A 274,785-nucleotide genomic window follows, 5' to 3' on the forward strand; every position below is an offset into this window, starting at 1 on the left:
CAACAGATATGTGGGCAACCGACGTCAGAGGCGTCCTCGTCCCTAGCAATCACAGTAATGTCGAAACCATGTCGCATCGCCCGCCAACTGTTTTAATCCCCTACCGAGAACCACCGCCGCCCTGCCGCCACACCACGCCGCCCCCACCGCCACCAAAGCGACTTCTCTGATTAAACTTTACAAAATGGACGCTGGCCTAAACCCAACTATGACTAAACACTAATCACTATCTAATCACTCAATCATCAACTGAAGCACCTACTTAATACAAACACTTTTGAAAAATCAATCACAGTCGTAATGATTCTTCTCCTTGCCTTTTCTCTATCGATATTTGCCTTTTCGGAGGTAAGTCATTTAAAATCACTAAATGGTTTCAATATTTCGAATTTAGGCGTCAAAATGGGAGAACGTGACCATTGCAGTGGTGGAATACAAGCCGATCCTCGACAGCTCGTTAAATGAGCCCGAAATAGTGGCCAAAAACGCGCAAAAATACATCGAGATTATAACAAATGTGGCAAAAGACAGAGTAAGCTCAAGTGCAACACTTCAAATAGCCAAAATTATCAATTATTATTCAGAATTTAGACCTAATTGTGTTTCCCGAAGAGACGCTCTATGTCCATCGCGAAACAGCAGTTACCATCAAATTAGACAATCCGTGTGATTCTGACACTTATCCCCAATTTCTGAGGAACCTTTCTTGCGCAGCTCGGTCATCACACACTTACCTGGCCCTAAACTTGGTCGATAAAGTAAAATGCGATCAATCACAAACTAATTCAAGCAAGAATTGTAAAAATTCTGGCTTTTTCTACTATAATACTGACGTTGTTTTTGACCGGAACGGCACTATTGTTAATCGGTTCGTACAAACAAACCAAAGTAACGTCACACGATATAAAGAGTTCCAGTTACCACAAATATAATCTTTTTGGGGAACGGGAAATGGACAAGCCTGAGACGGCCGAAGAAATCGTGATTGAAACCGATTTCGGGCTCAAACTTGGCATTTTCACCTGTTTCGATATTTTGTTTAAAGCACCAGCCCAGGAGTTGCTCAAGGATGGGATCGATGGGGCGATTTACCCCAGCATGTGGTATTCGGAGCTACCCTTCTTAACTGGTAATTTTTCCAGCTTTCAGTTCTTTGCGATCACCTATAGATTTTTTTTATGTTTTTTTTCATTTTTCACAGAATTTCGTGTGTTTTGTTATTGCTTTTACGCTAAAATATTTGAATTATATCTGTACGTACAAATGAAAATAAATTTAGTTGATGAAAAAACAAAAAAATTAAAAAGGAAATAATTGCACAGCAATGGAGCATACTTTCCATTAGCATTAAATAAAATAAAATTCTTTGTTTTCTTGTTATCATTTAGAGAAAAATTACCGTAAACAAACAGTTTTAGCATATGAATTTATGCTTTTATTTAATTTTACAAAGTAAAAGCAGTCAAAAGTAACGTGTGACTTTAAGAACAGTAATACACTTTTTAGTTTTTTTAAAATATTTTAACACAACATTAAAAAAAAACTTTTGTTGTCTAAAAATATTTTGATATTGGAAGTCATTCGCGAATTTTTTTTCTTATGAACGTCTGAAATATGGGACTCTCACTTAGATTCCTTTACTGAAAGTCTCACGAAAAAAAAGGCAAAAAAAAATAGGCAAAATTTGTTTGAAAAAATCATTAAAAAAGCAAGCAGATATTTTCAAAACGCTTTATTTTAAAGATCTGATGCAATTTAAAAAGGTACATCATAATATTTTGCCAAGCAAATCATAATTTTAATAAATTATGAGCATTTTTTACCTAGCAGTTTCTTTAAGAAGAAAGAAAAAAACTTATTTTTTGCAGCTATGCAGACTCAGGAAATGTGGGCAAGTCGCCACAACACCACTCTGTTGGCTGCCGGTGCCAACAGCCCTCTTGTTGGAAGTGGAGGAAGTGGGGTTTACCGTGGAGCTCAAGGTTTAGTGGTGGGTGGAATTGTGGCAGAGGGTGGTACTCAAGTTTTCGTGTACCAAGGTGATAAAAGCGTTTCGGAAACGCAAGACGTGGACGAATTGGCCAAAAAAATGGACGCGTTTAACTTACAAATAGATAACAGTTTAGAAAGTAAAAACTGCAAGTTTGTTACAATTTTTTTTACAGTTTTGTAGATTACAGATGGGAGGTGGTGAACACCTCGCAACGGAACTACTACAACGTTCTTTGTGCGGGTGATGACGACAATACAGTTTGTTGCCACTACTCCCTCACAATGTCCATGGACGCAATTAAACCAGAAATGAAACATTACACTTATATTTTAGTAGCGTATGCTGGGATTCGTTCGTATACAGGAGTTTACAATGGTGGTATCGAAGTTTGCGGTGTTATCGCTTGTTTGAACTCGTCTATATCGTCCTGTGGTCAAAGATTTTCGAATTATGACGAAATTCAATGGCCTTTGACGTTTGAAAGTATCGCAGTTAGTGCGAAATTTGTAAAAAGTGAGAATAGGACGCAGTTTCCCAACTCACTTTTGAGTTCCATTCGACCGATTGATTCAAGTGAGACGTACTGGGTTGAAAAGGAAGTGGAAGTGAATGGAACTGTTTTTGAGGAGAAGCAATTTGCAACAAATGTGGATCAGAAAAGGCTGTTGACGTTTGCAATTCTTGGAAGGAATTTTGATTTGGATTCACCTGCTGATAGTGACGATGACGATGATTCTAATCACTCAAGTGGGAACTTATCAGCGGCGTGGATTCTATTGTGTTGCTCGTTATTAATTTTATGTAAAATAAAATAAAATACTTGAGACGAGATTGTTGTGTTAATTGAATTCGATTAATTAAAAAATAAAACACTGCTTCAACAACAAATTAATTAAATTAATTCAGGTTTTACCTGCGATTTTATATTGGATAAGAATAAACAACAGTGCACTAATAATTGTTTAGCCTTGTCCAGGTTCTTTCATTCCGGGCTCAAAAAAGTGGATATCTAATGAAAAAAAAAGCCTACTACTATTTATTTTTTTTGTTCTTATATTTTTTGTTTGTTTTACTTGGTTATACGTTACTTTACCTCATATGTATCAAAGATTAAACTTAACTACTTTTTTTCTAATTTTTCGTATCGCTTCGACAAAATCTCTGACTTAAAAAAACTCTAAAATGTACGAAATTGTTACAGCTTCATAAATCGCTATTAATTTAGCCGCTTGGTAAATTTTTTGCAAATTTTTTTTGTAATATAAGTTGATTACTCATTAAAAATAAATTAATTACATAAACTCTCAAAAACTATTTTGAATTTGAAGTGTTTCGTTAAGTAGGATACGTGCTGTGCACGAGTATATTTTTGGTTGCCTACTCAGTAAAAATTATCTTAGAAAGGCTGTTATGTACACCCAGTACGAAAGTTATTTTTTATTTATTAATGGGGTTTTGATAAACTTCATGTGTGCAATATAAAATTCAACTCTAATGCCTTGTAAGATACTTAATTTTTTATCACAAATTCACTGTTTATCTCCTTTGGATGCAAAAATAACTGTCGGCAACGGCCATACCACGCTGAATACACCAGTTCTCGTCTGATCACTGAAGTTAAGCAGCGTCGGGCGCGGTTAGTACTTGGATGGGTGACCGCTTGGGAACACCGCGTGCCGTTGCCTTTTTTTTCCACTTTAAATTGAAATAAAATTATCCGTTTTTTTTAACAAAACTCAAAAGACCTTAAAAAATATTGAATAATGAATGAGAATGATAATTTGCAATACCTAGTACTCATTTACTTATTTCTTTGTTTTGTGTTATGTAAGGTCTTTAGTTTGTTACATAATAACAAAAACTATGTAAAGGATTATAGCTATTTAAAAAAAAGTCAATTATTATTAGGTGACTTCTGATGGCCACCTACTTTTATCGTTTTTTATTTTCATCAGTTGACTAAAAAAATGTTTATGCAACCAATAATACGGGTTTGGTCTAGACGCTGACCTACATTTTCGAATTTGGCGCCCGTTTCAAGGTCAATAATCTTCACATGGCGCATGTGATTTGAGTGCCGCTTCGGTTTGTGTCGTGATAAAAACAAATTGATAACGCACAATCATCCCAATGCCATTTTTGTAATGTGTCGCATGATATATTTACGGGATTCCCTCGCTTGAAATGACTTGAATCCTCGTGACCACACCACAACACACATCGACCATCCGCAATTAGAATGGCCGACGAACACAGCAGCGAAGACTCCGACAACGACAACCAAGAGGAATTGGCAGGTGTGTTGAGTAAATGGACTAATTATATACACGGATGGCAGGAGCGTTATATCGTTTTGAAAAATGGAACTTTATCCTATTATAAAAGCGAGCAGGAAAGCGGGTACGGCTGTAGAGGAGCTTTATCGCTTGCCAAAGCAGTTATCAAAGTACGTTTTCGTCTATACTGGCTTCAGTAGATGGTTGAATGTATTTGACAATGCATTTTTGTTGCAGCCCCATGAGTTTGACGAGTGCAGGTTCGATGTCTCAGTCAATGACTGCGTCTGGTATTTGCGGGCCGACTCGGTTGAGGCCAAACAAATCTGGGTTGATGCGCTAGAATCGTACAAGGTAAAAAAATAGCAAAAAAACTGTTTTTCCCGAAAAAACGGCCCAAAATGACAAATTATCGCATTTTGACATATATCACCATGGCAACTAGTTACCAATTCGAATTTCCCGCCGACATTTTCAAATTTGTTAGACCGAAAAAATCCATATTTTTTATGTGACTGTATAATTAGTTATAATTGTATCATTTTTATGAGTCATTAGTCTTTATCCCTTAGAAGAGGATATGATTCATGCTTTATATTTTTTATTAAATTGTTTTATCAGCATATTTAGCCATATTTTTTATTCATTATTGCCTGTGAATTACAGATAATTATTTTAAGGTGAAGTTAAATTAACATCTTTTCGTGGCGAATTTTCGAAGGATCACCTTGAGTAAATAATTGACTGCATCAGCTGTATCAACATTCCTTTTACTTTTTTATTATTGTACATGAAAATTATTTCGCAGACGTAGACATTATAAAAATGTGTGCCCCATGTTTATGGCAATTTAAGTATCACATTTTTGTGTTCGTTATTTCATAAATAACATTAACCGTTTCCAATACACTGCAACTGTAAACATTTGGTGGAATTTTTACGAACGCACATATATTTTTAGTTGCTTTTAATTTTACGAAGAGTAACACTATGGTGAGTAGTAATTATTAACACGCCACTTTAAGGTGTGGGCTTGAATATTCAAGATATTAATAGCATCTAATTGATTTATGAATTCTTTAAGTGACCACATTCTTGAATTATTGAAAAAGTTTCGTCGCAGCTCAGCTTTTCTTCATTTTTTTAAATGTTTGACAAATCAGCAGTTAATTTAATCCAGTTTTAATTGCACAAATGTGCCGATAACGATCTCTGGAATCTCCTCTTGATACAGTCGGACACGTCCATTGTATGCTTGCTCCCAAACACTATTTAGATTGCACGCAACACGTCCAACCTTCAAACCGCATTAAATTCCATATGTGGGTCTTGAATAATACGCCGTAATTATATAACAAAGCGTTCAAATAATTCCGATAAAAATTGTGTTTGTTTAAAAAATCAGTTGATTTTTTGCTATTTCCCCCAGCTGGAGTCTGGCTATGGTACCGGCTCCGAAAACAGCTTGAAGCGGCATGGCTCCACCGTCAGCCTCCAGTCAAACACCTACAGCACAGCCTCTGGAAACAGCTTCAAACGATCGTCTCGCAACTTGCGCGAAAAACTCGCCGAATTGGACACTTTCAAAGATATCCTATGCCGACAAATTGAGACTTTGCAGGAATATTTCGACTATTGTGTGGATAATAATGAAGCACAAAACGTACAAAACAAAGGTGTTTAATTTAAAAAAAAGGGGGAACAAAAAAAACATGATTTTTTGTAGAAAAATTGCCAGCAATTGATTTTAAAGGTGAAGCGATAACGTTCAAGACTACGACCAAGGCTGTTTTGGACACTTTGGAGCACTGTGCCGATTTGGTGGCACAGAGGGAAGAGTCATGGCGTTGCAGACTCGAGAAGGAAATCGAACGGAGGAAAAGGAGTGAAAATCTGGCCAAAAGCTACTTTGCGCAGCTTCAAAAGTCCAGAGTTGTGCATCCAGGCCCAGATTTGGAGGTAATTGTTTAAATAATTCTTAACAATGGATTTTGTTACGTTTGTCAGTTTGACTTTTTTTGACATGTTAGTTCGCCTTGTTATTGCTAGTGCTTCAAAATCGTCCGAGTTGATTAATAAACACAATGCCCAGCGGTTACGTGAGATGGTTTATCAGGAAATTCCTGACGTTAAATGTAAAGGGTTTGTTTTTAATAATTTCCTTTGTAAACAGTCAGCGCTTTAAAATTTAAGTAGGTTCGATTGTGCCGCGCGGCGATGACGAAACTATCACACCATTTGATTTCATGAATAATGATTAGTCATACAAAAATAGAGACGTGCTTTGTGTGAAAAATGTGGTAGTAAGCTAGACATAACATTGTAGCTAATTCAATTAGGTTTGTTGAGCTCTTCAGTGAAGTTGTTGTCTGTGTTAAATCAAAACACGAGTTTTTATTTTAAGATGAAAGTGAAGGAGATTATTTTGAAACGCTGCAAACAGAAGCATGTGAGTTTGCGCTGCATAAACCCATTCATAATTCTAGTATTTCTTGCACAATGTTTCGGCAATTATATTTGGATCGTTTCGTTTTTTGCGAATTTTAGACCAAGTTTTTTTTTAATTAATAGGCTGATGAAATATTTACGACTGAATCGTAAACGTAAATTTTTCATCTCGCCTAATTCCAACAAGAAAAACTTAGTAACATCATCACAGTCTTATTAATTATTTTTTTGTGAGTTCGCATAACTTTTAAAAAAACTAATTATTAGTTAAAGTTATATGATTTTTAGTACTATTTTTGTTTTGTGCTGTTTGTTTTAAACTTGTTCTAATTAGATGTTTTCGACTAGATAAGATGAGTTTGCTAAAAATATGATTATTTTATAGACTAATAATCACACAGAAATCATTATTTGTTATTAAATACTTAATTTTTTATGCCTATGATTTTTTTCCTTACAATTGAAACTAGTTAATAAATTAATCATTGCTTAAACGTGCAAAAAGTAAAAAAAATACAAGTCTAAAAAAATAATTAAGTAAAATTGAAAATTTAGATAAAAAAGGTGTTTTTGATAAAAAAATGCAGACTTAGAAAGATTGGAAAAACATAAATAACGTGCTTTCCACCTGAATAACGAATTTTTGCGTAGTTTGGGCAAATTGTTGTCAAATAAATAAAAGATAATTTTATTAATAAATGATTTTTCGGCAAGTTAAGTGAAAATCTTTCTAAAATTCAAATATTTTCGGCTCAAACGTGCTAAAATAATATGAATAACCAGAAAAATAAAATTTTGCTGAAAAAAAAAAATGAAATTTTCGGTGTACAGATAATTTTTTTGCTTCTTTACTTTTTCGAAAAAGGGCACAAATAGCGTCATTTTTTACAGATAACTCACAAAAAATTAAAATCTTTTGTGGAAAAATTAAATTTTCAGGGAGAAAAGGAGTTGCAATCGTTTTCAAGCTTCATAAATAATTTTTAGCCTCTTTTCGATCACGAGTGTTAGTGTTAAAGTTTAGTTTTTACGATTTGTTTTCGGTTCAGAAATAACGATAGAATCTGGAGAATTTGCTTCACCGTGAAAATAAATTACGTTTTTTCAGAAATATTTTTTATCTAACAGAATTTAACATACTTTATTGTTATCAGAGCTACATTTTTGATGAGCAAACATCACAATGCCAAAAATTTCACAATTCAAATCGATATGGAAATGGCAACGTGTTGAGAGTTTAATTTAAACAGTTAATTGAATCAAGTGTACATTGATGTGTGTCCAAATCTGAAATTTGTTGTTTGAGTATAATTTACAATCTTATATAATATAAACACAGTTTATCACTTGCGGGTTACAAATTTTCAAACAATTGAGTACACACAGGTGTTATAACTTACTCTTGTGAAGATAGAGATCAGTTGGTTATAAGTGAACTGCAAGCGATTTTTAACCCAGTATAATGTACAAACAGTCGCGTTTGTGTTTACATAATTAATAATCTTTTATACTCTTTGCTAGTTATCGGTTTTGACCCAAGAAATTAGATATCGAGTCTAAACATATTTTTGTTTCGTGTGAGATGGCGACCAAATGTTTAACGAACGGAATCGTACGAATCACACGAAATAATCGAAAAGTTTTGTGAATTTTTCTAATTGCAGGAAGGCCCCCACAGTGTGCTGGCCGACGACGAATTTTACGATGCCGTCGAATCCGGTCTAGATAAGATGGAAGAGGAGCAAGAGTTGAGGGAAAGACTGAAAAGCGGCCAAGTTATTCCCGTCACTCCGCCTCCGACATCACCAGCGACCTTGCATCGTTTATGGCCTGAAGTAAATTTATTTTAACTTGTTGTTACATGTGTTTTGATCAAATATTTCAGATTGAGAAAGTGGTGAAGCAAGAAGTTGCGATGGCTAAGTTAGGTGTAGGCGAATCTGGCACTGGATGGCAGTTGTTTGCAGAAGATGGCGAGATGCGAATGTATCGGAGGGAAGAAGAAGTCGACGGAATGGTCGTCGACCCTCTCAAGGCTGTGCATGTGGTTAAGGGGATCACGGGACGCGAACTGTGTCACTACTTTTTCAACCCGCAGTACAGATACGACTGGGAAAGTGAGCGAAGTTTTTATTCTTTTATTAAAAAAATCACGATAAATAATAAAATTTTGCCAATGATGACACGTTTCCGATAAAGATTGGAGATTACCTAATTGTGATTACTTCTAAAAATTATTTTTAATTGCCTTTTTTACTTTTTTATTTTTCTCTCAATCAGCGTCATCGTTTTTATTTAAAAATAAATCTGATCTGGTCATCAAAAAGACGAAAAACGTCTAAAATATAACAAAATCGTCAATATAATTCTAGTCAAGTGGTCATTGGAGCATTGACAAATCAAATGTCAGTTTGCCCGGTGTTGCCAATCAATTTTTTGTCGTGCAGCCACATTGGAACACATGAACGTGCTCGAAACCATATCTGAGGATACTCTGATCTTTCACCAAACACACAAAAGAATCTGGCCTGCGAGTCAGCGCGACGTTGTGTTTTGGTCGCATTTGCGCCGATTGCCCAACGATCAGGACAGAGACGGTCCTGATATTTGGACGGTGGTTAACAATTCCACTGAGCATCCTGATCATCCTGTAGGTAACACAGGAAACTGTAATACGAGTTGTGTGATTGGTTGTTTTAGGCGAATGCGGGTAAGTGTGTGCGAATATTTCTGACAGTGTGTCTGTTATGTCAAACGCGAGTTGATCCACCAAAAGCTGGAGCACCGGTTAGTCGAGACGACATAACGTGTAAAATAACTTATTGTTCTGTCGGTAAGTTAGGGAGTTGGTTGGTTGGGTTGGTATTGAAGGTGTTTTTTCAGTGAATCCCGGAGGGTGGGCCCCCGCGTCGGTGCTGAGAGCCGTTTATAAACGAGAATATCCGAAATTTTTGAAGAGGTTTACCGCTTATGTTAAAAACCAAACAAAAGATAAGCCTATTATGTACTAAAGCATAAGATCTTTTTATGGTTTACATTGTTAATTTTATTTATATTTCGTATATTATTAAATGTTATCTTCTGTTGTTTTTTGTTTTATCTTTTCTTTTGGGTGTTCGACTCCTAAAACCGTCCCTAACTAGTTGTGCTTTTTGGAGGATTTTGTTAACCGTTTTGATTGTTTTTTGCATATGTGTATAAAATATTGTACATTTAAATGTTGAAGACTGCTTAAAATTGTTGAGACCAGTTGCCTTGATAGTGTGAAAAATAATTGTATAACTTAAATTTATGCTTTGCATTTCTGTAAATTGAAAAATGTACTCTGATTGTAAGATACAAGAAACGATGTTTTCGAATTGTGTGTAGTTTATATTTTATCATTATATCGTCATTTGCACTTTGTTTATTGAATTTTCGTACTGATACAAGTCCCACAAGAGCAGGGTAAGTATTTTTTTTCACAGTTTTTAATATTGGTAATGTTGCCATGGACACATAAATACGTGTCACCAACTGATGCAAAATTCCCTACATTTTTCTTCTTTTTTTTTTAATAAAAAATTTTTTGACCATGACATTGGCATTAAAAATATTCATAATTTGGTTGCCTATTAAATAATAGCTTTCTCTATTCATACTTGTTTTTTATTCCTGAAGAAAGTGATATTGCGAAAAAACCGATACATGCACATAAATTATGGATGAGAAGAAAGAAAAAACTTTCACAAAATTTTGACTATTTGACCAATAAAATTTCATCATGACGTAATAATTTTATATGGTGTTATTTGAATGAAACAACAAAAAGTACCAAAAATAATTTTATTGACTAGTAAATACAAAATCCAATTGGGTGCTTGCTGTTAATCGGATTAAAACTAAAAAAATAACAACAATGTGTGAACAAATGGAACGATTTCAATCAGTGAATGCCTTCCAAAGGAGTGAATGTTTTATACTGATAAAGTTTATCGTCTCCGTAACCGTACAAAAGCCGTCCGACCCCGTTCTCATCATAATACGGGTATCTGTACTTGGGCCTAGGAAAAAATGTTGGTAATATAGTAATTTAAAAGGTTGTGTAATAATCCACTTACCGTTCGAAATACTGGAAATTGGGGGCGCGTGGCTGAAGTTGTGCCATTGCCATTGTTGCACACAGTGCAATAAGAAGAATCTAAGAAATAATAGTCAAAGTGCCCTCAAATTTTTTTGTAAATTTTTGACTTACCACAACGGAAGATTTGTTCATGCTTAAACTTTTACTCTCACTGGTGGACAAATGACTAAATTACAGAGTGAAACTTACTCAACGAAATGAAAGAGAAAGTATATCTACATTGGCTTGCCCCACCTGACAGGCTTGTTACTACTGGACATTAACGAGCCTATTTGTATTCGAGACGTGTGATTATAATCACGAGAAACAAATATTTGGATAAAGGGCATTCATTTAGATGATTTTTTGCCCAAAATCATGAAAAAATTTTTGATCATTTCACCAAAATTTATGAGGAAAATAGCCAAATATTAACAATTTGTTTGTAGAAAAATAATCCCTAAACTGTTGCTTTTAGAGTGGAAGGAAAATGTTTAAAAATTCACTTTTTATTGCAAATTACAATAAATGACAGAAAGATATCAAAAAGTACAAAAAAATTTCTATGACTTCATCGATTTCACTTTCACCGTTGGAGAGAGAGAAATATTGCAAAGTTTGGAATATAGCTAGGCCACACACAATTCACATTTCTGGTTTTTGTGAGCATCTATGTTTCAATCGAGCCTAGTGTTTTTTTTAAATTACGTTTTAACCATACATTTGTTTAATGATTATTATTAACAACCATTAAATAATATAATATTTAAAAAATCTATAATATGACAAACTACATTACGTCTACGATAAATTTGAAAAAACTGTGTAATAATTAATAAATAAATAAGTGGGGAGCCAGGCGCCACTTTTTGTGGTTTTTGGAAAAGGAATTGTTTTTTGAAGCTTTACTGCCAGAAAAAAATATTATGGCTCTTGTCGTCAAAGTGAATAAGTAGTGCAAAAATTCACTTATTTTGGAGCAGAGGCAGAGTATTTTGTCCCCAAAGTTCAAAATAAAATTGCGTGATTGTTTTAAAAAGAATAAGCTTAGCGTAAATAAAACCAGCAAGAATATTCTGCATAATCACTGAGTAAAAACAACAGCACAATTATTAGGACAGAAATGTTATTAAAACATTACTTAATAGATAATTAAAAACCTCTTCTTAACATGCTGATGAAATAGTAAATACTTTTCAGAAGATTTTACAGAATTTAAATAATTTTAACTGTTCTGTTTTTGTGATTAATATTGCAACTGTATTTTTTGTATCATAAAAATCACTTTCTGTGCAAAATGATTGTGAAAAAACTTGACCTGACCTAATACAAATCTAATGCAATGTTTTCATAATAATCTATACCTGTACTCCTTAGTTAAATTTTTCCATATAAATATTTCACCGTAGCTTGTGTAAATTGATCCATACATCAAATTACAAATGTTACAACTGGTGCAATATTAAAAACCAGTTTCCACGAACTTTCGGTTCTTCGTTGAGACAGAGGATATTGCAGCTGCATTTTCCCTCCACCGGCAATATTTTAATTAATTTAAACAAAATTAATAAAATAATGTTTAGTGAATTTTACTCTTGCAAATCTTTGTTTACTTTTGCAATCGTCACGCAGCTATCATACGTGCAAGCGTTTTGCTACAAAAATTGCCGGTGGATAAGCACGAGTGCGTTTTGTTGCGATGGAAATATGCACAACTACTGCGAAACACCAATTTTTCGGAAGAAAGAATTTTCGAAACCAAACATTTTCTTTTATTTTAACTATTTCACAGTTCACACTAAACATCACTCACGATAATTTACAAACAATTAGTTGCATAATAACAAGAAAATGGTAATAAGGACATCACTCTTTTTGTCATGTGATGAGCACAATGATATTGCCGATTAATCACCTGAATTAGTGAAAGTTATTTTCATTTGAGCCAAATAATTAACTACACAATTATGACAAAAGTATTTGAAAAAACGGCACTATTTTCCCGCAAACGTATGTAAAATGATCCGGGGAATTGATTGGCATCGAATAAATCGCAAAATTCCCAATAGTTTTTTAGTTACGATTTTTTTTATTTTTACCTAATTCTACTTTTGTTAACAATCTTTCTTTTAAAACCAATTAACTTTTTTGCACTTTTAAGGGCTCCAAACATATAAAAAAATGCATTCAACTTTGCCAGAGCAAGTTTTAGGTAAATATTTTTATAATTTCTTTATTTTGGTTAAAAGCACAATATTTTATTAATACACATTAAAATATCACAATAAAACACAACAGCTTTTTTTCACGCTCACGATCACAAGCTTAAATTGGTATTATATCAAGAGATTTTAAATTTAATTTTCTACGTTTTGCTCTCACAATTGGTGATAGACTAAGGCAATCTTGTTCAGCTTTGACTCAAGGCTTTGACCACTTCACCCTCCATTGCTTAGATAAAATCCCCACCAAAATAAATACATTTTACAAAATTTCTACAACTTGGGCGAATGTAAAGAAATAACCCTTATTATTATTATTATCAGCAGTTTTTTTACTTAAACTGCAATAACTTTAACCGAGCGTTAATCAACACACTCAAAATTCGAAGCTGATTGTTTGATTTCTAAACAACTTGCACGATTACAAATTTTTAAGCAACCGCTTTACATTCGAGTGAACGGTAGCGGATTTTTCCCGACCAAAATTTCAGCGTAAAACCAAAAATGTAAATTTAATCGCAATAAGGCGTGGACTCGAGTTCACATTCAACAAGTGTTGCAACACGTGCTCGACTACAGCATGCCTTTCAAATGCCCCACACTTCAAGCGTGGCCAAGGACGCCAATGAACGTCCTTGAGCGTAACGGTTCGAGGTCGCCCAGTCCTTGAATCAGTGAGGTAACACTCTGTCATTGAAAAAACCGGACTTCCAAATTCATTACGAAACCAACATTATTGGCAAAATTGGCTTACACTTCCCCAGACAATTTAATTTCAAATAAAAAATAATACTAATTTTTATCAAGTGGCCGAATCCTCCATTGCAAAAAATTGCGGTTTGTTTGTTATTAATTCACTAGGTCGGTACTTTCACAATGCAATATCAAATCTTACGTAAGAGTAATGGATAAAAAGTGCATTAAAATTATGCCCAATTACTGCCATTCCCTAAAAAGCCAAAAATTTTGGTCCTCACAAGGCACCAAGATTTCGAATAAAATTGCAGCCAAAGGTGAATTTTCTCACATCGCATCATTAAGTTAATTGAGCAATTAATGTAATTCACTTGGCGGAATTCGCCACTTTGGCACCGTCGGCCATCGGTGTCGAAAACATTGTACAAATTTCAGGTCGGTATTAATTTGTTTTGAAGTCGCATTGGCAAATAGGTACCTACCCATTTGTGCAATAATTACTCTCCATTACTCAATGTTTCCACTTCTTTCGGCCGATCGGAGTACTCATAGAGCACACGTACTTTCTCTTCATTTTGTGGTGACACTTCTAACACAAACTACCCGCCTCAAAATGTGTACTCCAATTAAGGTAATTTTTATTTTTGTTTAATTTGTGTTTGATTTTTTTGCTCCAGATCCTAGTGTTGCTCAGTTTAGTGTCGTATAGTGTATGTAGTGTGAAAATAGTCAAGGACATAGTGCAGTTTAACGTGGCTGGTCATCCCGTTCTTCACAAGGAGACAGAATGGGATTTTGATCCAGACGTTGCCATAAGACGCTCCAGACAGTACCAGGAGCTCAACGGGAGATACGGTGCCAAAGCGATTGAGAGACTGGGATTAGGGATAGATGGCTATGATAGGGAACGACTGGCACAGCAAAGGCTGCGAGACGAAGGCCATTTGAACGGTCTGACGGAATAGTGTTAGTTATTTATAGTTTGTTACAAAAATTGTTGAAAAAATAAAAAATCATAAAACAGCGGAGTGTTAATTTCTTCTGAAAAAAATCAGGCTGGTGGAAGCACGTTTTTGAGTAAAAAAATATTCTTTTAATTTGGCAACTGTCGAAAAACACCATTAAAAAAATACTTTTGTTACTTTTTCATGTAAGATTTCTCTAAAACCGGCTGAAAATTTGATGCGTATTTTGAGACCTTTTCGTGCGTTAAAGGTAAAACTGAGATTTTTTAAGTAAAAGCTGTTTATTTCGTGAGATCTTTCTTAAAGTTGTCGAAAATCATTTAATTTGAATGAAAAATACACTATTTTAATGCTACTTCAAGCTTTTTAAGAGTTGAAAACTGTTCCTTACTTTTTTCGCGAAATTTCGTTAGAACAGGCTAAAAAATCTTCTTCTGGGTCCAAAAAATGAGCTTTTTTCCGCCTTTTTGATGTAAAAATGTCATTCAGGTCGAAAATTACGTTATTTGTGCCTTTTTGAGCTTTCTAAGGTATGTTAAATGTTACTTCTGGACCAGGATATTTGGTGTCTTAAAAAACTAGTCACTTCCTACAAATTAGCTGTTTTTCGAAAATCAAAAACTCTTTTTTTTTCGCTGAATTATTCACTTTTATGCGGATTTCGGCCAAACCGGCTACTGAGCGTTAAATACTTTCGTGAAAAAACAATTATTTAGGCTAAAAATGACCAAACTTATTTTCGGAGCACATTTTTGCTTTAACTGGGCAAAAAATTATTCACTTAGGTCGAAAATGACGTTATTTCTGCTTTTTCGGACGATCTAAGCCTCCGTTTAAAGTCAAAAACACCTTTTCCACCAAAAAAATTCCGAAATTTTTCGTGAAATGTCCGCAAATGAAGTTATTTCTGCATTTTATTTTATAATTTATTCTCGGTTGAATGATTAATTTTTTTTTCGAGAAATTTTGTTTTGTCCAAAATCATAATATTTATACAGTGCTTAACTACAGAAGAAAAATCCAAATTGGCATTATTTTTGCCTTTTTCTAGCACATTGTCGAGCCACGAATTTAGTTGATTTATTTCGCGAAATATTCCCGAAATTTTTCGGATTTAAGCGTATTTTTTAGTTTTGCACCAATGTTTCATGAATAGTTTTGTGGGTGGATGTAAGGATAGATGGTTGGGAGAGATGCGTGATGACGGCTTAACGGAATAAAACTGTTATTTATTTTTAGTATGTTACAAAATAAAACTGTTGAAAAAAGTAATAAATTATACAACAATATAGTGGAGTATTAATAAGACGACAGTCTACGATTATTGTATAAAAATTGACCAACAATATTATTAGAAACAGATTTTAAAACCTACAACATTAATAATTCAACACCTTATCACCCAAGTCGATTGTTCGGACCGAATTGCTACGAATAACTAGTGTTATTGCTGAAAAACTCATACGGTAATATCGTTTGCAAAAATATTTCTTTCAGCGGAATGCACGACGTTTCATAAATGCGAGGCACAACACAATTGAAAACGGTTTCATTTTTACGTAAAACAAAAAAGTGCAACAACATTTGTTACGTACCTATCACTTCTAAGACGGATTAGATCGCATTTTTAGGCAGTTCCGAGTGTCCACAAATAGTACACCCAAAAATTTATTTCGTAAAAAACCTATGATATAACGCAGCCGGTGCTTTCCGGAATGATTGCATCTTCCACTTGATTATTATTCTCCTGATTTATTGTTTTGGCGCAGCTACTGGAATTTATCGGGTTCATTTCGTTGAGTTTGTCGGTTGTGCTGTGACTGGTGGTTATGTTGATGTTTTTCTTTTCTTTGACCGAACCACTTTGACTAGAATTATCGTGATTCGAGCTGGTTTTACGAGATCGGGCCGGAATTGGCGTTGAGAGTTTATTGAGTGACGCAGACACTGCCTGCTGGTACTCCACTATCTTCTGATGTTGGATTTTTGTCTCGAGGATTTTCGAAAGGACGGATATTTGATTTTGTATTGCCAACATGAAGGCTTTGTAGCCCAAACTGCAAAATATTCAACTTGTTTACCGCCTTTCAACTTAAAACGGACACTTGACTATTGCTCGAAGCTATTTTCTCATTTTTTGTGCTTTTTATGTTTATTAATAATTCAAAGGTATTGCATAAAAACCATAAAAACCGGACGTTTTGTAAATTAAAAGTAACCATTCGCATAAAATAATTGCAATTAAGCTACTACAAGAATATTTAAATTCGTTGTTTGATAAAAGTGATACAATACTGATGCACTCTGCATGAAAAAATCGAAACTCAGGTCTCTAAAGGAAGATTTATTAGGTTTCACTTTTACATCCAAAGACAATTTGGTATTTGCACTGTTGTCTCGTTGTGTGTTAATCCACCAAATTCCATTCATTCAAGTTCGTGATTTTTTTTCTAATAATTTTCAACTTTTACATGCGAGTTTGGTTTAAACGTATTTTTTTATTATGCAACAGTTGTCGGCTTTAGCTGACAGAGTTCATTTATTCCTGACAAAAATGTAAAGACTTTCATGGAAATGTAATAGATTACCAAAATCAGGTGAATTATAAACAAATTTGAAAATAATTTAATTATGCCTTTTTGCATAAAAAACTGCAACACATTTGTGAGCTAAAAATTATTTACAAATTTTGCTAAAACAGCATATTAAGGTACTGTTAGTAAAAATTCTTATTTCGTAAAATTTTGCTGTGATCGAAAACAAACTGAAAAATTACTTATCTAGCTTGAAAACGAGTCAGTTTTTTTCCTTTTTATTCCTTTAAGCAAAATCTGTAAACTCTCTTTTTCCCCGAATTATTCACTTTTTCGGCGAGATTTCATTAAAACAAGCTAAAAAATTTATTATGTCTAAGATGACATTACCTTTTAACAGTTAGTAAGCGTTAAAACAGCCTGAAAATTTATTTATTTATAGGCCTTTTGCACAAATTTTAGTAAAAAAAAAACTGAAATAATTCAATTACGACGTTTTGTATTCTTTTTCGTTCTTGGTGTTATTTTTTGCTTAAAATGGTTAAAAAATCGACCTAACTTGAGCATGTTTTCACGTATTCACTGTTCCATTAAAAAAATAATTTGGATCTAAAATAATGTTAGTTGTATCTGCAACTTTTTAAGGTTTTAAGATAATTATTACGTATTTTTCTAAAAAAAATCACTTTTTTCATGTATTTCCACTAAAACAGGCTGAAAGGTCACTCAAGTAGGTCAAAATGATTTGATTTATACTTTTATCAATGAATTTTAGGCTAAACATTTCTTTCTTCGTTGAAAATTTATTTTTTACATAAGATTTCAATAAAACAAAACGAAAATTTGTTATTCATTTATTATTGAGTGCTAAAGAATATTTTTAATCGAAAAATAATTACATGATTTTTGAAAAAATTACTACTTTTGGTGAAACCTTCGTACAATGTTGTATAAACTTTTATATAATTAAAATTCTCGTTGCTTTAAAACTAAGGAGGTGTTATTACTTGAAAGATTAAAAATTGATAAAAAATGCAGACATTTTTAGTCATATATTATTGCCTAAATTAAATGATATAATTTTTTGTTTTTTACGGAAGCACGTTTTGTAGCTCAGGTATTTATTTTATTTATTATTCGAGGTTTTGTACAAATTGGTCGAAAAATTACTAAAATAAGTCAATAATTCAAACGTTTGTTTTGTGAGCGTTCAAGCACGTTTCTAAGTTTATATAAATAAATAAATAAAATATACGTTTTAAGCAAATTTTCCGCAAGATTTTTGCTTTTACAAGAAAATTAAACTTCGTGATAAAAAAATTAAATTTCGTTCAACTGAAATTAAAAAATGAACTTACCATTCAGTGTTTGTCCAATACTGCAGCAGCAGCAACCCTTGCCTCAGCCTCGACACCGCCTCAATCGACTGATCTGGACTTTTGGCCGCATTCACTGTCCTCAAAACAGCCATCGCATCCCTCAAAAGCACCGAAATAATCAACGACCATTCCAAACAACTCGCTTCCATAAACAATTGCAGCAAATACCTCAACTGAACTTCAGACCTCTGTGACCCTTTATTATCCGTATTGGACAACTGTTCCAAAATTTGTGTTGAGGGCACCTCCCAATTATCATTACTCGACTCAATCCTATCCTCACCCCAGACCGAACTAACCGAACTCATTGCCGCATCATCAACCCTTCCACCAACCTGAGCCAAATCAATCCTCTTATCGTAAAAAGTCGAACTCGTGGCTAAATCACCCTTATCGTCGATTTTATTCGTCTCGCTTTGCGACAAATCATCGAGCTCCGTCTCCGAGTCCAGGGTGTTAATCGGGGTGATTAGCCCCGTGCAAGGCACCCCTTGAAAACTCATATAACCGCTATCCCCCACTCTGGACGCTGGATGCGTTACGTCGATTTTTAGTAATTTGAGACGGTCTTCAAGGTCGCATCCAGTGTTTGGTGGAGAGAACGCACTTGGGGTTGGATAAGGCCATTGGAACTCCTCATGGAGGTGCTTCAAGGCCTGGACGAAATCGTCAATTCTCGCAGCACGATCGCGCTCTTTGCCCAACCAAGCCACCAGATGGAAATCCAAATGCGCGGCAAAGTAGCCAAGATCGGTTAAACGGCGGGTTGAAAGTAACCTGCGAGCGTGTTTTTGTAAAATAACATCGATGAAAAACTCCTCGGCTGTGTTGTTATTCGGGGAGTTGCGACCAACTGTGTTTGGTACGGATTTTTTCCGGGCTGTTTGTGGTGATTCAATCGGATGGTTGGTCGGGTTATTGGGCCTGTTTTCGACTAGTTTGGGGGATATTGTCGTGCTGTAGCTGCGGACACGGGGGCCTTGCACATTGCCCAGAATTAGGGAGAGGTCTTCAGCGTTGGGGCTCACGGGCGGTGTTTGTTGGGAGATTCCCAGCTTGGGGGGCAGGATGAAGGACGTCCGAGGAGATTCAACGTCGTTTGGGTCTAAGTGGCACACAAAAATTGTTTTATTAAAAAAAATTGAATTGAATATTAATTAATTAATAAAATTATTTATTTATTTAAGTTTTAAAAAGTGACTTACCGATGGCTCTCAGGAAGCGAACTAGATCCTTGGCGAGCTCCCACTTGGACTGATCCAGGGCCGTATTCAGCAACAACGTGGCGTACTGTCTACTAACAGAGGAAGTTTCCAAATTTTGCAAAATAATGAGGTAGGAAGCGGCCGTATCGAGTTGTCTCTTGGCCATGCATTCTTGAAAAAGATCTTTCGGTTTGCCGGCGGCCGAAAAAAGATACGGCCATAGAGCGATTTCAGTCTTTCGGGCACATTGCACTACCGTCTGTAAATAGACGGGAAATTCCATAATAAATTCTATCACGCTTGGTAATTGAGCATCGGGAATTGGTTCCTTACTGGTGGCCTCCTCCTCCAACACCTCGTGTAACAACAGCTCTAACGAATGGGGAAAATAAGGCAAACTCATGCAGCTTCGAGCTATTTCCCACGCGTGATAACCGAGGTTTCTTCGGATTAATTGACGTAAGATTTGATGAAGGTACACCTGACTCTGAACCACAATTAAAACATTGAACAAAACTGTCCATAGAAAACTTACAGTACGTTGTAATACACTAAACGGTAGAGAAAACGGCGAATTTGAATCGGACGTATACAGGACTGTGTCATTCTCGGCTCCCAAAATTATTGCGTCTTCAAAGAGAATTGCTGAAATGGGAAAAACAACTGAACTACCGATATTTGTTTTTCTACTTTTGTCTAATTTTAAATAAAAAATAAAGTCACAGGTCACTTTATTGGAAAAAAAAATCATAACAAAATTTTTTTTGTTAATCACTTACCTAACGGATATATTTTAAGATGGAACGGTAGCATAATCCTCTTCGACATAAAAGTATGCGTCTTATCGCCATCTTTCGGATAGAGAGGCAACCAAACCCTCATACCATGCGCCCCACAAAACAACCATAAAGCTTCGGTTAAATGAGCCTTAAAAATATTTTTTTTTATTTGAAAAAAATAGCAAAAATCAAACCTTCTCGGCCTTTCTCCGACTGGGCACCCAGACATTTTCCACACAACTGGCAAGAACAGTCGGCATAGAACACGTATAACGTTCCCCATTCCTCACTTCTCTTTGTACCATCAAAAGTCTACCACTTACGTTAAGAACAATACTTTCGGAATTATTCGGTTGGCCTCGGCCCGTTTCGGTCCGCAAAGACGACAAAGTCACCGAAACGATACAAGCAGGATGCACAGCCAACGCTGATATATCCACGACTTGGACTTTAAAAACTTCAACGTTTCCGACTACAAACACTCATCATCAGGGGCACACATTGTATTAAATTACAAACCAGTCGGGTTATGTTTAAGAGCCCATATCGTGACTTGTGCATCCGATCCGAACGTAATCAACTGATCCTGTAGGATATTCATGAGGAGAATCGGCGATAACACAGTCACAATTTTCGCAAATTTATTATCCAACTTTGCGTCTCTTGGATAAAACCGTAACTCGTCCGAATTTTCCAAAATGCTGTAGCAGCCCATTACCAGGTAATCCCGCCACCATAACAAACCCCCAACTACGATAAAATCCTTCTCTTGTGTTTCGTTACCGAATAGTTTCCATCGGCGTGTTTGCATGGAATAGTGGGCAAGGCCAGTGCGACCGGCGATTGCCATGTTTTGACCGTCTGAATCTATCGCCGAATACTATAATAACCAGTCAGTAAAACAAGTAGAAAAAAATAAATTAGTTTATACTCGAATCGGCCAATTCGTTGCCGAGTATGTGGAAGGAACGGGAATCACAAGCCATTGTCTGCCTTCGGCCAGAGTGGAGGGCATTGAGAGCGATTCGTTGAAAACGCCCTCGTCTTTGGTAGAGCGCTCCGAAAACATTTTGATCAAAGTGTCGGCAGAGTTTACGTAGAGTTTGTCCTCGCCTTGAAGGTACAAGTGGCTCTGGTGGCTCTAAATTTATAATAACGTATTATTCGGTGTTGTCAAATGCCATGTCTTTTAATTTAATTATAATAGAGAAAAATAACGCATCGTTCAGCAAGATTTACATCTCTGAAATATTCTTAGGCCTGCCTCGGATGTTTGTGCCTTAATTTTTTAAAGATTAAGTTGAAAAACAAAAAAATTCTTTAAAATGTCGACTAAAAAATTCAAAAAAACTGGTATTATACTGTAACTGGGCTGCAGAATTCACTGGAATAAACCGTTTTGCTCTGTCGCATTTAGTTTAAAAGTTACGAATTTTTAAATTAATAACCCGGCGCATCCACCATTTTTTAATTTAAAATATTTTTTTAAATATGTACTCAAATAAGTTATAAGATGCGTTACTAAATTAATATTATTGAATGAATTATCGAATATTGTAGGGCACACAAATATTTAAACCCATAAATCCTAGTGGCTATAACATTTTCACAAAGTTTATTTTTTATTTAAAATACTTTTGTCATATTAGTTATTACAGTTAGAATACAAAAAAATTGGTGACTGCATTATTAAATTTAATTTACGTTTTGTCATAGATTTCGTTAAATTGTCAATTTTTGTTAATATTTATTCGAAACTGAACGACGAGATCGGGCTTCAGTTTCGTCCAAAATTATTTCCTCAAAATAGTTGACCTTAAAATGTTGTATAATATCGCAACAAAAATTAAGGAATCAAACATCTTTGTTCACACGTTACCAGTATTAGTCAACATATTATATTTTTTGCTGGTGACGTTTTATCTATTCCTTATACAACTATTGATGTGCCGTTTAATTTTAATCAGTTTGTCACTAAATGTTGTCGCGAACGGACGTCTCATAAACTTATTAATAAAAATCAGCATTTCACGGATTAAATTCGAGTTGTAGTTCATAAATATTTAATATTGCGCGACTTAAAATTAGTGGTTAGTGTGTGCCAATGAGATGGATTTTCGGAGAGAAAAGGAGGAAATAATCCGGATTAAAGGGTAAGTCAGCTTAACTTATTTTTACAAAAATTAAATTAAATTTGTAATAATAAATTTCAAATAATAATTTAATGGCACATTGTACTGACTCCATTTTTTTATTACAGTAAGTCCGTTTACGAAGACGATGAACCGCAGAAGTAGATGCCAAAGGTAAGTACTTTTTAATTTTTTCGTATAATAAAGCGGAAAATATTTAGTAAAATTGAAATAAAAACTGCAGTTTTGCTAACTTAATTCCAAGTAAAAAGACATCAGCATATAATTCACTCACCATACATGGATTGATAGTTAGGGCACTTTTCATAAAATCCAACTGCAACAAATTCGTACATGTCCCATTACTATTAACTTCCCCATCTTTGGCCTCCTTATGTACCATCCATAACTGATATCCTTCCGTCGCGAACTGCATTGATTTAATTTGTAAGGGATTATTTGTCTGGAGATCGATATTTAACCCATAATCCCAACCCAAAGAACACATTAAAAGTGATCCAAAAGTTGACCACATTGCAATACCCCCTTTTTCCCATGCAGCAACCAATGCACAACCATCTGGAGTCCACAATACTTGAGCTACAGCTCCAGGATCACCAGGATAATCTTTACTACTCAAAACACAATTGTGAGACACTTCCAAACCACCTGTGCTTTCGTCAACGTAATATACAATGCATTCGGAACTGAAATTTGTGATTTAAAAAAAATAAAGTTAATTAAATTAATTATTACTTGGCTCGACCAAAAGTTATTAATCGGTATTTGTGGTTCATAACGGTGCAAGTTGCGTCTTCGATGTTCTGGGCCCATATTCCTTGGACTTGCTATTTTTTAAAGTAAAATACCATCTAAATTTCGATTAAAGTCGGTGTGGCTTTAAAATTAAGTTGAATTAAATATTATTAATAGAATAAAATAATGTTAATTAATTTAGATCAAAAAGTGGCCGAATTAGCTCGTAAAAAAAATCGAGTACTTCCCCAAGTACTTGTGGATTTTTCGTTTAACAATCGTTAAAAAATAATTCAATGTAGAAAATGCTCAAAGAGACTAACAAGTGTTCTAGTAAGCTCGAAAAAATATTTTTTCGAAAAACTAACCGCAGATTTTGGAGCTGTTGCCAACTTAATTTCGTAACCACAAGCCACTTGATTTTACCAAATAAAATTGTGTACTTACATTGGGATCAAATTTGAGAGAGGAGGCTGTTAAAAACGCCGCTCTTCCGTCATTTAAAACAATTGAAAAACCGCCAACTAGTGGCGAATATTCTATATCAACTATAAACGTATTTTCTTCAACAATTGGGATTGCTACAAATAACTGTTGCCAACTTTGTACTCAATAAATAACTGAGAAAAAACCTTTGGACACTTGTTGATTGATACAGAAAGGTATTCTCCTCAAATCCAAATTATAGTCTCTATGTTGTTGTCCATCCCACCAATACCTCAAGACATGTCCTTCACTCGTTGAGATCATAAACTCTGACATTGTTATACAGACGATTCCTGTTATTTTACCGTCCCACACCATAATTTCTTGGTGCTTAAAAAACCTTGATTAGAAACAACTCATTTGAATTAAAAATAAACACCAGAGTGAGATGCAGAGGCGGAATTATTTCTTTAATGAACAATTCGGCGCTGTCCCTACGTAAATTCGCATGGGGGCTATCAGTCTGGACGTATAAACCTTTATTATCAGCTATCACTCCTAGTTTAAACAATAACAAGTGGCCTTCTGACGTCTAAAATTACGAATAAATTTGCACAAAAACAAGGGGGTTTTTAATAACGTACCGCGACTGCCACCATGCTGGAGTCCGGCTTCCATTCGGTTAAAATGTTCGTTCCGAATTTTTCCAAGGACTGTGGGGTTCTTCGATAGAAGACAATTGGAACGCATGGCTGGAAAATTTAGATGCACATTTGTTGCAAAAACAGACGCCTAGTTTACTTTACAAAACCAAATCGCGATCGAATCGTCCGTTAGTATAGCAAACAGTATCCTGTCCCTGTTGCAAGTTATTTGCCTTACACTTGCATGTCCTAAATCTGGTATTTTGATGACTTTTGGCCAACCGATCGGGAAGTACATTTTGGATTTAGCTTCAACACCACACTATCATAACTAGTCACATTTTAAGCTGATTGTTGCCGTTAACAAATTGAACACTTCATTATTATTGTATTCTTTTTTGGGAAAGTTTTTGTGGCTTCGTTTGACACTTCGCACAAACGTCAACTGAGAAGTGGCCAAGTCAACGCGCCTTTTGGCCCTCATTAAAATACCGTCAAGCCTTTCGGGCCACAAAATGAAAAAATGGTGATACCAAGCCGTGTTTAATAAAACCCAATGACGAAATTTTTTTTTTCGGTTATAATAAAATTTTGATGACGGGGAAGTGTCTAAGGCTGCGTCCACAACTTGTCAAAGTTTCGGGGTTAGGTGCTTTTATAACACAAAAATATTCAAAATTTCGCATTCTGAAGTAATAATGATGCAATTAATTGATTTAATTGGTTGTTAAGTCTTTAACTGAACGTTTTCTAGAGTGGTCTTGCTCCAACAATTGTAATTAAGGGTATTTGTGATTTGTATTCAATTCACGATTTTATTATAAAAAAAGTACTGGCATTTTTCCAAACACACTGGTATAAATTGTAAGCAGCTTTAATCAAGTTCAGATTTGCATGCAGTTCTGTGTTTAAAAACCCATTCAATAGCTTGTCTTAAGGCCCGCTCCTTGCCGCTATAATTCCACTAGAGGGCGTTTTGCAATTTTTCAAAAAAGCGAATTTATTGCTTCAATTTTGCATTTTTATTACTTCTTGTTTTACAATTAAGGGAAAAATGTTGCGGAGTGTGGTGTTAAGTGCTCGTGGCTTTCACACAGCTACTTGCTGTAGTGCAAAAATGGGGCGCGTAATGAAAAAAATTTTGGGTCAGTCTTCGAAAAAGTAAGTAGTCATTTCATATCACAACAATCTTAAAATTTGTTCATTTAACAAAGAAAAAAAGTCTTTTCCGAAGTGGGAATGCTCCCAACTGTGGAATCATTTAGTAAAGGAAGTCTGGAGGGAAAGTTTTCAGGGAATGCGCGTCGCGTTTCTGTCCTAAATAAATTATTTATGAGGCATATAACGGACCTGATCGCAACAGGGGAGTATTCCTCGGAATTTGAAGGGCACGAAATTGAAATAAATAGGGTAATATTATCGTTAATATTTTCCCCGCAAAGTGTAATTAAAATCAGGTCCAAATTGCTCCCGATTACAAAGGACTGAACGTTTTCTGGGTTGCCAAAGGCACACAAGACGACGAAGTCGTCGAGAAATTGTTGAAGAAAAACGCTGGGTTTTTAAGACACGAACTGTCGTCTCTTCGGGTCATGGGGGCTGTCCCTATGATACATTTCGTAAAAGGTGCCAAAAAATAAAGAAAATATCTCTGACCTTTATTTTTTTTTATTAAGGATGCAGTGTTGCTTAATTTAGCATTTTTAGACAAACACCATGCAAAAATTGCTGAACTAGACATAAGGTTAGCGAAAGCTGACTTCGGGGACGATCACGTGCCCACCGAAATGGCAGCAAAACTTAAATCGCAGTTAGAATTATTCACTTCGTTGCCCTCCAATGTTAAGGTGTTTTGGTTTGGTTTGGTTTTTGAGGCGTCAGTTAACTGGTTTTGTAGGAACAATTGCAAAATGTTGAAAATGAACTACTTGATGAAATTATTGAAGAGGAAGAATTGCCTCCAATGCCTCAGGATGTCCTAGGACTAGATCGCTCACAAATTTTAAATAGGGTAACATTTAGTTAGATGTAAGGCTAGGGGAATAAACGTTTTTTAGATTAAACGAAACATGAAGAAAGCTGCAGCAAGTCATAGATTTACAACTGAAGAATCGGATTTAGAGGCGCACTCTGTTAACGAAAATCCGATCGAATATGCGAGTAATAAGGAACGTAGAGCGGCTTTTAAAAATTTCTTAGAGAAGCGCGAGGTAATTTTTGTGATTTAAAAGTTTCGTTTGGCATTTTCTTTTAGTTGATGAGGTCCAAGGAACGAAAGCTTAGTAAGAACTATCTCCCTGATATTGAATATATCAGAGAAGAGTTGGAGGAATGTTCGGCTGAACAGTACAAAAATTTAGAAACGTTTGACGAAGAAGAAGACTATATTATTGAAGATGAAGAGAAATAAATGTCTATCAAAAGAAAATCGCTTTATTTCAAGTCAACATGTGTACAAATACGTTAATCCTACCTATAACTAAATACTCTATTGAAATACTTTTTGTTTCAGAAACTACACAAAATCAGTTAGTGATTATTTACAGCTGCAAAATCTTACTATAATCTATTATTTAGTCAAATCAAGTCGTTACAAATTTATTTCCGAAAAAAATCTGTATAATACAAAAAATAAAATATAACAATATAAAAAACTAACCAAATATATTACTTTACAATATAAGACACTAACTACGTCAGTGCAATTGGACGGTTTAATATGAGACTATGAGCGTGTGGCTCGCTTTCAACATGAAATAATTTGCTTTGAGTATTCCCGATATGATTCTTTTCGTAGAAAAATATACACAATGTGTCATAAGTAACTCTCTCTTAGTCATTTCAATACGTTCCAAGACGACTAAAAATAATGAACACAAACATTAAGAAAAGCTTGAATCTGGAGCTTATATTAAGTTTACATATAACAATCCTTTATTTATAATCAGGCACAACTTTTAACAACTATTACACACTTGTAGAATTAATATAATTCCAGATTCGGTTCATTAGATTATGTTGTCTTGAACACCAAAATATCTAACTATCAAAATTATGCTTGTGAAAATTAACGTGAATAATGGAATTGTAACCCTAGTTGTTGCATTGTAAATCCAACAGTACGGACACTGACTGCTACCACAAACGTGACAAATGTCCAAATTGTACGTTGATAAGGCATCGAAAATTGTTTCGTTGAATCGTTCCGGCGCGTAATAATCGTAGATGCGGATCGGCAGGTACCGAGACATGTTAGCCACCGGATACCACCGCTCCACAGTGAAGTTGATACAGGTTTCTTCGTAATCCAACTAAAAGTTAAACGTTGCAAAGTATTACGAGATTTTTAAGTAAAATAATTAAAACAAATTCATCAAAATAATGTGATAAAATTACATTATTAAAAAATACTCACATAATTGAAGTAAAACAAGACCTTCCTTTCGGAAAACCTGGCCCTTTGCAGATTCCTCACTTGCCTCGACAGGATATAAGCATCCAAATCCTGCTGCTGTACGATATAGCCTGTCGGTATCGTAACATCAAGCACTGCCAAGCCCGACCTGGGGGACTCCCCTAAATGATTCCACCTCTGACAGCTAAACAGCGTAATATGCGACATATTCCTCCCGTAGAAATACGGTCTGATCCACAAATCGAACGCCGGCACAGGCGGTTTCGTCTGGAACCGTGCTATATCGACATTATATTGCACGTGCATTTGCAAGATAGCGTAACCAGTGCCCTTGGCTTGCACTTTAACCGTCCCCCAGGCATTGGGTATATCGATATGTTGCAACTTGGCTCGATTTTTGTCATTAACGTGCAACACTGCCGTCTTGCCTGGCAATGCTGTGGCTTCCACAGTCACCGAAAGACTGGAAATGTCGCGGATTCTTTGCGCTGACGTGTACTCGATTAACGCCTTCAGTGCGTTGGCGGTGTCCGAAGTGGAGGCCCAACCGCCGTCGGTGAGTCGTTGGGTGTTCAACCAACGCACAATATCGTTCATGAAAATCTCCTGGCGCGCTACGTACACCATAAGGGCGTATGCTGTAGCTTCGATGTTTTCCGAATCGTACTCGTAGGGGAGGCGCGGGAGTGAGAAGGGTTTTTGATTTTCGATTTTGTAAGGGGGCTGGGGGACGGACTGCCGCCCCCAGTATAACAAACCGCCTTCTTCACGGCGGTGGCGGGATAGTTCCAGATAGGCGGCTTCGGCAAAGGCCGCTTTGCTCTTCATAAGGGCGTAAGCGACGATGGCGACATCAAACGGACGTCCGCGCTCTTAAAACAATAGACAGTTTTCAGAGCAAAAGATTGAAAAATGTATTTAAATAACAGTTAGCACAAGCCAAATAAGAAAATACATGTAGATAACAAATATCTCTATATAGAAATTTAGTGATTACATTCAAGAGTAAAATTAAGAATTTTCTCGTTGCATTTGAAAGACTGACAATGGTTTTTCTTTTTAGTTTTTAGTTATTAAGTAATTTCAGAATTTATTTTTATTTAATTCCTACAAAGTTAATAATAGTAATGACTAATATTATTATTCCTTTGTTGGCCGTACTACGTTTTTTGGGTACAAAAAATTGTACATTTGTGCTTACCTTTAATCAAGTCCATGTTGCGTTCGAGCCAATGGACAGCGTTTCGTTGCGCTATTGCCACTTTAGAGCTGAGACCACTGGTCAAATCTTTGACCGACTCTAACATAATCAAGACATGAGCAGTGAGTGTAATATTGCGATGACGAATGGGATCGTTGTTAAAATTGAGAGAGGAATTGTATTTTCGATCAGGGAGCCATGTGGTTTCATAAAAAGCGCCGTCTTGATTTTGGTGACGAAGGACCCATTCGACCGATTTTGCAATCACTGCAGGGTCAATGTAAATGTAGTTTTCCCATTCGTAGAAACTTGCTTCTTGGAAAATGCGCGCGCAGTAGGCGGTCAGCCACACGGAGGAATCCGATTGGTTCCTAAAGAACGCACAATAAAAAATTGAAAGCTACTTTCTTTGTCAATTACTCACCAGTCGCTTCGGAACAGACTGAAGGAGCCGTCCGGTTGCATAAACGAGAGCTGTCTCTGATATCCAATGTTCATGTAATAAAACGCCAATTTTTCCAACGTTCGGTTCCTCTGTTGTGTGTACCGCATGTACAAAGTCGTGTACATGTTAGCAGCAAATGAAAACATATTCTGTTCGGCTGAGTCCATAGGTAAATGAAGAATAGAAGTCGCATTTACGGGCATTGTTGGAAAGATTGGACCAACAACATCACCTACTACCGAAATTCGGGCTCTATTCGATCCGTATACGTAGTATCTGTCGTATTCGTACGGAATTATCGGAGTTTCGGTGACATTCACGTGCATGTATTGGAAAGCGTACGCTCGATTACTCAAATCGAGAAGCATGGATTGGTGGCGGTGCTGAGGCAAACCATCAGACTAAAAATTTAAACAATATTATTTTACACTTTCAAATTTCAAAATGTTAAAGCTTGTATTATACACAAAATGAGCCGCAAAATTCACTGGGACCAACCGTTTTGCTTTGTGACTTTTAGTTTTTGAGTTATGAATTTTTAAAAAATAATCCGGCGCATCCACCATTTTTGAATTGAAAATATTTTTCAAACTATGTTCTCCAATAGGCTATTGTTGTAAAAAAGGTGACATAAAACGCAAAATGAGCCGCAAAATTCACTGGGACCAACCGTTTTGCTTTGTGACTTTTAGTTTTTGAGTTATGAATTTTTTAAAAATAATCCGGCGCATCCACCATTTTTGAATTGAAAATATTTTTCAAAGTATGTTCTCCAATAAGATATTGTTGTAAAAAAGCTGACATAATACGCAAAATGAGCCGCTGAGTTCACTGGAACAAACCCTTTTGCTCTAGGATTTTTAGTTTTTGAGTTGTGAATTTTTTAAATAAATAACCCGGCGCATCCACCATTTTTTCAAATAAAACTATTTTTGGCTTTTCTCAATTTTAGGTAAACAGACCGTGAAATTATTTATAAAAAACGAAAATTACATTACTTTTGCCTATATCGGACACCGCTTTGGGGCGAAAAATTCACATATTATGTAAAAAAAATCGGCAAAAATGACATTATTTTGGCCATTTCTTTAACTCAAAAAGTAATTTTTGTAATTTCAAATCGGTATTTTCCCAACGAGAGCTTCAAAAACAAATTAAATATTGTTAAAAATGACATTATTTTGTCAATTTCGTAAATTTATTTTGTTTAGATTCAAATTGACAAAAAAACTCACCTCAACATGTAGTTTTCTGGTCACTTGATCCTTCCCAATCAACGTGGACGCATAGACCGTAACATCAATATCCCCAAGCCTTGTGGGAACAATCGGTATATAAACAACAGCGGCATCTTGCGGCTTGATATAAATAAAGAATTGATGTTCCCCGAAGGAAGTTCTTGGATTATACGCCCTTACAACCCCATTCTCCTCCACATGAACAAACTTATAGTCCCGCGATCCCACAAGTACAACAGTTGCCTCCATCGCATCCATCATATAATTAAAAACAGAAACCCTGATCCCGACTTGCTCCCCTTGCATGCACATTGTGGGCATTTCCACATTGATAAAGAACGGCAAAACGCCAATATACTCGATCGCTTTGTTCAACATCCCGAACCCGAGCGACGGACTCATCGAAAACGCCGACACCATCCAATGCACCGGCCTTGCCGGGACCGGAACATTGAAAATGTAGCGTCCATGCGGCCCGATATTCACGTCCTTCCAGACCCAGACGTTCTCATACTGGCGCTGGATTCGGTTGAATCTGTACTTTCGGAACATTGCCAATTCGGTGCCGTTGTCGTACTTGCACCCAGCTTCGTCTGTGCCATCAGTACAGTCCTGGAAATAGTCACAGCGTTTGTCGAAGCGGTAGCAGGCGCCGTTCAGGCACTCGGCCCAGCCGAGTGTGGCGTTACAGCGCGACCAGCGACGTGGGAGTTCAAAGTCGCTGAAGACGACCAAGCCGGCGTACTCGAAGGTGCGATTGGCGTCGATGCCGTACGTGGAGGAGGGGAAGTAGACGAGGTCGTCGGGGTTGCCGTCGTGCGAGAACCAGATGTGTTCGTGGGTGCCGTTTATGTTTTCGTCGAATGAGGCCATTTTTGTGAGGACTTTAGCGTAGGTTAGCTCGTTGCCGGCTTGCATGGTGTAGAAGGCGCGGTCGATGCCCGAAAGGCCGACGTAAGAGCCGGGCTCCCCGTAGATTGCCACCTCCACTTTGTGACCAGTGCGGGCTTTCTTGTTGTTGATGTACACTTTGAACTGAAAGGGTTTTATGTTATCGACTGCATTGGAAAAAACGATATGTTTATTCATCTACTAGGCTAGTTAAGGTCACTCTCACTACATAAAAAGAAAAACAAATGTAGTAACAATATTTTATAAAAACGCGGAAACAATAAAACAGGAAAATAAATTCTTAAACCTCGCGCTACACCTGCTTCTTAAAATAGCAAATGTAGTTATTTTTATATTTGTGTGAAACGTAAAAAAAAAGAAGTTTATTAACTAACTAGTGCATTTCTTACCTTGTTTCTGCTTATTCCATTGACTGGGAAAGTCAAACTGTCGACAGTAACTTCCCCATACTGTCCCAAATGCCAGACAATAATAGTGGCAACTGGGGCCATTTCCGCACTCAATGTAACCGCCATGGTACTGATATAATCAAACATATCTTGGTCGCTACTGACCAAGACTATGCCTTTCGCAACGATCATATAATTAAACTTACGAATAAAGAAATTGCTTTTGATGTGGAAAATCATATTAGCACCAACCTAACACAAGAAAAAATAATTTGAATGGAAAAATCCCGAATATTTTCATTACCTGAGGTTTAAGCGTACTTGTAAACACTTTAATGTGCTGATTATTGGGACTATAATGCGACAGCATCAAAAGTTCAGTCTCTGCAACATGCCCCAGCCCATCACGGAACCTCGCTTGAATCCTGAGCGACCCCCTTTGAGTCGGATCTTCAAACGCTTTGGTCCCTTCTAACCCCAACTCACTCTTAATATCAAACTTGTACTCCCAAACACCTGGACTACCATCAACCATGAATAACTGCCGACTGGGTAAATCCCTGCGGCCAGAACCCGACTCAACATACGTAAAAACTTCCATCACACCATTGGTTAATCGTTCAAGTGGTAAAGACGAACCGTCATGGAACGAAGCAGCAATCTAAAACCAAAATTTTGACACGTTCCCCACTTTGGGGATTTTTATTACGTAAGCCGCCACTGGCATTCCAGGCTTGTAGACTTGAGGGGAACCACCGAGGAAAGACAATTTAATTGACGAATTGAAAATTCGAGCTGTGGAATAACCCTCGATCACTTCGTCAAGGAAACGCTCACCGACCGTTGCCACAACCACAACCTCCATTCCTTCGAGGCTTGTGACGTAATGGAGCAGCTCCCGGATTGGATATTTGAATTCGTAGACACCATAAAACTATTTTTGATTGGTTGATGGTGATACACCAATTAAAAAAATAAACTTACGTATTTGAGGGACGGGACCGGTTCGTAATAATTGGTGATTTTGAACCAAAATGGCATTTGTTCGTCCTATGAAAATTGTCTCATTAGTTATTTTCGTGGAGAAACTTGTGGTGCGAGAAACGGTAGCTGTTGCATAAACACCTTTTATGACCCTTTTCAACCTTTCTTCCCCACTTGAAATTTTAAATCAGTGGTGTGGTCATCTGTCATAGTTTTTGTCTTAATGTCAATTTATGTGTGAAAATAGCGTCGTGCATAAACCCACAGAAAAATTTATAATTTCAGAACGAATCAAGATAACTTAACTAACTTTTTTCAAGTCGATTCTTTAAGCTTTAGCGCATCTTTTGCAACAAATGCAAACTAGGAGTCGATATTCCAACGCCTACTACGATTTTCTGAAAATGGCAATAACTCGATTTTTTCAAAAGCAACACCCCATATTTTATTGAGTTATTTCGTGGCATTTTTATGAGCTTTTTGCCGATATAGGATTTGTGGGGTCTACTTTGTAAAAGTTGAATTTTTTTTGAAAAAAAAAAAAAACAAAAATCGAGTAGGCTGATTTGTAGAAACATTTTCAGGCCTGCGTGCTGATTGCACACTAAGGAGGTAGTTCAGAATATGTCGTAAAAGGTGTTTGCAGTCCACAAGTTTCTCCCTCTACGATGATTTTTGATTTTTTTCCGACTTACAAAATTAAAATATTTCTCCACGATGGGCTTATCACGTTCAAACTCGTCGTATTCGTACTCGAAATCGTCGTATCTCTGCGGTCCGTACCTGTTCCGGTCCTCAAACCGGTTATAACCCCTATTGTCGTACCTATCACGGTTCCTATTCCTATTCCTATTTCTATGAGGCAGTCTGTACCTATCGATGGGTTTGATCGGCCTAACTATGGCCTTAAGCGTCAGATTACCCCTAACGGGGGCACCACTAGTATAGTTCGCCATAACAATCCCGTGCAAGTATTCATCCGTATTGAGGAAAAACGCCGGCATAGTCACATTAACTTCAAACCTCGTTTGATAATACTCCTCAACCAAGAAAGTTGATTCTTCGATTTGATTTTGCGCAATCACTCGAACTCTCCACTCGCCGAAAACGGGCTGATCGGACAATTCGTAATCTAGACTAACAGTACCAAGGTTTGATTGTTTAGAGAGCCACCGTTTCATGATGTGTCCGTTCGGGTCAAGCATGTACACATCAATGGCTTGATCGAAAGCTTTGAGTTCGGTGTTGATTGGAATTGTGCGAAAGCGCACCTTTTCGCCCTGTTTGTACACGGGTTTGTCGAGTTGGATGAAAATCGTCATGGAACGTTGCGAGAAAATCAGATTTGTTTCGTTGACGAAGTAAATACCGCCCAGGATGTCGTCGTATAAACCCTCAACTCTTAGTTTGTATTCGCCGGGGACGCTGGTCGGTGGTACCCGCATTAGGAGGGTTTCAGGCACCCCGACTTTGACGCGTTTGTGGTCTTCGGTCATTTCAACACCGTTGCGGGTGATGGAAGCACGGACGGTCAGAGGTTCATCCTCTTGGAGGATTGTGACAGCAACGCGGTATAACTGACCTGGGCGGACGGTTTTTGAAGCGACTAAGAAATATGTTCTGCAAAAATTGAAATTATCTATTATTTTTCTAATTGTTCCTGAGAATTTTTTTTCAATTTCAAAGACTTTGGAAAACAGACCGTGTTGCCTAATTTATATTTTTTTAATACAGCTTTATTGTTTTTTCAGCGTGTAAGAATATTTTTTATTCTTGGCCAAAAATTTAATATATGGTGTAGTTTTTGGCTTTTTTTGGAAGTTATTTCGTGAGATTTCGCTAAAATGAACCAAAAACTCACAAAATTGGATCAGAAATTACATTATATTTTAACTTTTCGTTCGTATTGGTACATTTCCTACCAGTTTAACTTTAATTATTTAACCAAATTCTGTCAAAAATAAACCACCGAATCAGTTCGACAATGGTGCAATTTCTTAATTTTTCGACTGTTTTACTTCTTTTTGAGACGACTTTTTCCCAAAATCTTGCTAGAACAGGCTGAAAAACCTGTATAGCCACTAAATCCGTTCAAAATAGACATTATTTTGTAGTTTTTTCGCATGTTTTTTTCATTCAAAAAAGCAAAATCGTGTTTTTTTTTCAAGTAAAAAATCGTAGAATTGGACCTAAAATATTGTCATTTTCACTTTTTCTAGCCTTTTGGCACATTTTTTTCACGCAGACATTCAATTATTTCGCAAAATTTGGTCGAAAATTCCTATAAAATCACCATCTGGGTAGAATGACCTTATTCAGCCAAAAAACGTATTTAATTTGAGGAATTTCGTCGAGAATAAGCCGGAAGGTGCCAAAATGGTTTCATTTTCTGAAAATTTCTGAAAACAAAACATTTTCTGTGTGATTATTAGTTTTTGACATATATCTTCCGTACTTTTAATAGACACCTTGTAAAATGTAAAAAATTTAATAAATAAAAAAACAAAATAAAAAATATGTAGTATTTAATTGCGTATAAACACAAGTTTTGAAACAACCAGTATTTCAGAAAATAAAATTATTTTCAATATTTTGTATAAAAAAACTTACTTTTCAATACAAAGTAGTTCTACAAATATTTCTTCTTAAACAAATGTGCAAATGTTCCGAGTAAAATCGAGAAAAACTGCCAAAAATTGGAAAAATTAACAAAAAAATCGAACCTATTGACTTTATTGTACTTTTAACAAACTCGAGAGATCTGTAAAGACATGGAAAAGTCCATAAAATCAATACAAAAAATTTAATAAATAAAAAACACAAAAAATATGTAGTATTTATATGCGTATAAAATCACTTAATAGGTTTGTTTTCAATGTATAAAGAAAGTTTATAATTTCAATACAAAGTATTTCTAAAAATATTTGTGTAAGAAATTTAAAAATACGAAAAATGATATAAACAGTTCGATTGCTTCTACTATCTTGAATTTTATGTAAATTATCGGAATGCTGATACGGAAGTGTGAAAAAGCAAATTTAAGATAAATACTCATTCAGTTTTGTATTCGAAAACACGATAACCTTGCCTAAAACAAATATCTATTATGACATGGGTTCAATATACCCATGGTAACTTCACAGTAGTCTGTGTAATAAGAACAACATTTATAAAAAATCTGTTGTAACTTAAATTGTTAAAAAAAATAAAAAACGTACAATTCAAATTAAAGAAATGTTAGTTTTCTCTATGAATCAAATTTAGAAAATATAATTTGTTCTTCCTATTCGGATTTTTTCCTTATGTTTCATTTATAATTTTTTTGTAATTTCCACTTACGCCTCTTTAATCGCTGACCCAGCCGCATCGATCTCATTCCTCCCCTGCCCGTACCCAAACCCGCCCTGCCTCCATGGGGGCCCCCTGCCCCCCGGTTCATACAGGCCTGTATCAGGATTGTATTGCCCTCCTTGCGGGTTATTCGGATCAAACTGCCCCCTTTGCGGGTTATTCGGATCAAACTGCCCCCTTTGCGGATTATTCGGATCGAACTGTCCTCTCTGCGGGAAATTATTCGGATCATACGGTTGATTTTGCCCGAATTGATCCCGATTTCCGAACTGGTCTCCATTGTAATTCGGTTCTTGTGTGAAGGGATTATTATTGAGATCGTAGTTGGGCGTGCTGCTTGTACTGTAGGGATTATTCAAATCGGGCTGTTGATTGGGATTATTGATGTTGATGTCTTGAGCTGTCGCGCAAGCGACGACCAGAAAAATCCAACTCCATGACACGAATTTGAACTTCATTACAGATTGATTTCCTACAAATAATAAGATTTGTTAATGGTTGTAATTAAATTCATGGTGGATGGTTTGTCTTGTAGACCATGAAATTGTTTCAGGTTCAATTTGTCGGGTGATGGGATGGCATTTTTGGCTGACCTGACTCAATATTCGGAAACTGTGTATAAATAAACTTTGAGTAGGATGTTGATGAAGTAAATGCCGACACGTCTGTTATTAACGGGAATTAAAGCAGACACATTAGGGAAAATTCCCCCGAGTTTACCTAAATGGAATGGTATTCTCGTTAAAAGACAGTCGTATAAACAATACGAATTTTGAGAAAACTAACCGAAAACGTGGCAGGGAAAAGAAGCATCCGGTTTAGTAGCTTATATACAAATACCGACATTATTGGGCACGTGCATGTGCATCCCCTAATCTTGAATAATGGCAGAAATCACAGGAAGGAAACGCGAACGCCCCTCGAAAGAGACGGGAGTTGTTTTGTTCCCTTCGTTTATTAGTGAATGGGGCTGGGGCTGAGTCCGGAGATTTATTAACGAATTTAAAGAATTTTTAATGAAAGTCATACATAAAAAAACAATAGGCAAAAAGACGGAAATGAAACTATTTCAACCATTTTTTAACTAATTTCCATCGTAAACACACAATTGGAACGCTCTAGTTGAAGATAACAACACTTTGTTCTGATAAACAAAAAACTGTTTCAATTTATATTAATTTGCTTTACATTAATTGTTATTATTATTGATTAATTTATTTTTTCTCGATCAGAACGAGTTATCAATGTAAGTAGAACACACTGATAAGTGATAAGGCCTGTTCAATAATAATTAACAAACACACTAAAACTGCATTTTCTGCGATTGAATAAAGCCATTTTACGTAATTATTCTTCTTCGTGTCGCTAACACTTTCTAATTACTACTTATTTCAACAATTTGGTTTTTATCTTCCACAATATTTACGATTTTAGCGATTATTTTTGATGAAATAAATCCAAAGGCGACGAAAAACGCGCAACCTTAACCTTTGGCTGTGGCTCAATTTTCCCAAAAATCTATGACAGTATTGAAATGTTGAGGTCACTCCTGTGGGACAGTGACACCAAGCAATCTCAAAATAAATCAGACGTTTAAAACGTAAATTTTTTCGACTTGTTATTTGTTAAAAATAAACGCGCGATTGTTTCGTGATAATTCGACTAAGCACATAGAAAATTTATGACGACAGCTGGTTCAATACCCACAACTGGGCGCCAGGTTAATTCACTCAAATCAATTCAAACTTTTAGGCTATTAATTCCACTCGGAATAAAAACTTCCGCTTTACATTATCCGATTAAGTGACGGCTACACCCCTTCGAGAGTGTTTGTTTTAGCGTGTGAACCGGAATCACTGTGATTATTACATCGATGAGTCGCTTCATGTGCAAATTTATTTTCGGCAAGAATGTGTCTGTGTTCCTCCACAAGCTATTTTTCACCCCACTTGGTTCACTGTGAAGCAACCCGGAAAAGCTGAACTTTAAACAAAATCCACTTTTTTAAATGATTGATTTATTGTCCCAACCCACCCACAAACCAATTAAGGGCCCCATTTTTTAGACAGTGGGTCTAAAAACATAAAATACGACCTGTGGTATTTTTACAGACTTCTAAATTTATCCAGCGGTCTGTATAAATAAGCTACCGGTATTTTAAACGCCACCATTCAAAATAACAATGTTGCATTAAACCTGAAAAAAATCCGTTTACAATTGATTCTTTTCTCACAACATCAGTATGGCGAAAGAGGCAACGAAGTGGTAAAAATCAATATGGTAATTCAAGAAGCCGACATTGCGTAAGAACAATAATTAAGTCCGCTGGACTGAAATACCACGCTTTCCGAGAAAAGCGTTTTAAACATGTAATTTAAATAAACTAACACAAAAATGTGCATTTCGAGCAAAGCAAATACTACAATATAGAGTTTCTTTGTGGTTTATTTACAGATAAAAAAAGTAATGCTTGAAACGGTTCAAAGTAATTCGTCGACCGAAAATATTTTCTTTGAAAATGTGACGCGGTAAAGTTTCCATAATTATTTATTTTATGGACTCGTTAATTTTAAATCGTGCGAATACTCATTCCCAGATTAAGTTTGAGTTTTCTGAAGAAGCCACATTACCAGCCATGAAGCTGTACAAATTGTCTTGTGGTCGTTTACTCGTATTCCCATTCAAAACTTACTTATTTCAGAATGAAACGATTTATAAAAATAAGTAGACACGCGTCTTGAAACATGTTTAAATCAATTGAAAACCCTTAGCTTGTTCGAGGGTGTAATATTACTAAAACTCATGTTCTTTTGCTTAATTTGTGTGATTTAAACCACGAGCTTACTTAATTATGTAATTATTCCGTAACTTGTAGACCACAAGTGATCGAATGTGTGGTGATATACGATATCCTCAAGTGTCACATTTTACAAGCATTAACAGCTAATACCCCAATAACCAATGTTTACAGTAGCAAATCCTAAATAAACACGACAAATAAAAGCAATATAAATTTTTACGATGATACTAAACATATAAGTCGAAAAAAAAAAAACATTTCTCAATTAAAATTAGTGCATTAATTTACGGTAGGCTCCAATAAACGTCTATTTCAAGAGGGGGTTGCAAAGCAAAATGCAGGGGACCGTTGGCCATTGAGCAAAGGTACAGCTGTTTCGATGTCTCCCCTGCAACGCGTGCTGAATAATAAGAGCAAAATGTGATACAAATTTGTCAAAAAACACGGGATGTGCGAAATTTGATAAACTCAAAAACTGTCGTAAAAAGTCAACACCATGTGTTTATTTTCAAAATCTTGGGGGTGTTTTTTACTGTAGGTAGTGTGAAGGGAAAGGAACAATAATTTAGTTGGGGCCATTAATCCGATTTATTTACATTCAAAGTTATTAATAATTTCGCAGTTCGCGTCCAGATGCCCCCATAATGAACCAGAACATCCTTCTTGAGACTGAAGAGCAGTTTATTTGCCCGTCTATTAGACATCACCTGCCCCCGAAATTAACACCAGATGAGCCAAATCATTCCAGACGCCTCGTATTGACCATTTGGCGTGATATCTCCGCACTAATCTGCATTCGGACCTACGCTTGATTTTCCCCCGCGTTCAAACACCCCTCGCATTAACCGGCCGCCCTCTCGAGGGAAAAAGGGCTGATAATAACAATCAAATTTCAAAACCTTGTTACGACCGAAATTACATTTTTTAAACAAATTGGGTTTGTTCATTTTATTTGACAGGTTAAAATTGTCACAATGACGTTTTCACGTCAAATGGGCATAGTCGACTACGATCGCGTTTGAAAACCGAAAAAGCCAGAATTTTCAGGTTTTTGGTCCGGTGTTGAGTGTAAACAGTTGTAAATTGAAAATGAGTCACGACAAATCATCACAGGTACACACCCAAGTAACAGTAATTAAACCAATTGTTTTAATAAATCTGCAAAAATGCTGAAAATTTGGGTAAAAGCGTCAAGTTGGAGAACCGGAGCTATCGATGGTCGCGGTGTACCCGTGGTACGTCCACTTGATTTAATGGTTAACGCCCATGAATTGCTTACCTGAGATGTGAAAATGTTGACCAATTCCCGCGTTCGTTATTCAAAAAAGTGTTGTTTATGTGGCGCAAGCACTGATAGTACGTACATCACACGCTTTTATCTAATCGGACGCCACGCTGGTGCACTATCTCTCATTTACTATCATTATTATCATTTCCTTGTGTGAATTCACGGTGAAAACAGGTTATATTATTGGTGGAACCACACACCTCCACCACGAACGGATTTTAACTGAATTTGTCTGGTCAACAGCAGAGGGAGCATGCGTAGTCTCTAGCCCATTGGTCCAAATTTTGAATTAAAAAATACCACAAAATCGGACCATAAACACGCACTTAAATGGGCCAAATAAATAATTAATTTGTGCGATAATACGGCCCCAAAGATTAATTATTAATATTTAAAAATTCGAAAGTTGTGGCAAGTGACAGTGACAGCTAAATTCCCCAACTTGGTTCCTCGTTCAATATTTACAATGCTGTACTGGTGTCCCCTTTTGGCCCTGCTGGGGGCCCCCTTGTGCCTGTGCCAAGCCAGCTTCGAGGACGAGCCCGACTCGGGGCGCTACGCCATCGAGGGGCGCATCTTCCCCCTGTCGGACTACCAGACGAGTCAAGCCAACTGGCAAGCCAACACTCGAATTCACGTAAACGGGGGCGAGTTCATCGGGTTTGTCAAGAAGGACGGCTCTTTCACCGTCCATAACGTCCCCTCGGGCTCGTACGTCCTCGAAGTGCTCAACCCGGAGTACACCTTCGAGCCGGTCCGGGTGGAGATCAACTCCAAAGGCAAATATCGCGCCCGCAAAGTCAACTACATCCAGCCCACCCAGGTCATACAAGTGCCCTATCCGCTGAAGATGAAGGCCTTGGCCAAGACGCGCTACTTCCAGCTGCGGGAGCAGTGGAGGATCACCGACTTCATCTTCAACCCCATGGTGCTGATGATGGTTCTGCCCCTGGTCTTGGTCATGCTGTTGCCCAAGATGATGAACGATCCCGAGACCAAGAAGGAAATCGACCAGATCCAGAGTCTGACGAACTTTGAAATGGGGGATATGACTGACAAGTTGTCCAATTTTTTGGCGGGGCCGAGCACCGCCCAGCAGAATAAAAAGCCGCAAAAGAGCAAGAAGCGGCAATAGGCGGTTGTTGTGTATAGTTGTTGTTTTTAATAAAAAAAAATAAAGGTGTTACAAAGCTACAAAACATTCTGGTTTTATTCAATTGGCGCAGTCAGTAGGGGCCGTGATATTAGGCTGAAAAGATCAATAATTATTCTTCGGTCTTTTTTTTTGGCGAACGAAAGTAATAAATTGGTAACAAGTCTATATTATATCAGCTAGAAAAGGCAGAGTTTTAGTTATGAATGCTCGTCTTTTATTAAAAATAAAGTATTTGTTACAAAGCTGATTAAATCTTCGATTTCTGCGCCGTGATGTTGAGCGGTATGTACGTGGCGAGACAGTCTAGCACCTTGGGCCAGATCTCATCAGACGTGTTCCCTTGAAACTCCTGTAGAACGCCCTTATCCCTGTAATAGTCAACCACAGGCCTCGTTAATTTCTCGTAGTGCTCCAGCCGCTTCCTCACAACTTCGGGCTTATCGTCCTCCCGTTGCACCAAATCCTCTCCCGTGACGTCATCCTTTCCTGGCACTTTAGGCGCGTTGAAATCCGTGTTGTACACCCTCCCACTGGGCAAATGCACCCATCGCCCTTTGACCCGTTCAATGATCACGTCGAAGGGCACCACCAGGTTCAGGACAACGTCCAGGGTCTGGACCGACCACAGAGCACCGGCTTGGGTGACTGTCCTCGGGAAGCCGTCAAGCAGCCACGGTTTATTCCCAACTGCTTGGATCTCCCCTGTTATAAATTTGATCATTAAATCGTCGGGTACCAATTGGCCTGATTGGAGATACTTTGCGACTTCTTTCCCCACGGGTGTTTGGTTTTGTATGTTCAGTCTTAGCTTGTCCCCGCTTGAGATGTGCTCCAGGTTGAAGTTTTTCACGATACGGGAGGATATTGTGCCTTTGCCGGACGCTGGGGCGCCCAAAATCACAGATTTGAACAGTTTTGTTGCCATTGTACGAACTTTACACTAAATGCAACCTTTGGACGCGAGTGTGGAAAAGCAATTAATTGAGGATTTGCAATTATGAAACATAAATTCTAAATTTAGGATGCTTGTTTTCCCTGATATGTACGTTTTTTGCTAAAATATTACAGGCTATTTGTACACTTTGTTGTTAATACGTCTGAATAATGTTGTTGTGATAAGAAACATATCTCTAAAAATCCAAGATAAAGTTTATAACTAAAAAATTGTAAAAAATAACCACACGAAACGATCAGTTTTTATCAAGTCCCTAAAACTATTGAGTAATTATACCAAAATTTCAGTAATAACTTCATTATCCCACACGACCTAAATCCAGATGTTCTAGTTTGTGGAAACTAAAAAGAGAACGTCATTGGGTCAATACCACCGATATGCACGCCTGTGCTGTTGTTTACATACATATCTCACATTATTTTCAAAAAGTATCACTGCTGTGACCTAAGAAAGTGAAAAATCAATTTGCAATCAATACAAAGTGAGAAAAACTCAGACAAAAAGAACAAATTATACTGGTCTGTAGTGAAATTCTCCCTTAAATAAAATTAATATGGATATAAAGTTATTAACATGGTATAACCAGTCCTCAATGTCTTGAATGTTAATACGTCTGAGCATTCCCTCCCCCAGGGAAATGAAAAAAACCGTAATATAAAAAAAACTTTATTAAGCTTTGGTTAAATATTTCAATAATGTTATTACAAAACGAGTATACAGGGCATAATACTGGCTTCGTTCCTCGGTAAACCACCCACAAAATAAGTAACAAAACACCGATCACGAGATCACAAAACAACAAAATCTGGTCGAAATGTTACAAAATCGATCCGTCTTTTCGCAACCAAGGCGCAGAGATAACAACAACAATCAACAATAAAAGGCAAGAAGCAAGGCATTGAAAGATTGATCAGTATACGAGCACTCAAGAGATTCGAGTTTGGTTCCAATCAAAAAATTGAGCAATGGCAAATTTCGTCCAACTTTTGTACTTGATATATTCCCAGATATGTATTATTTTTTCCCGTTCATGATCATGTAGCAATTTTCGATTTTGTTCTTCAGACTTATCACCGGCGACATCGGCATGTACAAACTCTCCGCAATTGTGCTAATTTTCGACTTTTCTTTGGTTTTGTCGGGGAGTTTCGACGGACTCATCACCACGTATTCGGAGTCCGACGTGAAAATCTGCGATATTTTCGACAAGTCCTTGGCTGGGAGAGTGTTACACCGGTGCTTGTATTGCTCGGAGAATCGTTTCGTAAAATCGAACTTTCTCGGTGGTAAAGGCGGCGGTTTCGCGTGCTTTTTCAGCTTCGAATTTATATCTAAAATTAAATCGATGGGGTTTTCGTAGATATGGTTAGTCAGCGGCTTGACCGCATCTTCGGAAATTTCCTCGTAAATCCCCGAAGCCAGGGAAACCCCCGATTCGCGGCGCGGTAAACCACACTTCCTAAAAAAACATGACACAAAAATCAATACAAAATAATTTCGTACGTTTGGTCTTCAAGAGCTGTCAAGTCTTGCAAAGAGTCGTCGTTTGTCTCGCTTCCACCGGGTGTTTTCGTCAGCACACCCATGCCAATACTGATTAAGCTTGAAGCAGTCTGGAAGAAAATTAAATTAAAAAAAAATATTAAACTTGTGAATTGCACCTTTGGTTTGAGCAAATAGGCCGAATCGTCCGAAGCTATGGAGACCCGAACTCCGGAATCGTCGCTTCCGGTTTGACTCCGGATGCAGACCGGACTGTCTGAGGTGGTTGTGTTGGTGCAAAGATCACCTTCGCTGCGACTTAGTCGCTTCGAGGATTTTAAACCGGGGCTTGTCTTGGTTCTTTTTCCTCGTGTAACTAAATGATTTAAAAGGCGAGAGCCTTGCTCGCAGTAAAGGTAAATCTGTCCTGGGCCGGCAGGAAATTCACTGGAATTAAATGCAGTTAAATTGGCGAAGATCGAGGCAATAATTTTTTGTATTTAAAAATTAAAAAATAATAATATAGTTCAGTTTTGAAGTTGTTGCAATTGAGTTTATGTTATTCTCTTATCATTTAAGTAATATGGTAGCGCTCAGCTACATATGCGTGTGCGTGTGCGTCATCTGACATTTCTGTCACTACGTTTACATAACAGGGCCATAGCGGTGACAAACTATCAAATATTTTTTGAGGTTACGAAGTGTTTAAATTAAAAAAATACAAAAAATACAGATTCACAAAACAAGAACTAATAAACGCAGAATCAAAAACCTAACGAAACGCAAATCACAAAACACAATAAACGAACAGAAAATACTTGCGATTAACACCGATAACACTTTCGACAACCATGCGACGACGTCTATAATTTACTGCTAATGTCAGGTTGACAAATTCGTGACACTTAACGGTGTTGTCGAAGTGCACATGTATATTAATGTTCAAGGATACCACCCTTAGATACCCCTTAGTTGTTTAAATTTGCATTGTTTTTGACAATTTTTTTACAGCTTTGTGTTGGTAATGAAAAAATGAAATTGATGACGCACACGCAAATCGAGCTGACCACCACTATATAAACACGCAGAAGTGAAAGAGAAGATAAAACTAAGTTAGAGCAAACGAAGCAGTTTTAGCAGTTTTGTTTGTCTTTTACACAAACATGCAGGTAAGTTACTGTTTTATATAATTATTTTTAATTTCTTATTCGAATTAACAGTTTTTCTACAAATCTTTGTGTGAATCAGAAATTGTCGCCTTTTTTACTACAGACTACAGACATTTATAATTCTTTACTGCTGTTATCGATTAGATTATATTTTCCTTACATGTTACATTCGTGAGGCAGCTGTTATGAGAAAAAAACCATCAGCAATCGTGGATCAAAAGTTATTTTTTTTAAACTAAAATTGCCTCTAGTAAGTCTCTAGTGACTAACTCGGTGTATTTTTTCCGTGCATTATGATAACGGAGATAAGCTAATGATTATTATCAGTGTGAGGAAATTTTATGGGCGAAGGTTAGTGCATGGGCGCGCGCTTGCAGTCAGATAAACCTTTAAATCGAAATGTTGTGGAACAGCTTGCATTGTTGATATAAGTTAGGAAAGAGTATTAAAAACTGTTTAGACAAAGAATTTTTTGTTTCAATCCTCGCGAAGGGGCTGAAAAGACGTTTTAGCTAAAAATTTGCAAACACCTAAAATTTGACACATTTTGCGTTTACATACTCATATCTTCCTTCTGGATAAAGCTAGAAACTCCATTTTTTTTTAAAACAAATTTTCAATAAATGCAGATTTATACGTAGTTTAACAAGGTTGAGTTTTGATAAAGGGAAACCAAAAAAATTACATTTTCTTGTAACGTTGCATAATTGTGTAGTGAAATTTTCGAGATGCGAGAAAGTTTTTTAATTTAAAAGATAGACTCCCACATAATCGAGACGAAATAAAGCTAATACTTGAAATAAATTTTTGGTGCAAGAATCATTTCGTTATCTGTAAGACTCACCAAGTTATTGCAATTTAAAGTTACTGCAAAATGCGCCTGAGGTGAAACCGAACCCTATTTCCCTCTGAAGCGTGTTCATCGCCTTTGATAACATTTCGAGAGCTAAAAATCGTAATTCGTAAATAATTAAAAAATAATAAATGTCACTTATCTATTACTATTATACCTTTACTTTTAACCCCCCTAACTCTCTGTTAATTTTAATAATATCTAAAAAGTCAAAAAAACATTTTTATCTCATATATATATATATATATATATATATATATATATATATATATATATATATATATATATATATGACAGTATATATATTCGTATGACAAAAAAAAGTAAACTGTTCCTCACAATTTGTCTATTTTTGTTCTCATATTATAGGCAAAAACCGATTTAGTCATTGGTATCGATCTGGGAACAACAAATTCGTCTGCCGCCTATTATTTTAAAGAAAAAGTCAGAGTTGTAGAAAATAAAGAAGGTGATCGAATTACCCCATCTTGTGTGTATTTTCGTGACCAAAATACGGTAATTGTTGGAAAATATGCCCGAAAAATGGCTGAGCAATCAAATCAAAGTGAAGTTTTTGGTTTGTATTAATCAAAAGGTTAAATGGTTTAATTTAGCATTTGTATTTTTCAGGAATTAAGCGATTTATTGGAAAACAGTTTGATGATCCTGATCTTCGAAACGATTTAAGACACGTTCCATTCACAATTGAATCAATTGAGAACAAACCGATAGTCACGATTAATCATAAAAGTGGTGTTTGTAAAAAGACTCCTGAAGAAGTAAGTGCACTTGTTCTTCAGAAAGTTAAGACAGACGTCGAATCGAAACTAGGAGAACGTGTAAATAAAGCTGTAATTACTGTTCCGGCTTACTTTAACGTAAGTCAACGTGAGGCTACTTTAGAAGCGGCACAAAAAGCTGGATTTACTGTATTAAAACTTCTAAATGAACCTACAGCTGCTGCGTTCTGTTACTACGTGGACCAAAATTGGGGTGAAGAAAGTTATTCGTTGGTTTATGATTTAGGAGGTGGGACTTTCGACGTTGCCATTCTTAAGAACTGTCGTCAAAATATTGATATTGTTGGAGTTGATGGTGATACACATTTAGGGGGCCACGACTTCGACAATTTGATTATAGATTACGTTTGTGATATTTTATTGAAAGAATATGATTACAATCCCAAGGATGACAGAAGAAACATGAGAAGATTACGTAGCATATGTGAAGAGGCCAAACAAACATTATCAGATCTGGAAGAGACTATTATAATACTCCCGGCATTTACAAAAAAACATGATATTATTAACATTAACATCACACGAGAACAGTTTGAATCAATGGCCCAAATGTTGTTTCAAAGAACCATAGACATTGTCGATAAGTGTTTAACAACTTGCAACATTGCAAAGACAGAGATAAAGGAAGTAATCCTATCAGGCGGTTCTACACGAATTCCAGAAATACAAAATTTACTTTCGTCATATTTCGGTGGAAAAGAATTATGCAAGTTTACACATCCTGGCGAATGCGTAGCTGAAGGAGCGGCGATTCAAGCAGCTATTCTGTCCACCAATCCAGATCAAAAGATAAATACTATTCAAATAAAAGATGTTATTTCTTTGTCTCTTGGTATAGATGTTCATTTCAATTTAATGTTTTTCATTATAAAGCGAAACAGATCAATTCCTATAAAAAAGACAAAAAGTCTAATAACTATTTTCAATCAACAATCCGCAATGTCTATAAACATATACGAAGGAGAACGCACCGATGTTAGAAAAAACCGTCACTTGGGCACTCTAAAAATTACCAACTTAACACCAGCACCACCTGGACAATGCGAAGTTCACGTGATCATGAGCGTCGATCAAAATGGCATCCTTACATTTAGAGCAAAAGAAAAATTTCGAAATAACGAAAAGGATCTAAAATTATTATACACACGAGGCGGCCGAAGTGATAGTGAAGTAAAAAGCATTTTACAAAAAGTTGAAGACCAAGCCGAAGAAGACGAACGATTTGAAAAATTTGCGATGAAGAAAACAGTTCTTTTCAATTACTGTGAAACAGTAATATACAATCTAGAAAGCAAGAACTTAAGCTCGTCGTACAAAGAAGTTTATGATCTTTGTAAAGACACACAAAATAAATTAGAATCACTGGAACTAGGAAGTGAAGACCAAGTAAATCCACTCGTCGAAGCTGCTAAATCAAAATGCGATTCACTTGTGCGGCAGTATAATTTTGATTACATGTTTGATTTGTAATTTTTAACATAGCAGACAAATGTATGATCAACGAACCATAATTTTTACGTTTGACAGAACAGAGAGAATTTTAAGTTTTAGTAATTATCAACTGTAGTTTTTAGGGCGACTTTTCTTTGATTTGTTAAAAAATACTGGGAAAATAAAAAAATAATTTTTCATTTTCTAACAGAAACGAGAAGTGAGTTATTTTACTTACCCACATAATACACAGGTTCTTAAGTATTTTATTTAAAAAAACAACCCAATAAGTATGGAGAAAATAACTATAAAGCAGGTTGAACGTACTGACAAGTTCCAAGCCAAGTACAAGTTACTTATAAGTTATATCTCACAATTTGTCAAAGTTACATTGGTTATTTCTTCAAAATCATACATTTATTATATTAATAAATACTATATTCTTTTAAAGCGTGTTTAAACGTGTATTTTCTATTGATATTATCGAAATAATAAAAACAGGTATGTAAAGAATTTAACAAGTTCGTTAATAATTATTATTATTACAGTTTCTTTATTTACGCTTATGTTTAGTTAACAATAATGTAATTAGTTGTTAATTTAAAAATTTTAAAGCACTTGATTAACTAACAATAAATGTTTAAGTTATTAGACGTATTAGAAAAATGTACTAGTAATAAAACATTCGTATTGTATTACTTCCTTAGTTCATCCTTCCAGTATAGGTCAGTGGTATTGACTAAAAAAACTCACCCACTCGTATGCATCACAATGATGCGCTTATCATCGACCGGATGTGCCGGGGCTTGAAAATGGAACTGGTGGAACTGGTGCCAGTACCAGCACAGTCTCGGATCACCCGTGCATGGGTCGGAAATAACAATTTCCTGTGAATTGCTCCCAAGCACACCATGCAGCCCCACCAACCCTGCAGCTCTGGAATGGACGTTGTCGACCACAGAAACGTGAAAATTCGATTCACCCACTACAAAAAATTACCCAAAACCCCAAACTAACAAGTGATAAACAACCTGGCAGGTAGGAAGCCACACACAGCATTTTCCTAATCGAGGCAATCCAGTCCTGGGCATCACTTTCACTGGCCCCTGACAGGAACAACAGCGGCTTTTGCGTTCGCCCCATGGCAAACACCCCAAAAGCGTACTGCTTGGTGCGGGACTCCGTCCGGCAAATGGTCGACGACCTGGGTAAAAGGAGACAGTTGAGGACTGAGCCTTCCATTGACGATTTCAGCTTCAATTCCACCCCATTTTCGATATTGTCTAGACGTTTTAACTCACACCACTGCTTTTGCCATGCCTGTGAATGAGAGTGTGAGGCAATTGAATGGAAAGATGCTTTGTTAGTTGGTTACCTTCCACGGTGTGAGGCCTCTTCTGCTTTTCGCCGAGATTTTCACGTCCAAGTAACCACAAATCAGAGTGTTTCCTTGCATTTTGTAAATAAAAACGGTTTTATTTCAAGTTTTAACCCCCGCCCAGACACGGCACTAACGCAACAACCCCTCCCTGCTCCGTTGATTCAAAACCCGCCAAAGCGCAAGCAAAATAAACAAAACGGAAGAGGCGTTTGCGACCGAAAGTAGCGTCTTCGAGTGTTCCTCCGCCCGAATTTGGCTTCTTTTGTGCCAAAATAAAGTATTCAACATTTAACTAATTTTTGGTGTAACTTATTTTAGCCCAGTCTGTGACAATAAAGCACAAAAAGTGGGAATTTATTTTATTTAATACCAAAATTTTTAAGCTTTACGTAGCTTTCCGGCGGTAAATTTGAATTAGCTTTAAATACAGAGGGTTGCGTCTAAACCCACATTAAAAGTGTTGGAAGTTCTAATAATGCTAATAATGATATTAATCGGAAGTCGATGTCAACTTTCTTATTTTAAATAAAAAGATATGTTTTTATTGCATTTTTTGCATAACTCGGTACTTATAAAATGATTAAAGAACTAGGTATAATAATCAGAGTTAAAAAATACACATATTAGACTGAAGATGCCATAAAGGTAAGTGTATTGTAAATACTTTGAAAAACTCGGAGGAAATTTCAATAAAACCGCAACGAGAAAAAAACAGTTTTTATTTACAAGGGCCACAAACACCATTGATTACAATTAGTACAAATTATCTAAAACGGAGATCTACTCTACTGTAAGAAGTCGTCCCTCAATGGAAAACGTTGTACCCTGTAGGCATATCCCTTTGCGCAAATTCGCTTGCGAAAATTTTATCGTCCCTGTCCGTCATGTTATAACCCGACTCGTGATACCGCACGGGATAAGTCAATTGATTGCCCTTATCCCACGTATACAGCTCCTAAAAAATCGGGAAAAAATTGATTCCCACCTCCAAAATGAACGCACCTTATTCCGGTGGTTGTATCCTATCATTGTTGTTTTCCTAAAAGGGTTCGAAAATGCAAGATTAACATCGAGAAGCTTCTCGTTGTACAGATCGAGGGCGAATCGAATTTTCGTGTTCCTGTCTGTTACGCTGTCCACTGCGTATAGCACTCCACAAACGATGAACATTTCACCCACCTTATTGTGGTTTATGCTTACGTTCCAGATGTAGTTGATTTTCATCAAGTTTACATCCATCTGGCGGAATAAAATCTCGTAATTAACTTATTTATTTTATTTCACGGTTCAGAAGATGAATTTCTGCAATACTTTGTGGCAATTTATTGCCAATATCTTTTATAGCGGCGCGAGAAATTTTAAATTGAAATAAATCAAGGCTTATTTTATTACACAATTGAAATTCCGAGTGTTTGAACGTAGAGCGTTTCATCCGGTGGAGTATAGAATATCTGACTTATCGGAGCAATGTATCCGATGAAATATCTCCGCGAAACTCAACGGAATAAATTTAATACATTATTACACCTATAAAGGCACGAAGTGATAAGTCATTGGTTTTTTTATTTTTTACCATTTGTAGTCATTAAACTATAAACGTTGAAAATTGCTACATTGTACAGTCTTATTCAATTCGGGAACAATAAATTGTCTGCTGTCTGAATAAATCATTAGACTCAGTCAAGCACTACTGTAATTATTAACAGTAGTTTTCGCGCGAATAACCAGCAATCGGGAGCCAAACTTGCCTTCAAAACCGCCGTGTTGTTCGAATCCGGAACGGGAAAAATAACCCACAATCCGTTGTCGTCAACGCTGAAATCCATGTAGTTGTACTGCGCTGTGTAGAGATTCGACGAATTAAGGGGGTAAGGAAAGGGCAAGCTCAAATTATCCGAGTGGCTCGTCTGCAGATTAAATTTGATTATTTTGTTGGACGCTTTAGCGTTGTAATAGAACGATCCGTTATAAATGACGTGTGCGTTCCCCTGAAACGGATAACTCAGCACATAGGTTCTGAAAAAAAATATAAATCAATTCCAGCCAATTATTATTTTGTGCCAAAACCTGGATGGGGCGTTTCGCCGAAACATGGTCTTGTTATCGAACTGGAACAGGTGGCTTGGGTCGTCCTCCTGGGTCACCCAGAACTTTTCGGCGTCTTTTTCAACCAATGGGTTCGAATCGCGCATCCAACACCCATTGTTGTGGTCCGAATAGCGGTGGTACACGGGTTTGCCCACCGCGTATAAAACGCAATCTATGAAAATTATTTATTCTTGCGCCTAACGTTTTATATAGAACTTTAATGCAATCAAAATTTAATAACAAAAGCCTACAAGTTTTATAAATTTCTGTTTTTTTTCCTTAATAACTTATGTTATCGCCTAAAGTATGTAAATTTTAGAATCCAATGAATTGCTTTAATTTAAATCATCACAGTTGGCAGTTTTGACATTTATTGACAGAGGATTCAGTTTCAAAGTTAACTGGATGAGTGTCATTTAAAGACACACTGTACATTTCTTATTAACCGCTTACTTGTGGTTCTGTTTGCGTAGTCCTTGTCGTACATTATGTTGCCGAATTTCCTGATGTTCCAGCGACTTATGAGGTCGATTAGCGAGACACCGCTCGCACTGCAAGCTTCACACTCCGGACACTGGACAGGGGGGCCACACAGGTCTTCCTCCGAGACTTGAATGGGGGGCAAATTGCCAAAAATGCTGGTTTTCTTGTCGTTAAGTTGCTGGCGCGGTCTGCCTGGCTGTTGTTCTTTAATAAAAAATTGAAGTAGAATAACCCGGCGCATCCACCAATTTTATTACCTTGAATCTGGAGTTCTCCTCTGATTGTTTTCAGCTCGTTCTTACTGACGCAGTAATATTTATAAGTCATGTCGTTTGAATGTACTCTGGTTATGTTCAGCTGCATTCTCGCTTTGTAGAGATCCCTGTCTAGCGAGTTGTCAATTTGATATTTATTTCCGTTTTCCAAGAGACGTCCATCGGATCTCTCCCAGTATCTGAGGTACATAGTTACGTAAAAACGTATTCATGCAATGTTCAACAATACCTAATAGATTCCGGGAACGCCTCGGTTTCGCATTCAAGAACGGCCGAAGATCCAGTCGGCACTTCAACCACCTGATTGTATATCCGGATAAGGGGCGGAACTATTACAAAAGACAGTGATTGATTGATAACGCAGGCCATTTGCTCGGAAAAAATAACTGAGACTAGCAAAACTAGAAATTTGCGGTTTAACTCACAATAGACTTCCAAATTAAAAGTTTGGCTCGCTTGAGGCGGAATGCCGTTATCAGCAATGCACTTGTACTGGCCCATGTGCACTCGGTTAACCCTCGTTATGTTCAACGTGTGGCCTGAAACTCCCGTATCTGCAAAATTGTACCTAATTAGAGGAGCAATTCGCTTTGTTGTGGTCCATTTTAATAAGAGATTTTTTGTTTGGTTTTATTTGAATAAAAAAATGGTGATGATTATACCATGCCAGGCCCCCCTGCTGACGGGCCGCTTCCCCAGCTTCATCCAGGTCACGTGGGGGTTGGGAGTGCCGATCGCCGAGCAGTGCAATCGAACATTTTCTCCCTCGTGTACCACGATGGGTCCCATCGGAGTGGCTTGAGCCCCTAAAACAAATCGATTATTAGTTAAGAAACTGATTCCATAAAAACGGAGATGTCACCACCACCCAACTCCATCTCGTAAAAGTCGCCGGAAAAATTGATTCCCTTCGCAGGTTTTGCGTGATGGGATTAGGAAAATGCATAAATAGGAGGAAAAATCCACTATTGTAATGGATATAAAATTAAAATTTGGTTGGACGCTATTTGCATAATACTTTAGTGATTTATGCTTGGCGGCATATTCAACAAAGGATTTTAAATGAAATTCGGGATTATACGGGATTCGGCGGGCTGAGCCCGGTCGTTTCTCTGGCGGTTACATTCTTTATCGCAAAAAAGTAAATAAAACGCTTTCGCTTTTAATTGAGTCAATGCCTAAACCAGCAAATCGATTTGTTTGTTTGTTGCTTATTTTATTGCGCATCTTGCGAACAAATTCCACGGTTGCTTTCAGTTATCTGAGCCACACTTTGTAATGAAATATCTTAACGCGGGGTGCATTTCATTATTCTAATACGGTAAAACTATAGACGTGGAAACTAAACACCCAAGTGCGTTAAATTGTTGTTTGCTTATTACCTGCAATCGAGGGCGGTATCAGCAACTCGGAGACGTTTTTTCCGTTGATTTGATAAAACGTCCCGCCTGGCTTTCCCGGATCTCCATCACGGCCGTGTCGGCCGGGCTTCCCTTTAGGGCCCGTAAGTCCTGAAAACAAAATAAAACTAAGCACTTCAATTTTCCTAACGAACGCTAATGGCCCATCTAATATACGATCCTACTTAACTAAACCGGAAGCTATGCATAAATTTACTCGACAAATGTTTAGGTTCCAGCAATTTGCCCCGGGATCATTCTAAATTATTGCAATAATCTCGCACATAAAGATTTCAATTAGCAAATGCTGTGTACGGAACAGACATTACCCTTAGGGCCTGGGGGGCCTGGAGGGCCTTGAGGGCCTGGCAAGCCGGGAAGTCCTGTAACAAAAATCCTTGATGGTAACCACCAATTCATTTATTAAAAATACCATCGGTTCCATTGCGCCCGTCTCTCCCCGGTAACCCAGGTCTACCGTTAACCCCAGGAATACCGTCGTAACCATTGCGTCCAGGCATTCCATCCAGGCCTGGCTCACCCGGAATACCATCCCGACCATCCAATCCAGGACGACCTTGCGATCCTTTTTCTCCCGGAAGGCCTGGTAAACCTCGGTGACCCATTTGGCCCGGCACGCCAGGAAAACCCTTGTCTCCGCGGTCGCCTTTAGGTCCTTGACTTCCCGGAGGTCCTGTGGGACCAGGCCGACCTGGAGGGCAAAACTGGTGCACCTTCTTGCAGTAGCCCTCCAATGCCTTTTCCTAAAATTGAGTGATTGAGCTAATTAATTAATCATTTTTTTGGGCAAAGTTTAGCCGAATCTACTCAACTCAAACCAGTACAAAAATGTTAATAATAATAATAAGAAAACGAAAATAAGAACAAAACAAGAAAACGAACCATAACTGTCTCACTACAATAATTTAGTTCACTTTTAGCAAATCTGATACGTCCGTAATTGCTCAAGAACGTTTACAATCTCAACTAAAAGAGCTTTTGTGACCTACCTCCTACAGCAAATTTCCATCACGCGAGATAACACACAAAAACAAAACTTTCGTGTTTCCTACATTAGCATTTTTATCTTCTATTTTGAGTTTTATTTCAATTTTAAATTCAAAACGGCGAAAGTCTTGGAGTTTCTTTTAAATGCAAATGAGGCAAATACAACTAATTCTCCCCACATATCGTCCTGTTCGGGCGTCTGCAGCGCCCCGTCATCTTAGATGGCAGCATAAATTAAGCTTGTAATTATTTTCCAAAGACAATTTGTCACGAACGCAAATTTTATTATCATCTTCCAACGACGTTAATAAATTATTAATTGAGTCATAAAGCGAAAGACAGAGTCGGAGTGTGCAATTTTAAAAGCAGCTATAAATATTTCAGCATGTTTCGGAATATTTTAGTTGTAGTTAGTGGTGTCTGCATTAAAGTGAAGGGCCAAAAGGCCATCCTTTTACCGAGATCGATCTCAAACATTCCACTCAGTTTCACTTAACACAATGACGTATTCAGCTAAATAGGAGAATGGACGTTTCAGTAATTTCCACCGACCAACATCATTTATTATTCGTTCAGCTGTTGCAAAACTCAAACTGCTAACGGGGTAAATACGAGCTAATCAAATTTGGACAATTCCTGCAAAACTACCACATGTAGCGCAATTTTCATTAAAATATTCTCAAACTTGACACGAGCAAACAAAAAAGCAACAAATCGGTTTAGCTCGCACAAACCGAGAGGCTATATTTACACTCCCACTTTGGTTTTCATAAGCGCTTTAACGTGGACATGCTAACCGAATATAAACTTAGCAATTGACTTTATAACAACACAGGCATTTAAATCCAAGGGGCGCCTCCACTTTGCATTTACAACGTTCCGGGAAAAAATGGAGTGATTTCTGCGATAATTGAATCTGTTTTTTACTTTTGGGGTCAACAACAAAACGTTTTCCGATTCGCAATAATCGTTTGGTGTGCAATCTCGCGACGAAATTCGCGCTCCAAGTGTTCTAAATTGCATAATCAGTTGTGTATTGTCGAAGACGTAATTTAACCGAAAAATCTTGTACAAAGCGCTTAACAATTCAAACGACAGGGCGAATAAAAATGCAATAAAACGCCCCGTCAAAAGTGTGTTTGGGAATATTTTTAATACAATTTTGCCGTCAATTTTCGCAAATTGCGTCCAATATTTCAGCTCGTACCTGTTTAATGTCATAAAAGCGAAAAGGCGTTAACGTGATGGTAGTTAAATTATGGGCAGTGATTGTGAGTGGAGGCGGCGTTGGAACCTCCGATATTGAGCCGAATTTCCAATATTATATCCTGAATGCGCTTTAGTGAATTAAACGAATAATTTCGGGAGATCGGGCGATCGCCTGAATGGTTTTGTTCTCCGAAAGTACATAAAAGAGATAAGTAAAATGGAAAATAAAGCGTATAGTTTTAATACAAGTGCGAGCACTTGAGAGCTTTCGGACATAAATTAATCAAGATCCGGAGCTATTCATAGACCCAATTTTAAACTCGAGTGTCATACTCGAGAACATCTATATTTATTAAGGGAGATATCCCACTGTTTCCAACTTAAATTAACCAGAAAACTTGCTCCAACTTATGCAGAGCGAAGTTTTTTAATGTGCCGGTTGTTGTTACCAGCAATTGAAAAGGGCTTTTTTAATTAAACTGAAACTTGACTTGAGCTACGAAATAGAGGGAATAAAACCGATCATATGTTCGATTTATTGCGAACGTAAACATGGCAAAGTTTCTGTTTTGAGCAGCAGATGCGGAATGATTTTCCACATTTAATCTGCAAACGAAAATAAGGCTGTTTTCCTTTCGTGCTTAAAATTCCACACAGGTGGGTTTGTTTATCTACTTCTGATTACACAAAGTGTAATCACAAGTTCAACTCGTTTAATTCACTGAAAATTCGGCTCAGTGACACGTCCAATCACTGTCGTAATTCAGCTATTTGCCAGTGAAATTGTTTGCTAATTTGGGAAAAATTGCAACGGTTTAATTTTGGTGGCGAATTTGCAAAAATGACTATACTTGAACTAAATCAGTTACTGGCATAAAAATATTTTGCCGCTGCTTATAGATGCGCAAATAATGTCAAATGGAGCAGGATTCGGGCGTAAATCCCGTGTGAGAAATGTTGGGAGTTGTTGAGCAAACTAAAATTTTTTTGGGCCCGAATTTATGTGAAACGAACACGGACGTCTAATCTAACCGACTTGAAATTGATGAGGGCTGGATTTCGAGTACCGGAAAAATGTTTAAATGCCTTGCTGCACTGAAATAGTTCAAGTGTGGGAAAAACAGGTAGCAACAATTAGAGCTCGGATTACCAAACTTTAAAACTCGGCTTGGAAAAAGGCGAGACAAATTGCTTTGACACAGCCGATCAATAATTTAAACTTGGAAAAATTGCGATTAAGCTGAATGGCTCCGAATCGAGTGCCAATGGTTTTGTGGCCTCTTAAGGCCCCGATTTACGGCCAATTGAACACATTAATGCGTAAGTGCGTAATTGCATTATAAAGCAAGTCCCGACGTCGACAACAGCTTGGATCCTGAGGCAAAAGTCACAACTCAAAGGCTTACAGTGTTTGTCAAGTGAAAGTTAACATTATTCCCTTGTCCTGTTCCGCTGTTTATATTTTAGGGGCTTGCGAGTTCATAGCCGGGATCATTACGTTATTTTCGTGTCTGATGAGAAGACAAATCTAATTTTCGCAGAATAATGAAGGTACCCAGATGCTTTCGATAATTCATTTTCTTGAACACTTTCCAGGTTTGGCGAAACGGTTTATAAACGCTGCTGGCTCATAGTTTAATTAAATTGGAATTTATTTTGCAAGTACCAAACTATTAAATCGATGCTGTCAACTGGATGTAAACAGTTCTGTAGCATTTGCACAATATTTGTACCAACTTGCGTTACTCTGCTCAGTTATTAATGTAGCTTACATTTTGGACATAATTTTCGATAGTTTCGTTCAAGTTTATTATTTACGCCTCATTTGAGCTGAATTTACCATTTATTGTACATTTTATTGTTAAAAATTTAGGGCTTTCATAAATCTCCCATTCAATTCGTGCACTCGATTTGTTTTTATGACTTTTAATCGATACCTAAATGTGTATGAGTTGCTTTATTATTTTGTCAATTTAACCAACAAAAAGTGCTTTTTCTCAGTAAAGTCAGGTCCACAAAATAAATAATTGCTGACGCTTTTTAAGCTGGGACATCAGTGAAACTTAGAGTTTATTTCTAAAATTGAATAAGACGAAATCCCACGACTGTCTATTGAATTTCAGATGTCAATTTCCTGCAAACATCTGGGGAAAATCCAAGAATCGGTCAAAATAAACTTAGAATTTTTCACAAAATGGCTCATCAAATCGCCGAAACCAATCGCTAATTAATTAGTGCAATGAGTTTGCAGTTCAGCGAACGACTGAAATAGTTTTAACCAATTTTAATTAGTTCGGACGAAAGAATGCGCTTAGTTTGTTAATAATTTAGGTGGGTAATTCGATACCGTATTGTGTGCCGACTACTAAAACTTTTCAATGACGCTTTTTCGCAGAAACGCCGAGATAATTGCGATTTTTTCTCGTTAAATTGTCATCGACAAAACTAAATTAATTTTGCAACGTAAACAGCTTGTAAATGTTCAGTTTTGCCGTAAATACAAAATATATAACAGTGCTCTAATCCCCTGTGCACTGAGCAGAGCATTTGTTCGCAGATTATTGCACAATATACCACTTCAGCATAGAGAGAAATTCGAAATTATTGCAGGCTTAGCAGCGATTAAAAGCTAATACAACTTTGCGAAATTTTATTTAAGTTAACTAAAACTGAGATCAATAGATTATTAAGGTGCATACAAATACGCTTTACAAAAGGATGAAAGCGTTCAGAACGTAAAGTAACGATTGAAGATTAGGTAAATATAAACGTTGAGGAAAAATTCTCGTGTGAAACGTGGAATGCTCCCGATTACGTGAAATTAGAGCAATAAATCTTTGATAAGATGCGAGTAGTTTACGAATAGGGGAGAATATTATTGCAAGCGTTAATCAAACAATTTAACAATTTCAGGAATTATTACGTAGCTAGAAAAACGTCAGAGCCGCTGAAAAATGATAAAGCTTTATGTAGAGCGATAAGTTTAATTTTTTTAAGCTTATCTTGTCACTTGCCCTAGCTTTACCAGCTTTACTTGAATAATAGCTCAATGTCACACCGCAAACCTAATACAACTTTTTCAACACAGACATTCTTTATCTTCCAAACACAAAAAATACCTGTTTATTATAATTAGTTGTCTCCCGGCGCCTCCACCATTATTACGCAAACAATAAAATACGTCAATGATTTTGCGAGCAGTTTAATTTCAGTTTAGATTCTTTCTAAAACAAACATCCGTTTATCTGTAATTTCACGGTTACAATTACATGTTTAATTCCGATTAAGCAAACACACATTTTTTGCACAGCAAAAGTAGAACATTAATTCTAAACAGACGTGTGTTGTGAGGACAAACACAATTTATTTAAATAAGGGAAAAAAGTTTAAAGTTTCGTCGAACAGACAACAGAGTTTACAGCTCTTAACCCTTTCCTTTTTGTAAAATAATTCTGTTAAACTTTGCCAATGTAATAAAAACAAAGTAGATACATCAACTGGAAACTGCTCAAAACTTGTTTTGCTCCATGTAGTAGGTGTACTATTACATTGGTTACCTGAAGAAATTAAAGGAGGAGGAATTTTAAGATATGATACCGAAAAGAAAACGTAAAGAAAAAACATTATTTATTAATGAAAAGGAAGTAAAGAAAAAGTGCCAATAATCTTTGGCCACCAAACGAAGAACTTATGAAGAATAAGAACGTATAAAAGTGAAACGAATGATAACAGAAGAAAAGAAAAAAATGCTGAAACAAGCTTGTAATTGACAGCAAAATTTGTACAAAGTACTGAAAAATTCAATGTAAAAGAAAGTAAATAATAAAAAACAGAGGAGCAAAGAAGAAGAAGAGTTGAATGAATACATTAAAAAATAAGGAATAAAATATTTTTGCTATACGCCTTAATTGTTAAATTTTGTTTCTTAATTCAAGAAAAGGATTCGAAGTTTATTGTAGCTGGTTTATTGGTGGACAGAATTAGCCAGTAAATTGAAACAGAAAAATTGCATTTGACGTTGGTAAAGGAAATCTCCGTAAGAATGTAATTACAGACAACTCTTGTTACATAATTAACTGTAATTAAACTGTGTCTGATTGGACAAAGTAAATCGGGACGAAATCCAACACTCCGAACTTGTTCACGTAACAATTCAATTTGTCCAACGTGTGTGAAAAGGTGAAAAGTGAGGCCGAGAGCGCGTTCAGAATTGTGTTATAAATATTTGAAACGAGCGTTCTTTGAGCTTTGAGCGCACTTGAAGACAAAACACTTTTTTAAATACTCACCGGAATCCGGCTGTAGCTCGTGAGCCAGATCCAGGAATCGCCCCCAGGAGCCGCCCCCTTGTTCCCCGTCTGCTGCCTTATCAACTCGTCCTTCTTCTCCAGCGTGCTCCTCATCTCCGGACTGAAGAACTCCACGTGTGGCTCGTCGCTCGGCGAGTTGAGCATTTGGTAATCGTCGGCATCGCGTCGCCTCCTGGTGCCCTTCTGGTGCTCCTGCAGGATGAGAATCCGCACGATTTCGTCCTTGGCCTGGTCGGCGCGCAGCTCGTTGAGGAAGAACTGGCGGAAGTCCTCTTTGGAGACGTAGTCGCTGCGGACTTCCGAGTTGATCAGTCGGTAGATGTAGTGCGCCAGGCAGATCTCGGTGATGAAGATGAAGAGGACGCAGCAGATCACGCGGATTGTGTAGCTGGGGTTGCGGTGGTGGAGCGGCAAACGGGTGCCGGAGTCGAGTTTGGGGTTTGATTCCGACATTCCGGAAATCACATCGCGGACGAGGAGGAAACGCAAGCGAGCTTCTTCCTGCAGCGGACGCGAACGGACTGAAGGAAATGTTTCAGAGGCAGACGCGCGCCGCGGATAATGGAACACTTGATGCACTTGAAGATTGGGTAATTCGAACACTGAATCATCAATCAGAGGATGAGGTGCAAGAGTGGAAGGAGATGGGACAAGGAGATGGATTTTCGATTTCGGAAACCAAAATTATTCGAGTTGTAATTTATTGACTTTTTTTGCTTTTGAATTTGACTATCAAAATCAAAACCAAATAAAACAAAGTAGTATATCAAAGAACGTGTTTTATTTTTTTACATTTATGGCAACGCCATAATACTACCATTAATTAACAATTAACAAAACCCTGAAGACACAGAATTAAACTTCGAATGACCATCATATTTAATAAAAATATAATATTTTATCTCAATTTTTTCCTAACATTTAAGCAAGATATATACTTGATTTTAGAAACTGCGCACAGAATTCAGAATTTACTGTAAAATACTAATTTTTGTAATCCCTAGAAATAAATACATAATAATTAGTTAAAAATGTTAAAATACAGAATAATTATACGAAGTTTTTTGATTTATGTTATTTCAATAAAAATAATGCAAAAACACTCTTAAACAATCTGTTGCAATAAGGCCACTAAAATTGAGCTTAGTTTAATTTTTTATTTTTTTCTAATGTAATTATTTTCTAGAATTCTTTTGCAAATAATTGCTTGTTTTAAAATGAGGTAAGAAGTAATAATAAACGCCCAGAAATGACTAAATTATTTTTTTATGATTTTCTCTAAATTTCTCGAGTTTTTTAAATTTATTAAAAAAAATACTTTAAGTTTTACTTTGATTTTCTTAATTTTATTATTGAATTTCTCTGCGATTTAATTCATCAGGTTTATAGTTAAAAACTTGCAAATTTTAGAAGTTTTTTTTCTTGAAGAGAACGAAAAACGTCCCGTGAAAGTCAAAAATGACTTTATTTTGACAATGTTTTGCTAGATTATAACTAATATTTGTATTAACTGGTCTTTCTAAACAATGCATTTTATTTTTGTAAAGCTCGAATCTTAATATGGTCTTTACTTCGAACAAGTATTTCTTGATCAGCAACAAAGAATTCGAGTTTTGTCTCAGTCAAATTTTCTTCCCCGTTTTTTTTGGATTCTCAATTTTTATTCAAACCGCGCCACGCTTGCACCAACACAACAAACATTAAGTAAAAAATCCCCAGAAATTTGTAGAGGTAGCGTTCTTCAAACGTTGTTTAATTAAAGTTTTTAACTAATTAACCATTTTTGCGTGGTGTGTGCCCCCAGCCGAATGGCCGACAACACCACGAAAGTGGTGGCTCCCACCGTGGAGCAAATTAACGCCGACCGAATCACTGAAGTGAGTTACCCCATCCTAACCTGAAACCTTGTTTACTTTCAATTTTCCAAAGTTTGCCGAAAAATACTGGGCCCCGCATTCCGCCCAAAACCAGCAACCCTTCGACTCCCAAATCGTGGACGACATATACTTGCAAGACATCCGCGGTAGCAAGTAAAAAACCAATCCACCGCTAAAGTGTGGTTATGACAATTTTTTTCCAGTTTTTCGATTCGTAGAATAATGGTGTTGGAGTTCAGCCAATACTTGGAGAATTATCTGTGGCCCAACTACAAACCGGGGGCTTCGTATGCCCACATGTTGTCCGTTGTGAACATGGTGAATGAGAAATTTAGGGAGCGGGTGCAAGTGTGGCAAGCGTTTCGGAAAAATCCCACCCATTTTCCTGATTTTTTCCAACAAGTACTTAAAGGATTGTTAGAAGACGAATTATTAATCAATTTAAGAGAGCAGACTTCACTGCTTGTGTTTCTCAATCATTGCTTCAATAGCATGGAAGAGGGGCTTTGTAGGGATCAAGTCAAGCGGTTAGTTTCGCTCTCAATGTGGGTGTCTTTACAACCCGGGCGTCGTGAATACGAGTTTAAGAAAAACCCAAAGTGGCGAAAGTATTGGAAAGCCATTCAGAAAAAAGATAAGCCAGAAGAGTTAGAAAGACTGAATTGGGAGCGGACTTTTTTGCACAAACTCATTTTAAAATTTTTGAATATTCTGGATACGATCACAGAAGATGGGATTTGTCCACTTGACAAAATCCACTACTGTGAGCGATTTCTTGAACTAGTGACTGACTTGGAGGCTCTTCTTCCTACTAGAAGATTCTTCAATACTGTCTTGGATGACAGTCACTTGGTGGTGCGTTGCCAACTCTCAGCTCTCATTAAACGGCCAGAGGGACACTTATTTAGCCAGGTGAGTCGTTTAATCATTTTTATTATAAATATTAAGTACACAATAATGTAAATTAAATACATAAATAATGTCAAAATTGGATAAAACGGACGGAATGTCGTTCAGCTGCCTAATAGATTCCCGTATTCATAGCTGTCATTTCGTCGCCCCATTCTGGTTCAGGTTCAGTGCGACAACACTTGCAAAAGCAATTTTCGTAACAACACGTTTTGCGTACCAGATATCCGACGTGTTTCTGGTTGAAAATACAAACGTATAAAATTAAAGGCCCTTGGAATGCATTCAATATTATGTAACAGTTAACTAGGCCAGTGAATTTGAAAAATGACATCAGGAAAAACAGCCATGTTATTGTCATTATTAGCAATAATAAGAAAAACATGCGAAAGCTGCAAAAAGTGGTTTAGTTTAGTTGGCAGATTGTTTTTGCTGTCTACCTGTGGGTTAATTTATGGTGGATGCGACCGTATGTGTGCATTCGGCTTATGATTTTTAATGTTGTGGCGAAGAAAAATATGTCCATTATTATTGTGGCGGCAACGGGGACGAAAAATAGGATTATCCCCAGGGATCCTGAAATAAACGTTTTCAAAATTTTAGTGCTATAAACAGAGTGAAAAAAATCGCACACAAACAAATTAAAAATTAAAATAATCTTGCATCTTTAAAAATTATACGATCATGAAGTATTATCCAGTAGAAAAAAAAGTTTATTTTTTTATTGTATGTTTACCGATTTCTTCCTTTTGCTCAAGCTGCGGTTTGTCCTCGGGATAGTCCATGGTAAAATGGGCAAAAACGGCCAAAACGCCCAACAAGAGCGTGCAAGACCATGAATACATCGAATAATAACAGTATTTTTTCCCATCTGTAATTCTCAGAAAAACGTTCCTTGACCTGCAATGACGTCAACATTTGCATATTTATGAAACGTCCGTTCGTATCAATATTACTTGAAGGTTTTCCAAATGTAATAACCCAAACTATTTAGCCAGAAAAACGCCCCCAGTAGACTGAAATAACAAATGGTATCGCTAATAATGAGGCTTATATGGCTATCAAAAACCGTCAAGAGTCGGATTAAATCAGCGGCTTGGCTGACAATAAGGCACATGCTGATTGTGGTAACAATGTTACCGACAAGATCACGTAAAGTTGGCATTATGAAGTAGATGATGGCTATTATCAGAAGGCACACAATTCCAATAAAGTGCGTTATGGGCGATACAATATTTCGCATTAAAAATTTCGTTTCAGTCCAATGTGTGTGATGATCAGGGGCACAAACGCGAGCAAATTGACTCACAAGTTTATCGTCGACTCTCTGAAACATTAAATTGGGCACAAGTTTAATCTAATAATTTGTACCTTGTCTAAACAGTATTTGCCAGGTTCGTAGTCATGGTATAGCGAATTTTTGCTACCACCGTCCCATTCGTCCTCATGTGGAATATTACGGTCGAAATAATGCCTCAGAACCCCGTTTGAAAGTAGTCTAAGGCGGTCGGTTGAATTTTCGTAGTGGTAGATGGGCCAGGGGGCCTTTGGCCCACAGTCTGGCAAACCCGTTACCAGTCTGGAAAAAATCACTGAAGAGTCACACCAATTTGGTATTTCCTACCTGTATTTGACTTGAATGTTCGTTTTGCCGTCCTCGCTGTAAAACATGGGCTTCCATGGTTGTTCCGTTTTATTTATCCTGGTACAGTGTTTCCCTTCATAGAATTCGTTTTCTTCGCAACATTTATTTACACCAATCAGTGGTTCTAAAGTGTTTGCGAGTTCGGATTTGACTTGTGAGATAACGAAGAGGATGTAAATAAAATTCATGTTATTTTTCAAATGTGTAGTTTGAGGTTATGTCACACAAACATTTACTACGAAGCGTTTTAACTCTCACTCGTTTGTTGGTATTTGTTGAAGGTTTCATTGATTCGATTTTGGGTATTTTTAAGTTAATTTGCTTCTGTTTTTTGTAAGAGAGTTTAAATATTTTAGTTAATAAAGGTAGGGTCAGGGGCGTACGTGCATCACTTACCACCTTGTCTGGGTAATTTTTTTAACGGAAATTCTGGTATTAGTCGGTGACTAGGCACGTAGAGGTAAATCATACTACATTTCCGTCATAATCACGCAATTCGAATTTCCCCCACTGTCTTTGTGTCTGTTAAATGAGACAACAGATCGTGTTCAAGGATGAGTAATGGACAGTGGCGTGGCAAACATATGGTCAACACTTTCTAAAGAAACATCGTCCAAAGTATTTTAACTCAAAGTTAAATAGTCCAATGTAAAATAAATACAGCAAAAATAACTTGTGGGAACAAAAAATTAAGCAAAAAAAGCTTGCGATAACAAAAAAAGGAGCAAAAAAATATCTTCTGGGGATAAAAATATCTGCGGGAATAAAAAGTGCAGCAAAAATAGCTTGTGGAAACAAAAATGCTACAATATTTCCACGAACAAAAAATGCAGCAGAAAATTGATTACGGCGATAAAAGAACAAGAAAAAATGGTAACAAAGAATGGAGGGACAAATAACTTGTTATCAATTAAGTAATTTGATTACTTTTTAATTAATTGCATTATAAGATAAAGAGTTTATTGTTATGATGTATCATTGCATTAAAAAATGGTATAGTAAGGTCATTCTTTATTAAGCAATAAAGCATTTAAAAGTAAATCGGTTTTGTGGGAACAAAAAATGCAATAAAAATATGTGCCAGAACAAAAAAAATTGCAGTAACAAAAAATTGAACAAAAACAAAGCTTATGTGGAGAAAAAATGAAGCAAAGAAGAATGACTTACGATAATAAAAAATGGAGTAAAAAAACTTTGTGGGAACAAAAAATTCAGCAAAAAAAATAGCTGGGGGAACAAAAAATTTATTAAAGGATAATTCGGTATGAGAAATATTTCACTCGATCTCATCCAGTCTTCAAAGTTGCATCTTCATTGCGAATAGAAGTCTACTGTGATTACGAAAATTTGTAAATCGGTTCCCAGTTTTGCGTAAAAATAAAATTAGCTAAAAATAGTTTATGTTTAATTTTCGTTGTCTTATGTACATTTTGTCTTGTTCCTTGGCCCAAAGACCTTCACTAAACTCTTCCACTGATGGAGTAACACACGCGATTAGTTTTTCTGGACGTGTGTTTCTGATAAGTTCAATTCTTCTTCGATTTCTCCACATTCGTCATCGGCGGCACCTCGCCACCGCCCTGGCAATCGTATTCCACAAAAACTCCGATCTGCTAATCCACGAACGACTCGTTTTCTGAATACCACCAGAATGAGGAATATCAGGATTCCTTGTAAGGTGTTGAGAACGTCTGTCACGTGCCTACAAATTACCTCAATGAACTCCTAGTTTTTCAATTGGTCATTTACCATATGACTTGAAGGGGATTGCTCTCTTGGAAAGCGGCTGACAATAACTCAAAGATCCAAGAGATGCCCATTATGAAGAACAATTTCACACAAAGAAGCAATCTGTACTTTAACACTTTGTCTTTCTTTTCATCCACTGTCTTCAAGCTCCGCCACAAAGTTGCGATTGTTGAGCCGTAGTAGAGGAGGTTCAGGCACAATAGCACGGCCATGGGTGTGTAAAAGTAAAGAAATTGGGTTTTTGTGGCTACAATTACGTTATTTTAATTATTATTGTAACGTTAGTGTTTTTAAATTTACATTTAAACCAGCATTTTGTTTCTCCAAACCCTGGATGGGAATCTGACTCGTTCATTGACTGAGCAATTGAGAGGATGATGGTCAAAAAAGTGGGTCCTCCACAGCCAAAACCACAGTAAATGTAGTGCCAATAAGGGGACAATATTTGGAGAAAACGGGGCTTTCTGTTGCAAAAAATAAATAAAAAGTGTTTTTGTCTTGCTTTTTACACTTACACGATAACTCTCCAAATGTGAAAGGACAAAACATTTAGCCAAAAAAATGAATATAGCATTGAGAAGTAGATAATATAGGCCAACACAATACAGTATGGTCGTTCTAAACCACCTGGCAATAGTTGGTTTACGGCCAAAGTAAGGAATGATAAAGCCAGTCCTGCAATTGAGTGCAGAATGCTTTTGCCTTGCAAATCCAGAAGGTCGTCTCGCAATTGTAAATAAACAAAAATCGTTATCACAATGAAAAACACGGAAATTAATTCTAGAACAGCATGAACGATGTAGATTGTGTTGCCTGTGGACTCCTCATTGAAGCAAACGATGTAAACAACTGTGTCGTTTTTACTTGACACGCAGTATCTAAAACATTGTTATCACTACTGGTATTGCTATTATCAAATTATCATGCTACTTGTTTGGTGATATTCGTGACGAGGCTATGTTAAGATGATCATCGCTATCGACTTCTATGTCAGAATCTTTCTCAATGAGGTACTTTTGGGGACAGGAGAGACCTTGCAAAGGCGAACCATCGATGCATCTTCGTTCACTTATCGCATTATTGTTTCTGCAGCAAGGGTTCGATGAGAAACAGGTCGGAATCAGAAGTGCTATTTGTAACAATATTTTTATCATTCTGAAAGGGGAAAACAGATCATTAGATAAAAGTCCAAGATAAAAATGAGAACAGTACTCACGTAAACAAAGTGTCGTCATTGCAATTAATCACTTCTTAATTTGTATGTTTGTAAATTAAAATAACTTCAATTTAATAATTAGCGTGTCAAATGTCACGATGTTTTAATTGGCTCGTATTACAAAACGGATCACAAGTTTATTTCTGAGATTAGATTGTAACAAGGTGTGACAATGAATGGCTGTTTACCTAGAACAATTATAACAACTTTAGATATCGAAATTTTAGTAAAAAAATTGGTTGAACTTGTAATGCTGGAAATATCAATGACACAAAAATGAGGGATAAACATTAAAAATAGCTGATTAAATATTTCCTTTCTTGTTTGGTTGATTTCTTCAAAATATTGTCGTTATTTGTTGGCGTATTTTTTACACAGTCTGGATAACTTTTGTGTTTACTATTTTTGTTAAGGTTGTTAATTTTGTTGGATTTTCCAAATTGTTAGCTGATGCATATTAATTTTTTATGAAGCAGTGAAGGTAAGTTTAAAACTACTTGCAAATCAAGCGTAAAACCAACTTTTTATGGCATTTTGAGTCTTTCAGTGCGCACTATACGATTAATTAGCATGATTTAAAACGTTTTTTGTGAGAGACACGCCACGCATATCTCGTTACATTTGAAAACACCGAATTTCTAGCGGAGCACCAACAAACACAACAACAGGAAAAACCACTACTACACACATCTATAGAAAATTATTCCTAATTATCATTAATTATGAAGAAGCCAGAAATAGTAAAAAAGTGAAACAACAGGTTTCACGTCTGATGAACACCTTTAATTGACAATAATCGTTTTGAAAGTTATTAGGATAAGTTATCTCAAATATGCATCATTACGTTCTTAAGGTTACAACGGAATACAATAAATTCTTACCTTAAATGCGTACGATGAGTAACTGTTGATAAGAGAGCGCTATTCAAAATGATAATTCTATTTTAATAACCACATCACGTTTCTGCACGCTTATAACCGAAAAGTGTTTTAGCCAGAGGTTTAGCGGAATTTGAAGCGATCTTCCAGCTAACTCTTTTCCCACCCAGACGACACAACATAGTAGTAATTTTGAAAATGGTTCGTTTGGACTAACTCTTCGAAGTGCTTTCTCTGTTTCTTCGTAAATGCGCTACTAATGACGCACTTTGTTATTAACTTATTACAGTTATTTGATAAATACGATTGCGCTCGTTCTTCTTCTACAACCGCAGCTGTTGGGAGCCGCGCGTAACGTTTAAAAATTTGAAAAAAAATATTGCCGGCTGTTTTATTTGTACACATGTGAAGCAGACTTGACCTCGAACTAATAAAAAAATTGGGTTAATTGCGTTTGTTGTAATTGATTTAAAATTTTTTTCCTCTAGCTCTTAGACATGCTGAAATTTTACGCAAGATTCGAAATCAGCGACGAAACGGGAGATCCCTTAACCGACCACGACATGACACAGTTACACTACTCAAAAATTACCTCACTTCAGGTAATTCCAACCGAACGCTTTAATCGTTTCCTACAAACCACTATTCCAGAAAGCAGCGTTTGCCAAATTTCCCGATTTGCGCAGTTTTTCTTTGGCCAACGTTGCGAGTGTGGACACGCGCAAGGCTCTAATCAAACATTTCGGTCCCTTAAAGTAAGGCTTTAAATTTATGGTACATTTCTACAAGTTGGGATTGCAGCAAAGATAAGTTGAGACTGATCGCAACGTATTTAAAGTTGGTGCCGTCTCCCGAGGAGGAAACGGAGGTTAATTGGTGCCGATTAGATGAGGAGTTTTTGCGCGAACTTTTGGTGTCTAGACACGAACGAAGGACATCGCAGTTGGAGGCGTTAAATGAAATGCCGCTTTATCCAACCGAGGAAGTGATCTGGGATGAGAACGTGGTACCAACTGCTTATTTTTCAGGGGAAGGCTGTCTGGCTTTGCCCAAGCTGAATCTACAGTTCCTGACACTTCACGATTATCTTTTGAGGAACTTTAATCTGTTTCGCTTGGAATCGACTTGTACTAATTACCGATCTTTTAATTAACTGTAATTAAAATGTTGTTTTCAGACGAAATTCGGCAAGACATCGAAGATGCAGTCAGTCGGCTGTGCCCTTGGTAGGTTTTCCCACAACCCAAATTTTGTACCTACCAGATTTTCTTTTTTGTTTTGATTTCTCCGGATTTTCCTTGATTTTTTTATTGCAGATTCTTTTACAATTTAGTTATCACAATATGTATTTTTTGAATTAGTTTGGCTGCGCTTTTAATTTAATATTATATTCACATCAAAAATCGTGTAAAAGTAATATCAGCCTCAGTTCATTTAAACCGTCTACAGACGTTTAATGCACATACAGGTTTTAATTGATAAAAAAAATAACGCTTTAGGTTTTTATCTCTTTGTCGTTTTCCTAATTGACTTATTTAAAATTTCTGTAAATGTGTGAAACATTTGCTGATCGAAGATTTCCTCTGATTTCTCCCCAATTTTCTCTACGTTTTTTCCCACATTTTTTTCTATTTTTTTTTACTGTTTTGTTCAGGCGGGCTGAAGACGACAGCGTTTATTGGGGCGGTTGGGCCCGCATGGCTCAACCGATCCTAAATTTCGCCGTGGTAGAAGTGGCAAAACCAAACATTGGTGAAAAAAGGCCAAGTCGCGTGCGCGCCGACGTCACAGTTAATCTTTCCGTACGTCCGGAAATAAAATCCGAGTGGGAAAATTTACGCAAACACGACGTCTGTTTCCTGATAACTGTGCGCCCACCAAACTCAATCGGCACAAAATACGACTATAAACAACCCTTTATACCACAAGTCGGCCTCCATTGCGTGCGAGGCTGCGAGATTGAGGGAATGTTGGATACAAACGGACGAGTGATTGAAGACGGGCCTGAACCACGGCCGAACATCCCGGGCGATAAACGGACGTATCGTGTTTGGTTGGATTGTAACCAGTATCGGGACGACATGAACAATGTTAACCAAGGCAAGGAGGACGTCTACGAAGAGTTTAACATTTTGATGCGTCGCAAGCCCAAAGAAAACAATTTTAAGGCAGTGCTTGAAACGATCCGGGAGTTGATGAATACGGAATGTGTTGTTCCGGATTGGTTGCATGACATTATTCTGGGCTACGGTGACCCGAGTGCTGCACATTACGCCAAAATGCCCAGCCCGACCACTACTATGGATTTTAACGATACTTTCATAGACATGGATCATTTGCGTTCGTGTTTCCCCGATTATCAAATCAGGGTGAAAACGAACGATCCGAAAAAATTAGTTCGGCCTTTTCGCCTAACTTTTGGTGATTTGGGCACCGGTAGTGAGAAAGTAATCACAGTTGAACCGTACGTTACACCAAAACGTGGCCCTTACCATTTCAACGAACCCAAAAAGTAGGTATTTGCTAATTGTGTCTTGTTTTCTGATTTGTTAGTTTAGGAATTCCATCCCGTTCACTCCGACTCAAATCGAGGCGATTAAATCGGGCATGCAGCCCGGTTTAACCCTCGTGGTGGGGCCCCCAGGTACCGGCAAAACCGACGTTGCTGTACAGATAATCTCCAATATTTATCACAATTTTCCCAATCAGCGCACCCTCATTGTTACGCACTCGAATCAGGCGCTTAATCAGCTCTTTGAGAAAATTGTGGCGTTGGATATCGACGAGCGACATTTGTTGCGGCTTGGGCACGGCGAGGAAGCTCTCGAGACTGAGAAGGATTTCAGTCGTTATGGACGTGTTAACTATGTGTTAGCTAAGCGGTTGGATTTGTTGGTTGAGGTGCAAAAATTGCAAGAATCGCTCGATGTGAAAGGCGATGTTGCGTATACGTGCGAAACCGCCGGGCATTTTTATCTCTATCAGATTTTGTCGAGGTGGGAGAACTATCAAAGTATTGTTAAGCCGAAACGGCAACAGGATGTGCCGATTGAGAAAGTTAATGCCGAATTTCCGTTTCATAAGTTTTTCGCTGATGCGCAACCGCTTTTCAAAGGGAAGAGCTTTGATGAGGATTTGGAAATTGCCGAAAGTTGCTTCAGGTAAGGTTTTTGTAATTTTTTCATTGACAGGTAAAGCTGCTGGCGTGCTGTGTGGTAAAACCAAATAAATACAATAAGAAATTGACGAAATCAGTTGAATTTTTTTTTTAAAACACAGTAGGAAAGATTCAAGCTTTCTTTTTCAGATACTTATATACGATTTCAAAATATTTAAAAATTATAGAGTTTTCGATTTTTGAAGGGAAAGGTGCAAATCCAAACTAAAATTTAAATGTAAATTTTTCAAAAACACTTAGGGAATCCTGTGAAAAACTTACAACACCTAGATGATGCAGAAACACAATGAAAAACATTTAAACATTTAAAATAAAAAAAATCAGATAATGGCTGTGCATACAATTTTAGGTGAATATTATTACTGAAACTGAATCGAATTCAGTTACCATTTATTTTACATCAATAAATATCAAATTAATCAGTAAACAAATATTCAAATTTGAAATTTGTTTATCTAATTGGATTTTTTAAATATTTTCTTAGTTTTGTGGAAGTACAATGTATGAAAATTTCAGTGCACAATTTCGTTTCGTTATCTTTGTTACTGATTTTTTACTAAAAAAACAGACTTTGCTACCGATATTTTGTGCACTCTGTTGTGTCAGAGAGCAAAATTTTAAAATTAATTAATATTGAATATTTTTTGAATTGTTTATTAAATAATTTACATTAATATTTGACCACCGTTTCTAGACAAAATTCGCATATTCAAGTCAACAATAAAACAAATTTTAATCTCAGAATGTACTCACATTATTAATTGTACTTTAATTTTTTGCAGTAATTATTTTCTGAAGGTAATTACTAGTCAAGAGAGTAACATAAAACAACAAATAAAGAAAACCCGTAACGTTTTGCTTTTTTTTTTCTAACTGTATACATTACAAATCGAAAAGTTCTCGGCTAGAAGACTTTTGTTCAAATAATTATTTAAGTTTGTCTGGTGCTTAATAAACAGGGCGCCAGTCTTCTGGTGACATTAAAAACATCTTTGAAACTGTGGTCATTCTTCCAGATACATTGAGCACATTTTCAAAGAACTGGAAGAATTCCGCGCCTTTGAATTGCTGCGCTCAGGCCTAGACCGTTCCAAATATTTGCTCGTAAAAGAGGCGAAAATAATCGCAATGACTTGCACCCACGCTGCTTTAAAACGCAAAGAACTGGTGGAAATGGGTTTCAAATACGATAATATTCTCATGGAAGAAGCGGCCCAAATCCTCGAAATCGAAACCTTTATTCCACTCCTCCTCCAAAACCCACAAGACGGTTATAACCGCTTGAAACGTTGGATAATGATAGGGGACCACCACCAGTTGCCCCCAGTCATCAAAAACATGGCCTTCCAGAAATACTCCAACATGGAGCAAAGTCTCTTCACCCGTTTGGTTCGCTTAGGCGTCCCGACTGTAGATTTAGATGGACAAGGGCGTGCCAGACCCAATATTTGCAACTTGTACAAGTGGCGTTACAAAAACCTGGGTAATTTGGCTCATGTGTTGAACTGGGCGGAATATCGCACTGCAAATGCTGGGTTTGCGTTCGATTTCCAACTGATTGATACTCAGGATTTTAACGGGGTGGGGGAGTCGGAGCCGAGTCCTTATTTTTACCAGAATCTGGCAGAGGCTGAGTATTGTGTTGCCGTTTTCATGTATATGAGACTGATTGGTTATCCGGCGCATAAAATAACTATTTTGACGACGTACAACGGGCAAAAACACTTGATACGGGACGTTATCAATGCAAGGTGTGCCAATAACCCGTTGATTGGGAGGCCACATAAAGTCACAACGGTTGATAAGTATCAAGGGCAACAAAACGATTTTATTTTGTTGTCGCTGGTGAGGACTAAAGCTGTGGGGCATTTGCGGGATGTGAGGCGATTGGTTGTGGCAATGTCACGTGCCAGGCTGGGGTTGTATGTTTTTGCGAGAGTTGCCCTCTTTCAGAATTGTTTTGAGTTGACTCCTGCCTTTGAACAGTTGACTCAAAGACCGACTAAGTTGCATTTGGTGGTCAATGAGACGTATCCTGCCAAGCGGTACAATGACGAGAAACCGCAGGAAGTGGTAGTGAGTCAGGATATGACTTATATGGCCAATTTTGTCTACACGTTTTATACACAAAGGGTTAAGCAAATGAAGGAGTATTATGAGGTAGGTTGGTTAATAGAAAGGCGATTTGTTGTAAGGGAATTTCTGTTAGCAAACGCAAAAGTGGATGAAACCTGGAGCTTGTGAGGTCAAAGAACACGAATATTTCGTGTCTTCGCATCCGGGTGAAGACCGCGATACTGACAGTGAAGATGAGAGGGAAGAAGAGGAAGAAACTGTGCAGTTGCCTGTGCCAATTGAGGATGAGCCGATTGAAGCAGAGACGATTGATTCCGAAATGCCCGAAGAAGAGGACGAGAGGAGCGAAGTTCGGGATACGGGCGAAGTGGAGAATGATGAATAATTTAATAAAAAAATTTAATGAAGCACAATGAAGCTTTTTTACCCGTCCCTTTGTTCCAATCCCCGTGGAGACGCAATAGTTAGTCGGATCAAGTAGTTATCGTGTCAAGTCATCTGTCCGTCATAAGCTGCACCTTTCGGCTAAACAAATTTTCGTGACAAAATTTCATGCTTAACGAAATTGAGTATTCCGCCGAAAATCCAAGTATGGAATGACTCGTATGGTCCTCTTGATGGATATAAAGGAATTAAATTTTTGTACCCGCGATAAAGTGTTAGATGGCTTCTCGACTCAGTCCAAGAAATTCTGAAGTAAATGCTTTGGAACAGCGAGGATATTTAATCGGCAAAAAAATCGGGCAGGGGTCCTATGCCACGGTCCACTTGGCCGAGTATGTGGACGGGTCCGGCCCGAAGCGCATGCGACTTGCGTGCAAGATTTTCGACAAGGAAAAGGCCCCCAAGGACTTTCTAGAAAAGTTCTTCCCGAGGGAGCTGGAGATTTTGACCAAAATTGAGAACCCGCACATCGTGCAAGTGCACAGCATCCTGCAGAGGGGCAGCAGGGTGTTCATTTTTATGAGGTAAGTGGGCGTTTATTACAAATTTTCAAAAACTTTCGATTGGCGTTAAGAAAATTGCCAAATTAGTTTTTTAATTATGAATATTTTTAAAATTTTACTTATTTTTCTTTTTGTTAATTTTTTTTTTTTCGAAAAATATTAGTCGGAGATCAATAATATTTTTTGATGAAGATAGATTATTAAAAGAGCTTTCCAACGATAATACACTTCATAGGGTTATCTCTAATAGTTCCGGAGTTATTGCTTGACAAATGTTCCGGGTACCCAGCATCGACCAAAATTGCGACAAAAATTGCAAAAATCAAAACCTTAAAAATCGGACCAATAATTTTTTTTCTACTTTTAACAACTCTAGAGAGTTGTAAAGGTATATAAAAGTTCATAAAACTATGCTAGAACGAGTTTTAAAAAATATTTTGTTTAATTTTTTTGAAGGTAAGTGTGTTACTCAGTTTTAGCAAAATAATTCAAATTTTCAAATCTCGTGAAAAGCTGGTATAATACAGAAAATGAACCGCTGAATTTACTGGAACAAACCGTTTTGCTCTACGACTTTTAGTTTTTGAGTTATGAATTTTTTAATAAATAATGTGGCGCATCCACCATTCTTTATTTAAAATAATTTTTCAAATATGTTGTTAAATGAGCTATTTTTGTGAGAAAGCCGGTATAACACGCAGAATGAGCTGCTGAATTCACTGGAACAAACCGTTTTGCTCTACGACTTTTAGTTTTTGAGTTATGAAGGTTTCAATAAATAACCTGGCGCATCCACCATTTTTTAATTTAAAATAATTTTTCAAATATGTTGTCAAATGAGCTATTTTTGTAAGAAAGCTGGTATAACACGCAGAATGAGCTGCTGAATTCACTGGAACAAACCATTTTGCTCTACGACTTTTAGTTTTTGAGTTAGGAATTTTTTAATAAATAACTTGGCGCATCCACCATTTTTTAATTTAAAATAATTTTGAAAATATGTAGTCAAATAAGATATTGATGTAAAAAAGCTGTTATAATACGCAAAATGAGCCATTGAATTCACTGGAACAAACCGTTTTGCTCTGCAACTTTTAGTTTTTGAGTTATGAAGGTTTCAATAAATAACCCGGCGCATCCACCATTTTTTAAATAAAATAAGTTTTCAAAAAGTTTTGCGTACACTAGTTATGGAAAAATGTTGGTATAATATGTAAAATATGCCGCATAATTCAATGGAATAAACCGTTTTGATCTAGGACTTTTAGTTTTCGAGTTATAAATTTTTTGAGTGAAGAACTAAGTTGTAAGCCAGTTTTTCCAGATGAGATATAGTTTTAAACTGGGCTTTGTACATCAACTTGAAATAATTTCTTTGTTCAGGTATGCTGATAATGGCGATCTTTTGGATTTTATAAAGAAAAACAGCATAATTCCTGAGCCGCAGGCGAAAATCTGGTTCCGCCAAATGGCGAGCGGTTTGCAGTACCTTCACAGCAAAAACATCGCCCATCGTGACTTAAAGTGCGAGAATATTTTACTATCGCGCCGTTTTAACGTAAAAATCGCCGATTTCGGTTTTGCGCGTTTTTGCGTAGACTCAGACAATCGTCGAATTCTGAGTCAAACCTATTGCGGTTCTGCTGCTTACGCAGCTCCGGAAGTGGTCAACGGCACACCTTATAATCCGAAATTATCCGACGTATGGTCCTTGGGGATCATCCTGTTTATAATGTTGAACGCTTCGATGCCTTTCGACGACACCAACTTGCGGAAATTGCTAAAGGACCAGATGACGAAAAACTGGGTGTTTCGATCGAGGGTGCGCGATACTTTATCATCGACGGTTAAATCTTTAGTGCGACATTTGCTCGAACCGGATCTGACTTTGCGACTGACTTTGGACAGAGTGATGGCCCATGAGTGGTTGAGGGTGAAGAAGGAGAGAGTTTCGCCGTTGATTGGACGCTTGATACATTCGGCGCCGCAGACGCACGCCGCGGCGCCGGCGAATGATACTGATGGGGGACATGATGAGAACGAAACGGTGGCCGGCGATTTTCAAAATCCCGAAAGTAAAAAAAGTAAGATGATGATCAACGTGCCGGACTCACAGCTCAGGTATTGATTGGTTTGCGTTGGAAGCGTAGCAAAAATTGTCGATGGATGCGAATACTTTTATGGATTTTACATACAATAAATCATTTTTTATACCACGTGAGACAGTGTTTATGAAAGTTGTGAAAGACGGTGAGTGAGTGTGTTTCATCGTTTATTACATTTATTTTTACACAAGAATCACAACATACAAATATAATATTTTAATTATATTGTTCCGCATACCAGATGGGAATATATCTTTGCAACAATAGGACTTTGCTTAAAATACTCTATAACATTGGTTAGCCGGCTTCTTTGTCAACGTTTTTGCGAAAGTCGAAGTCTTAGCGTTACAAATACTTTGGCAACCGTCGTGATTTTCTTTTGGCAGTGGAGTGACTCTTGATTTCCTTTTGACAATTTCTGATCAGTCCGTTCCATGAAGTAAATTAAGCAAAGTTGATAGAAATTGAAGGTACATGTACAAGGACAGGAACAATCCAATAAACTATTACAACTCATAAAAAAGAAGTAGTCTGGATCTGCTACCAGCACAGTCCATCGAAATGTGTGTATTTTTTGCCCAAAAAACAATGACAAATAAGCACGACTCGGAGAATTCTTAATTACATTTAAACAATTCCTGTGATAATTGAAAAGAGTTAAACTATTTCGGTCAGCACGCATCACTCTCCTTCAGTTCAAAAGTTTTGCCAGTGTTCTCCGCCACTCCGTACGTTTCGTTTTCCTCGTTTAGGTCCATACGGAGTCCTGTTAGCTTCAAAATTACCACTTCTTCCTCGCCTTCAAGGGCCAGGACGATGTAGTGGCCGTTGGACGTCAGTTCACACGCTGCAATGTTCCTGGTTGGTGTATAAACCGACACCAAGTTGCCTAAGAGCAACAAAAATGAAATTTTTAGCTGATTCCTGACTCAAATAATGGAAAAGAATTAAAGAACAAATGAACAAAGAATAATGAGTATTTAATTTTTTAAATTCAGCAAAGTGCTCTGTAATTAAAGTTGCTCTAACATTAGCATTTGCGTTTTCTTCAAAACATTTTTCTACCCTAAAGCGTCCTCTTCTAATCATTGCAATTCTAAATCTCTGAAAAAACTTTTTTCTAATTTGGTATTTTTTTGTCTTTCTAACAATAATAAATTCATGTGAATACGACTTAATTCCGCAACTAGACTAATCCACGACTTTTTATGAATTTTTTATAACGATTACGAATAGCGAAATTCCAGTTAATTTGGTAAAAATCTGCCGTTTAAAATAATCGACCAATTTTTTGCCAACTTTTCAGACGCTTTGTTATTGGTCTCTCTAATACTGTCGGGTGCGCATTAGTTATCGATATCCAATGACAAACACCTTGCAATTTTTTGTGCGGTAGATAAACAAGTTGGAGGTAATTCCTATATTTTTATTGGCCAAGTACGCATTCTTGGAACAAATGAGACGGTAAACCGGCGCTGGCCCTTCCCACAAAACTAGTTTTCGTCTTCGATGCAATGGCCGATAATGTTTCCGATTTTAGGCAGTTTGTCAATGGTTCAACGAGCATATTATTCGATCTTATCAATTTTTTATTGTATTTGCAACAATCACACAATAGTTCGTTCATGTTAACTTGCATAAATAATTTATATGGTGAATTAAATACGTTAATGGGCGAAAGTTTGGCTTTATTTAAAGGGCCAACATTTTGTGAAATATTTTTTTAATTAATTAAACCAATTAATTACCGAAGCAGGTTCAGTATCTCAATCACAACTTTTTTTGTGATTTTAAAATATTGTTCGGAAGTAGTTATTTTTGTGCGTTAAAGATTTTTTTCTTGTGATATTTATCACCTTTATTGAGATCCCAAAGCCGGATGGATCTATCTCTGCATTCGGAATCCGTCGACAAACACAAACCCCCCGTTGGATCAAGCTTGAGGGAGGAAACGGGAGCGGTGTGGCCACATAAAGACCATCGACAGTTACCTAAAATGATAATTTAATAATTTCAAAAATAAGTGTTTTTTAATTGTACCAGTAATAAGGTCCCAAACGAGTATTCGAGCGTCCTCGAGACCGGATATGACACAGCCGCCTTGTGAGCTAATTTCTAAGGAAACCGTGTTACATGACGGTTTCCATTTTTTAAATAAAGTACCACTTTGCAAATCATACACAACGATGAAATTCGGGTTGGGTTCGTCTATTTCGTGACAAACACAGCAAACGTAACTACCTTCGTACGTGATAGCCGACAGTGAAGTTATAAAATCGTGATGAGGTATTCTAAGGTCATATAATAGTTTTCTGGACTGGAGGTTCCACACTAGGAGCGGAAACGGCTTTTGTGTCTCGTCGCCACACACAAGGACTCTTAAATTTCAATCATCAGTATGGTTAAGTGATTAGTGCAAACTCACCTCCCATCCCCCGAAACCAGCAGGGAATTGAGAAAGCGGTCCTCCCCAGCCTTGAATGTGGTGACACAATCGCCTGCAAAATTGTAATTAATCATGAGGGTTTCCACATAAGTGGTACCGACCAGTCTCCAGGTTCATAAGATTAACATACATCCGGTTTCTGCTAAGTGCCACCAAGTGGCTTTGGTCATGAAGCCCGAAGTAAGGCATTTTCTGGTTCATGACGCCCTTCAGTTTGGTCATGAAGGTACCACAGTCCAGGTTGTATATCCTCAACTCCCTCCGACAAAGAACTATGCACCTGTATTGGTCAATCGGGATCAGGTTGGTCGGATGCGGAATGCCTTTCAAAACGCGCACTTGAGCGCACTTTTTCACGTCCCAAACGCTTATTTCCTCCTTGCTTGTGGACACACTTATGACAAATTGGTCCGTTTCCGGTAGTCTCGTGACCAAATCGAAGTACTGGAAAAGGGGGGCAGAGGCATCGCCTTTCCCCTGTCCAGCGTTTAGCGGGATAAGTGACAAAACTGGCGGGTTTTTCGCCACGTTGTACACCTGGGCTAGGGTGGAATTCGACTCTAAACTAATCTCCTTACGCCTAACTTTGCCTTCTAAGTATTTGTACAAGTGCGAATAGAACTGTCGACCGTCGTAGTTGAGGACACTGGCGTGGGTTTCTATAAAATCTCGCAACATTAAAGTCAGCTCGTTCTTCACACTTTTCTGCAAATTAATGTCCTCGAGGATTTGGTAGCAGTTCGAGCCGCAGACTTTGTCGTAAATCCACGTAATGTCCGAAATGTACGGCGAGTTCTCGATCTCCCCGTTCAACTGATAATAGTGGAACGGCAGCTCGTCCAGCTTCCGCCTGTTATAACTAGAAAAGACACAAGGAGAACAGTCAACTCAAGGAGCACCATACTAAAGAAAAACCAAAAGAAAAGGAAGTGACCAAACTTTATTTCCAACTATGTACATGCAAAATTAAGTTGTTGGTACAAAGCGACATGCAAAGCCATACCATTTTCCCAGAATCGTCTCCTGTGACACGAGACGTGCCAGGACGTTCGCTGGCTTGCTGGCCCACCATTTGCCCTTAAAAAAATTATCGTAGGGCGGTGGCTGTGTTAACTTCCAACCTACCGTGTAATAATCGTAAATCATTTGGTTTGCCCATTTGGCGTGTTCCTTGTACCGCACTGCCACCGCTTGTCTCAGCATATTGTCCCTCCATTGGACCCCCAAAACCCCCCCAGTCAACGTCCATTGCAAAAAGGGCGCCAGGTGCTTGTTGAGTCTCGACCAAGTCAAACAAGCCGGCGCCCAAGGAACTACAAGTGAACGAACTTACGTTAGTTCGTTGAATTTTTACTTACCGTAAGTGGTTGTGCTGTGAAAACTGTCGTCAAACGCCAACAAATCGATCATCTCCGAATCTGTGACCCCATGCTTGGTGCTTGTAATTATTGCAAGAGCGTGCTGGACTTGCGTGACGCCCAAAATCGTCTCGAGCTCCTCCAGCATGAGACTGATCTGATCGTTAACGTGTCCTTTCGGGACAATGTCGTGCTCCTTGTCCGCCCACCAGGAAGTTTGCCAGGCGAGCACCTTGGAGTAGAGCGGCAGCGTGCACTCCTGAACCGACTTGAGAACGCAGTCTTGTATTTTAGAATTAACGCTATGATTGTATTGCATCACACTGGACATGAGGATGTTCTTCGCCTCGGCCTCGCCCAGAAGCGGCATCTTGATGAAGGTGTTCGGGCTGATTTTCCTGCCGATTTGCAGGAACTCGTCACTGCCCTCTGATACAGAGAGCACCAGCTTGATGTTGTCGGGTAGTTTGGTGGGAAGCCACTCGATCGATTTGGAACTGTAAGAGCGGACTTGGTCTATGCCGTCGAGGATTATTATCAAAGGGCGCTGGAGACAACTAGCTGCTAAGAGATTTGGAAGGATTTTTTCATAAGTTTCTATATTCTGTAAAAAGGCGTTTTGGTGGTTGTTTTAACTCCAGAAGCACTCACATGTATACAGTAACATTTATGTCCATACGTTAAAATCGAACACTGATTCGTTATCGAACTTAGTAATTGCTCTATTGTGCTTGATTGGGCACTGATACCGATGAATCTAAAAATTAGGAAGGCTTCCGGCAGCCACTGCTGGCAACATTGCGCTACTCGGGCCAACAGAGTAGTCTTGCCACAACCACCGGGGCCGTATAATATTAGAGGAACTGGGTTATCTCCCATTATATACCTACGGAATAAAAGTTTATTCAACTAGGACGGAAAATTTTATTCTGGGCGTCGTTTTTTTGATGGCTTTATCAGAAAATATCATTTTCCATCCTCGAAAATATATACAATTGGGGGACAGTCACCCAAAATGAAAATGACGCGTCTTAAATCATCAAAGATAGTTTTCAGAAAAGTTTGACTTTTTGTTTGAAATGAGGCAGGATTTTTTGTTAGAAATGGTTGATTAGGACAAATGACACTACATAAAACAATTTTCAAGTTCGTCAAGACTTTCAGAACAGGCCAAGAAAATAAATTTGTAGTTTCTTTTCTGAGTTAAATAACTATTTAGACCAAAGTTTGTGTTAAGTATTTTAACATTTTCCACTTGGTTTAATGCATTTATGAACAAGAAACTTTTTTATTTTACAAGATCCAAAATCCAAAAATTGATTTAATTTAGGTAATTCTACTCGATTTAGTTCGTACTTGAACAGGAAATCTGTTGTTTAGACATTTTTCAAAACAAATGTTGTTCAAAATTGTTGTTAAACTTTGTTTTTTGGTGAGGTTTTTCTGGAGAAGACCAAAAAAACACCAAGTTAAGTCTAGCACTTTTTTCGAGTGTTTTAGAGCATTTTCCAGTGAGAATTTATAATTATTTTCAGCAACTTAGACCGAAAATTGTGTGAATTTTGCTTTTTTGGAAGTTTTAAACACGTTTTTGAGATAAAAACGAAGTTTTTTTTGATATAAAATCGCTTAAAATGAGTGAAAATTAGATTATTTCAACCAGAGATTGTACAAGAATTTTTACAATAATAAATTTTGGTCAAAAGTTATGTTTTTTTCGATCTGTCTTGAGAGTTTAAGCACGTTTTAGAGCTAAAATCTCAGTTTTTCTTTTAAGATTTCGCTAAAAGTGACCAAAAATCACCAATTTGAATTAAATATTATCTTATTTTTTACTCTTATTGAGCACGTTATTCGGTCAGAAACGAATTTTGTTCTCAAAATTATAAAAAATAGACCAAAAATTCGCCTAGTTATTCGCCTAGGGTAAAAACTGCTACTTTAAAAAAATACCTAAAATTATACGAAACGTTACAGTTGATGTTATCTTTTTTAACTCGAAAATGATTGTGTTATTTTCTCTCGATTTGGTTCATTTCTAAGCGAAATTTCGACAAAATCAGCCGAAAAATCACATCATTGTTCTATCAAACTATCAAAACTCGAAAATGACGTATCTTTTTTGAGTGTTTAGTTTTTCGCACAAAAACGGAATTATTCGCAAAATTTTGTTTGAATCAAATCGAAGAATCAACAAAATTAGACCGAAATAAATTGACAGGTTGTGTTTTTTTTAGAGTTTTACAAACAAACTTTTTTTCTCGATAAATCACCAAATTTGATCCAGTCAGAGCCAGGTTTTAGTCAATCTAGTTTGTTTTCGAACGTGAGACTATTTTTTTTGAAAATCTTGTTTGAGCGCTTCTCAAAATTACACAAATTAAATAAAATTGCAGTTATTTAGTCAAGAATGAGCCGAAAAACTACAGAATTTGGTCTAAAAAATAGTTTTTTCCACCTTTAATCACGTTTTTAAATGAATCGAGCTGGAAAATGATATTTTCTGATGCAGCTGCCTGAAAAAAACACTGGGGGAAAGCTTCTCTCCCTTAATTCATCTTTGGGAGAGAATGCATTTCCGTTCTCCTTAGGCTAGTTGGGCCAAAAATTACGTTTTAATTTCGTTAATCGTTTTCTCTCTATTAATACTACATTGTGCGGCCTTTTGGCAAAAGCTCGTTTGTTGGTTCAGTTCTTCGAAAAGCGGCGCTTCGATCCCTTGACTCGGCTTCAGCATTGTTTTCCCCTGATGTTCTTCGATAATCGAGTCCATCATTTCCACTAGGTGTTTTTGTAAGTGAGCAGTCACTTGAGCTATGTATTGCGCGTGTTCCGGAATCTCCGGATTCAAACCACCCTCCACATACTTCACCGGAATCCTAACAATATGTTTTTCGGCCAACTGGTTCTAAAAACAATCTTTTCGCTTCGTTTTTACCTCCCACTCACTTACTCTCAGATCTTTCTGTAGCGTGTTGAGCCTCCGGTAGAGCTCTGCATCCCCCGGACTCAAATTGTCCGGGGTTTTGGCCGTGGGTGTGTAAACGCGGTTGATCCAAATGCAGCGTTTGGCCAACTCTTGGCTCATGAACACCGTGTTGTGCACCTCTTGCTCCACCACTGTCGTGAGATAAGTGTCGCGCAGTTCTTGCGTGAAGACGGTGATAAGTACCGCCAACATTTTATCGATTTCGGTGCGCCATTCTTCGAAAGCGCGTTCGCGCTCTTCTGGGGATGTTTCCTTGAAGCCCGGGATGTGGTAGGAAATTGGCTGGAGGCGGTAGCAAGGGGGTTGAGCATCACTGTCGATCTGGTACCACTTGGAGAGGAGGGTCTGAGCTGACTGGTTTTCGGCACTTTCCATTGCCATCTTAAAATCGGCGCTTTCGATGGTTATGGGCAAGAGAGGTGTTCCGAGAGAATTGTTCAGGAAAAGTACCGGAATGATGTAGGCGACTTCCATTTGCCCTAAAAAATAAGGGTCCGAAATTTTTTGGAAGGGTAGTGGGGTGTCGTACTTGTAAGCTCTCCAATGCAAAGCTCGGGGAATTCGTGGTCTTGTTGTTTCTCCAAGAGGGTCTTCCAGTGTAGGTCCACAATGTGTAGTTCGTAACCTTTCGACCGGCAGTGAGCCCTCAGTTCTGGGTAAACACTGTTGTGGAGGACGCCCTTTTCCACGTAACAATCTGGAAGGGGTTATTGTGACTTGGTCTTGTTTTGAATCAATATCAATATCTTTCATCGTTTGGTGGAATTTGGAAAAACCGACAAAAACCAAAAGTGATTTTTTCGAAAAAAATCTCTGTTTTGATATTAGGACAGCGGATATTGATTCTAAATAACCAAAAGGAGTCTTGATCTTGTTCTAAAAGCAGTACCAAGACCTAAACAAGACCAATTTTTTGAAGAAACTAAACCAAAAAAGTCAACGTTTGTTAAAATTTGAAAGTAAGATAAAAAATCTTGACTTGGTCCCTTTTTGTGTACCTTGCGAGTCTGCGGCGCAAACGTAGATGACAATTTTGCGCGTTCTGGACGCAGTTTTGGCTTGAGACACTCGGCCCATTATCAAATTTTGGAGTTGTTCGGAGAGGCTGGAGACCTCCTTTGGAACGTGTCCCTCTGATAGCTTATCGAATCCTTGGGGGCTTTGTGTGCCTGGTGGTGAACTCAGAGACATGGAATCGGCTACAAGGATTTTGAAAAAAAGTTGTGATAATAGTGATAAAGTAGCTTACCAGAAATGCTGGATGCTGCTACTCCTTTGAGGATTTTGGAGATGTTGGTTTTTTTTTCGGAGACGGTTAGTGTTGAGGGTGCTGTGGGTGGAGGAGCGGCGGTTTGAAGGGGAGGTTGACCGGCGGTACTAGGCTCGAGGATCACTCCAGAATGGGGCGTTATGTGGTTGAGGAGAGTCTGCTGTTTTTCGGATGGTAAACTTGCGCGGACTTGGTAGCTACCAGACCTGCAATATTGTATTTTATCCGCAAGAAAAATACAAATTACATATGTGAAAATGGTGTTTTTTATCCTCACACCTTTATATCTAGACTAAAATCTCAATCTTTGAGGTTTTTAACACGTTCGTTACTTGGAAACGCAATTATTTTGCAAAATGTTATAAAAAATAACACAAATTGTTTGGCTTATTTTGATTTTTCCAAAAATGTTACTAACTGTTTATTTTTGATTTTTTCGAATAAGCAGAAAAGTTCCCAGAAAATCTTGTCAAAAGTGGTATTATTTTTATTTATTTTTTTAAGACACGAGAGGTACACCGCATTTTTTTGGAGTATTTTGATTTTTTCCCCAGGGGTTTCTCCTGATTTTTTTAACATTTCCTATAGTTTTTTAAAAATTTTTCTTCATTTACACAAGATTTCCTTTGATTTCTTCAACTTCGGACACTGATTTTCTCTGCGGTGTTTTTTTTTGTCTTTTGTTCTTTTGCTTTTTGTTTTTTTTGACAGATTTCGCTAAAACAGAGTGAGAAATATCCAAAGTAAGTGAAAATAAAAATTTGTTTTTGAGGGTTTTTAGGCAGAATTACAAGTATTTCTTTAAATCTTTGTCAAAAATCAGCCAAAAAGTTTTCAAATTTGGTAAAAGCTTGTGTTCTTCCTGCCTTTATCGAGTGTTATTTCAGGGATTAAAAAGTAGTTTTTTCCAAATATTTTCTAAAACTGGCTGAAAAAGTATCAGTTGATGCTATTTTAGCCCAAATCACAAAAACAAGTAAAAAAAACACAACATTTGATTGAATATGGGACAATTTTTAACTTTTTAAAAATTTAAGTATAGTTTTTGAATCAAGTCTGGTACAATTCGTAAGAAAATTGCCTTTTAAATAATCTTTTTTTTACTTTAAGTACTGTAGTTAATTATGTTAAATTATTATTTATAAACAAAGCTAACAATGTAGATTTTCTATTTACACCGAGTGATAATTAACAAATATATTTAACGTTTAATTATAATTGTTCTCATTTTTTAATGCTTTACTTTTAGTTTTGGAGAACAACGAATTCACAATAAAAACCGCTACTTGTTAGTCGCTTTTACAACTAGCCCTAAACCTGTCGTCGATCGGCTTAATTCCAATTTATTAATTAACCCCATTTGTTTACCGAGATTATATTTATCTTTATAACTAATATTTGCGTCAGCACCGAACCCAACAACCTCAAAATCAATCCACTTAACTAAACAGATGGAAATTGAAGCGAATTGTTTGATAATACTCTTCCATTGTCGATTGAAATCAAACCAGTAAATTATTTTTTCAAGCAATTAAACTGTTTTTAACGTTGAATGAAACGGAGAATCTTGCCGCCTGACGTCACCTTAATGACGTCAACAGTGAGGGCCACAGGAGCCCGATAATCCTGTGACCTATTTTCCCTGGATCCAGGCCACTAGGAGTGAAATAAATAGAAGTGCGGCCTTGAACAGGATAATGGCGGAGATGTTTACCGGGAGCGGGTTTTAAGGGCTGCTTGCAATTATTTTTCTGATATAACAATTTTTTATAATTAAATTTTACTTTGGTCAAGAACTCAACTTAACTTAACTTAACAATAATAATCACGAGCGAAATATTTAGGAGATGTTCAACTGTTAATCATATATTACAATTCCAAAAATACTGAGATATCCAACGCATCTATTTATACGTCCCCTTTTCGATATATAGACTTGGAACGACGCAGCTTGCACATATCGCTGATGTCGGTGCTTCAATACGCTTTAATTTAAGTCAGAATTGATTTAAATTGACGTGATTATAAGCTCATGAGAGAAGACGTTTCTAATTATAATTTGAGAGGTGCCACGTATTTTTTATTTACTTTTATTCGCTTAAAAATGGAAAAATAAACACGCCCAGGCGTATAAATAGACACAAAACTGTATTTTTTGCTTCTTCGTCATCAATTTATGTGCATAAAAATCTGTGATCAGGTGGAATCATCCAATTAGGATAATTGACCAAATCGTAAAAAATGGAATTAATAAACCACTTGATAAATTTATAAGCTGCCGAGGAAATTGTTTATTGGTTTTCTTTGCATCAAGTACCTCACATTTACGCTATTAATAGGTCAATAAAAGTCAATCTATCTTGATTTACGGCACATAAAGCCTGTTTTATTTAAAAATGCTTGTTTTGGTAAATAAAATAGGGGAGTCATCCCTTGCTAAATTCCCATTTTTATTTATTTGGGTTTCCTCTTTATTGAAAAATCTCGAATTTATTAAATTTTCCTGCAATATCTTGGTGAATTTACGTAGTCGGTGTTCATTACCTGTCTGTAATTATTTTAACATCACTGTTTATTCCCAGCCAATCATTAAACTGGAAGCTATTATCATAAAATATAAATATTTGAATTAGAATTTCGAAATTGTTTTGTAGGTAACTGTGTGTTGTGTTAATTTGGTTAAAGCAATGTCGCGTAATGTGTTTTATTGCTATTGTCGAGCGTTTTCAAAAGGTTTAAATAATTTAGTATTAGCAGAGGATTGACGTCACGGCACACAGTCGTACTAAGACGTGGGAATTTCTCACCATCATTGTGAAAAATTGATATTCTTTACGTTTACATCGATAGAAGCAATTGTGTTAATTGTATACCAACAACAACAGTTCTGGTTAGTTCAGAACTGTTCAAAACTATTTTTGTTCCAGGTTTTACCATCACAATTTTTCTGTTTGTGAAAGTATTAAAAAGTAAAAATAAACAGAAGATGTAAGATACTTCAGATCTTTATCTTTCTTGTAATAAAAAAAAATAAAATAAAAATAAAAAAATATTAATAAAATAAAAAAAATATTAAAAAAAAATAACGTCATTACTCAAAAATGAGTGACTTTAGAAATGTCATTATGATGTCAAAATGAAGTATTTAAAAAAATAAAATTGACCTGTTCGTGGATTTTTTTGAAAAATAACTCGTAACAAAAATACGAATTTTGTACTTTTGGTTCAGTCTGTATAAATTATTTAATAGCAAACGCTGAATGCTGTGTGATTATTAGTTTTTAATTACAGAAACAATAGACTTTTAACCGACTTAGCAGACACTTAAAAAAATATAAAAATGTAAAAGAGACTAACAAGTAAGAAAGTAAAAAATCGCAAGAAATACCACAAAAGAATAAAATGAAATAAATAAATAAATAATAAAAAGAATAAATAAAAAGTATAAACGCAATTTGGAAAGTAGAATGAAGACACTCAAAGATGTAAGCAGTAATTAATGTAAAGTAAAAGTACCAAAAACTGAACTGGAAATTATCGAATTGTCTCTTGAACTATTTCAAATGTAAGTTAAGGATTATGGGACAGATGCCGTGTGTTTACGTGGTAAATAAATTAAGTTCTATATCCAGCCAAGGCTTTCATTTTTATTTTTTTAATATCAGCACGCTTGTTTATTTTCCGAATGTATTTAGCGAATTATCCACAGTAAGCGGTGCAAAGTTTGAACCAACTTGGTGCTATCTATGTAAAAATTGCCTCATTTCGCCAAATGTGGGTAAAATATGCAAAATAAAAGTAAAACATCGCCGTGGAAGGAGCGGTATTTGTGCTTCTTTGCGAAACGCCAGATTCAAAAATGGAAAAGGCTGCGACCTTGAGATAATCTTGGCGCATAATTCAACGTGTTTGAGATTCATCTTCAATGCGTATCGAAGAGATTTGTTTGATTCGTGTGAAAAAAGGGCAAACTGTACTCACTCTTCGGACCTCTGGGACATATTGTCCTTATCCTTGTGAGCCTGTCCGCTGCTGCAAGAATTCCCCATGATGTCTCCTTCAATTCACACCCTTCTCATAGTAAATCAGATCGACGCCTCCACCATTCGAAATAATCACGATTTGTGGCATCATTTTCGCGTCACTCGAAAACATGTAAAAATTTCGAAAAATGCAACGTTTTCGCAAACTTCATCGCGATTGAATTTTGAAAGTCGGGAGAGTTTTGCGACTTGGTGGCGGCGTAGTCGAGACGGTGCTGTTCGAAGGTGATTTTCTACACATTTACACACTACACGGACATAAATAAATAGTAGTATTTGAAAGCGCTCGACTGCATGTCTGCCTTGATGTATGTCACACACACAGTGGGCAATAATCAATGCTTGGAGCGGCGGAATTATCAAGCAAGCGCGTCGTCGTGACGTCAACCGACGCTCGACTGAGCGCGGAGAGGCGTCGCGACGCCAGCGAACGCACGGCGACACACGAGAAAGTTAACTGTCTGAGTTTACAGAAAACTTCCTCTTGGGTTTCTACAAAAGAAACATTCTGTAATAACTCAAATTAATGAGCTTTTATTTAGATCTCAGCAAAAGGAAACTGTGCTACAGGTCATCTAATTATCTTACTTTAAGATGGCAACACGACAGACAATCATTTCTAATCACTCTGTATTTTGTTCTTCATTGTAAAAATTAAACATTATTTTTGTATTTCTAATTTCAGGCTTTCTTTTTCGCATCATGTCCGTTTATTTTAGTTGATTTTCTCATCATTTTCTTCGATTTTCTATGATTTTCTCTAGCTTTTTAAGTGGATTTTTGAAATGATTTGTTTTCATTTCTTCAATATTTTTTCTCTGGTTTCTCAATTTTTTAAAGATACTTTCTTGTAATCCCTTGTGATCTTCAAAATATTCTCTGATTTTCCCATGATGTGTGAATTTTTATTTTTATTCTTAGACTTAGAAAATGATTTTTTATTATTTATATTGATTTTTGACCTGACCTGACCTGATTTTCTGTAATTTAAAAAAATCTTTAATTGCTAATTCTTTAAAATTTCTTTCAATTTTCTCAAGCTTAGTCTCAAGAAAGGAATTTTTGAGCTTTTCTTAAGATTCCCTTAATTTTTATATTTTTATTTCAATTTTTAGGATTACCTTAAGCTGTTTTCCTGATTGGTTTTAATTGCTTTCTAATTTTTTCAAACCTCGTTTAATTTTTGAAAACGCTTTCTTTTTTTTGATTTTTTTACGATTTCCAAATGAATTTCTCAAGCTTTTTTCCTAACATTGAAAAAATATTTTTTTTGTCTTCTTTTTTTACTGATTTTCACAAAAAATTCTTTTAGTTTTGATAAATTGCAAATATTTTTTCCAATTTCCCCATCATTGCTTCATGAGTTTGTGAGATTCCTTCAACAGCTTTTAAACAGCTTATTTGTTTTTGTTTCCTTTGATTTTTTAAAGATTTCCGCCGATTTGTCCATAATTTCTACATGTGTTTCTCTGACTTTCTCAAAGTTTTTTCCTAATTTTTAGAAATTGTTTGTTGAATTCCTTTAGTTATGTATTTGAAGCTTCTTCCCTAATTCTAAAAATGAATTCCTTATTATTTCCTCTTCATCTCTTTGATATCTTCAAGAGTCCTTTTAATTTTTGTAATGATTTGTTCTGATTTCATTATTTTTTTAAGAATTCTGTAATTTTTTCATGATTTTTACCCTAATTTTAAAAGATTATTTATTCTAATTTCTTCAGTTCTCCGAATTTTCTCAAGAAATCTCTTAATTTGTGTCAATGCTTTCTCATAATTGTCTTAAAATTTTTAAGATTTTCTTCGATTTTCTTTGGCTCCACTTTTTTTTATTAAAATTCTTCTTTATTTTCTTTCAAAACTTTTCTTAATTTCTTCAAGATTTTACGATTTCTTTAGGAATTCTTCTGATTTTTTTAAGCTGTGTCTCTAATTTTTAAAAACAATTATTTCTAGTTTCATTATTTTCTCATAGTTCTTTTTTATTTCTTTAAGATTTTCAAATTTTTTCTAATTTTTTTGATTGTATCTAATTTCTTCATTGTTTTTTCTGAGTTCATCAAGAGTTTTTCTAAATTTTTTCAAGATTTTTACCACTAATTATTAAATATGATTTTTTTATTATGTCTATTAGGACTCTAATTTTTTTTTATATTTTCTTTTACTTTCCTCAAGATTTTCGTCAATTTTAGAGTAAACAAAGTAGTTTTTAGTTCTTGAAACTGTCTGATTCTAAAATATATTTCCACGAATTTTTGTAGGAAAAAACTGATTTGGAGAATTTTAATAAAAGGCATTGTTTGAATATAGTTTTTATTTGGGTTCTATCGTAGACATCATTCATAAATACAATGTACAAACAAATAACAATATAAATCTCTAATACATAAATAATAAAAATTGTGTTGTACAGTACCGACTATAAATAATAATGTTTAAGAATGTTAATGTACACATTACGACATCTCAATCATTCATTTTACTTAACCGTAGTTACGATAAAAAAATAAATAAATCTCGTATCAGTACAGTGACATAAAGTCGATATAACTACACAATAATTCATCTCAAAATAACATTCTCGAAAAAATCTTTGCCCTCCCTTGACGAGGAATGCCGTTTAAACGGAATCCACCCCAACCTTTTATTATTTTTGTGCTGTGCCATGGACCCCGACGGACTAGACATCCCGCTAGAAACCCCCGAACTACTACTATGCGTGGAAATGGACCCTTTTGTCGACTTTGTCGGCTGTAAAAAAAACACCATTAAGTCACGAACCCGCCAAACCACACTTACACCAACTTTAAGATAATTCCTGTCCATCGGAGTGACCAGCTTGAGACTTAAGGAATCGCCGGCGTTTTTGATAAGCGCCACGACTTCATCGTGCGAGGACCATTTAACATCTTTATCGCTAATTGCCACGATGAAGTCACCCTCTTTGACGCCGCCGAACTGCAAATGACACAAATTAAAAACCAACACTAGGAAAAAAATTTTGTTGTACCTCTGCAAGTGAATTTGATTCAACTATTGCAACAATCACGGGGGCGTCTCCTCGGACTGAAAAGCCGAAACCTTCAGAGGTTCGGCCACGGTGTAGTTGCACGAGACGGGGCGCCGTCCAGTGCCTTTTCGCCGAGAAAATCGCAATGGGGCCCAAAGCCCGGAAAAGGTCGTTGACGCGGTACTGGGCGAAGTCAGGGGGCGTCAAAGCCAGTTGGAATTTGGTCGCAGCTATTAAAATAAATTATTAAAAATTGAAGCATTTATCAAAGTATTACAGTTTTATTTTTTCTAATCACTAACTTGAAATAACACAATTTTTGGCCATTTTACCTTGCACCCGGGGCGGGTCCAGAACATCGCTGAAGTCGTCCTCATTCTCGTTGTTCGTGTAGGCCTGAAGGGCCGTTTTGTGGGCATTTCTTAGGACCGCTGTAAGGGCCTGCTTCCCTCTCAGCTCGCGACACATCCGGTGCAACCTCTGGCACTCCTCGTGCAGGACTAGGGACTCTCTCAAGTGCGCGCGACCTATTTTTCAATTTAATTTAAAAAGCTAGTGAAATAATGGATAAGGGTGGTACCTAAAAGTCTTCGTTCGGCGTCGTCTTTCGGTAACCTGATGTCGAGCTGTGTGGAGGCCGTTTCCGCGTGTAAAAACTGTAGGGTGGTTTTGGTGGTGGGTGACATTTTTGCCGCTTCTTTGTGCAGTACGCCGGAAGCAACATGGTAATGGGCCATGCCGGTGTAGTATTCCTTTTTTACTTGGACTAAAGAGATCCAGCTGTAGGGGACGTAGTCGTGGACGGATTCGGTCATTATGAGTTGATAGACCTGGCTGTAGCAGTCTGCCAGATGGGCAGCTTCTTGGGCAAGGTCGAGGCAGATGTCGATCGAGCGGCTTTCTTTTGACTGCAGGTCGAGCTTTTCGAGGAGGCATTCGCGGGCTTGGGCCTGGAATGAGGGAAATGGGTGCCGAAAATATTTCGCAAAAATAGACATAACGAAACAATTTCTGATTTCAATAGGTCGGAGATCATAACATTCATAACACAAAAGTTTTTGCTCTTTATTTCTAGGCCACTGAATTTTTATTTATTTTAAAATTAATGTAGAAAATTTTAACTTGTTGACCTTACTAAAGTTTTGCATCTTGTTATTTACTATTTTAAGGGGAAAAACTCGAAAAATGTTTACTATACTTTAAAATAAAAAATAATACTCTAGAAATTCTAAAATAGGTACAAGTCTAAACATACGTAGAAGACACGTATGATATTATTTTTCATGCTTCTGCAGATCTTTTTTAAATTCAGTAATGTTCCTAATTTTTTTCGATCGGTTTATTATGTTGTCACATTGTCAATGAATGATGATTAATTATTAGTAAACTAAGGTGAACCAACTCATTAAAAATTATAGTTAACTAATGCCTAATTCATTGTAATATGATGTATAGCATTATAAAAAAATTAAATTACTTATTTTCCTGTTTATTTAAACCATGAGACTAAGTTTAATTTTGGAACTATGGATGTCAGAATCTTTTTTTATCTAAAAACAATTTTACATGACAGTATTAGAATGTTTCTACACAAATTAAATGCAAAATTGCAAGTGTCGGAATTTTTATTTGAACATTAACTTTAACTTTGCTTCATTTTAAAATCATTTGTAATAATGTGTTAATTATCCTAAATTTGTTACAAGACGGATCACAGTTTGCGTTTCTCTAAATGATTGAAAGACTGTTTTTTATGAAGAAAAGTAAAATTGTACTGATAGTTTTATGTAAATTTTTAACGTCTTTGCAACAACTTTACACTTAAAAGAAAAATAAGCTTGACAAATCACTATTTAGTAGATTTGTATTATTTTTTTCTTATTTTTATTGTTCAAAAGTTCGAATAAGATTTACCATATTTTTGTTATGTTTAATTTGTTGTTCTTAATGCTAGTTCTTCCAATGTTCTGAATCTATTTAAAAATATGTCGTAACACAACCAAAATTTGTACTAAAAAATTAACCAAGTTTAAATTTTGTGGCATTTTTTTACAAAATTAAACCAATTCTTAAACAAATAAGTATTATTTAAAACATGTTTTGCCATTTTTTACAAAAAATAAAAATTTCAAGGACTTTTTTCTTACTAAAAAATTGAACGAAATAAGCTGGGAATAATTAAATTCAGAACATATGTTTGAATGATTAAAATTATCTTCTCTTAAAATATAGATAATTTTGCATGAATTCAACCAATTTAAAAAAAATGCCCAGAGCTAGCAATAGAGAAGTCTGGACACATTATTGCTACACAAGAAAACTTTTAATTTATAAGGCTAAGTAACAGAGTCAGACCTGACCATGATAGTTTATTTGTTCTATAAAATTATAACAAAATTTTCAAGGGTGAAATAGAACTTACACTGATTAGCTTCTAAAAAATTGTGACTTACACTGACTGACTTTTGAGCCCTCCATTTACTGGTTATTTTATGAAACTTATTTCTTATTATATTTTTGAACTTATAAATTATATGTAAAAATTAAAAAACTTTTCTACCATGTACAACCAAATTTTAAATTTTTGAAAAAAGTTTTCTAAAAGGAGAGGTTTTTCTTGTTTTTTGAAAAGTTAATAATGCTTTCTAATTTTTTATTCTTGTTCAAAAATAAACTCAGTCAAACGAAACAAGCTGAAAAATAGAGCATGTTTTCGTAAATTTATTCTATTGCTGTAAAGTAGAAACTTATTTCTTTTGTACAGGTTTTTACCGTTAATTTATTATTAAAAAAATATTTACAAAATCGGACGATATGTGTTTTTAACAGAATAATAAGACCATCAATTATTTAACACAGCCAAAATGAACTTTTCGCATAAATATTTTTTTTTATTAAAAACGATCTTAAATCGAACATATTAAAGTCCATTTCGAGTTATTGAGGTTTCACTCAACGAAATAAAGGCAATTTAAAAAAATGAGCCAGGTTGAACCAAAATGATGCGTCAAAGCATATTTTTGCATAAATTAAACCAAACCTTCAGGGGTCCACGGACCACATAAATTATTAAACTATTACCTTTTGTTTGTTTTAAAACTATCTACAACATGGGTAGAAAAATATCTAAAAATATTAAAGTCTTCAAGACTTGAAAGAAGAAATGTTTCCACCAAGCCGATATGAAAGTTGAACCAAAGAAACCATTTGAATGATCTGACTTATTAATCTCCAAGCAGCACAATAAGGCAAAATGTGCCCACAAGTAATAATTCCGCAAATCGGAACAATCTTTTGCGCTAGAGCGAAACGAATAACGCTACCTTTTAATCTCAAACTTAATATTTACTAACATTAATGGTCGGAACCTGCCTAATCCACTTGGAATTATCTCACGAATTGACGCGTGACGGGCCCCCATAGCACGCGTGTGTAATTATCATCGGTACAATGAAAACGTTTCGATAAAAACCAAACATACCAGCATGAGTTGCACGAGCATTTCCAGCATTTCAGGGCCCAAGTCCATCGACGGCGCATTTGTGAAATTTTCATGAATGTATCGAAACGTCCCTGCAGCCCTTAGAAAACTATCAACGGCTGCATCCAATCCCTTCGCCGTGGAACGGTCCTGTTTAGCACCAATTTGCGTGTAAATCGCGCCCATATTGAACAAAACGCACGCTTTTTCGAAAGCTACAGTCCTTTGACACGATGGCACTCCCGTTAGCGAATCGAACCACTCGAAGTAGATCCCGAGGGATCTGTCAGGCGGGAAAAAACGTCTCTCAACGAAATACAACTGGTTGTAGTAGCGGAACAGCAGGGATATGCCGGTGGTGTCCCGCAAGGGTGTCCTTATGGCCTGGCGCGTGTCCATGAAGTCGGCTATGGCATCTTCGTATTGGTTGGCGTCTTCGCTGTAGTGCTCCAGGATGAAGTCCTTGAAGGGGTCCCGGAAGTCGATCTCTTTTGTCTCTTTCAGGCCAAGGGGGATCATGGGCATGACAGCGTCGGTGCTAACAATAATAATAATAATAATAATAATAATAATAATAATAATAATAATAATATTTTCAAATAGTTTTAAATCTTTAAATTAAATTTTTCTATTTTCTAGTTTTAACAATTTTTGCATCTCAGACCAGTATTTCAGCTGTTTTTATTTTTTCATTTTTTCATAGTAAGTCATTCCTTTCCTCAATTTTTCGTGGTTTTGCTGTCTTATCTTACTAATGTTCTTACTTTGTAGTGTCATAGTTTTTTAATTATTACTCTTTTCGTCTTTTATTAGATCGCACAGTTTTTGAGTTGATACCCAGTATTTCAGCTTTTTAGTTTCTTAATTCTCAATACTTCATATTCATTTCCTAAATTTTTCAGTTTTTTGTTGTTCCACTGTCTTATGATTTCTTTTTTTGAATTTCTTAATGTTCTTACTTTGCAGTTGCAGAGTTTTTTAATTTATCACTCTCTCAGTCACATGTAGATCTACAGAATTTTACCTTACTGTTTTTAGTTTTTTTATATACCAATTTTTATTTTTTTTTAGATTTTCAGTCTTTGAGTGTATTGTTTTTTTATTCAGGATGTCATGTTTCAATTTATGTACTGTTTCTTTTCTGAAGATTCACAATTCCTGGCATATGCAAATTTCTGTTTTTAACTTCCCAAAAATCCGGCCTCAAATAATAATAAACATAAAATGAATAAAGAAGCGGAAACCTATTTAATATTTTTATTAAAATTTTGTATTAATTAGTGTTATAGGTAAGGCTCTATAGTCGTTCTAAAGCGATTTTATTTATTTCTGTCGTAGTGTGCTTGGGCAATTAGTCAATTTCATAAAAAAACCGAGATAGAAACAATTTTTTTAATGTGTGTGAAGGAGATTTTTGGACCAGTTCAGTTTCGGAAAAGTGTGTCACCTGGTGAAAAGTCTTTTATTTTGGCTTGCGGAATGTCGAGGACGCGGGTTGAGAGAACGGCCTCTTGTTGTAGGTCGCTCGGTGTGCTTGCACCGGCTCTATTAACATATTTCTTCTCATCTTGCCTCGGGCCCTAACTAGCCTGACCCACATCCGATCATCTCGCGTAACTGTTACCGACATCACATCGTACAATGGCACTCATTATGTAAGTGGTTAAGTACCTGTGTCGCGTCCGAGGCGAAAGGATCTCATTGATATTTAGAATACGAAAAAGTTATAATAAAGTCGTTGGAGGAGTAAATGGCTCAGTGGGGGCCTGCTGTAAGAATGATACTGGAAATAATGATTGAAAGCAGAACTGAAACACTGAATTTTTCGTGGCTAATTAAGTGGAAGAAAGCATCGTCGTGACTAATTGCAACCAGGTCTGTTTTGACAGCAATAATCATGTAACAGCATGCAGTTTTTAAACAATGCTTAATTAAATTTCTAAATACAACTCAATACATTTATGAATGTGAAGCGTTTATTCAAATTAATTTACAAATTAGATTTCCTGTGTGAACTGGATGAAGTGTGTGGTCTTTCACTTACAAAACCTGAGACACGTCTCTTTGGAAAAAACAAATTTTATGTACCGATTTTTTGGATGCAATTTGTTTTGGTTCAGTTTTTACGAACCATTCATTCATAACAGTTCCGTTGCCCAAAACTGTAAAAATTGCACAAAAACAAGACAGGATTGTAGACTTGTTTAAGTTACTTTAATATTGGTTCATTTTGCATTTATCTGCAATTTGCTCAAAAACTATTAGTCGGAGAACAATAATTTTTTTTGAAAAAAATAGATAATTCAAAGAGCTTTCCAACGATAATACACTTCATGGAGTTATCTCTGATAGTTCCGGAGCTATTGCTTGACAAAAGTTCCGGGTACCCAAAATCGACAAAAACTGCGACGAAAATTGAAAAAATCAAACATCAAAAAATCGAACATTTGGACTTTTTGTGGACTTTTAACAACATTTGTGGGTTGTTAAGACATGTAGAAGTCCATAAAAATTTGCTGGAGTTAGTTTAAAAAAAAAATTTTTTTTCACCTCTTTGAAGGTAAGTGTATTTTATTACCCAGTAAATTTTAGCAAAAAAAAAAAACAAAATTTTAAATCTCGTGAAAAGTTGGTATAATACAGAAAATCAGCCGCTGAATTCACTGGAACAAACCGTTTTGCTCTAAGACTTTTAGTTTTTGAGTTATGAATTTTTTAATAAATAACTTGGCGCATCCACCATTTTTTAATTTAAAATATTTTTAAAAATATATTGTCAAAAAATCCCACCTGTCGCTTTGGTACAGCTCCACCGACGAGTTCAACTCCGCCAGCTGCTCCTTCAGCAGCTGGAGGTTGGAGTTGACGAAACTGAGCTCCAAAGCCACAGTTTCCTTCAACTTGCGATTCGTCGTAGCTTTGAATAAATTCTCGGCTCCAGCTCTCAGCCTCAACTCCTTGTTGATCTCCTGGTTGAGCTTCGAGCGCCGATTTTGGAGTTTTCCTCGACATGTTGCCACCCGGGGATCAGATCCCTGCAACAACAATCAATAAATTATTTTACAAGAATGTGGCTAGGATTATTGTAGGGTCTCAACTGCTTATTATCCATAAATGAAATGGTCGGAGATGATGATGGAGCGTGACAACAGTCAAGAAAATAAACCGCACTCCACGAGGAAGTTATTCTAACTAGTTATGGTCGTAATTCTGAAAATTGCTACAATTTGTACGATTTTTCCGGAGGAAGTCGAACTAATCGGTTTTTTCGGTGAAGGAGGAGGAACGCGACTTTTTCACTTATTTGTTCTGTTAAGTCGAGTGTTAAGCGAAATATTGATTTTTTGAGACAGTTCAGTTAGGATGGTTTGGTCACGGTAACTGTACCTGAGGCGCTTGGTAATTGGCTAATCGCTAAACAAGCGCTTTTGAAACACTTTGGAATGTGATCATGGCGCTATTATTGTTGGCGTAATTGCACTGAAGAGTAAACAGGAATTAATTGACATGGCAAAGAATCAATGTAACCATTCGAGCTACAGCCGAACTGCTTTAAAGCCCATAAATTTACAGTTTGATTTTATTACAGTATAAAAAGCCAAACATCCGAAGAACTATGCGTAAAGTTCGGTAAGGCCATTAATCAATTTTTTTATAAACAAACTTGAAAATTGGTATAATTAATAAATTATTTAAAAGTGTTAAACTAAAAAATAAAAAAATAATATAAAAAAAATAAAAGAAGAACTCTTTTAATTTTACATGTTTGTAGCAATTTTTTCATTATTCAGAACTTTAATTTTTTATTATTGTGGACAATTAAATGCTATTCGAAACCAATGAACAAGAGAAAGGAAATTAAAAAGGAAAAGGTTCCGGAACTGAAGGAAAAACTAGTTTCCATTTAAACGCGTTTAATTTACATCAGGAATGCCTGTTTAATCCAAGGTTACCGGAATTGCATTATTACAAGCAATTTACCAAAAATTCCGAGATCTAATCAATTCCTTGGTTCAATTAGTTGTAAGTAACTCGTAAATAGTGCCTAATGACTGTTTATTTAGTTCGCAACACGTTATCAACATTGTTAACATGTTTCCGAAACATTTTGTTCATTCTTTAGCACAATTTATTGCATTATACAATCTATAAATTATTGGGACTCGTTCCGAATCGATTTTCCTGGACCCGGTCACGTTCACCTAAAGGCTCATGCACAGAGAAGTCACGATCTACAGTGTGACGAGAAGAAATGCTAATCTGGGCGCAGAAAAAGCAAAGTTTGAGTTGTCTCACCGGAATGATGACAAAATCCTCCTCAGCAGGGCACTTGAAGTTGTGTCTCTGCACCCACTTCAGCATTTTGCACACAGTCACATTATTTTTGGCGGAAGCGCCACTTGTGCGTCTTATCTCTCCGACAAATGGCAGATAAGTGCCTTAGCCACCGTTCGGATTCTAATACAGTCATTAAGCGTGTCGTTGCATTATTGTAAATACAATAAGACCAGGGTGGTGAAACCTAAATGCACCAAGCCAAGTATAGGCGCCAAATTCAAAATCGACTGTAGTTCGGCTTGCTATCGCAGATGTCGCACACACGTATAGTCAATTTTAGCGAAGCTACCTATAATATCGGCAGAAATTAACAGTGGACCTGTGACAGTTGCCATTGTGTAAATCGCCATTTTGTGCTTGGTTTGTTTGGTGTTCGCCTTCGGCTTTGTTTTATGTGAAATTAGTACTGTTTTGTGGTTTTTTTCGTGTGTGTGCTTTTTTGAACTTTTTTATTGTGGGAATATAAATAATTTGATGGATCAATCATTAGTTTATAGTTATCGTATCGTGTATATTGACTAGTGATAATAAATTTTTATTACAAGTTTATTGTCTTTATTTATTCTCATATTTTATTTTTCGTATTCTTTGTAAATATTCAGCAACAATAGTTGTCTAACATCAGAAAGTGTTATTAGCAACTATTGTTGTGAATATTTACAAACAATACGAAAAATGCAATCAAACTTTAAAAGAAAAGTAACTACGGGCAATTCAAATCGCCCGCCGATAACGCTTAGTACGCGCTGGCAACAATAGATGTGCTAGTGACACTTTCGCTCTATCGGGACAAGGACAGATGCGTTTCTGTAAAACCTGTTATTCTGTGAATAAGACAGTGAGGAGACCTATATATGAGCACAGTTGCAGCATAATCGTAACTGTAACCACGGATTATCATAGCAGGTCGTAAAAATCGTCCCGAGTTTTGCGTGATGAATCAGATTGTTCCGGAAAAAAGTCGCGGAACTTGGATACTGTACAACCGCGAGAATACCACTTGATCGACTACAAGTCCAAGTTATTTGTTTAGTTGCACATGTCGTTTCCTCAATTCAAATATCTGAGTTAGCGGTCGCTACGGTACTGCGGCATAATGAGGGAAGCATTTTTCTTTATCGATACCATTTCGCAAGGCTTTGATGAGCTCGGCATAACTGAGGTGCTGTTACTTAAGCGAATGTAAACATGTGGCTGATGCGACTGCCGGTGGCCCAGATCCTGCTAGAAAGTGTCCGGCACTTTGGTGCCTTTTGATCGCTTTAAGGATATTTTGATTTATTGATTTACCAGGTCTTAGCCTGAGGGCGAAATGGAGAGGAAAAAAGTGAGTTAGCTGTTCACGCATTCCTCGTAATTTTTCCTCTTGAAGCATTTGCTCAATGTACTGTTCAATGGTGCATAAAATGCTCAATATGTGAGATTAAATTTTTACCACCTGAGCTTTTACTTTATTAATTCGGTCCCTAATTGTGCGATGTGAAACAAGCGACTTGTCTAATTGACAGTCTTTTAATCATTAGTCATGGGAAGAGGCGGATCTAACTCTATTAAAAAATTAATTTTCTTTGGCATTGTATTCAAATTGTAAACTGTTGGAGTCATCACGTGGCGAGTTTTTTTTTTATAGATAGACACAATGGTAGCCAATCAAGAGGCACGAATGACAAGCGCGACCGATTTCGTTCGGCCTTGTCACTTTAGATGTACCACCAATTGAAAAGTTAACAGAAAAAGGGTTTTCAAAATTAATTAAAATAATTATACAATAATAGATAAAATAATCGTTATTTTTAAACTAATTTGTTAATGTTAATCTATACTGTTTATAGCACGAACGATCGTAGCGAGTGAGTGCTTTAATAGTTGAGATTATTCATTGCCCAAACGAGTTGATTACAAAAATTTTTCGTGGGCCGCAGACTCTTGGTGACAAAATTTAAACTGAATTTCATCGTTTCCATCGTGTCATTAAAATCTTCTTTAAATTACGTGTAAATGCAAGAAAAACGGTGAAAATTCGCTAATAATCAGTTGTGGGTGATTCAAAAATGAGAAAGTGTAATGTGTTAGGCACATATTTGCATTTTTTTTGTGTTTTCTGTAAATTGTGTCTAAGAAAAGGTCGCCAGGAGCCACGGTAATTGTACCTCAACGAACAGTCATGATCAAAAAGAATGACACTTCCAGCAACCTAAAATATTGAAAATACGCTGAAAAATTACCGAATTGTGTCGAAGATTTTGCGCTTTAGAGAAACTCTACACTTGAATCAAAAAAACTTAGCCAATTTTTTTGCAATTTAGAATATTTTTTAACTGAAAATTCGATTATTTTAGTTAATTTTGTCCAAAATAAGCCGAAATTCAAAATGACATTTATTAGTTTTGCTTTTTCCAGACGTTTTATATCATGGTTTTTCAAAAACGCAAAATTTCTAGGCCGAAAAGTCACTAAATTAAATCAAAAAGTATATTATTTTTGCCTTTTCGATTAATTCAGTCACAAAGGCAGTCGTTTCTTAGTGAAATTTCTCCAAAAATTAACCGAAAAATCACAAAATTCTTCAAAAATGCAAAGAATTATACATTTTTTGATTATTTGAGCACGTATTTTTGAGACAAAATGCAGTTTTTTAATAAACCGGGCTAAAAGATCAATATTTTGGATTGAAAATGATATAATAATATGAGTCTTCCATTTTTACGTTACTTTAGCACATTGTTTATCAAAAATACAATTCTTTACTAAAATTTCGTCAAAATTACCCAAAAAATCGTTAAATTGGGTCGAAAATGATCTTATTTTTGCCTTTAACGGACTCTTGAATGAGTTTTCGAGCAAAAAAAATAGTTTTCTCGAAACAAAATTGAATAAAAAATGTCATGACTTTGGTGTTTTTCGACCTAAAACGCGATTATTTTGCAAAACTTCGCCAAAAAGAAACCGAAAAAGTGCCGGAATTGTGGAAAATGTTATTAATTGTGCTTTTTACAAGCGATCATTTTTCATTCAGACGATCGTTTATATTTACTTTATGAAAACTTCACAAAATATACAAAAAAAACTTTAAACGTATTGAAATATTCTGCAATATTTCAATATGTAACAATTTTTTCCTAGTTTTTGATACGTTGTAGAGCCAGAAACATACTTATTTTTAAAATAGATTGCCAATCGAATTGAAAAAAAAAATCGAAAAGTAATTAAAACACAGGGTGTTATGAGACATAACTAAACTACTTGTTGCTACAACTGTTTGAACTCCATTAATCCTGGGATTATCTCCATTCTTCTGCCACACTCACTTGAGTGCTCTCGACCAAATGGATGTGTACACATTCATACATCTTCAGCATTCATATTCCCGTGTAAATTACAACGAAGCGCCATTGAATTTTGGTCGCAATGAACCGTTGGTCTCTTCATGGATGGTTTCAAACACCGAAATTCTTTTCTTTCAACGACAAAAATCGCTGGGTTAACGACCAACAATCACGTTTCCGTTTCCTATGCAAATCTTTTGTTCTTCAAAACGATCGTTATTAAAGATACAGCTCGACACGCCGCTGATCTTGGAGGTGTTGTTTGGGTTCGTATGTTGATTTTGCACCAGTTGTGTTTGACCAGAGATGTTTGACTTCATAATTCATGGATTTGGAACGAATTAAACGGTACTGAAATAAACCGAGCGGGCCACAGAATGCTCTAATTGATCCGAGTGTAAATTATTATCACCGAATGGAGATATCATAATTTGACATCGCTTTTTCCCAAGTAAAATTGAGACGTCCTTAACAGCTTTGAATATTAATCATCGTTTCGACGTGGATTTATGAGCGGACATTTGTCGTACAAAGATCGATTGAATGGGGCAAACCCACACAAGCATTCCTCATCAGTGGGATTGTTTTTCAGTGGAAATCTCTCCGCTCGTTTTGACCGTGTTGTGCGGATTCTTGGCGAGAAAGTGGGAGGGTCCTGGTGCATCGGCACGACAGGTGAACTGAGCTAAATTTCGAAAGCGGTCGTTCGTCAAAGCGCACCGCCATAAATATGGATACGGAGATGTTGCCGTATATGTAGCTTTAAATTGGGTTGTTCTTGTCGGCGAATTGCAATTTCGACACCGGTTATGCTGCAGGCTCCCGATCGTCTAGAATATACATCGGCTAATTAAGGTTCTGGCGGCTTTTTTCGCAGGAAGAGACGACGGTAATTAGCCCAAGACGGGTTTGTTACCCAAAGTGTGTTCTTAATAATACACAAAATCGTTTTTTTACAATTGGATTTTGTTTCTATGTTCACTTATTATCTCACAGATCAGTTCTTATCTCGATCTTTAGCAATGTTTACTTATATTTTAAAGAAATACACAAAATTTATATAATGTAAGAGTAACGCAGCTATATCTTCGCAAGCTAGTTATAGAAAAATTGTATAAATTTAATAAAAAAACGAGAAATAATTCCTAAATTCTAAAATAATACATAATTATAAAAGTATCATTTATTTTAATAGGCGTAACGTAAACAAATTATATCCCTAAGACTGGATCTTACAATCTCTCGATACGTTATTTGTACTATAATTATTACTGGGTATAGTTACAATAAATTTTTACAACAATGTATTTTTCAGAATTTATTACCTGGATAAAATTATCAGACGAAAAAGCGGGTTTAAAGAAGTTTTCATCATTTTAATGAGATATTCCTAGTAACTTCTTTAAAGTTAAACTGTTTTCTGAAAGAACAATAATGTTTCACCAATTAATTTTTTTATTTTATATTTTTTCAATGCAAGTGATCCAATTAGAAATGCACATGACACATAATATAGCGAACAGAATTCGGTTAATTAAAACATTAAACCCAATAAATAAATGGTGTAATGGTGTATTATTTTTTACAAAACTATGCTAGTATTTTATTATTCTTTAGTATCAAATTTTTTTAACAAAATAAAAAACGTATTTTTCACTGTATGTTGCTTGAATCTCTGAAATAAGAGAAACTATCGTGGGCGATAGTGGAATTCAGTTTGTTTACATTATTTGCATTTTATGAGAAGGGACAAGACACCCCGAGGCGAAGGTCGGATGCCTATCCGATGATTGACAGCTGTCACTGAAAACAGGTCTAAAAAAAGTATGCAACTTGTAGTACACCAATTCTCAACAATCGCTTCGGTACCCTGAAGCCTTAAATATTTGTAACCAAGTTATAACGGGGTAAACAGCGTAATAATCTTAATGCTTTTATGGAAAAAACTAGAGTTCAAATGGCACGAAAAAAATATAGTATTACAAGTAAGTCATATACAAGACCCATACAAAAAATTATCAAAAACCATAGTACCATTTTTTAATGAAAAATTAAAATTGCTAAAAATTGAAATTTTTTTCATCTTATTTTTAAATGACACTAACAATTTTTTTCAAATTTATGTATATTGTTGCTAAGGTCAACAGATAGTCACCATATTTTTTTCAAGCAATTTGAACTTACAATTTTTTTAATAGAACAACAAATTAAATCGACTTTTTAACCCGTTTAAACTCGGTTACGAATACTTAAAATGAGGTACAAACTGACCTGTAAGGTGGTGACTGAATTTAGGAACAACATACAATTGTAAAGAAAACATTTTGTTTATTACTTTTCTTAAAAATCCAATTTCAAATTTTGCGATCACGCGCTTGCTTGTACAGATCCTCTTTGGACTTTCTGAGTATAGTTCAACCTTAAGGTTAAAAAATTACTCGCGTTCAAAAAAACAAACAATTTTGCGCTTCACTAGCTAAGTATATTAGCCCTAATTTTAATCAAGCCACGACTAGAGTGAGTTTTCTGTTCGACTTTCAACGTGTGTGTGTGTGTGTGAAAAACGATCACCAAAAGTCGCATAATTTTCCCAGTACCGCTGAACATTTACGATAGTTAGTCTTGTTCCAGCTGTTCAGAGCCGTAACATCAAATAAGAATTTGTTAATAAATATCCCGACGTGCGAAAATTTCCAATAACATTTTGAAAATCGTAACCAATCGCAATAAATTCCAATAAAATTACCATAAAACTCCACGTCTGCCGTTTTGAATTTATAACGACGCTGAAAATTACATAATTAGCCTGAAATACAACCGCATTCGCTAACCATTCAAATTTTCTGCGTCACTTGTTCATTGTCATAGGTGAATGTGGGGCCATATGGCGTTTTATTTTTGAAAAAGTGAGCGATATATAAATCAGTAGAAAGTACCGAGTGCAAAATTGAAAACGTCCATTATTTAGAAAGAAAAATGCTTTTGCCGTTATCTGCGCTTGATTGCATCGAGTAGGAAATCTCTGATGAGATGAACCCGTTCTGTTCTATCGTCTCCTGGCGTGTTCACTTTTACACATGTAGAACGGTTCAAATATTTATGCGGTTTTCAATTACCTCGACGTGGAGGATAAAGAGCCGAGTTATTAGATTCCAGATCGAAGAGTATGGAGGAAGTACGAGCTTTTTTCGTGACTTGCAGCGGCTAAGTGGCTGAAAAAACGGATCAAAATGGAGATTATTTGCGGTCACTGACGTGACGTGAGGGCAAAAAGAGCTTTTGCCGCATCCTTCCAAAGCTTCGTCCTAATTAATTAGGCATTAAGAAAAACGCTAAGATATTTGCAGGATAAAAATTTTTGGTTTGGTGGTTTATTTATCGTCTGTGTTAAGTGTGTTTAGTGCGCGACCGCAGGTAAATTCCTCGGACGTTTCGATATCACGTTACATCTTCAGACTTCGTTACCGTGAAATATGAAAAATAATTCGTTGTTCCTCGTGGTGTAAGGAGACACCATTACCAGATTTACGACCGTAATAATCATAAATACCTAACACGCCCGGCATACAATAATTTGTCGTGAAATTATGTCCGAGCGTTTCTACAACAGTAAATCACCGAAAATCGGATGAATCAACACCGTACTCTCGTGAACGTTTCCAGTGTTTCCACAGCGAAGAGCTCACGTGTTCAACACACTCATAAAATTATTGACTAACTGTAAGTTTTAAATTGCCGAGAAGTCGCCGTTTTTCCTCTAAATTATTGCCGACAACACGGATAGATGTCGAATGTGATTTGTATTGCATATCTGAAATTTTAATCGCTAGGAAAGTGAATACGGATAACTGCAACGATATTTTATCGACACGGATGGACTTCCTGTCGTGACACAACGTATTAAAAGTGTTTCTTAGCGAGAAACTGCCTCATTTCATGTGAGACTTAACATTGTTCCGACTTAATTTATGAGAATTTGAGACACTCCGCCGGGAGCTGACCCCAATGACTAGGCACACCATTTTTTGAGCGCATTTTCACTGCGAACTTTTGCAGAATTTTTCCACAGTTCATTGTAATTTTAATAAATAACTAGTTACTTGATCAATTATAAGTGAATTGAAACTTTGTTCTTTACTAAGATAAATACATACTCCGAAGAATTTAAAAAAAAATAAAAAGTTTAGAGAATTTTCAAAAATTTCAGCTCGTATTCGAACAAGTGTGAATAGTTTTCTAAAAGAATTTAAATTGTATTTTTTTCTTAATTTCTCTTTTGGTTTTGTCCAAGTTTAAGTCAAAAATTTACGGAATCAATTTGAAACTGGTGTTTGCCTATTCAAGCGTTGAAGCAGTTTTTCAAGTCAGTTTTTTCGTTGATACAAACAATCACTAAATTAGGTCTAAAAAGACATTTTGTTTGAGAATATTATAATATATTTTTAGTCCAAAATGTAATTATTTTGCAAAATTTTGTGAAAAATAAACAAGAAAATCGACGAACTATACCGAACATGGTCTTATTTTTTGCATTTTTTAAATTCTAGCACGTTTTTTAAGCCAGAAATATAGGTAACATTGTCAAAAATTAGCCAAGAAATAATCAAAATTCTGGTAAAATTATCTAATTTTGCATTTTTCTTTTCCATTTTTCGAACTATTAACACGTTTTTGAGCTAAAAACTCACTTTTACCATGGGATTTTGCTAAACTAGGTGCAGAATAATCTCTAAAATAAGAGAAAAACTACATTATTTTTGCAAAAAACGCAATTATTTTAGGAAATTTTGTCAAAAATAAGCCCAAAAATGCCGAATTAAGTCGAAAATGATGGTAATATCGTAAAAAATAATCAAGAAAAACGTCAAAGTTGCTCAAAAATGTTACTATTTATGTATTTTAAAAAAATGTTTTAGCCGTTTTTTCAACTAAAAATTGTTTTATCAAAAATTTGCCGAAAAATAAATTTCAGCATTGTTTTTTGAGCCGAAAATTCAGACTCTTACATTGTTTTTATCCCTTGTTTTGCAAGAAACGCAATTATTTCTTGAAATTTCGTCAAAAATAAGCCAAAAAATATCGAATTAAGTCGAAAGTGGTGGTAATTTCGTAAAAAATAAACAAGAAAATCGTCGAATTTGCTCGAAAATGTTACTATTTATGAACATTTTTGCAAATGTTTTAGTATGTTAATTTCCTCAGCTACAATTTTTTTGAAAAAATTGGCCAAAAAACAGCAAAATGTTTGTAAATTTAGGAATTGTTTTTTGATGTTTTTGCGGCCTTTAATGACCCAAGAATTTGAGAGCGACCTGGATTCATTCAAGTCAGGTAGTAATTATGACTTACTGACCATTCGGGTCAAATAAAAAGTGAATAACGTGTTTAATTTGTTGATAAAACTTGAATAATTTTCCCGCTCTCTTGCCTTGTCTTGGGAAATTATTCAAATGAGGCTAGGCGATTTAAATGATAACTTAAACGGGCAAATAATTAAATTAATTAGCCTTGCAGATTTACTGTACTGTTTTAGCCAAAGTCTCGCGGAGGAAGCAATGTGAGAAATGGCATCCAGTGCATTTTTGCAGAAAATCGCACTCCTTGCCGGAACACCTTTCATGAATGAAGCGATTTAGTGCCCCGACCTGACAAACTGATTTAAATTTTATCTATACCCAAGATAAGATTTCTCAAGCGTGTAATATAAATTACGTTTAATTCAGTAAAAAGGAATGCGCTTGACAGCCACTCTACAACAAACCCAGGCAAATATTTCAGCGATTTAACAGTCAAGATCGCCCGATAACACTCATGCATTAGCGCTAGAGATGTTCGCATTGTTTACGCGCCCGGACTTGACGTTTGATGCCCTTTTATTCGCACATTTTGCCATTTTTTCCACAACTTCTTCCCAGCTAGTTATTATTTTGCAACATCCCGGCAAATGAAGGAGATTTGCTTCGGCAAATATGGATTCAGGTTAATGGGAATGCGCCCGAAAAGTGGGTCTATGCTAAACAAACATTTTTAAATATTTCCACTTTCCGTTAGATTGTGATCTGCTCAACTTTAATTTATTAAAATTGGGATTATTTAATGCAAGCCTTTCAGTTCAGTTGCTTGCTCTACGACCAGATGTCATGTTGACGCATTGCGTTATTTACTACAAGTCGTAAAATTCTCGTAAATTATTATAAATAAATAGTTGTAATTGGAAATGAAGGCCTTGTCTTTTTTCAAGCACGGTGAACTCCGGAGAAATTTTGCTTGTTTTGTGTCATTATTTCTCGGTATTATAAATTTGTGTGGCCATCTTTGGTGGCCATTTGTCCATGTTTGTAGGTCTAAGGATCTCATTATGAAATAGAAATAATAAAAACGCCAATAAAATAGCAATTCTCGTCCAAGCAAATAAATTTGCAGTGTCGTAACATTAACAATTTTTGGAAATCTGAACACCTGTCCCAGTCCAACAAAAAATAGCATTTTAATTAATTTATATTCGATGACTTTCTCATTAAGACATTGTTTATATAGTAATCTGTACCAATAAATGTTAAACACACCTGTTTTTTTAGAAAGGCTGAAACGCCACCAATTGTAATTAGTTGCATGAATTTACAGCAAAATTATGTGTTCGAATGAAAGTTGTTATGTTTATTAATTATCGAGCGAGAGAAATGACCCGAAACGAAAAAAATTCTAGGTGAGACTTTTGACGGAAATCCGGTCAAATTGTTACAATTGCATTTGAACTCAACAAAAATCGTGAAAGTGGCAGAATTTTTCGGTAAATACCTGCGGGATGGAAATGTCCGGCAAAAGCAGCATTTTCTGTTTGTCGTAGTCACTTTTCCTAAACGTGCAGATTTTGTTCATTTTTAAATCCGAGTAAAAATCACATCACTTCACTCCGACCGATCAAATTGACTCAAGTGGGCGTTGTGAAAAACAATATACTACTACACAAAACAAATGCGGGTACACGAGCATGGGCATCTGCGATGCTGCCGCCGAAGAACTGCAACGGTACTCTCTTCAAGATATAGAAATGAGGTTGCTCAGGAAGAGGTTTCGCCTCGTGAACACAAAGCCTAGAGAAGGGATATGTGCAATTGGCGTGTCAATTATTCAAAACAAACGCACGCTATGAAGAAACAATTGATGGTGATGGCGAGGACAAGGCTAATCATTGGTCAATCGGCGATTTTGAGGAAGTAATCATAGGGGACGAAACGGGTCGGCTTGAACTTGAAGCTTTGCAAAGCGGAACGGACACGAAGTGGCTACCAATTTTCAAATTTGATATTCCAGTTACAAAAATAAAGAAAAAAAATACAAAAAAAATATATTTTTTAAACTCAACCAGTGATTATTTTTTCTTCATAAGAAGTGGCGAAAGTACAAAATCGAGACTACATTCATAAAAAAACATCCAAATTCAAGACAGTACAATTTTTGGTTTATCTTTAACGAAATTTCTGAAATAATTGGTCTGACCTGACCTGACCTGACCTGACCAAGCTCGGAATACTGACAAAGACCATATACTTCCTTAAAACCATTTGCAAAAAAATTTAAAAATAACATTTTTGATCAAATTCGGAAGTTTTCTGAAATACTTGACCTGACCTGACCTGACCAAGCTCAGAATACTGACATAGATCATATACCTTCTTAAAAACATTCAAAGTAAAATTAAAAAAAATAACATTTTTGATCAAATTTGACAGTTTTTTTGTCTAATTTTTACGAATTTTTCATTATTTTGACTTATTATTGACTTTATTATTGCTTTCGGAGACAAATAATTAATTAATTAAATAAAACGTGGGAAGATAATCTGATCAGCTCGCAACGAAAACCAGAAAATCGACTCTAATTTGTCATATTTATTGATGATTTATTAACCGCAGTCACAATCCTTATCTTTAACCTGGTGTGCACCTTAAGTAATCAATTTGCATATTTTTCCAGTGATTTAAATAGCGGCTCAAAAGGGAAAATCGCTCTGGAGCATTTGTATGCTTGTCGTTTATTTATCGAAGAGAAAGGAAGTGATTTGATGCACGTTTTGAGTACTTCTACTACGAATAAACCTGTCATGGATATTAATTCGAGGCACTTTCAATGAGATTGTCGGCAATGTTCTCATGAAGAGTTCGCAAGTTCAAAGTCATTTTTATCCAATTATCCGACGTCTTGCAACACTAATTGCCGATTTAACCGAAACCAGAGACTGGTATTAAAGCCACCACAATGCTTGTTAGAGGACGGATGATGAATTTACGGTTTAAAAGAAAATGATATGATTTTTGCTGCTTTCATGCCGGGTTGGGGGTCCGCCCAGGAGGTACATCTCGCAGAGATGTGGCACTTAATTAATTCGGTTCGCTTAAACGGAGGTACAAAACGAACAAATGCCTGATTAGCTGTCTAGAATAAATTTTTTTAACTACAAACATTTCGTTTTTTCTAATGAAAAAACTTAATGTCCAGGAACACTATCAAATCGTAAAAGTCCATAGTAAAATTGCCATCGTTAAAAATATCATTTCTTGATTTTTATTACTTGCGTTGGCGTAATTTTTATAAGGACTATGTAATTGGAATACCTAATCTCACGTAAAATGATTTTATCATTGTAGCTTAGGATCGTAGAAATAGTTCTTGCGTTAGCACTTATTTTTGATAAGTATCTTCACTCAATTTTTACTGCACATCTGCTTACAGCAATGGAATGCCATCATTATTCATTTTTCAAATCTTTAATTTAATCAGTCAAAAAAATAATAAAATCGAAAAATTTTACGAAAATTTGGTTTTATCGATTTTTTTTAAAGTTCTGTTTTAATTTTGCTCAAATTTAAGCCAAGTCGCAGAATTAAGCTTAGGACAATCACTGGAGTAAAAAAAACTCATCTCTACTTTGTTCCACTATGCATATCTTTTTTATTTACATATGTAAATTTCGGTCGCCTCGTCACACAAAAACTATAATTAGCGAGTTCATGTTTATTATTTTTGGATCACCGGTTTAATAATTGGTACAATAAATCTGAAACTGATACACTTATGAGCGACCAGTCCAGATCTTATCTTTAAAATCAAGCTACTTATACGGGCATTAAGACGCTTAAAAAGTTAGATATGACACATTTGAGTTTCTTCTCGCCTAATTAGAACAATAAATTTATTGCTTTTATTTATTTTGCATTTTTCGCAAACTAGTTTAGTAAATATGTCGTCCAAAGGGCGGCTAGTGCGGTCCGAGCGTTCGCTTAACGGTACAAAAACAGTAAACTTCCTGAGGAATTAATTAGCGTTGGCAAAAAAGTCGTTTTTCGTCTGGGAAGCACGTAAACTCACCAAATTTAATTACGAAATAATTAGAGTGAATTGACCCGAAATTATGCAAATGGCAAATATTTGTTCGCTTTCGCCGATAAAAAACAGTTATGGCGTGCGTTAATTCATCTCGGTGTGTTTATAAAGTTCACTTGTAATGTATTCGAGTGAACGTCCGTTCGCTCGCGATCAACGAACGCACTTGGAGAATTCAGCCGGAAATTCAAGTGTCGCTCTTCCTGTCTTGACAAATTCGCCTCTTTTACTTCACCCCATTGGCTCGAAAATTGCGTTCGTGGCTCCGGAATTGCCTGACGAAGATTTATGGCAAACATGGATTATTGCGAACAAAGATTCGATTCATTTTTACCCACAATTTGAGCAAATTGCAATGAATCATGGGAAAAAGGCACAATTCTGCGGAGATTTTTCTCCATTATGCAAGCGCTGTGTCTAATATTTGTGCGACCCGAGAGGTTTTTTGTTACAGCAGCAGCATCACAAAGGAGCGTCGAAAAAAATTAATTAATCATTAAGAGCGTGACGTTTTTTCCCGATCAAAGAGTCTCCAATCAATAAAATTGATTTTATTTGTAGAGTAAATTAACTGTCAGTGTGATGAAAAAAATTGGCCTTGATCTCGGTTCTACCAGCCTTACGGTAATGCAATATCCGGCTCGGAGCCACGTATTTCCGGTCATATTGTCACGATCTGGTACAAATTGCTCGCAATTGATCGCTCAAATTATCTCAAGTGTTGCTTGAGTAATTCGCTGGGTTTTAATAGATTTTGTAACAAATGGGTTTGAAAGTAATAAGCGCAATTTGCATAACTTGGACCCGATCACTCTCACTTTCTCGCAAATAAGTTCCAACAGCAGAAAATAAAAATAGTTGTGGTTTCGATGATGCTTTCTCTATAATTGTTTTGACCAATTCTGATCGCAACTGATCGGATTATGTCAAGCCCATTAGAAAATGCGGAGAAAGTCACCTGTTCTTGACTCTTCGCGATACGTCAATGATCTCATGAACGGATGCAAAAGAAACGCCACACAATTAACGCAATTACTGGAAATAAATCCGCCAATTACACTAAGAATGGTTTAATAAAATCGCTGTTGTTTTCTTCGCTTTTCGTGGATTATAATCTCCCTTGAATTGAGACGGATTTTTTTCTTCTGACGATTTAATTGGTCGAAATGCTTGATTAACGAGAGAAAGCATTCTTTCTTCACACTTGAACCTGAACTTTATGTAAATTACAGAGGTGGGTGATGGGATTGGGTAATCACTTTCGATTTTATTGCGGGCTATTAGCATATTCGAGCTATTTTAGCACCTCAGTTGGTACAAGGTATTGAAAAATTAATTATTATTTGTAAACAAAAATTTCCGAAATTAGCTATATTTTGAATTTTTTGCATTCTTGAATGAATTTCCAACTCAAAAACTACGGATATCTAAAGGTTAGGATATAAAACGTAGAAATAATACGTTCTTGTCTTTGATAGTTCCATTAATGTCGCCAGAGAGCGCAGTTCCATTACCGTTCTGAGCAGTGAATTTGGAAAAATGGTTGTATTTGTATGGCGGTTAAAACATAGCAAACAAAAAAAAGCAGGCAGTTAGAGGATTAAATTCTCAATAGTAAGACATAAAGATTATGCAAAAATTGTATCGTAAAATATATTAAAAAAAATTTCAAACTTTTACCAATGGCACTCTGCCCCATATTTTTCAAAACGCTGCGAATACGGTTACAAATACAAGAAAATTTTTTTAAAGAAAGTTGTAGAGAATTAAATTTGCTATAAAAAAGTCAGCGAGACCATATTGCTATCTTCAACTATTTAGGCCCCAAAGTCATCCAAAGACGCTCGAGCGACTGATTTGAGTCATTTTGCCGGTAGCCAAGTATTGAAAAGTTAATTTACACATAAACCGTTGAAGATAGAAATATGGTGTCGCGGACTTTTTTGTAGGAGATTTAATTCTCTACAACTTTGTTTCTCACACTTTTTTTATATCTTTAACCGTTTTCGCAGCGTCTTCAAAAATACACGACGAGGCGTAAATTTTAAACGTTAAATAATTTTTTTATCATGTCTCTTATAAAAATTTTAGGCGACAGTTTTCTCTGAATGTTAAGAGTGCAAAGCTTAACATTTCTGCATTTTTTTCAGGAAACAAAGCGCACTCATTTTTACTCTGCCGTACTATTTTTTTGGGTTCAGAAAATTCTGCCATTTTGTATCGTCTCCTAAGTTATAGTCCTCCGTAGTCCACACTTTAAGGATATATTTTTTAGCTCACTGCAATAAAGCAGAAGAAAAATAATTGTTTCTAAAAACATTAACAATTAAAAATAATCTATATTTTTTTAGTTTAGTTATTTGGTGGTGTATTGAACCACCTGTCGTACACCTGTTTTCATTGGGTGCTTTGATGTTAAATCGCTGAATGTTTACAACTTGTACAAATCCCTAATTGATATAAACAGTCTCACAGTGTATGTTTATACCGCAATAAAAGAACTATCAAATAAATGTACCGTTGATAAGAATCAAATATGCAATTTTATAAGTGCACAGCATTTGATGGCTCTATTAAACCTTCAACATTTTTCCATAACGATAATTAAAAGAAAAAACAACCGTTCCGAAGTGTTGAAACCATAAATTTGTAACGGGTTACAAGACAGCTTAACGTCTTTTGGATGAGTTAACCAAACAGTTAATTCATAAATTGCAAATAGGCACAAGTACAGTTTTAACGTGCTCTAATGCACTTTGATTCAGGAACATCCTGTGATATCTTCCAGTGTCCAGATCCTGACCTTGCGTTGAGTACTAATTACGGCCCAGAAATAACCTTCTATAACAGTATTTAGGTTTTTTGTGGGCGTTTGGTCTAAGAGCATCAGGAGCAATTAGAGCCGTATTACATCCTCCGTTACCATTCACTGGCCGATGGATTAAATGATGGAACACGTGGTTAAGTAGCGATCAATTTGTTGAATTGCCACCAAAGTAACGTAATGACGTAGACGTAGTATGGAATATTTATTATGTACAGAGGCAAAGCTGCTTTATTCAGCCAGGTCGTATCAATGAACTTTAATGACTCCAAATTGCCGGTCTTATTTTAATTAGGAGTGCAACATGTGTAACGGTCAAGCGATTCATTTTCGAGCGATGATCAGCGAACGCCGCTTCTTATACGGACAAAATAGTTCAGACTTTTACGGTCCTAGCTTATTATCGATAAAAAAAGTAAAAAGAAATAACAGAAAGAAGAAAAAGTGTCCCAAAAGGAGATTACAGTCTTTAGATATCTCCCAAGGAGACAAATAGCTTTCTTTATAGCCATTAGTTTTATGTTTTCTTACTAAAAAAACTTTTTAATGGGTTTGTTATTTTTCTAGTGCATACTGGAAAGATAAAGGTTGATGGAGAATCTTTTATTTTATTTAGTTTCCAATACAAAAGCTAATCTTCTGAAAAAAATCTCCTTTTAAAAGCAAAGAAATCTCCTTTTAAAAGCAAAGAAACATCAGCAAAAACAATAAAACTAGCTTCCTGATTAACTATGGTCTGACTTTGCCAGTATCTGTTTTGAAAACATTTTAAATATTTTTTTCTTATGTGTTATGTTATTCCCCAAAAGTTTGAAAACTTGGTAATTTTGTTAGATCTTTGAGAGATTAAAAATCTTCTCCTGGGCTCAATAAGTTCAGAAAAAAAGTAAATCGAAGTAAAAAATTTCTAATTCTAAGAATATATTTTTGGAAAATGTTTTATTTTTCGTAATCTCTTACGAAAAAAAATTTACCAACTTTGGAGATTGCTCATTTGGCATTGTATCTGATATCATACAAGGTGAGTTTGTTAAAAGTATATCTCAAGGACCAATAATCACACAAAATTCAGCGTTTGTTGTTACTTTATGTTTCTGTCTATGCATGTGATTTTTTTCAGAATTTTTCTACAATTCTTTATAATTGTAATTAATTAATTATATTAAGTGGTTACAGGAAATTATTTTTTACGTCATTAACGCTTGTGTTAATTAATTAATAATGATTATAAGAAATTGTAGTGTTATTTGCATTCCTTTAACTTTTTGGTATTTTTATCTGCATATTTATTTTTAAGGTTCGTTAAAAAAGCCAAGACCAGGGAATACTTATTTTTTCTAATAATAAATCTCTTAAGAAATTCACTTGAATGTTGAATGTACTTTCAGGAACCGCTATATCAAGCCTTATCTCTCTGACAATTTAGCATAGATAAATTTAAATACAATACGAACAGTAGCAACAGTTTTCCAGATTTATTACTGGAAGCTATTTAGTTTGAGGAAAAAGTTAGTTAATTCTTATTAATGTAAAAACTGGGTTAGACAAAACCAACAACAATCATTATAAATAAAAAGTAGACACGCGGTGTACAATAATAAGAATTCGTTTTTATCGACACACAATGCCCATGACCGTGAATTCCAAACAGCAATGCTAAATAAATTAGAACAAGTCGACTTTCTCCCATTTGTGTCATTAAAATTGCAAAAAATCGCAGATTAGCCAAAGAAAGCAAGCTGACAGTGTTGGGACTAGACTAAAAATTTATTCATAGTGCCCATGAACTTCAAAACCGGGGTCTCTGAGACGTTTGATTGGAACTATGTGAGGTCATGTGTTGTTGAAAAGGTCACAGGTGGAACAGTGCTGACCTTTCCTTTGTTATAAATTTCGAGATAAAGCAAAGCGTTCGAAGATTGATATTTTGGCCAAAATGACCCTGGATTTTGTTGTAATAACGTAACTTGAAACAATGAAAATACGACTATTGTTTCACTGCGATAGTGTTGTAACTTATACATTTACCAACTACTTAATCGCTTTGAAAACACGCAGCGGATTACAATAAACAAATCAAAAATGATATAATACTTGAAGAATTCCGCCTGTCAAAATAACTCCTCCTCACGCGTGATTAATTACTTGCAACTTTGCTTTTTAGCCCCATCTTGATTAATATCAACTTTCCCATAGTTATGCAAAAATTGCGGGTGATGACGCCATGAAATTCTTACCGTTTTCAGGAAAAACCTTCAAAATGTTATCGACATTCTAGACGCTAGCGCAATTTTTGTGCCTTATCAGGGAAACAGAATTTTAGTGCTTGTGTGGGTTTACAAGTCACAAAAGCAACCGCTCGGAGCCACTTGGTAGAAATGCACCAAGACCAAAAAGTTGATTGTATTGGAGTGCATTTCCGCGATCATTGCATAAATTAAAAGTCCCATATAATTGAGTCGGGCGCAAAAATTCTAATAGATGCAAATATGTAAATCGCTTCCTGTACTGTAAATTACTCTCCACTTAATCAATTTTCTCGCAAAGTGGATCAGGATGAGTGTCGCTTCCTGCACAGCTCGTCCTGAAACGGTCCTTTGCACTGATCATTTCTATTTGCGACACGATTACAACTCGGCTTAAAAGCGGATCAGAAAGTGAATTGTTTCGAAGCGGAGCACGTAAAAATCGCAACCAATGATTTATAGAATTAATACGAACGGGTTAGTTTCTCTCATTAATAGTGTGAGGTCGCACACAATAATCAGATCGGTTTGGAAAATTCTGATTCTACAAAAAAGCAGCTCCGACCACAAGCTTTACACAATAACAAGATTTATGCGTCATTGCGCCACGACGTAAATTCTCTTAGTTTCATTGTTTACAAATTTGAATCGTTTTGTCAAAATTGTCCAAAGTACGGTTACAACACGAATCTATAGACAATGCAGTGCCGTACAGTCATTATGCCCGACAATGGGCCATTGTCTCGTCTGGAAATTAAAATTTTATAGGCAAAATAGGAGTGTTTTTTTTTTGAACAAATCACTCGGAAGCCTTTCAGTCCACCTTGTCAGGGTTTCGCGAGAGGAAACTAATCGCCTTAATTACGTGTGTTGGCATTGGTAGGAACAAAAACGATGCCCACGGGGATAGTTTACATAACTATGTACGGACCAGCATCTGGTGATGGTAATAACACGGATGATGCATCTCCTGCATTAATAAACAATTATCTGTTGGATTTGGCATTTGCATAAATGAGATGTGGAATTTTTGCGCTGTTTGTGGGCAAGGAAATGGCGTTTTAAAAGGGACGTGTTGGACGGCTTTGTCTGAGGAGTACGGCACAAGTGAGTGCATCTACCTGCAGTCCTGACGTGGATATTGATCACGGTGCAGTGGTGAATCATGGAATATTGAACGGTTTCGAGGGGACAAGGATTTTTGGTCTAAATCCTGGTTTTCATCAAAATCATAAATAAACCACAGGAGAAATCAAAGTACAAAATTGAAAAAATTATTTTGGCGAAATTGTTGCAAACATCTGGAAACATCAATGAAAGGCGAGGAAAAAAACACAAAACTTAAAAAATTCTATTAAGTAGTTGTTAAAAAAACTTCGATCTTGAAGTGTAGCAAAAAATCTTGTGAGGCATACTGGTGTGGCAATACATTCCTTGTATATTTGTTTCTTTGAAATTTACTGAATCAGTTTGCTAAATAAACTCATAAAGATCAGGAACATGATTAAATTATTATATGTACTTTACGTATTTTAATTAAGTACACAAAAGCAAGAATTATCTTTTAATTTAAAATGTACCTTGATAGTTAAAAAAATATTGCTTAAGTTCCACCAAACCATGATTAATATATTCTAGATTTCAAGGCGATATCTCGTAGAAAATCGGTTTTCAAACACCAATTCCAATCAGACTCGAATTTTATCGAACAAATTCGTTTAAAATCGGACATTTTTCTGGATTTTTTCATTTTTTTCTTGTAGTTTTTAAGTTATCAATAAAGTTATGTTCCCTATTTTTGGGTTTGCTAGCAATTTTTGGAAAAACTATTCGTAGAAGAACAATCTTTTTTACATCAGATAGATGACTAAAATAAAATTAAAAGATAATCTCAAAAAAAATCGGAAAAATAAAACATTTGTCAGTCGAACTGGTTGACGTTCTCTTGTACTTTTAGGGCTTCTATAGCCTTCTAAAAACATAGGGCATAAAATATTTTTGGAGCGAGTTTGAAAAAAAAACCGTTTATTTTTCTTGTTTTTTGAAGTCATGTGAGAAGTGGAAGTTCTTTAGATTTTTTTATTTTCTCAATTACAACAAAACTATTCGAAAAAATGTAGATTTTGATGTAAGTCAAAAAATTACATAATTATGTCAAGAATGACAATACTTCTGAGTTCTGAGGATTTAAACACGTTTTTAGACTAAAAATCAGAAGTTTTTTCCTGTTTTCATTAAACTAGATCCAAGAAACCACCAAATTTGGTCGGAATTGACCAAAAATTTACTTTTTCAAAGTGTTTATGTGTTTATTCAGCAAAAACTCAATTATTGCGCTCAATTTCGTGAAAAGTAAGCCAATAAACCACAGAATTTTGTCAAAAAAAGTCATAGAAAAGTGCAAAAAACTTTTTTTCTGTTTTTTTTTGGTTTTTTGAAGGTACATGGAATAATTTTAGACAGCTTTTTTTAAAAATTCAAATGTTCAAAGGTATAATTCGTAAAATAAACAGTTTGAATTCACCTGAATAAACCGTTTTCCTCTAAAACTTGTTTGAACTTTTTTAATGAAAAACTAAACTATTTGATAGACACTTCAAGGGCATTGCGATGTTTTTTGATCCTTGTCTAACAGAAAAAAATCACCTTTCTGTTGCTATTGTTACCCGCGAAATGCACAAGTATTTATTTTTTTAATAATTAATGTATTCATAAGTTTGTAATCAGTCATTTAAATGTAAATTTAGAATAATGGTCGTGTTTGTAAGGAGTGGTGACATTAATATTTTAGCCATGCAAAATCTGCATGTAGGCGTAAAATTTAACATCCGTCAATCACGTAATTAAAATTTCATGTATAGATATTTTTCTAATAAATATTAATTATACTTTTAACGAATGACTAACATCTAATCCTTTACAAGCGTAAGAAATCGTCATTCTTTTTGAACAAACATACCAACAACATTAATAAGAGTTCTATCGAGCGTGAAGTGCGAGAAAATCATTACTTTAACGAAGGTTATTAAAAGACGTATTCTTGAATGTATACCAAGTGATTGGGTCATGCAAAAATCAGCCTGACATAGTGAACTTATTATTTTACCCAACCTTAATAACAGCACCACTTTCACTGGCCGCTAAAAATTCGTAGAGATCGGTTCTTATATAATTTTTATTGTCCGGTGGGACAAACATTTTCAGCAGGATGCTATCTGTGTCAAATGCACCGGAGCATCAGCACGGAAGCGCTCTCATTATGCGGACAGAGGATCATTCGACTATAAACCAATGGTGCTTTTTAGCTTTTCCATTAAATGTTTGATACATTTAACCCAATAATGTGTACAAGTGTTCCACTTAAATATCGCCTTGGGGCATTTCTAAAGCGATTAGAACTCACTCGTACGAAGGGCTTCTTCGGCAAGTCGCTGAAGTCCTCTATTCGCAAATCACTCTCGCACATCTTCACATTGTTTCCCTTCTCACTTTTTTCCTGCACTGTCACTGTGAAGAAGATGAATCTGCGACCTAGTTCGAAAAGCGGCGCGGAAATATCAGAAGCGTGTCCGTAGAGGTGAACAACGTGAACGACAATGCTTGTTCATCCCCCACCTAAGGCTAGAGGTGAGTGCGCACGAAGGATAAACAATACACTACAATGTCGCAATCACCTACCTACCTATATTGCACCTACTATACCCACAACAATCGGAAAACATGTGCTGTTGTTGGACGATTAAAATCTTAAACTTCTGGACATGTGCGGGGAAAATTGTGAGTTGATTTGAATTTTTAATAAAGATGGGGGCGTTTTATTCATGTACCAACCCTTCATGTCTTTTCTTTACACAAACTATTGCATTTTCCTCATATAACAATATTGGAAACTAATTGAAAAAATAAATACACCTCTGGATACATAAATTAAATACGCAAACCTTGAGTCGCAAAATAAAAGACTTAATCTAAAATGGAGCATTTTTTCGTTAAAAACATTTTTTTTGTTATAAAAATGGTTTTTTGGTGTTCTTGGACCAGGTGTTAATTAAATACAATCTTATGACAATGTTTCGATTTTACTAGGTTATCGTTTTCAATCCTATAATTTGTTTTTAGTAACTTATTATAACAAATTATAGACGTGAAGATGATTTAATAATAAAATCGAAACGTTGGCACAAAACTGTATTTAATTAACACCTGGTAAAAGAACACCAAAGAACTTTTTTATTCATAAACTACTCTCAAAATGGACGGCCGTAATTAATAATAAAATTTTGCCATTTTCAAGTTTTCTTTGCTTAACTTTTAGTATAGACTTCAGCTGTTCTCAGCAATTTTGAAGGAATTAATAGGGTCAAGTTTTTCAAAACCAATTATTTTTTATTTAATTTTTACTTTTATTTATTCTACAATTTGGCGACGTATTTACATTTTTAGCCGAAATTTATTAAAATTAGAAGTTTCTGGCTCAAAGTAAAGTTATTTTTTGGAATTTTTCCAAAAAATAACTGAAGTGGTGATTAAAAAATAATCCAATTCTCTGGAAAGCAGTAAAGTTTTGGCCCAATACCACCTAATTTTTTTCGTGTTTTTTACCTTGTGTACTTTAATAATTAGAGTAAAATTCTAATAAATCTACAGCAGGATAATTTTTAAGCTTTGAAGTTATGAGGAATAAACATATATTTTATAAGTTTTTGTAGTTGGGATTACGAATTTATTTGTGGATTTACTACTCAAAAAAGGCAGTTTTACAACAGTAAATAATGTTGCTTGAGGAATTTTGACTTATTTCTACGAGTAAAAATCACGAGGGAGAAAAACGTGTAAAAGAGTGATTACGTTTTCTTTCGACTTAATAACAATAATAACATGATTGCGCCACCAAAGAGCAAACACAATTGTATGGCGTATAAATAAATAAATAGCTATTTCTTGAGTAATCGTGGAAGACTTGTTCGTGGGGAAATAATAAGATGAACTTTACTTTATGATTGGAGAAGATATTTACTGTTACAGCACAAAATTTAGTTACAAAATTATTTTTTAACATTGGGATACACTTTATTTGCTGTGTCTACATGGCATTTCTTCCTTGGAGTAATCAGCAAATTGGTTAATTCCCATCTTGTAATTAACCAATCCATCTTCGTATTTTTCGTTGTGACTCTCTACCATCTGCAAATTTGCAACGAAGAGACTTTTCCTGTAACTTTCCTCTTCAGCATCGGTGTAGTTTTTGCGATATTTTGCCTAAAAAATTTACAATATCTTAACTGTGTTAGTTTATAGACGAAAGTTACTTTAAATTCATTCCATTTCTCTTCAATAAACTCTTCAGTTAATTCCGCTGACATTGTGGCTCGAACTGAAAAATAATTGGATTATGATACAAATAAAGTGAAATTATTTTTCTCATAAATGTTTTGTATTCTTTATTTATTCCAATTTTTTATGTAGGAGAATATTTCTCTAGAAATTTTATTTTATACGCAAATAATGAAATTGATCGTGTGATTTCTCAGCAACCAGAAATACAGACTCGTGTTATTTTAGTTGCTTATTGGAGATTAATACTAATTTTAAATATTTTTTTCTTCTGACGGAAAAGGCAGGGTCCTTATTTTTTTATCTTAAATAAATAAACTAAACATGTTATGTATGAAGTAGAAATGTAAGTTATCGTAAACCAGTGTCTGATAAATTATTTTCATTTATCAAAAATCTAAAATAGTATTTGAAAATCTACACTGAATGAGAATTCTCGTAATTAATTTCAATAAATAAGAATTATCTGATTTTGTGATAGCTAACATGATTTCAATTTGGCACACCTGTCTGACAAATAAGTGTACCTAATCTATTTTTGGTTTATCTATTTTTACAAGTGTTTAATTTGGTTTAAAGTTTCGTAAATTAGCATTTTTATGGTAAATGCATCGTGCAAAATGTTTAATTGGTGAAGGAAGACTTTAAAAAGCTGTGCCTTGATTAATTGGTGCCTTGGAAGTATTTGATTTTCTTACATGTTCACACCTTGCGTCCTTCAGGAAAACTGATTCCTGCTGGAACGCATCTTGGAGATAAATTCTATATTTAAAACATTCCCACGCACTAGCTTTGCATGAATTTACGACTTTTCTGTACGACTGGTTGTATAAACAAGTGGAAATATTCTTATCACCAATCGATAAATAAACAACACACTTGTACTTGTTGGCAATCGCTTTATTTAGTAATCATTTCCATTGTAACAAATACATAAGATAAAACGTGTTCGGTTTAATTCTTAGGGCGCAGAACTCCATGTGTGTACGGCCTCATTTCCTCAGGAGTCAAGTCAGAAAACTGATTAACACCCATTGTATAAGTGACTTGTCCTTGCTCATACTTTTTATTGTGCTCTTCAATCTTCTCTAGATTCTTGGCAAATAGCTGCTTTCTAAAGTTTTCTTCATTTGCGTCAGCGTACGTTTTCCCATATTTAGTCTACAAACGCAGTAAGGACATTGACACAATTTGTATGAATACTTACTTTAAATTCGTTGAATTTCTGCGTAACTTCGGCGTCTGTGAGCGCGCAGTTAGCGGAGTAGGCGGACATTGCGACGATAAACAGCAAGAGTAGCTTCATGGTTATGTGGGAGTGCTAAAACTGAAACTAGAAACTGTAGATAACAATATCTAAAAAATATCAAAGTTCTAGCAGATGTTACACGTAAAAAAACACTTGAATCATAAATGATACGTAGAATAGATGACACACTTTATTTAATCTTAGATCTGTTGGATTTCTCTTTTTGGGGACTCACCTGTTAGGTGTTAACGCGGAATAACCAGTGATGACCAAGGCCAGTAATTGTTCGTTTATATAGTTTTGCTCCGATGATTATTAAGTGAAATTATCTAATAAACACGTTAAATAATATTTTTCTAGTGACGATTTGCAAATATTACACGGAACTTTTAAGTCATCGCAGATTTCAATAGCACACCTAAATGTGCTTAACATAATGGAACAAGCTAATCCATTGAATGTGTGTACTTTTTTTGTTTAATTGAAAGCTTTCTGTTTGCAGATTTGTAAAAAATACACAAATATGGAAATTTTGCTTTGACGGAAACGTTTTGTTGTTTTTTGCCAAGTGGAAATAATGGGTTCTAAAAATAAAATTTAACTTTGTAATTTAAAATAATAAACGAAAATTGTCAGTATTTTACAATTTTATCATTATTAAAGTTTTGATGAACATTTTGATGCTTTGTAGACTTTTTCTTTTTCAAACATGTAAATAAAACGCCTGTTTAGTTTTTATTTTATTTAATAAAAGTTTAACACAATATATCGATGTATCATTTACGCCAAGACTGGATAACTAGCCTTGCTGGCAATCCCGCAGTGATTGCCCTTATTCCTGGCGATTTTGAAATACCCATGTTCGCCCCAACCGTCGCCCCATGAATTCTTCACCAACCAGTAATCCTGCCCATTCTCATTCCCATACCCAACGATGAGTACAGCATGGGTGAATTTATTGGTAGCACAGTTGGGATTATAATAAACCCCACCGCTGTAAGACCCGAAATCACCTTCAGCGTCGAAAGCTACACTAACAGGGCCTTTGCTGGACACCATATCGGCCAACATATTCTCATCAGGCCCGGTCAGATAAGCATATCCTTTGAGCTTAGCTGCGACTTTGTCCGACATGAAGTGACAACTTTCGTCAACTCCCTTATAAGGATACGAGCTTTCGGAGTCAATTCCCCCAGTCTGGGCGATGTAGGTGAAGGCGTCCGTCATCCAGCCGCCCCCGCAGCCGTCGGCGGCGGTGTCGCAGTCCACCAGCTGCTGCTCGCTGACGGAGATGTCGGTGTTGGCGCCTTTGGCGATCTTGACTTGCGATTCAATGGCGCCAGTCTGTGAATAAACCAAAATGAACTCTCTGTCGTCTGAATGTGCTGAAATCTTGCACGCTTACGTAAAGTGTATGTTACACTACTCACACTTGAGAAGGCCCAGCAGGAGCCACAACCTCCCTGGTTTTTGACTCCTGTGACCATTCCTTTGTCCCTCCAGTCGAAACTAGCTGGGTATTGCACACTGTGGTTCAGACCCAGGTCAGCTCGGGACTTGATTTCAACGAGGGGTTTGGGCACGACCGCTGGCTCGATCAGACCATGGGTGTATGGTCGCATTTCTTCGGGGGTCATGTCGGTGAACATGTTGATGCCCATGGTGTAGGTCTCCAAGCCTTTGTTGAACCGCTCATTGTGCGCCTCAATGCGCTCGAGCTTCTTCTGGAAGATTTGCTTACGGAAGGCCTCTTCCTTGGCATTAAGATAGGATTTTTCGTGCGTTTTCTGAAGTAATAAATGAGTGGTAATTTGCACAATTTTTAATGTTGTACTTACTTTGAAACTTTCCCATTTTTCTTCGACGAAATCTTTGGACAGCGAAGCTGAGGTGCCGTAAATGGCAAGGGCGAGAATTATGAACACTTTCATTGTGGCTCGTTTTTTGAGTTTTGGTTGTACAGACTCGACTTTTATATTGTTAAAATAAATCAGAGTGGGGTTGGAACGTCAATTGGTCAAGTTTTCAAGAGCTGGCATTATTTCGGAGATAAGATCATTGAGATTGTTTCCAGATTTTACGCACTTCACCTATTAATAGCTTCTAGGTATTAGTGACTAACTAGTTACAATACAAAACATAAATCTATTGATTGGTTATTTAGTATTGTTTTGGTAAAGTACGCTTGTATTATCTATCTTTGTGTTAGGTGCAGGATGTACTGTTTCTTAATCTTTTTTTTATTCTTGTTGCTATATCGATTTTGTTTATTTTTGATTTTGATCAGAGGCGAGACACTTTTCGATTAGATAAAATTTCACTTGGTTTTGCAAAATAATTGATAAATTAAATTAGTACACAAGGATCAATGGAAGGACTTTTTTAATTAGAGGTAACGGACCTTTTCTTTGTCAATTCTTTTCTAAATCTTTCATTACGGGCTTGAACCTTTTCAATTTTTTTCCGAAAATGTTCTAAATTAAAATACGTACTTAAAAGTTGGATTTTGTTTTTGAAAATTGTTGATATATATTTATACTTGACTTGTACAAATCTCTGTCGTTGATAGTTTTTGTGTACGTTTCTTAATTTTTTCTATATTTTTCTTTGACTTTTTGTAGTTTTCTGAAAATTTTCTTCGTTCATATTCATATAGTGCATGTTGTTTTTTCTTAAATTTTTCTCACTCACTCTCTAGTGAGATTAAAGCGTCAGATGTGTGTAGCACGACTAGCAAGGGTATAAGTACCCTCATTTTTGCCACTTGGTTGAATAAATTTTGGCTTTACATTAATCTGCATGTTATTATTTACAAAACGCTAGAAACGTACGCAAGTTTTTTGTAACTTCTTCAAGTGCCAAGGATTCGGCTGAACTTTTGCCAGTTGGGCAAAAATGTAGAATGTAGAAAAATAGGCCATAGAAAGTTTGAAAATTTTATTTAGCACAAACAACCTTTAATCAAAAATAGGATAAGTGATTCTGTTGGTAATCCCACAGTGGTTGTTCCGATTCCTGGCTATTTTAACGTACCCATCCAAGCCCCACTGTGGTCCGTAGGAATTTTTCACTAACCAAAAATCCTCTCCGTTTTCCGTCCCATACCCAACAAGGACAGCAACATGGGTCTTCATCCTTGTGCAAGTCTTGTTATAAAACACTCCGCCACTGTAACTCTTGAACTGTTTACCACGACCATCAAACGACACAGTTACTGGTCCAACATTGGCCACAATCCATTGCAAGTCTTCCTCGCTGATTGCAGTCAAATAAGCGTATTTTCTAAACGTAATTTTCGGTTTGTCTGCTCGGAAACGGCAAGTTCCAGGTGCACTTTGGTAACGGTAGTCCTGGTCGTAATTAATTCCCTCACTTTTGACAATGTACTTGTAAGTTTCGTGGAGATAAACTCCCCTACAACTGCTAACTTCACGCACACAATCGACCAGCTGTTGCTCGCTTAGAATTACGAAAGACCCTCGGTGGATTCTGTACTGGGCTTCTGTGGCGCCTATCTGTTGAAACATTAAAAACTTCACTACAAGTGTTGGTAACTTACAATGGCAAAGGCCCAACAAGTGCCACATTTTCCTTGATGTTTCACCGGTGTTACAACTCCTCGGAGTCTCCAATCGACCATCTTTGGGAGGTTTTGTCTCGAACTGGTGCTCACATTTGGCAAAATCGTGATGGATGGTTTTGGTGCTTTTTCGGAGCAACAGGACATTTCTTCGTCGGTGTAGTCGCTCAAGTCATTGATGCGCAAATAATACGTTTCCAGTCCTTTCCTGTATCTTTCATTGTGATGTTTGATTTCTTGGAACGTTTTTTCAAAAATTGCTCTACGAAAGTTTTCTTCTTCCAAATTTGGGTAACGCCGCTCGTATTTTCTCTTGAAGTTTTCCCACTCTTTGTTAAGCGAGAAAGCGTCTGATGTGTGCAGCACAACAAGAAGTGTGAGTACCTTCATTTCTACGAATGAAGAAGAAGAAGAAGAAGAAGAATTTATTAATTAATAGGAAACCTAGTTACAATAGTTAAAAATAAATAAAAAATTACATTAGTGGATAAAAGTCACGCTTATTGCACATTTATCTTCACATAATCTTTGATTTTTGATTTAAATATAGATAGAGTACCTGCATTTCTAATATTGTTTGGTAACTTATTATATTCATTAATACCCTTAAAAAATAAAGATAACATTGTTTGTCGGTAATTTACACTTTGAACATTAATTTTGGAAGAATCCCTAGTCTGGTAATTGTGTACACTATTTCTGCAAATAAGATATTCACTGAAATACTCTGGTACTCCAAGCTTAATTATTTTATATACAAAAATCATGGTAGAATAATACAGTCGTTGCGTCAAAGAAAACCACATTAGGGCCGATAACATACATTTTATAGGTGTTAAGCGGTTACATCTTAAAATTATACGCATTCCTCTATTCTGAAGCTTTTGCAGTTGTACAACATGACTAGGCCGTAGCAGGTACATAAGTGTGGCACAATAATCAAAATGTGGTTGGACAATACAATTGTAAATTAAAATTCTTGTTTGCATTGACACATGCGTAGATATTCTTAAGAAAAAAAACAATTTCGTCCTAATTTTTTTACAAACATAATCGAGATGACTCTCAAAATCGAGCAAGCTATCTAGGTAAAATCCTAAATACTTACATTTATTAACAAACTCTACAGTTATGTTATATATGCTTAAATTAATGTTGGCAAAATCAATTTGGTTGTATTTATATTTAGTTGTAAAAATTATAGCTTTAGTTTTGGACACGTTTACTTTAAGTTTATTTGTGTTAAAATATTTTTCAAGTATTTCGAGAGCCTTGTTCATTTTTTGAATACATTTATCAAGATCAGTGTCATAGCATGCTACCAATGTGTCATCGGCAAACAAATTAACAAAATCACAATCACAATAGTTTACAATGTCATTAAGATAAATTAAAAATAAATTAAAAATAAAAGAGGGCCAAGAACGCTACCTTGTGGTACACCAAATTCACCAAATTGTGAACACAAACAAATGGTCTTATTTTTAAATGGTAGGTAAACAACAAAAAATCATTCCGGGTTTATTATACACCATCAAAAATTTATTACGCCATTGTAATCACAGAAAATAACTACCACTAGTACTATACTAGTTTTTATTATTATGACAAAAAGCTAATCAAAAATAGGATAAGTGACTTTCCTGGCAATCCCACAGTGGTTGTTTCGATTTCTGGCCATTTTCACATATCCATCAATACCCCACTGGGGACCCCATGAGTTTTTCACAATCCAGTAATCCTCTCCCTTTTCTGTACCATACCCGACAACAACAGCCACATGGGTCAAAGTCTTGGTACAGGTCCTGTTGTAATAAATCCCACCACTGTAACTCTTCAATTGACTCCCACGGGCATCAAACGACACAGTTGCAGGTCCAATCTTGGCCACAATCCACTGCAAGTCTTCCTCGCTGATTTCAGCCAAATAAGCGTACTTTTTAAACGTAACTGTTGGCTTATTTGGCTTGAACCTGCAAGACCCAGGGGCACTTTCATACCGGTAGTCCTGGTCGTAATTAATCCCGTTACTATTAATAATATATTCGTAAACTTCGTCAAGCCAAACCCCTTTACAAGTACCAACTTCTCGTACGCAATCTACCAGTTGTTGTTCGCTGAGAATTACAAAAGAGCCTCGCTGTTTTCTGTAATGGGCTTCCGTGGCGCCAAGCTTTTGAAACCTTAAAACTTGTCGAAATAATGTGTATACTTACAATTGCAAAGGCCCAACAACTGCCACACTTTCCTTGGCGTTTTACCGGTGTTACAACTCCTTGCAGTCTCCAGTCGACCATGTCGGGAAGATCGCTTTGTGGTCTGGCGCTCATATTTGGGAAAATTACAATGGAAGGGTTGGGAGGTTTTCGAGCAAGATCGTAGGGGCAACAGAACATTTCGTCCTCCATGTAGTCACTAAATTTGTTGATTTCTACAAAGTACTTTTCCAATCCTTTCCAGTATCGTGCATTATGGGATGTGACTTCTTGTAAGGTTTTTGTGAAAATTGATTTGCGAAAATTCTCTTCGTGCGCGTTTGGGTAGTTTTTTTCATATTTTCGTTTAAACTTTTCCCACTCGTTGTTTAATGACAGAGAATTAGATAAATACAAGACAGTCAGGAAGTGTATAAGTACCCACATTTTGTTACTTGCTACTTCAGAACTGACTTTAGCTGGGCAAAAAGTAATTTCGGTTTTATGACCCATCAAGATTTTATTATTATTACAACTACAAAAACCTAATTATTTATTTACAACGGGATAACTGGCGTAAGTTGCAATTCCACAATTGTTGTCCCGATTTCTGGCCATTCTGATGTAACCATCTTCTCCAAATACTCGGCTTCATTCGTTTCGCACAATCCAATAATCTTGCCCGTTTTCGGAACCGTAACCAATTACAGTAAGTGCATGATTGTAGGGTTCTGAGGCGTTCAACCAATTGTCATTAAAGTAAATTCCCTTACGGTACAAGATAAAGATAAGATCAGCTGTTACAATCACAGAAACGGGTCCAAGTGTCCCCACAACTGCCTTCAACTCTTCCTCATCACCTTCAGTAACAGTACCATATCCTTGGATACTGGCACCAATATTTTCCGGCTTGAAACGACACAGGGGTGGTTTCTGGTCGTAAGGGTATGATTCCAAAGTATCGATCCCTCCGCTGTTGACCATGTATTGGTAACAATCAACCAGAGCTGACCTTTTCATTTCTTGCTTGCACTGGAAATCGGAGTAGACGCAATCAATCAAGTTTTCCTGACTCAGAGTTTGGTTTTTTTGACCAAGGTGTATGCCAACGTGGCCTTCTAATGCCGCCACCTACATAAAAAATTGTAAAATGAAGCCAACAAGTCGGAAGTACCAACCACAGCAAAAGCCCAACACGACAAGCAATAGTTTTGGTCCACAATTGGTGTAATGACACCATAATCCCTCCAGTCGATACTTTCGGGGACTTTGGTTTTTGGTACAAATTTACTCTCTGTTCTGGTTTGTATCACCGTATTTATTTGAGATGATTTGGTTATTTCACCAAGTGAACGGTCAGCAAAGTGGTTCGCTTCAAGGGCTTCAAGGGCTTCAAGTCACAAAACCGTTCTCATATTTTTCATTGTGATTTTCAATCAGTTGGAGGTTGCTGAAAAAAATTGTTCGTCGGTGGTTCTCTTCCAATTTGGTGTCATAAGTTTTGTTGAATTTTTTCTAAAACTTTGTGGTGGGTTTTGAATTTTATTTATTCGACTCACTTTAAAGTTTTCCCATTTTTGGAAATCACTCGAATGGGCGCAGCTGAGCAATAAAGCGAAGCAAATACAAACTTTCATTGCCGAAATACAGTTTAATGAGTGCATAAACCTGTTGTCAACTGCTTCTTTTCGGATAAATTTATCTCAAGTGGTTTATCTCTTAAAGCACTTCGACCATGTCAAGTGACAGGATGTGATTTTGATTTTTTGAAAAATCATTGTAAGCCATAGAAAAGAATGATTCAGCTTTTTTGAAACCAAAAGTTAGTTTCAATAATTTAACTTGAATATGCATTAAAAAAATTTATTTCTTATTCTTAAACTAGTATATTTAAGTAGAATTAAGCCAAGGGTCCTACGCTCAAATAAAATTATTTACTGTGTTTTCAAAGTAATTTTAGACCTTTGCCCGAATGTCCTACGTTTAAATAAATTTATTCACTCTGTTTTAAAAGTTAAAAACTCTATTCTAATTTGTAATTTTATTTTTAATTGAGTTGAGCTATGTCTGGGTGAACCACACAGTTTTGGATAACACTAATTAGAAAACAGGATAGCTGGCCTTGCTGGCAATCCCGCAGTGGTTGTTCCGATTCCGGGCCATTTTGATGTACCCCCCGAGTCCCCAGTCCCTCCCCCAGGAGTTTTTCACCAACCAGTAATCCTGTCCATTTTCCCTCCCATACCCCACAATGACCACAGCATGGGTGAATTTATTCCTAGCACAGGAAGGATTATAGTACACTCCTCCACCATAACTGGCAAAGCGCCCACTTGCATCAATCGCTACAGACACCGGTCCTTGGGTGACCACCATGTGTTTTAACATTTCTTCGTTGGGTCCAGTGAGATAAGCGTACCCGCGAATTGTTACTTTTGGTTTAGATGCTTGGAAGCGACATGGACCAGCGCTGGCTTTGTAAGGGTAGTTTCGGTCGAGGTTTATTCCACCGTTTCGAGCAATGTACATGTAAGCATCAGTCATCCACCCACCTCTACACCCAAAAGCCTGGCGGACGCAGTCTACGAGTTGTTGCTCGCTGAGGGTGACCACAGAACCTCGGCGGATTTTGTAATGGGCTTCGAGGGCTCCATTCTGTTCAAGTCATTAGTTGGGACATTTTTTTGATAAAAATTATACTTACGGTGGAAAACGCCCAACAAGAGCCACAATTACGTTGGTTTTTTACCGGTGTTATCACTCCCCTGCTCCGCCAGTCGAAAGAACTTGGAAGTCCTGCCCGTGATAGTGATAGAGTGGCGTTTGGGGAAATTTTAATGATGGGTTCTGGTAGTTCGGATGGTAGTTGGAGCCCATGGGTGTATGAAAACAGCTCGTCGTCCGTGTAGTCACTAAATTTATTAATCCCCATTTCGTACGTTTCGAGTCCTTTTCTGTACCGTTCGTTGTGGTCTTCGATTTCTTGCAACTTTTTTTGGAAGAGTGATTTTCGGAAAAATTCCTCTTTCGAAAACAGGAAATTACGTCCATGTTTTTGCTTGAAGTTTTCCCACTTTTCGTTCAAGGAGGAGGCGTCTGATGTGTACAACACCAAGAGTAAAACTACGAGTGTTCTCATTTTTGATTTACTTTGATTCAAAAGTCGGGGTTTTGTTTTTATACTTTTTGGGAAACAATTAATTGTAAGATTTTAAGCCGGCGAACAAAAGGTGCGAAGTTGATCCAAAATTTTCTCCGAAATCGTAAACTCGTCTCCCAATATTTGAGAACATTTATATATTTATTTTGTTTTGAACCTAAATAAACAGTTAACGATAACTGTTATTGCTATACATTGTATGTGTGTTACTGGGAATTTAACTACAAAATAAATACGGGTTTTCCATATTTCGTAGTGTGTGTGGACGTCTACAAAATGAAGAAATAATTATTGAGACTTGCAATCTACGTTTATCGACGCAATTTTCTTGGTCAAAATTCTGAACAAAAATTACTAATTTTTTTTATGACATTCGGGTCAATATTAGGAAAAAGTTTAGGGACTTACCCGACTTTTCGCAAAAACCATATTTTTTTACCAAGGATAATGTGTGATTTAGACAACAATTTGCATATCACTACTGTTCAATATCGAGAAGTATTTGTGTTTAATCTGAATCTTTTAATCTTCATATCATGCGGATATTATTAGCTACAGATGGATATGATAATAATTAAAACCGAAAGTTTCTATTTTGCAAAAGCAGTAACAATGGCAGTAACATGGCTTTAATTTAATATGCACACATCAAAATAATGCAGAATGCGTATTTGCAGCGAGATACTTTCACAGAAAATGCAAAAATCTTAGAGAATTCGATAAAGGCAATTTTTCAACAAAGCATTTACTGAAAATATAATTACAAAAATTAGAAAAAAAACGACTTAAACAGTTTCAGTCGGTTTACAATTACAGTAGAAGGTCCTTTTGGTTTCAGTCCTTTAGATTATTTAGATGTGTTATTTAGTTTTTTTTCACCATTTGCTCAGGAAAAGAGGATTTAAGAGTCTTTCTAAGTAGATTTACATATTGTAAAAGGAAATTTTCTGTGATAATTATTGGAGTTTGTATTTAAAGAATTTTGCTAATCGGTTAATTTAATAAGCAGCCGTACATTTTTTTGTCGACATAGGCAAATTAATTTTTTTTTGTTTAAAATAATTCAAGTTTATAATTATAAAATTTTTTAATTTTTTGAACTAATAATAATCTTTCGTTATTTTGAAATGTCGTGGCGAAAATTTTAGTATCGACTTCGGAACTCAACTTGATTAAAAAAGCACTGATCTCAGTAGAATTTTTTGAATTAGAAAGCATTTTTTCAGCAAAATCTTTTACTCAAAAAAAAGCCGTAGTAAAGTGTCATTAAAAAATGTTTTAATAACTAACTCGAAAAGTAAATAGAATTTTTTAAATAGTTTTTGTTTTGGACAGCGCTGAAGTTTTCTTGAAAAAAGTTTTGAATATAATTTCAGGCATATTTTCAGTTTTATATTTGGCTTAAATTTGGCTAAAAAGTCCAAAATTTAAAGATCGGACATTATTTTTTTTCTTCTTTAGGATAGGGAAAAATGAAATTCAACTTGTATAACTAATTTGAATTTTATTTTTATTTTTACAATACATTTGTTACAAAATAAGATATTGCACTACTGGAAATATTTTTCTGTAAATTATAGCCTAATTATAGTCCAGCAAATAGTACTTTACTAATGCTTTATTAATAGTTATATCCTTACAAGCGAGCTAATGAGTAGTGATTATGTAACTTACGTGATATGAGTTTCACATTGTAATTATTACGTCTAACAGTTTATTAAACATTTTAGAATTATAAAAATTTCTACATGTAACAGATATGTCTTAATATGTAACAGTTGCAGGATGATTAATGTAACCCTTTATTCGCTTAAACAATGATATCACATTTAAGTTGTTGTAAAACATTCAGTCATTTTCGGGTGTGTTATTTTCCGTGACACATGTGGGAATAGCATTGGACCATTTCCCATTCTTTAGACATTTTAACATCGCCGCTCCCTTCAAAGTCAGTCCTTCGTCACACGTGAAGGTTATATTCTCCCCTATTTTGTAGTAGAACTTGACTGAGGACATCTTCCCACTGATGGTCGTCCCTGGATAGGAACAAGCTTGTACACCTGAAAAATTCCCTCAAGATTGTTCCTCACACCACAAATGTAGTTACATTTAGGCAATTTCCCCGACCATCTCGAGTTATCCTGGCAGGCTATAATAGGCTGTCCTTCCATCATAAAATCAGGATTGCAGTTAAACTGGACCACATCCCCCGCCTTAAAAGGCCCACTCCCTTGCATGTATCCATTCTCAGGACTCCCGGGATTGTCGCACTGAACTTCTAAACGAAACCGTCCATGAAATAGTGTCAAAGCAAGCCGCGACAAAAAACTAGGCTAAAAGCAAGCGGCAACAAACCTTCGCACGTAGGGAACGGAGTGGCCCAGTCTCCGTTTGGCTGGCACACGGTCTCCTGGGGGCCTCTGAGCCCAAACCCGGGCTCGCAGCTAAAGACAGCACGGCCCCCGACCTCTCTAGAAACGACCAGAACACGAAGGCGAGAAGGCAACACACCTCCCACCTCCCCGCACTCGATACCTACACATGCATCAAGCTGGAGGTGCTTCTAAGACGCTACCACTTGCCGATACTCACTTTCACACACCGGGAATGGGGCGCTCCAGTTGCCCGAAGGAAGACAGGTGATTTCGGAGGCGCCGATCAGAGCGTTGCCGTTGATGCAGGAGAACTTCAAGCGGGTGTTCATTTTGGTGCTTTGGGTGTTGACGGTGAGGCCGCGGCGTTGTGGGACGATGGGGCAGTGGACAGCTGCAGGAGATGGTTTAGTCCAAGTGGGGAAATCTGCAGGGGTTACCTTTGACTTCGATTTCCACAGAATGGGTGTATCGGGCTGGGGTGACGCAGGTGAACAGGCCAGAGTCGTCTTTAGATGCGTGGAAGATGGACAGGCGGTACTCTAGTTGGGAGTCGCGGCCTGGATCAGTGGTCCAGCCTTCGGGATATTTTCTGTTACAAACAGATCAACAGTTTATATTATATAATTGTTGCTATATTAAAAAAATTTCAAGAAAATTTTACGTGAAACAAAGAAAATTTATAGTTGATAATTCCACAAAATAACTTTTTATGGAGGTGTTCTAAATCTGGGAAAAACCGAATAAATCATTTGGAAACTCGTGTCAAAAAATAACAGAAGTGAGGCAAAAATGGTTATAAATTCTTGACCAAAATTGCTAATTGATAATAATTTTCAGTGAAACTACACTTGCTAAAAAAAAAACCAATTGCATAAAATTGGGAACATTATCGGCCATTTCGAAGACGAAAACTAGTTTTGTGGGAAGGGATGTGTCGGTTTACCGTCTCATTTGTTCCAAGAATGCGTACTTGGCCAATAAAAATATAGGAATTACCTCCAACCTGTTTATCTACCGCACAAAAAATTGCAAGTTGTTTGTCATTGGATATTGATGGACTAATGCGCACCCGAAAGTAAGACAGGCCAATCACAAGGCGTCTGAAAAGTTGGCAAAAACTGGTGTTTGATTATTTTAAATGTCGGCTGATTTTTACCAGATTAACTGAAATTTCGCCTTCAAAACGAATTGATCTAGTTGCGGAATTATTCTTATCCTTATAAATTTATTATTTAGAAAAGCACTTGACTAACTGTTGGGAAAACGTTGGTTCGAGTCTGAGTCGTGTCTTTTTTTCTGTCTCTGATAAAAAAATCAATTCTGCTGGTTGTTATCAGTGATAACTACTTTTATTTACATTCCTTCTCACTCCATTTTCTACCAATAAAATTATTTTTGCTCTTTTCGAATACAGTTTATTGCACGTAAAGACGATGATATTACCAGACATAAATTTTTATTTGACGTAATATTTTTTTATTTTAAAATCTGGTTCTACGACCAAAATGATGTAATTTGGCTTTCTTATAATTTTTCATAATTAAATGATTAAAATAGGAACCGATTTCATAAACAAATTTAATTTTTCATCTAAATTTAATATCGACTTTACCTTAAAACTATATTTTATAGTCACTTTAATTCTATATATTTAAAAATTAATGCTCGTTTAAAGCCACACTTTTCGTCCATTAAAGTATTTAATTCTCCATTTAAGTTGTGTAAAAAAATTTACAACTTAATATGATCGAACAAAACGTAATTGAAATTTACACTTCGTCTTTGAACGATCAATTTATAGAAAGCTCAACTAAAGTTAACTGCGCTGTTAAAAGTTAACAACGCGAATGGACGACTCAAACTGATTCAATTTGGTCAGCTGATGACGCATTTAATCACAGATTAAATTAATGACGCTTCTATAAAAAGTGTACTTGTTAATGTGTGATTGTTGTAAAGACAAAAAAAGGACAATTTACGAGTTTTTGCAAAAAATACAATGGTTAGAAAGTATTAACGAAGATGATTTATAGATGTTTTTTTTTTTAAACTGCTCAGCTCCTTTTGGAAATAAAACCAGAAAATAAATCGAAAGTTAATTAAAATAAAAATTCTCCACATCATGTAGTAACTGTGACGGAATTGAAAGTTCTTGATTTTTCGAATAATCATAATACGAAGGATAAAAAAGAATAAAAAATTAATAAAATTAAAGTCGTTATTTGATTTATTTTTTATGGATGAATTTAAAGTTTTATTTTACTTGATGTCTGCTCTAAGTTGAATTTTTTAAATTAAAATAGATGTTTACTCGGTACAACACTCTTTGTTTCGAAAGTAATTATGAGCAAAGGTCCTACGTTCAAATAATTTTTTTAGTCACATTTTTACGTTTTTTTACCTATAATCGTGGCTAACGGTCCACTTCGGATTCCCAAACCTCCTGATCCAGAGACATTCCATGTGTAAAATGGTCCCTGGATACACAATCAACTTCCCATCGTTCGACTGAGCAATGGGCCCTAACTGGTGCCTGAACAAAATTGTGGGAGGCTTCTCCATAGAGTAGTCATTCTCCTGGTTCAATCCAAAACAGGCAGGCTTAGTGCCATCCCAATCCCCTCCCATACATCTCCTCGTGTTGGATCCTGTCATTGCATACTTCCCTATATCCACACATCGACTGACCAGAACAGCCCCAGCTGGAAACTCCACAACTTCCTCGCGGATTTGTTGGTCGTTGTAAAACGAGATTACGTTTGGTTCTTGATTGCGAAAAATGCAAGTGTTGTTGTTGTAAACGATTTGGGAGGCTAGTAACTCTTCAGTGTCTACAAATCTATGAATAAGTGGGACAATAGTTTCGTAATTAAACCAACCGCAGTTGAGAGATCGGCCAATCCAACTGCCATCCTCACACACAATTTTCCACGTGGTTTTCTCCCCCATTATGGTCTCAATACAATTGAACGTAACCTCGGTACCATCAGGAAAATTGTTTTCGTCGTCCACAATCGGTTCTCCATTTTTGTAAACTAGAGAACCTTGAACTCTAGACAAGAATAAAATTTTGCACACAATTTTTTGTACCTACTTAGCCGGTGGTCCACACGCTTTAGACGGGGAACCGTACTGTAAAACTGTAATATCACCACCTTTGATGATATCAGCACCTCCGATGAAATGAGGCGAGTCGATAACTTTGCTATTGAGATCAACTCCGGCCTCTGGCCGGCACGAGGGACTTTTGGGGTACAATTCGCCCAAAATGCACTGAATCGGCTGTGCCGTCGATTTGCTGTAATCACTGTCACACTGAAACGTAACGCTGGAACCGTTAGCAATGGTCAGACCGGCCCTATAACCCATCAAATACTGCCCATTGGTGATTTGGGGCAACTGGCAAGGTGAGGCTGTACATTCGGGAAGACCGGTCACGGTCCAGTCCCCGTGCCAACACCTCAGATTACTGGGTCCTTGGATGTTGTAACCTTCCAGGCAACTAAACTCAACCACTTGACCATTCCCGATTTCCACAGTTTCGTTCAAGGGCTCGTCCAAATCAAATGTGATGTTCGATGGAAGCTCGGCTTTGGACAGCTTGAAGACCCCGTTTTCGATACTTGGGACAAAACAAGGCACTGGAAATTAAGTCATTAAGGATTTTCCAACAACACAGGGGTAAACCGCAGGGGAAATCAAGAGAGGAAATCTTGGGGAATTTATCTAAATTTATTGTTGGTATTCAATTTATTAAATTTTTTTCTTACACACAAGCTCCTAATTTGTGCTCTATTTCACTCCAAAAAAATGTAAATGCGCTGTCGCCAATTTCTAGTTTAAGAACTGGAATGAGACAAAAAAATTGTAATTTTAGACTAATTAGCATTTTTTCAATGTTTAAATGTTCGGGTTGCTTATTTTCTGATAAGCAGAGAGACCCGTTTTGAAATATCGCTCGTGAAGTATTCTCAGAATTTGTGAGTTACATTTTTTTGTTTATATTCCGGTTATGTTTTATCCTCGGATTTATTTAACATCTCATTCTTACCAACGCAGTTTGCATTTGTCGTTTTTAATTTTTCAGAAATTAATTTTCGCTTTATTTGTAGGTAGTAATAATAATAATAATAATAATAATAATAATAATAATAATAATAATAATAATAATAATAATAATAAATTTTATTTGCTACTTAAGTACAAAAATATAAAGATACTGTGTAGCTCGTTAGAAAAAGGTAAGAAAGAGTATAAAACAATAATTTACATTTAAATACATAACACAAGATAGGGAATATCAGTGTAAGAAAAAATTTTCTAAGGGCGTATTCATATATTCTTATAATGAATAAAAACAAAAGTGTAACAGACATTTTTAAATAATATATTTAAATTTCACTGCGGTCAAATTTTTTATGCTGTTGAGAAGTTTATTATAAATTTTCAGTATTTTTTTTACTAGTTTCCAAACGAAAATACGGAAGTTTCATTAGATTGGCTGATCTAGTATTATAATCATGTGTATCCGACTGTAAAGGAAATTTATTTTTGAGTTTATGTATTTCTACAACTGTGTACAATATAAATAAACATGGAAGAGGCAGAACTCAGTACATCTTGAATATTGGCCGACAATGAGCATTGCAAGGACAGCCTGCAAGATATTGCAAGATAGCAGTAGAAGTTTATTATACAAGTACAGAAAAGTTTATCAAAAAAAAAATTTTAGCAAAAAATCACTAGCCGATAGTATCAACTTTTTTTTACGTGTATAATTAAAAATTTTCTCTTATATAGATACATTCATAAATTTTTGGGATTAATTTTTTACCAGTCGAATAAAAAAATCACCAAATGACCATGTTATTACATCGAGAAATATAAAAAATACTAAATCAAATAATAATTAAAAAATTTCTGAATTTGACTTGTCTTTTGATTTCGATGAGATAACGTCTCCAATGATTTAATATTTATTGCAAATTAAAAAATACACATTATGATAATTAAATTGCGAAAGAATGAAGGAAAATCTACAATGAACAGGTAATAGATATTTAATTCACGGGAAATAATTTTGAAAAATTTGGGGAAATCATGAGGAAATCAGGGAAAATCATGAAAAAATCAGAGGAAATTTAGATGAAATCAGGAGAAATTGGGGGAAATCAGGGGAAATCCGGAGAAAATTTGGCGGTTTACCCCTCTGGTTGCACCTACAAATAGAGCAGGTCGGTTTCGTTGGCCTCCAGCGTCCCCTAACACACTTTGCCGTTTTATTTTCGGGCATATTCAGCCCGTAGCCTTTCCCGCAAGCCATCTTAACAATAGTTCCGGAACTAAACGACACATTATGATCTCTCCCATGTTTGACAATCTCGATATTGACGTATGGTTCACTGGAGAGGGGTTCACACGGCCCGCGTGACTTGTGTTTGGGTTTCTTGATCTCTTCCTGTTTCTCTTCTTCGTAGTAATTGTAATTTTTCTTATTGCCTCTGCGTAAACTCAACTGCGAGTTGGAGCTTTTGTGCGACGTTCCAAAAGCCCGGCTACTGCTTCCACCCTTAAGGGCACGTTTCAGGCGCATTTTTGCCCCTTCTCTATGCTGCTCTTTCAAATAATTTAAATAGTTGTGAACGTGGCGTTTTTCACGGTTTTGGTAAATGAGCTTGTTTTGGCGAATGAAAGCGCGTTTGTACTTTTCCATCACGATGGATCTTCTGCGGCGGTTCCAACGCAATCGGGGGTGTTGGCCAAGAATACACCTGGAGGTAAAGTTCAGAGAAAATTAAGCGCTAGTTGTGGTGAATAAATACTTTGGGAGTTGTGAGGGGCTCCAGATGCCTCCAATACACGTGGCACCTGGAGGGCCTTCGGCCAGGACGTAGCCTTTGTCACAATCGTACATAATCTGTTTGTTGTTTGTGACTTTACGGACGTATGGCCGGTAATCATAAAGCCCCATATTACCCACGAGGAGAATTTTACCATTGGAGACGGACCCAGGATATGGGCAATAAACTAAAAAGCAACTTTACTTTAACCGGGTTTAATTTTCAAGAGTAGTACCTTCTTCACATTTGGGTATTTCCCCGGTCCAGTTGCCAAACGAGCACTCAATTAGGGGATGTCCCTTGATCTGGAACCCGTCCTTGCACTTGAACCTCGCCTTCATGTTGTGGTTCATTTTTGGGGCAATGACCATTCCGTTTTTGGGCGGTTTTGGCAAATGCTTACACCTTCAAACCCAAAACTCAATTTCGTTTTTTTTTGATTTGGTACAAACCTAGCCGGTTCACATTTGGGAATATGTGTCCAAGTACCATTATTGCACGTTACTGCCGAAGTACTGGCCAAAAACTCATACTGGTACTCACAATTCACCTCCAGAGCTTCCCCATGTTGGACCACTGTTGATGTAGGTGCAGTGTCGTTTTTCGAGACTAGTATAACTCGTCCCTGGGACACGTGTGGTACCACACACGGAGCTGCAAAAGCAACAAACAGTCTGGCAAAAAAATTAAACACAGTTGGGGAAAGTATGGTCGTGATTAAAAGAGGAAAAACAAGCGAGATGGTTTCAAACACTTACCTAAACATTTTGGGAGGGGGTATCGCCATTTTCCGTCGCTTTGGCACACCGTTGATGTGTTGCCCACAAGTAACATTCCTTCATGGCATCGGAAAATTATGGAAGCACCCAGGCCGGTGCCACCTTCGATATTTTCCAGCCAGCCGTTCCACAGGCGTCCAGGGTGGCCACAGTTTATCTCTACTCATGCGCAAAGGAAATTAATTGAATCAACAAGCCCAAACAAGCCACAATTTCAGAAAAATTAATCAATTCACCAATTTTTTTTAGATGTATTCTATTGAAATCACCAAATTATAAAGAATTAAAGTGTGTTCTTCTGACACTGTAAAAAAATCAACTGCAAGACTTCGAAGTTTTTTAATATATAAATCTTTTTTTATGAGTCTTCATGTGTTTTACACTAACTTTGGTACAAAATTATTTAAAAAACCTTACATTACGATATGAAACAAACAAAAAAAAAACAAAGACCAAAAATGCACCGAAAAACACGTAGAAAGCTCGTAGAATAAATGCTTATATATATTCTCTGATATGCACGTTTTCTACATTTACTACATTTTACGTTTCTAAATCAAATTTTTACAAAGACTGTTGACTAAGTTTTTTACTAAGACAAAACGAAATTATGAAAAATAAACAGAAACCCGGCGCATCCACCATATTTTTAACATAAGTTAAATGGACCAAATGTTTCCAAAAGTGTTAAAATGTTGGTGTAGACGGAAAAAGCTAGAAAACTATAGAAAATTATTTTTTTTGAAAAACATTTGATGACTTGGGAAACATTAAAAATAATGAGGAACAGAAAGTGATGTACGTAAAAAAATTTTTTTATTCTACATTTTAAAATTTTTCGTTTGAATTTTTCTAGATTATTTTTTAGCATTGTTTTTTTAATCTTTTTTAGATTATCGTTAAATTCTTTTTTGATTCTTTTATAAATTCTTCACCCGATGCTTCTTTAAAATTATTTTCAAGACTTGGCTAAAAATGCTCTGATGAGCACTTTTCCTACATTTTCTACATTTTACGTTCTTAAAGCAGATTTAAACAAAGATTGTTAACTCATTTTTTTACTAAGACCAAACGAAATTATGAAAAATAAACAGAAACCCGGCGCATCCACCATATTTTTAACATAAGTTAAATGGACCAAATGTTTCCAAAAGTGTTTAAATGTTGGTGTAGACGGAAAAAGCTAGAAAACTATAGAAAATTATTTTTTTTGAAAAACATTTCATGACTTGGGAAACATTAAAAATAATGAGGAACAGAAAGTGATGTACGTAAAAAAATTTTTTTATTCTACATTTTAAAATTTTTCGTTTGAATTTTTCTAGATTATTTTTTAGCATTGTTTTTTTAATCTTTTTTAGATTATCGTTAAATTCTTTTTTGATTCTTTTATAAATTCTTCTCCCGATGCTTCTTTAAAATTATTTTCAAGACTTGGCTAAAAATGCTCTGATGAGCACTTTTCCTACTTTTTCTACATTTTACGTTCTTAAAGCAGATTTAAACAAAGATTGTTAACTCATTTTTTTACTAAGACCAAACGAAATTATGAAAAATAAACAGAAACCCGGCGCATCCACCATATTTTTAACATAAGTTAAATGGACCAAATGTTTCCAAAAGTGTTTAAATGTTGGTGTAGACGGAAAAAGCTAGAAAACTATAGAAAATTATTCTTTTTGAAAAACATTTGATGACTTGGGAAACATTAAAAATAATGAGGAACAGAAAGTGATGTACGTAAAAAAATTTTTTTATTCTACATTTTAAAATTTTTCGTTTGAATTTTTCTAGATTATTTTTTAGCATTGTTTTTTTAATGTTTTTTAGATTATCGTTAAATTCTTTTTTGATTCTTTTATAAATTCTTCTCCCGATGCTTCTTTAAAATTATTTTCAAGACTTGGATAAAAATGCTCTGATGAGCACTTTTCTTAAATTTTACGTTCTTAAAGCAGATTTAAACAAAGATTGTTAACTAATTTTTTTACTAAGACCAAACGAAATTATGAAAAATAAACAGAAACCCGGCGCATCCACCATATTTTTAACATAAGTTAAATGGACCAAATGTTTCCAAAAGTGTTTAAATGTTGGTGTAGACGGAAAAAGCTAGAAAACTATAGAAAATTATTCTTTTTGAAAAACATTTGATGACTTGGGAAACATTAAAAATAATGAGGAACAGAAAGTGATGTACGTAAAAAAACTTTTTTATTCTACATTTTAAAATTTTTCGTTTGAATTTTTCTAGATTATTTTTTAGCATTGTTTTTTTAATCTTTTTAGATTATCGTTAGATTCTTTTTTGATTCTTTTATAAATTCTTCTCCCGATGCTTCTTCAAAATTATTTTCAATACTTGGCTAAAAATGCTCTGATGAGCACTTTTCCTACATTTTCTACATTTTACGTTCTTAAAGCAGATTTAAACAAAGATTGTTAACTAATTTTTTTACTAAGACCAAACGAAATTATCAAAGAATAAACAGTGACCCGGCGCATCCACCATTTTTAACATAAAGTCCAAATGTTCCAAAAGTGTTTAAATGTTTGTGTAGATATAGAAAACTAGAAAATTATTATTTTTAAAGCTATAATCAATAAAAAGGGATTTACAAAATGCAATAAATTGTGTTTTACCGTTTTTATTAACCGAATAATTTTTTACTACATTTTTTTTTTCTATTTGGTTAAGATTTATTTATTTGATTTTGGATAACTTTAGAATCAAGAAACATAGGGTCATTGGTAAAAAAAATATTTTAAATTTTTCCAGACACACTTTTACTTATTTGCAACTGCAATAATTTTTTTATTAAATATCAGATGATTTAAGGTTTTTAAACAAAAACTGTTATAAATTCCAAAATTATGGCTTGTGTGGAGACTTATTGACTAGATGATGATAATGTGCGATGAGCATGCACCCACCTTTACAAATGGGCTGAGCCCCCGACCACTTCCTATCCGCCCCACATCTCCTGCTGCTCTCCCCCTGGAGAGTATACCCATACTTGCACTCGTAGCTAACAACCGAGTTGTAACTACAAGACGTGTAAATCGCTTTCCCATGCCGCGGATTTTCCGGGGGGCTGCACTGCACCGCTGTAACAACATAAAACGGACGCCACAAACAAAATAGAAATGCCACAATGGGATCGTATAGAGGCAGACTAATAAAGCGGAGCTTTCAATAAAAAAATAATATGGAACGCCGCATTTTTGCCGAGTCGTAAATTTGGCAACTTACGAACACAAGTTGGCAATTCCTTGGGCGTCCAGGTGCCGTCAGCTTGGCAGAAACGCTCATTTTTTCCAACTAGCTCGTAACCTTCGGCGCAGTGGTAAGTTATTCGACAGCCGTACGTGTAACATTCTCCTGCGTGCCAGCCGTGAGATATGTCCGTGGGGGCGCCGCAGGAGTTCGCTACAAATGGGGTTTATTACCCTCTTAGTTCACTCAAATTGCAAATGCTGCGGAAAATCTGCATTCATTAAGAAATCTTTTGAAAAAAAAAGAAGTTTCTGCGTCTATCCAGAAGGAAGTAAAAGCAAAATTTTCAATTTTTAATTATTTCTCGGCGGTTGAAACAAAAAATTCCTTGACTAACGTTTTTCCGCAACATTTTGACTGGACCTTTTTGTGCAAACGCTGGACTTACGTTCGCATGAGATGTCTGGGCCATACCATGAGGCTTGCCCGTCGATAGCCAGACACTTGGCTCGGGGAAACCCATTGGTCACGTAACCGGTGTGACAATAGTATTGAAGAGTGGAGTCCAGATCAAAAGTGGTTTGTTCCGGAAGGGCATTGTGACGAGCGTGGTCGATTGTGGGAGGCGACAAACAGTAAACTAGGAATTATTATGAAATTTACTTCAATATTTAAGTTCCTTCTTGGAGCAAAAGTTGTTTGGGACTACAAACTTTGAACACCTGCTACAAAACATGGAGTGTCTTTGACGTTACCAATTTATCGCAAACTAATGTGTCTAGTTTTAATTTGTTTTCGATAAATTATTTTCGTAATCTTGTGCGCTGGATAAGGTAACTGCAATAATTTTGCTACAAATCCCCAATTACAACTCTGTTGTGCGAGAGACTAAGTCCATTGTCGTAAATGCAGCTCTCGGAGATTTCCTAATTCCTACTCATATTTACCCATGATTTACTTCAAAATTTGCGTTAAAAAACTGCGGGTTTAGTTTCAAAGTTTGGCTAAAAGGCTGAATTATTTAAATAAACTTTGCAACATAATGCAAGTTTCCGAGAACAATGATAGTTTTTTCCTTTGACTCAGGCTGAACTAACGAAATGAACAAAGTTTTGTAACAAAATACACAATTCTTCATTTTGTTGCTTCAAAATTAAACGAGTTTGGTCACGTATTTGCTACATTAATTGATTAATTAACCCGACTCCACTACCTCCTGAGTTTATTCGAGTGCGTTAATAATAAATTGTCCGAGCTTCCAGCGAAGTTTTTTACGTCCTCATTCCACCCGACGTATGATATTAATCCCAGCTTTATTCAAACTGACACGGGTTTAAATTTCCAATAAATTTGTTGAAAAGAGCTGAACCCAATTACTGAACGTAATTTAGTCCACAAGCGTTTTTTTATTCCAACCCAATTAAAAGTTTAATAGTTCTGTTCTTGATCACACACAATTTTTACTTCCCGACTTGCATCAATAAAAAATATTTGGAGATGGGTTTTATTACTTAAGTTCTTTTCGGAAAAGTTTCGGTTGGAAATATTTGTTCGGGGTTTCCAGACGCGCGCTTGCACTCTGCCTGCGAATTGGTGCTTGAGGATTCTTTACGACCCGAATGGAAAAATATTCACAAGGAATTCCTATTTCTTTTGATGTGCGTTCGATGTCGGAAATTCTTTCAGGAGAGTGACTTTAATATGCTAGACGAACGGCGTTTTCCGTAAATAAGAATATTTGTAATTTTTCAAGCATTTAATGACAAGTTTTAATAATACAGAGTTATACATAAATAAACTACTCCTAGATTTAGGGCTTGGTTAAAAAAATTTAAAGATCCTCTTTTCCATTTTTCATCAAATTTAATTTATTTGCAACATTAATAATTTTTGAATACAAAAAACTCGCACAAAATGATTTTTTTAATACTATAGGTATTCTAAATTTGTTGTGAAAAATGGAACTAGCACTCACGCTTTTTAAGGCAAGCACAAATACATGTAAAAACCGCAATTAACTCCATGTTTTCAGTGGAGATTTTCCACCGTAATGCTTTCAGTTGATGACTTTTGGTGTTTATTCAAATAACACTAATTAAGGGCGAACTTTTATCTCATCTCTTTTGACTTCATAATCGATTTTTACTGCCCCAAAAATGTAATTTTTTAAAGTAGACAAGTTCTTTGTGACGGATTTTCTCACTTTTTCTCAAACAAAATAACTTTTATATTTTTTTAATTTTACTAAAATAACTTGTAAAAATTGTCTTACAATTTCTTGTGCACCAGATAAACAAGTAGGAGGTGATTGTTGTATTTTTATTGGTCAATTACTTATTTCTGGAACAAATGAGACACCAGTGAACCGGTTATAGGGCAGCTTTAGGTGCGAATGAATAAAATGGTCGATTCTGCTTAGTTTTTGAAATAGTTTGATATTTTTTGACAAAAACATACTTTTTTAATTAATTTCAGAAAAACTAAGAATCCTAGAAAAGTAGGACTTTCACACAACTAAATAAAATCTACACTGTCGGTTTGGAAAAATTAATAATCAGAATTATAATAATTAAAATTAAAATTAACTATAGGCGTACACTGTAATTTTGCCATTTCTACGTAAATTATTTACTAAAAAAGTTAAAAAACATTGAGACTGAAATTCTGAAAAACAAAGCGAATGAAAAAAATAGAAACTGAAAAAACTATAAAACTCGAAAAAAGGAACACTAATTGAAACATTAGATTCTGAATAAAAACCAATGTACTCAGAAACTGAAAAGCAAAAGAACTTAAAAACTGAAATACGGAAAAACCAAAAAATATTAAAATTCTGTAGATGTAAGTAACTGAAAGAGGGATAATTAAAAAACTATGAAACTGAAAAAACAAAAAACTGAAAAATTGAGGAAATGAATAATATGAGATACTGTAGAGAAATTAAGAAATATAAAGAGTGAAATACTGGAAACTTGAGAAACAAGAAGAAATCTATAGATGTAAAATAAATTAACAATGAAATTAAAAAATTTGATGTAGTGGTCTGTAGGGTCTTTAAAAGTCATTTAGGATAAAAAGAAATAAAAATAATGGCAAATATTTTTATTTTTGCCAAAAAAAAATTCGAGTTTTCAGAAAAGCTTTTAAAAATTGCGTGTTTGGAAGTTTTTTAAAATCCGTTTACTATCAGAAGTCTGGCCAATGGAATTGAACAGTAGCGTAAAATTTACATCTTAAGTGCAATTTTTTTTGTACTCACTGTTCTGCTTGCAAACTGGCGCCGATCCGGCCCACTTTCCATCGGCTTGACACGTTCGACTCTGTAATCCCACAACATGATAACCATGTTGACACGAATAGGTCGCTTTTGAACCGAAGACTCTTTCAGTGTAGCTTACACTCCCGAAAGGGATCTGTTTCGGTTCTGGACATTCCCTATCTGTAATCCAAAGTGAGCCATCACCCAACCGTTATCCTTTCGACAGCTTTACCCGGTTTAATGCAGGACATGCCGCAGGCGCCGTCACAAAGGCACTTCTTCTTCTTGCTCTTGCAGTCTTCGTCCGACGAGCACTTTCGCAGACATCTGTGTCCCTATTTTTTTTAATAACTAAACTGAACAATTTGATTTAAATTGTAATTATTAGTACCAGTTGTGTGGCTTGGGCGTCGTCCCGGGGGCACAGCGTCGAGGGCGAGTTCCTTGGATTTTTATAAATCTTGCCGTCATCTTCGATTTCGGACGAATCATCGTCGTCCCATTCGTCATCGTCGTCGTCGGGGGTTGGGGTTGTGCTAGGGGAGGGTGAACGCTCCAGTCGCAGCGACAGAACTGCAACATGAAATGTGGTCGGATAATTGGCAATTGTCGACCGGAAATAGATTTATAGAATTATTCGGACGAGTTTAATGGATTATTAAAGCGTGTCGATTGCTGACCGGAACGACACACGAGGGCCCGGATTAATCCGGGCAGTTGGTTGAATAAAACATTGGCCGAAATTCCGAAATAAATGGCTGGCTATTACACTTTTATGAGACTGTAGTAAAAACGATTTTTGGTAAATTGTGCTAACAATAGAGCTATTAATTATGAAAAAAATTGCAAGTTTAGAAATTGAAAATATAATAACAATTAAAATATAATAATAATAATAATAACCCGTCTTTATTTTAAATATAAATAGAACTCCGAAGGTGTTTGCTATTCGAGCTAGAAGTAAGAAGTAAATGCATAAAAAATAAATTGATAGATAAGTAAATAAAATTTTTAAACTAAAAAACGTGAAAAAAATAATAGAAAATAAAATAAGAAAAAAATAACAACAAGCAAAAGGAATTCTGAATAAAACCTAGAGATTAAAAAATATGCTTTTATATTATTGCGAAAATTGTTCACCTAGAGATTTTTTTAAGCAAATACTGTGATTTATTGCCTTACTTTTTTGCCGAATAAACGCTTAGAAAAGGTAAATTTCTGGTCATTTCTGACCAAATTCGGTGATTTTTTCGTTCTAGTTTAATAAAAACAGAAAGAAAAAATTACTTTATTGTCTAGAAACGTGGATAAATTCTCAAAACTTGCAAAAATAATGTCATTTTTGACATAATACTGTGATTTATTAGCTTAATTTTTTAGAAATTTTATGCAATAATTAAGCTTTTGCTCAAGAAACGCTTAGAAAAGGTGAATTTTTGGTCATTTTCGACCAAATTTGGAGATTTTTTTCGTTACATTTTAATAAAAACAGGAAGATAAACTTTATTTTTGGTTTTGTTTAAATTCTCAAAACTTGCAAAAATAATGTCATTTTTAATAAAATATGTCATTTATTGGCTTATTTTTTAAGAAATTTTGGGCAATAATTGAGTTCTTGCTGAATAAACGTTTAGAAAAGGTAAATTTTTGGTCATTTTCGACCAAATTTGGTGATTTTTTCTTTCTCGTTTAATAAAAATAGACGGAAAAACATAATTTTTTGTCTAGAAACGTGTTTAAAAACTTCAAAACTTTCAAAAATAATGTCATTTTAACATAATATTGTGATTTATTGGCTTACTTTTTAAGAAATTTTGCGCAACGTTAACGTTAAATTTTTTGCTTACTAACAATAAATAAATAATTATTAACATCATCTGCATTAAATTTTGATATTTCTATGTCGTTTTTTTCCTTGATTTAATATTTAAATTACGTAGAGCTGACCATATTTCTTTTTTATCGAATTTGTTACTTTTTAGATTTTTTTCGTGTTTTTTGTATCCATTTCTGAGTGAATTTCTGAGGCTTGTAATTATTATCATATTTCATCATTACTTTCTCTCAAGTAATTTAATTCTGGTGTGTGCCCGCCTGATATGCTTTCCTCGCCACTTTTTCCATCCCACGAAACTCTTAATAAAGGAATAAATCATTTCCTTCACGAAAAAAACTGTGGCTTTTAAATCTCCCTTAATTTACACTAAGCAGCATTTGGAGAACCAATAAACCCCCATCATATTTATTTTTCCAACAGTCGGATTTCCCGTCACGTCAATTCCCAACCTGTTTATAAAGGTTTGGGTTGGCAATAAATAACTTTATCTCTTCGGTCGGCTTTAGCGGCGAAATTTCCCCGACGGTTATTCTGATAACGCTTTCGTGTTACGTTTCCAGTAAAAAGGCTGGCAAACACCCCATGTGCTCCTATTGCCCAAAACACGCTCCGGGCAATTTATAAATCGTTGGCAGACATTCTTAATGTGGCTTAACGAGCCAAGATTATCGAGTAATTTGCCGGAAAGCTCCGGGTTAATTATTGCCGTCTCGGGTTTACGGGCAAAGTTATAGTAATATAATTAATATTTTTCCACTTCTTTCGAAGCGTATTGAAAATAAACGTAACTTTGTGAATTTATCGTTTGAAAAGAAACGCGGCAAGTTTCTTGATTCATTTGCATTTTCCCCATTTCAAGCTATTCCTGTGTCCTGAATTATTCCCAACAGTCCTTTGAGTAGTAACTTTCAGGCTCACATGCCAGAAAAATCCAATATCCACTCCAAATAATTAGAAAAGAAGCTGCAATTTGTCGAGAAAACCTCCAATTAAACGTGACTCGAGCTTTCATTTGCGCTTATTTCAACATAATGAGATCAATAGGGCCTTTGGTCGTTCGGCGCCTTGCACTTTTTTTAATTTCCTCTCGAGTCAAATTGATTGATAAGGCCATTAGAAGAGTGCGAAAAGTGGCTGCGATTTGCAAGTCGAAGGTAATTTAAAGTGTTTCAACTGCCATTATATTCAGAGGAGAATAAACGTCTGCTGTGCGTTTATCTCGTTCCGTATTGCCGTAGTCCTCGAGTTCGAAGCTCCGTTCTATTATTACGCGTCCATGTATTTATAGCCGCTTTTATGATTATTTTGCCTCATCCATTCACAAAAATTCGGGTGCGTATTTATGAGCAGCTGCGCCGAATTTTCATTATAATAAATATTTTCGATCCGAGATGCATTGTTCTGGAAAGATTTAAGGACGTTCGTCTGCTCCTTTTCTCATTAATTCTAACGAGATCGGTTGGCAAATCTCGAACACTTAATTAGGCGACTATTGTGTTTGTATGGAAGGGCCTGAATAAGTAAATTGCTTCCGGAAATAACTCACTGAAAATTTACGCCAAGCAAGATGGAAATTACCATTTTGGGGTGCTTTCGAAAATAATCAGACAATAATAGTTTGCCAAAAATTAATGTTTCTGAATCGAAATTTAATAATAATTTTTTTGCTCGAAATTTTGCTTAAATTGCAACAAATGGTAAAATTCGTTTCAATATTTTGAAATTCATTTAAAAATTTAACTAGTCACATATTAATAGCATTTCTTTTTGAAGCTTTTCCTTCTCATATTTTCTATTAAAGTTTTAACTACGGATATCTAAATGTTAGGAAATGAAACGACGTCCAAATAAAACGTTTCCGTCTTCGATAATTCCGTTAATGTCGCCAGAGAGCGCAGGTGTTCCATTACCGTCTAAGTTTTCAAAGCAATAAATTTTAAAAAATGGTTGTATTTGTATATCGGTTAAAACATAGCAAACAAAAATACAGGCAAATAGGGCATTAAATTCTGAATAGTAAGACATAAATTTATTGCAAAAATTTTATCATAAGCTATATTTAAATTTTTTTTTAACTTTTACTAATCTGCACTGTGCCTCATATTTTGCAGAAGACTGCGAATACGGTTACAGATGCAAGAAAAATGCTAGGAAGAAAGTTGTAGAGAATTAAATTTCGTAGAAAAAAGTCCGCGAGATCATATTTTTATCTTCAACCATTTGGGCCCCAAAGTCATTCAAAGATGCTCAAGCGATGTATTTGCTTCATTTTGCTGGTGGTTATGTATTGTAAAGTTAATTTACACTTAAACCGTTAAAGATAGAAATGTAGTGTCGCGGACTTTATTGTAGAAAATTTAATTCTCTTCAATTTTGTTCCTTACACTTTTTTTGTATTTGCAGCGTTCGCAAAAATATGAAGTGGAACGCAAAATGATAATTGTAAGTGATAATTTTTTGCGCACCGTAGCATATTTATTAAAATGCTGGGAATACGGTTGAAGTTACAAGAAAAGTGTAAGGAAGAAAGTTGTAGAGAATTAAATTTCCTATAAAAAAGTCCGCGACACCATATTTCTATCTTCTACAGTTTAGGTACAAATTAAGTTTTAATTACTTGACCACCGGTAAAATAAAACGAATTCGTCGCTTCAGCGTCTTTTAACGTCTTTGGGGCCTAAACCATTGATGATAGTGATATGGTCCAGCAAACTTTTTTAAAGGAAATTTAATTCTCTACACATTTTCTCTAAACATTTTTCTTGTATCTAAAAATTTTCTTGTAGACGGAGCCCAAATTTTTTATTTTAAATAATTTTTTTTATGTTTTTTATGAAAATTTTACGTGGTCAGTTTTTTTCAGTCTGTTAACAGTACAAAGCTCAATATTTCTGCATTTTTTTCCAAGTAATTAGTAAATTGGTTCGAGTTAAAGTAATTTAAAACGATTTGAGGCCGAGACGGTATAACTCTAAAAGCGCCCTCATTTTTACTCTGCCGTACTATTTTTTGGGTTCAGATTTTGTATCTCGTTTCGTCTCCTAAGTTATACTTCTCCGCAGTTTCAACCATCAAAAATGTACTACGATCTTTTTTTTCCTGCTTTTCGGTAAAGAAATTTAAATGAGACTTCAAAAAAATAATGGAAAATGAAAAATAAATTAAAATAGAATAACGAAAAAAAAATTAGTCTTGAAAAATTTAAAAAAATCAGCCGGTTTAAATCTTCATATGCACACTAATAATATTTAAAAGAGGATTTCGTGTAATTAGCTCGTGTGGTCAATTGAGAAACTTTCGAGGAATAAGATTACTTGAGACAAACACATAAAATCGTCCACAATTAAATTATAAATTGTTATCGCAACAACAACGTATTGTTGATTTGTGATTAGATTACGAATTCCGCGAGAAATTTAAACCGTTTCGTAACTCAATAAAACTTGAATGTGCATTTCTTTTTTAATAAATCTCCCCAATTGTTCCCTTATGCCAGGACCACCCACATTTTGCAACAAAACTAAGACCAGGCTTTAACACCTGAAGTTATAATTTAATAATACCGGAAAAATAAAATTCTACCGGGTATAAATACGAGACAATGTGCCACAATAAACCACTGTCTTCTTCAAAATGCACACTCTTGCAGTACTCCTATTGTGCGCTTACTCGTCCCAAGCCCTTTTACCAGAGAATCTGGTGGAGGAAGAATGGAACAAGTTTAAGGTAAATCAATTTAAACGTTTACAAAAAAATATTATTTTAATGATAGGCTATGCACGCCCGAGCGTTTTTCGACCCTTTGGAAGAAACCTTCCGCAAATCACTCTTCACCAAAAACCTCGAAATCGTCGAAGAACACAACGAAAGGTTCAGGAACGGCTCAGAAACGTACGAGATGGGTGTCAACAAATTCAGCGATTTCACCGATGAGGAACTGGCCAACTTAACAGGACTGCAAGTACCACCTGAGTTTGAACAACCCCTCAACGAAACGGAAGACCCTTTGCTCCTGTCTTTAGGTCGGGGCATCCCAGCTTCGTTGGATTGGAGACAAAGAGGAGGCGTAACCCCGGTCAAAAACCAAGGCCAGTGTGGCTCCTGCTGGGCTTTTGCAACCGTTGGTCCCCCCTTTGTTTTTGGTACTTTTATCAAACTTTAAATTACAGATTGGAGCGATTGAATCGCACTATAAAATCCGCCACAAACGTGCCATCAGTCTCAGCGAGCAACAACTAGTGGACTGCGTTGGCAGAGGCGGCGGTTGTGGTGGCGGTTGGATGCCTACAGCTTACTCCTACATTGCGCGAAATAAAGGGGTTAACTACAATCGCGATTACCGCTATCAGGGCAGGAATGGTAGATGTAGGTACAGGTCGTCCAAGCCCCACATAGCGATTCGAAGCTACGCTGCCATTAATAATAATAACAACGAGGAAAGGGTCCGAAGACTTGTGGCAACCAAAGGACCTGTTTCGGTAGCAATTCACGTCGATTCTCGCACTTTTAACAGGTATAAGTCGGGCGTTTACAACAACCCGTCCTGTCGTGGTGGCTTGAACCATGCTGTTCTCATTGTTGGGTATGGGAGAGAACGGGGTGTGGACTACTGGTTGGTGAAAAACTCCTGGGGGGCTGGTTGGGGACAAAAGGGCTATGTTAAAATGGCACGCAACAGGAGGAACCAGTGCGGGATTGCAACGCACGCCAGTTATCCCGTTTTCTAATTCAACAAATGTTGTAATTTTAAGCCCAATTTAATAAAAACATTGTTTAAAACCGAGCGAATAAATTTATTTAAACGACCCTCTGGCAGGAGTTTGGACACAGCCTATTATAAATAGACTTGTGAACCCTCTCCGTGAAGTGTTGACGAGGTAAAAGTTGGACTCCGCTCCATGAAACCATATTACGCTACTAATTGCATTTCGCGCTTAATTGCTGCATTATACAGCGGGTTATTTATGTAGTGGTGTAGCTGTGCTCCACCTAATCTTTCACTTTTTATCCTCTGTGCAGTTTAATTAATGCAAGAGGAACTTCAAATTTCAATTACGCGCACTATCGACTTCCAATTAAACATCAATCGAGAGGCGTATCAGCTTATAAACCAAATATTTGTCTTTAGACTTGCATCTATTAACTGCCACTCGAAAAAAATATTCACAATAAAATAGATTTGTGTAAATTATGTTATTGGTTTGTACAAACACAAAATTATTTAGTGTTTGTTTACTGCTGGAAAGTGGGGCAAATAATTATTTACCGCGACGTGCAACAAATTTGTTCGATTAGAAATAAACAATTTGGGCTAAATTTTAATTCTTGTTTAATTGAAAGTTTCAGCCCCGTTTCCAATTTATAATTGTCACTGTAAAATGTTAATGTCGTGTAAATTCAGCCAGCCTTTGAATTAATCACGAGTTTCATGCGCTGAAATTATTTCATTTCAGACGGTGAGTACGACTGTATGAATTGCAAATGTGGATTTCTTACATTTGGGTTAATCTATGCCCTGATTTTTTAAGTAAGTAGTCAAGTTTTTAAGTGCTCGCATCTCTAATGAGAACACGTCCTGAAATATTTCAGGACAAGCTTGAAGTAACTTGTGTGGTTTAGCAGAAACAAACTTTCAGTTCATGTGACTTCCTGGCATGTCTTTTGCTCTCCAAAGACTTGAAAATATTTTGATTTAAATAAACATTCCGGCCCCTTTGAATAATTCAGACGCTATCACATAAACATCAATAGTTAAACAACTTTTATTATACATGGGGTTTAAAAGGATGAAGTTTACGTATTCACCCAAATGGCTGTTTTATGACTTTGCTTTTTAAAGAGGCATTACTTAAATATATTCACCAGTCAAAACAAACTTTTGCAAAATTGTGTATCTTCGATCATAGATAAACACAAACTTTGTACCATGATGTCTGTTTGAGTGACACAAATGCAGGTTTAACAGCCCTATAGAAATTTATCAAGCGGAAGAATCGCATTTTGCGACCCACAAAAGTCGGATCTTAAACGATTGTTTGATCAGACTGGGGATAATAATGTTAAACAATTTATTTTTATATGAAAGAGCAGCGCAAAGGTAGAGAATTTATGTATTTGCATAGCAAGTCGCGTGACAAAAAAATATTTCCCTAATTTTATTAAAGTAAATGTTTCTGAAACCGTATTCGGAGTGCATTTGCTAATGTGTAACCGCAGAGAAAAGCCCAAAGAGCGGTGGTTGGGCAAATGCAGCAATAACGAATTTAATTACAATCCATTTATCTTTGTTTAGGCCCTACTACAAAACACAAGTCAGAGTTTGAACGCGTAATTGGTGGGTTTTTCGTTCTATTGGCAAAGTTTGCTCCAATTCGCCGAGATGATGATAAATTTGGCGCAATTAGTATTCATTAGTCGCTTAGGGGTTGATAAATCACCCCTGTACACACATTTGGCGCCCACACATGAAGGATTTTTGTTGATGAGACAATAACGTATTGTTCTTACCTTGGCTCACGGCGATGCCAAGAATCAACCAACTCCACACTTTGTGCATGTTTACAAAGTTTCCAAACACACAGATTTTACATTATTGGTGCAGAGTTTCAAATAAATTACATTTTTGATTTTCACATTGTTTGGATTAAAAAAAATGAATTTTTGTAATTTTTTTTGAGCCGCAGCCGCACGTAATTTTACGCCGAAAGCTCGAAGTCAATATTTGGAAAACACACTTCCGGTTCTAGCGACGGCTGTACAGCATCTGATTCTGCCGTGATCTGTGATGTAGCCAGACGCCGCGACGGCAGTGGAAGGGCAGAACAGACGCCTGAAAAATCCAGTTCGCGCCAAATACGAATTCAAGCTTCGAAAGCTTTTGGGCAAAAATTAACAATTATTCATTTTATTTGAATTTTTTATCGCGCATATGGAGTATATAGAACTCATATGAGGGTAAAACGTACTTTTTCTACTTTGGTATCACAAACTGTTCATTGTGAAACCGAAAGAAGTTTCACAAAGAGAACTTTTGTGTATAAAAGTCCGGACAATTAACAAAATTAAAAGGAAATAATTTAAATCGATTTTGATAAGTTTAACTAAACAAAAAAAAGTATAAGTTATAACACTTGTTCTAATGAACCACGACGAAGGAATTCGAACTAAGCCGATTTCTGGCAAACTTTGTTTCGACTATCCAGAAATTCTCCAGTTCTGGATTGGAATAAACAACGATTGAGGTTAGGTGGGATTATAAAAACGTGTTTAAATTTGCAAAAAAAAATAAAAAAATGGGAAAATTGCAACATTCCGAAAGTGAGGAGGAAAATGATAGTGATTATGGGGAGGACATGCTTGAAATGGTCGAAGAGGACGACTTGGACTTCCTCAAAAATGCCATAACTTCAAAATCGTACAACATTTTCAACAAAGTCAAGTATTCCGGGTGAGATTTTGAATAATGTATAGGAGATTTTGCTCAAACCCCAGATTTTTCAAGTGCCCCTAAACCCAAAAGGCGCCGCTTAAATAATGAAGACTCGGATCTGGAGAAAGAGTTTGAGGAGCAAACTGTTGAAGACACCCCCATGAAAAATCTCCTACCCATCAAAACTAAGTTTGGAATTGTGCCGCAACAAATTGAGGACGAGTCCGGTTTGTTTAACTTGTGGGTGACGCTAAATTCTATTTTAAAAATTTAGGCGAGAAATCTGAAGATGAAGCCGAAGAAGACGAAACGCAGGAGCAGTTTGACCTAGTTGACGATAAAATTGATATTTCGAAACCAATTCCTGCGGCACATTTATTGGCCGAGCGACAGAAAGTTTTAAGAGAGAAAAAAATTCACATTGGGACTTTGAGTGCCGGTGTTTTGGAAAATCCCGAAGAAAAAGTAACAAATCTACGAACTTTACTCAAACTAATGGATGAGGAAAGTAGCGAAGTGTTTTTCACTGTGAGGAAATTGGCCACTGTGTCGCTCCTAGAAGTGTTCAAAGACGTTTTGCCTTCATATGAAATCAAAAAAGTCAACAATGATGGAGTGAAATGTTGGTATTTTTTACGATTGGTTTTGTGTTTAATTACGGTTTTTAGTGAAAAAGGATACATTAAAATTACAAAAATATGAAGAAAGTTTAGTGCAATATTACAAAAAGTTTTTGCAAAAGCTTGAAAAGAACTCTTCGGTTTTGCTCAAGAAAAAAGGTGACACAAGAAAATTTCACGAAGTAATTGATTTGTTCTTGTCACGTAATATTTCTCTGATATTTTTTTTCATTTGTAGGAAGAAATTAAATTGGCTGAACTAGCAGTGCAGGCATTATGTGACTTACTAGTTGCACACCCTTATTTCAATTATGCCCAAAATATAGCACAAGCTGTTGTTCCCTTCTTAAATAACGTAAGAAGTAACATACGGGAAATTGCAAAAAATGCAATAAGAACAGTTTTCAAGGAGGATAAAAGGGAAGAAATCATACTAAAGGTGAAAATAATAAAAAATTATTTACTTTTGTAACGTTTTATTTAAGATTTTACGAATAATCAACGCCTATTTAAAAAACCGAGCTCACAATGTTCATCCCGACATGTTAGAGACATTCCTTGTTCTTAATTTACGAGACGTTAATTTAGACGAGGAAAAGGAGCAAGACATTAAACAGAAAAAATTGATGGCACGCAAACAAAAAGTACTACAAATGTCCAAAAAAGAGCGCAAACGTAAGAAAAAACTTCAAATGTTGGAACAGGAATTACTAGAAACTAAAGCTGAAGAGAACAAACAGTCAAAACAGCGCAACTTGACTGAAATCACAAAAATAGTTTTCGGGGTTTATTTCAGAATTTTGAAAAGTTCGACCAATAATAAAGTTCTGGGCGTTTGTCTAGAAGGCCTGGCAAAGTAATTGTTTAACTCGCGTCTTGATTGGTGGGAACTTTGCCATGACATCAAATTTGACACTGTACAACTAGATTTTCTTAACTTTTATATTTTTTTTTCAATTTTGATAATTTTGAAACAATAAACAAGTTATGAAAAGAAAAAATTAGGTTCCAATTCATCATCAACTTAAAAAATTACGAGATTACGTCGCTGTGGTGATTCCCTATCAATCAAAGCGGCTTGGTTTAAGTTATCAAAATTATTAACAATCTCCAATTTCAGGTTTTCTCATTGCATAAATATAGAATATTACTTAGACCTTGTCAACATTTTGGACAATTTATTGAAAGAAGAGTGGATCGGTTACAGAGAGCAGTTACATTGCGTCCAAACTGTTTTTTCTATTCTGAGCGGACAAGGAGAAGCTTTAAATGTAGACCCGACTCGTTTTTACACCAATTTATACAAAGGTCTCCTCACAACCAACGCCTCTAAAAACCACTCAAATTTTCTTATTCTTTTGAAAACACTCAACGATGCTCTGATCAAAAGACGCAAAAAAATAACAAATAAAAGGACGCTCAGTTTCGTGAAACGTTTGGCCACTCTTAGCTTACAATTGTTGCATAATGGTAGTTTAGGGAGCCTTGGTCTTATCAAAAACATAATGCAGCTTAACAGAACAGTGGATATCCTCCTAGACTTGGATAATTCGTTCGGAGACGGAAAATATCAGCCAGAACTGGAAGACCCTGAATATGCGAACGCGTCAAGTACCGGTTTATACGAACTGAATTTGTTGGTGAGACATTACCATCCTGTTGTCACCAAATACGCCAGAAATATCGCTTTTGGGGTCCCCGCCACGGGGGAAGGCAGCCTTGACCCCGAATACGCCAAATGGTAAATAAAAAAATTTGAATTCAAGTTGGTAACGCCGAATTGTTTTGTTTCAGCACACCTGAGCAACTCTACCACGATTTTGACATGTGTGAAATGGCCTTCAACCCCCCTGTCCCTGTCCCCAAAAAAGTGGCCCCTAAGGAGAAGCACCAAAAGCACCTATTTGCCGATTCGGCCTTCGAGAGCCAGTGCAAAAGTATAGTTAGGGCACATTTGAAACGCAAAGCGAGTTTTTTGTAAAATAAAAGATAAATTTTTTGAATTTATTAGAAGTTGGTTTTATTGGGTTTGTCCGTCCGCCAGGTGGCACTACCCGTTTGACGTTTTCTAATAACAAATAATGACAGAAGAAACGTGAAACGTCAGTGTCATTCTCATTAGGATTTTTGTCAATAAATCAAAAATATCATGTAATAATAATTTAATTTAGCTTTGTCCTTTATTATTTTTGTGTGTGAAAGCGTATTTTGGGCGGAGGCGGTTCAGTGGTGGTTTTGGTTGAAAAAAGGTAATTTTTCCGTCAATCCATGCAATATTTTTGACAAAAGTGTCGTTAAATGGGCAAAATTAATTAAAACAAGTGACTATTATCACGGAAACAGTCTCGGGGAAAAATCCAACCTAACCTAATTCAATGTCATTGATCAGCGATTTTCGCGAATTTCGTCAATAATAACGCACTGGATGTGGATAAGGCGCGATTTCACACAGTTTCAGGAAGTACGTACCAAGTTTATGTAATTCGTGTTTGTTTCAGTCACATCGGAGCGCTGCTAAAATGTTCACGTTTTTTGTGAAATTGTGAATTAATTGCGGCAAACTTTTCGTTTCAGCTAAAATGTACAGCTGTAGCCATTTAGCGACAGCGACGAACATTCCCATCGCAAACATCCTCAATTCGATCGAGGTAAGGCTGTTTTGCATTGCTTTGAGTTGCTCAAGTGTGGGGGTTTCAGAGGCCCGTCTGTGCCGACTGTGGCTGCACGAAACCGAACTTATGGATCTGCCTGTTTTCCAACTGTTTGCAGATCTGTTGTGGGGAGAAATTCAACGATCACAGCACTATCCATAATTCCGTACGTATGAAAATTCAGTGACAATAATGCGTTATCATCAATCATTTGACTTGACCTTGCCGTATTTCAATAACTGGCTATCGACAAACCGCTTAATGCCTTCAAAAACGACAAGAGTGATAATAATGATAACGTGGATGTGTGTCAGTATGGCGCCCCAAAAAAGTAACAATAGCCTGTGTAGGAGACGTTACAGGTGGAATGATACACAAACACTGATAATGAATTTACGTCACATGTAATTTTTTAATTGAAATTAGACGTTATTACAACGAAACGTTTTATTAACTTCTTGGAACATCAAGTTTAAATTGTAGTGAACGCTGGTGAGAGCAGTTACGACGTTTTTGATTATTATCTTTTGAAATAATTTAACAGCTGACAGCAAACTTTAAAGCGCTTTTTTGTCTCTCGTTTTATTCATAAGTTGCAAATACGTTTTTGTTGTGTAAACTGTTATCTTCCTCACAATATGCAAGGTTAACTAAAAAGTAGAATACATTAAGTACTGACTTAATTATTGTACTAGTTTTTCCATTAGAGTAAGAAAAATTGCATCAATTACCTAGTCTGCTCTAATACGAGTGCATTCTCTCTTTATTAAGTTTATTTTTTCCCAATTAAAATAATATCTAGTAGCGTTTGCAGATTTCTATGATTTTTTATTTTGTCAATTACGGCAAAACCATTTGAAAAAGTGGAACTATTTTGATCTTTGCCCATGCAAAATGATCCGGGGAATCGATTGCCGTCAAGAAAAACGTCAAATTCCCAACAGTTTTTTAGTTATGAATTTTTTAAAATTTTACCAATTTTTTCCTTTATTTGAAATTTTCTCGAAAACTATTAGTCAGAGAACAATAATCTTTTTTGAAAAAGATAGATAATTAAAAGAGCTTTTCAATGATAATATACTTTATGGGGTTATCTCTAATAATTTCGGAGTTATTGCTTGATAAATGTTCCGGGTCCTGGAAATCGACCAAAATCGCGACAAAAATAGCAAAAACCAAAATTGAAATTTTTATTTTATTTTCAAATTTTTTGTTAATAAGGAATTGGTAGCTTTGAAAAACTCGTAAATAATATGCCTTATTCCCCTGCTTAGTGAAACAAAAATCGTGTTTTTGATAATTTCACGTACTTCCCGCCTATTACCACTTATCGCACGACGTGTAAAGTCGTCCCTCGTTTCAGAAAAACCCCACACATTGCATTCACATGAACCTCGTAACGAAACGAATATGGTGTTACGAGTGCAAAGGCGAAGTCTTCATGGAGCAACCATCTGCCGTTTCCTCCACCGTTCCCTCATACGACAGCGATCCAGAAATGGAAGGTTGCACCTACAAATCGCGCGATTCCGGTCATGGCAGCTACAGCACCCTTCGTACGAACACTCCAGAACGAATGAACGTCTTCGCTTTCGAAAAAACAGTCGGTCTTAACGTCGGAATGAGCGGAGATGCGTCGGACGCAAGCGATGCCGAAGACTCGACAGAGTACAGCATTGATAGACCGGTCGGTCTGGTCGGTCTACAAAATATCGGAAACACGTGTTATATGAATGCAGCGTTGCAAGCTTTAAGCAATGCCATTCCTTTGACACGATTCTTCCTCGAATGTGCCACCACAGTCCAGATCTTATCCGAAGGGAAGAAACCGGGTCTGAGCAGGACTTACCAGACTCTAATCCGGGATATGTGGAAGAAGAACGGGGGTTATGTCACCCCGTCTGGGATTTTATACGGGATCAGGAGTGTCTATCCAATGTTTCGGGGTTATTACCAACATGACACTCAGGAGTTTCTTCGCAATTTTATGGATCAGTTGCATGAAGAGTTGAAACAGGTGGCACCACCTGAGGTGGCTACGATGACCGATTCGGACACTTTTAGTCTAGCGATGGACGAACCTGCGCTCAGTTCGAGCTATGATTCGAGCGAAGGGGAATATGAAACGTGTGATTCTGGGGTTAGTGAAAGGTCTAGTCTGAGCGATGATACCGAAAGACCGGCAAGTAGCACGAAGAGGAGGCTGAGTCGGTCGTCCAGTCCGGGGAGGAGGATACGGACGAGGCTACAAAGCAACACTATGGTGATAGGTAGGTGCAAAGTGTGGTAAAATGCTGGTTTTTGTGGTCCGAACTAACTGAAATTTTGCATACTTACGTAAAAAGCTGTTATCAATATTTCGGGTCCTATTTGAAATGCGGAGATAGAACTAACATTTGTTATTGAGAAAACCAACCCCCTATCTTTACAGGAACGAAGATATTAACGTCTATCAATTTATGTTCAATTAATTTATTGAAAAAAATACAGCAAAATGTAATTTTATCTCTTACTGTTGAAAATTTAATGCCTGTATTTTTTGTTTGCTTTGTGCTAACCGTTATTTAAATAAAAATTTGTGAAATCCGTATTCCGAACGTACTGAAATTTTGCAAGCATACGTAATTTTGTTGTTTCAGACTCGCAGCCGAGCACGAGTTCAAGCAGCGCCAGTATAAACAAGAAACAGCAGAAATACCGCTCGATCATTTCGGATATTTTCGATGGCAAGCTTTTATCGTCCGTTCAATGTTTGACTTGTGATCGCGTTTCAAGTTGTGTCGAAACATTCCAAGACCTTTCCCTTCCCATACCGTCACGGGACCATTTGGTTGTGCTTCATGGTCGTACGACAGGTCCAACAGCGACATGTTCAGAGGCCGTAATTCCAATGAACGAAGGTTGGATTTCATGGATTTTGGCGTGGCTGAAGTCTTGGTTTTACGGCCCTGTTGTGACACTGCACGATTGTTTAGCGGCCTTTTTCAGCACCGATGAATTGAAAGGGGACAACATGTACAGTTGTGAGAAGTGCAACAAGTTACGGAACGGTATTAAGTTTAGTAAAGTAGGTTATTCTATTTTCTAGTGTTGTTTTTTTGTAACAATGTTATTTATTTCAGGTGCTCCAATTACCCGAAGTACTTTGTATTCACTTGAAGCGATTTCGACACGAGTTGATGTTCAGTAGTAAAATTTCTTCGGCGGTCAGTTTTCCCTTAAAGGGTTTAGACATGCGACCGTATCTTCATACCGATTGTATTTCGAAAGTTACAACTTATGAATTGTTTTCGGTTATTTGTCATTATGGTACAGCCGGTGGTGGGCATTATATTTGTTATGCGTTAAACGGTGGGCAATGGTACGAATTCGATGATCAGTATGTAACTCGGGTGCCACCCGAAAAAGTCCAGTCGTGTGAGGCCTATGTTTTGTTTTACCGAAAAGTGACCAATACGGCCGACGAAATTAGGAGTAAGGCGATCAAGTTGGCGAAAACGCATTCCACGGAACCGCACGAGGTGGCCTACATTTCTAAACAGTGGATAAGCAGGTAAGATATATTTTTTTCAAAAAAGTTATATGAGATAATAGAAATGCAGATATAGTAAGATTCAATGTTGCACTTGTATTTTTTCCAGATTCAATACTTGTGCGGAACCGGGCGCCATCGACAACTCGGATTTTCTGTGCCAACACGGCTCCTTCCACCCGGACCGCGAAATCGTGTTCGAACGTCTAGCTGTAGCTTTACCTTTGCCCGTCTACGAATACCTCCACAAAAAATTCGGGGGTTGTCCCCCTGTCACAAGTATCAACATTTGTCCGGCGTGTCTAGCCTTCAATAACCGACTTTTATTCGAAATGGAAACTTTCGTTCAACTAAACCGCGAAATGCAAAACAAGGATGTTCCTTTAACACATCTCATTTCCACTTCTTGGTACACGCAGTGGCACAAGTTCGTCCAGAAGCGAGCCGCGGATGCGCCGGGTCCTATCGACAACTCGAAAATCAACATGAATCAAATTGACGTGAACGAATGTGCGGAAATAACCGAAGGGATTTGGAATTTCTTCTTTAATATTTATGGGGGAGGGCCTGAGTTGAGGCTCCGTCCGAAGAGTTTGCATCGGACGGAGAGCGAGTCAAGTCTGCCGAGCGATGGAGGAGAACAAACGAAGTTTGTGATACCAGCTTTGAAGAAAGAGAAAGTTGATACGATTGATAAGAGTGTTTATTGTTCGGGGGAACCCATGGAGGTCGAGGAGATTGAAGGGGAGAATGAGTGTAATGGATTTGCGGAAGAAGGGGATTCACCTAGTGATACTTTACCTAACGGTATTTGTGCTATAAGTCATTCTAAATTAGCTAACGTTGACAACGACGTTAGTGACGACGAAGTGTGTAATGTAGAAGTTAAAAATAGCAAAAGGCACAGGAGACGAAGAAAAGCTTTGTCGAACATTAATTAACTCAGATTTTTTGTACATAAAGGTTTGTATGTTATTGAAGCAATAAATGTTGGGTATTTTTATCGACTATTGTTGATTAATGGGAGTCACTAGTACAAAAATTGCTACCGGGAGGCTATTAAAGATTGTGTCAATTGACACAGTTTTTAAAAACCACTCTGTATTTTCAAATGCCAGGCCAGTAAAGCTTGATTTTTGGCTCCCATTAGTTGATGGCAACCTTTTGACAGTTATTTAAACTGGCGCCCTCGGTCCATCCAGTGGTACCGACTGTTAACACATTTTTTCGTTGGCCAATTGTCTGATGAGGTGAATTTTTGTGGCTCCTGGCGGCCCGTTTTTTGTTTTTCGCTGAAAACTTCCAAGAAATCGTTGGAAAAAAGTGATACATAATTTTCGTTTTTAAGTTTCGATGGATTCATTAAACTTATAATAACCACTCATAATTATTTTTTGTTATCGAATTTCTGCCGTAAATTTTAATGACAGCGATCAACGAAAAAATGTAATCAACTCATTTGCTAATGGGCGATTAATTCCGCTATTTGAGCATCGCTGATTAATCGCCCCGTTAACAAGTCAGTTTATTGAATAAAAATAGCACAGGGTCTACTTATCAATTGGTTTGTTTGCATTTAGTATTTTTGACGCGGGCGGAATGTGATAAGTTCGTTTAGTAAGATCGTGTATTTGTTTAATTGTCGACGTTGTGTTAATTTATTAAACGGCGACAATCACTGATTAAGTTACGCCAACCTTGCTCTATTTAAGTGGGTGAAAAGTGGAGTGTGGGTTATAAAAATTAAGTATTTTTGAAATAAAAAAGCCAAACTAATTTTAAGAAAGTGTATATAGTGTGTAATACAAAGCGTAAGTGGGGCAAATATTTTTCCATGCCAAAAAATCTTATATATTTGTGCAATTATTAAGAGAAATATAGAAATTTTACTCCTGTAATTGTACATAGTCTAATTTTGTTTGTATCAGGTTTATGTAGGTGTTATTACATAAGTCACTTATTAGGAACATTGTAATAATGGTTACGTTGCTTGAGTTCCTGGCTCGTCCAACGGACAGGATTTTAAACAATTATTTCAATTATTATTGTTATAGAATAAAACATCATTTTTCATTTGTGTGTTTCACTTTCACCGGCGCCTTATTAGAGCGACAAGTGCATCCGTTTCATAAAAAGAGATTACACGGACAAACCCGACATTATTTTCACAACACAAAAAATTTTCTTCAATTACATTGTGAAAATCTCTCAATTATAATTTTTAAGACTTTAACTATTATGTCAGAATGTTCTATCGAAGTACTGGCTTAAGAAATGAGCATTTGATTTTATGCTTGTCTTAAGCTGTCAGTTAAAAAGTTGCACTTAAAAAACTATTTATTACTTGGGTGGAATGTGTGAATATTTATAAGCAAAATTATAATACTTATTATAATTAAATTGTCACTAATGAGTTACAAAAACACAGGAATCTTACGAAGATCAAAAAGTCGAGTTATAAAATTTTTGAACTAGTGAAGGTTTTAAGTAGCGCACACTTCGTTCGTTCGTGGAATAAAAAAATATCTGCCTTAGAAAAATTTATTTTGCAACAAACATACAACAGGGGGTAATAGTTTTAAACAATAAACATCGATAAACAACATAATTAATAACAACTAAACAAGCGACACCTAGTTTGAGTGACTTATTTTTAAATCCTTACAAACTACAGTGACATAGACACAACTTAACAATAAGTTTGCGGAAAGAAAGGTAACTGAAAACCACCATGGGCATAGTCTAGCTAAATCAACTTACGAAGTAATTACATTACGATTATTATAACTAGTAGAAAGTGTAGTAATTGTTATCACATTTACGTAACAGAGAAAAACGAGAGACTGTGTTTCAATCAACGGTCAGTCTCTTGAAGCTGCCGTCAATGCCAACACCAAGCTCTTCGTTCATTTCGGAGACTAGAGGACACGTTTTCTCGTCGATTTCTATGTACATGTCGTCTAGAGCCAGAACTTGCTCGCGCTTTGCCTTGAGGACAGTCTTGAATTTGGCCAGCATTTCGTCAAGAGGCACTTCACCCCCGTATTCTTTGGGCAGGATCTTCTTGTCAACTTTTTGGTACATTTCGTCGATACTCTTGTAAATCTGCGAAAAAAATAACAACAAACCGCCAATTGGAAAATGTAACAACGTACGAAAATTCGGTTCTTAAGCTTCTCATTGAGGAGAGAAATCGCAAACTCGATCAGCTTGATCGCACTGGACGAGATGTTCAAGAAGTGATTAGCTTTATGTCTCATCGGGGTCGTGTTCTGTAATCAAACAATTAAAACCAACCAGTATTTTCCAATCACTTGGATTACTTGAATACACCGCAGGATGTTTCTAACATCAGTCAAAGACCACAGCGAGATGTGCGCCATTTGAAAGCCGCTCTCGTCGTTGATGTAAGTGTAGCCGTTGATTTGGTTGATTTCGTCGTCCATCAGAGTCTCGGTGACCAAGCTGTGCACCTTCACCATGTGTGCAGACGTGAATTTGTGCGGATCGAATTTTCCCGCACAGCTGAATAAAACTAATCTCCCTTGGTCGCGCTCCAGAAGCGGCACAAGGTATCCAGCATTGATGATTTCGGCCAGGTCTGGGTCCTCGCAGTCCAGGTTTCGGAACCACTGGGGGTACAGCTGTCTGATGGTCAAGTAGCGCTCCAGCATCTCGCAGGCCTGGGGAACGCTGAACTTGCGAGTTCGCAGGAAGCGGAGCAGGAAAGGAGCGTCTGGAAATAAGGCGGCGAATGCAAAAAAGAAAATATGCGACAGTTATTCATTCAGTTTTCTTTAAGGAATAAAATCAACATTAATCAAAGTACGAGGGAAAATTGATTGATTGATTGAATTACACTGGAATGTTGAATATCATGCGGTCGTATTGATAAAAAATAATGCGTCTTGTTGGGAAAAAAACTATTGTAATCGAGCGATTTAATCCGAAAATAATTAATTATGAGTGGATAAATGTCAATTGGTTCAAAAATGCTCTATTTCTCCATTTAAGTATATGTAACGTATAGAGTTGCCCTTGTCAGATCGTACACTTTCACATATTTACAAAGTGTGAAAACTAAATTACGGAGAACTGATAAGTACTAGGGGATACAAAGAAAAATTTATCTGCGTATACCATTGAAGATACAAAAAATATGAGAATGAAAGTTGATTAGAATTAAGGACGCGTAATTAACCGCTGAGGACCGTATTTGCAGAAAAATATTGCTTATAATATTTTTTAATATTGTTTTCGTCAAAAAATACTTGTCTAAAGTAATATAAATAAATTTTAATAAACTTAACATTGAAAAATAAATACGTTATCAGTTTATCGTTGGAAATCTTTTGCTTATAGAGTAATTTTTTTGACGAAATTTTGCACAGTAAGTGAGTTTCTTGGTCAATTAATAAATAAGAAAAAATATTCGGAATAGGAAAAACAATGCTTTATTCGACTAAATTAAGTGATTTTTTGCTCTGTTTTTCACAGCAAATTTCAAACATATATTTATTTGTTTGAAAAATATAAAAATACCACATTTTTCGTAATTTCGTAATTTCCCAGCCAATGTTAGTGAAATTAATTCGAAAAAGTCTTATTTTGACCTCAAAAATGTGCTTCAACTCCCAAAAAGTTCATATTAGGACTATTTTAGTGATTTTACTCTTAAAAAAAATTTGCGAAATAATCAGGTTTCTGGCTAAAAACGTCCTAAAACACTAGACTTAGTTTAGTGCTTTGGTGCTTTTCTCGGGCGAAATTTCGAGTTTTTTGAGCAAAATTTATTTTGAAAAATTGTTGTACAATGAATGAATTTTTTTTTTGTTGTGTTAGAAGTTAATTAGATAGGGTTTTACCTGTTCTGCACTTCTTGATGTTGGGGTGTTTGTTGATCCAGTCCCGCATCTGGTCCAAGCTCTGCTCCCTAATATTGTCATCTTCTCTCAACTCCTGAAGCGCTTTGGTCCTTTCGGCTTCCGGTAGCTGGCAGACGTAGTCCGCAACGGATGAATCTTGCCCTCCTAAACCCATTGCTTTGTCTGAAAATGAACAAGCGACTGAAGCAATAACGCTAATTAAGCCGTGCCACTTTATTATGGTAGATACGTGGAGCAGCTGAAAAGTGGCCTAATTAAGTCCGAAAAAAGAAAAGCGCCATTCACGCCGTATTGGGCGAAAGATGACAATTGTGCTTCAATGTTAAGGTTTTGTGAAAGTGACGCGGAAATAAAGAAAGTAAAACGCTTTCTTTGCTCAAGTGGTTGACCCAATTGAAAATTTCGACGTGCGCTCAATTTTCAAACTCACCTTTCAACATCATCGCGAAAACTGAATTTGGAGTAATTTGGACACGCGCGATTTATTCGCTGATGGGCTTCGGACACAATGGAGTAATTACAGGAATAATTAATGCCATTAAAGCGGCAAGCACGTATCAAATTTATTTCATGCGCTGCATTTGTGGTCGAGCGTTAAAGTCGCCAGCCTAATAACTTACCTTTTGTCGAATTTAACACCGCACACCACAGCTGCCAATGTTATACTAAATACACTGCAGTGTTTGTTGTAAAAAGTTAACTTTCTCCTAACCTACTTTACGGGTGGAAGAAATTTATAATGAGATTCTGCAAAAATTCACTCGATGACTAAGTTTGAACACGCATTTCAGTCTTCAAAACGACGCTAGAAAGTCACATTGCGTAAAAACTCATCCTTTCAGGAGGGTAAGCTGGAATCATGCCGTTTCGCAACGAGTTCAAGTAATTGCAGCAAAAGTTCATTCGATTTTTAGTTTTATTGATGTAGTGACAGGTTTTACAATTTCGCAAAATGGGGAAAGAACACGAACAATAAAATTGTTGAAGATTCCATGTGCTGGAAACAGTGCGGAACTTTAGTATGAACCCAATTGTGTTGTTTCAACCCGACTTTCTCCAATTCATAAATTCCCGACAAAAATGTTTAATTAAATTTCTTGTCAAATCGTTAATTTGAGAGAAATGTTTACATTCTGCGACTTTATTGTTGGATTTAGGTCTGACGCGCGTTATTTCATGCTTAGCCAAGTCAGTTATACCGGAATTAACGGAACTCCAAAATTCACAAAAATATTAATGCGATGAAGTAGTGCAAGGAATTATGTTGATTTATTTACCATTACGTGAACTTTCCCAAATCTACAATTATTCGGTTATTAATCATTTTTATCGAAAATAATGCCACGTTTTACGTGCACGCAACAACACAGGCGCAATTATACTTAAATTAAAATTTGCCCAACAGTTGAACTATACAATTCAAAAGTTTTGATGGACAGATCACCGCAGAGATAAATCTTGAAATAATTTCGACAATTATTGTTAAATTAATATTAATGCAAACACCATTTTTCTGGGGTATAATAATAGTTTTTGTTAAATTTTATTTCAAAATATAGCTGTAATAAATCCAAAGTGGTAACACCCTGTATAACCAATGAAAAAATTAAGAGTTTTTGAAAAATGGAAAATATAAGAGACAATATTTTTTACAGTGAACTAATATTAATTACACTGGTCTATTACGTCTATATTTTTTTTAATGATTATTTAATATTTTATAATTATTTTTTTGTGTTTGGTTATTGCATTTATGCTACTTTGTACATATAAAAAGAATTTCAGTTGATGGGAAGATTAAAAAGCTGAAAATTATTAGGAAACCTTTCGAGAATTTTTTTTCTTTTTATGAAGGTCTAAAAAATACGACATGTCCTTTCAAAAATTCAGCTAAGTATGTGATACATAATTTTTGTTATTATGTTTTGATTTAGAAGCATTATGATTTATTATAAATTTTTTATAGACCAGTGTTATTTAATTACGTAATTAATTAATTTTAATAATAAAAAATTGTAGAAAAATTTTATATGGATAACAAACATTGAATTCTGTATAATTATTAGTTTTTGAGATATTGTAAAATATACTTTTAGCTGTATGAGTTTACAACAGACTTTGAATAAGGTAAGAAGCTCACTAAAAAAAGGTTAAAAAAATAATTTTAACTTAATTCGTAAACTTGGAAGTATTCTAGTGGATAAACTGTAAGAAACACAACGTAACAATGTCATTATAACATTAAATTAAAACAAAAGTAAACGAATGGTAAAATAAATTTGTACATTTGCAAAAATAAAGGTCAGTAACATAGAATTTTTTTTTATACAGAAACTTTTTATTTGTGCTTTATTTCACTCCAAAAAATTCAAACGCGCTGTTCCAAAATTCTACTAAATGTAGATATATTTGGAGTTCACAACCTAGAAATAATTTCATTGTATACAGGGTGGTAAATCAATGTTATTTTTTTTTAAAGAAAACGCCCTATATCCTGTCCTGTCCAGTTTTTTGGAAATTGTTGTTTTTTTCAAATTGACAGGGTATTTTGCGTTTGTTTTTGTTGGCATCTTTGTAAAAGTCCCTAGATCTAGTTCCAACGCTGTCGTTCACGTTTGTACGCGGGCGACTGGGCGACACCATTTTCTGTTTTCTATGTGGACAAAATTTTATTAATGGTGATAAAAAATGAGTGATTATTCAGCGGTAGCGCCGCCACCTCAACAGAATTTTGGTCCTTCCTCGGCTTTTGCGGCCGCCCTCCAAAGAGCAAAACAAGTCAGTATTCCGCCAGTAAACAACAAAGCTATCGGCTTCCGACAACAAGCTAATGTTTTCCCATTGCAGATCGCTGCTAAAATTAACCCAGGATCCACAAACCCGGCCGATAATCGACCGAAAAGGCCTCTAGAAGACGGGCCAGGTTTGTAGGGTTAGAAACGGTGAAGATGCTTCTAACATTTTTTGCTCTAGAACCGGATGCGAAGAAAGGTCCAAGCACCAGTGGACCACCTCCTCAACTGCCTCCGCCTGGAAACAGACCGCCGCCGAGCCAGGGTGGCATGGGTGGACCCCCAATGGGTGGCGGGCCGCAGCTTAATGAAGACATCAAAGTGCCTGATAAAATGGTTGGCTTAAGTGAGTAACGAACGGGTTCTCAAATTATTTCATGTCTTCGCACTGAGTTATTGTTTTGTTGTTCTTTAAGTGTTGCGAGCACTGAAACAACACTTGGGTTACACTTCAGGGCTTAACATGGGGGAAAAATTTTGCTTTGGATTATTTTCGAAATTATTTAGACAAAAGACGGAAAGTAATGGCCAGTTTGATGCACTTTGGAGTCATTAAAAAATTTGCGTTATGATTAATATTACTTATCTTTAATTTATTTGGTATGTTGGTATTGCATACTGCAGATGCAATTTAGTAAACGATCACGTAAGATTTTTTATTTTCTTTATCAACACAGTCATTGCGTGTTATTTTTCTTACAAATTGCTTATCTGCCAAAGTTGAATACATTTTTTTAATTCATTTTCTGATTGAATGAAAGACGCTAAAAGTATGATAAGATGTTTGGCACATTATTTTTTTATTGAAGATCAATTTTTGTAAACGTGTAAACGAGTTAGGGATTGTTATTTGGAAACAAAAAACACCTTACATGTTCGTCCTTTTAATTATACTTTTAATTAAGGAGAAAGTTCGTTATTAAGTTCCGTATTAATCAAATTGCACTTGCCTGCATAGCCTCAAGAGTTCACCACTAATGAAGTTTTGATTAATTTTCCGGAAACTATACAAGGTGTGTCTGCTAAAAGTGTAGTTTTAATGTATCTCACAAACTAATAATCGCACAAAAACCAAGGTTTGCTGTTAAGTACTTCATATTTTTCTTCAAACATGTAAATTTTTTCAAAATTTTTCTAGAACTCCTTATTAATTAAACAACAATAGAACCTTTAAAAATAAATTTGTGGCTAGCAATATATTTTTTTAACAATTTATTGCTCAAAACACAATTTAAACATCGTTTGTTTTAAAATGGCACTAGAAATTATAAAAATATAGTAAAATAGTAAATAGTAAAAATGCCTTTAGGAGACTCACCCTGTGTATACAGGCTGTTCTCTCCTTGCGAAGAAGGAATCTAAGATTTTGATCTTCTATGAAAAGCTAACACAAAAGAGTTCTTACTTTGTTCTTACCTTCTATATTTTCTTGGGTATTTGAAGTCTAAGTAAAAGAAATATAAAATAAAAAATGTGCTCTTTCGTTTGAATGATTAATAATTTTTTTAGTAGTTAACTAGTAACTATTGCTAATAGGTAAAGTAACTACCGACAGAGCACTGATTTTGTAGACGGGATTTTTTTATTTTTTTTAAGATTGTTTGAAGGATAATTGGATAAAAAAACAAACATTTTCCACTTGTTTTCGTGCTATTTACCTTTATTTATTGAGAAATTGTTCAATTATTCTACTTTGGTACTAATCTCAGAAAATGAATAATATTATTATAATACCAAAGTAAAAAAAACAAATAATACAACAAAAGAGGCAGGAAACAATATGCGATAAACAAAACAAAATAATAAGCATACCTAATCTAAAGTGAATTCTGTCATAGGTACTATAAAAGTTTGCAATTAGCAGCTGACTGGTTCAGTTTGCTCATGTGATTAAATAGTCTGACGTTTTCTTGCAATTGATTTACCGATCCTTCTGTAAACAAGCCCTTAGATGCAAATTTTTCAAGTATGTACCTATTAAAAATAATAAACGTAATGACAACAGGACAAGCTGTTTGTGGAATGAATTTTACTTTTTTAAGGTAAGCAAGCGTCGAGCTTGAGAAATGTGTTGTTTATAAGTACAGATAAACGATATTCGTAATGTTTATCTATTTTTTATGTTTGATTAAATAAGACAACAGTTCGTATTTCTTGCGAGACCATAATAAAGAAGAACAACAATTGTATAGCTTTGACATTTAAATCTTAAAATAGCGATAGCGCTACCATTTGAGTTTTTCGCAAGACGTAGATGCAGCGTAACGCATCGGAATTTTCTCCTTCCGCTTTTTTCTCTCCCATGAAGCATTTTTCGCTTAGTCATTACTGAAATAATATTGTATTGCAGTAATTGGTCGTGGAGGCGAACAGATCACGAGACTTCAGTCGGAATCAGGCTGTAAAATCCAAATGGCACCTGATTCACAGGGAATGCCAGACCGTGTATGTTCGCTATCAGGCACTAAAGAGGCCATCAATAGAGCCAAGGAGCTCATTATGAATATCGTTCATCAAAGAGGTCGCACGGAAGGGTTGGGTGGGCTCGATCTAGGGCCAAATATGGGTCACAATAATTACCCAGGTTGAAAAAATTCACGAATTTTTGTGACTAATTAATGCATGCTCTAATTAGTTAGTTTTGCACGTCAGTAAAACAAAAGTAGCTTCCAGGTTGTGGCTTTACTTTTTAATTTTTAGCTTCTAACACAAAGCGTAGTCGGTCAGGTTTAATACACATCTCACCCTTTGGTTTTTTTTTCTGTTTTTTTTTGCACTGGGGTTATTTTTTTATTTTGCTCGACAGGGATGAACAACATGAACCAGGGGATGGGTGGTGGTGGCGGCGGCGGCGGTGGCGGTGGCGGCGGCCGTAACTTCGTCGAAATCATGATACCTGGACCCAAAGTCGGTCTGATAATCGGTAAAGGTGGCGAAACCATCAAACAACTGCAGGAAAAAAGCGGCGCGAAAATGGTTGTGATTCAAGACGGTCCTAATCAAGAACAAGAAAAACCGTTACGGATCAGTGGTGACCCTTCCAAAGTCGAATACGCCAAACAATTAGTCTACGATTTGATTGCCGAGAAGGAGATGCAAAATTATAATCGAAGAGGTGGAGGCGGGAGACAAGACGATAGGCAACAGTACAACGATTATGGAGGGGGTGGTGGTAATGAGGCGGAGGTTTTAGTGCCGAGACAGGCTGTGGGGGTTGTTATTGGAAAAGGGGGCGATATGATTAAGAAAATTCAAGCGGAAACTGGGGCGCGGGTTCAGTTCCAGCAAGCCAGAGAGGAGGGGCCGGGGGAGAGGCGGTGCTACCTCTCAGGCACCCCCAAACAAGTCGAACAGGTGCGGAAAAAAGTATAACATAATTTGTGCTTTAATTTCAGTGCACAAGACACGGTTTTGTACGCACTGAAAAAAAATTAACATTTAGAATAAAATAAGAAAAATAGGAACTACAATTCAGACCACAGATTTTTCTTAATCACTCAAATTTAATAAGTTTGCAGTAGGAAGTTCTGAAAAAAGTTGTAAATATTGTGCACGCAAAGCTGTTTTTTTGACTTGCTTTGCGTACTTAATATAAAACTGATTGTCTTTTAGGCTAGACAACGAATAGAGGAACTTATCGACAGCGTCCATCGACGAGACGGCGGCGACGGTCCCGGCCAAGGCCGTGGCAGAGGAAGAGGTGGCGATCGTTACGACAGCCGAGGTGGAAGTAACAGAAACGGCGGAGGACAAGACTACGGCGGTTGGGACGACAGAAGACAACAACAAGCACCTCAAGAAGTCACATTCGTTGTTCCAAGTTCGAAATGTGGAGTAATAATCGGGAGAGGTAACAATATTTTATCATTGTCAGCCAAAATATTAATGAATTATCAGGTGGCGAAACGATCAAACAGATCAATCAACAGTCCGGTGCCCACTGTGAGTTAGACCGCCGATCACAAAACAATCAGAATTCAAACGAAAAAACATTTATAATCCGCGGCGATCCTGATCAAATCGAAGCGGCCAAACGAATAATCAGCGATAAAGTCCAAATGCCTCTTAACTTCGTACCTGTTGGCGGTCCTGCAATGTCAAACAACATGCAAACTGTAAGTTAAAACCTAAATCAAATTCAGGAACAAAATTAATAGGCTGTGGAATAGGCTTATCCTGGAATGGCGCCTCAATCTTACAACCCCCAAAATTGGGGCATGCCTGCTTACCAACAACAATGGAACGCCCCCTCGCAAAGTGCCGACGCCCCCACACAACAAAACGCCATGCAGGTTAACCCCTCAACTGGACAGCCTGACTACTCGCTACAGTGGGCAGAGTATTACAGGTCCTTAGGAATGCACAGGGAAGCGGAAATGATAGAACAACAGGTGGGTAAAATGTTTAATATTTGATTTTTTGTTTGAAATAATTGTTTGAATATTTGAATAATTTGGTTGAATTTGCGTAATTTTGTGAACAGGCAAAATCGAAGGGAATGTCCTCGTCGGCCCCCGGCCAACCCCAAGCCGGTGCGACGGCAGGTTCCGGTCCAGCACCTGCAGCAACCCCCACTGGTGCTGCATCCAATGGTGGCCAACCAGATTACAGTGCCCAGTGGGCGGAGTATTATCGTAGTATAGGAAAACATAAAGAAGCTGAAGCGATAGAAGCACAAATGAAATCGAAGGTTAGTTCTCACACTCACACTCGTTATGTCAAACTTTATGTTCGTGTTTTCCATAACAGCAACAGTCCCAAGCCAACGTGCAATCGATGCAAGGAGGCCCAGCTTCGTCCCAGTCCGGCCCTGTCCAAGCCCCAGCAGGTGGTTACCAGCAGCAAGCCTATGGTGCATATCAAGCTTCAAGTGGTGCGTTATTTTTGCAATTTTTTGAGTTTTATTAACTGTTTGGTTAGGTTACTACGGTGGACAGGCGCAAGGTGGGGTCCCCAGCAACGTCCCCCAAGGGGGCTACGGCTTCCCGGCGTACGGTTACGGAGCACCCGCCCCTGCAGCCCCCCCTAACAACTCCGACAACTAAGACTCTACGTGTAAGTAAAAATTTTGCTTGTATATAATACGGACGTGTCGCTTCCTTACTTTATTTTACTACTTTTGAAAACAATGTCGCATCTTGTTCTTTGATTTGTCTTTTATGTTTTGTACATGCGTATTTTATTTGTTTTGTGTTTGTATTACAGGAGTCAAAACGATTAAAATCACTTGTTTTCATTGTAGTGTTTTTATTATTTTGTTGTCTTGTTTTCTTCACGTGTGTTGAGAAAGGTTGAAGATAGCAAGGCATAATAATATTTCAGGTGGTGTGACGCTGCGACATATCAGTTTTTTCTTATATCATTTACAGATTTTAAATGTGGTCCCCAATTACTAATGGTCAAGCATCTGCGGGAGACATTTTTCTTAGAACCTTTTTCATCTTAGTTATAAGCGACTAATTTTATCAGGAGCAAACGTGCCGCCGCCGTCTTTGAAACAAATCAACGGAAAATGCATATTTAGATTATAAAGTTGTAGAATAAGGTTTTGTTCGGAATCATTTTTATTTTTCTTCGGTCATTTCGTTTGCCATTACGCAGTATTTGATAAGGATATTTGCAAATACATCATGTACACAACCTTGCGAGCTTTTATTTAACTGGAAAGTGTTTGGATTGTTTGCTTTTGATGATGAAAACTATGATTAGTGACTTGTCTAGCTTCCAATCTATACCATAAAATTTTGTAGTGAATAGGTTATAATTACCTGTGTGTTAGCTTGTTATTTATAGGGTATGTCAGGATAAGTGGGACGGCTTTCCCGGAGGTCGCTGCAACAGTTATGGTAAGGCTATCGCTGTAAATGCCGATGTATGACTTGTATATGCTCACTGTTAAAAATCGATTGAAATTCGCTATGTTCGAAGGAGCGCACACTTCCAGCAAGTGCAATAACCATTCCTTCGTCTAGTTAAGAGGCTTCCTTCGGGCATAGACGGCAAAACTTGTTTACTCACCTAAACAAATTTTGCGCAACTTCGTCCAGAACAAATAAAAATCTCAAATCGTTCATTTATTCTTTCCGAGAGATGTGTATTCACTTCGTTTTTAGTTTTGATAATATTGTAACCCACTATGTACGGCAGTTAGACTGCATTGTATTAATTTACATTGATTAAACTTAACCTATTACCACTTGTGTCTGTTGTTTTTGTTATAGTTTCAGATCAGCACGCAGGTACAGTATGCGATTTTACCGACATTTCGTTTTATTATTACACTATCGCCCTGTCCGATGTATTCTAGGTGCCTTCACTATTTGCGGAAATAAAACATCGCGCGCAATCTATGTTTTATTTCAGTCAGCGTGCGGTTGTGTAAATTTTTTGCTTTATAGGTAAGATATTCTTGTCTCAATATTTGTGTGGACGCTAGATTTGTACTTGATGATTTGAACGAGTAATCTCACTTCTGATTACTTGTTTCAGGTCCAGACAACATCGTCTTTTATTTAGCACTTGGGTTCTGCTTGCTTCTCTAGATTTATTCAGTATTTTTGCATGTCTTGTGATTATTTTTTCAGATTCGCCGAACAAGTGCCTAGTTCTTCCTGGTTTTATTTTTGATTTATCATTCGGACAGGACACGTCCTGTCTCACATGGTAAGAAAAACCTACACAATAGTATTTTGTTCGTTGTCCCATGTTAGAGATAAGCGCAGAGTTTGACCGATTTTTACTTGTATTCTAGATATTTAGAAGCTTTTTACTTTTGTACAGCTTTTTAAAAAAATAAACATTTTTTTTGCACTTTTTTCATACTTGAACCCCTTATTTCATCCTGGTATCATCGAGTTATTCATTGTGCGGAGCGTTGCTATGACTTTATTTGATCAATTTTTGACACATTGAAGTGAGAATGTCTCAGAGTCGTTCAAAAAAGCCCTCAATGCCCACAAACCGGCCCAAGTATTGTCTCAGTTTTTAATTTTTGTAGATACTTTGAAAGAAAATAGTTTTGTAGACCTCACATGCCCGTCATTGACGAGAAAATGTGTTTCAAAGCGGTCAAGAAACCCAAAGAATTCGTTACAGCGTACGATGTTCAAGGGATGAGGAGGCTCATGGTCCCTGATAGAAACCCAATTGACATACCGGGGATTTTACCCAAATCTGAATTCGAAAGACTAAAAAATCAGGCACATGTGAGTATTTGAGTACAGGCGCCCAAAATGAAAATGACACGTCCACAAACGTGTCATAAATCATCAGATACCGTAAACTAGTTTTGAGTTTATTTCTTGAAAGTTGTAAATAAAACAATTTTCAAATTATTTATCTCGTTTTGTTTATATTTGCGCAATTATTACGTATAACGCGCAAAAACTGAAAAATTATATTTTGAATTTTGGCTCAATTTGGGGATTTTTCAGCTCAGTTTATTTAGGTAAGAAATTTAAAAACGTGTTTGGAATCTTTTAAAATACACGATTCGGTTTATATTTACCGTATTTTGCGACTGTTGAATAATAAAAGAGTGTTTTTCTACTTAGTTTTTGGTAGATTAGTAAGTTTATTTTTTTGTCTTCCTAACTTTTGCTGTCCCGTCCGTTATTGCAAACATAAATAAAAATAAAAAATAAATATTTAAATGTTGTTCTTACTTCTTTCCACGAAAAGGTAAGGGTAGCACCATTTTGACTAATTTTTTTGGGTTTTAGATCTTTTTTGAGCAAATAAAAGAACTTAAAAATTGTTTTATTGGTAAATTTTCTATTTTCAACAAAAAATCCTTAATCGTTTCAAAAAATTTCTCTCAGAGCTAGTGTAATTTAGACGGTTTTTGGACGCGTCATTTTTGTTTTGAGTGACTGTACTTTACATTTTTTATTTTAATTTATTGTTACACAAAGATTGTGACTCTAAAAGATAGAATGATGATGTTGGACGAGGCGGAACAAAAGAAAAACGCCTTGCAACGAGAGAGTGAGAAGAGAAAAGAATTCTTGCAAAAAGTTCAAAAGAAACAAACCGCAAAACCTGGAACAACGTTAAGTGACGTTCGTTGAAAAACTAGCGAAAAATAACCGATTCAAAAAACTTGCTTTAGGTCGAACGCGAAGCGAAATCTCGAAACATGTATCTTTTGAAACGCTCTTTCGACTTAATGCAGGAACAAGACAATAGGGTAAAACGAGCCAATGGTGTGATTCTTGCGACGAAATGTCGTGCAATCAGAAATGCACAAATTGCCGAAAAGGAAGTAAGTCTTTTTTAAATTTGCAAACGAAAAACTTATCTCGCCCAGCTGATAGAGAAACAACTGCAAGAAGAAAACCGCCGTCTTGACCTAATGATGGAACAGCAGCGCCAGAAAGCAATGGAAGAAGAAGCAAAACGCAAACAAGAAGAAGAAAGGAAGAAGCAAAACTACGTGACTGCTTTATCCGACCAAATGCGCATGAACGAAATCGAACGAATGATCGAAGCCGAGCAGAAGGAAGAAGAGAGCCGAATGATCAACAAGGCGTTCCTTGCCATCCAACAGGAGGAAGAACAAAAGTTGAGGGAAAAAAAGGAGTTGCAGCAAAAAATCCGAAACGATTTGAAGAAAGCAAACGATGATTTAGAACGCTACAAATTGATCCAGAAAGAGGAGCAGAGAATCGCCGATTTGAGGATCCAAAAGTTCATGCAAGAAAAACTAGATCGTGAAATGGCCCGCGACCAAGAACTGGCGCTTGCCAAGGCGGCCAAGGAGCAGGAAATCATAAGAATGCGAAACCAGCAGCAAAGATCGCAAGACATCAAAGCGGCAATGGACGAAATGAACGCCTTGCGCATCCAGGAAGAGGTCGAACGCAAGTGGAGAGAAAAGGAAATTGCGGCTGCCAAAGCCAAAAAGGAGCAGCAAGAAATGTTGAAGCTTGAAAGAGAGAAGCAGATTAACGATTTGAGGAGAGCAGCAGCTATCACGTTGGCACGGGACGAGGAAGATTTTCACAGAGTGGCCAAAGTGCAAAGGGAGCAGTGGGAGAAGGAAATGGAATTGAACAAGAGGAAGAAGGAGAAGGCGGAACAACACCGCACGGAGTTACTCAAGCAAATTAATGAGAAGGAGAAGGAGAGGATTGTGGTTCAGAAGGAGAAGTTTGAGGAAGCTAATTTACAACAAATCGAACAGCAGAGGAAGGATTTGCATGTTAAGGAGCATTTGAGGCAAAAGATTGAGGCGTTGAGGTAGTTTTTGAGGGGTTTTTACGCGAGTTGAGCTGATTTTTTCCAGGAATAAGCAATTACCGGAACGGTATATCAAGGATATTGAGCATCATATTGAAGGCATTATTAATACGGAATGATGTGTAATTGCATTGAAATGACAAAATAAAGCACGGACAATCATAAAGTGTTTTTTATTTTCTTACCATTTCCTGATAACTTCCTCCTTTTTTTAATAATAAAAAAAAGTATGTGCTTCAACTTTATTTATTGAATTAAATAGAGCAATATTTTTTTACAATTTGCAATTTTTTTTAAACATTTTGCATTTTGATTTTGGAAATTTTCTTTAAATTACATTTTTGGTTTCATAATTTAAATATACAAGGTGAGTAATATATAATCCTGGAAAAATTACTCCAGTTTTTCACGCCCTGGGTGGGAATAGTTAAAAAATAAAATAAAACAAGTAAGTGCTAGAAAAAATAATTCTAATTAACTAGAAATTGAAAAACATCACATTTTGCAAAAATATTCCTTCGAGTTATTTGGTATAATTAACAGAGTTAGGTGGTTAGAAGTGATTTGAAAAATCGTAGAGTAAAAATATTCTTTTCTTTATCTAGCTTTTTCCAGTCTGGTGCGGAGTTATTTTGTAAAATTTCGTCCAGTTTGGACACAAAATCCCCTTTTTGAGCGCTAGTTAAGGTTGAACTGTACTGAATGAAAAAAATATTCGTAGTTCAATAATTATGAAAAAAATACCGTAACCTTTCGAGGGCCTTAGCAACAACATATATAAATTTTGAAACAATTGATAGTGTCGTTTAAAAATAAAATAAAAAAAACTATTTTTGACCATTTTATTTTTTTATTAAAAAACTACTAACAATTTCCTTAAAGAATTTTTGGGGGATAGTAGATAACGTATTCATGTTGCTGCCTTTTTTTGAACTTTAGGTTTTTTCATAAAAATTAAAACTATTGAATTTTCCAATTCGTTAACAAATATTTAAGATTTTAACCAAAATATCGCTAGAAATTATATTTGAGCAAGGAGAAGTTTAATCTTTAACCACAGAATGCAATTTTATTCTGAGCAAGCAATTTCGTCAGAAATTAACCAAAAACTCAGTAAAAATTTGACTTCATAGCTGCAGTTTGGGGTATATAATAAATCACAGAACTGTGTCAAAAAAGACATTATTTTTGCAAGTTCTGAGGATTTAAACACGTTTTTAGACCAAAATTCTAGTTTTTATTAAAGTAGGACAAAAAAATTCAACTAATTTGGTCGAAAATGACCAAAAATTCACCGCTTATTCAGCAAAAACTCAATTATTGCGCAAAATTTCTTAAAAAAAAGTCCAATAAATCACAGAATTATGTCAAAAATGACATTATTTTGCAAGTTCTGAGGACTTAAACAGTTTTTTAGACCAAAAATTATTTTTTCCCCTGTTTTTATTAAACTTTAACAAAAACATCACCAAAGAGAATTGAGAAAGATGACTTAATTTTTTTTCCTATAAACTGAACAAAATGAAAAAATGTTTAAGAAATATTAGTAAAAAAACAAATACAAAACAAAATAAAAATATAATAAAGACTTGTTTTTATTTTAACCAGAAATTACGAAATAATTACGCGTGGCACAGCCCAAAACATTCCAAATGTTTTGATTTCGTTCCATGGAAGATAACAGAAAACCCTAAAACTAATCGGCAGCCAACACGCGAAATTTAATCAGTTGTTTATTGCGCTATCGCTGACACAAAAACTTGGAAACTGTTTTGAACTTACATAACTTACCCTTAACCTTGTGACCCACAAATCAAGCATTTTATGCCCGACTCTCTCATAATCTCACAACACAGCTGTGAAAGTTCGGTCAATGAAAATGAAGCTCCTCAAGCTTTTTCTCGTCGTATTTTTGCAAATTTACGCCAAAGCGACGCCCTCCGTGCTAATCGTGGGCTCTGGACCTGCTGGCATCGCAGCAGCGACGAGACTCCTCGAACACAACCACAAGAACATTCGAGTATTAGAGGCAGAAAACCGAATCGGGGGCCGAATTAACAGCGTTTTTTTCGGCCAAGCTTTCGTCGATTTGGGCGCAGAGTCGTGCCATGGGCAGAAAGGTAACGTGGTCTATGACATGGTCAAAAATTTGGGCGTTTTGAAACATGTGGATGGGCCACGGAGTGTCTACCACTCCTCACGCAAAGAAATCGTTTTTGGGGACGAGTTGTTGCGAATTATTGATGGGATTTACGGCCCTGATGGGCAAAGGGACGAAGATGAGGGCAAGAGTGTGGGGCATTACTGCTTGGACAAGTAAGTTAAAGATAGCGCGGTTGGTTTAATCCAGATTCTGGTTAGATACAACGCCAGCATTTACGATAAGTACCGGAACGATGCGGAGAAATTTGAAATTGCGAAAGCGTCCGTTGATCTCTTCCATCACATAGTATTAAGCTACGAGGGCGCCTTTTCGTGGTTCGAACCCTCGGCCAAGAGCGACTACCGCGATTGCGAGGGCGACCTCAGCCTGAACTGGAACGGGCTGGGCTACAAGACCGTGCTGGAAGTCATGATGAAGAAGTTTCCAAACCCGTCCGAACAACTCCCGTTTGACGAAACAGTATTACTAAACAAGGAAGTAGTTAAAGTATTTTGGAACGACAGTTCTAGTCATAATGCGGTGACGGTCTACTGCTCGGATCATTCGAGTTACACGGCCGATCATGTCATTTTCACTCCTTCGATTGGAGTGTTGAAGGAGCGGCACGAAACAATGTTTACGCCACAGTTATCGGAGGCAAAAAAGGACGCGATCAAACACATCGGTTTTGGGGCTGTTATGAAAATTGCGATGTTTTTCAAACACCGGTGGTGGGAAAGCGAGAGGAATTTTACAGGTTTTCACTTTGTTTGGAGCGAGGGGGACAAAAGTCGCGCTTTTAAGGAGTTTCCAGAAGGGCCACTAAAGGTACAGTCACCCAAAATGAAAATGACGCCCTTAACCAGCCTCTGATAAGTCATCAAAGATCGTAAATTAGTTCTACATTTCGTTTATCGTTCGTTTGATCAAAATAAGTTTTAATGTGCTATTACGATTTGCCCAATTTTTTTGTTATTGACAATTTTTGCAAAGTAATTACGCAAAACAAGTAATCAAATGCAAAATGTTTTTTTTTAAATTTTTGCGCAATTAAGCGACTTTTCAACTTGGATTATTTCATTAAGAAGCTCTAAAACGTGTATAAAAGCTGAAAGTAGGTAAGAATAACTACTTTTTCCTCTAAATTTTGCTATATTCAGCTTATTTTTGACGAGATTTTCCTCAAAAACAAATAAAATCGAGTGAAACAGCTCGAGACTACTCGATAAAAGTAAAAACTACAATTTTTTTTTTTTATTTTACAATTTTTTTTTACAATTTTGTTGATTCTTCGGTTTGGTTTATGAATTAATAAAAAAGGCAAAAAATGGCATTTTTTACTTAATCTGGTAATTTTTCAGTTTGTTTTAGTGATATTGCTAAACTTATAATTGTAACATAAAAAAACAGAACATAATAATTGTCAGTTTTTGGCGAAATTTTGCTCAAAAACGATCTAAATCAATTAATTTCTATTTAAATAATTAATTTCTATTTCATTCATAATTTTTGGGATTTTTTATTAAAAAAAACTATTTTTATACACCCACTTTAATAAAAATTTGGTAATCTTTCGATCCGTTTTTAACAAAAATTTTTGAAAAAATGTGTTTCTGACTGAAAATCGTTCTCAAAAAAGCCGAAACTTAGATAATTCTCTATTTAAATTGGTGTTCTGTCGGTATCTTCTAGCGAAATCTCGGAAAATATTGAGCTTTCAGCTCTAAAACGTAGTAAATGCTCAAGAAAGGTATGTAATAATTGCTTTTGACCAAAATTAAATGAAATAATCTACTTTTCACCTACTTTTTTTCTAAAACAATCTTTATTTTTCTCTTAAAAGCGTATTTAAAAATTCGAAAAACGCTGAATTCAACAATTTCGTTAGTGAAAAAGTTTTATTTGACTTCAAAAAATATACTTAAACTATTGAAAAAGGCAAAAATAATACAACTTATTTCGACCTCTTAGTGATTTTCGGCTTACTCTTAAAGAAATTTTGCGAAATAATTATGTTTCTGGCTGGGAAATGTGCTAACACGTTAAAAAACAAGAATTACAACAAGAATTTTCAATAATAATCAAACAACAACGAATTTCTAGTTCAAAATCGAACTAGATTGATTAAAATAACCTAAATTAAATTAATTCCGATCCAATTTCGTGATTTTTTAGCTAGGAAGCTAGAAAAAGTAAGAATAACACCATTTTAATAGTAACACAATTTTCCGACTTATTTTTGATGCATTTTTGCCAAAAAAGTAGATAAAAAGCGAGTAAATTTGACTAATTTCGACTTTTTTTTGTGGATTTTAAACGTTTTTGACCAAACATTTCAGAGAGTAATAAACGAATGTCGTACTTCTTTTTGTTCGTTTACGGACGCGTCATTTTCATTTTGGGCGACTGTATAACTGATCAAAGTTGCCAACATTGAATAACCAACTGTTGCCAACTCAATTTCAAAACCGAATGGGCTACAATTTGTATAAATCCCACAGGACGGCCACTCCTGGCTCACTGAATTTTTTTGCGTCGTCCCTGTAGATCGCAACCCTAATGTGCTAGTTGGTTGGTTGACGGGTTCAATGGTTCCCGAAATTGAGCTAATGACCAACGAAACACTAATCGATGGTTTGGAGTTTGTTCTCAATAAATTTCTAGGGCATAAATATAACATAACCGGGCCTGATTCCATAATTCGGTGCGATTTTTTACCAAAATGAATCATAAAGTAATTGGATATTTTTAGTACTTATTGGCACACAAACCCGCATTTTCGGGGCAGTTACTCTTATCAGACCGTCGAAGCTCGCAAAGATAAAATCACAGCTGAGATGGAGTTGGCTAAGCCTGTGCTAAATCTGGAAGGACGGCCCATTTTACAGTTTGCAGGAGAGGCCTCACATCCCTATTTTTACTCAACTGTGCATGGGGCCATCGAGACTGGATTTAGAGAAGCGGACAGAATTATTAATTCTTACAAATAGTTATTTATTGCACTGTTTTGTAATGTAAATAAGACATTTTTTGTATTTGTATTTGTGTTTGTCGGAAGGAAATAAACGTAAAATACGATAGAAATTCTTGAGTTTTTTGCCTTCTTTGGGCGTTCTAGCGAACGCGGTTTTCTCTGGAATTAGCCGAAAAATAGTGGAAAAGTACTAAATCCATTTACTTTTTCCTGTGTTTTCTACAGTTTGTCATAGAAACAAGTTGTTTCGCAAAATTTTATTAAAAACAAACCGGAAATAACAAGGTTAGCCGACGATGTTTTTATTTTTGCAGAAAAATTACAAAATAAAAAATCAGAGCTGTTTTATCTAAATATTTATGAGGAATTGTAACTAGGAAGGATAGCAAACGTGAGCTACTGTTTTCAGACCTACTTTTGCATTTTCTGCTAAAAATATTAAAGTAATTTTTTCCAAAACCGCTCTAAATTTCTAAAATATAATTTAGGTAATTTTTCTAGAATTTTTTGCTAATTCACTTTTTTAACCTAATTTTTTATGGCCCACAAGTGGGTTTGTTGACCTGAAATTGGTAAATAATCGTGATGTAGGTCGTGGCAGCTCCCACAACCTGAAATAGATTTTCAGAGTTTTTCCAAGTCAAGTGAAAAATTACAGTAAAAGCGAAGCTGCCGTTGATTGGAAACAACCCTAGTGCTGTAAATGTGGGCGCTCTGTGCGTTAGTTGTAGCGCAAAAATTTGTAACTGAAATAACTTCATTAAAAACTTACTGGAAAAAGAAATAATTACTTTTTCCTCAAGACTGGGATTTGAACGAATGATGAGTTTTGAGACCCAGTTCAGAGTAGCCCTGGCCTAAAAATTTTTGGTTTATCGAAATCTTGGAACGGAAAACTTACTTCATTTGAATTTAAATGCGCAAAGGCAGCTTTCCGGGCAAGTTCGTAGATGCGCAGCAGTGACCAAAAGAACCAACCAAGCGTGGAAATCGGCCGAATGGAAATCTGACCAGGAAAATATATTAAATCAACAGCCAGATTTATCATTTTTAAAATAAATGTTTCCGTAATTTTCACATTTTTATTTTAAAACGATTGTTTTATGACGATTGTTTACTTTCCATTTTACACGAAATGACGAAACTATTAAAAAAGTTATTTTAAATGCATAAAGTTACATGACTAATTTTCTAATAAACGCCTACAGGGCAATAAATAATAATTATAAAAAACAATTTTCAATCATGTTTTAAGCCGGAGATGTGACCTCAACTTACGCTGTAATAGCAGTAGCAAAATGCAAACACGATCGTATTAAACTGAATCAGACACCCAATTATTATAATGAACCCAAAAATCCTATTAACGCTGTCGCACACATCGCACAGCTTGTCGTGACTCCGGATACAAATATCAACAATTTGTTCTTCACTTTTCTTCCCTAAAATAAAATCGAACCAAGAAAATTCCCCCAACTTTTACGCACCATCCACAATCAGTTTTCTATACTTATTTTTATACAATTTTCGGAGAATCGAATTGATGAGAGCAAACCTGCGCCTAAGTATAATATTAGCCACGACAAACTGAGTCTCCCCTTGATGAATCAACATGAACGGAATTAGATGCGTTAGCACCACAACCAGCGGAATCGGATCGATGTTTTCCCTCGGAATGTTCCACATCTCCATCAAAACATTACAGAACGTGAAAAAGGGCCCCGTTAACGTGAAAACCAAACAAACGCGAAAATCCTCCTTGTGGTTGATTTCCAGGCCCAGCTTGGCCCAAGTCTCGTCAAACGTTGCCACCGTATTGACGATTTTTTTGAAACTGGCTTTGTTAATGTAACTCAAGATGTGGGTGCCGAAAAAACCAAACGTTCCCGATAGGGACACGACCAGGATCAGCAGTTTGGCGAAAGTGTTAAAGTTGTACAATTTCCCGTTAGTCACAGGGTTCGGGGTTTCATCCAGGGAGGCGTAATACACCAGAATAACAAAAACCGAAAGGTAGAAAAGTATGATAAAGTTGCAATATTTGTTGGTTTTGAGGACTGTCTTTCGGCCCGTTTTCCCGAAATAGGTTGGGTGTGGGCCTAGGAGAAGTGACACGTAAACTATGAAAAAAAGGGTGTTGTAGACACCGTCTTTGGTCATTTTGGACTAAAGGAATGGCCCAAATTTGATCCCTTGGGTGTCGTTATTTCCGATTGAAATCGGTTATCAAATTGAGTTTTGATTTGACCACGGGGATTTTCTAATCTATACATTTTTAGCACAACTTACGTTGTAGTAGCAGTAGCAGAAGGAGAAGACGATTGTGTTGAACTGGATGAGACACCCGATTATGATCGGGAACCCAAACAGCATGTTAATAGCGCCACACATGTCGCAGAGCTGGTCGTGACACCTCATGCAAATATCAATCGTTTGCTCGTCACTCCTCGATTTTTTTTTATCTAAAATATGCCCAACAATTATCCGAAAATTGCAAAAACAAGTCAAAGACCTTTAACCACAATTAATTTTTTGGCCCACAAGTTTTCAAGAATGTTGTTGATGGTTTTGAACCTCGTCTTTAGAATAACGTTAGCGGCAACAAATTGCGTCTCTCCTTGGTGTACCATTAAGAAGGAGAGCATATGGCATGCGAGTATGACGTTGGGGAGAGGTTCGATGTTTTCACGTGGCATATTCCACAGTTCCATTGCAATGTTCCCGATTATTACAAGTGGTCCAGTTATGGTCATAGCCAAACAAACGTAGTAGTCTGTTTCGTAATTAATGTATTGTCCCAGCTTTGCCAACGTCTCGTCTAACGCCGCAACATTGTTGACAAAGTTTTTGAAACTCTTTTTGTGCATAAAACTGATTATGAGCATAATAAACACGGCGCTGTTCCCAGATAAAGACACTACGAAGATTAAAAGTTTTGCAAAAGTGTTAAAACTGTATAACTGTCCATCGAAGAGCGGGTTTTTTTCCAAGCTTGCGAAATACAGCAGAACTGCGAAGAGAATTAAGTGGAAAATGATGACAATAGTGCAGTTTTTATCAGTTTTGAGTCTTTGACACTTTCCTACGGTTTGCAAATAGCTGGGGTAGAGACCTAGGAGGAGTGATAGAAGAATAAGCCAGGAAACAGTGTCATAGACTGTGCTTTTGGTCATCGTGACTGACGGTCGTCGTGACCGAAAACTAACTTTTAAATTACCAAAACAGCTCTCTGGGGGACCGTTAGTTTCGATTAAAATCAACTTGGTGGAGCATTGACCGATGACGCCTTTTACTGGTTGAGTCATTAATTTTCAACAAATATCATTGAACTTGATGGCTCATTGGTACTAATAGATTTGGTAATGAATGTTTGTGGGAATTTTGGTGTGGGAATTGTTCCCCTTTTTGTCCGTAACATCTGGCGTGACAGCTGGGGCTGGGGGAAGGGTGTGAGCAGGTGGCGCATATTAAAATCAATACGAACATTACTTACGTTCTTCCGAAAAAATCAAGGAAAACCGCAATAAAAAATTCGCAATTTCTCGAAAACTATTAGTCGGAGAACAATAATTTTTTTTGAAAAAGATAGATAATTTAAAGAGCTTTCCAACGATAATTCACTTCATGGGGTTATCTCTGATAGTTCCGGAGCTATTGCTTGACAAAAGTTCCGGGTACCCAAAATCGACAAAAACTGCGATGAAAATTGAAAAATCAAACTTCTAAAAATCGAACATATGGACTTTTTGTGGACTAAAAACAACTTTTGTGGGTTGTTAAGACATGTAGAAGTCCATAAAAATTTACTGGAGTGAGTTTAAAAAAATTTTTTTTTTCACCTCTTTGAAGGTAAGTAAGTATTACTCAGGAAATTTTAGCAAAAAAATTGAAAATTTTAAATCTCGTGAAAAGTTGGTATAATACAGAAAATGAGCCGCTGAATTCAATGGAACAAACCGCATTGCTCTACGACTTTTAGTTTTCGAGTTATGAATTTTTTTAATGAATAAAATTTTTCACTATGACAAATGGCTACCCTAAATTTAGGCAAAAATTTTTAAATTTTTAATTCTTGTGAAAAATTGATATATTATGTAAAATAAGCCGTAGAATTCAACCGAACAAACCGCATTGCTCTACGACGTTTAGTTTTTTTTTTATGAATTTTTTTAGTGAAAAACTTTGATTGCCTCTGTAGCCGGAACCGTTGCCCGGAGCGGCTCCGGGTTTGGTCGAAAAAATAGATAAAATTAAGCGCTATCAGATATTTTTTGTTCGTTGCTCTAAGTCTTACAGTTTCCGAGAAAAACGCAAAAAAAGGTTTCCATTTTCACTTTTTTTCAATTTTCAACCGCCAATTACGGCGAAACTATTAGAGTTAGCGAGAAACGGAAAAATGGAGGACAACCGGAATAAAAAACTCTACAAAATAGCATAGGACTCAAGGCGATATCTCGCAAAAAATTTTTCAATTTTCAAACGCCGATTACGGCCAAACTAAAAGAGTTAGGAGAAAATGCTTTTTTAGATCGGAAAGAGCACATCAAAATCTATAAGATAGAATCGGTTTTATTTGATTTAGAGACACTTTAAAAATTGACCGATTTTAAGGGGGGGGTGTTAACTTTTTTTTAATTTTTTTTATTTTCTCATTTCTGGCTAAACTATTCGAAAAATTGGAACTATTTTGATCCATCCCAATGCAAAATGATCCGGGGAATCGATTGGCATCAAGAAAATTGCCAAATTCCCAATAGTTTTTTAGTTATGAATTTTTTAAAATTTTCCCAATTTTTGCATTTGTCTCCAATTTGCTCGAAAACTATTAGTCGGAGAACAATAATTTTTTTTGAAAAAGATAGATAATTTAAAGAGCTTTCCAACGATAATTCACTTCATGGGGTTATCTCTGATAGTTCCGGAGCTATTGCTTGACAAAAGTTCCGGGTACCCAAAATCGACAAAAACTGCGACGAAAATTGAAAAATCAAACTTCTAAAAATCGAACATATGGACTTTTTGTGGACTAAAAACAACTTTTGTGGGTTGTTAAGACATGTAGAAGTCCATAAAAATTTACTGGAGTGAGTTTAAAAAAAATTTTTTTTTCACCTCTTTGAAGGTAAGTTTTACTCAGGAAATTTTAGCAAAAAAATTGAAAATTTTAAATCTCGTGAAAAGTTGGTATAATACAGAAAATGAGCCGCTGAATTCAATGGAACAAACCGCATTGCTCTACGACTTTTAGTTTTCGAGTTATGAATTTTTTTAATGAATAAAATTTTTCACTATGACAAATGGCTACCCTAAATTTAGGCAAAAATTTTTAAATTTTTAATTCTTGTGAAAAATTGATATATTATGTAAAATGAGCCGTAGAATTCAACCGAACAAACCGCATTGCTCTACGACGTTTAGTATTTTTTTTTATGAATTTTTTTAGTGAAAAACTTTGATCGCCTCTGTAGCCGGAACCGTTGCCCGGAGCGGCTCCGGGTTTGGTCGAAAAAATAGATAAAATTAAGCGCTATCAGATATTTTTTTGTTCGTTGCTCTAAGTCTTACAGTTTCCGAGAAAAACGCAAAAAAAGTTTCCATTTTCACTTTTTTTCAATTTTCAACCGCCAATTACGGCGAAACTATTAGAGTTAGCGAGAAACGGAAAAATGGAGGACAACCGGAATAAAAAACTCTACAAAATAGCATAGGACTCAAGGCGATATCTCGCAAAAAATTTTTCAATTTTCAAACGCCGATTACGGCCAAACTAAAAGAGTTAGGAGAAAATGCTTTTTTAGATCGGAAAGAGCACATCAAAATCTATAAAATAGAATCGGTTTTATTTGATTTAGAGACACTTTAAAAATTGACCGATTTTAAGGGGGGGGTGTTAACTTTTTTTTAATTTTTTTTATTTTCTCATTTCTGGCTAAACTATTCGAAAAATTGGAACTATTTTGATCCATTCCAATGCAAAATGATCCGGGGAATCGATTGGCATCAAGAAAATTGCCAAATTCCCAATAGTTTTTTAGTTATGAATTTTTTAAAATTTTCCCAATTTTTGCATTTGTCTCCAATTTGCTCGAAAACTATTAGTCGGAGAACAATAATTTTTTTTGAAAAAGATAGATAATTTAAAGAGCTTTCCAACGATAATTCACTTCAAGGGGTTATCTCTGATAGTTCCGGAGCTATTGCTTGACAAAAGTTCCGGGTACCCAAAATCGACAAAAACTGCGACGAAAATTGAAAAATCAAACTTCTAAAAATCGAACATATGGACTTTTTGTGGACTAAAAACAACTTTTGTGGGTTGTTAAGACATGTAGAAGTCCATAAAAATTTACTGGAGTGAGTTTAAAAAAAATTTTTTTTTTCACCTCTTTGAAGGTAAGTAAGTATTACTCAGGAAATTTTAGCAAAAAAATTGAAAATTTTAAATCTCGTGAAAAGTTGGTATAATACAGAAAATGAGCCGCTGAATTCAATGGAACAAACCGCATTGCTCTACGACTTTTAGTTTTCGAGTTATGAATTTTTTTAATGAATAAAATTTTTCACTATGACAAATGGCTACCCTAAATTTAGGCAAAAATTTTTAAATTTTTAATTCTTGTGAAAAATTGATATATTATGTAAAATGAGCCGTAGAATTCAACCGAACAAACCGCATTGCTCTACGACGTTTAGTTTTTTTTTTATGAATTTTTTTAGTGAAAAACTTTGATTGCCTCTGTAGCCGGAACCGTTGCCCGGAGCGGCTCCGGGTTTGGTCGAAAAAATAGATAAAATTAAGCGCTATCAGATGTTTTTTTGTTCGTTGCTCTAAGTCTTACAGTTTCCGAGAAAAACGCAAAAAAAGGTTTCCATTTTCACTTTTTTTCAATTTTCAACCGCCAATTACGGCGAAACTATTAGAGTTAGCGAGAAACGGAAAAATGGAGGACAACCGGAATAAAAAACTCTACAAAATAGCATAGGACTCAAGGCGATATCTCGCAAAAAATTTTTCAATTTTCAAACGCCGATTACGGCCAAACTAAAAGAGTTAGGAGAAAATGCTTTTTTAGATCGGAAAGAGCACATCAAAATCTATAAAATAGAATCGGTTTTATTTGATTTAGAGACACTTTAAAAATTGACCGATTTTAAGGGGGGGGTGTTAACTTTTTTTTAATTTTTTTTATTTTCTCATTTCTGGCTAAACTATTCGAAAAATTGGAACTATTTTGATCCATTCCAATGCAAAATGATCCGGGGAATCGATTGGCATCAAGAAAATTGCCAAATTCCCAATAGTTTTTTAGTTATGAATTTTTTAAAATTTTCCCAATTTTTGCATTTGTCTCCAATTTGCTCGAAAACTATTAGTCGGAGAACAATAATTTTTTTTGAAAAAGATAGATAATTTAAAGAGCTTTCCAACGATAATTCACTTCAAGGGGTTATCTCTGATAGTTCCGGAGCTATTGCTTGACAAAAGTTCCGGGTACCCAAAATCGACAAAAACTGCGACGAAAATTGAAAAATCAAACATCTAAAAATCGAACATATGGACTTTTTGTGGACTAAAAACAACTTTTGTGGGTTGTTAAGACATGTAGAAGTCCATAAAAATTTACTGGAGTGAGTTTAAAAAAATTTTTTTTTTTCACCTCTTTGAAGGTAAGTAAGTATTACTCAGGAAATTTTAGCAAAAAAATTGAAAATTTTAAATCTCGTGAAAAGTTGGTATAATACAGAAAATGAGCCGCTGAATTCAATGGAACAAACCGCATTGCTCTACGACTTTTAGTTTTCGAGTTATGAATTTTTTTAATGAATAAAATTTTTCACTATGACAAATGGCTACCCTAAATTTAGGCAAAAATTTTTAAATTTTTAATTCTTGTGAAAAATTGATATATTATGTAAAATGAGCCGTAGAATTCAACCGAACAAACCGCATTGCTCTACGACGTTTAGTATTTTTTTTTATGAATTTTTTTAGTGAAAAACTTTGATCGCCTCTGTAGCCGGAACCGTTGCCCGGAGCGGCTCCGGGTTTGGTCGAAAAAATAGATAAAATTAAGCGCTATCAGATATTTTTTTGTTCGTTGCTCTAAGTCTTACAGTTTCCGAGAAAAACGCAAAAAAAGTTTCCATTTTCACTTTTTTTCAATTTTCAACCGCCAATTACGGCGAAACTATTAGAGTTAGCGAGAAACGGAAAAATGGAGGACAACCGGAATAAAAAACTCTACAAAATAGCATAGGACTCAAGGCGATATCTCGCAAAAAATTTTTCAATTTTCAAACGCCGATTACGGCCAAACTAAAAGAGTTAGGAGAAAATGCTTTTTTAGATCGGAAAGAGCACATCAAAATCTATAAAATAGAATCGGTTTTATTTGATTTAGAGACACTTTAAAAATTGACCGATTTTAAGGGGGGGGTGTTAACTTTTTTTTAATTTTTTTTATTTTCTCATTTCTGGCTAAACTATTCGAAAAATTGGAACTATTTTGATCCATTCCAATGCAAAATGATCCGGGGAATCGATTGGCATCAAGAAAATTGCCAAATTCCCAATAGTTTTTTAGTTATGAATTTTTTAAAATTTTCCCAATTTTTGCATTTGTCTCCAATTTGCTCGAAAACTATTAGTCGGAGAACAATAATTTTTTTTGAAAAAGATAGATAATTTAAAGAGCTTTCCAACGATAATTCACTTCAAGGGGTTATCTCTGATAGTTCCGGAGCTATTGCTTGACAAAAGTTCCGGGTACCCAAAATCGACAAAAACTGCGACGAAAATTGAAAAATCAAACTTCTAAAAATCGAACATATGGACTTTTTGTGGACTAAAAACAACTTTTGTGGGTTGTTAAGACATGTAGAAGTCCATAAAAATTTACTGGAGTGAGTTTAAAAAAAATTTTTTTTTTCACCTCTTTGAAGGTAAGTATTACTCAGGAAATTTTAGCAAAAAAATTGAAAATTTTAAATCTCGTGAAAAGTTGGTATAATACAGAAAATGAGCCGCTGAATTCAATGGAACAAACCGCATTGCTCTACGACTTTTAGTTTTCGAGTTATGAATTTTTTTAATGAATAAAATTTTTCACTATGACAAATGGCTACCCTAAATTTAGGCAAAAATTTTTAAATTTTTAATTCTTGTGAAAAATTGATATATTATGTAAAATGAGCCGTAGAATTCAACCGAACAAACCGCATTGCTCTACGACGTTTAGTTTTTTTTTTATGAATTTTTTTAGTGAAAAACTTTGATTGCCTCTGTAGCCGGAACCGTTGCCCGGAGCGGCTCCGGGTTTGGTCGAAAAAATAGATAAAATTAAGCGCTATCAGATATTTTTTTGTTCGTTGCTCTAAGTCTTACAGTTTCCGAGAAAAACGCAAAAAAAGTTTCCATTTTCACTTTTTTTCAATTTTCAACCGCCAATTACGGCGAAACTATTAGAGTTAGCGAGAAACGGAAAAATGGAGGACAACCGGAATAAAAAACTCTACAAAATAGCATAGGACTCAAGGCGATATCTCGCAAAAAATTTTTCAATTTTCAAACGCCGATTACGGCCAAACTAAAAGAGTTAGGAGAAAATGCTTTTTTAGATCGGAAAGAGCACATCAAAATCTATAAAATAGAATCGGTTTTATTTGATTTAGAGACACTTTAAAAATTGACCGATTTTAAGGGGGGGGTGTTAACTTTTTTTTAATTTTTTTTATTTTCTCATTTCTGGCTAAACTATTCGAAAAATTGGAACTATTTTGATCCATTCCAATGCAAAATGATCCGGGGAATCGATTGGCATCAAGAAAATTGCCAAATTCCCAATAGTTTTTTAGTTATGAATTTTTTAAAATTTTCCCAATTTTTGCATTTGTCTCCAATTTGCTCGAAAACTATTAGTCGGAGAACAATAATTTTTTTTGAAAAAGATAGATAATTTAAAGAGCTTTCCAACGATAATTCACTTCAAGGGGTTATCTCTGATAGTTCCGGAGCTATTGCTTGACAAAAGTTCCGGGTACCCAAAATCGACAAAAACTGCGACGAAAATTGAAAAATCAAACATCTAAAAATCGAACATATGGACTTTTTGTGGACTAAAAACAACTTTTGTGGGTTGTTAAGACATGTAGAAGTCCATAAAAATTTACTGGAGTGAGTTTAAAAAAATTTTTTTTTTTCACCTCTTTGAAGGTAAGTAAGTATTACTCAGGAAATTTTAGCAAAAAAATTGAAAATTTTAAATCTCGTGAAAAGTTGGTATAATACAGAAAATGAGCCGCTGAATTCAATGGAACAAACCGCATTGCTCTACGACTTTTAGTTTTCGAGTTATGAATTTTTTTAATGAATAAAATTTTTCACTATGACAAATGGCTACCCTAAATTTAGGCAAAAATTTTTAAATTTTTAATTCTTGTGAAAAATTGATATATTATGTAAAATGAGCCGTAGAATTCAACCGAACAAACCGCATTGCTCTCCGACGTTTAGTTTTTTTTTTATGAATTTTTTTAGTGAAAAACTTTGATTGCCTCTGTAGCCGGAACCGTTGCCCGGAGCGGCTCCGGGTTTGGTCGAAAAAATAGATAAAATTAAGCGCTATCAGATGTTTTTTTGTTCGTTGCTCTAAGTCTTACAGTTTCCGAGAAAAACGCAAAAAAAGGTTTCCATTTTCACTTTTTTTCAATTTTCAACCGCCAATTACGGCGAAACTATTAGAGTTAGCGAGAAACGGAAAAATGAAGGACAACCGGAATAAAAAACTCTACAAAATAGCATAGGACTCAAGGCGATATCTCGCAAAAAATTTTTCAATTTTCAAACGCCGATTACGGCCAAACTAAAAGAGTTAGGAGAAAATGCTTTTTTAGATCGGAAAGAGCACATCAAAATCTATAAAATAGAATCGGTTTTATTTGATTTAGAGACACTTTAAAAATTGACCGATTTTAAGGGGGGGGTGTTAACTTTTTTTTAATTTTTTTTATTTTCTCATTTCTGGCTAAACTATTCGAAAAATTGGAACTATTTTGATCCATTCCAATGCAAAATGATCCGGGGAATCGATTGGCATCAAGAAAATTGCCAAATTCCCAATAGTTTTTTAGTTATGAATTTTTTAAAATTTTCCCAATTTTTGCATTTGTCTCCAATTTGCTCGAAAACTATTAGTCGGAGAACAATAATTTTTTTTGAAAAAGATAGATAATTTAAAGAGCTTTCCAACGATAATTCACTTCAAGGGGTTATCTCTGATAGTTCCGGAGCTATTGCTTGACAAAAGTTCCGGGTACCCAAAATCGACAAAAACTGCGACGAAAATTGAAAAATCAAACTTCTAAAAATCGAACATATGGACTTTTTGTGGACTAAAAACAACTTTTGTGGGTTGTTAAGACATGTAGAAGTCCATAAAAATTTACTGGAGTGAGTTTAAAAAAAATTTTTTTTTTCACCTCTTTGAAGGTAAGTAAGTATTACTCAGGAAATTTTAGCAAAAAAATTGAAAATTTTAAATCTCGTGAAAAGTTGGTATAATACAGAAAATGAGCCGCTGAATTCAATGGAACAAACCGCATTGCTCTACGACTTTTAGTTTTCGAGTTATGAATTTTTTTAATGAATAAAATTTTTCACTATGACAAATGGCTACCCTAAATTTAGGCAAAAATTTTTAAATTTTTAATTCTTGTGAAAAATTGATATATTATGTAAAATGAGCCGTAGAATTCAACCGAACAAACCGCATTGCTCTACGACGTTTAGTTTTTTTTTTATGAATTTTTTTAGTGAAAAACTTTGATTGCCTCTGTAGCCGGAACCGTTGCCCGGAGCGGCTCCGGGTTTGGTCGAAAAAATAGATAAAATTAAGCGCTATCAGATGTTTTTTTGTTCGTTGCTCTAAGTCTTACAGTTTCCGAGAAAAACGCAAAAAAAGGTTTCCATTTTCACTTTTTTTCAATTTTCAACCGCCAATTACGGCGAAACTATTAGAGTTAGCGAGAAACGGAAAAATGGAGGACAACCGGAATAAAAAACTCTACAAAATAGCATAGGACTCAAGGCGATATCTCGCAAAAAATTTTTCAATTTTCAAACGCCGATTACGGCCAAACTAAAAGAGTTAGGAGAAAATGCTTTTTTAGATCGGAAAGAGCACATCAAAATCTATAAAATAGAATCGGTTTTATTTGATTTAGAGACACTTTAAAAATTGACCGATTTTAAGGGGGGGGTGTTAACTTTTTTTTAATTTTTTTTATTTTCTCATTTCTGGCTAAACTATTCGAAAAATTGGAACTATTTTGATCCATTCCAATGCAAAATGATCCGGGGAATCGATTGGCATCAAGAAAATTGCCAAATTCCCAATAGTTTTTTAGTTATGAATTTTTTAAAATTTTCCCAATTTTTGCATTTGTCTCCAATTTGCTCGAAAACTATTAGTCGGAGAACAATAATTTTTTTTGAAAAAGATAGATAATTTAAAGAGCTTTCCAACGATAATTCACTTCAAGGGGTTATCTCTGATAGTTCCGGAGCTATTGCTTGACAAAAGTTCCGGGTACCCAAAATCGACAAAAACTGCGACGAAAATTGAAAAATCAAACATCTAAAAATCGAACATATGGACTTTTTGTGGACTAAAAACAACTTTTGTGGGTTGTTAAGACATGTAGAAGTCCATAAAAATTTACTGGAGTGAGTTTAAAAAAATTTTTTTTTTTCACCTCTTTGAAGGTAAGTAAGTATTACTCAGGAAATTTTAGCAAAAAAATTGAAAATTTTAAATCTCGTGAAAAGTTGGTATAATACAGAAAATGAGCCGCTGAATTCAATGGAACAAACCGCATTGCTCTACGACTTTTAGTTTTCGAGTTATGAATTTTTTTAATGAATAAAATTTTTCACTATGACAAATGGCTACCCTAAATTTAGGCAAAAATTTTTAAATTTTTAATTCTTGTGAAAAATTGATATATTATGTAAAATGAGCCGTAGAATTCAACCGAACAAACCGCATTGCTCTACGACGTTTAGTATTTTTTTTTATGAATTTTTTTAGTGAAAAACTTTGATCGCCTCTGTAGCCGGAACCGTTGCCCGGAGCGGCTCCGGGTTTGGTCGAAAAAATAGATAAAATTAAGCGCTATCAGATATTTTTTTGTTCGTTGCTCTAAGTCTTACAGTTTCCGAGAAAAACGCAAAAAAAGTTTCCATTTTCACTTTTTTTCAATTTTCAACCGCCAATTACGGCGAAACTATTAGAGTTAGCGAGAAACGGAAAAATGGAGGACAACCGGAATAAAAAACTCTACAAAATAGCATAGGACTCAAGGCGATATCTCGCAAAAAATTTTTCAATTTTCAAACGCCGATTACGGCCAAACTAAAAGAGTTAGGAGAAAATGCTTTTTTAGATCGGAAAGAGCACATCAAAATCTATAAAATAGAATCGGTTTTATTTGATTTAGAGACACTTTAAAAATTGACCGATTTTAAGGGGGGGGTGTTAACTTTTTTTTAATTTTTTTTATTTTTTCATTTCTGGCTAAACTATTCGAAAAATTGGAACTATTTTGATCCATTCCAATGCAAAATGATCCGGGGAATCGATTGGCATCAAGAAAATTGCCAAATTCCCAATAGTTTTTTAGTTATGAATTTTTTAAAATTTTCCCAATTTTTGCATTTGTCTCCAATTTGCTCGAAAACTATTAGTCGGAGAACAATAATTTTTTTTGAAAAAGATAGATAATTTAAAGAGCTTTCCAACGATAATTCACTTCAAGGGGTTATCTCTGATAGTTCCGGAGCTATTGCTTGACAAAAGTTCCGGGTACCCAAAATCGACAAAAACTGCGACGAAAATTGAAAAATCAAACTTCTAAAAATCGAACATATGGACTTTTTGTGGACTAAAAACAACTTTTGTGGGTTGTTAAGACATGTAGAAGTCCATAAAAATTTACTGGAGTGAGTTTAAAAAAAATTTTTTTTTTCACCTCTTTGAAGGTAAGTAAGTATTACTCAGGAAATTTTAGCAAAAAAATTGAAAATTTTAAATCTCGTGAAAAGTTGGTATAATACAGAAAATGAGCCGCTGAATTCAATGGAACAAACCGCATTGCTCTACGACTTTTAGTTTTCGAGTTATGAATTTTTTTAATGAATAAAATTTTTCACTATGACAAATGGCTACCCTAAATTTAGGCAAAAATTTTTAAATTTTTAATTCTTGTGAAAAATTGATATATTATGTAAAATGAGCCGTAGAATTCAACCGAACAAACCGCATTGCTCTACGACGTTTAGTTTTTTTTTTATGAATTTTTTTAGTGAAAAACTTTGATTGCCTCTGTAGCCGGAACCGTTGCCCGGAGCGGCTCCGGGTTTGGTCGAAAAAATAGATAAAATTAAGCGCTATCAGATGTTTTTTTGTTCGTTGCTCTAAGTCTTACAGTTTCCGAGAAAAACGCAAAAAAAGGTTTCCATTTTCACTTTTTTTCAATTTTCAACCGCCAATTACGGCGAAACTATTAGAGTTAGCGAGAAACGGAAAAATGGAGGACAACCGGAATAAAAAACTCTACAAAATAGCATAGGACTCAAGGCGATATCTCGCAAAAAATTTTTCAATTTTCAAACGCCGATTACGGCCAAACTAAAAGAGTTAGGAGAAAATGCTTTTTTAGATCGGAAAGAGCACATCAAAATCTATAAAATAGAATCGGTTTTATTTGATTTAGAGACACTTTAAAAATTGACCGATTTTAAGGGGGGGGTGTTAACTTTTTTTTAATTTTTTTTATTTTCTCATTTCTGGCTAAACTATTCGAAAAATTGGAACTATTTTGATCCATTCCAATGCAAAATGATCCGGGGAATCGATTGGCATCAAGAAAATTGCCAAATTCCCAATAGTTTTTTAGTTATGAATTTTTTAAAATTTTCCCAATTTTTGCATTTGTCTCCAATTTGCTCGAAAACTATTAGTCGGAGAACAATAATTTTTTTTGAAAAAGATAGATAATTTAAAGAGCTTTCCAACGATAATTCACTTCAAGGGGTTATCTCTGATAGTTCCGGAGCTATTGCTTGACAAAAGTTCCGGGTACCCAAAATCGACAAAAACTGCGACGAAAATTGAAAAATCAAACTTCTAAAAATCGAACATATGGACTTTTTGTGGACTAAAAACAACTTTTGTGGGTTGTTAAGACATGTAGAAGTCCATAAAAATTTACTGGAGTGAGTTTAAAAAAAATTTTTTTTTTCACCTCTTTGAAGGTAAGTATTACTCAGGAAATTTTAGCAAAAAAATTGAAAATTTTAAATCTCGTGAAAAGTTGGTATAATACAGAAAATGAGCCGCTGAATTCAATGGAACAAACCGCATTGCTCTACGACTTTTAGTTTTCGAGTTATGAATTTTTTTAATGAATAAAATTTTTCACTATGACAAATGGCTACCCTAAATTTAGGCAAAAATTTTTAAATTTTTAATTCTTGTGAAAAATTGATATATTATGTAAAATGAGCCGTAGAATTCAACCGAACAAACCGCATTGCTCTACGACGTTTAGTTTTTTTTTATGAATTTTTTTAGTGAAAAACTTTGATTGCCTCTGTAGCCGGAACCGTTGCCCGGAGCGGCTCCGGATTTGGTCGAAAAAATAGATAAAATTAAGCGCTATCAGATGTTTTTTTGTTCGTTGCTCTAAGTCTTACAGTTTCCGAGAAAAACGCAAAAAAAGGTTTCCATTTTCACTTTTTTTCAATTTTCAACCGCCAATTACGGCGAAACTATTAGAGTTAGCGAGAAACGGAAAAATGGAGGACAACCGGAATAAAAAACTCTACAAAATAGCATAGGACTCAAGGCGATATCTCGCAAAAAATTTTTCAATTTTCAAACGCCGATTACGGCCAAACTAAAAGAGTTAGGAGAAAATGCTTTTTTAGATCGGAAAGAGCACATCAAAATCTATAAAATAGAATCGGTTTTATTTGATTTAGAGACACTTTAAAAATTGACCGATTTTAAGGGGGGGGTGTTAACTTTTTTTTAATTTTTTTTATTTTTTCATTTCTGGCTAAACTATTCGAAAAATTGGAACTATTTTGATCCATTCCAATGCAAAATGATCCGGGGAATCGATTGGCATCAAGAAAATTGCCAAATTCCCAATAGTTTATTAGTTATGAATTTTTTAAAATTTTCCCAATTTTTGCATTTGTCTCCAATTTGCTCGAAAACTATTAGTCGGAGAACAATAATTTTTTTTGAAAAAGATAGATAATTTAAAGAGCTTTCCAACGATAATTCACTTCAAGGGGTTATCTCTGATAGTTCCGGAGCTATTGCTTGACAAAAGTTCCGGGTACCCAAAATCGACAAAAACTGCGACGAAAATTGAAAAATCAAACTTCTAAAAATCGAACATATGGACTTTTTGTGGACTAAAAACAACTTTTGTGGGTTGTTAAGACATGTAGAAGTCCATAAAAATTTACTGGAGTGAGTTTAAAAAAATTTTTTTTTTTCACCTCTTTGAAGGTAAGTAAGTATTACTCAGGAAATTTTAGCAAAAAAATTGAAAATTTTAAATCTCGTGAAAAGTTGGTATAATACAGAAAATGAGCCGCTGAATTCAATGGAACAAACCGCATTGCTCTACGACTTTTAGTTTTCGAGTTATGAATTTTTTTAATGAATAAAATTTTTCACTATGACAAATGGCTACCCTAAATTTAGGCAAAAATTTTTAAATTTTTAATTCTTGTGAAAAATTGATATATTATGTAAAATGAGCCGTAGAATTCAACCGAACAAACCGCATTGCTCTACGACGTTTAGTTTTTTTTTTATGAATTTTTTTAGTGAAAAACTTTGATTGCCTCTGTAGCCGGAACCGTTGCCCGGAGCGGCTCCGGGTTTGGTCGAAAAAATAGATAAAATTAAGCGCTATCAGATGTTTTTTTGTTCGTTGCTCTAAGTCTTACAGTTTCCGAGAAAAACGCATAAAAAGGTTTCCATTTTCACTTTTTTTCAATTTTCAACCGCCAATTACGGCGAAACTATTAGAGTTAGCGAGAAACGGAAAAATGGAGGACAACCGGAATAAAAAACTCTACAAAATAGCATAGGACTCAAGGCGATATCTCGCAAAAAAATTTTCAATTTTCAAACGCCGATTACGGCCAAACTAAAAGAGTTAGGAGAAAATGCTTTTTTAGATCGGAAAGAGCACATCAAAATCTATAAAATAGAATCGGTTTTATTTGATTTAGAGACACTTTAAAAATTGACCGATTTTAAGGGGGGGGTGTTAACTTTTTTTTAATTTTTTTTATTTTCTCATTTCTGGCTAAACTATTCGAAAAATTGGAACTATTTTGATCCATTCCAATGCAAAATGATCCGGGGAATCGATTGGCATCAAGAAAATTGCCAAATTCCCAATAGTTTTTTAGTTATGAATTTTTTAAAATTTTCCCAATTTTTGCATTTGTCTCCAATTTGCTCGAAAACTATTAGTTGGAGAACAATAATTTTTTTTGAAAAAGATAGATAATTTAAAGAGCTTTCCAACGATAATTCACTTCAAGGGGTTATCTCTGATAGTTCCGGAGCTATTGCTTGACAAAAGTTCCGGGTACCCAAAATCGACAAAAACTGCGACGAAAATTGAAAAATCAAACTTCTAAAAATCGAACATATGGACTTTTTGTGGACTAAAAACAACTTTTGTGGGTTGTTAAGACATGTAGAAGTCCATAAAAATTTACTGGAGTGAGTTTAAAAAAAATTTTTTTTTTCACCTCTTTGAAGGTAAGTAAGTATTACTCAGGAAATTTTAGCAAAAAAATTGAAAATTTTAAATCTCGTGAAAAGTTGGTATAATACAGAAAATGAGCCGCTGAATTCAATGGAACAAACCGCATTGCTCTACGACTTTTAGTTTTCGAGTTATGAATTTTTTTAATGAATAAAATTTTTCACTATGACAAATGGCTACCCTAAATTTAGGCAAAAATTTTTAAATTTTTAATTCTTGTGAAAAATTGATATATTATGTAAAATGAGCCGTAGAATTCAACCGAACAAACCGCATTGCTCTACGACGTTTAGTTTTTTTTTTATGAATTTTTTTAGTGAAAAACTTTGATCGCCTCTGTAGCCGGAATCGTTGCCCGGAGCGGCTCCGGGTTTGGTCGAAAAAATAGATAAAATTAAGCGCTATCAGATGTTTTTTTGTTCGTTGCTCTAAGTCTTACAGTTTCCGAGAAAAACGCAAAAAAAGGTTTCCATTTTCACTTTTTTTCAATTTTCAACCGCCAATTACGGCGAAACTATTAGAGTTAGCGAGAAACGGAAAAATGGAGGACAACCGGAATAAAAAACTCTACAAAATAGCATAGGACTCAAGGCGATATCTCGCAAAAAATTTTTCAATATTCAAACGCCGATTACGGCCAAACTAAAAGAGTTAGGAGAAAATGCTTTTTTAGATCGGAAAGAGCACATCAAAATCTATAAAATAGAATCGGTTTTATTTGATTTAGAGACACTTTAAAAATTGACCGATTTTAAGGGGGGGGTGTTAACTTTTTTTTAATTTTTTTTATTTTCTCATTTCTGGCTAAACTATTCGAAAAATTGGAACTATTTTGATCCATTCCAATGCAAAATGATCCGGGGAATCGATTGGCATCAAGAAAATTGCCAAATTCCCAATAGTTTTTTAGTTATGAATTTTTTAAAATTTTACCAATTTTTGCATTTGTCTCCAATTTGCTCGAAAACTATTAGTCGGAGAACAATAATTTTTTTTTGAAAAAGATAGATAATTTAAAGAGCTTTCCAACGATAATTCACTTCAAGGGGTTATCTCTGATAGTTCCGGAGCTATTGCTTGACAAAAGTTCCGGGTACCCAAAATCGACAAAAACTGCGACGAAAATTGAAAAATCAAACTTCTAAAAATCGAACATATGGACTTTTTGTGGACTAAAAACAACTTTTGTGGGTTGTTAAGACATGTAGAAGTCCATAAAAATTTACTGGAGTGAGTTTAAAAAAAAATTTTTTTTTCACCTCTTTGAAGGTAAGTAAGTATTACTCAGGAAATTTGAGCAAAAAAATTGAAAATTTTAAATCTCGTGAAAAGTTGGTATAATACAGAAAATGAGCCGCTGAATTCAATGGAACAAACCGCATTGCTCTACGACTTTTAGTTTTCGAGTTATGAATTTTTTTAATGAATAAAATTTTTCACTATGACAAATGGCTACCCTAAATTTAGGCAAAAATTTTTAAATTTTTAATTCTTGTGAAAAATTGATATATTATGTAAAATGAGCCGTAGAATTCAACCGAACAAACCGCATTGCTCTACGACGTTTAGTTTTTTTTTTATGAATTTTTTTAGTGAAAAACTTTGATCGCCTCTGTAGCCGGAACCGTTGCCCGGAGCGGCTCCGGGTTTGGTCGAAAAAATAGATAAAATTAAGCGCTATCAGATGTTTTTTTGTTCGTTGCTCTAAGTCTTACAGTTTCCGAGAAAAACGCAAAAAAAGGTTTCCATTTTCACTTTTTTTCAATTTTCAACCGCCAATTACGGCGAAACTATTAGAGTTAGCGAGAAACGGAAAAATGGAGGACAACCGGAATAAAAAACTCTACAAAATAGCATAGGACTCAAGGCGATATCTCGCAAAAAATTTTTCAATATTCAAACGCCGATTACGGCCAAACTAAAAGAGTTAGGAGAAAATGCTTTTTTAGATCGGAAAGAGCACATCAAAATCTATAAAATAGAATCGGTTTTATTTGATTTAGAGACACTTTAAAAATTGACCGATTTTAAGGGGGGGGTGTTAACTTTTTTTTAATTTTTTTTATTTTCTCATTTCTGGCTAAACTATTCGAAAAATTGGAACTATTTTGATCCATTCCAATGCAAAATGATCCGGGGAATCGATTGGCATCAAGAAAATTGCCAAATTCCCAATAGTTTTTTAGTTATGAATTTTTTAAAATTTTCCCAATTTTTGCATTTGTCTCCAATTTGCTCGAAAACTATTAGTCGGAGAACAATAATTTTTTTTGAAAAAGATAGATAATTTAAAGAGCTTTCCAACGATAATTCACTTCAAGGGGTTATCTCTGATAGTTCCGGAGCTATTGCTTGACAAAAGTTCCAGGTACCCAAAATCGACAAAAACTGCGACGAAAATTGAAAAATCAAACTTCTAAAAATCGAACATATGGACTTTTTGTGGACTAAACACAACTTTTGTGGGTTGTTAAGACATGTAGAAGTCCATAAAAATTTACTGGAGTGAGTTTAAAAAAAATTTTTTTTTTCACCTCTTTGAAGGTAAGTAAGTATTACTCAGGAAATTTTAGCAAAAAAATTGAAAATTTTAAATCTCGTGAAAAGTTGGTATAATACAGAAAATGAGCCGCTGAATTCAATGGAACAAACCGCATTGCTCTACGACTTTTAGTTTTCGAGTTATGAATTTTTTTAATGAATAAAATTTTTCACTATGACAAATGGCTACCCTAAATTTAGGCAAAAATTTTTAAATTTTTAATTCTTGTGAAAAATTGATATATTATGTAAAATGGGCCGTAGAATTCAACCGAACAAACCGCATTGCTCTACGACGTTTAGTTTTTTTTTTATGAATTTTTTTAGTGAAAAACTTTGATCGCCTCTGTAGCCGGAACCGTTGCCCGGAGCGGCTCCGGGTTTGGTCGAAAAAATAGATAAAATTAAGCGCTATCAGATGTTTTTTTGTTCGTTGCTCTAAGTCTTACAGTTTCCGAGAAAAACGCAAAAAAAGGTTTCCATTTTCACTTTTTTTCAATTTTCAACCGCCAATTACGGCGAAACTATTAGAGTTAGCGAGAAACGGAAAAATGGAGGACAACCGGAATAAAAAACTCTACAAAATAGCATAGGACTCAAGGCGATATCTCGCAAAAAATTTTTCAATTTTCAAACGCCGATTACGGCCAAACTAAAAGAGTTAGGAGAAAATGCTTTTTTAGATCGGAAAGAGCACATCAAAATCTATAAAATAGAATCGGTTTTATTTGATTTAGAGACACTTTAAAAATTGACCGATTTTAAGGGGGGGGTGTTAACTTTTTTTTAATTTTTTTTATTTTCTCATTTCTGGCTAAACTATTCGAAAAATTGGAACTATTTTGATCCATTCCAATGCAAAATGATCCGGGGAATCGATTGGCATCAAGAAAATTGCCAAATTCCCAATAGTTTTTTAGTTATGAATTTTTTAAAATTTTCCCAATTTTTGCATTTGTCTCCAATTTGCTCGAAAACTATTAGTCGGAGAACAATAATTTTTTTTGAAAAAGATAGATAATTTAAAGAGCTTTCCAACGATAATTCACTTCAAGGGGTTATCTCTGATAGTTCCGGAGCTATTGCTTGACAAAAGTTCCAGGTACCCAAAATCGACAAAAACTGCGACGAAAATTGAAAAATCAAACTTCTAAAAATCGAACATATGGACTTTTTGTGGACTAAACACAACTTTTGTGGGTTGTTAAGACATGTAGAAGTCCATAAAAATTTACTGGAGTGAGTTTAAAAAAAATTTTTTTTTTCACCTCTTTGAAGGTAAGTAAGTATTACTCAGGAAATTTTAGCAAAAAAATTGAAAATTTTAAATCTCGTGAAAAGTTGGTATAATACAGAAAATGAGCCGCTGAATTCAATGGAACAAACCGCATTGCTCTACGACTTTTAGTTTTCGAGTTATGAATTTTTTTAATGAATAAAATTTTTCACTATGACAAATGGCTACCCTAAATTTAGGCAAAAATTTTTAAATTTTTAATTCTTGTGAAAAATTGATATATTATGTAAAATGGGCCGTAGAATTCAACCGAACAAACCGCATTGCTCTACGACGTTTAGTTTTTTTTTTATGAATTTTTTTAGTGAAAAACTTTGATCGCCTCTGTAGCCGGAACCGTTGCCCGGAGCGGCTCCGGGTTTGGTCGAAAAAATAGATAAAATTAAGCGCTATCAGATGTTTTTTTGTTCGTTGCTCTAAGTCTTACAGTTTCCGAGAAAAACGCAAAAAAAGGTTTCCATTTTCACTTTTTTTCAATTTTCAACCGCCAATTACGGCGAAACTATTAGAGTTAGCGAGAAACGGAAAAATGGAGGACAACCGGAATAAAAAACTCTACAAAATAGCATAGGACTCAAGGCGATATCTCGCAAAAAATTTTTCAATTTTCAAACGCCGATTACGGCCAAACTAAAAGAGTTAGGAGAAAATGCTTTTTTAGATCGGAAAGAGCACATCAAAATCTATAAAATAGAATCGGTTTTATTTGATTTAGAGACACTTTAAAAATTGACCGATTTTAAGGGGGGGGTGTTAACTTTTTTTTAATTTTTTTTATTTTCTCATTTCTGGCTAAACTATTCGAAAAATTGGAACTATTTTGATCTATTCCAATGCAAAATGATCCGGGGAATCGATTGGCATCAAGAAAATTGCCAAATTCCCAATAGTTTATTAGTTATGAATTTTTTAAAATTTTCCCAATTTTTGCATTTGTCTCCAATTTGCTCGAAAACTATTAGTCGGAGAACAATAATTTTTTTTGAAAAAGATAGATAATTTAAAGAGCTTTCCAACGATAATTCACTTCAAGGGGTTATCTCTGATAGTTCCGGAGCTATTGCTTGACAAAAGTTCCAGGTACCCAAAATCGACAAAAACTGCGACGAAAATTGAAAAATCAAACTTCTAAAAATCGAACATATGGACTTTTTGTGGACTAAAAACAACTTTTGTGGGTTGTTAAGACATGTAGAAGTCCATAAAAATTTACTGGAGTGAGTTTAAAAAAAATTTTTTTTTTCACCTCTTTGAAGGTAAGTATTACTCAGGAAATTTTAGCAAAAAAATTGAAAATTTTAAATCTCGTGAAAAGTTGGTATAATACAGAAAATGAGCCGCTGAATTCAATGGAACAAACCGCATTGCTCTACGACTTTTAGTTTTCGAGTTATGAATTTTTTTAATGAATAAAATTTTTCACTATGACAAATGGCTACCCTAAATTTAGGCAAAAATTTTTAAATTTTTAATTCTTGTGAAAAATTGATATATTATGTAAAATGAGCCGTAGAATTCAACCGAACAAACCGCATTGCTCTACGACGTTCAGTTTTTTTTTTATGAATTTATTTAGTGAAAAACTTTGATCGCCTCTGTAGCCGGAACCGTTGCCCGGAGCGGCTCCGGGTTTGGTCGAAAAAATAGATAAAATTAAGCGCTATCAGATGTTTTTTTGTTCGTTGCTCTAAGTCTTACAGTTTCCGAGAAAAACGCAAAAAAAGGTTTCCATTTTTACTTTTTTTCAATTTTCAACCGCCAATTACGGCGAAACTATTAGAGTTAGCGAGAAACGGAAAAATGGAGGACAACCGGAATAAAAAACTCTACAAAATAGCATAGGACTCAAGGCGATATCTCGCAAAAAATTTTTCAATTTTCAAACGCCGATTACGGCCAAACTAAAAGAGTTAGGAGAAAATGCTTTTTTAGATCGGAAAGAGCACATCAAAATCTATAAAATAGAATCGGTTTTATTTGATTTAGAGACACTTTAAAAATTGACCGATTTTAAGGGGGGGGTGTTAACTTTTTTTTAATTTTTTTTATTTTTTCATTTCTGGCTAAACTATTCGAAAAATTGGAACTATTTTGATCTATTCCAATGCAAAATGATCCGGGGAATCGATTGGCATCAAGAAAATTGCCAAATTCCCAATAGTTTTTTAGTTATGAATTTTTTAAAATTTTCCCAATTTTTGCATTTGTCTCCAATTTGCTCGAAAACTATTAGTCGGAGAACAATAATTTTTTTTGAAAAAGATAGATAATTTAAAGAGCTTTCCAACGATAATTCACTTCAAGGGGTTATCTCTGATAGTTCCGGAGCTATTGCTTGACAAAAGTTCCAGGTACCCAAAATCGACAAAAACTGCGAAAATTGAAAAATCAAACTTCTAAAAATCGAACATATGGACTTTTTGTGGACTAAACACAACTTTTGTGGGTTGTTAAGACATGTAGAAGTCCATAAAAATTTACTGGAGTGAGTTTAAAAAAAATTTTTTTTTTCACCTCTTTGAAGGTAAGTAAGTATAACTCAGGAAATTTTAGCAAAAAAATTGAAAATTTTAAATCTCGTGAAAAGTTGGTATAATACAGAAAATGAGCCGCTGAATTCAATGGAACAAACCGCATTGCTCTACGACTTTTAGTTTTCGAGTTATGAATTTTTTTAATGAATAAAATTTTTCACTATGACAAATGGCTACCCTAAATTTAGGCAAAAATTTTTAAATTTTTAATTCTTGTGAAAAATTGATATATTATGTAAAATGGGCCGTAGAATTCAACCGAACAAACCGCATTGCTCTACGACGTTTAGTTTTTTTTTTATGAATTTTTTTAGTGAAAAACTTTGATCGCCTCTGTAGCCGGAACCGTTGCCCGGAGCGGCTCCGGGTTTGGTCGAAAAAATAGATAAAATTAAGCGCTATCAGATGTTTTTTTGTTCGTTGCTCTAAGTCTTACAGTTTCCGAGAAAAACGCAAAAAAAGGTTTCCATTTTCACTTTTTTTCAATTTTCAACCGCCAATTACGGCGAAACTATTAGAGTTAGCGAGAAACGGAAAAATGGAGGACAATCGGAATAAAAAACTCTACAAAATAGCATAGGACTCAAGGCGATATCTCGCAAAAAATTTTTCAATTTTCAAACGCCGATTACGGCCAAACTAAAAGAGTTAGGAGAAAATGCTTTTTTAGATCGGAAAGAGCACATCAAAATCTATAAAATAGAATCGGTTTTATTTGATTTAGAGACACTTTAAAAATTGACCGATTTTAAGGGGGGGGTGTTAACTTTTTTTTAATTTTTTTTATTTTCTCATTTCTGGCTAAACTATTCGAAAAATTGGAACTATTTTGATCTATTCCAATGCAAAATGATCCGGGGAATCGATTGGCATCAAGAAAATTGCCAAATTCCCAATAGTTTATTAGTTATGAATTTTTTAAAATTTTCCCAATTTTTGCATTTGTCTCCAATTTGCTCGAAAACTATTAGTCGGAGAACAATAATTTTTTTTGAAAAAGATAGATAATTTAAAGAGCTTTCCAACGATAATTCACTTCAAGGGGTTATCTCTGATAGTTCCGGAGCTATTGCTTGACAAAAGTTCCAGGTACCCAAAATCGACAAAAACTGCGACGAAAATTGAAAAATCAAACTTCTAAAAATCGAACATATGGACTTTTTGTGGACTAAAAACAACTTTTGTGGGTTGTTAAGACATGTAGAAGTCCATAAAAATTTACTGGAGTGAGTTTAAAAAAAATTTTTTTTTCACCTCTTTGAAGGTAAGTATTACTCAGGAAATTTTAGCAAAAAAATTGAAAATTTTAAATCTCGTGAAAAGTTGGTATAATACAGAAAATGAGCCGCTGAATTCAATGGAACAAACCGCATTGCTCTACGACTTTTAGTTTTCGAGTTATGAATTTTTTTAATGAATAAAATTTTTCACTATGACAAATGGCTACCCTAAATTTAGGCAAAAATTTTTAAATTTTTAATTCTTGTGAAAAATTGATATATTATGTAAAATGAGCCGTAGAATTCAACCGAACAAACCGCATTGCTCTACGACGTTTAGTTTTTTTTTTATGAATTTTTTTAGTGAAAAACTTTGATCGCCTCTGTAGCCGGAACCGTTGCCCGGAGCGGCTCCGGGTTTGGTCGAAAAAATAGATAAAATTAAGCGCTATCAGATGTTTTTTTGTTCGTTGCTCTAAGTCTTACAGTTTCCGAGAAAAACGCAAAAAAAGGTTTCCATTTTTACTTTTTTTCAATTTTCAACCGCCAATTACGGCGAAACTATTAGAGTTAGCGAGAAACGGAAAAATGGAGGACAACCGGAATAAAAAACTCTACAAAATAGCATAGGACTCAAGGCGATATCTCGCAAAAAATTTTTCAATTTTCAAACGCCGATTACGGCCAAACTAAAAGAGTTAGGAGAAAATGCTTTTTTAGATCGGAAAGAGCACATCAAAATCTATAAAATAGAATCGGTTTTATTTGATTTAGAGACACTTTAAAAATTGACCGATTTTAAGGGGGGGGTGTTAACTTTTTTTTTTTTTTTTTATTTTCTCATTTCTGGCTAAACTATTCGAAAAATTGGAACTATTTTGATCTATTCCAATGCAAAATGATCCGGGGAATCGATTGGCATCAAGAAAATTGCCAAATTCCCAATAGTTTATTAGTTATGAATTTTTTAAAATTTTCCCAATTTTTGCATTTGTCTCCAATTTGCTCGAAAACTATTAGTCGGAGAACAATAATTTTTTTTGAAAAAGATAGATAATTTAAAGAGCTTTCCAACGATAATTCACTTCAAGGGGTTATCTCTGATAGTTCCGGAGCTATTGCTTGACAAAAGTTCCAGGTACCCAAAATCGACAAAAACTGCGACGAAAATTGAAAAATCAAACTTCTAAAAATCGAACATATGGACTTTTTGTGGACTAAACACAACTTTTGTGGGTTGTTAAGACATGTAGAAGTCCATAAAAATTTACTGGAGTGAGTTTAAAAAAAATTTTTTTTTTCACCTCTTTGAAGGTAAGTAAGTATTACTCAGGAAATTTTAGCAAAAAAATTGAAAATTTTAAATCTCGTGAAAAGTTGGTATAATACAGAAAATGAGCCGCTGAATTCAATGGAACAAACCGCATTGCTCTACGACTTTTAGTTTTCGAGTTATGAATTTTTTTAATGAATAAAATTTTTCACTATGACAAATGGCTACCCTAAATTTAGGCAAAAATTTTTAAATTTTTAATTCTTGTGAAAAATTGATATATTATGTAAAATGGGCCGTAGAATTCAACCGAACAAACCGCATTGCTCTACGACGTTTAGTTTTTTTTTTATGAATTTTTTTAGTGAAAAACTTTGATCGCCTCTGTAGCCGGAACCGTTGCCCGGAGCGGCTCCGGGTTTGGTCGAAAAAATAGATAAAATTAAGCGCTATCAGATGTTTTTTTGTTCGTTGCTCTAAGTCTTACAGTTTCCGAGAAAAACGCAAAAAAAGGTTTCCATTTTCACTTTTTTTCAATTTTCAACCGCCAATTACGGCGAAACTATTAGAGTTAGCGAGAAACGGAAAAATGGAGGACAACCGGAATAAAAAACTCTACAAAATAGCATAGGACTCAAGGCGATATCTCGCAAAAAATTTTTCAATTTTCAAACGCCGATTACGGCCAAACTAAAAGAGTTAGGAGAAAATGCTTTTTTAGATCGGAAAGAGCACATCAAAATCTATAAAATAGAATCGGTTTTATTTGATTTAGAGACACTTTAAAAATTGACCGATTTTAAGGGGGGGGGTGTTAACTTTTTTTTAATTTTTTTTATTTTCTCATTTCTGGCTAAACTATTCGAAAAATTGGAACTATTTTGATCTATTCCAATGCAAAATTATCCGGGGAATCGATTGGCATCAAGAAAATTGCCAAATTCCCAATAGTTTATTAGTTATGAATTTTTTAAAATTTTCCCAATTTTTGCATTTGTCTCCAATTTGCTCGAAAACTATTAGTCGGAGAACAATAATTTTTTTTGAAAAAGATAGATAATTTAAAGAGCTTTCCAACGATAATTCACTTCAAGGGGTTATCTCTGATAGTTCCGGAGCTATTGCTTGACAAAAGTTCCGGGTACCCAAAATCGACAAAAACTGCGACGAAAATTGAAAAATCAAACTTCTAAAAATCGAACATATGGACTTTTTGTGGACTAAAAACAACTTTTGTGGGTTGTTAAGACATGTAGAAGTCCATAAAAATTTACTGGAGTGAGTTTAAAAAAAATTTTTTTTTTTCACCTCTTTGAAGGTAAGTAAGTATTACTCAGGAAATTTTAGCAAAAAAATTGAAAATTTTAAATCTCGTGAAAAGTTGGTATAATACAGAAAATGAGCCGCTGAATTCAATGGAACAAACCGCATTGCTCTACGACTTTTAGTTTTCAAGTTATGAATTTTTTTAATGAATAAAATTTTTCACTATGACAAATGGCTACCCTAAATTTAGGCAAAAATTTTTAAATTTTTAATTCTTGTGAAAAATTGATATATTATGTAAAATGGGCCGTAGAATTCAACCGAACAAACCGCATTGCTCTACGACGTTTAGTTTTTTTTTTATGAATTTTTTTAGTGAAAAACTTTGATCGCCTCTGTAGCCGGAACCGTTGCCCGGAGCGGCTCCGGGTTTGGTCGAAAAAATAGATAAAATTAAGCGCTATCAGATGTTTTTTTGTTCGTTGCTCTAAGTCTTACAGTTTCCGAGAAAAACGCAAAAAAAGGTTTCCATTTTCACTTTTTTTCAATTTTCAACCGCCAATTACGGCGAAACTATTAGAGTTAGCGAGAAACGGAAAAATGGAGGACAACCGGAATAAAAAACTCTACAAAATAGCATAGGACTCAAGGCGATATCTCGCAAAAAATTTTTCAATTTTCAAACGCCGATTACGGCCAAACTAAAAGAGTTAGGAGAAAATGCTTTTTTAGATCGGAAAGAGCACATCAAAATCTATAAAATAGAATCGGTTTTATTTGATTTAGAGACACTTTAAAAATTGACCGATTTTAAGGGGGGGGTGTTAACTTTTTTTTAATTTTTTTTATTTTTTCATTTCTGGCTAAACTATTCGAAAAATTGGAACTATTTTGATCCATTCCAATGCAAAATGATCCGGGGAATCGATTGGCATCAAGAAAATTGCCAAATTCCCAATAGTTTTTTAGTTATGAATTTTTTAAAATTTTCCCAATTTTTGCATTTGTCTCCAATTTGCTCGAAAACTATTAGTCGGAGAACAATAATTTTTTTTGAAAAAGATAGATAATTTAAAGAGCTTTCCAACGATAATTCACTTCAAGGGGTTATCTCTGATAGTTCCGGAGCTATTGCTTGACAAAAGTTCCGGGTACCCAAAATCGACAAAAACTGCGACGAAAATTGAAAAATCAAACTTCTAAAAATCGAACATATGGACTTTTTGTGGACTAAAAACAACTTTTGTGGGTTGTTAAGACATGTAGAAGTCCATAAAAATTTACTGGAGTGAGTTTAAAAAAAATTTTTTTTTTCACCTCTTTGAAGGTAAGTAAGTATTACTCAGGAAATTTTAGCAAAAAAATTGAAAATTTTAAATCTCGTGAAAAGTTGGTATAATACAGAAAATGAGCCGCTGAATTCAATGGAACAAACCGCATTGCTCTACGACTTTTAGTTTTCGAGTTATGAATTTTTTTAATGAATAAAATTTTTCACTATGACAAATGGCTACCCTAAATTTAGGCAAAAATTTTTAAATTTTTAATTCTTGTGAAAAATTGATATATTATGTAAAATGAGCCGTAGAATTCAACCGAACAAACCGCATTGCTCTACGACGTTTAGTTTTTTTTTTATGAATTTTTTTAGTGAAAAACTTTGATCACCTCTGTAGCCGGAACCGTTGCCCGGAGCGGCTCCGGGTTTGGTCGAAAAAATAGATAAAATTAAGCGCTATCAGATGTTTTTTTGTTCGTTGCTCTAAGTCTTACAGTTTCCGAGAAAAACGCAAAAAAAGGTTTCCATTTTCACTTTTTTTCAATTTTCAACCGCCAATTACGGCGAAACTATTAGAGTTAGCGAGAAACGGAAAAATGGAGGACAACCGGAATAAAAAACTCTACAAAATAGCATAGGGCTCAAGGCGATATCTCGCAAAAAATTTTTCAATTTTCAAACGCCGATTACGGCCAAACTAAAAGAGTTAGGAGAAAATGCATTTTTAGATCGGAAAGAGCACATCAAAATCTATAAGATAGAATCGGTTTTATTTGATTTAGAGACACTTTAAAAATTGACCGATTTTAAGGGGGGGGGTGTTACTTTTTTTTAATTTTTTTTATTTTCTCATTTCTGGCTAAACTATTCGAAAAAGTGGAACTATTTTGATCCATTCCAATGCAAAATGATCCGGGGAATCGATTGGCATCAAGAAAATTGCCAAATTCCCAATAGTTTTTTAGTTATGAATTTTTTAAAATTTTCCCAATTTTTGCATTTGTCTAAAATTTGCTCGAAAACTATTAGTCGGAGAACAATATTTTTTTTGAAAAAGATAGATAATTTATAGAGCTTTCCAACGATAATACACTTCATAGGGTTATCTCTGATAGTTCCGGAGCTATTGCTTGACAAAAGTTCCGGGTACCCAAAATCGACAAAAACTGCGACGAAAATTAAAAAATCAAACTTCTAAAAATCGAACATATGGACTTTTTGTAGACTAAAAACAACTTTTGTGGGTTGTTAAGACATGTAGAAGTGCATAAAAATTTACTGGAGTGTAAATTACCAAATTCCCAATAGTTTTTTAGTTATGAATTTTTGAGTATATGATCTAATTTTTGCTTTTATTCCCAATTTCTCGAAAACTATTAGTCGGAGAATAATAATCGTTTTTGAAGAAAATAGATTATTTAAAGAGCTTTCCAACGATAATGGTTAGCAATCTGAAACATGTGGTGAATTTGTTATCTGTTGTCATATTGCAAGAATATTTGTTGATTTTGTGTTTCAGCAATATTTTGCTCAAATTTACATGTAGATACCGAACTATACAACGTTGACCTCACAGATCGATAAATATTTTTTTATAAAATGCTTTGCACTTTCAACTGATTTTAAAGGAATAATAATAAGTGGTGAAAATTCGATGTGGCCTTTGACAAATGTGTTCCACTTGATAAGCAGTGTTTATTGGGTCAAAATATGATTCCACCTAACGATAACAGAAATTTCCAACATGGAATTACGTGGCCTCATGGGACGAATCGGTTTATAATTAGAAAACCGTGAATCAAACCCAAACCATTTCAACAAATTAAAATATCTGAGTCATCATCATCACACATGGTGCACCATTGGAAAATGTTAAAAGCCGTATTTATTCCCGAATTTACAAATTTCTAACGGAATTATTCAAAATGTTGCATTGATAATACACTTTATTATTATTTTTTCGTGGTGTGAGTCCCCAGCAGTGGAATATTCCAGAAACTACGCAGTAGCTTCTCACTCGGAAATTCTTCCTTCACGTCAATAGAAACAGTCAAGAGGGAAATTATAAGAGGAAAAGAGATGCAAGTAGTGACGAATAGCAAAAACCACGACCTTCTAGAGCGTCTAAAATCAATACTTGGAGGGGTCACCGCTTGCCGCGTCACTTTTCTAGAACATTGAAGGGTAGGGGAAGGTTCTATATAAAGGCACCGAGGCCAAAATCAGCACAGTTGAAGTGAAATCGTACGTACGATAGTGTGTGCCAAGAAAGAAGAAGAAGCCGTTCCAAGATGGCGTCGTTGGATCACACAGGCTTTGTATAGAGTAGTAGCACAAAAGTAAAAACTCGCTAGCGTTCATAAAAATTGTACTTGCTTTAATTTTGTTGTAAGGTCTGTTTAAATCTGGCCAAATTTAAGCAGACCTGATTTTGTCGGGGGCTGTGCCCTTTGCGAAAGTCACAAAATTAGCAAGTGTTGCCCTCCTCGTTTTTCGTATGCAAATCTGTTGGTTAATTTCAGAGATCGTAATCCAATATGGCGCCTAGGGCGCGGTCGCCATCATGATTTTAAGTCACGTAGACACACAATATCGCAATAACACGCAGACAGAGGGCTAAAATCTACGATTTAGATCGTGTTAAAGGGTGAAAAGGTCGAAAATTTCCGGATAATTGCAACGGCCCACTGTCCATCTGGTCGGGCAAAAATTTTTTAATAGACTTTTCTAGACTCAGCAACGGTTGAAGTAAATGGATGGCGGGTTTAGTTTACTCGGAAAGGATTCAACCCTTGGTTAGAGATAGACCCCCGTTTGTGATTTTATCGTGATGAATCTTGGACTTTGATCGGAATTTTTCATAGTGAACTGACTAGTTTGTTATTATTCTATTACAACCACTAACACTCTATTAGCAATCTCTACTACACCCTTTCTAATGTTCATGATATATTATTACATTTTAACAACTTGTTAGGTGAACAAGCAACTCGATGGCGTTTGTACAATGAACCCTAATTGATTCTTAATAAAGAATACTTACAATTTTCAATACCAATTAGTTCTAAGTTATTGCACAATCGATCTGTATACCAATATCCTTGCCTCAAAAAATTGAAAAAGAAAACAATGCATTGTTACAATTGGAAATACTAAAAAGAGGTGGGACACGGACATAGTTCCGTAGTCCCCTACAATTGACCAAGAATTCATCTCTAAAAAGGGGGCCTAATCGTAAAGTAAGTACTTGATTTTTAGATTATAATTAAAGTTGCTTTATTTATGTTTTATATAGGATAGAATTAACATTAGATTTAAGATTTCTGCGCCACTGAAGGGTGAAATAAGCATGCTTGCGGAGATAAAATGCGGCCCCACTTAAGTGAAAGCGGTTTTGTTGTATTTTTCCGTTGGTGTTGCAATTTGTTGCATGAGTTCTTTCTAATTGTCGATTTCAAGGCACTAAAAGTGGGATAATTCCGAAGACCACGAAAGCTTAGCACATTTCTACATTTTTTATTGTCTATTATCTGCACACTGGTAGAAAGCACTTCAAATGCGGTTTGCGGAACGAAAAGTTTTTAAATTGCGTTACAAAATGGTATATTAGGTATTCAAGGGTTTGATGAGGTACTGAAATATATTTTAGGCGGTAGCGTTATATACAGAAAACCACCCCAGGTTCTATTCTGCGTCAATTATGATGGGCATAAGCGTATATATAATTATTTAATTGAAAAACTATAACAAAAGGCTAGTGTACAATGGGTATAAATATCCGAAATGTGATACCGTATAATATGACCCAAGGTTATTATTCTAAATACACGATCTGAACATTTTAAGTTTATGCAAACAGGTGATAATTAAAAAATAAATAAAATTTGGGATAAAATGAGATATTAAAAACGGGACCATGATCTTTGTAATCATACGTATTTCTGAAATTGCGTTAATATAAGACTGAATAATCCTGAATGTAGCACAAATATTTTACGTTAAACATTGTATTATTAGTTGGTGTAAGCTTACACAATAATAAAAGACTCACAAAAATTCGTAAAAAGTGTAAAAATCAAAACGCACAACGTATTAGGTATTAATAACTAAGTCGTATTTATATTCGGTTATAGCGCCAATTTTTTTATACAACGCTACGTAAGGCTTAACGAATTATAATAAACCATAGCAATTTACTATAAAATCTTGAAAGTATGTTATTGAAAATTACAAAGGTAATTAGCGCCTCTTTTATGCGAAAAAATACAATACAGTTGTTCTTGTTATAGGATTTGCGTACTTTTATTCGATGGTAGAAAGTCTTTATGTTAATATTGCGGCGAAAACTTACTTGGAAATTAAATAAATCAACTTAAGAAAAATCCATTTGAAAAAGATTACAAGCTACGAGCGACGTTTATTTTGTATTAATGAGTTAGGTGTTGAGATAGAGTTAAAAACTCTGGTGTTTTCGAATATTACAAGGTCTTGTTCGTTATTAAACCACAAAATCTGGTTTTAATTTAAAAGAAAAATAACAGCAAATTAAATGGTGAATGTTACGTAAAATCAGTTAGAACAAGAATGGCGGAAAAATATTAATATGATGTTATGACCGTTTTTACAAGACATTTTTAACTTTTCACAGAAGAATGGAAGTTTCCTTGCAGCAGTTAAAAGAACATTTACTAATTTGAATAATATCGATTTACAACAACTTGAGCAATCAGAATATGTTAAATGATAATCACAAAAAAATTTGTGTAGGTCTTAATGACTGTACGTCCATTAGTTAAAAATAATTTACGTCAACTACGAATGTATTCGAAAAAATGTCAAGGCATATGCAAAATTAGGTATTGGTCTGTTTTATAGAAAAATCGCATAACAAGGTCACGGTTAAAATGAAATTTACTAAAAGTTACATCTCAAAAATGAATATAATTGGAATTTTTTTCTGAAAATAAAAGCGAAACAATCAGAAACTTATAATGCGGCTATGTAACAATTATAGTAAAGTTACCTAAGTGCTCCTGTAAGGAAAACCATCAAATATTTATTATTTTACTTGAACATTGAATAAATCAGCTTAAGAAATATCCCTTTGTTTCGAAAGAACGAGGTTTATTTTCTATTAATGTTTAGAGAAAAAGGTGAAAACTCTGGTATTTTTAAAAACTATTATGAGGGTAATGTTCGTTATAGAAAAAAAAACATAATCTGGTGTTAACTTTAAAGAAAAATAAACAGCAAATTACAAGGTGCATGTTACGTAAAATCTGTCAAAACACGAATGGTGAAAAAATATTAATATGATGTTATGACCGTTTTTACAAGACATTTTTAACTTTTCACAGAAGAATGGAAGTTTCCTTGAAGCAGTTAAAAAATAAAGAACATTTACTAATTTGAATAATATCGTTTTACAACAACTTAAGCAATCAGAATAATAAGTTATATGATAATCACAAAAAAATATGTGTAGGTCTTAATGACTGTACGTCCATTAGTTAAAAATAATTTACGTCAACTACGAATGTATTCGAAAAAATGTTAAGGCATATGCAAAATTAGGTATTGGTCTGTTTTATAGAAAAATCGCATAACAAGGTCACGGTTAAAATGAAACTTACTAAAAGTTACATCTCAAAAATGAATATAATTGGAATTTTCTTCTGAAAATAAAAGCGAAACAATCAGAAACTTATAATGCGGCTATGTAACAATTATAATAAGGTTACCTAAGTGCTCCTGTAAGGAAAACCATCAAATATTTATTATTTTACTTGAACATTGAATAAATCTACTTAAGAAATATCCCTTTGTTTTAAAAGAACGACGTTTATTTTGTACTAATGTTTTAGAGAAAAAGGTGAAAACTCTGGTATTTTTAAAAACTATTATAAGGGTAAATGTTCGTTATAGAAAAAAATCATAATCCGGAGTTAAGTTCAAAGAAAAATAAACAGCAAATTACAAGGTGCATGTTACGTAAAATCTGTCAAAACACGAATGGCGGAAAAATATTGATATGATGTTATGACTGTTTTTATAAGACATTTGACACCTTCTAAGTGTTTTATATTTTCACAAAAGAATGGAGGTTGCGTTAAATACATGAAAAATAATTTAAATAAATATCGTTTTACAAGAACTTATAACAATTAGGGTACTCTCACTAGTCGTTCAGGTTAATAAGTGTTTAGAAAGTTATAAAAAAATCTAAAAAAAAGATATTTGTAGGTCTTTTTAGCAGTTAAATCGAATGATTTTATGTCCACTAGTTAACAATATTTACGTAGACGCTGAATGTATTTGCAAAAATAAACTAATTTTGTGACTGATTTATAACTATTGATGTATTAAAGGCTTAAGACCCATGCAAAATCAGGTGCTGTTCTGGTTTTATCGAAAAAATCGCATAACAAGGTCATGATTAAAATGAAATTTAGTAAAAATTACACCCCAAAAATGATTGGTGGAAAAAACAATACAGTTGGAAGTTTTTTCTGGATAAAACGAAAAATGATTCTTAAACGCACAAACTGATGGTTTTGCGTATATATGATTGTAACAAACCAAAAATTTACCATAAAATCTTGAAATGAAAGCTAAAAGCTCGAAATAATTAACGCCTCTTTATATTAGAAAAAATCAAAACAGTTGCAAGTTTTTTTTATAAAAATTGAAACAAAATTTTAAAAATGATTGAAACACAAACTATGAAATATTGGATCTTTTTGCTTGGTGAAACTCTCGTATTTTCATATTGCGTCAAAATAACTGTATAAAGTTAGCTAAGTGGTCAGTTAAGGACAAAAACTATCTTGTTCGTTAGAAGAAAAAAAAACTATATTTTGGTCCTAAATAAAAAACAGCAAATTGCAAGGTAAATGTTACGTAAAATCTGTCGGAACAAGAATGACGGAAAAATATTAATATGATGTTATGACCGTTTTTACAAGACATTTGACACTTTTAGTGTTTTATATTTTTACGGCAAAATTAAAATGTGGTTACTCTTACAATCAGAATGCAAGCAAGTTTGATTAAAATTGATATTAGGGTACTGCTCTACTAGTCGTTAAAAATAAGTGTATAAAAACGTAAAAAAATACAAAAAAAAAAGGTATTTGTAGGTAATTTTAGCAGTTAGTCGACTGACTTACCTCTACCAATTAACGAATATATTTGTAAAAATTTATTAATTTAGTGACTGAATTCTAACTACTCATGTATTACTAAAGCTTATAACAGCTAGCTACAAGTACGACTATATGCAAAAATCGCCAATAACAGTCATGGTTGAAGCGAAAATTACACCTAAAAGTAATTAGGGAAAAGCAATATACAACTGAAAGTTCGTTCAGAACGTAGAAGCGAAATCGTCTCATCTCAAAATGATTTTTGAAACGCACAAACTATGTTAAATTTAATGCATTGGTAAAAACAGGTACTTTCAGATTGCGTCAAAGTAAAAACTAATAAGGTTGTCCATTTTTTAGGAAAAACCAAATATTTAAGCGTTTTATTGTGTGATTTTCGAGTAATTTATTTTTAAACATATTGTAACAAATCCCTTAAGTTTATTGTAAACGAAAAAAATCATAACGTTGTGTTTAGTATTTAAGTAATGCTCATACTTTTGCACACAAACATGCATTGTTAGATCTTACGAAATATTACATCACAATAGTGATAGAAATAATTATTCAGTGTACATTTACGAATATCAGACATCTAAGTGTTGTTAACGATCTAATCCATGTTGAAAATAATTCAAGCTACTAGTAGTTGTAAAAACTTTTATAGCCAATGTGTACTGTAATCTCTAGCGTTTAGGTAAAATTAGAAGTTCTAATCTCTCCCAAAAATCCGTGTATCTACCTAAATGTGGCACAATATTAATGTCCAGGTACTTAACTGAAAACAGACGCTATTTGGCAGCTTATACCGATCGTGAAAGTGACAATACAGACAAAAACAACGAAACCCAAAAAAAGACAAAAAATTAAAAATTGAGACAATCGAAAATGCTTAAACAGTTTCCGGAAACCAATTTCTTGCATAACAAATGGATATTTAGAACAAAAAACACAAAACTATTAAGGACGACAGGGAATTATTTTGGTTAAATGTTCCCAAACCAATATAAAAACATACAAGATGAACAAAAATGAAAGAGAATTATTCCGAAAATGAGCTCAAATCGTTTTAACTTGGTTAGGCAATACAATTGAAAATACAGCTCCCAAAAAACAACCAGAGCCACCAGTTAATAATGAAGTATTACACTTTATCCCCTGTATTAAAAAGTAAACGAATTATTTTATTTGATAAAAAATACGAAAAATTAATTACCTTCCGTTTTCTATCGTAGATTAGTTTTGTAGTAATTAGAGTAAGCAAAAAAATTGGCGCTATGAAACTGTTAGTAGTAGGGACCAAACTAAAATATTTTAGTTGAAGTGATGAATTTGCAAAGAGCGTGGTTCCATTTTTAGTATTGTCATTGTCATCAAACTAAGCACAATTCGGCCAGTAACAGAGCTAGAAGCTTTCCCAGTTGTTTTTTCACTAAATTTTCTCTTTGATTGGATATGCATGAATGTTCTAGGAGTGGACCCTTTCTAGGCATAGCTTCATAGTTACTATTCAAATGCAGAAGCCCCTGTATATATTTTTTAAACACACGCAAATCCCTTCAAATGCCGTTTCATTGAACATCATCACTAAATCACTCCACTATTAATTTGCTCCACAATTCTAATCCCAGCTTTGAGCCAGCAAGAAGAAGCAACCAAACACCAAGAATTAGTTTTAAGATAGCCCGTTTATTCGCGATTAGCAAAATACCGAGCCAATGATTAATTAATTCCTCATTCTGTTGTTAGTTTTGTGGACGATTTTTACTGATCACTATATATGCTTTTATGATTAATCTGGTGTTCAAGAAACTAAATGCATGTTGTTGAGGCAAAATTTCAAGCTTTTGTGCTTCCCCGATTGAAGTGCTTTTCATTGTACGAAGTCGTGTCTTGGATGGTTTCTGCGTGTTAAGTGTTATTGAGAGTTTTAGAATCGATGTTATGGTATTGTAAATAATTTATAATTCTAACAGTAGAAGCTTAAATTTTTGGGTTTCATTCGGATGGTTTCAGCTTATCACAGTTAAACATGAATGTTGCAACTTGAACTAACTGCGCACGTATTGGCTGTTGTTGAAGAAAAGGTTTATGTTCCTATTTGTGCTTGAAATTTGAAAAAGCGGTTTTTGACCCAAAGTCTAAGATGAAATGTCTGTAAAATATATCCAACTTTTTAAATGTCTTTAGGCTAATTCAGTGTTACGTAAATAGGAATTCTGTCGTTTTTTAGAGGTACTTCAAAGCGTATAAATTTACAAGACGCCTCACTTTAATCATCTCTTACGAAATATGTATTACGTGTGTAATCCACTCTTTCAAGGTTAGAATCTGTAGCACTAACAAAAGGTGTAACTAAATGCTTCATGTGATGTCTCATTTTGTAACGTATCCATGATATAACTAAGGAGTTTGTAAATACCGCCAATAAAATATCTTTTCGCAAACTTTTAGTAATCACTATTTTTGAAAAACGAAATTCAAAATAGTGTAAATAGTAAGGTATAGAAAATAATAATCTACGATTATTAACTATAACCTAGTTAGTTTACCCCCATATTAACTAACAACAAAGAACTTGCATACTGTTTAGGTGAGAAAGTAAATAGCTAAACATCTTGTAATCTTAAATTGAGTCTAACGGAAAAATTAAATATACGCTTGAATGGGTTAACCCGGCGCCTCCACCAAAATGGGCTAAGCAAAGCCAAAAATTATTGAATTAAGAGTTCTTTTTCACTAATTCAAAGTGGTTTATACGAACTTTAGTTATAAGAAAGTCTACAAAAGGTTTTTACAGAGGTTTACAAAGCCACAAATAAATTTAAAACTATTCAAATTTTACACACAAACTGTTGAAAAATTTGCTGCAAATATAAACAAATCAAGAGAATTTACCAATACTTTATTGGTTAAAATATGCAATACTATATGTTACGACTGTATCTTAGTGTTAGGTAAATAAACGTTTGACGTACCAATTGTTAGTTGTAGAACGAAAAATGTTCGAATTTGTGTTAATTTACTAAAAAAAATACAAAGTTAATTGTTAAGACGTATCAGCTGTAAATTTGTTAATTTGTTTTGTATTCTAGTTTCTACATATTTTTTCTTGGTAGTATAACCCGCACAAGGTTTCAAATTTTTAAATAGCTGTAACAATTTTAATATTTTCATAATTGCATATTAGGTGTCTGCGTAAAAATGCTAACTAAAAAGCATTTATTTGCTAGTGGATTAAGGTTTTTGTGCTTTTCCTAATACAATATTTGGTGCAAACACAAAGTCAGTGTTTAGGTGTGCGCATGATGTGTTTGATGGTATTTTTGGACTTACATTAATAAATTTAAAAAAGACAGTTGTACAAAACTTGTTTACAACCAGGTTTTTTTCGAACAAAACGGTGGAAAAACTACCACAAAAGCGAAATAAATATAAAACATAACTAGTTTGAAAATTGAGTACTAGATGACAAAAAAAAATATAAAAATTTATTGGAAAATTTGTTACACCTCAAAAGTAACTATCACACATGGAAATAGAAACGAAATCATGAAAAATACTCTTTGTCTTTAAAATAATCATATCCTACATTAAAAACAATAGTAAAAACTCTTGTATTGTTATATTGGGTCAATTTAACAACTAACAAGGTTACTAATTCTTTTTTAAAGAAAATTATCAAATATTTGTGTTTTAGTTGAAAGTCTTCGCAGAATATTTGCCCCAAATTCGTATTTTTAAATATAGTAAGGTAACTCAATGTTAACAGAATAAGCTGGTTTATTAATCATTCATACAAGAAAAAAATACAGCAATTGTAAAGTGGGTGTTGCGTAAAATCAGTCAAAACAAGAATGGCGAAAAAATATTAATCGAATGTTATGACCGTTTTTTTACAAGACATGTGAGGTTTTTTAGGTATTCTATATTTTACAAAAAGAGGAAATGTACTTAGTCACGATAAAAATATGTTAATAAACACAATAATATGGTTTGAAGTTGAATAACTTTATATTTTAACAGTTTGTTGCGTAGTTTTTGTGACTGAATTCAGTCTAATCTTTTATCTATTACACATTTAAAACTAATATGTGGTTAAGAGTATATGCACAAAAGGTGTTGGTGTCTACGTATTAGTCAAAGAAAACTATTATCATATTAAAAAAAAGAAAATAGAACATCCTATTTATTACCAAAATGGTAAAAATTCAATAAATATTGGTGAAACAAGACAAGACAATAAAACAAAAATTTCTTCTTGGTAAAAGAACCAAAGGTGAACTAATGCTAGCAAGTATAACTAAAATGACGATTTTTTCGAGAAGTATGACTGAAAACCATTAGGAAAATGCACTAGCTGTAACACCGTCCAATTTATTTAGTTGTATTAACTCACGATTATTATCAAAATCACTAAAAAAAATGAATAATATTTTAATAAAAGTCGAGTATAAAAACATTTAGTCACAAAATTATGAGATTTTTAAGCGGTGAGCTCATGCGCTAGTTCCAATTATTCCAAAATCAAATCAAACTGAAAGCGATGTAAAAAGCTAATTTCACAATATTTAAACAAAAAACTAACTTTTGTACTCATGGACACTTCTGAATCAAGGTTTCCTAAAAGAACAGCGAACAAAACTACATGTTTTTCAGGGTAATCACACAAAAAAATTGGTTGGTAAAATGTAGCAAAATAAAGACCATGGAGAATCTTTAAGTTATAAAACGTTAAATAAATTGTGTATTTTCACAACAATATTAAAATGTGGTTATTCACACAATAAATGTGGAAGGTCTGTTTGAAAAGTAAAATTACAAATGGCATCTGATGTTAAATTTGATTTTAATAAGAAATTAACGTTACGTTATTCGTATAATTCTAGGTCCTTATTATGGTGTACATTAAGGTATTTACGTAATAGGTGGTTTATTTGTACGAGATTTTATAGAAGTGTAATTAGGTGTATATGCGAGTTTAAGGAAATATTTTAAGGTGTTATTTAAGGTAACTGATAACCTTCAATGAGGTTGTGCTCCTTCATAATCGTTGATTACAAGTTATGGTTATGTTTTCATTGAATTCGAAGAATGATTGTGTTAACTAAACGTACAAATTAATGTCTATCTTATAGGTATGTGAAGTACTAAGTGGATTTTATATTTTCACAACAATATTATGGAAATAAAGGTGGAAATTCGATGGTTAAAAATAAAATTAAAACGCGATATGAATTTAAATTTACTAGTGGTTGAGAAAAATGTAAAAACGGGAAAGTTGTGGCAAACAAAGTTGAAAAGGTAGCTAAGTATAAACCCCCAAGCCTTTATATTTCATTTCTGCAATATATGTGAAAGTTTAAAACAAATATTTCAAGCGGTCGTTTCTAGATGTAATATAATTTTTATGTAGGTAATATTTTATCGATTACAGAATTGTACATTGTACATATTTCATTATCGACCAAATGCGATGAGATAAACTTACAAAGTAGAGGAATTTAATCTGGTGTGGTAATAAAACAAAGTCCTTCGTATTTGAAATATGACTGTGTTATTTAATAATAATAAAATGTTAAGAGTAATCTTGTAGGTGAAACATCCTTCCAATAAAATAAAATTAAGCCCTTGTATTTCGCTATTATGAAAATTTTTACGAAAATGGAAGATTTTATCAAACTGACTTAAATTGGGAAAAAAGTGGAAGAGGAGGAGGGCGGGCAGAAACATAAAAAGTCAAAATTGTAAATGCTTTTATAAATACCTGCATGTGATCGTTGTTTTTTAAACGTAATTACATGGTCCTTTAGCGACTATTTTAAATATTCTAGTGAACTAGGTACAATATCTACTATGTAAATAAGTTTATTATATGACTGGTTTTCAACTTTATTAACTTTAATATTTATATTTTCGTTTAAAAAGGGTTGGTCAAAGCGTACTATATTTTTCGAAAAGACAAATGAATAATTATAGCAATTGTAAATACCCCTGTTAGGACTAATAATTGTACAACGAATTATCCTAACTCCATAACCAACTAACGCAATCAGTCTACACCAAATAATTGAAGTAACTTAGAGTTGCATAAAATGTTCTTAAGCAATAGCTGTTTATTTTAATGCTCCTACGGAAATCGCCAGCTGTGTACACACTTATAAATAAATAACAAATTATAATAAACGTACTCCCATGTTTTGTTGAAACAATATCTGTTCTTCCAGTTTCCACTAAAGTGTCTTATGTGGAGTTATTAGAATGAAAGAAGTAATAATTTAATAACTTGTGTCGTTTAAAATGATTTTTTTTCACAAAAATGGGACTTTTAGGCATTTTAATGTAAAAAGATCAAACCTTGGTGTTAACGTGAATAAAATCGCGTGGCTGTATGTTAGTGTTAATTATTGGTTTTAACATTGTATACAAAGGTGTGTTAATTAATATTGTTTTACTCTTTAACTTTAGCTCTTTAGCTAATCGATGCTACAAAACGGCAAAATATAAGTAACTGGATCCATTATTGTATAATTTTGTGTAATCATTAGAGATTTTTTCCTAAATGTAATCTATTTATTCCCAAATGAAATTGTATCTGGCTGTATCTTGGTATTTTTGGTCTACAGATTCTAATCGCAAAGTAATATATTTCTAACTATTAGTGTTTTAAAGTGCTTTAACGATTAACTCAACTAAGCCTTATAAGGAATAAAAGTGCGGTTTTCTCATTATTAAATAATGCGCTAATAGATATGAGTAATAATTATTGTGCTTTCTGTCATCACAACAATAAATAGACGAAATAATGTATTAACCCGGCGCATCCACCAAAAGCTTAAACCGGAGACGTTAAATATTGTGTGTGTATAAATACGTTTTATGTGTAAATTGTGTAAAAAGGATGTGTAAATAAATAAATGTGCTGAAATTAAGCTGAAATCGTCTAAGAAAAAACTACGATTATTTTTTATGTAAGTTTGTAGAGTTTATGTCAATAATAATTTCTTTTCCCATACTTTGAGATATTTGTTCAGATGGCAAGATTCAAGCGAAATGCCCCTTGTTCCTTGCAAAAACATATCTCCCGTTACAAATTCCTAGTACAAAAACAGACTGAAAAAGTGCCAAAATTGGGAAAGTTGGGTAGAAACATTGGCGCCATGTTACATCTAACTTTACTAAATTTGGCACTGTGTAAAATTAGGCAAAGCGATCGTATCGTTCCGTGTAGTTCTGCACCTGATACATGAAATGCTACAATTGCTGAAAAATGACACCAGTCATAAGCGTACAATTCTCGTCCAAGCACAAAGTGACACTGGAATGAATGCTAATATCAATGATTTTATACAGGGTGACAAATTTCAGGAAATTTTGTTTCGTACAGAAATCACAGCTTGTGATTTGTGCACTTTTGCCTTAAACAAACAAATCAAAAACAGTTGCCTTTTCGCCAATATTGTGATAAATTAACAGGGAGACGCCCTGTATAAAGTGGCAGTGTCAGTTTACTACGCAACAAGACTTAGACACTTAAACGTTATGTCTTGCAAACATTTCAATAGAGAAAAAGTCTCGAATAAAACTAGAAGAAACTAAACCGTACTTCTTATGAAGCCATAACGTCAAGGTGGTCATTGTGATATTAATTAACTTATCGTAAGACAAAACCAAAGAACTGAACTAATCATAAGAACATCCATAAAACCAAACTCAATTCTAAGCCAAATTATTAAAAAAAAAAAACAAAACTTGACGTGGATGTGGAGGTGGGAGGGCCAAAAAATCGTTACAAATCACATGTTTGAGGTAAAGATCCTCATAAATGTAGTTATAGGAAATCATGAGCTTTTAAAATTAGTTTAAGGGAGAATCCAATTATTTCACTTTATCAATTTGGTGGTACGTGAATTTTCAACAATTTTCCGTAAAAGAATAACTGGTAAAAATTGTAGTTCCTACAAACTGTAGGTTGAAGGAACTCACTAAAGACGCAATTTTTTACATAATTATTGGTAGGTGTGACATCTCGGTGTGTGACCGCATGAGAGTTTTTCCACAACTGGTGTTTTATTAGGTATCTAATAAATGGTTGATGGTAGTCGTGAATAAATTGGTGTGTAATATATTTAAAGATTATTGGCATAAGTTGCTGGAAAATTAGGTCCAAAGAAATTAGCATGAAATTAAAGTTGTTTGTGGGAGTTGAAGGTTTAAAATTTTTGCATGAGTGGTTTTATCCAGAAATTTGCACTGAAATGGTTTTGTGTAATTAGTTTTAAGGCGAGGTGATTCGTCCAATGCGGAGCTACACCAATTCCAAAAATAATTACCACTGTGTGAACGGCCTAAGAATGACTGAATTACTTGGTTTCATGAGCTTGATGTGTCTTTGATGTTAAATGGGTACAAATTGTTATTAGGTTTTAAGTCCTGGGAGAATTATTATTGCAATAATAATTTGGCAACGCCACCAGTTACTATCGTTAAGTATGAGCCTAGTGTCACGTAATTTTATTTTGTCGAGCTGAACATGACTTGTGAAGGTTCTTAAGATGCATAAAAGGGTTGAAATGTGTGTGAAGGGCAAAGGTATCATGCGTTTATCATTTTATCATATGTTATGTATTGTCGCTGAAAGAGTGGACTGAACGTTACACAAAGTTTTGTTCCTGTTACTGGTGTGTTCATAAATAATGAAGGGTATAAGAGTGGTAGTACCTCACTTGCTAAGAATGCAGGAGTGTTTTAAACATCAATTAAATACCTACGGGTTGTAGCGTAAACAGGGTAAAATAAAATCGAATGTTCATGTCATGAACAAAAAAAGTTACAACTGGTGAACTAAAGGAACAAATAATGTTCCCCCATACCATAAAGGACAAAAGTAAAATAAGGCCCAAAACCTACAAAAAGGGCTTACAATTATTTATGATATAACACACAAAGGACAATGAATATAACACAAGCCTGTGTGCATAAGGATAACACATCTGACTTCGATAATAACGTAAAAATTATCGCATGAACATTTGATACATTGGTGAAAAACAGGAAGGAAGTGGAGGTGGGAGGGCCAAAACTTTTCTAAAACAAACAGATTCGTAGGTATTTATGCAAATCTGGATATCGGCGTATTTTTGGATATTCAGACAATTTTTTAATGGTTAAGCAATAAAGATTGATACATAATATATGATACCCGAAATTAAAAAAATCTCTAGTTGCAAGGCATGGGTCAGCCAATGAGATAAAACTATAAATACTAAGTGTTGACTGAAACCATCTGTGACAAGCTGGTGGTGTTTAATTAATTGTTAATTACTACTTAAACCCATAGTGTATAAACTAGGTTTAAATCATAACTTAAAGTCGGTCAAATATTGCTGAAAGTCATTAAACGAATGCAAAAAAGTGTAATTTTTGTATTTTGGCTCAATTGTGTTATTTTTACGGACCGACAGGTGCTGGGACCATCGTAACTCAATTCACAATGAACGAACAATGAAGAAGAAGAAATAAATGTTAACGTAATAAATGTCGAAATAATCAACTTCAAGAAATGAAATAAAATTTCAGTTAGTTGCGTTTGAAAGGCGGTCATAGCTTAGGCCCGATCGGGTAGAATTTTTTCTTGTTCCATGCATTCTGAAGGTCTTGTTAAATTAAAAACAGATTTGTGTTTACGTTCTATACACGTTTTTGCATTCGTTTGGTGGACTTGATGACAATAAGAGAGTAAGTTGTAAAAAAACAAATAAATAAAAATAGGAAGTGGAGGTGGGAGGGCGAAAAAATAAAAATACAAGTGATGAAATATAAACAAAATATGAAACATTTAAACGAAAAATAATTTTTTTACTTGTTCAAAACTGAGGTACGTTGCAGTAGCAAACATTTTTTTTAACATACGGACAAAAATAAAGGAAGTGGAGGAGGGAGGGCCAAAAAATAAAAAAATCATACTTTTAGTGTTATTAGCTAGTCTGTTTTTATGTAATAATGTAATAGTTAAGCTGAATAACTTAAGTTACTGTCTAATCATTTCAAGTTTAATTTAAGTAAAAACAGCACAGTTGTGTATTTTTTATATTAACATCGAATACATTTTTTGAAACAATTTTGTGTTTTTTTTCCTTCCCAATCCCAAAAATAAACAATAAAGTCGATATTTGACTCCTAAGCAATGAGTTAGAAGACAGTGGCGCTACTTAAAGGTAAGTGACTTAAAAAAACAATGCAACGTCATATAATCGTATAAAAAATTCGATTTTTTGAAATTCAAAAGAAGAAGGTTTAAAAAAAATTTATTCTAAAATTTGGCACTGCTCGAGAGCACTTTTCATTCTTTATCTTCTGAAAGAAAAATCAGTCTCTTACTGATTGGCAAAAATAGGCAATCAATGACAACAAAAATACTTGGAATTTTTCGTATTTGTGGACATCAATCGATTTTTTACGTAAATAGCTATGATTACTTTGATCAGAAATTTCGTTAATTTTTTTTGCTCTCGTTTTTTACAAAAAATAAAATTACCACGGAAAAAAATTAAATCAAAAATCGAAATCTGCTTCTCTTTATAATCATATTATTATCTAGGAAAAGGAAAATCAACTGGAATTTAGAATTTTCAAAAAAAAAATCATTAGATATTTCTTTAGATACATTCAGAAATTATTAATCAGTGCCTGAAAACATAGCTAAATATTTCGAAAATTATTGGTCCTAGAACGTTTTTCCAGGGAATACACCGACAGAAATTCGACAAAACAACGTTTCACATTTTATTTTGTTGCCTTTGTAATCAGAACATACGTTAAAATGAGGTTTATATATTCAATTATTTAACAGATTTATTTAATTACTAGTTCCAACAAACAGAAATATACGATTTGTTTTCTGTATTTAAACGAAGAAATAAAATACATTTTCAAGAATGCAGCAGTTTTAATTAAACCCTCCTCTCCCGTTCTATACCGATATCGTTAGTCAAAAATCTACAGATATCAAATTTAGAGGACATACAATAGACGCAAAAGAATTTTTTTAATTCCTTAGGGAACAAAATTTTGAAAAAGTCACTCGTACTTTTAGTAAAAGTTAGCAGCTTTATTACGAGAAATATGACCAAATAAAGAGATTAAATTAAAAAAATGAATTACGTTAATAATAAAAACTATATTTTTTTTGATAAATTAATGAAAAAAGTCAAAGTTAAATTGGCTTTATTGGGGATTTTATACAAGTGTCCCAACTAAAATTTGCACCCCTAAAATCTCCAATTTCTTCTAAGTTTGTCAATTTGAAAGGGTTTCAAAGTTTTTTCTGCAGCCCTTTAGCCATTCCTTCAAAAAATTTAAATAGCAAGAGAGCAGTGACATCATTTATTGAAGCTACTTTTATTGGGACACCTGTATATTTTAAGAGCCGCCATCTGTTTTTAGAGGCACAAATTTCAGTAACTTTTTGCTGGAAATGGACGAACGTAAACTTTTTCCTGGATTTGTATCCAGAGAGTTTTGTCATTTGAAGTTAGATGTCACTCACTTTATCATTTTGCTTGGAAAAAAGAGCTTTCTTGGTCTAAAATTAGCCTAAACAAAGAGCATTCATGGCACAAAAATGATGGGTTCACGATTAAAATTAAATAATTATTTATTTTTGTAATCATTGCACACAAAACTTTGTAACTGATCATGAAGTAAATTCCAGTAAAAATGTAAAAACAAGATAATGAGTTCTTTGAAAACTTGAGAATTTAATCCATTTCCTTAATACATTTTTCAAATTTATTTCTGTTCAACATTTTACCTCAATTTTCTTTAATAATAATTAACACGCTAATCCGTTTGAACATAAAATGAAATCCCGGCCTGAAGGTAATTACATTTTCCAACAACCGACAGTATTTCACCTTTCTTATATTTTTCCAAATCAAGAGAGTGGGAAGACGTACAAAAACCAGTGGATGAGTAGGTTTAGTAAAAATAATTTGTCACCGACTCAGGTGCACTTGGACCAAATTAACTTTTACTGTTACGTATTTTCTATCCTACGGGGCTTCAGAACAAGATCACCGCTAATGAAAACAAAGAGCTTTGAGCTTTTAATAAAATTGTTTGCGTCTTTGTGTCGTTTGTTAAATAAAGCTCGCCATCGGACTTTAATTTAGTTAATACGCTTTCGAAGCCAACACCTATTTTACTTTACCTTTGACAGTCCGCACGGTTCTGTAATTATTATTATTCCTGAAACCATCAAACAAAATAACGTAATTTTTTGATTACCGTTTCCTGCACCTTAACAAGGAATCCGATCGAGCTGAATAATAGGCGTCTAGAGTTTCGTTTAAATACCAATCTCCCATTACTGATTGCATCGGGTTTGGTGATAAAAAACCCCACTGAAATTATTTGCTCAACAATATATTCGGGCGGCGAATTAATGCATCATGTGAACAATATCTGACGGAAGATTGGCACAAACAGATGCCTCACTTAATAATAATAATGCACAATGAGAGACGAAATCGCAAAAGTGTCAATCGTAAACATCAAACACTAATCCGAGAAACTTTGCTGCAATTAAGCTCGCTCCAGTTTCTCATCGTCGCAAAGTTAATCCTTAATCTTAGTTACAAAGTACCAACATTTCGTGTTTTCTTTAAACCGGATTAAAAAATTTTAATGGAAAATTACGGAAAATGTGGTGATTTAGCTGCGCATGGCCGACGTTCACGTGTATAAGGAGGAAAATTAGAAAAGCTCTTCTAGTTACGAACGAAATTTTGGTAGCGAACAATTCAATGGTCAGTGAAAATGTGGGTGATGGGTTTCATTACTGTGGCTTGTGGGTGGAGTGCTTGGGGGCGCAGGTTTCAGCAGGCGGCCCAGGATGTGGACAAAGGTAGTTTCATGAAGCTTTAAATAATTACCATAAATAAATAAATTACAAAAAAATCTGAGATTTTTGTGAAAACTGGAATTTAAAAAAAAATAAATTTTTGGTACAAGTGTCATAAATAATTATTATACGACCTCCATCTCAGGAGGTATTTTGTAATGAATGTATGACGTTCGAATTTCGACCTAATTACAAAAGTCATATGTTCCCACTTGATAAATTGCTAATGTAATTGAAGCAACAACAGGTAATTACATTTCGATATTATCTCGAAAATGATGTTACGCTTTGAAGTGATTTTGCTTTTCCAGGCACTTTTAAAATATCATCTCTTTATACGTAATAGATATTTCCAATAATGAATTTTTCCAGTTAAACCATTGGGAAAAATTTATTAAAGTTTAATTAACTAAATTTCTAGATCTCTGAAATTAGCTCCTCTCTCACTGTGTTAAAAAATTTGCAAAACAAGAAATTCAATTTTTTGTTAAAGATATTATCAGATATCATAATAAATAAAACATTATTGTAATTATTAATAAAGCTGAATGTTATCTGTTGTGTGTATTATAAGCTTATACTTAATTAATTAGCTTAAAGCTAATAATCATACAGAATAAAGTGTTTTATGTTAATTATATTTACTTTATACTTTTCTCTACGAATGTCAATTTTTTCGGAAATTCTACAGTTCTTTCTAAACTAAAATTATTTACTTAATTATTACGAAAATGCTGCAAAAATTATTATTTTTTACCTCATTTTGCCCAAATTTTGTGGAAACTGCCTAAGTATTTTTAAATATAAAATACAGCCGATCAGAATTTTTGGGGTAACTTGTAGGAATTAAGAATTCTACAAGAAAATGTTTAAAAAAATACAAAATACACAGCAAATATTATTTTTAATGCTTAAACTATGTTAAAATATTAGCCTAAGATTCCCCTGCACAATTAATTAATTTTAATTATAAGGAAGAGTAAAAATTTACATGCATAGAGAAAAGATAAAGTTTCTAATAATAAACGCTGATTTCTGTGCAAACCATTTAATTCTGAGGCAAAAAAATGTGTTAGCACACCTGTGTAATAATTGAAAAATGGTGGATGCGCCGGGTTAAAATAAAATTTGACCTAACTAAAGGTTGATTTTTAGTTTTAACTTCCCAAATTTTGTGGAAGCTGCCTAAGTATTTTTAAATATAAAATACAGCCGATCATAATTTTTGGGGTAACTTGTAGGAATTAAGAATTCTACAAGAAAATGTTTAACAAAATACACAGCAAATTATAATTTTTAATGCTTAAGCTATGTTAAAACATTAGCCTAAGATTCCCCTACACAATTAATTAATTTTAATTATAAGGAAGAGTAAAAATTCACATGCATAGAGAAAAAGATAAAGTTTTCAATAATAAACGCTGATTTCTGTGCTAACTTTTCATTTCTGAGGCAAAAAAAAATCTGTTAGCACACCTGTGTAATAGTTGAAAAATGGTGGATGCGCCGGGTTAAAATAAAATTTGACCTAACTAAAGGTTAATTTTTAGTTTTAACTTCGTTGTTTAAGAATTTTGGTTAAATAAATACATATTTATTTATTTCAATAAGCTGAAAGTTACAATTTGTAATCACCTCTCGCTTATTTATTTACGCAGATAAGTAACGAAAAATAAATAAATCGCGCAAACGAAACACCAAACTTTGTGTACTATCCCCAAAAAATAACGTAAACACGTTCCTAATTAAATTAAGAGCCCGGGAATGAACTAATTTCAGTTGAATACCAGTACGACATCGAGAAGTGGCTGAACAACGTCGATTCAGACTTATCCCAGTTCAATTCATTGGCAGCCCATTTAACCTGGAAGCTGTCGACATTTCCCGACGAGAAAACCTCCCGACAAGCGAGACAACTTGGAAAAGTGAGAAACAAGTGGAAAAACAACGTGTGTGAATCGACGATCAGACACGAATGGTTGACGCCGGAACAGAGACGAAAAATTTATCTCTTGTGCAGGGGCCCGAACTTCAGCGACCAAATGGCTCTGTGAGTGTTTTTCCAACTCGTCTTAAGCCCTAGACACTTTGTTTCAGAGAGTATCTGGAAGTGCTGGGGAAAATGGCGCAAGAATTTAACGATCAAGTTTGTTTAACTGGACATCCGGCAAAGGTTAATCGGACAGCGCCAGATTTTCCCAAAAGTGGGGACTGTTTGTACGGGGAGCCGGACCTGGAGCGCGTTATGAAGCGAACTGACTTGGATCCGGAGCAGTTGAAGTGGATCTGGACGAACTGGCACGATTCAGTCGGGCCACGACTTAAAGACAAGTTTAGACTAGCTGTGGAATACCAAAATGCAGCGGCCAAAAACAATGGTGATTTTCAAACGTAAAAATTTTTTATTAGAAGATAAATCATTTGTCTGTTAAGGATATAACAACATTGGGGAAGTGTGGCGTGAGGAGCTCGAAACGCCCCAATTAGAGAACTTTGTGTTCGGTTTGTACGAAGAAGTGAAACCACTTTACGTTCTCCTACATGCGGTCATAAGACACAAACTTTTGCAAAAATACGGGCCGTCCCAAATCGACCCAAAAGGCCCGATTCCCATGCATTTACTCGGGAATATGTGGGGTCAGGACTGGACGTCTCTCCTTGAAATGTTCCCACTTTCCCCGAACAAAATTGACCTGGACTTGAATCTCCGCAAGAAAAATCGGACCGTTGAAGAAATGGTAATAACGACACTCAATACTTCGCCAATCAATTGAAGTAGGTTCTAGAAGCTGAAGATTTTTACAGGTCGTTGAGTCTCCCGAAAATGACGCAAAAATTTTGGAAGTACTCCATTTTCGAGGAGAATGAAAACACGACATTGTGTCACGGAACGGCTGCGAATTTATTCAGTCGAGATGACTTTAGGATGCTAATGTGTGGCAAAGTCTCAATGGACGATTTCTACGTCATACATCACGAGATGGGTCATATCGAGTACTACATGGCGTATCGAAACCAACCAGCAATTTTCCAAGCAAGTATCACAATAATGTTTTCCGTTTTAACAAAAATTTTAGGATGGCACCACCACAGCCGTCCATGAGAGCATCGGGGACGCGATAATGCACGGTGTCATGACCCCACAGCACCTCCACCGCCTCAGCGTCATCACAGACGAGCAACTACTGGACAACACCACGTCCCTTTTCCTCCTGTTCTACCAAGCTCTGTCTAAAATTCCCGAAATCCCGTTTTCCCTCATTCTGGACAAATACCGCTGGGATATTTTCGAAGGTTCGGTCCCTTACGACCAATGGAACGACTACTACTGGCATTTAACCAGAAAATTCCGCGGTATTGTCCCACCAGAACAGCGCAAAAGTGAGTTGTTTGACGCTGGAGGCAAGTTCCACGTCCCTGACAACACCCCCTATATTCGATATTTCCTGAGCGGTGTTATTCAAATGCAAGTGTTCCGAAGCTTGTGTGAATTGTCTCTCTACGGGAAGATTCAGAACGATTCTGAGGAGTTTTACTTGCCGTTGCATAACTGCGATATCTACGGATCGAAGGATGGAGGAAAAAAATTAATGTGAGTGTTTTAGGAAATATTTAATGTTAGTTGACGATTTTTCAGGACTATGATGGAAAAGGGGGCGAGTATTCGTTGGCCTGAAGCTCTTTTACTGGTTACTGGAACACGGCATATTTCCGCTAAGCCACTTCTGGAGTATTATAAGCCCGTGTACACATGGCTGGACAAGTATGTGGAATCGAATAATGTGTATGTGGGTTGGTAAATAAAGTGTTGCAAAGTTATGTGGGTTATTAAACTTGTTCCTCCACCAAAAATTATTTAATTACGAATTTATGTATTCATCATATCAAATAAATAATCTAATCAGATGATTTTTTGTGTATTTTCGATTAATCAAAATGTGTGCTAGGTGCTAAGAAAATACCGACAAAAAAACAGCGACAGGTCCAAATATTAGCGTTTTTTTTTGCTCATTTTTGTGAAATTTATTTATTTGATCCATTTTTCTCAACATGGTTCATTGAAATTGTTACCTGTCGGCACATTTTGGGCTATTAACAGTTTTTTTATAAATTAAATTGTTAATGAAAAATAATAACAGTTTACACTATATCTGTTGCCTCGGATTTTTTGCATTAAGTAATTGTTGGATGCTGATTTCAAAACAGCCAACACAGTTTTTCAGTCAGCTCTAATTTTTGAGACAGAGGTAACTCAAGTTAGCATTTCTTGAAAAAAAGTTATTTTTTTTATTATTATCATTTATTATTTTAGTTATTTATACTTTTCTATTGTCTCTGATTTTCTTGCTGTTGTTGAATGATTGTTGACTGCTGATTTAAAACAGAAAAAAAAATTTTCATTAAAGAGAAGACAGTTGATGGTCTATAAACAACTCTCAAAAAAAAACGGTGAAATATCCACTTATTGTTAAAAAAAAAAGATTTACTATAAAAAATTTAAATTCACCTTTTAGAAAGACATTGAAGAAAAATTCATGAAAATCAAGGACCTGGGTACGAAAATCTAAAAAAAATAAAATTGTGGATAACAACAAATGAGATGATAATCGAGAAATCTGCTTTTCTCGCCAGGCCATCTATTAATTAAAGAATTCTTTACACGGATCATCAGACCGAATATTTTTTGATTATTATTAATATTTTAAAAACTACAATACGTACAATGAACCTTAGAACTGTTTTAGTGGATTTTATCTTACTTTAGCCAATTTAGTTCACCGCCCATTTATTTAAAACAGTTCAAAGGATAAAAAAAACTGACCTGTGTGCGCCCACCAAATCCTCCCCTTGACTTCTTAGATGACCTCCAACGCAAAATCTAAACCGTCTGTGATGAGATCCTTTGAGCAGAATATGATCACCAATTTTTGCAGTTCGCTAAAGCGCGGGAGGTGGTTTATGGAATAATGATCCCACACATAGTTTTTTGTAACCACATTAAAGCTTTTTGCCCCAACATTTACGAAATTTAATACAACAAATTAGGGGCATTTGGATGTGAAATTCGTAATTTAATATTCACTTTTACTAATGTTATTGTGTGCACGCCGGCTGGCTTACATTTAATTTAAGACTTTTTCCGCTTAAAACAACTCCCATACCTCATCGATCGTGAACTCGGGGTAAAATAAAACAATTAAGCAACTTTTCAATTAGTTTATTTATACAATGTGTTTCTTCCATCGTGAAACTCGTGACAAGATGATGAACGAGCGTCCGTCAAAAGTTCCAAAATAGTTAATTAATAATAATTAAAAATTTGTAAAGTATAAGGTAGTAAACACTCCATCTGGATGGATTGTTACAGTAAAGTACATTAAAAAGCGAAGTTAATTACATAGGCACTGTGTTTAGCACTCGCTACGAAATAAGTAACACTTTTCCAAATGCTTGGAAGGCACTTAAGTAACCGGAACGCAAATTTGGCACCGAAACAAAACCGACTTAACGACTACACAAGCTTAAAATTAATTGGCACGATTAAGACACTAAATATTTGGTTAATAAAGAAGCATAAATATTAGCACCATCAATAAATAAAGACACTTAGAATCACTAATTAGTAACCCCTGACTACTCGAACCTAAAACTCTTCGTCGAAGACTCCTGTTTGCTGGACTTGGACATTTGTACCGTTTTCTTCTCGATGATTTGCTGCGTGACTGACTTTTTCAACATCTTCTGCTCCAACGTGTCGGAGTCCTTGAGAACCGGCGGCTCATTGATATATTCAACGTTCGACGAGTAAGACGATTGGTATTGGTTGTCTCCTCCGTTACTAAACGACTCAAACGTTTTTTTATCGAACGGACTCAACTGCACCTTCAAGTTGGGCGCGGTGGTGTAGTACGTCTCAGAACCGGCTGAATAGGACGGCTGTGACGACGATTTGTAAGCTTCATATTTGAACGAATCCGTTTTGTAGCCTCCTGGTATTTTCTGAGTGCTGGTTCGGTACTCGGAAGTTGAAAAACCGTCACCACCACCGAATGTTGTCAAATTACTGGGTTTGGGGGCGTAGTCGAACGTTGGTTTAGTTGGAGAGGTTGGGAGTTGTTTGTACGGACTTTGAAACGGGGTTGAGGTTGTCGGAGTGTAAGTTTTGCTCTCAGGGGTGTATGTGGGAGTGAATTTAGGTGCGTTTTTGCTGAAGGAATTGTAATGGTCTTGGTTGTAACTGTTGGTGCCTCCATAGACAGCGTTGTCCAAAGAGTGGATTTGTGATTGGAGGAGATTTTTCTTGTTGCGTTCTAACGAGCTGACTTTTTCGGGACTCTCTAAGTGGCTGTATGTGTCGTTGTAAAGGGTGTTTTGTACGGTGGGTGAGTAGTTTGAGTGTGAACTGTCGTATTGGTATTGGCCGTATCTGGGTAGTAAGAAAAGAATTGTTTCAAAGATTTTGTAAAACTAATTAGTTAGTTAGCGGCTTTTCCTTATGACAAATTTATCCAGTAATCATAAGTAATGTTGGGACAGTAGTCACGTTTTTATCTTCTTTATTAATTTCGTGTAAGTACTTAAAAAAATTCTTCCGTAACAAAGTATAAATTTTAAATAAATTACTTACAGAAATACGAAATCTGCTTTTCCTGTACTTAGAATTTAGCCAAAAGTAATTCTTTTAAGGAAGATGTTTTATTTGTGCCGAATTTACATTTCTGGTTTCAAAGCCAAATATATTATCATATAATGTACTTACCGTTTCGCTTTGCGCAACAAAATTTTTTAAAGAATAAAAACCAACAACGCGACAAAATTAGAATGTTGTAACTGCTTTTATAAAAAAATCACAATTATTTCGTGAAAAATAAGCCAAAAAATCACCGAATGGGGTCAAAAATGGTGATATTCCAGCGTCTAAGCACGTAATTTAGTCAAACACTCAATTATTTAGTTAAGAATTGCTCCAAAAATTGCCGAATTGGATTAAATAGTTGGTTTCTACAGTTTTGAGCAGTTAGACAACACGATTTTGGACCAACAATAATTCAATTTTTGGTAACATTTTTTTAAATTACAGATTTTCTGAAATAAAAAATTGAAAAATCAATAAATTCTGCTAAAAATGGCATTAGTTTCGTCATTAAATAATACCATGTGATCGAAAATATTCTGCATTAGAGCAAGCTGTGTATGTGGAACTTTAGGCACATTTTAGCTGCAGCACAAGATGTGGCTAAGGTTACACTTCACTTTCAAGTATAAACTCGGACATATTTAGAAAAAAAAATAAATAAAAAAAACTTCTAAGGGTTCAAAAAATAAAAACAAGCCGAAAAATCTCCGAATAAAATCAAAAATAATGTTATTCATTCCATTTTCAGCCAAACAGTTAATTATTCCGTAAAACTGTAGCAAAAATTGCCGAAGATTTTGTAACAACAAATTTTGGTAAAACAACAATTGAGAAATCAATAAATTACGGAGATCAACAATATTGGTTTACCCTTTCACATTATGTATTCGCATTGGTATTAATTTCGAAAAAATTAAATATAAAAAAACTTGTAGGAATTTAAAAGATGAAAACTAAGCCGAAAAATTCTCGAACGAAACCAAAAATGGTGTTTTTGCCTTTTCTGAACACCCTATTCAGCCAAACTTTTGAGCACGTTTTTGGGCCAAAAATTCAATTTTTACCACAATTTTCGAAAACCAAAATTGGTAAATCAATCAATTATTTAAAAAACCTGGAAGAACTCAAAAGATGAAAAATCAGCCGAAAAATTGCCGAATGTGAAACAAAAATTGTGCTCTTTGTACTTTTTCCAGCGACTAAGCACGTTATTCAACCACACACTCAATTATTTTGTCAAATTTCGGAAAATCTGCTCAGAATATTGCCGGTACAAATTAAAAAAAAAATAGATAAGTACACCCATATTTCGAGGAATTTTGTTAAACCAGAACAAGATATCAAAAAAATTTATTTTTATTTAATTTAGATAAAATTTAGAAAAAAACTGTAAGAGAAGATATTTTTCGACGAACACAACACAAAAATCACCTCGAATATCCTTTCCTGAAAGGAGGGTCAACATTGTCAACAATCACTTTAATCCGCGGAGTTTTTCTGAAACTAATACCGCAACTTTAGCTAAAGTTACGTTCAACCCCAACAACAACAAACATAAAAGACGAATGAAAATGAGCGAAACCACCGATCGAGTCATAAGGAAAAGTGCCAGAAATTGCTTTGAGCGCCGCAACTGCAAACCTCACTCAATAAAACTCAAAGCAATATTAATACTGTTAAAGAAAAATTGCGTGCCCTTACCTACTGTGACTATGTAAAGACTACCTTCACGCTGCGCATGCAAATAAAATCCTCTGTTATTCGAGAAAATGAATGAAAATGTATCACAACAGAGGGAACGCAACAGTGCACAAGCTATCCAACACCGACCGCTCACAAAACAGGCAACAAGTGATTAGTAGGGTTAACACACACCTGGAACTCACCGCGACGTCTCTCCATCTTGCGCCGAACTGATGTAACCATCAGTGTCATCCCCTGAAGTGTCGTACCCTCTCAGTTTGTACTTGGCTTGTCTGATGGCAGTCAAGCGACTCCTGGCCTCCTCCAGCTCCCGCTCTATCCGGAACACCTCCGACCTGGCGTCAATCTCCTGGGCAATGCCTCCAACCATCCGCTTGTTCAACACCAAACACCTCTCCTCCTCCACACTCTTCGCCTGCTGGGCAGCTCGTACCAGATTATCCGTCGAGCGAATGACAGCGGTTCCCGCTTGGTGCAACCTTCGAGTGGCTGTGGTGTCGCCCTCGGCTTTTACTTTGCAAGCCACAAGTAACTGTGCTGTGGAACTTGCAACTTGTTTCGCGGCTGAGATTAGTTTGTCTTCACTGCCGAGGCCTTGGACTAGGGCATTGGCGCTTTCGACAAGACTGTGTGTGGCAGCAGCTACGAGTCTCGCGGCTGAGATTAGACCTTCCGACCATTGGCCGTCGTCTGAGGATGATGTGGGGGTGCGGGAGACTTTTCCGCTGTCGATGAGTTCGCGTTGAGCGGCACTGGCGGCTTTCACGAGCGCTGAAGTGGCCGATGTTATGGATTTGGCCGCTTCGAGGATCATTTCGTCGAAGTTGAGCGATTCGTCCAAGTCTTGGGTCTAGAAGAGAATGATTTTTTGGTTCAAGATAGATTTACGAAAGTACTGGCTCAGTTAATTAGTTAAAATAGTCACTAATTGCAAAAATCTAAGATTTGCGCTTCGTCGCATATTTCTCAAAACGCTGGAAATACAGAATCAATTGGATCAAGAGACAAATAGCTAGATTTTCTGAAGTGCCGGCTCAGTTATTTCATTAAAATAGTCACTAACTGCAAAAATTGAGAAATCAATATTAAAAATCTAAAATTTGCGCTCCGTCGCATATTTCTCAAAACGCTGGAAATACAGTTGAACTTTCTTCAAAACGAGAAAAAAGTGTCAAGAAATCAACGGAAAATAAACGTTTTTTCCTTTTACCTTGAAAGCGATTACGAAAAAATGCTAGTAATGACTTTTATTGGCTTTTGTAGTCAGTTGATTACATTACAGTAGAACCTCAATAAATCGCACCTCTATATGTCGAAAATGTATCATCTAGTCTTTTGAGAAGTTACTTTTTGTACATGTTTCATAATTTTCAAATAAAACCATATGCATATTATAAAAAAACAATATTCTATTGTTTGAAACCTCGATATCTCGAATAATTTTCTCAGAAACAGCTCAAGAAGTTCCTAGGTGTTACTTATTTATTTAATTAATTTAAAGATTGCTTTTATAAAGATACTTCAAATACCGCCTGTTTGTTTAATAAAATAATTAAATAATTGGGCAATCAATCTTTTTACTTAACTGAAAAAGGAAGCTTAGTATCCATATTCCAAGTACATATTTTTAGAAAAAAAAAACAAATTAAAAGTTTACTGAATGTTCCCAAAATTTAAGTCGCTAAGGCTCGAATGTATCAGATAATTTGCAATTGTCGTTAAACTAATTAATAAAAAAGTTATATAAAAAATAATTTGCAACCAGTTACAAATGTCTGATAAGTATATTTGTTTTACGGTTTTTAGTTACTATCGATTTTAAATTTTACTGAAATTTTTAAGAAGTGGTCAAAACATTAGCCGATTTTTTTTATAGTTTTTATTTCAAATTTGGACAGTTCATGTTAACAAAGCGGTCATGAAAAATACTAGAGTTTCCAGGGCTTCGAACAATAGTTACAAAAAATAGTTGTTACCGATTCTTTGGCTCAAAGCAGCAAAAACGTTGTATAAAAGCTAAAATCTAAAATCGCTTTATTCTGTTGCCAAAACCACGATCTTTTTCTTAAAAACTACAAAATTCGCTGTAAAAAAGCTAAAATCGCTTTATTTCTCTTCCAATTATTTGCTCTAAACTTACAAAACTCGGTGTAGAAAACTGTGACTGATTAATTTTTTTTAAATAAGACTGAGTACCAAATTTCTCTATGATTTTGAATGCTTTCAGATTTTTTTATAAAAATTATGAGCAGCTACAAATCTTGCGTTATTCTAGAACAAACGATGCCTAAGTGTTCTTTTGTGTACAAAAAATACGTAGAAAATAATTAATTAAAGAAAAAAACAAATAAACGTAAGTACATTTTAAATGTTTATTTTACTGACAGAATGTCACCAGAAATACCATTAATTATACTAATATTTTTACTTAAACACATTAATTACAGGATAGCTGTAGAAAAATTCCGAAAAAATCACATTTATAGAGAAAATTATAAACATCAGTTAATTAATAGGAAACGCATGAAGTTTTTGAACTGACTCTCTTAGTATTGTAGCATTTTAAACTGCAGGAATATAGAAACTAGTGTAATAATAAAATGTAAGTAAATCTGTTGTTGATAAAGAAACAATAAGTATTTTGAAAAAAATTGTTCGTATTTTTAATTTGTTCTTTTTTCTTCTTAGGAAACCAAATCTAGGAACTCCAAGCTACTGTTTGTAGCATTTTATAAACCAAGTCGTATTCGTAGACTTACCCAACTCGATCCAGTCGCAAAGCCGCCACGTGACGCTTCTATAATAATATGTTTGACTCCTGGGTGAATTAAAAATACAACCAAGAATATCAAACATATCTTATAGCAACTCACACACAATCCACCTGTTTTGAAAAAAAACCCAACCCCAAAAAACCTACCTTAATCGACTTCCTCGGTCTCAAACTGGCCAACTTCTTGGCAGCCGCATCAATGGAAGCCGCAGCCCCCAGAAGCTCGTTCTCTGCAATAACAGTCGGATCGTCCGGATCGACCCAATCCGAGCCCTTCAGCAGCTCAGCAATGCTAACCAACTCGGTCGCCGACTGTGCAATTTTGCGCGAAATCATCGGAAGCGTGTGCTTGGCATCAGCAGGACTCGCTTGCTGCAAAATCGCGAGCAACAACTCCCTGAATTGCTGGGCACAGTCGTGGCCGCCGTTCAGCGTGCGCTCTCTCAGCTCGGCCGTTTCGGCTAAATTATAGGCCGCGCTTTTGCAAATGATTAGCATGTCGGAGATTGATTTCCTGGCCAGGTTTGCAGCCGCGATGATGTCGTCTTGCTTGTTGCTGATTCCGGCTGAGACCGATTTCGCCGTGGCTTTGGTGATGGCTTTGGTGCACTTGATGAGGTCTTCGGCGGTCACGCCCGGCTTGCAGGCCTCGCTGGAGCGCAGCGCTCGCATTTCCTGGCCGATTGCTTCAATTGTGGACTCTAGGGCGCGAGTGCCGCGAGTGTGCTCGTCTTCGACTGCTTTGACGGTTTTAAGGAGCGAAGTCACGTTGGTCACCATCACCTACGGAGAAGGATCAGTTTTATGTGTCTCGAGTGCGGAAAATCGAAGCGACATGCGTTTAGATCAAGTCCACGTAAGCTGAAATGGGTTATTGAAACAAAAAGGGAAGAAAGTAAAGAGAGTGCACCCACAACCAACACAAATTAATAAGTACTAACCTTTTGTACAAACTAAAGGTTGTGCTTTCGGAAAAATGAAATCAAACGGTACCACACAGTTTATTGCAATTTTGATGGATATATAAAGATAAAAAAATAGATTGGGACAACAAACACAAAGCTACAACACACACTAACGAGACTAGACAATTGGCGCGGTTTATGTAATGAGGAGACAAGGGATTATGTCTGATTGTAAAGCTTCAGTAGCAATGTTCTCTTTGCTGTCGCTTAATAATCGAATTAACTCCTCTTCTTGATCGGAAACCCACCAATCAGTATCAGAATCAGGGACCTGTCATGATCAAAACATGTGTTAAAACCCTCCACCTTTCTCAGTGTTAATCTCTGTTATTCTATTACCAAGGTGGACTTCAAATAACTCACATGTTTTGATTCTTTCATCTCGTTAACATTTCGTTTTGTTTTAGCATGTGTGTTATGTACTCTTTTTATTTATTTATTAATGATTATTTATTTAAAGTCCACCCCAAATTAATACAATAAGGATTTTTAGTACATCACACCACATGCAAAAACAGTTTATTACAAATAAAACAATAATAAAATTAAGTAACAAAAAAAGCACACACAATTGTATTATAGTAAAAATAAAAATAACACACAAATGACACACTACAACATCTTGCCAAATCGTACCTTTGCACTTTCCTTCAAGTGGGCCATTGCTGGGTCGTTGATGGGTTTACCACTGGCGGCTTTTGTGGCGTGGATTAAGTCGCCGAGAGCACTTGCAACGTCCTTAACAGCGTTGATAAGCATTACTTGAGAGTCCGGGTTGTCGGAGCCCAAACTGGCCGCTCCAAATTTAACCACTTCGGCCAATTGTACTGTGGACAAGATTTACTCATAATAACTGGCGTCTTTCAAGCTTTTTTGCACAAAAAAAAGTTTTCAGGGCCAGAAACACTTATTTCGTCCAAAATCTAGCAAATCGGTGATCATTTTTAAGCGAGAAACTCAATTATTTCACAGAATTTTGACAAAAAGACTGCCACTCTCTCTGATATTTTTTTTAATTAAGAGGAAAGTTACCTAAGAGGCCTCACGTTTTATTCAAGTTAAATTACATCACTTACCTTTACGCCTTTTTCTCTCCTCTCTCCTCTCCTTTAGTTGCATTATTTTCTTATTTTTGTCTGTTTTAAACGTTTCTGTGTTTACATTTACGGCTCTACGTTTTTAGCATCTCTTATTTATGTTTACGTCATGTTTTACTGCTTTATTCGTACTTTTTTTATTGAAAAATTGTTAGACCTGATCCGGGTTCGAACCCCGACTCCCCACGTGACAAGTGGCGCTTATACCACTGAGCCACCAAGCCCCAAGTACTGACCGTCTTTTGCGGACATTTTAACACAAACTTTTTAAATAAATCAACATTAATTACTTCATTTCTCCCAAAAACGCAAATATTTTGCACAAATCAGTTTAAAAATTAGAAAATAAAACAGATAAATACTATTTTTTTATTTTTAAATTTTGCAAAATAAGTTAGTCCCTACTTCAAAAACGAACTAAATTAAGTAGAAGGGGCGAAAATAACGTCAATTTCGATTATTTTTCACCAAATTTAAACACAAAAACACGAGTTAAACTCAGTCTAACTCATTTCGATGAGTCTCAGCTGCTTTAAAAATCACGTAAAACACGCTAAAATAATATCAATTTCGATTCATTTCACTGATATTTATCAGAAAAAAACATTCGTTGTTAAAAATATGGTCATAATTGGAAAAACAATTAACTTTCAGCTAGTTTTTAACGAAATATTTACATTTCTGTTTGAAAAACGAGCAAAACGTTTCGAAAAAGAAAAAATATTTCATCAATCTCAATTTAAAACTAATTAAAAATAAAAAACGTGCTAAATACTCAAAAAAGGCAAAGGAAATGCTAGGTTTAGGAAATGCTACAATTTGATTAGGCTTTTGACTTAAAGATGGGAAAACAGTGGAAAAAAGAACGTTAATTATATTTTTCGGCACGGTTTCGTTACATGGCGAAATAATTTATGATAATAGTTATAATAGAATTTCTGGCTGAAAAAAGCAAAAATGGCAAAATTGACGACTTTATTTAGTGATTTTGTGCCCAGAAATGCGCTTGAAAACTCGACAAAACACAATTTTTTTCGCCCAATTCAATAATTAAAAAAATTGTCACTTACCGATGGTGGAGACGGAATTCTGCGCCGCCACCGCCAGCTGTTCCTGCGAGGACGCCGCCCCCGCCACCAACGTTTTAGTATCTTCAACCAAAGCTTTGGCCGTTTTCAAAATATTCTCCCTATGATCGGCAAACGACTCGTGTTCATTCTCCGGATTCAAATTCCCGGCGGTTGCGAACATAATCGTGGTCTCCAAATCGCCGATAATGCCGGAAACTGTCGAAGCGGCATTGATACAAGCCTGAGTTCCCCTGGAGCCTGACTGCAGAGTGGCCAAAACACGTGACACCTTCTCCGTAACGTTCCGTGAACAATCTCCAATTTCGCGTAAAATGATGTCGTCTTTTCTGATGAGACATTGACCACCGGCTTGGACCAGCTCAACGCAGGCGCCTCCTAGTTGTTGGACGACTTCCTTGAGCCGCATGGCCACTTCCCCGTTGGTGGCGGCTGCCGCAGCGCCGATGCTGTCGTTGGCCAGTTGGGTGTATTTGTGGGACAAATCGGCAGACAGTGGGGCGAGTTTTTGCGTATCGTTGGGTGCTTTCGATGCCATTTCGCCGGCGAGTTTGGCGATGTCTTTGGCACATTCGACCATTCTAGTCTGGTAATCGACGTAACTATCACTGTCTGAAATAATAAGGGAAGCTCTATGATCAGACAAGCGAGTCATGGCTCTTGTCAGATTGTCCACAACTCCCGACACAATCCCGCTCTGTGTGGATATGGTTTCTAAGCTTGTGACTAAGTCCTGTAACGTGTCACGAGTCGAATTTGCGAACTCGTCAATGTCTGGATGAATGTTGACAGCCTGGAGAAACCCGTCTTAAACACACCTCTGTGAAAAAAAACACAAACAAACCTTAGGATTGCCGCCACAATCCTTGGCCGAATAAACCAACTGTAGGGCCGATTCGGTCACCGATTTAGCCTGATCCAGGAGTTGTTCCTGTTGCTTCGAATTTTTCATGTTGGAAGCGGCCCCAATAGTGTTTTGCACCAAAGGCTCGAAGTATTGTATCTAAAACCCAGCACTTGTAATCTAGACAAATGATGGGTAGAATGATTACCATTTGATTGACCGCATGTCCAATGTTCTCAGCTTCGTATTTGGCAGCATGTCTTAAAGGTTCAATCGTGTCTAAAAGGCCAGCAGCTGCGCGTTCAACTTGTTGGCTGTACACGGGTAAAGTGGAACCCTTGCGAGGGACCAATGACTGGGAGACGGCGTCCATGGAGGCGGAATCGAGGGTTCGGAGATGGTTGGTGAGAACGGACGACGCGCTTTCGCATTCGGTTTTGCCAGGAGCACCATTACTAAATTATTTGCGGTTTAATTATTCTAGCAAGCTTTAATACTTTTTTACTTGTGTGAAAACGACAATTGTCGAAAGTAATGATGTTGAAGAGTCAGATAATAAAATTTCGAAGGCTAACAGTTAATAAGAACTCATTTTTTTCTCACAGTGTCCACTAGTTTATCAATCACAAATAATCTCATAGTATCAGGAGACGAAACGAGATAGAAAATCGCTAGATTTTCGTATTGTTAAGGCTGAGAAAAACTGTGAATAGTAGAAAATTAAATTTCGTCAAAAAGTCGCAACGTAAATTGATAATTGTCTATAGTTTTTTTTTTAATATTGATATAATAATTACATATTCAAAAATGAGTGCAGAAAATGGGAAAATGAGAGGAATTAATGTTATAATAATCAGATTACAACCCCAGTTAATAAATTAATAATGCAAGAAAAACAAAGACAAACATTTTCAGAATAATTATTTTATAAATGCGTCGCAAATGTCAAATTCTAGTCCAGATACAAATAAAATTTCAACAAACTGTAATTCCATTTATTTAAAACCCATAACATCTTCTATAGACATTTTAAATATTATACAAAATATGAAACCAACTAATAATCAACTATACTTTGAAAAATGTGATAATTTTTTTCAAAATTCCTTTTAGTTTTTGAGTTATTCAAATAAATATTTTTTTGGAAAATTTTTTACGCTCTAAAAATAACTTCTAATTCAATATTGTTTTCAAACCAGTGTTTTTTTTAATTAATTAATAATTATTAAAGTTGCGTTTCGAGGTCACTACGAAGATTTTTGGAATATGGTCGAAGTAATATTTTTTGTTACGCCTTTAATGTAATCCCAGGATCAAAAATCACAAAAAAATTATCAAAGCAATCTCTATTATATATCATTTCGTCAAAAACCAACGACATTTTAGAATCTTAAAAAAAATAATTTAAAAAAATAAAAGATGCTGTGAAAAAATATAAGAATTCTGACATTATTGAAACTGTAGCAAAAGTTATAAGAAAACGGTGAAGTTGTTGGTTAAAATATCACAGAATAATATTAAAGATTTCCGTAAGGATAAATTTAAAATAAAAATGAAGGAATTAAAGAAGGCATCTAAAAAAAGTGATGTTTTCATTCCCAAAAAATTTTACGAATAAAATTACTTGAATAAAAACACTTGAACAATGGAATAAAAAAAATATAAACTCTTCAAGAACATCTTGTAATTAAAAATGTTGGTTTTCGTCAAAGTTGGTTATATAAATGTTTCAAATTTTTTTATTATAACTATTGAAAATTTATTGTTCAGTCCGCATCGTTTTTAAAACAAAAAAAAAATGTTTTTATGTCGTATCGAATTTTGTTTTGTACCAAAACTTACCGTATAGTGACAACCAGCTGTTTAATCGCCTCAGAAACATCCTTAGACGAACTGGCAAAATGTTGCCACGTCGAAGGATCCTTATTCATCACCACCAGACTTTTAGCCACTCGAACAACAGTACAAGACGTCTCAATCAATCGATTCCCAGCCTCAATAATCGGCATTTGGGCGCGTCTAGCTTGTGGCGAGATCTTCGCCGGAATCGAGACAAACTCACTCGAGTTTGCATAAATGCAAAGATTCTCCACAGCCTCTGCATAAACAATTCACAAAATCAACAAATAATACAACTGAAAAACACTTACCCAACAGTGGCCGTGTCGCTTCCGCACACCTGTGCCTATTCACATCCGAATAATCCAAATCAAGCGTTTTAATCTCTTTGACCAAAGCTGCGGTCGAATTAGCCACAGCTTTGGCACTTTGCACGAACTGTTTCTTCGCCACAGGATTCGTAGTTTTGGAACTTGCCACTCGGCATGAATTACACAGCGCACTCGTGTGCTTCGCTATCAAAGTTGCAGCTTCAAGGACTTGTTTTTGGGGGCTTGAAGGTGAAGCTAACGCCGTACAGCCTTGGTAGATGGCTTGCGAAGCTCGGGCGAATTGGGCCTGGTCGACCAAACCCGGCCGCCCGGCAATGCTCGAAGGGTCGGAGACTCCGACTAAGTAAGCAGCTTGGGCCGAAGCTTCGATAAAGTGGCAAATAGAAGTACTGAAAGTTTTAACATTTTCGGCGAATTTCTCGTGTTGCGATTGCTTGGCACTGTTGGTAATGCCGGTCATGCATTCACCCAGAACTTTGCTTTTGTCGATGACCGAGTCCAAAGCCTCGTAATAGGTGCAATCGTTGATTGGTTCAGTGGGGCTTTCGAGCAGGTGTTTCATGGCTTGGATTTTGCGAATTGCGTTGTCGCATTCGTTCTGGCCTGGAGCTGCCGAAGTGCAGACGTTGACCAAGTGGTTGATGCTGTCGGTCACCGCTCTGGCGGCTGCAGCGAGTTGGTTTTTACCGTTTGGTAAATACGGGTCAGCTGATAGTGACTTAGCTGTCGTTAGGAGAGTGCTCGAAGTTGTCGAGACGTTTTTAAGTGAGTGAACCATTTGGCCTCGGATATCTGTGTCCTGTGTTTGTCCGGCCATTTCCATTGAGACTTCGAGCAAGTCGTGAAAAGCGGCCGAGAAATCTTTAGACGAGGAAGACAACTGGATTGGACTTTTGACCGAGCTTACAACAACTGAACTAGCCTCGTTTAGGTTGGCTGCCGCAGTGTTTAATTCTTGTTGCAACTCTCCGTAGCTTTTATTAGTGTGAGGGAAACGGCCAGAGTCGATACCAGCCGTCCATTCGATGATGTTTGTGATTGCTGAATCGACATCTCTCTGGCCTGGGAGGCACCCAACCGCTTGGTTCAAAGCAGAGGCAATGCTCTTAGCTGCGTGTTGTAAGCCAGGAGTGACTTCAACCGAATGCAAGGTTTTCTGAGCCTCCTCAACCAACCTGGCAGAGTGCATCAGGACCTCCTGGCCTGACCCAATCACCTACACAAGAACGATAATTGGTTTTACTGTGGCAAAAAAAATTAGAAAATTGTTTCTATTACCTTTAGTTGCACGTCCTGGTCCCCAGAAGTGGCAGCCACGGCCCTCACCGCACTGGTCAAATTCTTGAGGCTTTGTGCGGTGTCTCGAGCGGCCTTGTCTGTGTAAATTTCGTTTCCTTGAGCTGCGGCACTCAACAGTTGGGCGACACTTTGGTTGATCGCTTTGCTGCTGGAGGTGAGTTCTTCGGCTCCGTATTCGGGTGTGTCTCCCGGAAGGGGACGCAAATTGTGTGTCTTGACGGCACGTTCAAATTCGTTTAGTTCGTCTTGGAGGTCGGCGATAAGTTGAGCTGCTGCTCCTAGACCAAGGCCTTGACAGACGGGTTTAGCGCGACTTAGGGCACCACGGAGGTCGCTCAAGTCGGTGTTGAGTTTCTGGCTAGTGACGGAGAGTTGTTCCGTGATGGCTTGTTCGTGGATTGTTGGTAAGACTGATTGGGAGGTTTGGACAAAGTGAGTAGCGGGCTGTAATTAAAAAAACATTTTTTGGTAATAAAAGTAAAAAATTGTAAAATACTCACATGGAGAAAAACATCAGCGACGTAGATCAAATCAACCTGACTTGTCGTATCCTCCGGGTTGGCAGTACTGGCTTTGATCGACCCCACCAAGGGCGGAATCTGCTTGACCAGCTCTTGCGTCTCCGTCATCAGCGCTTCCCTTGTGGTTTGATTGGAGTTATAGGGATGACTTGCCTGTGCTGCTGTGATACACTGCGTAGCCGAAGACACCGCTTTCCTCGCACACACCTTAACCCTGTCAACCAACTTGGCCCTCAAAGCTGGCGTAGTCGCCGCCACTGTGGTGACATCCCTCAATTCCTCGGCCGTTTTCCTCAAAACGCTCTGGTAGTGGATATCATGCGGGTGTGAGGCACACTGTCTTGCAGCTTCGACCATCCTGGCAGTGGCATCGGCCAAAGTCTTCGCCGCGGCCAGTAATCTCCGTTGTATGTCCGAATCTGGGCTTTTTTCAGCCTCGCCTTTGATGCTTTGTATCAATTGTGCGGTGGCTTGGCCTAGAAGCCTCGCCTGTTTGACCATTTCGTTGGGGTCGCCTGAGGCAGCGGACAGGCGGTCAGTGGCGGTGTAAATCTCCTCAACACTGTGTTCTTGGATGGTTTCTTGGGCGCGTTCTCGCGACGCGAGTTTAATGTGGTTGAGGAGGTCGTTGAGGGTTCGGGTGACTTCACTGGCGGCTTGTTTTAATTGATTCATCAGTTCCTCATTACCGGAAGCCTCATTACAGACGGAAACGAGGTTTTCCACCGCTTTTGCGACTTCTCGGACCGCTGCAGTTAATTGTTCCTGGCAGGCGGGTGATTGCAGAGTTGGGGCGATTACTTTGGCGCATGCCACTAATTGGGACGTGGCTAAAGCACACTGGGTTGCAGCTCCGATTACTCTATTCTGTGTCTGTTGGTCCTCACAAGTTGAAGCGATGTTTTTCGCACGGAGGACTAACGCAGCTGTGGTGTTAGCCACAGCTTTGGCCAAAGACAACAACATGTCTTGTAGTTGTTTATTCTCAATGGTGTCTTCACCAATTGTGGCCAAAACACTTGTGCTAGCTTCGCCAACTCGTGAAGCCGCATTCAGTAAACTTTGACGTGGTTCTTTCGACTCGGGTTCCGCAGCTTTCAATAAATCGCTGAAAGCGCTACACAATTTTCTAGTAGCGTCCAGTAATTTTTCGCCCATGTTTGTGTCGTCCATCAATGCGGCGATCATTTTCACATCTTTAGTCATTTCAGGTAAGTTGCTCCCAATTGTGGTGATGGCAGCACCGACTGCATTGTGATCGACTTCGTCCTGGGGTCCTGATGTTAGGGTGACCACTTGGGCAGTGGCGGCGTTCATAGCAGCGATTTGGGAGCCGACGTTTTGCTTGCGGGTGTCTAAAGTGACTTGTTTCCATTTTTTGGCAGCTGGGTCGCTTCCCAGTTCGGGGATGTGAGCGCGGCCTTCAAGCTCGATCTCGGATTCTTTTATCTTGCTTTGGGTGGCCGTAATTGTCGATAATAAGGCCCGTTGAGGTTCGGTTAGGACCGATGTCACTTTGGTTTGTTGCACCTATAAATTGGAGATTGTTAGGTCTCCAGAGGTGGAGATAAGCCAAGGAGAGATTAAGCGAAATAGGCAGGGCTAGATACCCAAATCATCCTCGTATCCTCCTACAGGATAAAGCTGGGAGCGTAATTTTTTGCATTAAAGACAATTTGTACTCTGTACTTTATTTATCACTTAAACTGTACACAAAAAAATGCAAAGTAATTTATTTATTAAATCTTCTCGCAAAATAATCACTGTGTATGATAATAATTTTTTAATTGTTATACATTCTCGAATAATTTCTTTATTAGAAAACCAAAAATAATAATAATCATACCATTTTTTTTTAATTGAACTCATTTTGTTCATCAAATCACAAATTACGAGTGTGAATAACAATAATTTGAACTTAATTTTCATAAATAACTTAATTTATTTTCCATTTTATTTAGGCAAAAAAAATATTTCTGAAATTAAAAAAAAATAAAGATTTTCAACTTTATTTTGAGAAAAATATTCAAATTCCATAAAATTTTCAGTGGAAAACACAGTAAATTTCAAAGACAGTTATAAATAACGCATTAAAATTTTTCGCTGAGAAATCACAAATTTTTACAAAGATCGCCAACTTTTTCGATTTAAAACGTTCTGGTTCTTATATTGGAAAATCTTTTAGAAAAAAGAAAGAAATTTCTAACTATATCTAGAAGAATTCTATGAGGATGCAGATATTTTTTTAATTCTGTAACAAAAACGGCTTTTGCATAAGAATAAGTGCAATTAAGTCTTAAAGAAGCGTCTTAAAGTGAAAAAAGAGATGCAAAGGATATATTTACAGAGGTTACGGTCCCAGTCAGCCACAATAGTATATGTACAAAGTTCTATGTACCTACTCTGCCTTCTACTCCAAGAGCAAGGCATGAAACAAGAACCTGAATTAGTAGGAAACAATTTGGAAGCAATGAAAGTTAGAGAAATGGTAAAATAAGTGTGCAAGTAACGCATCCTTACCGTTGGAGGTGCATGACCTACGTTCACTTGTCCACTTACGATAGTGTGTTGTGCACTACCCATCATGCCTGTACTAAATGTTTTCTCACCTAACCAACGAAACAAAAAGAAACAAAACAAAATTAAGATAACGAAAAAACACAAAATTACCGTCAGTTCCGGCCCGCATGACGGCTGGTTTGGCCAAAGACTCGGTGTTCAATTTACCGACTTTGCTCAACTCGTGTTGCAAAATAGTCGCCCTAAAAACCCACACAAATATTAAGAAAAACCACAATTTTACCAAACTCACTTGTGCGGAGCGACGCTTTCCTCAAACATTGTCGAACCTTCGTCACCTTCAATTCCGTAATGATCTTTCGCTTGTTTCTACAATAATCAAGTCATTTCGTAGTCAATTACTGGGAAAAATCTCACCTTCTTTAAGATGATGTCAATGTATCCGGCTATGATTTGCTGGATTTGTTCCGCCTCAGTTGTCTGTACTGAATAGTACTGATCGGAGTAATCCCCGAAATCAAGAGTGAACGTATTGGGGCTTGCGCCCCATCGCCTAACGGTTGTCAAAGGCCAGGTTTGCAATATCTCTTTAGTTTTTTCGTCCAAACGAAGGACCGAGTCTTTAGTCACACCCAATAATCTGGGCACTAGTTTATTTTTCCCCTTCATTTTTTCCTTAACCAAGAAAAAGGTGACACCGTAGGTTTTCAAAGCTCGCGCATTCTTCGTGTACGTGACCTTCGCTTCAAGTTCGTTTTTCCCCAAGTGTTTTTTATGCTCGGCGAAAATTTTTTTCTCGATTCCCTTGACTTTGATGTACGATTGCGGCAAGAATTCTTTCAAACTGTGCATAATAATAATAATAATTTTTAGAATCGCGCAACATTACTAAAATTATTGTAAAACTTTTGGTGTCAGGTTGCATTTTAAAAATGAGTCAAAAAAATGTGATTAGGTAAAATTCTTTCAAATATTTATGGGCGCCATTATCATCCCATGACTTACTCCAAAAATCCGGGTTTGTGTTTGCTCTCCACGTGATCCCCAAATTGTATTTGACACTGTATTCCTGCGAATTCGCAAGCCTTGTCTTGCGTAATTGGATGAGTGCCGTTAATGATGGCGTCGCGCGCTTGGACGTAGAGCAGATTGAGTTGAACAGGATCGTGCGAATCGATGTTTTGGTCGGAGAAGAAAAACTTCCTCCTTAAGAGGACTGTTTCGTTCTCGTCTATGCCTTGCTCTCTCAGTGTTTTGGAGGGATCGAGCCAGTTGACGTCGTCATCAGTATGCAATTTTTTCCTCAGCTGATCCATCTTTGCGTCTCTTTCCTTCTCTTCGCGTTTACGTTTCAAAGTCAGAGTGCCGTAATTTCGATTCTCGATGTTCTCCTGGTTCTCCAAGTCCTCAAGGACTAGGGAGTATTCGTCGTGATTTGTTATGCCGAGCTTCGTACAAATTACAACCATCAGATTAGCAACAATCTGGGAATCGTCCACCAGCATCGTCTTCACCGAACCTTAAAAATAACGCAGTCACCAGAGGCCGTTAAATTATATTAACGGGGGATTTTTTACGGCGGAGGGATAACGACGAAGTTATGAGGGTAGGCCGGCCAGTGCCGTAGCATGAAATCGGGTCACTTAATTTTTTATGGGGCTACTTATTTATTTTATTAAACCGCGAAAAAAATACAAAAAAAAATAATCATAACAAAAATAATGAAACAAAACAAAAAAAGAAAGAAGAACAAATCATTGTTTATAAATTTTATTAAGTGATTTTTTTTAATAAAATTAGAATTGCTTCGAATCGGGAAAAGCCGCAACATTTGTCTTAACAGCTTAAGGCTGTGATGTTATTTCCCCTTTAAATTTTGTTGCACCATTGAACGGGAATATTCTTTCTGGTTACGAGGTGAGCTCGTCCCAATTCAACAAAACGAAACCCTCGTAAACACGAACCGCTATCAAAGAAACGTTCGTGTAAAACGAATCGTAATGGCTTTTTAAATTTCAATCTTGACCTCTTCAAACACCACCAAGTATTTTTTAATTAACTGGAATTCAATTAGCTCAATGTGTCGCACTTTGTTTATGGAATTTGTTATTAAGTGAAACTTTTGCGCTCAAACGTGATGTTTGTTACAACTCGTAAAATTCTATTATTACTTTGGACAATAACAATTGCGGCTCGAGCTGAAACATCTGACATGTACGGAGCAGAAAAAATTAAAAAAGGAAGAGATTTCCAGCGAAGCCAGGCCTTAAAACTTGCAACTCAATGAAACAACAAACTTACCGTCAAGCATCTTAACTCTCAAAGTTCTCAATTTCTTTCGATACTCGACAGTATCGCCGTTTCGCAGGATGTAATATTCCAAGTGCCTGTTCGGTTCCAGCCAGACGCCAGTCCTGCTGTCCTCATCGGTGAGGAAGAGACCGTAGTCTCTGGCTGTAGAAAAAACCACACGTAATTACATAATTCGTTACGAGAGGAAAGACTTACGATTTCCCAAGTTTTCTTCCGTGCACTTCTCCCTGATGATTTTGCACGCATCGTAGACCGTGGTCGAAGGATCAAAGACGATGGTTTTGGTAACATTTGTATCAACAATGTGTATTTTAAGCGACAGAGACATCTGTAATGAAAAATGACCAAAACTTGTATTTTGCCCGATAATTGAATAAAATCTGGCGAAATGTGACCAAGCACAGCCGGTGTCGGTCCAGGGACTCCCCTGTCATTGTAATTTCGCTGTTTATGAGCCGGAGACCGCACCAGAACGCGCGTAACCCCAATCAATCCATACACAAGTTAAGAAATAAGTCAATAAACTGGTGGAGAGAAGTAGAACATGTCACATAATTGAATCATGCACGACACAGCAAGCGAGAGAATGGGGGTGCCTCTCTTTCAAGAAGTGGGGGATGCTGGGTTGCTAAGCGACCGTAGCGTCCGACTAGCCGGCGTCTCTTCGGCGTCGCTCCACACCGGCGTCGTCAATCGATAGGCCACGAACACGTGTTTCAAAACACTGAAATTAGGTCTCGCGTGCTGCTAAAGGACAAGACCAAGCCGGGAAAACAACCACCAATTTGGAAAGCCACAAAAAAACTCCAGTTTGAGGTTTGTGGAGGAATTGGGAGAGAAAGAATTTTTCATTTTGTTAAATTTATCGTAGATAAGTGATGAACTGCCAAAACTTCTTCAGAATTTTTTGGCAACGTTTATGGGAGAGAGATAAGCTCGATTTGTTTTAATAAATTGGTGGAAAAAATAAGAAATCTACTTCATAATTTTTGAAAAAAAAATGTTTTGAGGGTATTTCTACGATTTTTTTTTAAATAACAACCTACTTCCATGCCACCTATTTTAAATTTCAAAGGCTATTTTCGTGATGCAATAAAATTTAATTACATAAGTAAATATTAAAATATGGAAACAATTTCTTTCTCCACTCATTCATTCATAAGACAATTTTCAAAAAACTGCTCTAATTTTTTTTTTCATAAAAATCATCAGCAAAGATTTCAAAATAAGACAAATTCTTAACATATTTTTTTTGACATTCAATAACATTCGTAAAAGACTTTCACCAATAAAGCATTATTTTCAAAAAAATATTACATTTTCCCATTATATGCATAAAAAATATTTAGCTAAAGCGTTGTCAATTTTCAAATAACGCCTTTGGCATTAGTCTGTATTTTTTTTAAACAATTTTAAGATGTCTGAGTCTTGTAAAATTGTGAGAAACACCCTGTACACATCGATAACTCCTTGCAGTTAGTACTAACTGTTTCTTTATCAACTCTTTTGAGAATAATTTTTTGTTTTTGAGTTCTACGAATTTTTTTTAGTGAAAGTTATTATTGGAGATTTAAAAAAATTTCTTTAGTGCTTTGGTCACAAATAATTTATTACGTTGAGTTGCTATTTAAATTAGCCAAAAAATTATAAAATCCAAAAGCCAAAAAAAAATTTATTCTTTAAAAACAAATACCCTTTTCTAATCTTTTATCAATTATTATTCAGTAATTAGTTTTTCGGAAAGCAATTAATATAAAAAAAACATTACTATGTTTACAATTTTAAATTTCAAAGGCTGTTTTCGTGATGTAATAAAATTTAAATACATATTAAAATACGTAAACATTTTCTTTACTCACCCATGCATTCATTCATAAAAGTAAACAAGATAAGTTTAAAAAAACTGCAGAATTTAAAGTTTGATAAAAAAAATTATCAGCAAAGATTTATTATTAAGACAAATTCTTAACACTCGTAAAGGACTTACTTAAATAAAGCATTATTTTCAAAAAAATGTTATTACTTATTTTTTCAATAAATGCATTAGAAATAGTTAAAGCGTTGTCAATTCTCAAGTAATGCCTTTTGCGTTTGTTTGTAAATTTTTCTTAAAATGCAATTTTAAGATGTCGGAGCCTTGTAAAATTATGAGAAATACCCTGTATAAATCGATAACTCCTTGCAGTCCGTACTAGAATATTTTTTCTGTAGCAGATGTTAAATTATTTCTTTATCACCTCTTTTGAGTAGATAAAGCAGCTCTTTAACCGCAAGGGTACTAAGAAACTCTGAATATCCCCAACATTTTGTGCATTTAAAAAAGTGTCTTAAAGATTGAATTTTTTTTCAAATAACCTTTTTAATAAAAATACTACAATTCCGATATGTTTCCATTGAGAGAGCAATTTTTTGCTTTATTGTATTATTATTTTTTTAATCCCATCCCATTTTTAATAATTATTGTACGAAAGGATTGCAAATAAAACCAGCGGAAAGAAAAACGTTATTTATTGTCCCTTTGGCGAATTCAAATGAAGTGGCAACAACTTTAGCAAGTTCACAAGTACTGCTTTCATTTTCAGACCGAGAAAAAGTTAAAACATCTGACACAAGTTCTCAATGGGCACTAATAGGGCGAGAAATGTAGGTCGAGCAAGCGCGTTTAAACCGTAACCTCCTGAGACCTTACACACTCTCGTATCCAATCAACAAAACTAAAAGAAAAAAAAGAAACGAAAATAACAAAAACCAAAAGAATAAGAGAAGATGAAAAGAGACTTACTCTGTACTCGAAAAGCCCATTTTGGGTGCGCGTTTAAGGGACGCCACTTGGCCAAAAAACCGGTCGTTATCAACCCCTTTGGCCCTTTTGGGGCAAACCGAACGGCCCGACATTCGCGGCTAGAATGATGCAACTCAGAAGTAACACAAGAATATCTGTAGATTCGCAACCCCTAACATGTCGCAAAATACCAGAAGCGTTTTCATTGGCGATGGGGAAAAAGAGGGGGAGATATGGGGGTTGGGATTACGGCGTTTCTGCCAACTAGAAAACAGGAAAATCGGCGCCAAACTGTCGCGTCAGTTAAATGTTCCTCAAACTATCCATTACAAACTAGGATGGGTTTAATTTGATTTACAGAAGAAGAGTTGCTTCGGGAGGCCGGGGAAAAATTTCAGAAGGAAAAATTGTTAATTGTTTACCTTTTAGCGGGTTTTCACGGTTCCGGTTCTCCCTGAAAAAAAAAACAATACGAATTTAAAAATTATTCGCAAATAATAAATAACACGAAATGGAATTAAGCTGAGTTTGTGCGGCAATTACACAATTTTTAAATTTTATTACTGTCCTAATTAACGGGGAGGATCCTCGGTTACAATTAACTCCACTGTTTGCTTTTGTAACCGCTTATATAGCCAGGAACCGGGAGATGTCAAAATTGTGGTAAACAACCCTAAAATGTTTGCAAACATTTCTACAGTTTTTGATAGAAAGTGATACTTTCGGTACACAGTTTTCTGATTATTTGCAAGATATACAACCAAGTTAACACCACTGTAAACTTGGAAGAGTAAAGTTTACCAACTTGCTTACTACATTTGTCTTAGATTTAAACCTTCGTTTTGTTTTAAAACACAACGCATTGTTCGCAGCACAATTACTAATAATAGAACCGTCAATAAAAGTTTGCGTGGTTTGCAAGTTCGTTGTGCTAATTTATTAATTCCGTATGAAGTTTTATTGAAACTGGAACATTTACATCAATCCAAAATTAGTTGTGTTTATTGAATTTCAACCAAAAGGTCGGCATTTTCACACTTACTGCCTATTTAATGTATCTAATGTATCATGTTTTTATTACATGCACCTAAATAAAAAATCCTATTTTTAACTCGGTCTTCTTAAAAATTAAAACAAAGCAATATAAGAACACGTTACTCAACAAGAGAACTGTGTGGGAAGTTGAACTCGTATTAACTCCACATATTAGAAAAAGTCAGCGAAAAAACCCCTCAAAGATTTTCCCAATAGTTTGCAACTTTGATTTGCATAAAGTTGTGTCAGACTAACTATTGCCCAACGGTTTTAAAGTTAAAAATATAACTTTTATAAATAGATATGTGTCTAAATTTAAAAATCATTAATTAGTCATTGCACGAAATTAGTCTGAATATTTGGAAATCAAAATATTTTGAGTTATGAATCGATTTTAGAATGGAAAATATATTAGTTGAGTCTCCAAAACTTTTTTCTATTGCAATATCCAGATATGCTTATTATCGGTCATAAACTGGGTAAAAATCCGCTTTTTGATTGGGAAAGAGCCAAATATCTGTGATAGCATCGCTTTAGGATAACTGATTAGATTGAAAAAAAACTAAGAAAGTATTAAATTTTTTGCGTCCCAATTTATTGCAGGAATAAGTTATTTCCGTTAAGAAGGCGTTTGGGCCCCCAGTGGTTCAATTATATTCCCATTCATTAATGAAACGTGCATTATGCATGCAAAGCATTTAAGCCCGAAAATAATTCATTAAGAGCAGCCCTTGTAATTTAAATTTGGCGCCCTAAGTTGGCTGCAGTAAAAAATCAGCCCTCGGTAGCCCGGGCGATATAAATCTAGTCAATTACTTTTTCCAAGTCGGCTCCTTAACGGGTTAGAAAAGAAAGATCTGCGGTCAGTTTAATTCGCTTTAGCAGGAAAAGCTGGCGTGAAGAAAAATTCGGGAGCTGGTTTTCAGCAGAAGTAAAAACGGGATGCTGCACGACGACGGACCCGGTTTGGAAGCCGCCAGTCGGGCGCCGGACGCTTCCACCCCTTCCTTCCACGATGCCAACATAACAACCCTCCTGCGGCCCAACAGACTCCTCCCCGATGCTCCTGCTGGCGCTGGATTATATCTTGATTACGGCGACGAGTTTGCAAAAATTTTAGACAAAAAGCGAAAGATTGATACGACCAAGGAATGTGGAGAATTTCAGCAGGAGCGAAAATTCACAAGACAACAAATTAGAGAAAAGTTTTTATTCGGTGGCAAGGTCACAAATTTTTCAATTTCGGCAAAACTATTAGAAAATGTGGAACTATTTTGGTCTAAGCCCATGTAGAATGAACCGGGGAATCGATTCGTGTAGAGAAAATTGCCAAATTCCCAATAGTTTTTTAGTTTTGAATTTTTTTAAATTTTACCAATTTTTGCTTTTATTTGCAATTTGCTCAAAAACTATTAGTCGGAAAACCATAATATTTAAAAAAAAAGGTAATTTAGAGAGTTTTCCAACGATAATACACTTCATAGGGTTATCTCTAATAATTCCGGAGTTATTGCTCGATAAATGTCCCGGATACCGAAAATCGTAACAAAAATTGAAAAAATCAAATATCAAAAAATCGAGCAAATGGACTTATTTTGAACTTTTATGAACTCTAGAGTGATGTAAAGGCATATATAAGTCCAAAAAACTGTGATAGAACGAATTTAAAAAAAATATATTTTTTCACTTTCTTGAAGGTAAGTGTTTATTACTCAGGAAATTTTAGCAAAAAAAATCAAATTTTTAAATCTCATGAAAAGTTCGTATAATACAGAAAATGAGCCGCTGAATTCAATGGAACAAACCGCATTGCTCTACGACTTTTAGTTTTCGAGTTATAAATTTTTTTGTTGGATAAAATTTTCCACTATGACAAATGGCTACCCTAAATTTAGGCAAAAAATTTTAAATTTTTAATTCTTGTGAAAAATTGATATAATATGTAAAATGAGCCGTAAAATTCAATAGAACAAACCGCATTGCTCTACGACTTTTAGTTTTCAAGTTATGAATTTTTTTTGTGTAAAACTTTAATCGCCTCTTTTTTTAATTTTTTTATTTTCCCAATTACGGCTAAACTATTCAAAAAAGTGAAACTATTTTAATCCTTACCAATGCAAAATGATCTGGGGAATCGATTGGCATCAACGAAATTACCAAATTCCCAATAGTTTTTTAGTTATGAATTTTTTTAAATTTGACCAATTTTTACATTTATCTGCAAATTTCTCGAAAACTATTAGTCGGAGAACAATAATCTTTTTTGAAAAAAATAGATAATCCAAAGAGCTTTCCAACGATAATACACTTCATAAGGTTATCTCTAACAGTTCCGGAGTTATTCCTCGATAAATGTTCCGGGTACCCGAAATCGACCAAAATCGCGACAAAAATCAAACATCAAAAAATCGAACAAACGGACTTTTTTTGGACTTTTAACAACTCTAGTGGGTTGTTAAGACATATAAAAGTCCATAAAACTTAGCTGGAGTGAGTTAAAAAAATTTTTTCATTTTTATGAAGGAATTTGCCTTGACCATTGAAATTTTAAGCAAAAAAATCAAAATTTTAAATTTCGTAAAAAGCTGGGATATTTAGTTTTCGAATTCGATTTTTAGTGAAGAACTAAAGATGCCACTTTGAAATAACCAGTGCAGTCAAGTTAAGCCTCATATAACTTATCCAATAAATCGTTGTGTACCTACGTAAATAAACTTCCTCCAAAACGGATATAATATCCTAAAAATGCAATTTCTCTGTCACAAATCAACTCAAATTGGTTGCAGAAAGCTATTTTCTTTTTTAAAGCTACCTACAACAATCTATTAATAAACTAACGATCTATTATTAAACAGTTCAGTTCTTTTATAATTCGCTACTTCCTGTGCGTATGTCCTGATCCATCCATTCCTTCATTAGATAAATTCCCGATTTTAACAAACCTTTAATAACGTAGAGATCTGTATTAAATTTTGAAGGTTAATTATTGTCGTTGATTTTGCAATAACCGGATGCAAATTCCATCGACTTATATTTTTGCTCTCAGTATTGTATGCTTACATTGTATCGTGATCGATAAGTTAAAAATAACATCAGTCCAAGCAGAGACATTTGCAAATTTTGTAACACTTATTTGCTGATTGGGTTACTCTCAAATAAGTAAATAAATATTCACCCTGAAAAAGAGGACACTGCCTTGAAATATCGCTAATCGTTCATTTATCGCCCTATAAAGGACAGAGTCTGCTTTTTACTTGAAACTAGTCCATGAACGATATTTTAGTCATTAATACACTTATTAACACTTATCGCACCTTTAAACATCCAATGATCTAATAAAAAAATCTCCCTTATCAAACTGTGCGTAACATTGAACTTGAAACAGAACGGAAACAAGTGCACCGAAAAAATGATTAAAACCAGATGTTGCAATCGAAAGATACGCTCTTGCATTTAACATACAGATAAAAATTCGACAAAAACCCAACGAAACTTCTCTCTGGCATGTTTCCACCGCGTTACGTCAATGCATTCGAAACCTTTTGACGAATATTAGTGACACAAGACTGTTGAGCCATCAATCAGCAATCATTTGCATTTCTCTTGTTCCAAACACAAAGATCCTGCATCAACATCGCTAATTTTTCATCTTAATGACTGTATCAGTCAAATATGGTGGGTTGTCCGATCCCATCCCCTACCATCTTGAAGAATTAATGACATCCAAAGATCAGGGAATTAACGCCCTATTGTTTGTTGTAGGGCTTCTGGCACCCAGCCATCTGACTCACAGTTTATTTACCTCTCTATACCTGTACTATTTTCATTGGCACCTGTTCAGCACGGCTCCAAATTTAAGAAATTGTAAAACCGGCGCCTATGCAAAAATTACCATAGCACACTAAGAAAGTCCATTCACGGTGACTATTTTAAGAACCAACTTTCATTTTTCGTTGATCAATACGAAATGAACGGTGCTGTTTACGCCATGGCTGATGTAACGCAGTTGCTTTACTTGGATCATCCACATAGGTTCTGTCACACCGGAAGCGGAGTCTGTTTATTTTCAGGTATATTAAGCAGCTCCCGAATACCAGCAGATAAAGGGAAGGTGTAATTGGATAATGTGGAAAACGGGAAAAAGCGTCCACAATACGAGATTTGATGAAAATTGACCAAATTGCCGGAAAAAACTAGACAGATTTAATTCTTACAACTTGGCAGCAGTCCTGTGTTTGTATATTGGCCCTGATTCACGTTCAGAAATAGTCCAATTAGTCTATTACACTATTTCTGGTGAATTGTGTCTTGATTGCTCATAATTTTTATGATTAATATGAAATTTACCATGCGAGCGGACAAAATGGACAAAAAATTAAGCTCGAGCAAAAAACCTCGTCCAAAAACAGAGACGAAAAACGTGAAAATAAAGTTACAAAAATACCATCATTACTACACTAATAAAAAAACATAAAAATACTGCATTTAAACCCCTTTTAAAGAGTAATTAACTAAATAGAATTGCATTGTCACGGAAATTACGTATGTATGCAAAATTTCAGCTCATTCCGATAACAGGAACCTTCTCAGTTTTTCTCGGAAAATATAAAACAGACAGACAAAAAACCTCTTTTGCACCCATAAAAATAAAAAAAAAATAAAAAAGCATTTCTTATCACCGTTTTTTGATAAAGCAGTGCTACCAAAATAACCATAGCAAACGCAAAATAAAAAAAACCTTCAGTGTTCATTAGAAATAATAATGTATTTTTCAATTGACATTTTTCCCCCAGATGTCAATAACCTTGGTAAAATTTATACTAAGATATTCAGATATCTCTCAATGATTAATCTAAAAGTGCTTATTTGGAAATTTTTACGTACAGTCATGTAAAGTAAAAGACATGTGACACTGACAGTGCATATGTCAGTTGCCGTGACAAAAAAATTTCTAGGACAAAAAAGTTCCCTCCCCAAAATCTTGACTTGTGTGGTTAATTCAAAATATTCTTATTCTAATGTTATCGAGTAATCGATAAATAAACAACCCCAAGCTACATCCTCATCTTGGCCGTCTTCCAGTACTTTCATCTCCCTCCCAAGCTGTCAGAACTTCTTAATCGTTTTTTATTTCAATCCCGGCTTACACACAATATTGATTTTTCGAAGAAGAAATTTAAAATGCAAATATTTTTACGCGATATCATTAGTTTACACAGCAGCTTATCTCCGATTTCACCGGTTTTCCTCCAAATGGTTACCCAAGCGGACGTAACGATAACCACAAAAATCCCATTTTTTAACCCCAACCATGGCCTTTCGGCCCGCCTACGCCACTGTGGTGGTGTAATCCACCAGGCCTTGGAGTACCCGAATATAAATAAAGCAAACGTCAGAACTATTGATTAGCAAAAGAAATATTCGAAAATTCGACAAAAACGCCCGGCCCAATTTATACAAACACAAAATAAACTAATTAATTTGAAAAAAATCAATGTTCCAGCCAGCTGTCAAACGCACAGCCTACCGAGTTTTATTTACATTTGATGCCAAACAAGGTAGGCGGCGCAAAACGGGCCAATTTTCTAAATTTAAAATTGGGTCAGTTGATAAGAAACCCGTAGTAAACAATCAATTGCGATAACAGTGTTAGTTTATCAATTAAATGGATCGTTCCAAAACAGATGCAAGTTTGGACGCGGATTGCTCGATTTGTGCATGGCTTCCGGCGCCCAAACTCGCACACAACAAAGATAAGATTAATTAAAAGCCAATTACTCACTTGTGCAAAAAATTCAGTTACTTCATTTCGGTAAAAAACACATTAATTTAGAACGTTTTGCAAAACACGCCCAGTGCACTTGGATAGATTTCGACTGATGCACTGGTGGCGCCCCCTAACGAACAGAGCCGGCCAGTGGCGTAGCACCTCGCACGCACCTGGGCTATTTCAAAATTGGAAAATTTTACAAGCCACTCGAACGCAATCCGCACTCGAACTAACCGATAACAGGCTTATCAGTCATAAGGAAGTACTAATTCGGTGGTTGTCCCGTTTCTGGCAATGAAAATCGTCATGAATGAGCGTATTATTCAGTGTTTTTTTTATGGCCTAATATGGTGCGAAGGAATTTGTTCAATTTGTATTAGGCGGTTCATAAAAACCAGATGCGGCAAAGCGAGCCTGAAGGTTTATTTATTGAAAGCTGGTTGTGAATTAATGGTCGATTTTAGAATGGATTTGATTGGAATGCACTTGTAGTAGTACGGTTTTGTATGGGTTATTTGTTTGTCCTATTTCGAGTCGCCAACGCTAAGATTGTAGCGACTTTCGATTGCTGTGGGTCGATAAAAGGTAGTTTGGTTTTATTTACACCCACGTGCGATGTGCACTTGGCTAGAGAGGTGGGAAATTATGCAAGCGATACTTTATGGTTGTTTCTAATTATTATCTGGAAGAGAACGTCATGTCAAACTTTTATTTAAGAAAGAAATACAACGTATATGGAAGACCGCCGAGATCCGGGATGTATAACATTTAAAAGATAAGGCAGTTACGTCATATACGTGTAATTCTGGTGTATCACTTCCGTGATAAGATCCTACACAGAGTTAAACAACATATTTTCGAATAAATGATAGATAATGTATTAGCAACTGCATCACTTGATTAATTAAGTTCCTACCTTCCAAATATGCTAAATAAATATGCTAAAAACACTCAATTTTAATCTTAAAATAACATTTTTTCTAAAGGAATAACCGCACCCTAAATTTTGCACCAAATTTTCTTAAGATTTTTTTTGATTTATTCTTGATTTCCCCTAATTTCCTTAAGATCTCCCCTAATTTTTTAATTGATTTTTCAAATTTCTGCATTGTTCATATGAAATAGTAATTGTTGTATGCACATTTTTCCTATTAGGAGTAAAACCAGATTTTGGTTGACTAAATTAAAAAAAAATGATTTTTTATACTTGATCTATAGAGGTTTTATGCACTTTTCAAAATAAAAATCGGTCTCGACCTAAAAAAATGATCAATTTCAATCTAAATCGGTGATTTTTCATCCACTTTTAAGTAGATTTTTCGAAATAATATTAAGTTTTACGTCAACAAGACTTGAAGAAGGCTAAAATAACACCCATTTTAGTATAATTTGGTGACTTTTCTGTCTGTTTTTAACACAATTTTGCAAAATTAAATTCAAAAACGACAAACATAAGATAATTTTGAATTTTTAATTGCTATTTTTTGTTTTTTTTTTAAGTGGAAAAAACATAATTTTTGTACTAAAAGTACTTAAATGCTAAAGAAAGGCAAAAATACCTTTATTTTTGATCAAAATTGGTTTTTATAAAAAAGTTTATTAGTAGGACGTAGAAACATTGGTTGTTGTACTAAATTATTTAGTCTCTGTTTCTCACAAAAAACTGGGGATATATATAATTCCAAACACGTGATTATTTACTTGAGAAATATAAAAGTTACACATTTTTTCACCAATCTTTATAATTTTTCGACTTATTTTTGAAAACAATTTTCAGAAAAATGAGCTAAATCGAGTGAAATAAGTCAAATAAAGCTTTGACATGATTTTGCGAAATAATTAGACTTAGAGCTGTAAAATGTGCTAAACCAATAAAAAAACAAAAATTATGTAGAGTTTTTTCGGTCTTCTCTATGGAAATCTCGCAAAACAAGGGTGCGAAAGTAAGAGTCATGCCAAAATTTATTCGTGATATACGATATCGCCATAAAGAGATTGATCTAGCAGCCTGAAATATTTCACTTGGTTTGTTTTAATCTAGTTTACGATAAGCAATTGATTCGAAACTCTTAAGCTACCCCAACATCGACATAAAATCATTCATATCCATAACATTCGGGAAGATATATGAGTATTGTGGAGGCACGAATTGGACCGGGTACTTTACAGATTGATTGATACACACATCCACCGAATGTGGGCCTTAATCGCACTCTATTTTAGCACCAACTCGGCATGCTATTGATAAAAACTATTGTAATTCCAGATATTGCATTGTGGAACGTTCTAACGGCAAATTTGGGCGGTGATAAGGATTATTTATGAGAGTGTGCTGATAAATCTCATGTACTTTAATGAATTAGGGGCCATTTTTATGTTTGCGCAGTGTTGAGCTTCCGGACAGGAAATGCAACACCGGAGTGGCGGAACTTATTGATGTATCACCTATAAATTGGAACATTTTTACAAAAAATAAAACGGGATTTTTCGGTCAAGAAGCGGTGTTTCATCGGAGATTTTCTCGTGAAATTTATGTTAGATCCGGCGGATTTCCCTAAAAAGTTTTTGCTCCGTCCATAAATTTCATTTAGAGAGACACAATTGAGAGTAGGATATCGATTAAAGAATGCCAGAAAGAAGTGGAGGGTTTGTTGTATAGTTAAATGCACATCAGCGAACGAGCAATAAAGTAGTATATGTAGTGAATGTGCGACCATAAATAACCCATTAGGGATGTGCTGTTGCGACCCTTCACCGGCTATGACAAACTGGAGCCCTCCGGGACCACTCATGCGGAAATGCTGCTGTTTCTGCCCTCGCGATGTCTTCTTGTCACTGGGATCGTAAAAGAGATTCACATTTCTGATAAATTGGGATCGGCTCTGGCTTTATATTAAAATTTATTTATTGGTGGAAGGATGGCCCTAAAATAATTGTGGCTCCGAACGGAATATGGAAGATTCTTTAGGCAGTTTTCTAACAAATCTTTTTCAAATTGTGATCGACAAACTCGAAAACATAATAAAGATAATAGACTATTCAATAACAACTATTTTACTATCAAAAATAGATTATTTTAGATTATTAAGGTTCTTATTTGTAAAGTTGTGCCTGCTGTATTTTATTAATATTTTTATTTTAAATTCGTAGAAACTCCAATTACGCTCAGTATATATCACGCCGAGTTGTAATTCCTGTTCGCCTTTTTAGTTTTTCGGCAAAATGTAAATGTGTGCCATAAATCTCGTTTTTATTTTTCGCCGCCAACTTTGATACCTGTCAAAGTTCTTTCAGCTCTTGAAACATAGCGGTCTGAACTAGGGCGTCGCGGCGCCTTCGTTCGGCGCCAACAAACTTCCGACCATTCCGTGTATCCAGTCCGATTCGCGAATGTGTATCCATCCGATTCTTAGAACGGGACCAACTGCATTCAGCCCTCCCCCGATTCCCATCAGATGATAACAGTTTTATTTACTTTATTTATGGATGTTTTCGACTGCTCTATACGAAAATGGCATTTGTCAGAATAACAAAGCGAGAGTGAAGCGTGGGAATCACGGCCTTTGTCTCACAATATGCTTTTTATTTTTGAGAAACAACAAAAATCAAAAATGGTGTGAAGGGGAAAATTCGGAATTTGGAAAATTTATTGGCGCAGAGATCGTTAGCTCTTCTCCTTCGATGATTTTATAGTTGAGTCATCCGCGCGAAGATGCTTTAAATGACAATGACGCAAAGTTTTGGTTTTATTTCTCGGTGATGTTGGCAGTTATGGTTCACTAAGTTTGGGCGGAAGTGCGTCAGCAGCGGAAATGCTGCAGAAAGAAGCGAAAGTGTGGAGCCCTTCCAGTGATATTCGGGCTATTTTCTTTATAGACTTGTTTACTACTAGTGCGCATCTTATTCTATAGACGAATTATTGCCGCCATTTATTTCAGTCCGGACTTTCCGGAAACGCATCCTTTACAATTACTTTCATAATTTTCCACTTAACTGAACAGACTACCGAAAAAAGTATTAATACTTCATATAGAAGAAGCAGAAACTAAATTCTCCATTATTTAAACAATAATTTGTTTTTACATTCACACCCTGTAGAAGTGTGTACGCCCCATTTGCGCAAAGCGTCCCAACTGCGACATTTCGTAACATCCAGCTCATAAATTTTTTATAAAAAGTTTCGTAATCGCAGAATTATGAATAACAATACGAGCGGCCCTTGTAGCGAGGGGTGTGTCTGAATGCGGGGGAGGTTTTACATAAGGGTTACTACTTAACGATATTGCTGGGGTTGGTTTATTACATTAGCAACTCAACTCATTATGATTATATAGTCGTTAGGCTTAGACGACATCATTTGAAATTAGAGAAACCACTATTCACGATTCTTTACTTCGCTCTTGTTTGTCCCCATTTAATCATAAGTTTTAAATTAAAACGGCTGATGAATAATGGTTTAGGGTGGTGCGAGATGGGTATAACTGAATTGTTTTCGGGGGCTTAAATTGGTCGAGATCTATTTTATTGTTTATGCCTTTATTACAGACGTTTGAAGGATTTCATTCTTTCTGCCACCGTAAGCATCCATTGCTCTATTTTTTCTAAGAACTTAATATTTTTGCACCTTTTCATTTATTTTACAGAGACAGTTTTAATTTTCCAATATAAATATTCATAACTCGAGAACTAATAAAATTTTTAGCTTAAAAAAAAAATATTTTACTCGTAACAAAGTTTTACAAACGTTTCTAAGTTTTTAGAATTCTTTAGAGTTTTTAAAAGTGCAAAGAAACGTCAATAAGTTTGATTTTTTTAATTTTTGTCAAAATTTTTGTCGATTTTTGGTATCTGAACTTTTATCAGGCAATAACTCCAGAACTATTACACGCAATAAATTAAATTTATTATCTCTGGAAAGCTCTTTCAATATTATCTATCTATCTTATATAAAAGATAGATAATTGTTTTCCGACTAGTA

General features: G+C 35.5%; 35 protein-coding genes, 2 long non-coding RNA genes and 2 other non-coding genes across 72 annotated transcripts; 17 read left to right on the forward strand and 22 right to left on the reverse strand.

Annotated features, from left to right (window-relative positions):
• Window positions 1-218: 218 nt before the first annotated feature.
• LOC659104 (vanin-like protein 1) lies at window positions 219-2,822 on the forward strand. Its single transcript, XM_965436.4, has 6 exons — window positions 219-348; window positions 395-532; window positions 585-868; window positions 918-1,129; window positions 1,869-2,129; window positions 2,174-2,822. The coding sequence occupies exons 1-6, from the start codon at window positions 301-303 to the stop codon at window positions 2,806-2,808; spliced, it is 1,578 nt and encodes a 525-aa protein (XP_970529.1). The 5' UTR covers window positions 219-300; the 3' UTR covers window positions 2,809-2,822.
• Window positions 2,823-3,559: 737 nt separating this feature from the next.
• Window positions 3,560-3,678, forward strand: LOC135265776 (5S ribosomal RNA). Its single transcript, XR_010333636.1, has one exon. It is a non-coding gene; the product is annotated as a 5S ribosomal RNA (ribosomal RNA).
• A 362-nt stretch (window positions 3,679-4,040) lies between these two features.
• Window positions 4,041-9,803, forward strand: cert (ceramide transfer protein). 4 transcript variants are annotated; one of them, XM_965512.5, is made up of 9 exons: window positions 4,041-4,439; window positions 4,507-4,623; window positions 5,699-5,945; window positions 5,996-6,228; window positions 8,382-8,552; window positions 8,603-8,834; window positions 9,165-9,367; window positions 9,418-9,550; window positions 9,601-9,803. In XM_965512.5, the coding sequence occupies exons 1-9, from the start codon at window positions 4,233-4,235 to the stop codon at window positions 9,726-9,728; spliced, it is 1,671 nt and encodes a 556-aa protein (XP_970605.2). In that variant the 5' UTR covers window positions 4,041-4,232; the 3' UTR covers window positions 9,729-9,803. The 4 variants fall into 4 exon arrangements, with proteins under 4 accessions (XP_970605.2, XP_064211696.1, XP_064211697.1 ...); XM_064355626.1 differs by lacking the exons at window positions 4,041-4,439; window positions 4,507-4,623; window positions 5,699-5,945; window positions 5,996-6,228 and adding an exon at window positions 6,265-6,404; XM_064355627.1 differs by lacking the exons at window positions 4,041-4,439; window positions 4,507-4,623; window positions 5,699-5,945; window positions 5,996-6,228 and adding an exon at window positions 6,545-6,718.
• Window positions 7,829-8,223, reverse strand: LOC107398156 (uncharacterized). Its single transcript, XR_001575096.2, has 2 exons — window positions 8,118-8,223; window positions 7,829-8,004 (listed from the first exon to the last, which is right to left on the reverse strand). It is a non-coding gene; the product is annotated as an uncharacterized LOC107398156 (long non-coding RNA).
• A 725-nt stretch (window positions 9,804-10,528) lies between the features above and the next one.
• On the reverse strand, window positions 10,529-11,238 carry LOC100141645 (uncharacterized protein). The gene is made up of 3 exons (XM_001812448.4): window positions 10,952-11,238; window positions 10,818-10,897; window positions 10,529-10,760 (listed from the first exon to the last, which is right to left on the reverse strand). Exons 1-3 carry the CDS (start codon window positions 10,970-10,972, stop codon window positions 10,643-10,645), a joined length of 219 nt encoding a protein of 72 aa, XP_001812500.2. The 5' UTR covers window positions 10,973-11,238; the 3' UTR covers window positions 10,529-10,642.
• A 2,622-nt stretch (window positions 11,239-13,860) lies between these two features.
• LOC659330 (uncharacterized protein) lies at window positions 13,861-14,761 on the forward strand. The gene is made up of 2 exons (XM_965647.4): window positions 13,861-14,368; window positions 14,415-14,761. The coding sequence occupies exons 1-2, from the start codon at window positions 14,252-14,254 to the stop codon at window positions 14,700-14,702; spliced, it is 405 nt and encodes a 134-aa protein (XP_970740.2). The 5' UTR covers window positions 13,861-14,251; the 3' UTR covers window positions 14,703-14,761.
• A 1,149-nt stretch (window positions 14,762-15,910) lies between these two features.
• Rich (RIC1 homolog) lies at window positions 15,911-24,991 on the reverse strand. Its single transcript, XM_008196901.2, has 15 exons — window positions 24,715-24,991; window positions 24,558-24,665; window positions 24,353-24,505; window positions 24,120-24,303; window positions 23,935-24,068; window positions 23,488-23,579; window positions 23,027-23,438; window positions 21,531-21,740; window positions 21,119-21,479; window positions 20,794-21,071; window positions 20,600-20,747; window positions 20,356-20,465; window positions 19,821-20,307; window positions 18,595-19,720; window positions 15,911-16,759 (listed from the first exon to the last, which is right to left on the reverse strand). Exons 1-15 carry the CDS (start codon window positions 24,853-24,855, stop codon window positions 16,387-16,389), a joined length of 4,317 nt encoding a protein of 1,438 aa, XP_008195123.1. The 5' UTR covers window positions 24,856-24,991; the 3' UTR covers window positions 15,911-16,386.
• Window positions 24,992-25,189: 198 nt separating this feature from the next.
• Window positions 25,190-26,985, forward strand: LOC659471 (uncharacterized protein). 2 transcript variants are annotated; one of them, XM_965775.4, is made up of 8 exons: window positions 25,190-25,342; window positions 25,606-25,718; window positions 25,772-25,967; window positions 26,015-26,183; window positions 26,265-26,404; window positions 26,455-26,568; window positions 26,615-26,767; window positions 26,812-26,985. In XM_965775.4, the coding sequence occupies exons 2-8, from the start codon at window positions 25,612-25,614 to the stop codon at window positions 26,965-26,967; spliced, it is 1,035 nt and encodes a 344-aa protein (XP_970868.2). In that variant the 5' UTR covers window positions 25,190-25,342; window positions 25,606-25,611; the 3' UTR covers window positions 26,968-26,985. The 2 variants fall into 2 exon arrangements, with proteins under 2 accessions (XP_970868.2, XP_008195122.1); XM_008196900.3 differs by having other exon boundaries at window positions 25,196-25,718.
• Window positions 26,973-40,799, reverse strand: Mcr (Macroglobulin complement-related). The gene is made up of 12 exons (XM_965829.4): window positions 40,572-40,799; window positions 36,481-36,964; window positions 33,837-34,761; window positions 33,142-33,207; window positions 32,867-33,091; window positions 32,462-32,818; window positions 32,158-32,409; window positions 30,854-31,891; window positions 29,598-30,019; window positions 29,174-29,544; window positions 27,973-28,844; window positions 26,973-27,868 (listed from the first exon to the last, which is right to left on the reverse strand). The coding sequence occupies exons 2-12, from the start codon at window positions 36,948-36,950 to the stop codon at window positions 27,566-27,568; spliced, it is 5,301 nt and encodes a 1,766-aa protein (XP_970922.1). The 5' UTR covers window positions 36,951-36,964; window positions 40,572-40,799; the 3' UTR covers window positions 26,973-27,565.
• On the forward strand, window positions 39,667-40,225 carry LOC135265672 (uncharacterized). The gene is made up of 2 exons (XR_010333449.1): window positions 39,667-39,860; window positions 39,915-40,225. It is a non-coding gene; the product is annotated as an uncharacterized LOC135265672 (long non-coding RNA).
• A 91-nt stretch (window positions 40,800-40,890) lies between the features above and the next one.
• On the forward strand, window positions 40,891-41,779 carry EMC7 (ER membrane protein complex subunit 7). The gene has a single exon (XM_965886.4). It carries the CDS (start codon window positions 41,047-41,049, stop codon window positions 41,713-41,715), a length of 669 nt encoding a protein of 222 aa, XP_970979.1. The 5' UTR covers window positions 40,891-41,046; the 3' UTR covers window positions 41,716-41,779.
• A 148-nt stretch (window positions 41,780-41,927) lies between these two features.
• On the reverse strand, window positions 41,928-43,028 carry Ak3 (Adenylate kinase 3). The gene is made up of 2 exons (XM_064355629.1): window positions 42,915-43,028; window positions 41,928-42,866 (listed from the first exon to the last, which is right to left on the reverse strand). Exon 2 carries the CDS (start codon window positions 42,659-42,661, stop codon window positions 41,984-41,986), a length of 678 nt encoding a protein of 225 aa, XP_064211699.1. The 5' UTR covers window positions 42,662-42,866; window positions 42,915-43,028; the 3' UTR covers window positions 41,928-41,983.
• Window positions 43,029-43,341: 313 nt separating this feature from the next.
• LOC100141786 (uncharacterized) lies at window positions 43,342-50,008 on the reverse strand. Of its 2 annotated transcripts, none has more exons than XM_008196839.3 (6): window positions 49,802-50,008; window positions 49,458-49,746; window positions 49,180-49,411; window positions 44,353-44,620; window positions 44,195-44,304; window positions 43,342-44,150 (listed from the first exon to the last, which is right to left on the reverse strand). In XM_008196839.3, the coding sequence occupies exons 1-6, from the start codon at window positions 49,880-49,882 to the stop codon at window positions 43,706-43,708; spliced, it is 1,425 nt and encodes a 474-aa protein (XP_008195061.1). In that variant the 5' UTR covers window positions 49,883-50,008; the 3' UTR covers window positions 43,342-43,705. The 2 variants fall into 2 exon arrangements, with proteins under 2 accessions (XP_008195061.1, NP_001135924.1); NM_001142452.1 differs by having other exon boundaries at window positions 43,358-44,146; window positions 49,802-49,920.
• LOC659796 (heat shock 70 kDa protein) lies at window positions 45,037-48,640 on the forward strand. Its single transcript, XM_008196902.3, has 3 exons — window positions 45,037-45,342; window positions 46,565-46,772; window positions 46,826-48,640. Exons 1-3 carry the CDS (start codon window positions 45,337-45,339, stop codon window positions 48,463-48,465), a joined length of 1,854 nt encoding a protein of 617 aa, XP_008195124.1. The 5' UTR covers window positions 45,037-45,336; the 3' UTR covers window positions 48,466-48,640.
• A 502-nt stretch (window positions 50,009-50,510) lies between the features above and the next one.
• On the reverse strand, window positions 50,511-61,147 carry LOC659930 (uncharacterized). Its single transcript, XM_966196.4, has 13 exons — window positions 60,560-61,147; window positions 54,487-54,817; window positions 54,383-54,436; window positions 54,036-54,164; window positions 53,316-53,459; window positions 53,079-53,207; window positions 52,883-52,982; window positions 52,636-52,832; window positions 52,349-52,582; window positions 51,875-52,067; window positions 51,556-51,823; window positions 50,810-51,046; window positions 50,511-50,762 (listed from the first exon to the last, which is right to left on the reverse strand). The coding sequence occupies exons 1-13, from the start codon at window positions 61,031-61,033 to the stop codon at window positions 50,613-50,615; spliced, it is 2,640 nt and encodes an 879-aa protein (XP_971289.1). The 5' UTR covers window positions 61,034-61,147; the 3' UTR covers window positions 50,511-50,612.
• A 1,112-nt stretch (window positions 61,148-62,259) lies between these two features.
• LOC659993 (uncharacterized protein) lies at window positions 62,260-74,515 on the forward strand. Its single transcript, XM_008196906.3, has 11 exons — window positions 62,260-62,457; window positions 62,510-62,610; window positions 62,661-63,369; window positions 69,343-69,456; window positions 69,506-69,609; window positions 69,656-69,981; window positions 70,032-70,080; window positions 70,509-71,366; window positions 71,413-72,015; window positions 73,049-74,192; window positions 74,242-74,515. Exons 1-11 carry the CDS (start codon window positions 62,389-62,391, stop codon window positions 74,491-74,493), a joined length of 4,329 nt encoding a protein of 1,442 aa, XP_008195128.2. The 5' UTR covers window positions 62,260-62,388; the 3' UTR covers window positions 74,494-74,515.
• Window positions 63,371-65,675, reverse strand: mthl5 (methuselah-like 5). The gene is made up of 7 exons (XM_008196905.3): window positions 65,408-65,675; window positions 64,991-65,335; window positions 64,738-64,945; window positions 64,323-64,693; window positions 64,103-64,266; window positions 63,807-63,942; window positions 63,371-63,758 (listed from the first exon to the last, which is right to left on the reverse strand). The coding sequence occupies exons 2-7, from the start codon at window positions 65,197-65,199 to the stop codon at window positions 63,479-63,481; spliced, it is 1,368 nt and encodes a 455-aa protein (XP_008195127.1). The 5' UTR covers window positions 65,200-65,335; window positions 65,408-65,675; the 3' UTR covers window positions 63,371-63,478.
• Window positions 66,240-69,200, reverse strand: LOC658479 (probable G-protein coupled receptor Mth-like 1). 3 transcript variants are annotated; one of them, XM_008196903.3, is made up of 7 exons: window positions 68,858-69,197; window positions 67,977-68,164; window positions 67,691-67,915; window positions 67,276-67,638; window positions 67,061-67,224; window positions 66,761-67,007; window positions 66,240-66,713 (listed from the first exon to the last, which is right to left on the reverse strand). In XM_008196903.3, exons 3-7 carry the CDS (start codon window positions 67,912-67,914, stop codon window positions 66,506-66,508), a joined length of 1,206 nt encoding a protein of 401 aa, XP_008195125.2. In that variant the 5' UTR covers window position 67,915; window positions 67,977-68,164; window positions 68,858-69,197; the 3' UTR covers window positions 66,240-66,505. The 3 variants fall into 3 exon arrangements, with proteins under 3 accessions (XP_008195125.2, XP_966506.2, XP_008195126.2); XM_961413.4 differs by lacking the exon at window positions 68,858-69,197 and adding an exon at window positions 68,498-68,650; XM_008196904.3 differs by lacking the exon at window positions 67,977-68,164 and having other exon boundaries at window positions 68,858-69,200.
• A 71-nt stretch (window positions 74,516-74,586) lies between the features above and the next one.
• On the forward strand, window positions 74,587-77,276 carry Tssk (Testis-specific serine/threonine kinase). The gene is made up of 2 exons (XM_966316.4): window positions 74,587-75,076; window positions 76,439-77,276. Exons 1-2 carry the CDS (start codon window positions 74,772-74,774, stop codon window positions 77,181-77,183), a joined length of 1,050 nt encoding a protein of 349 aa, XP_971409.1. The 5' UTR covers window positions 74,587-74,771; the 3' UTR covers window positions 77,184-77,276.
• A 34-nt stretch (window positions 77,277-77,310) lies between these two features.
• LOC660120 (uncharacterized protein) lies at window positions 77,311-89,632 on the reverse strand. 2 transcript variants are annotated; one of them, XM_008196909.3, is made up of 15 exons: window positions 89,205-89,632; window positions 85,203-85,420; window positions 84,952-85,152; window positions 84,483-84,650; window positions 83,918-84,432; window positions 83,577-83,872; window positions 81,616-81,850; window positions 80,965-81,568; window positions 80,732-80,919; window positions 80,610-80,683; window positions 79,708-80,465; window positions 79,586-79,658; window positions 79,201-79,538; window positions 79,017-79,151; window positions 77,311-78,049 (listed from the first exon to the last, which is right to left on the reverse strand). In XM_008196909.3, exons 1-15 carry the CDS (start codon window positions 89,270-89,272, stop codon window positions 77,832-77,834), a joined length of 4,089 nt encoding a protein of 1,362 aa, XP_008195131.2. In that variant the 5' UTR covers window positions 89,273-89,632; the 3' UTR covers window positions 77,311-77,831. The 2 variants fall into 2 exon arrangements, with proteins under 2 accessions (XP_008195131.2, XP_008195130.2); XM_008196908.3 differs by having other exon boundaries at window positions 85,203-85,429; window positions 89,205-89,631.
• A 1,931-nt stretch (window positions 89,633-91,563) lies between these two features.
• Window positions 91,564-121,519, reverse strand: Rhp (Rhophilin). 4 transcript variants are annotated; one of them, XM_008196913.3, is made up of 8 exons: window positions 121,276-121,519; window positions 98,545-98,789; window positions 95,755-96,292; window positions 92,854-93,223; window positions 92,606-92,800; window positions 92,274-92,503; window positions 92,063-92,221; window positions 91,564-92,014 (listed from the first exon to the last, which is right to left on the reverse strand). In XM_008196913.3, the coding sequence occupies exons 1-8, from the start codon at window positions 121,336-121,338 to the stop codon at window positions 91,826-91,828; spliced, it is 1,989 nt and encodes a 662-aa protein (XP_008195135.1). In that variant the 5' UTR covers window positions 121,339-121,519; the 3' UTR covers window positions 91,564-91,825. The 4 variants fall into 4 exon arrangements, with proteins under 4 accessions (XP_008195135.1, XP_008195132.1, XP_008195133.1 ...); XM_008196910.3 differs by lacking the exon at window positions 121,276-121,519 and adding an exon at window positions 110,217-110,443; XM_008196911.3 differs by lacking the exon at window positions 121,276-121,519 and adding an exon at window positions 110,217-110,441 and having other exon boundaries at window positions 92,069-92,221.
• Window positions 121,520-122,860: 1,341 nt separating this feature from the next.
• LOC103313498 (cystein proteinase inhibitor protein salarin) lies at window positions 122,861-124,848 on the reverse strand. Its single transcript, XM_064355318.1, has 5 exons — window positions 124,691-124,848; window positions 124,414-124,533; window positions 124,163-124,367; window positions 123,182-123,246; window positions 122,861-123,131 (listed from the first exon to the last, which is right to left on the reverse strand). Exons 2-5 carry the CDS (start codon window positions 124,510-124,512, stop codon window positions 122,943-122,945), a joined length of 558 nt encoding a protein of 185 aa, XP_064211388.1. The 5' UTR covers window positions 124,513-124,533; window positions 124,691-124,848; the 3' UTR covers window positions 122,861-122,942.
• A 334-nt stretch (window positions 124,849-125,182) lies between these two features.
• LOC660368 (cathepsin L precursor) lies at window positions 125,183-126,571 on the reverse strand. The gene is made up of 3 exons (XM_966605.3): window positions 126,294-126,571; window positions 125,886-126,242; window positions 125,183-125,799 (listed from the first exon to the last, which is right to left on the reverse strand). Exons 1-3 carry the CDS (start codon window positions 126,384-126,386, stop codon window positions 125,236-125,238), a joined length of 1,014 nt encoding a protein of 337 aa, XP_971698.1. The 5' UTR covers window positions 126,387-126,571; the 3' UTR covers window positions 125,183-125,235.
• Window positions 126,572-127,377: 806 nt separating this feature from the next.
• Window positions 127,378-129,566, reverse strand: LOC660428 (cathepsin L precursor). Its single transcript, XM_015981263.2, has 3 exons — window positions 129,467-129,566; window positions 128,015-128,427; window positions 127,378-127,970 (listed from the first exon to the last, which is right to left on the reverse strand). Exons 2-3 carry the CDS (start codon window positions 128,423-128,425, stop codon window positions 127,413-127,415), a joined length of 969 nt encoding a protein of 322 aa, XP_015836749.1. The 5' UTR covers window positions 128,426-128,427; window positions 129,467-129,566; the 3' UTR covers window positions 127,378-127,412.
• LOC107398158 (procathepsin L-like) lies at window positions 129,556-130,743 on the reverse strand. Of its 2 annotated transcripts, none has more exons than XM_015981262.2 (2): window positions 130,252-130,743; window positions 129,556-130,208 (listed from the first exon to the last, which is right to left on the reverse strand). In XM_015981262.2, exons 1-2 carry the CDS (start codon window positions 130,741-130,743, stop codon window positions 129,651-129,653), a joined length of 1,050 nt encoding a protein of 349 aa, XP_015836748.1. In that variant the 3' UTR covers window positions 129,556-129,650. The 2 variants fall into 2 exon arrangements, with proteins under 2 accessions (XP_015836748.1, XP_064211369.1); XM_064355299.1 differs by having other exon boundaries at window positions 129,556-130,065; window positions 130,118-130,743.
• On the reverse strand, window positions 130,731-131,624 carry LOC660491 (uncharacterized). Its single transcript, XM_064355300.1, has 2 exons — window positions 131,409-131,624; window positions 130,731-131,361 (listed from the first exon to the last, which is right to left on the reverse strand). The coding sequence occupies exon 2, from the start codon at window positions 131,248-131,250 to the stop codon at window positions 130,882-130,884; it is 369 nt and encodes a 122-aa protein (XP_064211370.1). The 5' UTR covers window positions 131,251-131,361; window positions 131,409-131,624; the 3' UTR covers window positions 130,731-130,881.
• A 165-nt stretch (window positions 131,625-131,789) lies between these two features.
• Window positions 131,790-133,496, reverse strand: LOC660551 (cathepsin L precursor). The gene is made up of 2 exons (XM_966774.5): window positions 132,935-133,496; window positions 131,790-132,885 (listed from the first exon to the last, which is right to left on the reverse strand). The coding sequence occupies exons 1-2, from the start codon at window positions 133,367-133,369 to the stop codon at window positions 132,331-132,333; spliced, it is 990 nt and encodes a 329-aa protein (XP_971867.1). The 5' UTR covers window positions 133,370-133,496; the 3' UTR covers window positions 131,790-132,330.
• Window positions 133,497-134,874: 1,378 nt separating this feature from the next.
• On the reverse strand, window positions 134,875-157,471 carry Hasp (Hig-anchoring scaffold protein). Of its 6 annotated transcripts, none has more exons than XM_015981247.2 (20): window positions 157,205-157,471; window positions 149,252-149,433; window positions 149,093-149,195; window positions 148,861-149,040; window positions 146,050-146,241; window positions 145,638-145,814; window positions 145,319-145,501; window positions 142,364-142,543; window positions 142,058-142,259; window positions 141,841-142,010; window positions 141,588-141,792; window positions 140,989-141,536; window positions 138,860-139,406; window positions 138,645-138,817; window positions 138,167-138,596; window positions 136,203-136,354; window positions 135,983-136,156; window positions 135,746-135,925; window positions 135,498-135,665; window positions 134,875-135,450 (listed from the first exon to the last, which is right to left on the reverse strand). In XM_015981247.2, the coding sequence occupies exons 1-20, from the start codon at window positions 157,251-157,253 to the stop codon at window positions 135,239-135,241; spliced, it is 4,407 nt and encodes a 1,468-aa protein (XP_015836733.1). In that variant the 5' UTR covers window positions 157,254-157,471; the 3' UTR covers window positions 134,875-135,238. The 6 variants fall into 6 exon arrangements, with proteins under 6 accessions (XP_015836733.1, XP_015836734.1, XP_008195140.1 ...); XM_015981248.2 differs by having other exon boundaries at window positions 135,498-135,668; window positions 145,319-145,492; window positions 157,205-157,470; XM_008196918.3 differs by having other exon boundaries at window positions 135,498-135,668; window positions 157,205-157,470.
• On the forward strand, window positions 154,290-155,480 carry LOC660669 (cathepsin L precursor). Its single transcript, XM_966882.5, has 3 exons — window positions 154,290-154,423; window positions 154,470-154,817; window positions 154,867-155,480. Exons 1-3 carry the CDS (start codon window positions 154,331-154,333, stop codon window positions 155,422-155,424), a joined length of 999 nt encoding a protein of 332 aa, XP_971975.3. The 5' UTR covers window positions 154,290-154,330; the 3' UTR covers window positions 155,425-155,480.
• Window positions 157,472-157,886: 415 nt separating the features above from the next.
• Noc3 (Nucleolar complex protein 3) lies at window positions 157,887-160,753 on the forward strand. The gene is made up of 8 exons (XM_966935.4): window positions 157,887-158,144; window positions 158,199-158,353; window positions 158,401-158,748; window positions 158,795-158,928; window positions 158,985-159,185; window positions 159,232-159,602; window positions 159,867-160,487; window positions 160,541-160,753. The coding sequence occupies exons 1-8, from the start codon at window positions 157,990-157,992 to the stop codon at window positions 160,725-160,727; spliced, it is 2,172 nt and encodes a 723-aa protein (XP_972028.1). The 5' UTR covers window positions 157,887-157,989; the 3' UTR covers window positions 160,728-160,753.
• Window positions 160,754-160,839: 86 nt separating this feature from the next.
• Window positions 160,840-167,002, forward strand: Usp20-33 (Ubiquitin specific protease 20/33). 3 transcript variants are annotated; one of them, XM_008196919.3, is made up of 7 exons: window positions 160,840-160,995; window positions 161,321-161,394; window positions 161,444-161,563; window positions 162,761-163,667; window positions 164,037-164,464; window positions 164,520-164,950; window positions 165,039-167,002. In XM_008196919.3, exons 2-7 carry the CDS (start codon window positions 161,326-161,328, stop codon window positions 165,868-165,870), a joined length of 2,787 nt encoding a protein of 928 aa, XP_008195141.1. In that variant the 5' UTR covers window positions 160,840-160,995; window positions 161,321-161,325; the 3' UTR covers window positions 165,871-167,002. The 3 variants fall into 3 exon arrangements, with proteins under 3 accessions (XP_008195141.1, XP_008195142.1, XP_972079.2); XM_008196920.3 differs by having other exon boundaries at window positions 160,841-160,995; window positions 161,245-161,394; XM_966986.5 differs by lacking the exon at window positions 160,840-160,995 and adding an exon at window positions 161,002-161,207.
• A 454-nt stretch (window positions 167,003-167,456) lies between these two features.
• LOC660834 (uncharacterized protein) lies at window positions 167,457-170,592 on the reverse strand. Of its 2 annotated transcripts, none has more exons than XM_967037.5 (5): window positions 170,436-170,592; window positions 169,795-169,977; window positions 168,253-168,665; window positions 168,085-168,201; window positions 167,457-168,034 (listed from the first exon to the last, which is right to left on the reverse strand). In XM_967037.5, exons 2-5 carry the CDS (start codon window positions 169,967-169,969, stop codon window positions 167,780-167,782), a joined length of 960 nt encoding a protein of 319 aa, XP_972130.1. In that variant the 5' UTR covers window positions 169,970-169,977; window positions 170,436-170,592; the 3' UTR covers window positions 167,457-167,779. The 2 variants fall into 2 exon arrangements, with proteins under 2 accessions (XP_972130.1, XP_008195144.1); XM_008196922.3 differs by lacking the exon at window positions 170,436-170,592 and adding an exon at window positions 170,246-170,375.
• A 1,809-nt stretch (window positions 170,593-172,401) lies between these two features.
• Psi (P-element somatic inhibitor) lies at window positions 172,402-179,417 on the forward strand. 4 transcript variants are annotated; one of them, XM_008196926.3, is made up of 12 exons: window positions 172,402-172,608; window positions 172,663-172,738; window positions 172,789-172,953; window positions 174,958-175,191; window positions 175,414-175,961; window positions 176,220-176,457; window positions 176,505-176,722; window positions 176,777-176,998; window positions 177,091-177,297; window positions 177,357-177,480; window positions 177,528-177,662; window positions 179,192-179,417. In XM_008196926.3, the coding sequence occupies exons 1-11, from the start codon at window positions 172,504-172,506 to the stop codon at window positions 177,650-177,652; spliced, it is 2,262 nt and encodes a 753-aa protein (XP_008195148.1). In that variant the 5' UTR covers window positions 172,402-172,503; the 3' UTR covers window positions 177,653-177,662; window positions 179,192-179,417. The 4 variants fall into 4 exon arrangements, with proteins under 4 accessions (XP_008195148.1, XP_008195147.1, XP_008195151.1 ...); XM_008196925.3 differs by lacking the exon at window positions 179,192-179,417 and adding an exon at window positions 177,977-178,807; XM_008196929.3 differs by lacking the exon at window positions 179,192-179,417 and adding an exon at window positions 177,977-178,807 and having other exon boundaries at window positions 172,402-172,593.
• LOC660941 (cilia- and flagella-associated protein 45) lies at window positions 179,131-182,013 on the forward strand. Of its 2 annotated transcripts, none has more exons than XM_015981234.2 (6): window positions 179,131-179,270; window positions 179,605-179,812; window positions 180,521-180,667; window positions 180,718-180,870; window positions 180,916-181,847; window positions 181,894-182,013. In XM_015981234.2, exons 2-6 carry the CDS (start codon window positions 179,639-179,641, stop codon window positions 181,964-181,966), a joined length of 1,479 nt encoding a protein of 492 aa, XP_015836720.1. In that variant the 5' UTR covers window positions 179,131-179,270; window positions 179,605-179,638; the 3' UTR covers window positions 181,967-182,013. The 2 variants fall into 2 exon arrangements, with proteins under 2 accessions (XP_015836720.1, XP_008195146.1); XM_008196924.3 differs by lacking the exon at window positions 179,131-179,270 and adding an exon at window positions 179,441-179,576 and having other exon boundaries at window positions 179,632-179,812.
• Window positions 182,014-183,657: 1,644 nt separating this feature from the next.
• Window positions 183,658-187,074, forward strand: LOC660999 (spermine oxidase). The gene is made up of 4 exons (XM_967189.5): window positions 183,658-184,163; window positions 184,209-184,818; window positions 186,492-186,694; window positions 186,743-187,074. The coding sequence occupies exons 1-4, from the start codon at window positions 183,721-183,723 to the stop codon at window positions 186,978-186,980; spliced, it is 1,494 nt and encodes a 497-aa protein (XP_972282.2). The 5' UTR covers window positions 183,658-183,720; the 3' UTR covers window positions 186,981-187,074.
• LOC100141635 (gustatory receptor candidate 61) lies at window positions 186,746-189,230 on the reverse strand. Of its 2 annotated transcripts, XM_064355906.1 has the most exons (6): window positions 188,452-189,227; window positions 188,243-188,406; window positions 187,866-187,970; window positions 187,756-187,821; window positions 187,621-187,710; window positions 186,746-187,575 (listed from the first exon to the last, which is right to left on the reverse strand). In XM_064355906.1, exons 1-6 carry the CDS (start codon window positions 189,122-189,124, stop codon window positions 187,501-187,503), a joined length of 1,173 nt encoding a protein of 390 aa, XP_064211976.1. In that variant the 5' UTR covers window positions 189,125-189,227; the 3' UTR covers window positions 186,746-187,500. The 2 variants fall into 2 exon arrangements, with proteins under 2 accessions (XP_064211976.1, XP_064211975.1); XM_064355905.1 differs by having other exon boundaries at window positions 186,746-187,710; window positions 188,452-189,230.
• A 46,673-nt stretch (window positions 189,231-235,903) lies between these two features.
• LOC661107 (angiotensin-converting enzyme) lies at window positions 235,904-240,107 on the forward strand. Its single transcript, XM_967290.4, has 7 exons — window positions 235,904-236,291; window positions 238,068-238,338; window positions 238,386-238,666; window positions 238,722-239,026; window positions 239,068-239,322; window positions 239,366-239,880; window positions 239,926-240,107. The coding sequence occupies exons 1-7, from the start codon at window positions 236,204-236,206 to the stop codon at window positions 240,086-240,088; spliced, it is 1,878 nt and encodes a 625-aa protein (XP_972383.1). The 5' UTR covers window positions 235,904-236,203; the 3' UTR covers window positions 240,089-240,107.
• A 1,384-nt stretch (window positions 240,108-241,491) lies between these two features.
• Window positions 241,492-269,972, reverse strand: rhea. 9 transcript variants are annotated; one of them, XM_015981210.2, is made up of 22 exons: window positions 269,820-269,971; window positions 263,425-263,456; window positions 263,003-263,121; window positions 260,416-260,548; window positions 260,209-260,361; window positions 258,913-259,426; window positions 258,325-258,751; window positions 258,200-258,276; window positions 258,058-258,149; window positions 257,908-257,996; window positions 255,367-256,917; window positions 254,846-255,310; window positions 253,547-254,783; window positions 253,239-253,494; window positions 251,605-251,851; window positions 251,397-251,555; window positions 250,535-251,345; window positions 249,004-249,194; window positions 247,550-248,185; window positions 244,812-245,479; window positions 244,357-244,428; window positions 241,492-242,715 (listed from the first exon to the last, which is right to left on the reverse strand). In XM_015981210.2, the coding sequence occupies exons 4-22, from the start codon at window positions 260,546-260,548 to the stop codon at window positions 241,923-241,925; spliced, it is 8,571 nt and encodes a 2,856-aa protein (XP_015836696.1). In that variant the 5' UTR covers window positions 263,003-263,121; window positions 263,425-263,456; window positions 269,820-269,971; the 3' UTR covers window positions 241,492-241,922. The 9 variants fall into 9 exon arrangements, 8 of the variants coding, with proteins under 8 accessions (XP_015836696.1, XP_008195153.1, XP_008195155.1 ...); XM_008196931.3 differs by lacking the exon at window positions 263,003-263,121 and having other exon boundaries at window positions 269,820-269,970; XM_015981211.2 differs by lacking the exons at window positions 244,357-244,428; window positions 263,003-263,121 and adding an exon at window positions 244,627-244,657 and having other exon boundaries at window positions 242,578-242,715.
• Mir190 (microRNA mir-190) lies at window positions 247,417-247,502 on the reverse strand. The gene has a single exon (NR_036297.1). It is a non-coding gene; the product is annotated as a microRNA mir-190 (primary transcript).
• Window positions 269,973-274,785: the final 4,813 nt, after the last annotated feature.

The sequence above is a fragment of the Tribolium castaneum genome, chromosome 3 (genome assembly GCF_031307605.1).
Source record: "Tribolium castaneum strain GA2 chromosome 3, icTriCast1.1, whole genome shotgun sequence".
Classification (NCBI taxonomy): domain Eukaryota; kingdom Metazoa; phylum Arthropoda; class Insecta; order Coleoptera; family Tenebrionidae; genus Tribolium; species Tribolium castaneum.

Coding starts and splice junctions, on each gene's coding strand:
- LOC659104 (XM_965436.4), top strand. CDS start 301: ATGATTCTTCTCCTTGCCTTTTCTCTATCGATATTTGCCTTTTCGGAG. Junction 349..394: donor CGATATTTGCCTTTTCGGAG/GTAAGTCATTTA, acceptor TTTCGAATTTAG/GCGTCAAAATGGGAGAACGT. Junction 869..917: donor AACGGCACTATTGTTAATCG/GTTCGTACAAAC, acceptor AAAGAGTTCCAG/TTACCACAAATATAATCTTT.
- cert (XM_965512.5), top strand. CDS start 4,233: ATGGCCGACGAACACAGCAGCGAAGACTCCGACAACGACAACCAAGAG. Junction 4,440..4,506: donor TTGCCAAAGCAGTTATCAAA/GTACGTTTTCGT, acceptor TTTTTGTTGCAG/CCCCATGAGTTTGACGAGTG. Junction 8,835..9,164: donor GTACAGATACGACTGGGAAA/GTGAGCGAAGTT, acceptor TTTGTCGTGCAG/CCACATTGGAACACATGAAC.
- LOC100141645 (XM_001812448.4), bottom strand. CDS start 10,972: ATGAACAAATCTTCCGTTGTG. Junction 10,898..10,951: donor TGAACAAATCTTCCGTTGTG/GTAAGTCAAAAA, acceptor ATTATTTCTTAG/ATTCTTCTTATTGCACTGTG. Junction 10,761..10,817: donor AATTTCCAGTATTTCGAACG/GTAAGTGGATTA, acceptor ATTTTTTCCTAG/GCCCAAGTACAGATACCCGT.
- LOC659330 (XM_965647.4), top strand. CDS start 14,252: ATGTTTCCACTTCTTTCGGCCGATCGGAGTACTCATAGAGCACACGTA. Junction 14,369..14,414: donor AAATGTGTACTCCAATTAAG/GTAATTTTTATT, acceptor TTTTTGCTCCAG/ATCCTAGTGTTGCTCAGTTT.
- Rich (XM_008196901.2), bottom strand. CDS start 24,855: ATGTACTTCCCGATCGGTTGGCCAAAAGTCATCAAAATACCAGATTTA. Junction 24,506..24,557: donor CCAGCATGGTGGCAGTCGCG/GTACGTTATTAA, acceptor TCGTAATTTTAG/ACGTCAGAAGGCCACTTGTT. Junction 21,741..23,026: donor TAACTATCAATCCATGTATG/GTGAGTGAATTA, acceptor TTATAAATTTAG/AGCCACCAGAGCCACTTGTA.
- LOC659471 (XM_965775.4), top strand. CDS start 25,612: ATGTTGCGGAGTGTGGTGTTAAGTGCTCGTGGCTTTCACACAGCTACT. Junction 26,184..26,264: donor TATGATACATTTCGTAAAAG/GTGCCAAAAAAT, acceptor TAGCATTTTTAG/ACAAACACCATGCAAAAATT. Junction 26,569..26,614: donor GCTCACAAATTTTAAATAGG/GTAACATTTAGT, acceptor AACGTTTTTTAG/ATTAAACGAAACATGAAGAA.
- Mcr (XM_965829.4), bottom strand. CDS start 36,950: ATGAAGTTCAAATTCGTGTCATGGAGTTGGATTTTTCTGGTCGTCGCT. Junction 34,762..36,480: donor GGGTCAGCGATTAAAGAGGC/GTAAGTGGAAAT, acceptor CAATTTTTGCAG/AACATATTTCTTAGTCGCTT. Junction 32,410..32,461: donor CAAGTACGCTTAAACCTCAG/GTAATGAAAATA, acceptor TTCTTGTGTTAG/GTTGGTGCTAATATGATTTT.
- EMC7 (XM_965886.4), top strand. CDS start 41,047: ATGCTGTACTGGTGTCCCCTTTTGGCCCTGCTGGGGGCCCCCTTGTGC.
- Ak3 (XM_064355629.1), bottom strand. CDS start 42,661: ATGGCAACAAAACTGTTCAAATCTGTGATTTTGGGCGCCCCAGCGTCC.
- LOC659796 (XM_008196902.3), top strand. Junction 46,773..46,825: donor AAATCAAAGTGAAGTTTTTG/GTTTGTATTAAT, acceptor TGTATTTTTCAG/GAATTAAGCGATTTATTGGA.
- LOC100141786 (XM_008196839.3), bottom strand. CDS start 49,882: ATGCAAGGAAACACTCTGATTTGTGGTTACTTGGACGTGAAAATCTCG. Junction 49,412..49,457: donor TGTGGCTTCCTACCTGCCAG/GTTGTTTATCAC, acceptor AATTTTTTGTAG/TGGGTGAATCGAATTTTCAC. Junction 44,305..44,352: donor CCTATTTGCTCAAACCAAAG/GTGCAATTCACA, acceptor ATTTTCTTCCAG/ACTGCTTCAAGCTTAATCAG.
- LOC659930 (XM_966196.4), bottom strand. CDS start 61,033: ATGTCGGAATCAAACCCCAAACTCGACTCCGGCACCCGTTTGCCGCTC. Junction 53,460..54,035: donor GATACCGCCCTCGATTGCAG/GTAATAAGCAAA, acceptor GATTTGTTTTAG/GGGCTCAAGCCACTCCGATG. Junction 52,833..52,882: donor GCGTTCCCGGAATCTATTAG/GTATTGTTGAAC, acceptor TATGTACCTCAG/ATACTGGGAGAGATCCGATG.
- LOC659993 (XM_008196906.3), top strand. CDS start 62,389: ATGGCCGACAACACCACGAAAGTGGTGGCTCCCACCGTGGAGCAAATT. Junction 62,611..62,660: donor CAAGACATCCGCGGTAGCAA/GTAAAAAACCAA, acceptor ATTTTTTTCCAG/TTTTTCGATTCGTAGAATAA. Junction 63,370..69,342: donor AGGGACACTTATTTAGCCAG/GTGAGTCGTTTA, acceptor TTTTTCCTCTAG/CTCTTAGACATGCTGAAATT.
- mthl5 (XM_008196905.3), bottom strand. CDS start 65,199: ATGAATTTTATTTACATCCTCTTCGTTATCTCACAAGTCAAATCCGAA. Junction 63,943..64,102: donor TGAGCAAAAGGAAGAAATCG/GTAAACATACAA, acceptor CGTTTATTTCAG/GATCCCTGGGGATAATCCTA. Junction 63,759..63,806: donor CACCATAAATTAACCCACAG/GTAGACAGCAAA, acceptor CACTTTTTGCAG/CTTTCGCATGTTTTTCTTAT.
- LOC658479 (XM_008196904.3), bottom strand. CDS start 67,914: ATGATAAAAATATTGTTACAAATAGCACTTCTGATTCCGACCTGTTTC. Junction 67,225..67,275: donor CACATTTGGAGAGTTATCGT/GTAAGTGTAAAA, acceptor TTTTTGCAACAG/AAAGCCCCGTTTTCTCCAAA. Junction 66,714..66,760: donor AATCCCCTTCAAGTCATATG/GTAAATGACCAA, acceptor GGTAATTTGTAG/GCACGTGACAGACGTTCTCA.
- Tssk (XM_966316.4), top strand. CDS start 74,772: ATGGCTTCTCGACTCAGTCCAAGAAATTCTGAAGTAAATGCTTTGGAA. Junction 75,077..76,438: donor AGGGTGTTCATTTTTATGAG/GTAAGTGGGCGT, acceptor TTCTTTGTTCAG/GTATGCTGATAATGGCGATC.
- LOC660120 (XM_008196908.3), bottom strand. CDS start 89,272: ATGGGGAATTCTTGCAGCAGCGGACAGGCTCACAAGGATAAGGACAAT. Junction 85,430..89,204: donor ATGTCCCAGAGGTCCGAAGA/GTGAGTACAGTT, acceptor ACAATATTGCAG/GTCTGGTAGCTACCAAGTCC. Junction 81,851..83,576: donor ACGATTAACGAAATTAAAAC/GTAATTTTTGGC, acceptor TTTATTCCGTAG/GTATATAATGGGAGATAACC.
- Rhp (XM_008196910.3), bottom strand. CDS start 110,297: ATGAACAAAATCTGCACGTTTAGGAAAAGTGACTACGACAAACAGAAA. Junction 92,222..92,273: donor AATCAAATTCACTTGCAGAG/GTACAACAAAAT, acceptor TGTCATTTGCAG/TTCGGCGGCGTCAAAGAGGG. Junction 92,015..92,062: donor GGAATTATCTTAAAGTTGGT/GTAAGTGTGGTT, acceptor TTTTTTTTACAG/CCGACAAAGTCGACAAAAGG.
- LOC103313498 (XM_064355318.1), bottom strand. CDS start 124,512: ATGAAGCTACTCTTGCTGTTTATCGTCGCAATGTCCGCCTACTCCGCT. Junction 124,368..124,413: donor AGAAATTCAACGAATTTAAA/GTAAGTATTCAT, acceptor CTGCGTTTGTAG/ACTAAATATGGGAAAACGTA. Junction 123,132..123,181: donor AGAAATGGAATGAATTTAAA/GTAACTTTCGTC, acceptor TAAATTTTTTAG/GCAAAATATCGCAAAAACTA.
- LOC660368 (XM_966605.3), bottom strand. CDS start 126,386: ATGAAAGTGTTCATAATTCTCGCCCTTGCCATTTACGGCACCTCAGCT. Junction 126,243..126,293: donor AAAAATGGGAAAGTTTCAAA/GTAAGTACAACA, acceptor TTATTACTTCAG/AAAACGCACGAAAAATCCTA. Junction 125,800..125,885: donor CCTGCTGGGCCTTCTCAAGT/GTGAGTAGTGTA, acceptor GTTTATTCACAG/ACTGGCGCCATTGAATCGCA.
- LOC660428 (XM_015981263.2), bottom strand. CDS start 128,425: ATGAAGGTACTCACACTTCTTGTTGTGCTGCACACATCAGACGCTTTC. Junction 127,971..128,014: donor CTTGTTGGGCCTTTGCCATT/GTAAGTTACCAA, acceptor ATGTTTCAACAG/ATAGGCGCCACAGAAGCCCA.
- LOC107398158 (XM_015981262.2), bottom strand. CDS start 130,743: ATGGGTCATAAAACCGAAATTACTTTTTGCCCAGCTAAAGTCAGTTCT. Junction 130,209..130,251: donor GTTGTTGGGCCTTTGCAATT/GTAAGTATACAC, acceptor AGGTTTCAAAAG/CTTGGCGCCACGGAAGCCCA.
- LOC660491 (XM_064355300.1), bottom strand. CDS start 131,250: ATGAAAAGGTCAGCTCTGGTTGATTGTTACCAATACATGGTCAACAGC.
- LOC660551 (XM_966774.5), bottom strand. CDS start 133,369: ATGAGAACACTCGTAGTTTTACTCTTGGTGTTGTACACATCAGACGCC. Junction 132,886..132,934: donor CTTGTTGGGCGTTTTCCACC/GTAAGTATAATT, acceptor TGACTTGAACAG/AATGGAGCCCTCGAAGCCCA.
- LOC660669 (XM_966882.5), top strand. CDS start 154,331: ATGCACACTCTTGCAGTACTCCTATTGTGCGCTTACTCGTCCCAAGCC. Junction 154,424..154,469: donor AAGAATGGAACAAGTTTAAG/GTAAATCAATTT, acceptor TTTTAATGATAG/GCTATGCACGCCCGAGCGTT. Junction 154,818..154,866: donor CCTGCTGGGCTTTTGCAACC/GTTGGTCCCCCC, acceptor TTTAAATTACAG/ATTGGAGCGATTGAATCGCA.
- Hasp (XM_008196918.3), bottom strand. CDS start 157,253: ATGCACAAAGTGTGGAGTTGGTTGATTCTTGGCATCGCCGTGAGCCAA. Junction 145,815..146,049: donor CCCAGACATCTCATGCGAAC/GTAAGTCCAGCG, acceptor CCCCATTTGTAG/CGAACTCCTGCGGCGCCCCC. Junction 145,502..145,637: donor GGAATTGCCAACTTGTGTTC/GTAAGTTGCCAA, acceptor GTCCGTTTTATG/TTGTTACAGCGGTGCAGTGC.
- Noc3 (XM_966935.4), top strand. CDS start 157,990: ATGGGAAAATTGCAACATTCCGAAAGTGAGGAGGAAAATGATAGTGAT. Junction 158,749..158,794: donor CAACAATGATGGAGTGAAAT/GTTGGTATTTTT, acceptor TACGGTTTTTAG/TGAAAAAGGATACATTAAAA. Junction 159,603..159,866: donor TGTCTAGAAGGCCTGGCAAA/GTAATTGTTTAA, acceptor CTCCAATTTCAG/GTTTTCTCATTGCATAAATA.
- Usp20-33 (XM_008196919.3), top strand. CDS start 161,326: ATGTACAGCTGTAGCCATTTAGCGACAGCGACGAACATTCCCATCGCA. Junction 163,668..164,036: donor AAGCAACACTATGGTGATAG/GTAGGTGCAAAG, acceptor TTGTTGTTTCAG/ACTCGCAGCCGAGCACGAGT. Junction 164,465..164,519: donor ACGGTATTAAGTTTAGTAAA/GTAGGTTATTCT, acceptor TATTTATTTCAG/GTGCTCCAATTACCCGAAGT.
- LOC660834 (XM_008196922.3), bottom strand. Junction 168,666..169,794: donor CATCAAGAAGTGCAGAACAG/GTAAAACCCTAT, acceptor CCTTATTTCCAG/ACGCTCCTTTCCTGCTCCGC. Junction 168,035..168,084: donor AGCTTAAGAACCGAATTTTC/GTACGTTGTTAC, acceptor TTTTTTTCGCAG/ATTTACAAGAGTATCGACGA.
- Psi (XM_008196926.3), top strand. CDS start 172,504: ATGAGTGATTATTCAGCGGTAGCGCCGCCACCTCAACAGAATTTTGGT. Junction 175,962..176,219: donor CCCCCAAACAAGTCGAACAG/GTGCGGAAAAAA, acceptor ATTGTCTTTTAG/GCTAGACAACGAATAGAGGA. Junction 177,298..177,356: donor AAGCACAAATGAAATCGAAG/GTTAGTTCTCAC, acceptor TTTCCATAACAG/CAACAGTCCCAAGCCAACGT.
- LOC660941 (XM_008196924.3), top strand. CDS start 179,527: ATGTCTCAGAGTCGTTCAAAAAAGCCCTCAATGCCCACAAACCGGCCC. Junction 180,668..180,717: donor CTGGAACAACGTTAAGTGAC/GTTCGTTGAAAA, acceptor AACTTGCTTTAG/GTCGAACGCGAAGCGAAATC. Junction 181,848..181,893: donor CAAAAGATTGAGGCGTTGAG/GTAGTTTTTGAG, acceptor GATTTTTTCCAG/GAATAAGCAATTACCGGAAC.
- LOC660999 (XM_967189.5), top strand. CDS start 183,721: ATGAAAATGAAGCTCCTCAAGCTTTTTCTCGTCGTATTTTTGCAAATT. Junction 184,164..184,208: donor GGGCATTACTGCTTGGACAA/GTAAGTTAAAGA, acceptor GATTCTGGTTAG/ATACAACGCCAGCATTTACG. Junction 184,819..186,491: donor TTCCAGAAGGGCCACTAAAG/GTACAGTCACCC, acceptor TAAATCCCACAG/GACGGCCACTCCTGGCTCAC.
- LOC100141635 (XM_064355905.1), bottom strand. CDS start 189,124: ATGACCAAAGACGGTGTCTACAACACCCTTTTTTTCATAGTTTACGTG. Junction 187,822..187,865: donor CGCATTTAAATTCAAATGAA/GTAAGTTTTCCG, acceptor AAAAATTTTTAG/GCCAGGGCTACTCTGAACTG. Junction 187,711..187,755: donor ATCCCAGTCTTGAGGAAAAA/GTAATTATTTCT, acceptor AAGTTATTTCAG/TTACAAATTTTTGCGCTACA.
- LOC661107 (XM_967290.4), top strand. CDS start 236,204: ATGTGGGTGATGGGTTTCATTACTGTGGCTTGTGGGTGGAGTGCTTGG. Junction 236,292..238,067: donor GGCCCAGGATGTGGACAAAG/GTAGTTTCATGA, acceptor AACTAATTTCAG/TTGAATACCAGTACGACATC. Junction 238,339..238,385: donor TTCAGCGACCAAATGGCTCT/GTGAGTGTTTTT, acceptor ACTTTGTTTCAG/AGAGTATCTGGAAGTGCTGG.
- rhea (XM_015981210.2), bottom strand. CDS start 260,548: ATGTCTCTGTCGCTTAAAATACACATTGTTGATACAAATGTTACCAAA. Junction 260,362..260,415: donor GGAAGAAAACTTGGGAAATC/GTAAGTCTTTCC, acceptor TTTTTTCTACAG/CCAGAGACTACGGTCTCTTC. Junction 254,784..254,845: donor ACCAGGACGTGCAACTAAAG/GTAATAGAAACA, acceptor GTTCTTGTGTAG/GTGATTGGGTCAGGCCAGGA.